This window comes from Diabrotica virgifera, chromosome 4 (assembly GCF_917563875.1).
Source record: "Diabrotica virgifera virgifera chromosome 4, PGI_DIABVI_V3a".
NCBI classification, from domain to species: domain Eukaryota; kingdom Metazoa; phylum Arthropoda; class Insecta; order Coleoptera; family Chrysomelidae; genus Diabrotica; species Diabrotica virgifera.
Window position 1 is genome coordinate 168,390,263 of NC_065446.1, and position 275,911 is coordinate 168,666,173.

The 275,911-nt window shown below is 32.4% G+C and overlaps 1 protein-coding gene across 1 annotated transcript; it reads right to left on the reverse strand.

The window, feature by feature from the left end:
• Positions 1-17,528: 17,528 nt before the first annotated feature.
• LOC114339207 (ankyrin repeat and IBR domain-containing protein 1-like) lies at positions 17,529-220,258 on the reverse strand. The gene is made up of 18 exons (XM_050649788.1): positions 219,917-220,258; positions 207,986-208,212; positions 187,100-187,279; positions 128,471-128,639; positions 122,706-122,863; positions 100,642-100,875; positions 99,684-99,858; positions 80,315-80,523; positions 73,963-74,263; positions 73,554-73,696; positions 63,242-63,433; positions 57,530-57,695; positions 57,066-57,470; positions 50,962-51,333; positions 33,015-33,413; positions 25,892-26,240; positions 25,711-25,812; positions 17,529-18,181 (listed from the first exon to the last, which is right to left on the reverse strand). Exons 1-18 carry the CDS (start codon positions 220,083-220,085, stop codon positions 17,962-17,964), a joined length of 4,170 nt encoding a protein of 1,389 aa, XP_050505745.1. The 5' UTR covers positions 220,086-220,258; the 3' UTR covers positions 17,529-17,961.
• Between the last annotated feature and the right edge of the window lie 55,653 nt (positions 220,259-275,911).

Here is a 275,911-nt window from a genome sequence, read left to right on the forward strand (position 1 = left end):
AGATGATGTTGACATAATCGCAAGATCAAGAAGAGAAATGATAGAGGCATTCAATCAAATAGAACGAGCTGCAGAAAATAGTGGCCTTAAAATCAACCAGAACAAAACAAAATATATGCAGGTAAGTAAAAACACAGAAATAAGACAGCCACAAAATATAACAATAGTAGAATACAACATTGAGGGGGTAAAAACTTTACATACTTGGGATCCCTAGTCACATCTGATAATAACGTAGCAGAGGAAGTGAAGAGGCGAATATTTATTGCCAATAAAAGTTACCATGGCTTAATTCGGCAACTAAGATCAGATAACGTCGCAAGGAAACAAAATGCCAAATATACAAAACTTTAATAAGACCGGTACTCACATACGGCTCAGAAACCTGGACACTTACTAAAAGAGAGGAAACGTTGCTAGTCACCTTTGAAAGAAAAATCTTGCGACACATATATAAGGGCACAAAAGAAAATGGAATTTGGCGAAGAAGAACTTTGAACTATACGAAATATACCAGGATCCGGATATCATAACATTCATTAAAATAGGACGGCTGCGTTGGATGGGACATGTAGAAAGAATGGAAGAAGGCGAAATACCAAACAAAATATTCAAACAGATGCCAGTAGGAAAAAGAACAAGAAGAAGACCGAAGCTGAGATATTTAGAACAAATAGAAAATGATATAAAAACCATAAAAATAAAAAACTGGAGAAAAAAGCACGAAACAGATCAGAGTGGAGAAGAATCTTGGAACAGGCCAAGACCCAGAAAGGGCTGTCGAGCCAATGATGATGATGATGAAGATAACTTTTGTAGAAAAAATATTTATTCACAAGTAATAAACATTTAAAGCCAAATAAAGACCTAATTAATAAATAAATAAAAACTTTTGTAGATCTACCCGGCCATTTTGTTTGAAAACAGGGGTTGACGCCTGGAAAAAGAGTACGGTGTTGTTGCATTTCATTATTGTGTGAAAACCCTTCTGAGAAAAGATTATGGTAATTAGCAGCTCATGTATAAAATACCGACAAAAACAATCTTTACAAAATGAATAAAACGCATAAGTCAAAAGAATATTATTATTTTACTTTCACAAATTAATACTTTGTCATATTAATTTACTGTTTTAGTTGGGACTAAGCCACAAGATTAGCTTAGTCCTCACTAGAATAGCAAATTGATATGACAAATTAAATTATTATTAAGTATTATGTTAAAAAAACAATACAAATAAAAAAATATAGATTAGTTTTCGGAATATTTTATTTGCACTATCTACTTTCACTGTAATTCAATATAATTTTAGGAGCTTAGTTGTCAACACTAACATCGATATCAAACGACTGATAGCAGATGCATTATGTATTTCGAAATATGTGTAGGTGCTTACCTAACAATATTATTGCATTCCAACAATGATTATCAGTTCTTAAAATTCATTTAGAATAGATATAATACCGATTGTAAGCATCTCTTTTATGTTCACATCAAAGAGATGTGTTCATTGTTTGTTACACGTTTAGACTTTATTAATCATAAAAGTTATGGTATAAAAAACCGTTGTCCTACCCAAAACGGACGCATATGACCGCTACTAGAAATTCGCAATTAATGGAATCGGTTTATCTCGCGGTGAAATAAATAGCATATACTAGCTTAAGTTTTTCGAAATAGAAACGTTCTGGAGGTATGTATTTAAAAAACTACTTACAAGACGCTTTCTTCGAAGAGCTCGTTTTTAAAGAAGGAGTAGTAATTTAAATTTACCGCGTCGTACTGCTTAATAGTAACTGGTTCAACTGCATTCAAGTTTGCTCCACTAAATTATAACATTTTGACACTAATGAAATTTATAGAATTTTGATACTATTGACATTCATAGGTCAATTAAGATATATTAGCGAATTTTCGTGTTTTCTGCGTTATTCGTTCATTTTTAAATTTTTAGTCTGCATTTATATAAAAAGTGAGTTGTTTTAGACAGGGGTAAGTTCAGAATGGGTCAATACAAGACGATATGCTTTTTCTGAAGATATTTTAAGTTTAAATTTTGACTGAGTCATTTCCGCTCTGCGAAAGATATTGTCATAATTAGTGATGAGCTCAAAGAGCAACAAGAAATGCTTACACAATTAAGAAATGTTTCAGAAAGATTAGGCTTGAAAATGAATCTACCAGAGACCGTCATTCTTACTTTGGAGAAAGTACCAGTTACTGTGAGGGAAAAAATGATAGAAAGAGTGGGTAAATATATTTACTTGGGTCACCTAATAAACTGCGTCAGAATCAACACGTGAACATACACCGAAGAATCTTCATTACATGAGCTGCCATTAGCAAACTGATAAATGCCCTCAAGAACAATAATATTTCCATATACTTTAAGGGGGGTATAATTTGAAATATTTAATTTTTTTTATTATTTTAAATAAATTTGCATGATTTCAAGAATACTCTCTGAAAATTTCAGATTGATCGGAGTAAAATTACCAAAGATACAGCATACCTATTGAATATCCCTAACTACGACTCGTTTTGCCGCGGTTTCGCGCCAGCATGCTTGAGTGTAGTGAGAAACGTTCAACAACTGTTCGGTTTTTCTTTTGTAGATTACTCCGTGATTTAAAGACATATTTCGATGTGCATTACTTTACGACTTGAGAGACAAATAAGAAGATGAAGATTCAGTTGTTTTTCTCAAAACTGCTTTTTCAGATGCGGTGGACACTGTAATTCAAAAACTACTCGACCGATCCACCTGAAATGCTGCATAAACTTTCTTAAGACATTCCGTGAGGGGGTCTACCCCAAAATCCCGACAGCCAAAATCCCTACAGCCACAATCCCGACGGCCAAAATCCCGACACGCCAGAATCCCGACAGGCCAAAATCCCGACAGGCCAAAATCCCGACAGGCCAGAATCCCGACAGGTTTGATAAGTTTCTTTTTAACATATAATTACATTTATTTCTTGTTTTTTGTTTATTGCCATCTGTTTTTAATTTTTTGTTAGTAAACAAAAGTATTTTGTATTAAAAGTACAAAAGTCGGAATTTTTACTTATGCGAGGATTGTTGCATGTCGGGATTTTCGCCTCTCGGGATTGTGGCGTGTCGGGATTCTGGCGTGTCGGTGTTTTGGCCGTCGGGATTTTGGCTGTCGGGATTTTAGCTGTCGGGATTTTGGGCGGCACCGTCAGTGAGGTAACGCTGTCGAGATATATTTGTTTTCATGCTTATTTTTTGCTTAGAAATAATAAATATGTTCTGTTTCACCCTTTTTTACAAAGAATTTCGTTTTTTTGATTTCCGAGTGATACTTCTTCTTCTTCTTCTTCTTCTTCTTCTTCTCGTTGTCCTTATGCCCTATAAGAGCGTCGGACCTTGGTATCACCTATCCATTTTTTACCCAATTCTTCCACGCCTTCCGGTCTACTGCCATTTCCATCATTATTTGTTTCACTGTTTTCCCTCTCTTTATCCCGATTTCCTCGATTTGCTCCATCCACCCCTGTTTAGGTCTACCCCTTCTTCTTTTCTCCTGTCTTTTGGCATCTGTCACCTTCTTTACTAGTCTGTTCTCCAAGTGATACTAAGAACTCAAAAATCGTTAAAAAACCTCGACAACGTTACCTTCATAAAATCGTAAGCTAATAAAATCTTTCTGAATATATTTTTTAACATAATCCAGTGAAGAGTTCTGATCTCCACAGCAAATTTTTTTGAGGTGTTTGCAAAAATTTGCCACTGTTGGCTTATTGTTTAATATTTTGACATTTTTTTGGATATTCTGTGAATTGTACTTATAATATTATTAATATGCTTATTTAACTTAAAAATAAAATAAGTATATCATAATAACTATCGTATACCTAAGTTCACCACTGAAAAGATGTAAAAATAATTGTAAACTTTTGCCTTAGGGGGGGGGTATGTTTTGAAATCAACATATCAAGCACATTTTTGTGATTTTTTTCGAAGCTATTGTAGAATTATTTTATTTTTAAATTAAATAAACATATTAAGTACAATTCAAAGAATATTTAAGAAAAAATTCAATCCAAAATATTGAAAAATAAGCCATTGGCTACAAATTTTGGCAGGCAGCTAAAAAAAATTGATTTTACGGTGGACATCAGAACTCATCACTGGATCATACGAAACAAAAAATTCAAATAGATTTAATTAGCTTATAAGTTTCACGAGGAAAGAACGTCGAGTTTTTTTATTTTTAATGATTTTTGAATTTTTGGTATCACTCAGAAATCAAAAATACGAAATTTTTGATACAAATTTTGTGAAAACCAACAGATTTAATATTGTTGAACAAAAAATAAGCACAAAACGAAAAATATCTCTACGTTGTTACCTCATGAAATGTCTAAAGAAAATATGTGCAAAATTTCAGGTAGATCGGTCAAGTAGTTTTTCAGTTACAATGTCCACTGCATTTGAAAAAACAGTTTTGGTAAAAGTGCGTTTAAAGTTTTGACAACTGCATCTTCATCTTCTGATTTGTCTGCCAAATCGTAAAGTGATGAACATTGGAATATGTTTTTTGAATTGCGGAGTAATCTACAAAAGAGAAGGCGAACAGTTGTTTAAAGTTTCTCACTACGCCCAAGCGTGTTGGCGCGAAGCCGCGGCAACGCGAGTCGAAGGTAGGGATATTCAACACCCTGTATCTCCAATAATTTTACTCCGATTATTTTGAAATTTTCAGAGAGTATTCTTGAAAGTATGCACTTTTATTTGAAATCATAAAAAAATTAAATATTTTAAACCATACCCCCCTTAAGGGGAGGGTATGATTTGAGTTAAAGATTTCAAGAACATTTTTGTGATTTTTTTAAAGAATATTTAAAAAAATCACAAAAATGTGTTTGAAATGTTGAATTCAAACCATGGCCTCCCCTTAAGGCAAAAGTTTACACTTCTTGCATCCTTTCAGTGGTGACATAAGGTGTAGAGCAGTGATTCTCAACTTATATGGCGCGCCCCCTAGGGGGCGCGCTTTTAGTAATAGGGGGGGGGGGGGGCTTGAGTATATAAAAAAAACACCAACATTGGCTAATTTACTAAAAGCAAAGCAAAACAAAACTCTGACAAAATAAAATACCCATGAACACTGACAAGGAGCTATAATTAAAGAGCATTGAGCACTATATTAATACTAATTAATACTAATTATCAACAAATTTAATGTAAATTAGTGACTTACTTGGGCTTGTTCTGCAGAGAAAAGTTGACAGAAACAGGGTGTAACTAGAACATAATATGTACACATCCACAATAAATTTAACATTTACAGAAGGACTGACTGAACTGACTCGACTAGGACTAATGCTGGCCACTCACTTACGGATATCGAAGAGGCCGTGGCATGTATGCCAGGACTGAAGGCCGTTATTTGAGTAGTTAAGTTAATGAACTGCAGTTGAGACGCCACACACATGCAGTTTTGTGATCGAGCGTGCCAACGCTTTTACGAAAACTACGTGTATGTGGTGATTTTGGCTTCAATTAACCGCCTGTCAGTCGCCCGGCCTCTTCGATATCCGTAAGTGAGTGGCCAGCATAAGACTGGTTGGTCAGAGTCAGAACTGAGAAGATGGAGATGCAGGCAGACGATCTAGAATGTTCAAAATAACTCGGAACTTCCCGCGAAAAGAGACAATCTGTTCCGAATCGGTGTTGAATTTTTTGTCAAAATGCTTAAGCATTATTATTGCATATGATGTTATTTTACGAGGGGGGGCGCGGTGAAAATAATTATGGAAAATTGGGTCGCAAATGGTAAAAGGATGAGAAACGCTGGTGTAGAGACAATTACGTTAGCCATAAATTCCTCCAACAAAATGAGAGTAAAACATCGCATAGTCAAAGGACTTATCCCAGGGAAAACTTGAAAATATCACGTCGGCAATGAAGAAGTGCATAAAAGAACAAACGTATAGGATATAATACAGCATACTGCCGCGTTGAAGTGGTCTTGGGTAGGATATGATGCCAGAAAAAGATGATCGATTAAGCTGGATGACCTCCAAAAGGTAGCTGGATGATGTGGACGAAAACGGGGGAAGATAATGACACCAGTAAGCAAAAGATAAATTAAAATGAAAACTCTAAGGGGAGACTTACGTCCAGAAGTGGACAGTCAAGAGTTGTTGAAAGAAGTGGATACAAGTTAAAGACATTAAAGGAATTTTTGTTTTACCGCAAACTCGTTAACTTATAAAGAATCGTAAGCATATGACAAAGCTTTAAAGGGTAAAGAAAAAGAAGCTAGCGAAGATCTTAACTTTCCGCATCTTCCCCTTCTTCCTCCTTAGCCTCTTGGAGCTGTGAAAGTTGAGTATGGAGAAAGAGTTCATCAGAACTTTTAAGCAATCGAAAAATTAACAAATAATTGGAACAAAACATTTATGCTTGCAGATTTCTAATATTTTGTATATACAGACTATTAAAAAAGCAATTCAAATGGACTATTATATAAAAAGATTTGCGTTTAGTCTCTCATAGGCGAGCGGCAGGCACCCTCAAAATGACCAGGTACTGACCACGAAGAGGTGAATGGCCAATTTTGGTCATACTGTATGTTTTTGATGGTACTGAAAACGAAAATGAGGTTTATTTTGAATTTTATGTGGGGAACATTGTCAAAATCGCAATTTTATCCCAAAAATAAAAAAAAATGAAATCACGTTTTTTTTTTCGTTTTACCTCGCTACAACTCGGTTCCATTTTTAATATTTTTTTCTGAAATTTTTAAAGAATATAGCTCCAACATTTATGAAGACAATTGTACCTGTTTCAAGCTTTCAGTCTTATTCTGATGAAGGTTATGAATTTTTTAAAGTAAAAGGTGCTGATTTGTGCATTGAAAAGTTAAATCGCAAAAGTTGAGTGACGAAATTTGAATTTTACCTTTTTAATTAAGATTATGTTAAAAATAGAGTACAAAGAAGTTTTCTGGAAAGATTTAGATCAAAATGTTTTATAGAAAAACAAAATGGTGCAACTTTTATTATCGATATTAGAAATCCCCAAAATAACGTTTATTTTTTTAGATACTGACCATGGGTGGTGAATGGCTAATTTTGGTCTTACAATATGTTTTTGACGATGTTGAAACCCCAAATAAAATTTATTTTATATTTAAGGTGGGGGAATAATGTGGAAATCTCAATTTTAGCCTAAAAATAAAAGAAAATTAAATCATGTTTTTTTACGTTTAATTTGCTACCACTCTGGTCCATTTTAATATTTTTTTTTTCTAAATTTTATTGCACAAAGTATATTTTGCTCACTTTTCTCAAGACAATGGTATCTTTTTAAGCTTTTAGTCTAATTTTAGTAAAAGTTATGAATTTTTTAAAGCACAAGGTGCAGATTCGTGAATTGCAACGTTTAATCGCAAAATTTGAGTGATGAAATTTGAAATTTATCTTATAAAGAGCGTTTATGTTAAAACATAGAGTACAAGGAAGGTTTCTGACAAGTTTTGGATACAAATGTTTTATAGAAAAAATATGGTGCAACTTTTACTATAGACGTTATACATCCTCAAAATAACGCTTATTTTTCGAGATACTGACCATGGGCGGTGAATGACTAATTTTGGTCTTACTTTATATTTTGGATATTGCTGAAAATGAAAATAAGGTTTGATAAATATGAAAATAAAAATGAAATCCCATTTTTTGCCTTTACCTTGCTACAAGTCTGTTCCATTTTAATATTTTTTTCTGAAATTCTTACAGCATCTATTTCTCACCCTTGTGAAGATTATGAAAACTGTTATTGACTTTCAGTCTTTTTCTTATAAAAGTTATGAATTTTTTAAAATAAATGATACAGATTCGTGAATTTCAAAGTATATCGCAAAAATTGAGTGAAAAATTTTAAAATTTATCTATTTGATTACAGTGGGTGATCATATTATTAGAGCCACCTCAGAAAATTTTGCTTTTGATTAATAATGTTATGTAAGTTTTTTCTTTATATGGTCTACGTTGCCTTTGAAACATTAGAAATGAATTCTATGTTTCTGTTGGAGTGACTAGTATTGAATAGCAAAGTTTTTATTTCTGCTATTTTCCCTGATGAGATGTCTTTGGATTTCCAATGATGTTCTGGTACCACTAGTGTAACGAACGAGCAATTTTTACTAAATTCACAAAAAATAGTATAGGACTGTCAGAATATCACTAGAAAGTAATGGAGACTCGCAAAGGTTATTATAACTCTAAACACCAAAAATACAAAAAAATAGGCACACGAGTTGCAAGATAGGCTAGGCAGCACGGACAAACAATGGCATCTAAGTCACATATTGCCATAGATGCGTGTTGCCACTATTGTCAGACTATTTATTGCACTTTCATAAAGTGTAACAAGACAGCCAAATGAAAACAAATGCATTAATATATATATATATATATATATATATATATATATATATATATATATATATATATATATATATATATATCAATCAAGTGAATTATATATCAAAATATATATATATCATATATATATATATATATATATATATATATATATATATATATATATATATATATATATATATATATATGATACAGATCAATAATATACCCTTCCTCTAAAACATTGAATTTTACTAGGTGGCTCTAATAATATGATAACCCACTGTACATTTATGTTAAACTGTAGAGTTCAAAGAAGTGTTGTGGGAAGTTTTAGATCTAGATGAGTTATAGAAAAAAAAATGGTGCAACTCTCAATTTTTAAAAACACCTTGTTTAATTTTTTTTTATTTTATGGTAAAATTGCGATTTTTACAATGTTTCCGCGCTTAAAATTCAAAATAAACTTTATTTTCATTTTCAGCACCGTCTAAAACATAAAGTAACACCAAAATTAGCCATTCACCACCCATGATAAGTATCTCGAAGAATTAGCGGTATTTTGGAAATTTACAACGTCGATGTTAAAAGGTCCACCATTTGCTTTCTATAAAACATTTTGATCTGGATCTTTGCAGAAAACTTATCTGTGCTCTATGTTTTAACAAGAATGTAATTAAAAATTTTAATTTTTAATTTTATTAGTCAACTTTTGCGATTAAACTTTACAATTCACTAATCTGCACCTTTTACTTTACAAAATTTATAACTTTTACTATAACAAGACCAAAAGCTTGAAGCAGATACCATTCTGTTTAGAAAGGTGAGCAACATAAATACTGTACAATGCTTAGAATAAAATATTAAAATGGAACAGAGCTGTAGTGAGCTAAAAGCAAAAAATCGTAATTTCATTTATTTTTTATTTTTAGGGTAAAATTGCGATTTCGACTATATTCCCCCACCTAATATTTAAAATAAATTTCATTTTCGTTTTTAACATCATCAAAAACATAACGTAGTACCGTCAGTATCTCGAAAAATAAGCGTTATTTTGGGGATTTCTAATGTCGATACTAAAAGTAGCACTATTTTTTTCTATAGCACGTTTTGATCAAACCTTTCCAGAAATCTTCTTTGTACTACTATAAATCTAATAACCTGAATATTAGTCCTGTCGCCAGGGGGGGTACAACGGCCTCGTTAATTCAGATGGACTTACTCAAGTTTTTTTTATGTATTTTGACCCGAAGAACACGAATTTTTTGGGTAACAGTTGATCCGGATGTCGATAAGGTTGTTATAGACCAAGAACTTGAGGAATCAAATAACAGCGATTTTTGGCAAAACAAAACAATATTTTGTATTTTTTGGGCCATTTTAAGTAAAAAATATTTCTACAAGTTTTTTCGTAAGATGCACAGTTTTCGAGATAAACGCGGTTGAACTTTAAAAAAATCGAAAAATTGCAATTTTTGAACCCGAATAACTTTTGATTAAAAAATAAAATAGCAAGTCTGCTTACCGCATTTGAAAGTTTAAGTCAAATTATATCGGTTTTGATTATTTGCATTGGTAAAAATTTATTTTTTTATTGTTTAACAAAGCTATAAACACGTAGGGTTTCCCGTGCTTTTACATGCGTTTTAACGCATGTAACATAGAAATAGTCTTGATTGCACTAGTACCTATTCTACCTACTCGTTCGATTTTAAATGAGAAATCATAGAAACATCACTCACGCACTAGTTGTTTGTAGCTTTGTTTAACAATAACACAATAAATTTTTAGCAATGCAAATAATCAAAACCGACATAATTTGACTTGAACTTTCAAAGGCGCTAAGCAGAATTGCTATTTTATTTTTTAATCAAAAGTTATTCGGGTTTAAAAATTGCAGTTTTTCGATTTTTTGAAAGTTCAACCGCGTTTATCTCGAAAACTGTGCATCCTACTAAAAAACTTGTAGAAATATTTTTTGCTTAAAATGACCCAAAAAATACAAAATATTGTTTTGTTTTGCCAAAAATCGCTGTTATTTGATTCCTCAAGTTCTTGGTCTATAACAATCTTATCGACATCCGGATCAACTGTTACCCAAAAAATTCGTGTTCTACGGGTCAAAATACATAAAAAAAACTTGGGTAAGTCCATCTGAATTAACGAGGCCGTTGTACCCCCCCTGGCGACAGGACTATATATCTACTTTAAGATAAATGTAATTAAAAGGCAAAATTTCGAATTTCGTCGCTCAACTTGTGAGATTAAACTTTGCAATGCAAAAATTTGCACCTTTTACTTTAAAAAATTCATAGCCGTTATCAGAATAAGACTGAAAGCTTGAAGCAGGTACCATTGTCTTCAGAAATGTTGTAGCTTAATACAGTAAAAATTTCAGAACAAAATATTAAAATGGAACAGAGTTGTAGCGAGCTAAACGCAAAAAACGTGATTTATTTTTTTTATTTTTAGGGTAAAATGGCGATTTTGACAGTGTTCCGCCACATAAAATTCAAAATAAACCTCATTTTCGTTTTCAGCACCATCAAAAACAGTATGACTAAAATTGACCATTCACATCTCCGTGGTAAGAATCTCGAGAAATAAGCTTTTTTGGGGGTAGGGTAAATGCACCAGTTGTTGGCCATGTGCTAGTTATTGGCCTACTAATATGTTTTGATTAGAATTAGGAAAATGTTGGTATATTGTTAATTCTAACTAATGGTTTTAAGTTTGGAAACTTGTTTCCTAGAGTCTGACACATCTAATTTCAAGGTAACCATTACATTTGAGTCAGTATTCTATGTTGAACGAGACACTGTTCTGTGCCGCTAGTTTGCAACCGAAATTTTGTTATTTACCTAGAGAAACCTGCGTTGGTCGGTAAGTACTATATACGGCAATTCACTTTCTACTTTATATTTTATGTTTTTGTGAGAATATAGTGTATATCCTGCTCCAAACTGCATAACGAATATAATGTTATTTATTCAAATAACGTAAATTTTAAGGTGGTCAACTACTAATGCATGAAATTATCAATGTATCAATGAAACATTAGATTTTGTAAGAATCTAATGATTCACATATGTTAATAACTAGTGTTTTATGTGTGGCCAATAACTAATTATTATAAATTGCTTTAGAAAATATGCGAAAACGATCTAAAACTGAAAACAATTATAAAAAAATTATTCCGAAGACGATGTTAAAAAAGCGTTAGAGCTAATTAAAAATGGTATGAGTGAGCGAGAAGCCTCAAGAATTTTTAATATTACCAGAGCCACCATAAGTTACTGGAAAAGTGAAAAATTTCATAAGAAGATAACGCATGGACCAGATCCATTTCTTTCGAAGGATGAAAAGAAACAACTGAAACGCTGGATTTTTCACTGTCAAAATAGAGGATTTTCTGTTCGTGTTGACGACATTAAGGACTCCGTTAAATCATTTTTAGAGAGTAACCCTAGAGGTAATCCATTTGTTGAAAATAGACCAGGTAGAACATGGCTATCAGCATTTCTAAAGCGCAATCCCAACATTTCGCGAAGGACTTCAGAGGGAGTGACATTAGCAAGTTCAAACATTACCCAAGGAGATATTACCAAATGGTTTGACAACATAAAATCTTATCTAGATAAAAAATAATTTCAGACGTTCTTCAAGACCCAACAAGTATCTTCAATGGTGACAAGACATGTTTTTATTTATGTCCCAAAAATAAAAAGGTTTTGGCTATGAAGGGTTCTAGAAACGTCTGTGAAATTGAATATAACCCAAAGGTTAACTTAACAGTTATGTTCACATTTTTGCAATAGGCAATATTTTACCTCCTATGGTAAATTATCCCCATAAAAGATTGCCAAATGATATATTAAGTGCTGTGCCGAATTCGTGAGGTATTGGTTTAACAGAAAATGGTTGGATGGACAACAAAAACTTTTATGAATATATTGGAAATATATTTAACCCTTATTTGGATCGAAATAATATTACACGTCTGGTGATACTTTTTGTTGATTGGCATAAAACCCATTTAACTGTACAGACAAGTCAACTTTGTACAGATTTGAAAACTATTTTAGTAGGTGGCTTTATATCCTAATGCCACGAGATTATGGCAACCAGCGGATGTGACTGCATTTAAGCCTCTAAAAACATTTTGGAACAAATCTGTACTTCAGTTTAGGAGAAACAGCCCCCAAAATGTGTTAACCAAAGTACAGTTTACCCCTGTTTCAAAATTTGCTATAGATTGGTTAAATCCACATGTTATGAGAAGTGGGTTTAGGGCATACGGTATATTTTCTTGGAATTCTTCTGCTCTTGACTATTCAAAATGTCTTGGGAAAGAATTTGAAACTGAAGATAATCTGGATGAGCGTAATGATTTACCAACACTTATTGATCCAAATACAACAATTTCTTATAAAAAATTTTGTGAAATAGTTGGCAAAAATTAAAAAAAGGTGTAAAGGTTCACTTTTCTATTGAAAGATATCAAGAAAAGACAAAAAAGCATTGAAAGTGTTTTCTCCTCTAAACCAGGAAAGTAGAAGTAACAATAATAAAGTTTTTGAGCCACCACTACCTGAATTTGTCAAAATTCCTACACCAGAATTTCATTCTCACGCAAAATCATCAAGCTCCGTAAATAACCAAGATAATATTTACATTTTTAAGCATTCACCTAGAGCATTCCTAGAGCAGCAGCGAATTTGAGATTATGTCCGAAAATATTTTTCGCCCACACTAAATCTCCAAGCCATGAGAAAAAAATTGTACCCAAACGGAAATTATTTGATAATAATACAAATCAGTCCTCAACGAAAATTAAAATTCTGTCTAATAATTTATTATCAAATATTCCTTCACACTTCGAAAATCGAAACTTGGTGTCGAACGTTCTTCCGCGTTTTAAAAATACATACAAACTTGGTATCAAACATTCCATCACATTTTAAAAAGCAAAATGTTTCTAAATGTGTGTGTTATCTATGTGTACTATGTAACAGAGTGTAAGGAAGGCATTAGATGCCAAATGTGTCTTAGAACATAATATCATGTAACTTGCATAACAAGATTCTATGGCGACACAGATTAAGTATATGTTTGCGAATTTTGTCAGAATAAAAAATAAAAGTTTACTTTGACATATCGTTTTTTTTTGTGTCCACACTCATCACAAAATCCTTGCTTACCCAAACACCTACCTTTCTACCTATTTTAACTTATGAATTATTTGGCAAAATATCACTTAAAAAAATGATGGTCAATTACTAACACATATGGTGTCAATAACTGGAACAGGATGGCCAATAACTGGTTCATTTGCACATTTACAAAAATACACATATAAAATATTTTCAGACATGAAAAATTAACATAACAAAATTTTGCAATATGTAGAAATAATAATAAAATTCCATGATGTTAAAAATAGTTATAATAGGCCACAGTGACAAAACATTTCATAGATATATCGACGTGCTCTCCTTAAGAGGCCAATAACTGGTACTTTTACCCTATACCGCTCGATTGTCAATCTTTAAATGTACCATGATTACCTCTTGTATATCAAACAATTTAGAGTTAATAAAATAATTTCTTTATTATATTTTTTTCTCAACCCAAAATTAGTAAGAATTGGGTAGAGCAGTGTGAAATATAATATTGAATTGAACATATTTTAATTAATCATTTATTTCAAAATTAAATAAAAAAGGAGGTTCATTGATTTTGTTGTAGAACATGTTAATCTTAAAAGAGGGACCTATAAAGTACCCTCTAGTGGCGGCTCGTGGCTTTAGGGAAAGGGTCGGCAAGGTTTTGTCTCCTCAGATAGGTATGCCATCTAATTAAATGCTTAAATTTCATAGAAGATTTTTGGTTTTTGTTTTTTTTTGTAAAGCTGTTTATAAATTAACTCTAGTCTATGTTGTTTCGAAGTAGCAAAATGGGTTATAACGTCATTGTAAAATTTATTATTGTTTTGGAGAGGTTTTAAAAGTTTTTTTTGTGTGTGTGTGTGTGTGTGTGGAAAGAGATGGCATTAGACAAAGCGTCTTTTTGCCACAGAATTTTGTTATAGATATGTTTAAATTTTTATCTTAGAATCATTTATAAACTTGATTAAGATATTAAATATAGATTTGTCAGAATAAGATAAAAGATTGCTGATGCTAACTGGAAGGCTAATGTTAAGGTTAATTAAACCTAAATATAAGTTTTGAGTCTGATCCCTATGATTAAGACAATCCAAGAATACATGGTTCAGATCCCCGATGGACTCATAGTTACACGGACAGAAGGGAGTTTCATAGATTCCAATCCTATGTAGATGCTCTGGAAAAAGGCCATGGTTAAGTTTTAGCCGGGTTATTAATGAGGAATGTACTTTGTTATAATTGTAGTTAAAATGAGGTATACATTTGGGTAATAATGGGTGAATAGAAAAGTAATGATTTCTTGATGTCTGCTGAACATCTTCGTATTTGGACCTCCATCTCTCCCTGCCAACACTTCTAACAAAAAGTTTTTTCTATTGACATTTGAGACAAGTTTGACATTCTCTCTTGTTTCATGGTGTTTCGACAATACGTTTTGACTTTTTTGAGACAAGAGAAATTCCGTTCATTTGAGGCAGAATTTGCCCACATTTGAGCACAATAATTTATTAAATTCGGGAAGAGTTTGTTGTACCTAATGAATTGCAGTATATAAAATTAAACATATTTTGTAACTTATCCCACCTTCCGAAAATATTTAGATCAGCATATAAAACTGTTAATCCATTTTCTTATTTTAGTTGAATAAAGAATGATGGATAATTTTTAATTAACTTGTCTAATAGATATTTTGAAAATTCCTTGTAAATAATAATTGAGTTTTCCTTCAGCTCAAAAAGGTCGGGAACATTGTTTAAATAATCAAAATGTCAAAAAATTAAGAAAGACTTCGATTTTTTTCTTGGTTTTTTGATTTTAACTTTCAAAGTATTCAGTTTTGAGACAAGTTACACTGACGTAAAAGTTGGGTAACTAAATTTCCTACAATGTAGGATTGGTTAGAAATTTTAAAAAGTGTCATCCTTGTTGCAATACAGCAATAATTGCGAAAAAAACATAAAAAATAAGTATTCGTATTTTACGTTTTTCAACCATTTATGCTAATACTTACGACCTTCATATTTTAACCAGAAAAGCTTTATGATATAATAAAACAATACTGTAAATTTCATTAAGATCGATTCAAAACATTTTGCAAAATAAATTTTGCAATCTAGCTTTAAAAAAAATAATTTTTTCAAAATGTTGCAGTACTGACAACAAAGCAGATAGCAAGTTGAATTTTTTTACATATAGAAGAAAGGTACAGTATTCTTCTATACGTAAAAATAAATTCAATTTGCTGTCTCCTTTATTTTCAGTTCTGCAACATTTTGAAAAAATTAATTTTTTTGCGAAAGCTGGATTGCAAAATTTATCTTGCAAAATCTATTGAACCGATCTTAATGAAATTTACAGTATTTTTTATTATATGATATAGTTTTTCTGGGTAAAATTATGAAGGTCTTAAGTGTAGCATAAACGGTTGAAAAACGTAAAATGCGAATACTTGTTTTTTATGATTTTTTCGCATTTATTACTATTTTGCAACAAGGGTGACAATTCTTAAAATTTTTAGCTTATCCTTTGTTGTAGAAAATTTAATTACGCAACTTTTATGTCAGTGTAACTATTCTCGAAAATTAATACTTTTAAAGTTATAATCAAAAAATGAAGAAAAAAAATCGAATTTTTCCTTAATTTTTTGACATTTTGATTATTTAAACAATGTTCCGGACATTTTTGAGTGGGAGGATAACTCAAATATTATTATATGAGTTATTTTAAAGCAATTTCTGCAAACAAATATGAGTCACTCTCAACGTCCAAATTAAATCTCAACGTCCAATTACGTGTTTTGTTGTCGTTTGCAGATCACCGCTGTGCTCGGCAGATTGTTTTTCTGCCGTACTTGTCATTCAAATAAATACGGGGAATGTATAATTGGTTGCCTATCGGCTAATATTCCATAGCGTCTTATTGCAAGCAAATGGTCAACTGGGTACGGCTAGCCGAAGCGGGCCATGAATTCACACAATCGCAGTCGGGTGTATGGCTGGCTAGAATCCTTAATTTGAAAAGTCTCTTACGCACAGCGCACAGGGATTACTTAACGTATCAGATCGTTCGAATTCTTTTAAAAACAATGAATAAAATTTAGTCTGTATTATCTCACAGATATTTTTTTTTATTTCACAGAAACGAATACCATCAACTCTGATTAACTTATATATTTAAAAAAATCTATAATGTGTCCATAATTGTGTGGGTCGGCACTGCCGACCCTGTCGACCCTGACAAGCCGCCACTGTAAAAGATTAACACCAGTGCCGTTAACTTGAATAAAAAATAAATTAACAAACAAAAAAGTTACTCAAACACTTGAGAAAATGTGTTTGTGTTGAAGCATAATTTCCATGGAAAGTGTAACGTTGAAAAAGGCAGAAAAAGGTTAGATGACTGGTTTGTTTAATACAGTTATCAAAATGGAACCCATTCCAGATGAACGAAGAACCAATATCTTCTTAACTGTATACCAAATAAAAAAAAATGTTTAACACACGTAGAAACGAAGCTATCAAACTACTAGATACGTTACTAAAATATGAGAAAGGGGGTAATTATTAGCCGGATACATAAAGAAACCGAAATGTCTGACAAGGAGCTCATATATGCAAGGCAGATCAATAACATAATATGCAATTTTCCCGTTAGTCACCTCATGGAAACTGTATGAAAAAAAGAGATAAACGCTGATATACTCTTTACTGATGTTGAGAAATCTCGAATTGCTCCAGTGGTTCTCAATTTAGAGTTAAAAAAAATATTTCCGTGGTTAATATGTGAAAATTGAGAGAGAAGTACTGGCTATTTTGAATATTGTTAGGATGTACTTATCTCCCCTCCTTTTTAAATTTTCTGATAAGCCCTTTATATAATATGGTACAATTGTTATTTTTAAATCTCTCCTTGGACATCGTAAAAACTAATACTAGATGCTCTTATGGAAAATCACTATATTTTCATACATTTTATATTAAAAAAATACTTTTTTTTGTAAAAACACTTTGTTGTTCTGAATATAATTTACTTATATAATAAAAAAAACATGTGTGAATATTTATTAATTATTTAATTTTTTTGTTTCTTTTCTAAAAAAATGTAATTTTAGTATGTATCTTTACCATCATGTATTTGCTCCACTGTGGGCGTATTTTAAAACTTGTCTGCCGGGAGTTATTTTTCAGTATCATTGTCAAATCGATATATAAATGATATTTTCCTTTAGTTAATCATACTTAATTTTAAATCAGTACAGACATTAATGATTATTAGAATAAGGTTTTGGTGTACAAAATGCTGAATTAGTACATAACAAGATCAACATTTTGGTCACTGTATCACAAAATCACGGTTTTTCATTAAACAAATCACTTAACAAATAACAGTCTTTTCATTTAAAGAACAGAGCTTTGATCTTCCTTTTTCTCGTCTTTCTCTCCTTTTTCTCCTTTCTCTCCCTTTTCCCTCTTCTTTGACTTCTTCCTTCTTTTCGAATCTCTTACTTGCGATCTTTCTAATAGGAAAAGAGCTTCATGAAAGTCATCCGAACTTAAATTGGATTCCTGAACGTGAAGAACAGAACTAAGAGCTCCATCTGTTGATGATTTTGGAAACCTTAAAAATAAAAATAATTTCAGAATAACATTTTTTAAATGATATTTGTTATAGTCTAAGAGCTAGTGAACCCTCCGACTAACGGTCGTCCTGTAAGGCTAGAAATTTGTCTAGTGATAACTCATAGCACACCAAGGCTAAAAACCATGACCTGGCAGGTATCAGCGGTTGCCTGTGTATCTACCAAGTGAATCGAAAAGTGCAAATTTAGGGAGTAAAATAAACTTTCTCCTGTAAAGTTTAAATTTAAGTATGTGTTTGAGTAAGTCATTTAGAAGAAATGTGTACAATGAGAGGCGATTCTGAAGAGCATAAGACCTTGACAGGCGAGGGGAAAGATTAGGGGTTTTTCCTAAAATCATTTTTTTTGCATCGAACAAATTTTTTTTTAGGTTTTTTGAATCATTCCAAACAGAAAAGGTCTTTAGTGATTTTTCTCTTAAGTTAATAGTTTTTGTTATATAAGCGATTGAAAATTTTAAAAATTGCGAAATCGGCCATTTTTAACCCTAAATCGGACATTTATATAAAAATTTCAAAATTGCCAAGGAAAGTAGATATTCTTTAAACATTGGTTGATGAAATCTCAAAGAGTTTTTTGCAATACAATATCGGAAACCCCTTTGTTTATTAATTGCTGATCAAGCGGGCCCGACACTGTAGTATAAGTGAGGACGTTTGAGTTGGCGTAAATTCATTATCTCGAGAATGGGCAAATTTCAAGAGAAATCCTCAGACAGGTCGATTTTTATTTTTAAATTAGGACTTTTTGGCATATATATATATATATATATATAATAGTGACGTCATCCATCTGAGCGTGATGACGTAATCGATGATTTTTTTAAATGAGAGTAGGGATTGTGTGACAGCTCATTTAAAAGGTTATTTAATTATCTATTCAGTAATATAAACATTAACATAATTATTTATACAGGCTGTACAAAACAATTCTTTTTTATTAAATTACCTTTGATTAATTTTGACAAAGAGAAAAAAAATTTTTTTGTACACCCTATATAAATAATTATATTATTGTTTATTATACTGAATAGAGAATTAAATAACCTTTCAAATGAGCTATCATACAACCCCTACTCTCATTTAAAAAAATCATCGATTACGTCATCACGCTCAGATGGATGACGTCACTAGTATTATATATATGCCAAAAAGTCCTAATTTAAAAATAAAAATCGACCTCTCTGAGGATTTCTCTTGAAATTTGCCCACTCCCGAGATAATCAATTTATGCCAACTCAAACGTCCTCACTTATACTACAGTGTCGCGCCCGCTTGATCAGCAATTAAAAAACTAAGGGGTTTCCAATATTGTATTGCAAAAAACTCTTTAAGATTTCATCAGTCAATGTTTATAGAATATTTACCTACCATGGTAACTTTAAAATTTTTAGATAAATGTCCGATTTAGGGTTAAAAATGGCCGATTTCGCAATTTTCAAAATTTTCAATCGCTTATATAACAAAAACTATTAACTTAACCTTTAACTACACGCGATGGCGTATTTTGTACGCCAGATATAAGAATTCTACTGCAAGTATATTTAAAAATTTAATTTTTGACCTTGTTTATCTCTCTAACCTATGACTGCAATGTGCTTTACAATTTGGTTTTAGTTTCGTTATAATCGACGTTCTGGGAAGATCGTAATTTACAGTTTATTATTTGTTGTTTCCGGTGGTGAACAATATACGCTACGATTATGTTAATATAAGTAGTAATATAAGTACATATGTCAATTGTTTTTTAGTCATTGTGGCAGAAAATATATTTTTCTTTATAAACAATACTTTTTCTCCTGTAAAAATCACATTTCAAAAAAATTTTTATTAGTTATTTGATTTATCATGGAGTCCAGTTATTCCATGATTCCAGTTATAAATCCCAATTGGCTTACTGAGAAGGAACTCCAAGTATTCACTGATGCCGAATAAGGCTTATACCAAACAACTAAAAGTATTTAAAAAAAAAAACAAATCCACTGTTTTTAAGTGTATTTTCTTGTGGCGTATAAAGTACGCCACGCGTGTAGTTATGTTATAACTTGATGCGCGGGTTGTCAAAGGTTAAGAGAAAAATTACTAAAGACCTTTTCTGTTTGGAATGATTCAAAAAACATAAAAAAATTTGTTCGATGCAAAAAGAAATAATTTTAGGAAGAACCCCTAATATTTCCCCTGGCTTGGCAAGGTCTTATGCTCTTCAGAATCGCCTGTCATTGTAGACATTCCTCTAAATGACTTACTCAAACACATACTTAAATTTAAACCTTACAGGAGAAAGTTTATTTTACCCCCTAAATTTGCACTTTTCGATTCACCTGGTAGATACACGTGCACCGCTGATACCTGCCAGGTCAGCCTTGGTGACCGTTAGTTGGAGGGTTCACTAGCTCTTAGACTATTAGCAGTTATATTTATACCGAGCCATGGAACATTATCGTAATTAGCCTTTGAAACGTCTGCACACGCTCTGACTGAACCTACTGACACGACAGACATTCCCGACCATTCTTGTCGGGGTCAGCTCTACGCACGTCCTGACAAAAGCATCTGACAAAACGTAAAATTATTATTTTACTTACATTTTACCTTAACATAATCTGTATAAGCCGTATTTTTTCGTGAAATGAATTTCGACTCGATTCAAGTTATCTGTTTAACCCAGGTATGACAATACCAAAAAGCCCGGCAGGGAAAATTTTCCAGTCTGCGGTTCAGAGAACCCGTATGAAGCGAGTCTGTGTACTCTAAGACAGAGTATGGCATTAGTAAAATAAGAAAATCTACGGTTTCGTTTTGATTTAAATCTGTCTCCCTCCATTCTCCGCTAGTACTATTCCTAGGTCTACCTGTTGTCAAGGAGGCTCTGAGGAAGACAAATTTACACCAACACGACCTTAGTTTCTCGATACAAATTAAAACTATTTATATCGCAGAATGGTTAGGACGCCCTCTAACGGAGAATAAGTGAAATGAATTTTGACTCGATTCAAGTTCTCTGTTTAACCCAGGTATGACAATACCAAAAAGCACCGCTAGGAAAATATTCCAAATTGCGGTTCAGAGAACCCATATAAAACGAGTCTGAGTTTCGATTTGATTTAAATCTGTCTCCCTCCATCCTCCGATAGTACTATTTCTAGGTCTACCTGTTGCAAATTGGAATATTTTCCTAGCGGTGCCTTTTGGTATTGTCATGCCTGGGTTAAACAGAGAACTTGAATCGAGTCGAAATTCATTTCACTTATTCCCCGTTAGAGGGCGTTCTAACCATACTGCGATATAAAAAGTTTTAATTTGTATCGAGAAACTACGGTCGTGTTGGTGTAAATTTGTCTTCCTTATAGCCTCCTTGACAACAGGTAGACCTAGGAATAGTACTATCGGAGGATGGAGGGAGACAGATTTAAATCAAAAAGAAACCGTAGATTTTCTTATTTTCCCATACTTTTTTATTTCTAACGTCATAATTGGGAGTACAGAAAGCGCAACATTTTAAAACATGCAGCTCCAAGTAGCAAATTCTCATAGTCAACACGTCATTTGTGTATAAATAGATAATAATTAATTGTGGTTATTTCCCATTAAAAATAGTTAATTAATTAAAATATGTTTTACTAATTTTTATTTATCATTTATTGATACAATACTAACATTAAAATTACGAATGCATTAATTATTTTATTTCTTAAAACAACCTAATTTTTTGTCAATTGTTATTTTTGACTGGGGTTCATTTTTGACCTCCGTTGGTCATCCGTGTAACAGAAAAAGGTTGGTCATCGGAAGGTTAACTCTTTTCCATATTTTGCAGCTTGCAAATCTCTTTCGGATTTTAGCAGGAAACTGTTCAGTATACTCCTTAAGAGACCTTATATTAATATTGTCAAAGCAAAAACCGGTATACCTATCAGATAAAAATTTTTTCACTTCGACTATTTTCTCGTGATGAAGTTTTATAAGTGACAAGCGATTTTGTATAATATTTTACTATTTATGCCGGTTATGTTGAGTTAAAAAATACCACTAATGGCTGTCTTTTGGTTCTCCTAGATATAGAATACGTACTACATTATATTACGAGTTGTAAGCCAAAATAATTTCTGTTTTTTTCAGGATTTAATTTTTTTTAAATGACACTATGGTATTTTTGGAATCAAAGTTTATGCTATTGTTGATTTATCTTTTTATGGACAAATCGGGAACAACAACTAATTACACGGATAGATATAGAGATTGCTAAGAGTGTGATGAAAACCTTTGTTGGATTAACCTTGTTAATTCTTTGCTGGATTAACCTTGTTAATTCTTAAGTTATTCAATAAAGTATGAATATATCAACAGTAGTTTTCAAAAGGAAGAGTATAAAGAAGAAGTTGGGATAACGTTCCAATTTCCTGACATCACAACATCTATCACAGGTTTTTTTTGTGTTTTTTGACACAGCATGAATAAAAATGAGTACCTTGGGTAAAACCAGGGGAAATAATAGGCGGTTGAAGCGTAGCACTGGCTCTGTAGGCTATTGATTATGTTTAAACTAAAAGAGCTAAAAGGAACTACAACGTTAACTGGATTTTATTATCTCATATGGTCAATGGACCACCAAATTTGAAAAAACCCCGGAGTACCATTTGAATGGGTGCGTTTTTGAGAAAGGGGTGAATTAGTCCCTGGGCACAGGGTAAATTGGGGTGAGTTCTATGCGCTTGTGGTATAAATACATCTACAGAAAAATTGTTCCAAGTTCAATTTACTATCGAAATGTCACATTTTAAAGTCAAAAATATTTTGTTTTACAAAAATATATTCAAAAGAACAGCAAGCAAAAAAAAACACGAAAGAAAGCAGTTTTGTGTTTTGCCCCATAACTTTTTTCCACGGGGATAGATGTATAGGAATTGCTTCAGAAAAAAATAACTTTTATCGTTTCTCTTTAAACAGGGGTTTGGTAAAAGTCTCTAGGATTTATAGTTTCTGAAATAGTATTTTTCAAAATTCGCCGCTCACAGCATTTTTGGGCTATTTTCCGCATTATTTCGCAAGCATTTTTCTGTAACTTTTTTCAACGCATTTCTAGGTAAATGCAATGGTATTTTTAGTAGAAAGAGAAGTCCTTTAAAATGGTCTATTGTATAAGGATGTACGACTATTTTTAAGCAAGTTATGCTTTTTCAAGGTTATACTTTTAATGATTTTTGATATTTTTTATGATAATTTTTTAAATTTCTCATTATCATTTTTTTTTCTTATACAGTTAGGTACATACATTATGGAATAAAAGAAAGTTTATTTTATTTACTTTAAAATGGTGTATTGCAGAAAATTCTAGGATTATTTTAAACAAGTTATCCGTAGGATATATGAGGATATACCTAGTTTGAAAAAAATTTTAAATTTTTTTATTTTTTTTTCAAATATAAGCATATAATTGCATATTATAACATAATTTTTAATTCCAAATAACTTTTCCTAATAACACTTTTCGATATTGTGACATATAAAAATACTTTACTCTTGAGCGAAATTCATATTTTTTAATATACCTCGTATACTATTGATAAAATTTTATATCTGATGATTGCATCTTAGGTTTTAGACTATGCGAAGCCTTTTATGAAGAATAATTTTTTTCATAAAGTTAATAATAAAACAGTTCTCCATAAGGTTCCAACTTAGTCAGACCTATTGCATGTGTATGTCAGATTTTGAAAAAGCATATCTTGTTTAAAAATAGTCCTAGAATTTTTTACTATATACCATTTTAAAGTAAAGACAATAAGCTTTCTTTTTTATTGCACAATGTATATATCTAATAAAAATAAAAATGTATACCATTTTTATTCAGTAGCAATGCGAAGGCAAAACAATCTTATTTTTCACTTAGAACAGGGATCCCAGTCCAGCACTCTGAATCGACGATTTACGACTCTTGTTGGAGTCATCATCGGAGAGGCGTAGGCCTGCTGCTCCATACTCGAATTGACCAACCATTAAAGCTTATCCCCACATTGCAACTGACGTGTATGGATTAGTTGACTAGTCATCTGGCAATTGAAAGGTAAAGTTTTCAATCCTAATAGCAACATCAATAATATTGAAAAATATTAAAAACATTATTAAAAGATTTTTAAACTGAAAACTTATTGATCCATTTCCCTGTTGACACCTCCAAAGCTTCTACAATATGCAGCCAGATGGATGCTGCAGTGAAGACAAAAGGGAAGGAATTCTACACTATGCAATTCACAACTCCCATCTGCAACTTGGTAAAGTTCCAACGGAAAATGAACCTAGTTACTTTATAGGCGTAATACTAATATAAAATAAAAATAAAAATGTATACCATTTTTATTCAGTTGTAATGCGAAGGCAAAAAAATCTTATATTTTACTTAGAATACGGAGCGCAGTCCAGAACTCTGAATCGACGATTTTCGACTCTCATTGGAGTCATCATCGGAGAGACGCACACCTGCTGCTCCATACTTGAAGTGACCAACCATAAAAGCTTATCCCCGCACATTTTATCTTTGTATATATCTAAATATACAATAAAAGAAGGTATAATGAGAAATTTAAAAATAATCGTAAAATATAACAAAAATCATTAAAAATATAAAACTTAAAAAAATATATATCTTGCTTAAAAATAGTCATAGAGGCTTGCACGGTAGACAATTTTAAAGGTAGTTGACTTTTCTTACTATTAAATGTATCATTGCATATACCTAAATCTGCGTAGAAAAAAGTTACCAAACAATGTCTGCGAAGTAACAAGGAAAATGGGCCAAAATGGCTGTGAGTGGCAAATTTTGAAAAATACTATTTCAGTAAATGTAAAGCGTAGAGACTTTTACTAAACAAAATTTTAAAGAGAAAGAATTAGAGTTATTTTTTGGTGAAGCAATGCCTATACCTATATCCCCTTGGAAAAAAGTTATGGGGCTAAAAACAAAATTGCTATCTTTCCTGTTTTTTTCTTGCTTTTCTTTTGAATATATTTTTGTAAAAAAAAATATTTTTTACTTTAAGATATGATATTTCGATAGTAAATTTAACCTGGCACACTTTTCCTGTAGACGTGTTTGTACCAAAAGTGCATAGAACTCACCCTAATTCGTCCTATGCTTAGGGACTAATTCACCCCTTTCTCGAAAACGCACCCCTTTAAATAGTAGCACTCCACCGTTTTTCATATCTAGAGGTCCATTGACTATATGAAATAATAAAACCCCGTTAACGTTGTAGTTCCTTTCTAAAATACAGAATCAATAGCCTACTGTTACCTTCCTTGTATTTGTATACCGTAGGCCCTAGATATAGCAGACTACTCTGCTATAATTCCAAAGTCGCGTTAGCGGTATAAAACGGGAGATTATTATTATTGTTAATTTCTCACTTGGGCTATGTTTAATAACATAGTCCGCGAAAACATATTCCACGAATAATAATTTTATTATATAGTCTAATTTTGTGTATAAACCTATTTCTCTTTATAGTTACCTAAACATTTCTCTTTCCCTCTCAGGTTCGTTGGCACTCCTAGTTTTTCCATTTTCGGTAATGGACCTGGATGGACTTGTGCTTGGGGTCTGAAGATTTGATCTATAGAGGAAAAAGTATGTAATCTTCATTATTTGGCTTCAAATACTGTATTAGTGTAATAATAAAATATTTTTCTTACCTAGAAGTTATCGGCGTACATGATTTGACCAGAGACGGAGTATACGGTTCAGGAGGCAAAGAAGAATAATTGTTAAGACTTGTACTTGATATATTCAAAGAACAGGAACTCAAAGGCAATGGTATGCTAAAGCTCGACGACCTAGACGATCTTCCAGCTTGTATAAAGTTGACGCCTGTCGATTTTGGTTCAGGTGTTCGGGATATCGATACACCGGATATGAATAATGTAGGAGACTTGGGAATACCCGTCTCGCTTTCGTATTCATTAGAGCTATCTGTTTCTAAAAAGTATTCGGTGTTGGATAAAGGGCTATCACATATTTTGATGCGGAGATTGGATGATAAACCTACAAAATAATAAGTAATATAAATAACTCGTTTAATAGCAATATAACTTTTTTTCCAAAAACTGGATTTGTACCAAATTATCATATTTTATTGTACATTAAAATAGTTATTTATGAAACAGTTCGTGAAGTATGCTTTTTGCGAACGCACGCGATTTTTAGTGCACGAGCGACAACCGAGCGAGTGCTAAAAATTGCATAAGCTCGCAAAAAGTACTTCACGCACAGATTCATACAATATTTTATCTACGATAAACAAATAAAAAAAGCTGTAACTCTTCGCCACTGGAATTCATTTCTATTCTACAATTTTTAGAACTTTGACATTTAAAAAGTCTAACTACTTTCAAACCACAAAACTGTCAAAACTTTTGTTGCTTGGTTATTGGCCTTCCTTTATGCAATTTGGCCGGCTCGATCAGGTTGGCGGTCACGACCAAGGGCGGTCATATATCTTAATTCAGGGGGGGGGGGCATTTTGTACAATTAGATATTAGCTCTCAATTTCAATACAGACACAAAACGCAGAATGGGATGTTTTATATATTGAAAAGAGAAAATAACAATAACTCGAATGAAATGAAATTATAAACAAAAAACTAATACTCTACATGACGAACTCTATGTTTCGGCTCACTCCACTTTTAGCGAAACGTTCTATTATATTGTCTTCGTTAATAACAATGTCCTTGTGGACATGCATTAGTGCAAGGCCAGTTAACCGTTCTTCACCCATATTGGCCCTCAGCCAACTCTTAAGTCTTCTCAGTCCTGAAAAACTCCTCTCTGCAGATGCAACACTTACTGGAAGAGTACACAATATTTTTAAAATTTTATTAATGATTGGATACATCATTTCATCACATTGTATGAGAGCATTTAGATCATCGCTCGGAATTTCCGATTCTTTGCTGTGTTTCCATCTCATTTTCCATAAATGTAGCTCTGCAATAAAAGTTGACTTCAGCACGTCTCTAACTGTCTCAAACAAACTTCCATATTTTGCAATCAAAATTTCTACGGCGGAATGGATATCATCTTCATTTGAATGAATTAATATAGCAGGAACACATATTTGCAGATTAAATACATCCATGGTTTCTTGCTGGAAACGACACTCAATGTCGGAAATGATACTTTCAAGTAAAGGAATATATATCGTTATTCGAAAGTATTCTGTGGAGGAATGAATATCTGGATTAGGTCGATTTTTCATGAATTTATTCACTCTTGGAATACATAAATCTATATTCAAATTTTCTAGACATGGCATTATTTCTTTAAGCAAAGCATTGAAATTTGTTTCTGCATTGTTGCGTTTGTCTTTCAAAACAAGCAGCGTATTTAGAACAGCATTCTGTGTAGAGCTTATAGCCAAATTTTTTGTTGCAATAATTTGCTCAGAGGTAACGTTATTGCGAGTACTTCATTTAGACAAAACAAAGTGATAATAAAGCTGCAATTTGATGAGATCGCAAGTATATGCGTCCTAGCTTTACTGGAAGATTCTCTTTCGTTCCATTCGGAAATCAAATTCAAAGCTTGCAAATTTTTTTCAATCGATGCTTTAAACTGCAGAACGGAGTCGTGCCGTTCTACCCATCGCGTTTCACACAATCCAGAGAGCTGATCACCCAATGTTTGTTTGAGGACATAATTGCGTTTAGAAGAGGCTTTGAAAAAAGATATTATTTCCTTCATTACCCCTACAGCATTTCTCACACATTGAACGTTTGATGATTTCAACAAACTCAAATTTAAAGCATGATTGAAACATGGACATCGTACAGCTATATTCATTTCTTTTTTAATTTCTTGGACGGCTCCTTGTTGTTTTGATGTCATTACGCTGCATCCGTCTGTACAAATTCCTACACAATTTTCCAATGGTAAACGAAATTTTTGAACTTGTTTTATCACTGATTTTCCTAAAATAGTACCATTCAAAACCGGTTCCAACGTATCGGGACTGAGCTCATAGTTCTCAGAATGACAATCTATGAATGACACAAAATCCTCCCGCACGTTGTTACCTTCTAAGTATCTAATAACAATCGACATTTGGGAAACATGTGCTATGTCAGTAGTTTCGTCAAACATAATGCTGTAATATTTAGCATCACTAATTTTTTTCACGATAACAGACAAAATTTCGTCTTTACAACATTCAATCAACTCATTTTGCGTTCTTTTGCTAATATATGTGGCACGTGACGACGTGTTTCTTAAATGCTCTTCTAAAGTTTTGTCTCCTGCTTCGATTCTGAATCGAAGAAGCTCTCGGAAGTTTCCCTCATTATTTGTCACATTGCTTTCTTCTAACAATGGCCCGTCATCTCTATGGCCACGGAAAGGTATACATTGTTTGGCTAAAAAAATTATAGATCGAATGATTGGTTTGAGCCGATTTCGATTATCCTCTATCTGCCTGGCTCGAGCACTATCTATCAAATTTCTTATATCTAAAGATCGGTTTTCGTAACATTTTATAAAATTATCGCTCGATAAAACCGCTTCAATGTGATATCGATTTGTATTATGTTTATCTAGCACACCATCCATTCCAAATAATTTTGAAAATTTTGTAACTGGTGTGGTAACCAAACTTTGCAAACTTGTTGCTTTATTTTTACCACCTGAATTTGCGAAGATAGCACAGTGCTTACAAAAAAGTCCTTTCTTCAAGTCCGAAAACGCAATCCAGTTATATTTTTGGAGATGATCGTATCTCAAGTACCGCTTAACTAACTTGTTATTTTTGTTATGTTCAGAAAATGGAAATGAGTAGATTTTTTCCGGAACCCACGTATTTTTCAAATAATTATATTTTTGAAAGTCTCCCAAACCACTCAAACCATCAACAACTCGACCAATGTCGTAGTTACTAACTTCATTGGACTTGTCTACAGCGACTTGCTTTAGAGTATTTTCATTATTAACTGATGTTTGTAATGTTGATACTGTTGTAAGTCGTTCTGGCACTACGAGATTCTGTTGAGAAGACGATGAGGAAGATGACCGGGATGACCCATTATCACCCACATCTTTAATTACTTTCTTCGGAACAACAGAAAAATACGAATTCAACGTATTCGTATTGTTTGCCCTCTTCATTTTCTGAAAAAAAAGAACATTTGTGATTTCGGGCAAACGAGAGATGGATATGCCCAGGTTTTTTAATTTGAGCCTAATAATAATTTGCAGTCACTTTTCGTTCAAATCGGAATCTATTAACTTTTGTATTTCGAAATAGCATCCTATATAGCGAACATCTGCGCTGGACGAGAGAAAACTGCAGAGTATTATGTACTCATTGCTGATGTATTCGTTCCGTTAGCAAACAGAAAATTATTCCTAACCTATCTATGGATTTTTACTCACCTGTCACCCTGGAATAAAATGATGATTACAATCCGGCAATATATATAGTGCACTGCACCTATGTCACCTCTATAACTACGATAGGATAGTGTATATCGGGTAGACGATAGATACTTCAGAACGTTCAAATTTCTACACAATACACAACGATATAACTTCCATAAAAAATATGTACATAGGCATTCTTATGTTTCTGTTTCTACACTGGACGTCGCCGGTGTCGGGATTCGCGCGGGAGGCGATGCACTTGCATTGCGTAACCAGAGTTGAAGAGACAGGCATTATGATTAATTATCATTATTACAGATTGCAGTATCTAGGTATTTCAAAATCCGTATCTGAATCCATTCAAAATAATTAATTTACAGAGTAAATAATTTAAAATATATTAACATAACATTATCCTGTGTTACTAGACAAGTTTATTTAAGGTGCATTGCCACCTTTGGGGGGGGGGCATGGCCCCCATGGCCCCCCCCTTATGACCGCCCTTGGTCACGACGTTGACTGGCTCATGACCATGTCGGGCCCACCGAATATGTCTAATTCTTGATCTCTTTTGAAGTAAATTGGCTATGGTGATTACTTTGACTAAATATTTACTTTTTGTACAAGGTACAATAACAAACATAATCTATTAGTAATAAGCATGAATTATAAATAAGTTGTAGCTAGTTGAGCATTATAATTTTATTCTGTTTATGAAAACCTCATAATTACTCTGATTGATTCTTCATCTACGTTATGTAAAATTGAATATATTCTTATCGGGGTGGGAAGTCCTTTATTTTCGAAAGAATTGTAGATATCCCATTTTGGAATGGAGTTAATAGGTCATTCAAAAAATATGTAATTAAGATTTTCTATTTTCCCACATTCGCAATAGGGATTGTCTGTCAGGTTCATCCTATGCAAGTTTTCTTTTGTTAGACAGTGCCCTGTACGTAACCTAATAATTGTAGTGATGTGTCTTCGATCTATGAATGGAAGAATAGCAAACCATTTATTTTTAGGAAACGTAGGTTGTACTTTTCGGTATTGATAGTATTTGATTCTGATTAGGTTGTTCCATTTATTTCTGAAATCATCATACACTTTAGATTTAATGTCAGTATATATGTCTTTGACATCGAGGGGCATGACCATTGGTATGTTCAAATTTCTTCCTATATTAGCTAGGGTGTCAGCTTCTTCGTTACCCGGGATATTTGAATGTCCTGGTATCCATGCTAGTCTGATGTCAAAGCCATTTTCATTTGCATGAACTATAAGTCTTTTTGTTTCAATACGCCAAAATCTGATATATTTTTGACTCACCAACTGCTGTTTTTTCAATTGCACTGCTGGAATCCGAAAAAATGATTATTCTGAATAATTTTTTTCTAAGTGCTAATTTAATTGCCTCATAGATTCCTATCATCTCCGCCTTACATATGGAGAGGTGATTTGGTAACTTTGAGCTGTATTTGATGTTGATATCTGGTATACTGATTCCAAACCCTGTTGTAAGATCTTTCTTCGATGCATCAATGAATATAAAGGTATGGGTCGCTTTATATTTTTCTGTGTTTATAAAAACATTTTCTTTGATCATGGGAACAATACACAGTGTATTATAAGGGACTTCATAACAAGGGAAGTTGTTTGACTTATAAATGTCCTTGAGATATGGCATGAATTCAGCCAAACCTGCTATCAAATAGGGCGTATTGTCATCTCTCCAAAAGGCTGGTAGTTGTAATTCATTGCTCATATTGACATCACCATGACAACGCGAAAGTTAAAAACAGTGCGAAAAAGTAAATCCCATTTAAAATACAATGTTACTTCAAACACACTTTAAATCCTTCACGCACTGCTATCTATAATGACAGTTTTCACAAACTAAAAACTTATACATAAGATGACATAGAGTAGATAAAATATTTTTTGTTGCTTGGTAAAACAATTCTTCTATTTTATCTGACTCATTCATATCGATAAAAACTATTTGTAATTATTTATGACCAATTGGAACAGAACAACGTAGAACTGGATCATTCATCAGAAATAGTACGAGGGAAATATCAATACAATAATAAACACTCATGGACAAAAATTATGAATATTTTGAAATTAACGTGGGAAATGAAATTTTTTGTGGTGCCCCCAGTGTCGCAGAAATAGGATTTCTTTTCCGAGTGCGATATTTTAGAGTATCATGTAAATGGTATTCTTTTTCTTCTTTAGGTGCCATCTCCGCTACGGAGGTTGGCAATCATGACAGCTATTTTAATTTTTGAGGCAGTAGCTCTAAATAGGTGTTTTGAGCTGCATCCAAACCATCCTCTCAGGTTCTTCAGACATGAAATTCGTCTTCTTCGGATGCTTCTTCTGCCATCTATCTTTCCTTGCATTATGAGTCTCAGGATGCCATACTTCTTGCCCCGCATCACATGTCCGAGATACTGTAGTTTTCATTCTTTAATTGTAAGTTCAGTAAATGGTATGTAAGTAAATGGTATAATTGAATTTAGATTTGATATGGGCTAGGTATATGGTGGCCAATATAATGCTTAATAGGTCTGGATCCCGCGTATGAAAAAAAAGTTGATTAATAGCAAGCTGAAAATTTGTTAATAGCTTAAGGGTGTCTAGTCGAATAAACTTTGATATATGGGAACATTGAAACAGGGGCAGTTTTAATTGTGGAACAGGTTAAAAATTTGGAACGGTCACAGCACGAAAACGGCACATTTATTTTGTCCGACAGAATAGACTTAAACTCTCCGAACAGAGATTAAACTCTCATGAAAAAATCAGACTGCTATTTATTACCTGTCATAATTCCTGTCATTTGACATATTCTACATGTTCCACTCATTAAAACGCCCATTTGGTGAAAAATAGCAGTCTGATTTTTGCATGAGAGTTTAATCTCCGTTCGAAGAGTTTAAGTCTGTTCTGTCGGACAAAATAAATGTGCCGTTTTCGTGCTGTGACCGTTCCAAATTTTTAACCTGTTCCACAATTAAAACTTCCCCTGTTCCAGTGTTCACACATATCAAAGTTTATTCGACTAGACACCCTTAAGCTATTAACAAATTTTCAGCTTGCTATTAATCAACTTTTTTTTCATACGCGGGATCCAGACCTATAAATCAAAACTCATTATGGTAACTATTCACTATTCTATCGACATGAAAACCTCCGTGTTAGTGCAATAACACGGATTATATCGGATTTGTTGTCCAATAGACTGAATTTAGACTTGAAAGGAAACCACTTTGGTAAAAATCGAAGATAAGAGATATTTATATTTCTGATTATTTATTTAGTCTAAATTTGTGCGTTAGATATTACTTGTTGATAAAAAATAAAACTTCATAATAAATAAATTATACTTGCCTCTACTAGCTTTTTTCTGTTCCTCCACCAAAAATCCGGTTGACTTAGAGAATATACTTTTCCTACAAGTTTTATGGTGCTTCTTCGGACTTTGTTTTTCACTTTTACATTCACTAATAATAACATACTTTTTATCACCGTCTTCTTTTTGCTTAGCTTTAGTGCTGTCATAATGTTTTTGTTCACTATTGCTGCTAAATTGTTTATTAGAAGTTTTACTCTCGTCCAACCGATCAATGGTTTTATTCACAGCGATTTTGGAAAAACAGCTTGGTTTAGGTAAATGTGCTGAACACAGTTTAGTTTTTAAGGAAGAAAAGGGGTTATGAGTTTGTTTTTTACATTCCGCAATTTTGGCTGATTGTTCAGTCTTTTTAGTTTCGTCGTCGTAATTTTGACTTTTATCTACAAAATAGACTTTATTAAAATATATTAAAAATAAATAAATATTAAAGTGACAATAACAATTAATAAGCTTAATATTTGATAAACGTTATAGAGATTAAACCAAAACTCTGAAAATTACTAATTATATGTTACAATGTTGTCACATATACCATTTTTCTGATATTATTAGTCAATTTGGACTTTTACGTACAACATTGTGTATGTTGTAATATTATCGCAATCCTCACTCTAATACATCCAGTATAATGGAAAAAACACACAATTTTAGCTATCTTCAAGAACATAGCGGTCACTTGAAGACATGATCGATATTTAAGGCAACACACTTCGTCTGAAGCCAACAAAATTCAACTCCAACTTCCACACAGGCAAGCAATCTATCGATGCAATAACTAAGTAATAATACCTTTGTTAAGCAATAGGCCAAGTTTGCTTGCATACTGTTTTTGTGATTAATTAACTTTGTTTGTGTGATAAATATATATTATTAGTTACTTTCTGTTTTATTTGTCAAAATCTGAATTTCCATTGTTCATATCTAGAGCTCCATTTTCCCGGCCCCTTTTGATTTCCCGGGAATCGGGAGTTGGTAATTTGGATTTCCCGGGAATTCCCGGGAATCGGGAAATTTAAAAATAAAAAGAAGAAATTGTTTTCGTTCTAATTTTTCAATGCAGTTAGTATAAAAATTTAATTAGAAATTAATAATGTTTAGAAAAATTCAAAAATTTAAAAGAAATTTAAAAATTTTAAAGAAAATTTTAAAAATTGAAAAATTATAAATTTGTGTAATATGAATTTTCGTTGTTTTTATTATTTAAATATGTTTTAAAAAAACAGAAATTGTTGAGTGTTTGATCTTTCAGGCTGGCTCTTTGTTTGTACAGAAATTTGCTGAAGTTGAAAACGCACTTTCTGTTGATGTAGGTCTGATGCTTTTTAGTGAAGTGAGTAATTTTTTAAACTTCGGGTCAGCTGATTTCCTCTAATCTAATACCGTATTAATTTTCCTATGTACTAATTCTTCATAAACATAATTTTAATTCAAAATAAATATTTATGTTATAATTCTGGATGCTTCAAAATGAATCGGATGGTCGCATAAATAAAAGTTATGCTGACGGATGTGATACATTCTGATTTTACCCCAAAAGTGGAAGGTTTAACCCGGGAGCAGTCGCGCCAAAAATCTAACATTTTATCCTCATCCGTGATAACTTTAAGAAAAATTCTGTAACATAACTTTTCACTCGTAAGGGCCTCGAGGAAGATTGTAGTAATGCGTGGGAATTTTTTTTTAAATTTTTAAGTTTTTTTATTTTTTTATTTTCTTTTGGGAAATTTACGGGTTTGGTTAGGACCAATTAGCTTTAAAATTGTTAGAAATAGATATTTATAACATAACAATTCAATAAAAATATTATACAATAGAAATTTCTTTTAAATTCGCATTTAAATTCGTATTCGGAGATTTTTTTCTCTACGCGCGACTACTTAAGTGACAAAAGTGAGCGCGACTGCTCCCGGGTTAAAATATAATTGAAAAATAAATATTTTAAGTGGAATGATTTAAAATGATTATTAAGCAGAGATAATAATTTTATCAGAATCATTTATTCATTGTGAGTTAGTAATATCTCCGTTCATAATTTAAAATAAACTATTTTAAAATCCCGGGAAATCTGTAAAAATTGTCGGGAACCGGGATTTCCATTTTTTACTGATTTCCCGGGAAATGTGTCCCCTTCACTTTTCTCACCCCTAGGGCAAAAGCACACATCGGCACAATATCACTTTTTTTCTTTGACTTATTAGCTATGTGTATGCCAAATCTCATGTCAATCCAAGCAGTTCTTTAAAATTTAGAGGTTTTGCAATATTTTACCGTCAAAGAATGTACTAGAACTTTCAAATGCAGTAAGCAGAATTGCTATTTTATTGTTTAATCAAAAGTTATTCGGGTTCAAAAATTGCACTTTTTCGATTTTTTGAAAGTTTAACCGCGTTTATCTCGAAAATTATGCATTCTACGAATAAACTTGTAAGCATTTTTTGCTGAGAATCACCAAAAAAATATAAAAAACGACTTGTTTTGCGAAAAATCACTGTTATGTAATTCCTCAAGTTCTTTGTTTATAACAATCTTATCGACATCCTGATCAACTGTTACCCAAAAAATTCGAGTTCTACGGGTCACAATACATAAAAAAAAACTTGGAGGCTTATACATAAAAAAATCTTTTTTTATTACATAAAAAAATCTGAATTATGGAGGCCGTTGTACCTCCCCTGGCGACAGGACTAGTACGAATGTGACACGAAACTGTATGTGGTAAATAAATATGTTGGTGGTTGGTATCATGTGCCTTTTTGCTCAAACTAATTAAAACTCTATTTTTTGTTCAAATACATTATATTTTCAACCCACACTATCGATGACTATACCATAATAACTTGGTTACAATAATAATATCGCGGCCTATCCTAACATCGTTCCGACATTGCCTTTACGTTAATACTTACTAACTACAAATAGTCCAGGGCGGATCTGTTTTGAGATGGACGTTGAGAGGTGATTCAAATTTTTTTGCAGAAATTGCTTGAAAATAAATCAAATAATAATATTTGAGTTATCCTCCCTCTCAAAAAGGTCCGGAACATTGTTTAAATAATCAAAATGTCAAGAACTGAAGGAAAAATTCGATTTTTTTCTTGGTTTTTTTATTATAACCTTAAAAGTATTCATTTCCGAGAAAAGTTGTACTGACATAAAAATTGCGTAATTTAATTTACTACGATATAGCATTGGTTAAAAATTTAAAAAATAGTCACCCTAGTTGCAAAATAGCAATAATTGCGAAAAAACCATACAAAAACAAGTATTGGCATTTTACGTTTTTCAACCATTTATGCTACACTTAGAACCTTCATATTTCACCCAGAAAAACTTTATGATACAGTAAAACAATACTATAACTTTCATTAAGAGCGGTTCAACAGATTTTGCAAAATAAATTTTGCAATACAGCTTTCGCAAAAAAAATTCATTTTTTCAAAATGTTACAGGACTGAAAATAAAGCAGATAGCAAGTTGCATTTTTTTTTGCTTATAGAAGTGTACTGTACCAGTGTACTGATTAATTACCACGGCTTCAGAAAATTTTTGAAGTAAACAATAATTTTTGGTGCTACGCGCAGGACAGCGGTGTTCTATTCACACAGGTTGATTTCCACCACAATTTCTTCCAATCTTTATCTAATATATTATTTTCTTACTCTATATTTTGTTGTATTTTAATTTTTTAATTCCACAAAAATCAAACTAATTTTATTATTGTTTGTGAAATATTGTTTAAACAATTGCATATGTTTAAAAATAATAAACTTTTATTAATTAAGTTAAAATATATGAACAAAGAAAGTTTTTGCTAATAAAAGTGTTATTTCAAAGGATAGAGTATGTGTTTTTATTTTGCAATAAACAAATTTATTTATTTATATCGAAATGTCATAAAAATTAAAATGTATCAATCATTATCAAAGGTCATTGGAATGCCCAATCAGAGCAACCTATCCGCTGTCCTGCGCGTAGCACCAATAATTAATATTTATTTAAAAAAATTTCTGACGCCGTGGTGTTAAGCGATTTTAATTTTGCAAAATTGCAAATAAAAGGTACAATACACTTCTATATGCAAAAAAATTTTCAACTTGCTATCTGCTTTATTTTCAGTCCTGGAACATTTTGAAAAAATGAATTTTTTTTACGAAAGCTGGATTTCAAAATTTATTTTGCAAAATCTATTGAACCGATCTTAATGAAATTTACAGTATTGTTTTACTGTATCATAAAATTTTTGAGGGTGAAATATGAAGGTCCAAAGTGTAGCATAAATGGTTGAAAAACGTAAAATGCGAATACTTGTTTTTGTATGTTTTTTTCACAATTATTGCTATTTTGCAACAAGGGTGACTATTTCTTAAATTTTTAACCACTTCTATATTGTAGGAAATTTAATTTCGCAACTTTTATGTTGGCACAACTTTTCTCGAAAATGAATACTTTTAAAGTTATAATGAAAAAACCAAGAAAAAAATCGAATTTTTCCTTAATTTTTTGACATTTTGATTATTTAAACGATGTTCCGGACCTTTTTGAGAGGAAGGATAACTCAAATATTATTATTTGATTTATTTTAAAGCAATTTCTGCAAAAAAATCTGAGTCACCTCTCAACGTCCAAATGTACTAATATTTTTACAGATGCGCCCTGGTCTAAAATTTATTAGTAGGGTATTATTTATATACATACACCTTTAAATAATAACAATAATAACAAGAATGACATTTCAATGTTACTCTAGGTCACTGAATCGAATCAGATGATAATACGTTGGTTATTGATTTTGAGTGAGGTTTAAACAGATTTAATACAGAGTGTCCTATTATTACTACAAAGTTACTAAATTTCACCCGTATAAAATGCTAATCCTTCAACAGATTTTTGTTAATGATTTGAACAGAAGGATTGGATTTTGTGAAACAATGACGGATTTTATAATTGAAAACCAAAATATTTTACACAATATTGCTTTAATGATGAGTGTATCTACGTGTTTTCTTAATGGTTATGCAAAATTGTCGCTACTGTCGACTTTTTAGGGAAGGTCATACATCGTATCCCGAGAAACTGAACGTTTGGGCTGGTATTCTTGGGAATACTGTTATTGGATTTTGATCCCTTGGGGAAAATTTAACTGGTGAGCTCTACTTGAATTTGAACATTTAATAAAATATTTTATTGCTTTATAATTGTATTGCCAAATATTTTATACTTATATATTTTCGGTTATACTTGATTTTACACAAAGTAAGAAAAATAAATATAATGTTAGTAGTGTTTTTGCCGAGACCCAAAAATAATAAATTAAAGACAGAAACACAACAGATCACTGGGGACAGAAGCTGCATGGATCAAAATTCACTAGAATAAAAGGAACTATATAAAGCAATAAGAACAAGAATAAGACAAGACGTCAGGGTCAAAGATACCGAAATAATCGAAAATATTATAGAAAAAAAACAAGAGTATGAAAGTCTTAAAAACTCTAAATAGCAAAGGCCTACAACAAATACAGGGTGTCCCGAAAAGATTGGTCGTAAATTATACCACACATTCTGGGGCCAAAAATAGTTCTACTGAACCTAACTTACCTTAGTACAAATGTGCTCATAAAAAAAGTTACAGCCCTTTGAAGTTACAAAATAAAAATCGATTTTTTTCAATATATCGAAAACTATTAGAGATTTTTTATTGAAAATGGACGTGTTTCATTCTTATGGCAGGAACATCTTAAAAAAAATGATAGTGAAATCTGTCCTCCCTATAAAAATTTTAGGGGGGTTTGGTTCCCCTAAACCCCCCCAAACTTTTGTGTACGTTTCAACTAATTCATTATTGTGGTACCATTAGTTAACCACACCATTTTTAAAACTTTTTTGCCTCTTGGTATTTTTTCGATAAGCCAGTTTTTATCGAGATGCTGCTTCTTTTATAATATGCTTACATAAAAAATTTTTGGGGGTTTTGTTCCTTTTAACCCCCCAAATGTTTGTGCACGTTACAATTAAGCTATTTTTATGGTACCATTAGTTAAACACAGTATTTTTAAAACTTTTTTGCCTCTTAGTCTTTTTTTGATAAGTCACTTTTTATCGAGATGTGGCTTCTTTTTCAAAATATACCTAAAAATGTAAATTATAAATAAATTTTCAGATTATTAACAGGACTGTATAAATAGTGTATAATCGTACTTTACCATATACAAATATGTGGTGGATTCGAAAAATATTCAAAATATCTCAATAAACACTGGCTTATCGAAAAATGACTAAGAGGCAAAAAAGTTTTAAAATCATTGTGTTTAACTAATGGTGCCACAATAATAATTTAATTGGAACGTACACAAAAGTTTGGGGGGGTTTAAGGGAACAAAACCCCCATAAAATTTTAATGGGGTGCACAAATTTCACTTTATTTTTTTTTTAAGATGACGCTGCCATAAGAATGCGTCATGTTCATTTTCAACAAAAAATGTCTAAGAGTTTTCGATATATGAAAAAAAATCGATTTTCATTTAGTAACTTCAAAGGGTTGTAACTTTTTTTGTGTGGACTATTGTATATAGGTAAGTGAGGTTAAATCAACCTATTTTTGACCCTAGAATCTGTGGTATAATTTATGACCCATCTTTTCGGGACACCCTGTATATCAAATAAAAAATAAAAATAGATTCACTATAAACGACAAAAATCAGATAATAAACATTGTTCAAAATTGTTATATAGAATTATATTCGTCCAGCGTAGCAAAGCCCGAAACCCATAATATGGAACGAAGAATATTAAATGTAGGATCTGAAAGACTACTAGAAATTACTAACAAGGAAATTGTAAATGCGTTAGAACAAAAAAAATGTAAAATCTTCTGGTGACTACGGAATAAAAAAAGAGATGAATACAGCTGGAGGTCAAATTACTTTGGACGCAGTTAAAATTCTAATGAACAATTGATTCTTTGGGGGTGCTATTCCAGCCTCTTGGCAAAATGCGCAGGTACTTTTATTACACAAGAAAGGAGACAAGCCTGTTACCACATCCATACAAACTGCTTACCAAGATAATTACCAACAGACTATCAAATAAATTCGAGAGTTACCAACCTGCTGCACAAGCGGGTTCCGAAAAGGTTATATTAATAATAGAACACCTACAGACAATAAGGACACTTATCGAGAAATGCAACGAATACAATGAACCTCTGTATTTGGCATTTGTGGATTACAATAAGGCATTCGATTAGATGCAATGAATAACGCAAGGATTGACTCCAGATATAGAATACTTCTAAAATACATATACGACAATGCAATAATGCAAATAAATGTAGCAGAAGGCCTAACGACAAGTAAAATAAGAACGAAAAGAGGTGTTAGATAGGGAGACACCTATCTCCAAAATTATTTACTCTTGCATTAGAAGATGTTAAATTGGGAGCAACGTGGAATTAAAATCGATGGCAGATTTTTAAGTCACTTAAGATTTGCCAATGGCATAGTACTCATAAGCAACAATACAGAAGAACTGATCTGTATGCTAAAAGAGCTTAAACGTAAATCTGAGAAAATCGATTTGAAAATGAATTGAAATAAAACAAAAATGATAGGCTATTGATTATGTTCAAAATAGGAGAGTTAAAAGGAACTATAACGTTAACGGGATTTTATTGTCTCGTATGGTCAAAGGAATTCTAAATTTGAGAGTTAAAGACGCGAAGTGCTACCATTTAAATGGGTGCGTTTTTGAGAAAAGAGTGAATTAGTCCCTAGGCACAGGGTGAATAAGGCTGAGTTCTATGCACTTTTGGTACAAATATGTCTACAGAAAAATTGTTCAAGATTAAATTTACTATCTAAATATCAAATTTTAAAGTAAAAAGTATTTTTTTTTACAAAAATATATTCAAAAGGAAAGCAAGAAAAAAAAACACGAAAGAAAGCAATTTTGTTTTTGCCCCATAACTTTTTTCCACAGGGATAGGTGTATAGGCATTGCTTTAGCGAAAAATAACTTCTATTCTTCCCCTTTAAATTGAAGTGCGGTAAAATACTCTAGGATTTATAGTTTTCGAATTAGAATTTTTCAAAATTCGCCACTCACAGCATTCTTGGACCATTTTCCCCATTATTTCGAAAACATTGTTCTGTAACTTTTTTTACGCATCTCTAGGTATATTCAATGGTACATTTAGAAGAAAGTGAAGTGAATTAGGTTAAAAATGGTCTATAGAGAAGACTATACGGCTCTTTTTAAGCGAGTTATGCTTTTTCAAGGTTTTATACTTTTAATGATTTTTGATATTTTTAATGATTACTTTTTAAATTTCTGATTATGACTTTTTTCTTGTACATTTAGTTATATATATTGTGGAATAAAAAAGCTTATTTTCTTCACTTTGAAATGGTGTATTGCAAAAAAAAAATTCTAGGACTATTTTTAAACAAGATATCCGGAAAATATCCAAGAGTATCCGTTATTTGAGAAAAAAAATTTATTTTTTTTTTATTTTTTTCAATTAGAAGAATATAGTTGAATTTTATAACCTAATTTTTAATTCCAAATAACTTTCCTAATAACATTTTTCTATATTGTGAAATATAAAGATATTTTACTCTTGAGCGAAATCCTAATTTTTTAACATACCTCGTACACTACTGATAAAACTGAGAGACCGGCCCTGGCAAGGTATGGTGAAGTTGTACTGATATTGTGCTCCTAGTTTTTACTAAAAACAAGTGGTATTATTAAATAGTTTTTTAAAATTAAAGTGTTTATCTACTAGATACTACTACGTAAGTCATCTATAGGTAATTATTACTTTATTATTGTGAAAAGAAAACGTCAAATAATAAATATACACCACCGTTCAATCATTTTGTGAGGTTAGCTAGCATGAGGTTGGTTTGTCGCTTACCAGAGCCGGACTGAAGCTTTCGCCACCGCAGCTAAAATGACTTCACACAATGTAAACACACCTTCCGATCTAACCAGTCCAGTAAATCAACGTTCGAATATCACAAACAGTTATGCATCAGCCCCTTCAAACTCTTTTCCGAGTAAGACCCAAGCAATTGTATTTAGTTGTATCGATAATGCTAAATTGCAGGATTATTTAATTCCGTTGGTCACAATAATCAACCCAAAAAATATTATTTTTTCATCTAGATCATCTCATAATAGAATCTGCATGTATTTGGCAAACAAAACCGTAGTAGATAATTTCATGCAACAACATGGCTCTATAGAAGTACTCGGCGAAGTTGTAACAGCACGGAGACTTGTCTCTCCAGCAGAAAGAATAGTCTTGTCTGGTGTCTGCCCGTCAATTCCTCATCAAGTATTAGTTGAAGAATTACAGAATATAGGTTTAAAGCTTATTTCCCCAATAACATTTCTGAAAATTAGCTCAACTCTTCCCGAATATAGTCACATATTGAGCTTTCGGAGGCAAGTTTATGTAAGCCCTATAACATCACCAATTCCAGATTCTATTCTAATAAATTTCGACCAAACACCTTACCGCATATTTTTGTCACAAGGTACACTCACCTGCTTTATTTGCAAAAATACAGGACACATATCATCCCAATGCAATAACAGTTCAGTAACGGAATCAACTCATATTGATTCAAACAATGAAGTACCAAATCAAACAGATCCAACAAGTATATTACACAAGTTACCAAACACTCAGCAGTCATCAAGTTATGCATTATCAAATCCGAGCATATCACCTACACCTACAAATCTCCATGACCAAGAAATTACTAATACTCCTACTCATAGCAACACTTTCAGTCATCCACATTCAGCGGCAATACCGTTTTCACAAACTCCTAAAGCAATATCCTCCAATCTATCAGCACCTCTTCCATTAGATACAACTGCAGAAAACTCCAATAAAACTGATACATCACCACAATTTTCCGAAACAACCAATTCAACCAATCTTACAATCAAAACTTCAAGCTCGACTTCTGTCATTACCAAATGAGTCTGCTCCAGTACTTCCAAAGGTAATAAAGCCACAACATCTAAGTGAAAACTCTAATAGCACTTGCGAAAACGCAAGTTCTTCCATAAAACGCAGTATTGGTGAGATCGATACTCCTCCTTCAGACTCAGCAATTTCATCACAAAATCTGTTTGCAAAACCCAAATCTTCTAAACCAAAAAAACCGCGCTCATCTAAAGTCCCATCTACACGGGAAACTCTTGAAAATTTTATTGATAATCATACCCCACCATTCGTTTTAAATTACCACCAATTGTCCTTACTGATTGATAATGTCCAAGGCTCCCCCGACACTATTAGCGTCGTTAAAGAATTTACAACTGATATGCCTGGTTTACTCTATCTTTTACAAAGCAGCTATCAATATGCAAATGATAGATCTACAAAAACTAAGTTTACAAAACTTAAAAAGAAACTTCTTAACCATTTAGGGAAAGAAATTTCTGACTTAGACAGTGACTCTTCTGTAGATAATTGCTCAGTATCATCTAACTCCGAATCTGTTAACAACATTCAACTCGATACTTCAATGGAACATTGATGGATTTTTCCATCGTCTTCCTATTCTACAGCTTCTTTTATCCGAATATTCTCCAGATATTATTTGTCTACAGGAGACAAACTTAAAGACCAATCAGTTGTACAATTCAAAACATTTCAATTGTTTCCGCAAAGACCGTACAGATGCAGGTCGTGCAAGCGGTGGTGTAGCGATACTAGTAAACAATCTTCTTTTCCGTTTACCCCCAGCATGTAGCACATTTTCAGCTGAACTCTACGCCATATACCGTGCTGTGAAACTTCTTAACGAGCTTACACTCACCAAAGCCCTGATCATAACAGATTCCCTTAGCTCTCTAAACTCATTAAAACACAATTTTCCGAAACATCCTTTTGAAAAGTTGCTAAAATACCAGCTTTCCCAAGCTCATGAACATGGAAGAAGCGGTCAATTTGTATGGGTTCCCTCACACGTCGGAATAACAGGAAATAAAGAAGCTGACAGGTCTGCACGAGAGGCAATTTTAAGTGATTTTTCGGAGCCGATAGACAAGTGTGTCTCCAGTGACTTAAAAGCTTATTTTAAAAATAAAGTGTGTTTGTGGCGAAATGAGTGGTCTCAATCTAATTCTAAGTTAAATAAAATAAAAAATAATGTGTCTCAGTGCGGTTTCCATCGTCGCGCAATAGACGAGAACAAATTGCGGTTGCGCGTTTACGTCTAGGACATACCAGGTTAACGCACTCTTACCTTTTCACAAAGAGTAATCCACCTATATGCGATCAGTGTAACGTCCTATTAACAGTCGAACACTTTTTAATAGTTTGTAGTAAATATGACCAAGAAAGACAGCGCTACAAGATCCCAAACGCTCTACCACAGGCTCTAGGTCAAAACTATTCCTGCGACAATATAGTTAATTATCTAAAATCCATAAACATTCTGTACAACCTGTAGTTGTTTACTTTTGTTATTTATATTTTGTTCCGTCGCTAATAACCTTTTGGTGGATGCGACTTCTTTTTCTAATAATAAAAAAAAAAAACTGATAAAACTGTATATCTGATGATTGCATCTTAGGTTTTGGACTATGCAAAGCATTTTATAAAGAATAAGTTTTTTTTTATAAAGTTAATATGTAATAAAAAAGTTTTGAATATGGTTCCAACTTAGTAAGACCTATTGCATGTATATATGTCACATTTTAAAAAAGCATATCTTGCTTAAGAGGATCGGAACGTATTTTCGGCTGCAATGCTATTCAAATGGGGATTCATTTTTTTCAAATCCTGAGAAAACTAATAAGTATTTTGGAAAAATTTAAACGCAGAATGAAAGATTACGTTATTAGCGAGGGCCGAAAGTCCCTGAGAACTTCTACAATGTTTATTTTAATAAGTTACAGGGGTGAAAAAACTAAGAGAAAATTTAGTGTGATTTTTAAATTCAAATATCTCATTCAAAATAAACTTTTTATTTATTCTAAGGGACTTTCGGCCCTCGGTAATAATTTAGTCTTTCATTCTGCGTTTAAATTTTTCAAAAATATTTATTGGTTTTTTCAGGATTTGAAAAAAATGATTAATTATTTATATGGGAAATAAGCCACAATTAAAATGAAAAAAATAATTTTATTAACGTTTCGACGCCCAAATCGGGTGCCGTTGTCAAAATACAAAATATTACTAAAATAAACTAAAGTGTTAATAAATTATTAGAAGAATTTTTTTTTGCTTAGCAACAACACTTTAGTTTATTTTAGTAATATTTTGTATTTTGAAAACGGCACCCGATTTGGGCGTCGAAACGTTAATAAAATTATTTTTTTCATTTTAATTGTGGCTTATTTCCCATATAAATAATTAATCATAAAAATGCCACAAGGAAATAGCTTCAGAACAACATTGAAAAAAATGAACACAATGCCGTGGTAATATTTTCCAAATCTGTCTTTGTCTTACAACGCACTCAACCGAATATAATATTGTCAGCATATATTGTCAGTCAGACACTGACAATCAGTGACAATTTTAAATATTTGACATTGCATCGGGAATATTTTGAGAAATTGATTAAATATTATTGATATATAGTGTATTTGATAAATAATTGATTTAAGACGTGAACTTAATAAAAAGTTATTTATTGTGTATTATTTGTGAAAGATCCAAGCAGAGAATACATCAGATATATCCTGTGATCCAAGTATTTTGTTGTTAGAGATGTTCAAAATTGTAAGCGTTCCAAAATAACAACATATTATTAAAAAATCACTTTAACACTTTTCCTCTTTTCTCGATTGATTATTAGTTTTTGTTGTACAAATAAATTATTACAATCACTGAAAACATAGTTAGTGAAAAAATTATCACATTTATTAACTGAATTAATAATTTGCACTTATAAAAATAACAGTTATCCAAGAACATTCAAAAGCCATCTCTTTAAATTAATTATGACATTTTCAAGTAGAATGACATTCTAGTAATGTTTACATATCCACACCAGTGTGAATTTTACTACACGTAATTTGCCGTGTAAAGACAGAAAAAGTAGGGATACACGTAAAATATTTGCGAATTATGTACCCATAGCCTTAAAAATAGTCCTATAAATTTTACAATAAACTATTTTAAAGTAAAGAAAACATGCTTTCTTCTTTATTCTACAATGTATATACCTAAATACACAATAAACAAAGGTATAATGAGAAATTTAAAAATAATCATAAAATATATCAAAAATCATTAAAAATATAAAACTTTGAACAACCATAGCTTGCTTAAAAATAGTCATACAGCCTTCTACAATAGACTACTTTAAAGGTAATTGACTTTTCTTTCTAATAAATGTGACATTTCGTACACCTAAAGCTACGTAGAAAAAAAGTTACAGAACAATGTTTGACAAGTAACAAGGAAAATGGGCCAAAATCGCTGTGAGTGGCGAATTTGGAAAAATCATATTTTGGAAACTGTAAATCATAGAGACTTCTACCAAACGCCCTTTTAAAGAGGAAGGATGGAAGCTTTCTTTTTGTGAAGCAATGTCTATAGTTATATCCCCGTGAAAAAAAAGTTATGGAAAAAAAAAAACAAAATTGCTATCTTTTGTGTTGTTTTCTTGCTATTATTTTGAATATATTTTTGTAAAAAAATATTTTTTGCTTTAAAATATGATCCTCCCATAGTAAATTTAACCTGGAATAATTTTCCTGTAGACGTGTTTGCACCAAAAGTGCATAGAACTCACCCCAATTCGCCCTGTCCCTAGGGACTAATTCACCCCTTTCTCAAAAACGCACCCCTTTAAATGGTAGCACTCCACGGGTTTTTCATATTTAGAGGTCCATTGAATATTTAAAATAATAAAACCCCGTTAACGTTGTAGTTCCTTTCTAAAATACATAATCAATAGCCTAGGATGACAAATCAAAATATCACCATCGACTTAGGTGGAAGTGAAATCGAAAGTGTCGAAGAGTATACAGTCAGGACGTTTGAGTTGGAATCAATTCATTATCTCGAGAATGGGTCAATTCGGAGAGAAATCCTGAGACAGGTCGATTTTTATTTTTAAATTATGACTTTTTTGGCATATATATCATCCTAGTGACGTCATCCATCTGGGCGTGATGACGTAATCAACGATTTTTTAAATGAGATTAGGGGTTGTGTGATAGCTCATTTGAAAGATTGTTCAATTATCTATTTAGTAATATAAACAATAACTTAATCATTTATACAGGGTGGCCAAAAAATATTTTTTTTATTAAATTAATTGACATAAAAAGAAGAATGTAAGCAATTTACTTATTTCACAATACATTTTACTGCTGTCAGAAAACATAAAGAAATGTTTATTTGACGAAATAAATATTATTTTTGCTTAAATTCAATGCTAAAGCTGCCACCACCTATCTCTTAGCAGTTTGAACATTGAAGGTAAGCGAAATGCAAGGTGTATTATTTTTGTGAAATAAATATTTTTATCTGTTTTCTCACAGCAGTAAAATGTATTTTGAATTAAATGAATCGCCTACATTCTTCTGTTTGTGTCAATTATTAATTTAATTAAAAAAAAATATTTTTTGACCACCTTGTATAAATAATTAGATTATTATTTATAGTACTGAATAGAGAACTGAATAACCTTTCAAGTGGCTAAACCATCACACATCCGCCACTCTCATTTAAAAAAATCATCGATTACGTCACCACGTCCAGATAGATGACGTGACTAGCATGATATATCTATATGCCAAAAACTCATAATTTAAAAATAAAATTTGACCTATCTCAGGATTTCTGTCCAAGTTCACCCATTCTCGATATAATGAATTTATTCCAACTTAAACGTCCTCATTTTATACAGGGTGGTTCATCTTATTCGCCTCGGTCTCTGCACGGAAAACCACTCGATATTTAAAAAAAAATTCTTCACAGGAATATACAGGGCCTTTAATACTACAATCTAAAAATAATGTGAATTATACAGGGTGTTCCAAAAAAGAGTGGTATATCAAAGTTATATTTTTTCTTAATGCCCTATATCTGATGATATTACTGAATTGACCTTAAAAAATAAGCTATACTTTCATAAGGTTTCCCTATACCTAAATACAGGGTGTTTTGATTAATTTCGATTTTTATGAAAATGTAAGGTTTTAGAAAAAAATAAATATCTACGAATCTAAGAATCAGTAACAAATTCTTTCTTTGATCTTAATAAAACACTATTAAGCATACTTAAACAGATGCTTACTGCAACAAAATTTCTTACAGGGTGGTCAAAATATGAGATTGTTATATTAACAAATTCAAGCTGTAATAACTTACTTATTTTAAATGGAACACCCTGTATCTTACTAGTCTATCGCGTAGAAAATTTACTTAGCTTTTAATTCTTATTAGAGTTTCCTATACCTATCTCCCTTCATTTTTCAAATACTTAAAGATTTCCTAATTTGTAAGCTTTAAAAATCAGAATTAGCTACCTATGTCGTGGTTATGTAAAACACATCACCAACACCGGCAATATACTTAGCTATTTTAGTCAAGATAATTTCGTTAATAACATTCACATTTTTATCATTTAATCACACAGAGTGTTCTTATTATAAATGACATACTCGATATTCTATTCTTTATAGTGGAAGATATTTAAAATCTATTCAATTCCATGTAAACATTTTCAATACACATATTATTCTGTAAATATAAATTCCCATGATATTCTGTAAATACTCATTTTTACATATTTTTGTACAATAGGCTCGTTTTCGTCATAGTAGCCATTGCATTTAATTGTTTGTAATTGCGATTCAAAGATTCAAACAAAAAGTGGTGTTTTTAAATTTACTTAATAACCGTCGGTTTAAGATATGGGAAATATTTATACGAAATGAATGATAGGTATTAATTTAAATATCTTCCAGAATACAGAATCTAATATAGGGATGCAGTTTAATATAAATATAAACATATTATTCAATGTTACATGTAGGCAAAAATCAACTAAAATAATACAACACTCTGTATGATTACATGATAACAATGAAAATTTTATTAATGACAGTATCTTGTCTAAGTATATTGCCGGTGTTGGTGATGGGTTGTACATAACCACGATATTATAGGTACTTAATTCTAATTTTTAAAGCTTACAAATTAGGAAATCCTTAAATATTTAAAAAATGAAGGAAGATAGGTATAGGAAACCCTAATAAGAATTGAAAGCTAAATAAATTTTCTACGCGATAGACTAGTAAGATACAGGGTGTACCATTTAAAATAAGTAAGGTATTACAGCTTGAATTTGTTAATAAGACAATCTAATATTTTGACCACCCTGTAAAAAGATAGGTAGAGGAAACCCTAATACAAATTGAAAGCTAAGTAAATTTTCTACGCGATAGACTAGTAAAATACAGGGTGTTCCATTTAAAATAAGTAAGTTGTTACAGCTTCAATTTGTTAATAAAACAATCTCATATTTTGGCCACCCTGTAAGAAACTTTGTTGCAATAAACATCTGCTTAAGTATGCTAAATAGTCTATTATTAAGATCCAAGAAAGAATTTGTTACTGATTCTTAGATTCGTAGATATTTATTCTTTTCTAAAACCTTACATTTTTATAAAAATCGAAATAAATCAAAACACCCTGTATTTAGGTAAAGGGAACCTTTATGAAAGTATAGTTTATTTTTTAAGGTAAATTCAATAATGTCATCAGATATAGGGCATTCCATAAGAAAAAATATAACTTTGATATACCACTCTTTTTTGGAGCACCCTGTACAATTCACATTATCTTTGGATTGTAGTATTAATGGTTGTGTATATTTCTGTGAAGAAATTTTTTTAAAATATTAAGTGGTTTTCCGTACAGACACCGAGGCGAATAAGATGAATCACCCTGTATATCTCACACGTCACTGTTGTTTGCCTAGTTTGATCGTCACACGATCAAACTAGGCAAACAGAATCAAACGGCAGAGATAACTAGAAGAATCCAAATGACTTGGTCATCAGTAGGAAGACTCAGTGATGTGTTGAAAAACAAGAAGGTACAAATAAATCTAAAGAGAAGGGTATTCAACAGTTGTATTCTACCAGTTATGACTTATAGAATGGAGTCCGTGACACTTACAGTTATTAGCCAATAGACTAACAACACACAGGGCAATCGAACGAGCTATGTTGGGAGTATCTCTGAGAGAACATATTTATACGAAACGAGGACGTGCGAATCAGGACGATGGTGGAAGATGTAATTGGAAGAATTGCGCAAATGGAACTGGGTAGGATACGTGGCACGGCAAAACAAAGACAGGTGGACGAGAAACATTGTACATTGGAGACTACGCGAACACAGTCGTAGTAGTAGAACAAAAACGATGGCTACACGACCTAAAAGCCAAATTAGGGGAAACTGGCACCAAATAGCACAAAACAGAGAAGAGTGGAGAGCTCATGGGGAGGCCTTTGTCTATGAGTGGATGCAAACAGGCTGAACAAGAAGAGGTATTTTTAAAAAGGCAGTTGAACTGACGTTAAAATGTGGTATCACTCAACCCTCCCTTTTCATTAAATATTTTGGAGGATGCGTCCGCTCCCGCTAGAGAGTTGATGTGATTTAGTAGTTGAAAAATGGTCTACAAAATCTCACCCTAACAATTAAATTTCTCGTGTTCTTGAATATTTTTAAATTTTTTATAGGGACCGAATTATTGAGGATGGTACGTTTTTAAATTAACACTCTGTGTTTAAATCTATTACATAATATTAGATATATTAAGAAAGATTGACACGTATAATGAACATGGTAGGATAGGTATTATTTTGGGTTTTGATTTTTTACTTGACGACGATGATTTATATTATATTATTTTTTTATAGTACTTACTTGGGCTTTCTTTTTGTGTGATTTTCGTTGCACATAAACTCTCCGGATCAGCGTTTATGGAATCAGAGGTAGTAGTGTCTTCTACAGAGCTCTGTCCTTGGCTGTCTTCTTCAGGATAGGAAGTGTGCAGAAGAAGAAATTGTTTTGTACGTATAGATGCAGCCGGTAGTGCCATCAACCTCCGTACTAAATCTTCTGGCTTATCTTCGTGCTGACTGCTGTGGTCTGAATCTAAATGGTAACGTGGTTCGTCCATGTTTGTACGGATTCTAGCCCTACTACTTCTACGTACACACAGATCTCCAGTCGAATGAGATCGTTTTAAACTTACATCACAATCGTATTCATCATCAACGTCTTCAAAAGCATAGCCTAAAATTATTTCAGAGACATATGTATAAACAGTTAAAAGCATTTGTTAGAAAGGAAAATAATTTAGATATACCATCTAGCGAAAGAAACATCTTAAACGCATTTGTTAACAAAGGCAAATTATTTAAAGCTACAATCTAGAGAAACAACCATGTTAACCCTTATACAGGCAAGGTGGGCCCAACGGGCCAGAGACGCCAATTCTTTTATCATAATTATTATCTTATTTATTGAATTTTATGCATTACTGAATTTGTTTAGAAGTATGCTTCCTTCAACATAGTCATGAGCTATTCAAAATATTCATTATCATTTTTGAAATTATTGCGTCGAAAGGATTTTTTCACGTAAAGGGGCAACACGGGGCCGTCGGACCCTATCTGTATTTATATCTAAAGTCTAAATATTTGCTACAGAAGTTAATCTGGCAGTCAGGTAATGTTTGTGTGGATTATCTAAACAACTTTTATTATTCCGGAAATCCAATAATAAAGTCTAAACGTGTACAAACAATGGAAACATCCCTTTGATGTGAACATCAAAGAGATGCTTACAATAGGTGTTTTATCTATTCTAAATGAATTTTAAAAACTGATAATTATTGTTGGAATGCAATAATATTGTTAGGTAGGTACCTACACATATTTTGAAATGAATAATGCATCTGCTATCAGTCGTTTGATATCGATGTTAGTGTCGACGACTGAGCTCCTAAAATTATATTGAATTACAGTGAAAGTAGATAGTGCGAATAAAATGTCATTATCAGCTGCAGAACTGCAAGATATTGCTAGTAATTTATGGGATTCCGATGATGAAGAATCTCCTGAAGTAGGTGGCATTGAAAGTGACTCTGAAATTGAAGATCATCGTTCGGAAGCAAGTGAAGAGGATGATCAGCAAGTAGTATTGAGTGATAATGAAGAAGAATGTGCAGCTACAAGTTCCCAGATTTCAGAGTGTGTAATTTTTGAAACTAAGGATGGAATTAACTGGAAGGGTCAACCACAACCATAATAAAAAGCAAAGTGCACAAAGTAATGTTAGCCCTTGGTCAAAGTGTAGATGCTCCTGTTGATTCCTTTTGTTTGTTTGTAGACGAAAAAATTGTGAACGAAATAGTGAAGTGAACAAATAAAGAAGCCGAAAAAGTCCTGGAGATAGAGAACTGGAAATATTGCGACTCTACAGAGCTATATGCCTTTATTGGACTATTACTAACTGCAGGGCACCTAAGTGCCAACATCCATAATGTAGATATATTTTGGAGTAAGTTTTATGGATCTACTTTATTTAAAGCTACCATGGGGTTAAAACGATTAAAAAATTTGCTAAAATTTGTTCGATTTGACGATAAAAACACGAGGTCTGAACGAAGAAGGAACGACAAATTAGCAGCAATACGCGATGTGTGGAATCAAGTCAACCAAAACTTTTAGAAATATTATTTACCAGGAAAAAACATAACGGTAGATGAGCAACTTGTTCCATTGTTTTTTACTCCAAATGTTTATTACTTGTGAATAAATATTTTTCTACAAGTCTTGAACCATGGAGGGGGTATAGTTGTCGTCGTGATATCATGTATGGTCCGTAGCTCTTTTGCAAATTCCCGCAATCTGGTCAATCCATCTCGTTGGAGACCTTTTTCGTGGGTTTCTGCCTTCCTTTTAATCATGTTTTTACATATTTATGGTTTATGTCTGACCTCATAACATGTCCAAAATATTTTAATTGTTCTATTTGGATCTTGTTGGAGAAGCTCTTACGTATGTATCTAATCTTATTTTTTTTTAGAATATATTATGTACTTATGTATATACGGTCGGTCCATGTAATTCGCCACCTTCTGCTCCAGCAGAAGGTTTTAGTGGCGCCAATTTTTGTCCATTCTGATTTTCTTATTGTCCAAGATTTAGATCCATATGGCAGTAGTGGAAATATTTATGAGTTCACCAAAATCATTTTTAGGGTTATTAAAATATTGCAGTTTTTCTATAGCGATCTTGGCTAGATCATATCTACGTTTGCTCTCCTCGTGGAACTTGTCTGTGCTTATGATCAATGATCCCAGATGAAACAACCTGTCAATTTTGGTTATATGTGGATAATGAATTGCCTATCCACTGTCGTTATTTTTATCTTTCATCATCATCATTGAGCCAATCGTGTCCACTACTAGATATAGGCCTCCCTCTGTTCTTTCCAGTGTTCTGTATACTGGGCCGCTTGTAGCGAGTTTCCCGCTACTCTTTTTATGTCGTCGATTCACATAGTCGGCGGATTTTTATTTTTACTATATTTATTTTCAGACAACACCTTTGATTTTCAACATTTTATATCACGAAGTTGAGTTCACGTGAGTTTAATTTTATTTTAAGACACATAACAATTAAAAGTCTATATTTTGAATACAAAAAGGTATTATCGTTTCTATAAAAATACCCTATAATGCCTCACCTGCTACCCCACTACCTCGTTGTGTTTCGTTCTCTTGTCTGTTAGTCAATATAATGTATGTAACTACTATTACTCCATTACAATGTTACATTTTTTAAGCCGTACCTTGCGTTTGTTAAAGGAGTCAATTTTATTTCTTTAATGTATAGGGGGGATCAGTAAAAGCTTAAGTTCAAGTTTTTGGGGTCGCCACCCTTGTCTGGCGGCCGCCATCTTGGAAATGGGGTGCAAAGGGGTTTCGCGCTATAACTCGTAAAGTACCAACCCTATTAAATTAAATTACAAATTTTTTAAAATAACTTTATTAAAATAAATTAAATTTTCTACAATTCGGTTTCCATTACTTTTTATCGTCAAATGACCAACAAAAAAGGTATAAACAAAAATATGGAAAACATTTTTAACAAGTTTCCTTTTGGAGGTTATAACTTTTTTTCAGTTCATTTTAAAATAAAATAACATTATAGCAATTTTGTAGAGGGTTTTTCAGCGAACAATTTCCACTATAAAGTTGTTTAAATCTATTTATTTATATAAGTTTTATAGCGCTCCAAACTCTACCAGATTGTCGAATGGTCATAGGGATACAATAAAAACAAACGTTAGACTTACTTTCCGATCTATATATATATTTTATTCATCCAATTTATTATTATTTTAACATTTTTATGCTATTACTAATCTGTTTTTGACCTTTCTCCCCCCTATAAAACTTATAACCCTAAGCATATATAGAAAAGGCCCAAGAAGTTGTTTGAGGACAAATTCGCCGGTTCAGAAGAAGAATGACTCACCCGCTAAATGCAAAATTCTTAAGAAGAGCAAAAAAACGATTTTTGATATCAAAATCATAAAGTATGATCAAAATTAGTCGTTCACCAAACCGTGGTCAGGACCTCGAGATATAAGCGTTTTTTGGGGTGTGCCGCTTGTCTATGAAGTAACATAACTTTTTTCTTATTGTAGGTTTTGACTTAAAATTTTCCAAAAAACTTTTTCATCAATTATATTTTATTGTTATGTCGGTTAAGATTATAAACTAAAAAGTTTGTCACTCAACTTTTTTAAGTAAACATGAAATTAACTAATTATGATGACAAAATGTTTAAAAATTAACAACTCCTTTTTTAATGTGTCTAAACATTTTGGACAAATTTCATTTTTATCTACATACTTCAAAGATGACACAGTACAATCTTCAAAAGGAAATATTTACAGCGACGAAAGATACAGCGAGGTAAATTTGAAAAATCATCAAAACTGATTTTTGAAATTTTTTTATAAAATTTGATTTTTGAACATGTTCCACCAACTCTAGATAAAAATAAACTTCATATACGGCTTCAGCGACCTCAATAACATAAAAATAGACCAAAATTGGTCATTCACCTTAAATTTGATTTTCGTGGTCGGCATAACGGTTGGGTTGATGCCGCTCGCCTAATATACAGGGTGTCCCGGAAAATAGTGCGTTCCTTAAAGGTATAGGTAGAAGGCACCATGTAGAACAAAAAACTCTTATAACATTTTTTTCTAAATGCAACCGTTTGACCAAAAAATTAAAATGTATTTTGGTAGGCAAATTTAAATCTGACAACTATGTGCGGTACGCAAATTTAAGCATATACAGTCCCATGTAAATAATAGATAGAAGATAGATAGTAAACAGATAGTTTTAAAGAATCCTGTTTAGTGTCAATGCCGAAAATGTTTTCGAATAGTGAGTGTATTACCTATTATGTTATTACCTATGAATGGTGTTTGTGAAAGGTTACTTGAAACATCTATTCGGTATAATAATTATTTTCAAGTAAGTACAACTTAGTTATTTCAGTTCACAAATAAACAAATTACCGAGACAGGTGTATTTAAGTTCCACTGTAAACTATGAACACTATGTAATTCAGTTAAAGCCCTCAGCAATACTCAGCATTCAACACATTTAAACCTTACTAAATACATAATACTAGTTCAGTTAAAAGATGTGTTTTTATGTTAAAAGATGTGTAATTCGTTTAAAATTATGCAATAGGTATTTCAATACATTTCAAAAGAAAATAATTTTAGTAAACAAATAGTAAATACATAAGTATTACCTACTATTAGGTTGGATTATTTTAAATACTGTACAATCACAAACGAGTTCTTATTATGTTATTATTCCGTAGTGCGTACGATGTTGCCAGTTTATTAAAATTTCCAAACATTAAAATAAAGGTATATGGAAAACAATGTTAACTTTTTTTGGAAACGGTTAACTTTAGAAAAAAATGGTATAGGACTTTTTTGTTCCAAATTGCATATTCTCTCCATACCTTAAAGGAACGCACTATTTTCTGGGACACCCTGTATAGATAGAAAAGTATTTTTTTTATTGTATTCCTATAAGAATTCGAGAATTTGGTCAAGTTTGGAGCGCTGTAAAACCTAGGTAGATAATAAATAAAATTAAACAAGTTTATAGTGAAAATTGTTCATTGAAAAGTCCTCTACAAAATCGCTATGATGTTATTTTATTGTGAAATGAACAGAAAAAAAGTAATAACCTCCAAAAGAAAACTTCTTACAAAATTTGCTCTTATTTTTGTTGATAACTTTTTTGTTGGTCACTTGACGATAAAAATTAATAGATATAAAATTTGAGAAAATTTAATTTGCTACATTTTATGTGTTATTAAATTTTCTGTAGGATTGCCAGTTTAGGAGATACAGCGCTAAAGCCCTTTGCACTGCTTTTTCCGATATGGCGGCTGGGGGACAAGGGTGTCGACTCCAAAAACTTGAACTTAAGCTTCTACTGAACCCCCCTACACATTAAAAAAATAAAATTGACTCCTCTAAGAAATGCAACCCTAAATGTAACTTTTCAATGGACTATATATAATAATTTTTTTCTCTGATTCTGGCCTTGGTTTAGAACTAGAACCTTTAGCGACGTAATTGTATAGCTTATTACTAACTCAGGTGTAATGTGTAGTGTGTGTGTTCAGTAAGTGTCGTGTTACTTTGCAAAGTCGACGTCATTGTCTGTGCAAAGAGACGCTAATTGTATCCGAACGTCTGCGGTCCCTCCGGTGATTACCTATCCCACAAGGACAGAAACTATTTCCATATATAATAATTCTAAATAGTATTTCACTCAATTATAGATAATACATACATTATGATAATAATATAATTTATTATGTTGTACAATGAAAACAAATTCCTTAATAGGAACTCCTGAATATAACAAATAACACCTAAATATATGAACAAACATAGGTACATACCATTTTCATGAATATCAGAAATCTGAAACCTTCCATCTTCGTTACCTGCAGGAGGTAATATAATATCTACTTGTTCTTGCTCTTTTAATTTCTGAATTGCTTTAAGGTCTATGTTATGGTTTGCTAAAGATTTTAAAAAATAATCTACTGTTAACTCCGCATTAGTTTTAACCATTGTAGTTCTTTTTAATTCGCTTTGTTTGCAAATTGGTATACTAGATTCTTGAAGGCTCAGCTGGATAGCAAGTTTAAGTTGATCATCTCCACTTTCATTGCTATTATTGGAGCTTGGATCAGGAGTAATCACTTGAGTTTGCTGAGCCTGCTGTTTCATTCTATCTTCTATCATCTGTAATCGTGACATCTCTAGAGCTATTATGAGTTCCATGTTGTAATCTGAACCTTCTAAAAATAAAAACAAGTTTTATTCAAAAATATGTTTTTTTTTTATATTTTGCACCTACTTCGAAAGCTCCGCGGACAAACTAAATTACGCTGATGATCTTTCACTGGTGATCTACAGGTACAGGGGAAATGTTTGTGAGTAACACCCATATCAGTCTCTTCGTCTGTATCGTATTCAGGCCATTCACAGTCTTTTAACCATTCGGAGGTTTGAGATAGATCAGACTAAAATAAATAAAGTATAAACAGTGAGAATTAAATTTTGATATACAGTGATGAGTGCGCTAAAAACCGGCAAAATAACGCAAAAGATGGAAACATAATAAGTTGTGAAATAAAAAGAGATTAAACCCGTAAAAGTGAGAAATTACCGATAAAAACCTATAAATTAGGGAGAATTTTATAGAAGTGTCACTGTTAAACTGTCACAGTGGTGGTTACCATACTCCTCCGATAGGTCTAACGGCGGGGAATTATGGATAGTGGTAATGAAATGTAAATTTATAGGTTTCTATCGATAATTAGAGACACGTATTGAAATAGCACGTGCGTCATTCATTAAACTTAAAAAGTTTAAAATAAAAATGTATACCCTTTTTATTCAGTTGCAATGCGAAGGCAAAACAATCTTACTTTTTAATTAGAATACGGAGTGCAGTCCAGTCCCTTGAATCGCGATTTTCGGCTCTTATTGGAGCCTTCATCGGAAGGAACGTAGGTACTGTTCTCCATATTTTAACTGATTCGTATCGAGAGGTTTTCCCACCCATTGCAACTGAAGTGATGATAGTAGGTGGCTAGTGCCATCTGGCATTGAAAGACGAAGTAGTTTTCAATCCTAATAGTAAATTATTAATATTGAAAATATTAAAAATATTACTAAAAGATTTTTAAATTGAAAACTTATTGGCACACTTTCCTGGTGACACCTCCAAGACTTCTACAATTTGCAAGTCAAATGGATGCTGCAGTGAAGACGAGAGGGAAGGAATTCTACACTATGCAATTCACATCCCCCGTCTGCAGCTGGTAAAGTTCCAACGGAAAAATGCACCTAGTTACTCTACGGAGTAATACGACCATAAAATAAAAATCTATACAATTTTTATTCAGTTGCAATGCGAAGGCAAAACAATCTTACTTTTCAATTAGAATACGGAGTGCAGTCCAGTCCCTTGAATCGCGATTTTCGGCTCTTATTGGAGCCTTCATCGGAAGGAACGTAGGCACTGTTCTCCATATTTTAACTGATTCGTATCGAGGAAAAACTGGGTGGGAAAACCTCTCGATAGGAATCAGTTAAAATATGGAGAACAGTGCCTACGTTCCTTCCGATTAAGGCTCCAATAAGAGCCGAAAATCGCGATTCAAGGGACTGGACTGCACTCCGTATTCTAATTGAAAAGTAAGATTGTTTTGCCTTCGCATTGCAACTGAATAAAAATGGTATACATTTTTATTTTATAGTCGTATTACTCCGTAGAGTAACTAGGTGCATTTTTCCGTTGGAACTTTACCAGCTGCAGCTTTACCGTAAGGATGCTTCGGTGTTACGTGTGCTCTACTTTTCTTTATGGATTGAAACAACTCCATCTGAATAAGTTGGCCGCCTTTGAATTTTGGAGTTACAGAAGAATCCTACGAATATCATGTGTTCAAAGAATGTCAAACGTGGAAGTAACTAGAAGGAGAGGAAATAAAGGGAAATAATATTGACTATCAAAAGACGAAAACTTGAATACTTAGGACATGTGATGAGAGGGCAAAGATACTCATTGTTACAACTTATTATGCAAGGTAAAATCCAAGTAAACGGAAATGTGGAAAGACGAAGGATATCCTGGCTTAAGAACTTAAGGGAATGGTTCGAATGCAGTACTGTAGAGCTATTTAGAGCGGCAGTCAACAGGGTCCGCATAGCCATGATGATTTCCAACTTTCGATAGAAGATCGGACTTAAAGAAGACGAATCGATAATTTAGTTGGCAACCAGTTAGAGAGAGGTCCCAGTATACTGGAATCCGAAAAGCAATACAGCAAGCCTAAACCAATAAAGCACCTTGACCAGATCAAATCCTTGTTAAGCTACTTAAACTTTTGGAGGAGGAAAACATTATCTACTTGACCACTTTCTTTTACAAAATATACAACGAAGGAAAAATACCGGATGATTGGTTGAAGTCATTGTTTATAACATTACCAAAGAAAATCAGGCCCACCAAATGCAGCGATTTTAGACCAATCAGTTTGATTAGTCGCGCACTTAAGATACTTTAACGAATTATAAAAAAACCGATTATTCCTTCTGTGTGAAAATAGAATGGGTAATAAGCAATTTGGATTTAGAGATGCTCTAGGAACTAGAGAGGCACTATTTTGTATGCGTGCTCTTTTGCAAAAAAGTTGTGAGTTCGGAAAGATCGTTTATGTTTGTTTCATCGACTTTGAGAAGGCATTTGACCGAGTAAAACACGATACACTTCAACTGCCTGCTGACAGCAGGACTTAACGACTACGATATAAAACTGCTAAAATACTTATATTACAATCAATATGCTAGTCAATGAGAGCAAGAACACGATATTACCTCCGAATTATATCCTACTGCATGTATTTTAATGAAATTTTGGGTATAGTCTCTACTTATCTCCTAATTTAAAGTCGACCTTATGCCGATATGCCCTTTTATCTTGGGGGTGGTTCCCACTCCTTTTCGGGGATGGAAAATTTTTTGGTCAAAATAACCACGGAAGTGGTTAGAGAACCTAATTCGAAGCTAAAACTATTGTATAATTTTTTTTTTAAACTCAATACTTTTTCAGTTATTCGTGGTTGAAAATTAGCAATTTATATTGAAACATAATATTATATCTTTTCGAACGGTTTCTTGCGAAAACTATGCATCTAACTAAAACCACTATATTTATATAAAATTTTTGTAGCTTATAAATGAACAAACAGATTCGTTCCTTCATAAATCTTCTAGTTATGATACAAGAAGAGATATGGTAGATGAAAAGAGATTTTTTTTGGTGCATGCTCAAATCGGTGTATTCAAGTTGAAATAACAGAGAAGCGGACGATTTTATGTATATAATGCTACCAATAACTTTCGTAGTGCTTGAAAAGAACTTTAAAATGAGCAGTCTTAAATGTCGATTATATTCGCTATATACTTATTGAACATACAAATAACACTATAATAAAAAGGATTGTAGAAGGAAATCAATGCATTTAAATTGTGATGGATGAGGGGTTAAAAATAATATACTTCTCATTTTTTCTTAAAATACATTAGCCTTGTGTCAGCATATCTCGCTTATTTTAAATGTAATCGACATTTAGTATTGCTCATTTTAAAGTACTTTTTAAGCACTACAAAAAGTATTAGTTGGTAGCACTATACACCCAAAACCGACCGTTTCTCTGTTATTTTATTTTAAGTTGAATACACCGATTTGAGCATGCACCAAAAAAACAAACTCTTTTCACCTACCATACCTCTTTTTGTATTATAAGTAGAAGATTTATGAAAGAACGAATCTCTTTGTTTATTATGCTAGATCTATATTTTACAAGGTATTCGCAAAAAACCGTCAGAAAAGGTGTGATTTTTTAATTAAAACGGCCAATTTTCAACCACGAGTAACTGAAAATGTATTGAGTTTAAAAAAAAATTATAGACAAGTTTTTGCTTAGAAATAGGTTCTGTAGCCACTTCTGTCGTTATTTTGACCAAAAATATTCCACCCCGTTGAAGGGGTGGGAACCTTCAACGTAAAGTAAGATAAAAAGCTCCATAGTATATAGGGTAGACTTTGTTTCTTGAACTATTTCCTACTTACTGTGAAAATATCAAGTAAATCGATGTAGTAAGATGGAATTCGGAGCCAAATACCCTCATTGATTGCCCTACAAGTAGCCTCTATCCAAGTTGGAGATAGTGGTACTGAAAAACTACCCATCAAACCTGGAGTACGACAGTGTTGTGTTTTGCCACCCAGTCGTTTTATTCTGTATGCTGAAGAAATCTTTATGGAGGCTTTGGACGACAGACAAGAGGGAGTAAGACTGGGCGAAGAAGTAATCAACTATAATATCAGATACGCTGACAAGCGTATCTGATACAAGATTTCCAGACATTAGTAAATCTAATCAGTGAAGCAAGTTATCGGAGAGACCTAAAAATCCATATTTCAAAGATAAAGTGTATGGCAGTTGGAAAGATTAATGTAGATCAAGGTGTGCTTGTGATATCAAGGTGTAATAATAACCAGGATCGAAATATCTTGCCAGGCTTTTATGACCTGGAAACCAGTTTTATGTAATCGAAGCCTGTTGATGAATATTCGGCAGAAGGTTCTGAAATGCTATGTGTGGTCTATATTATTGTATGGTTGTGAGACGTGGACGTTAAAAACCACAATGATAAATAAATTAGAAGCATTCTAATTGTGGTGCTATCGACGAATCCTAAGATATCGTGGGTTTCCCACACTTCCAATGAAGATGTTCTCCAATAGACGCACTATAAAAGAAAAAAAAAATGGTTTTTATGAGGTAATACCATTGTAATACTAAATAGGTTTTATGTATGTAACAGACACAAGGTATACTGTTGGTTGTCCATTTAATTTTATATATTTTATCACAAATAGAACATTATTATTAATGAACCAATATGTATTTATTGACTCTTGAAAGAAAACAGAAATAACAACAATGTTGGCAATTTGTTGCTGACATATTGTGGCTCAACAAAATAATAATATTTAATAATACTTGTTGTTATTTTTGTTTCTTTTATATATATTTTTTTAATTTAGCATAATTTTAAGTGATGCATAACTTTTGAAACTATATGTATAATTAGAATAATACCATTCGTAATAGAAACACCAATCTTTAAGAGAAGGTAGACAATATGTGTTGCTTGTTTATTACAATGTATTAATAACCATAATTTTTATAAAAACAACTAGGTAACTATAGAAAAAGAATAGATGAAACAAAGAGATTTAGGTATTTCTGTTCAGAAGAATAGTTCCCGATGACCCGTTTGCCGCTAGGTGCTCAGTGCACTAAGTCAACATAGTGTTGTTTGCGATCAACACTCAGTTAGTAACTGTGAGGTAAAAACACCCAAGTTTACATGGCGCTTTTTACCTCTCAAATTATTTGAACATAGTGTTCTATTTTTTGGTAATTTCGTTTTCGTGGTCATTAGTACCAAGTGTAGTATACCTATAGAAAGCTCTTGGAGAGCTAAGTGAGTTAAAAGAATAAAAACAAAACAACGCCATGTCGACATAGTGTAGTTTACCTCCGAGGTCCAGAAATGATCAAACCAAAATTCAAAAACTGCCATTTTAAACCTTGGCTCATCTGCTAAAAGAAGAATATTATAAATAAGATATTTAATTACCCTATTTTTATCTGTAGCGATTTGACGAAAAAACTGCCATTTTTGACCCTTAATTGTTAATAACTAAAATTCTCGTCCGAACTGTAACGGGCATTTTTGTATTTATAATGTATTAGGTATATAGTAACCAAAAACCTATTTGCAACCTGGCTGCTCAAGTGTCCCGACAAAAATCTTATTTCTCTGGACTAATATTGTTTAAAGCACAGTCCAAATTAATGGAAATGTAGAGACTAGAGACAATTTTATTACTTACTGACTTCTAACCATTATTTGAGATATAAACAGGTTACAATAAAATTATAATGCTAATAGAAAAATACTAATAAAAAATGTGTTGACTTACATCTAGACATTTCTGTTTTCTAAGGGCGGGTGGTGTTTCAGGAGGTATAAGTCCCTGTTCAATAGCTCTTACGAACTCGTGTCTTTTTCTCCTCGCCAGAGCAGACGTTTGAATTATCACAGCCTTTGGTGTACGCAAATAAGGTCTAGCTATCATTTCACTTAACTTTTCCGTTACTTCTTCTAACTCATTCTGAAAAATCAAATAGGTACTTTAACCCGGGAGTAGTCGCGCTCACTTCTGTAACGTGAATAGTAGCGTGTTAGATTCTATCTCAAAATACGAATTTAAATACGGATTTTCAATAAATTTTTATTTTATAGTATTTTTAATTACTTGTTATGTTAGAAATATTATTTCTAACAATTATTAAAGCTAATTGGCTCTCCCCATCCCATAATTTCCCCAAAAAGAAGAAGAAGAAGAAGAAAAATAAATAAAAAACATCCTACGTATTACTACACCCTTCCTCGAGACACTGACGAACTTTTTTCAAAATTGCAAAATTTTTCATCATGTAATGGGAAAAATAATAAAATATGAGATTCTATCTAATGGCGCGACTACTCGCGGGTTAAAATAGTACACTACAATTCGGCTGCCCCAAGTAGAAACACTGTATATCCATTTTTTTCAAAATCACTTTTATTGCATTTTTGGATTTAGGGTGTTGTTATCTACCAATTACCTACCAAGGAAGAAACAAATAAAAAATTAGTAGAACCACACTTTAACATTGCTATGAAACACATTATATCACATTCCATCTTCACTTCACCAATTTAAAACACATTATATCCATATCCCCAAGTATAAACACTGTAAATACGGGATATACAGTGTTTTTATTTGGTTTTTGGGATTTACAGTGATTTACCGTGGAAATCGCATGATTTACATTTTACATTCGCCAAGACCATTGATATTTCCAAGGCAATTTTTAGTTGTTGGTTAGTTATTGATGGTTAATGTGATAAGTGCGGTAGAAATTTGTTGTGTAGGTATAAAATATTTAAGTTAATTGTATTAATTATTTAAAATGTAATCAACTATTTATAATGGGAAATAAGCCACAATTAAAAAAAAAAAAAAGATTTTATTAACGTTTCGAAGCCCAAATCGGGTTTCGTTGTCAAAATACAAAATACTACTAAAATAAACAAAAATGTTGTTGCTATGTAAAAAAAATTCTTCTAATAATTTATTTAATCTGACTCATTTATATTGGCAATTCAGACGTATATTATATATTTTAAAGTAGCAGACTTTAAAATGATATCGTCAATATTTATGAGTTGTGTTCCTGGGATGACTTTACTAAAATATAGTTCATTCGATTACATGAAATCAATCCCAACTCAAGAATATCCGTTACAAAAAATATCATAGCATGTGATCTGTCTTTAAAAAGACAACCAAATGTAACGATGAGAGTAAAATTTTCGCGTTAGAGTTTCCATAGTAAATCACTAGGGAGAACCAGGAAACAACCTTGTGATACTATCCCGACATCGTAAGTATTTGGTCTTACATTTAATTTACTTTCAAAAAACTAATACCACATTCTGACTTTAATATATTTAAATTATAAGTAATATTCATAATACATAGATATACAATAATGTATTATTAATATTATTTATAATTTAAACATATTAAAATTAGAATTTGGTATTAGTTTTTTGAAAGTAAATTAAATGTAAGACCAAATACTTACGGTGTCGGAATAGTATCACGAGGTTTTTTCCTGGTTTCCCTCGTGATTTACTATGGAATCTCTAACGCGAAAATTTTACTGTCATCGTTACATTTGGTTGTCTTTTTAAAGACAGATCACATGCTATACTATTTTTTGTGACGGATATTCTTGAGTTGGGATTGATTTCATGTAATCGAATGAACTATCTTTTAGTAAAGTCGTCCCAGGAACGCAACTCATAAATATTGACGATATCATTTTAAAGTCTTCTACTTTAAAATGTATAATATACGTCTGAATTGCCAATATAAATGAGTCAGATTAAATAAATTATTAGAAGAATTTTTTTTACTTAGCAACAACATTTTTGTTTATTTTAGTAGTATTTTGTATTTTGACAACGAAACCCGATTTGGGCTTCGAAACGTTAATAAAATCTTTTTTTGGTAAAATTGTGGCTTATTTCCCATTATAAATAGTTGATTATAAAAATGCCACAAGGAAATAGCTTCAGAACATTATTTAAAATATATTTTTAAAATTAAACTGGGTGTTACTTATTAATTATCAAATATGAATAAAAATCGAATAATATTTTGACCTGTTGAATTCGAATTTATAACTTTCTTTTGCGCCTGAAGTGACGAGAATTTATTATAAACAATTTCATTGTTTAAGGGGGGAAATAGGTTTAGGAGCCCGATTTTTCATGTTTTTTAAGAATTTGTTTTAGGTAGAAAATTTTGTTTTTTGTTTTTGCAACTTTGGGATCATTTTCTACATATTCTAAAGTATATGTCCAAATTTTTTTAAGTTATTATATTTAAAAATAGAGCAGTTTTAGGCCGCCACCCATGGACGTTCGCTGCACGAACATGTCGCTTGCGTGACATGTAGAGGTCGTAATTTACGCCTAAAATCAAAAATCCAAAAATTTTTACGTTTATTACAAGTTTCTCTTCGATATGAACCTCAAATCGGCTAAAAAATCAAAAATTTGAAAAATTACGCAAGTTTGAAGAAAAACCATCAATTTTAAACGTTTTCTTTTTTCAGTTATTTGCCCTTAAAATACACTTAAAACCAATCTTTTATTCCGATTAGAGGTTCATATCGAAGACAATTTAATAACGAACAATAATCACCTTGCTTTTTAAAATTGGTTTATTATTTTTTGAGCTAGACGTCACGCAAGCCGAAAAAAAGTCGTTTCGAGAAAAACGCGTTTGAAAAAAATCTCATAGATTGCGCTCCACGCGAGTGCACTCCGTATAATTCTCATAACTTGGGAAGGACTTCGAATTTTTCTTTGAAATTTTCAGAACACATTCTTGAATAGTAATACTATCGATTCATGCTAGTTCCAAATATTCGAAATTTTGAAACCTCTAAACCTATTTCCCCCCTTATGTTATTATAATTTCTAGGAACTAAGAAATATAAATTAATAGTCTTTACCAAAAGAATTTTGGTCTTAAAAAAATCTACACTATAATGTATGGTAAACCTTGAGCAATAATTAGAAACACAGATGCTGCAAAAATATTGCAAAATTACAGAATTTAGTCGATTTTTCACTTGTAAGTCGGTTGAATTTTGAGTAAGATAACTTATAATAGCCCAAATTAATAAAAAAAAAACTACAAGCTCTAAAACTAAACCTTAATATAAACATTATATATAAAAAGTTATAACAATAAACGAAATTTTTTTATTAATAACTGCATAATATAATTTGTTTATATAGAGAATTTAATATAAATTGTATAAATATGTACCTATACAGAAATAATAGAAAAACTAACTTATTTATTTGATGCCTGAAAACGGATGATCGTTTTGGCGTACTTGGTCAGTCTTAGAGACACTAGTGACCCAGACACTGACCATTAAATTGTTGCAATTTGGTATACATTTGTTAAAGGAACTTGAATAAAGTATCATTTGTGGTACTTAATATATTTAAAAAGTGGGAAATTTTATACTATATTTTCAGGTGTCCCAAATAAAAACACTGTGTGTATTCAAAACCTAGTCAGGAAATAAAATTCAGACATAAAAATATTTATTGAAAAACAGGAGTAGTTTTTACTAAATTAATGTGTATTCACTTTTATTTCAAACAAAATAGAAATTTGAAAAGTTGAGTCCTTTACGTTTTCTACTCTGGTGAACATTTTTCGAATTGGCGTCTACAGTGTTTTTACGGGACAGCCGAATTGACTTATATTTCTGTGCAGATGAAGTTAATAAAAAAATTTAACAACACAACAGCCGAAGAGAAAAGGGGCTAAGACGACCAAGAGATTAAAGAGATGAACATGAAAGAATTAGAAGAGATGTTAAAAAAATAAAAACGGAAATCGAAAAGATTGGCTGGTCGAATTATATCTTAAGGCATGACAAACAAGGTAGGTTCCAGTGGAATGGGAAAACAAGCTGATTAGAAGAGAGAACAAAGGCAATGTGGTCATTTTCGAGTCATAATTTTGTTCTATCTATAATTAATTAATAACTAAAAAAAAAGGTTTTATAAATTATTTATTATTTAATTTATAAATTAATTTATTTATAAGTTCAAAAAAAATTCGATCCGGGCCGATATTCTTTCAGATTTTTTGGGTTATTTTACAATAGAATAGAAATATGCTTTATTGTCACTGAAAATTATTCAAATTTTATGGACAAAGCTTAATATAAAGTCAGAAAAAATAAATAAATAATATCTAACAATAACAAAAATTTTCTGAAATTTGATAAATCGTCAATATAAAAAAAAATACAAAAATACAAAATATAAGTTAATAAAGTAAAGAAAAAAAAAACAAAATCGATATATTGCAACAATTTATAGAAGTTGCAAAGTGAACATACAACAAAGTAAACTATTTATAGACATAGGAACTAATAAGTTTAAGCTGCTGCATGTGACACCCAAATATAGATAAGTTTGATTACTTGTACATTATTACTGTAATTTCTTAGTTAGTCATTAATGCCCGGTTGCACCAACAGATCTTAAGCTTAAGTCGAGAATATCATAAGAATTAATGTAATATAATTATAATATATTACAATAAGAATACCATAATATAATAATAGATATAATTGATAATAAGGTAAGAATCTAAAATTATGGTGCAACGTAAGTGATACTCAAGGAGACCCCATCTATAAGAAGAGCTTAGCTAAGCTGGAGCTTAAGATCTGTTGGTGCAACCAGGCATAAGAAACTCTTCTACTGAATAATATGGTCTTTTAGATAGATGAGTTTTTGTCATTTTACGGAACTTGGGGAAATATGTTGCAGATTTGAGTTGTAAAGGAAGATGGTTGTATAGTTTTTTTGCGGAATATAATATAGATTTCTTTACTAACTCAGAGGACGGAATCGGTAAATAGACATCAAAATTTGAATTTCTGGTGGAGTAGTCATGATGAGGCCTTGCTGGAAAGACATGCATGTGTTTACGAATTAAGCAAACAGTTTCTAAAATATATAAAGATATAAGGGTTAAAATTCCGTGATCTTTGAAGTAACTTCTGCAATGTGTTGTTCTTCTGAGGCCAAACAAGTACCTTATTGCTCTTTTTTGTAATTTAAAAATAACATCTAATTGGGCAGCTGTACTAGAACCCCAAAAAGGAAGACCATATCGAAGATGAGACTCGAACGAAGAAAAATATGTTAGTTTAGAAGATGCTAAATTGAGTTCTTTCGAAACAGAGCTTATACGATATAGCAGGCTGAGGCGAATTTCTTACTTAACAAATCGATATGAAGGGACCATTTGAGGTTGCTGTCTAAAAAAATACCAAAAAATTTTACAGAATCAACGGTAGAAATCTGGCTGTTATTAGCAAGCAGGGGTTGAAGAGCAGTTTTATAGGATAATGCTACTGTCTTATCTACGTTAAAAGAGAGTAAATTAGAGTTAGACCAGGTTTTTATCGTAAGCAAATCAGAAGTTATAGTTGCATGAAGAGATGCAATAATTGAGTTGCTCCAAGTGATACTGGTATCATCAGCAAAAAGAAAAATTTTACCATCGATTTTTAAGTTAGTGATGTCATTTATAAAGATAGGGAACAGTAGAGGACCCATTACTGAACCTTGTGGTACTCCACATACAATGTTTTTGAGACTAGATTCAGTATCATTTGCTCTAACTAGTTGTTTCCTATTATTCAAGTAAGATTGAAAACAATTCAAAGAAATACCTCGAATCCCATAGAAATTTAGTTTTTTAATCAAAATGTGATTTACACAATCAAAAGCTTTGGCATAGTCACAGAAAACAGTGGCAGTATAAAGATTATTGTTTAGTGCTTGGTAAACCTCATGAAGCACAGAAAACATGGCATCAGTGGTACATTTATTAGTTAAAAAGCCGAACTGATTTTGGGATAAGATGTTGTTATCAATGAGAAAGGACATAAGACGGGTTTTTATGAGGCTCTCAATAATTTTTGAAACTACCGGTAGCAGGGCAATAGGTCTATATTTGCAAGCATTAGATTTTTCACCACCCTTATGAAGGGGAATAATAATGGCTATCTTTAGGCACTCTGGGAATTTGCCTCTTTCAAAGGAATCATTAATTAGTGAGACGAGGATTTCCAACATATTTTCTGTGAGATTTGAGAAGATTTTTATGGATAGTCGATCAGTACTACAGGATGATTTGCTTTTGATATTATTGATAGTTTGAATCAGTTCAGATGTATCTATTGGTCTTATAAATAATGAATTCGAGAGCACTCCTGAATTAGGGAGATAGGAAATGGGATCTTTTTATGGCAAAATAGTAGAAGTTATATTTTTACTCACATTAACGAAGTATTCGTTTAGATTTTCCGGATCTGGAGGGGCAAATGTTTGAACTGCGTGAGTTCTATTTCGAAGATCGTTTATTATGGACCAAGTTTCTTTTGCAACACTTTTAGAGCTTTCCAGACGATTTCGATAGTAGGCTTTTTTAGCTGATTTGATGAGTTTTAGATAGGTGAGATATACTTGGTGATATATTGAGTGACAGAGACGTTGGTAGCAAATTTCTTGATATACAATTGTGAGCGCATATTTTTGGCTGATATGCGGATACCTTTGGTAGCCCAGGGTTTGTGATGTTTTGGCTTAATTGAAATTAAAGGAAATGCCTTATTGAAGATAGAGACAAGATTTTCTATAAAATCGTTGAAATTATAGTCCACGTTCGCAGACGGAAAATGCCACTCAGAAGTTAAATTTATGAAATTTATGAATTTATAAATTTTGAAATTTATGACAATTCCGAGCGCAAAAAATCCTACCTAAACGTCGGGTTTTCGAGGAGGGTTTGCTGAAGGTATTAAACTTCGTAAATACTGCTTCATGATCTGATAATCCTGCATTAATAATTGTAGAACCAATATCAAGGGGTGATAAATCTGAGACAATATATTCAATTATGGTAGATGAAGTTTTTGTAATCCTTGTAGGAGAATTAACGTGCATTGAGAGACCATATGATTCAAATATGTTGACCAAGGACATTTGGGTAGCACAAGCAGCATCATAATTAATGTTGAAGTCCCCGCATAGGATTTTTCTGCTTTTATGAGGCAAGTTATCTAACAAATTTAGCAGGTTCTGAAAAAATAGTTCCACAGGAGGGTCAGGTGATCTATAGATGCAAATAATGTAAAGATTAAGATTTTTATTATAAACTAGGGAAAACTCAAAGAAGGCTTCATTTAACAGAAAGTCATATTTTGTTATCAGAGAAGAATCATTATTTCTAGAAAGAATTAGGGTGCCTCCATGAGCTGAACTTGAACGATTATACCTAGCAATTTTGGTATATTTTTATACAAAAAAAGGCTCGTTGACTTCAAGCGTGTAACCGCAACTATCGGAGGAAATCCTAATTCCTCTAGAAACAAAAGTAATTCGTCAGTTTTATTTCTGATAGAACGAATATTAATCAGAACCATACCAAAGTTGTCATCACTAAAATTATTCGAGGTTTTTATTTCCTTAGCACACGTCGTATTATTTAAAAATTTCGTCTTAAGGAGCTAGTCAAATAATAATTTCGGTGACATGCCCTTGATTTTTGTAGATGTATGATTCTTTCTGAACTTAAAAAGGACCTATAAGCAGCAATATCAGCTTCCACCTCAGCTGGACCAATTCCATAGGCATTATTAAATTCTAGAAGAATTTTTCTTAGTTCCTCAGTCTTGGTAGGTAGTCCTTCGGAAGCCAAAAATAGTTTTACACTGGTGTTGGTATATCCGTCACAAAATACTGAGGCAGGCTGGTCGTGTAGGAAAGCAAGATGTAGCTTAATTGCTTTTAATATATCCGGTTCCCTTAATCTTGCTAGAAGATATCGACTGTTTGAGTTATTGGTTAATCTAACTCTTGGTGGTGTTAAAGGATCCAAATTTATGGATGGTTCCAAAGTATCTTTCTTAATGAAATTAATTTGGGAACGGAACGGATCTTTAGATTTGCAAATTTCGATGGCCTGCTTGTCAGTAAGTATATTTGTGTTTTCAACTTCATTTTTGTTTTTACTTGGAATGGTAATTGGATTTTCCAAGCTAACTGGGCTTCTGATGTGCTTCGGTTTCATATTTGCCTCAGATGAAGTTGTTGGTTCGGAGCATGAGGATTCTGTAGACCATTTAATGTTTACACCAGGTGGCCAAATTTTGTTATTAAATAATAAGTCAATAGATGTTTTAGACTTAGTACCTATTTTGAATGAGGGCCCAGTTGTTGTGTTGGCATCTTTAAGAAGGGCATAACATCTTATATATTCTTTGATACCTAGCTTCTCTTTAATGTAGTGAACTACTTGAATAGGAGTGTAAATTGGGGTTAAGTTGCTAATAACGACAAAGTGACATTTATCTTCTGCACTTTTTGATTTTGTGACTGGACTAGCTTCGAAATGTTGGGTGTCTTCGGTTTGAGTACTTGAAATGGCATACACAATGTTTCTCTTCGATACATCTTTCTTCGTTGATATAGCAGGTAGTTTATTTGAAAGATTACTCATTTGATTAGATATTTCACTTACGTTTCAGGAAAGCCTATCTATTCTAAACAAAAAAGATATTTTGTAATTTTTCTCTGAAGTTGGTCGTTTTTGAATTATAAACAATTTAAAACTTAAAAAAGAACGACACATGACGATTTTCAAGGCTCAAGAACACATGTAAAAAATATAATTTTTGTAATCAAATAGCTAAATTCAATATTAAACCTTCTTCTATCATGTTTTATCATCTATCATCTATCTTCTGTCATTAACCATGTTTTATTGTAAAGCATATTTTTTTTAATTGTAATGAGAAAGGGTTTTTTTGAGGAGACGTGCATTAGCAACTAAAAAACAATGTTTTAAAATAAAATGGTCCAAAATACTTATCAAGAACTGATAGAATAAGGTTTGACCTTAAATTTAGGTACTTCTTCTCTTCTTCTTCTTCTTCTTCTTAACTCAGGCAAAACTCGTTAGTCTCTGGCACTTGGTCATAAGACCTTTGTACCAAACCCTGTTCTTCTCCTTAAACTTTAATAAGTCCTGTGGCCTCAACGAAGGCCAACAGTTTTCTTATTGGTAGTTTTAGGATCTCTTCTGGTTCAAACCTCATTTGACCAGTGAAGTTCTGCCTTACATCACCTAGCACACTGCAATGGCATAGTATGTGCATGGCAGTTTCTTCTTCCATTTCGCACTTTCTGCACCATGGTTCATTCACCTTACATAGTTTGTATAGGTGATTTCTTAAACGGCAATGTCCAGTCACCATTTCAGTGACCGTTTTGATCTCTCGTTTATTGAGGTTCATCAAACTGTTCGAGAGTTTTTTATCAATATTCTTGATTATTTTTTTAGTCTGAATTTGCCCTTGAGTGGTTCTCCATTTATTTTGATGATTCTTTATCAGCCATTTCTGAACAGGTACTTCGTAATTGTAAATAATATTTTTTAGTTATGTTTTTGATCCTATCTTTCGTTCTTTTTCAGTTTTAAATTAATTTAAACTCGAAAACGATCAACTTTAGAGAAAAATTACAAAAGACTATTTTTGTTTAGAATGATCCAAAAAATCTGAAATTATATCTGCCCGGGTCGATTTTTTTTAAGTTATAAAAAGTGTCATTTTTTAATTATTAATTATTTATAGATAGAACAACATTAAATCTGGCACCTATTGATTTTTGTAATAATTGTTAACATGCTAAATTACATATCCGATAATGTTTATCTAATAAATAGTTAGGTGAAGTTTGACCTTATATCGCATCTTAGTCTGATCTCATCTTAGTATGTAGATATCAATAACAATTTAAATCTCTAATTGAAACTTTAGAGCTGTCACTACATTTTTCTAAAAAACGATAACATCATTTTTTATGCACACCGATGCTTGCTTTAAAAATATGCTGATTTTATGATATGATATGAATATTGCTTATGATTTTAGGAGTTAGTACTCGAAATGTCAAAAAAACCAAGAGCACATAAAAATACTGAGAATATTTGCAAATATGTACAATTATAATAAACATTTATCAATCGATTTTTCTTTTCTCAAAAATAATAAACCTACTTGCATAAACTCAAAAATAGTTTTGTTGTATCCGTCGTCTTCCAGGTAATAGCCATAAACATAAGAACCACATAAGACTCTTCTTGCTTTGAGTAGTTCTCGTACCCCATCCTCTATAAATTTGGTACTCTTGTCAACATTTTCTAAAACATAAAATGCGTTATAATAAAATGAAAGAGACATGTTGAATATGGTGTCTATGTGAGTCCATTATCATCTCAGTAAAGAGAAATAAATAAAAAAAAAACTTAACAAGACATTTTTAAAATTTTCCACCTCATAAAATCAAGATAATATTTATATGATTGATAATTCCATGATAAGAACAATACAATTAACACTACATAAAGGCAGAAAAACAGTATTTAGAATTTATTGTATAGCAAAAAAATTAGTAAGGATTATTTACCATCTGCTTTTGTTGTTCCAAAACTATTAGCCAAAATTTCCATCTTTTGTTTTACGCAAGTCATAAGAGATTCTTCTAATTTCTGACTATTTTCGTGATTTCTAAATCTAGTATAAAAGTGTAGAAAACGGGACATTTCCTGCATCTGATTATTACGATCTAAAGCTTCAATTATTAGCGTGCCCTGCTTTTCATCAGCCTTTAAAACAGCTTCAAAACGGTTACACCTAAAATATCCTCCTGTTGCAGAACTATGACGTTTCCATGACTCTTGGCATACCCAACAAAAGTCGAATTTGCACTAGAAATAAATAAATAAAATACATAACTTTAATTATTACAAACGAATATTTAAAATACCCAAATAGGGGAGTGCAATTAGAACGATTATTTCATTCAAAGGAGATTCTGACCAAAAGAAAGCTACAGAAATAAAAATTAAACTGATAATTTTTGATAATTTCCCGTCGTCAAGTATATTACGTCAGATGCCCTTCGTTGCTATGAAAAAATACATTCAGTGACATTAATGACAATTAATGTTTTAAAAATTATAAAAGTGATGACTTTCAACCGTCAAATATTTATAAGAACTCTGTGTTTAATTGTACTAATTTGTACTTACATAAATAAATTATAATAAAATTTTGGTTTTGAAGAGTTTTATTCATGAAATAATCGCAACAAATTGCACTCGATCTCTAAAATTAATATAGAATTTTAGAGCTCTTGTGCAATTACTATTGAAAATATGAATTGTTTCGGAAAAATTCAAACAAGCTTATATTTTTCTAAAACTTTTTTTTGTTAGTTTGTATACATGTTAAAGTAAAAAGTTCTGCTCGCAAATTAGGCCGCTAATTGTTTATTAATTGTTTAAACAATAATTGTTTTGTATAAATAATTTTAAAAATATCGTTGAATTCATCATTTTACTTTGATCAAATATGTTTCTATTTTGGTTTTGATCATGCTGAATCCAAATATGGCATTACAATTTGAAAATTCTTATAAAGAAGCTCTTATACAGTGTGTCTGCCTATCTAGGAACCACATGAAATCTTTTTTATTATCAATTCTACGAAAAGAAATTATTCTCCATAAAATGCTCTGGACAGTCAAAAATCTATAACTCAATCATCAGATATCAAATTTTATCAATTTTATACGAGTTATGTCACAAAGATGAATTACGTTATAGAGTAAATACTTTTATATTTCAGAATATCAAAAAATTCTATTATCAAAAGTTGTTTGAAAATAAAAAATATGTTTTATTATCCAATTACATGATTCTAATCGAAAAAATAATTTTCAATTTTTTCTCAAATTACGGATAATCATCATCAGTTTATTAAAATTATGATAAGTATTTTATTATCAATTTTACGAAAAAAAGGTGTTTTTTATAAAATGCTGTACCTGGTCTAAAATCTAAAATACAACTCTCAGATATCAAACTTTTTCAATTTTATACGAGGTATGTAAATAATATAAATTTTTCTTAAGAGTTGTGTCTTTATTATTCACAATATTTTAATTAGTAGGGTGTAATTAAAAAATGAAACATATTTTTAATTCCAAACCACTCTTTTTAATAACAACTTTCGATTAATCGAAAATATATCTTTATATTATAAAGGTACTTTACTCATGAGTGAAATTCATATTTTTTTGACATACCTCGTATACAATTAATAAAATTTGATATTTGATGGTTGCATCATATAATATACACAATGCAGAGTATTTTATGAAGAATAACTTTTTTTCGTAAAACTTATAATAAAAAAGTTATCAATAGATTCCTAGCTACGCAGACATACTGTATAAAAGCTAAAAAAAATTTTTTGCTGAACATTCTATATTGTTGATGCTTATTATTAAATGTATTTTAGGTAAGTTTTACAGAAAAATGTTTTGATCACTTTGTATAAACATTTTTTTAGCTGGTAATTTTAGGTTTTTTATTACAATTTTGTTATCTTTCTTAATTTTCTCAAAAAGAAATAATTTGTTGCATTTCTAAAGTAAAATAATTTAGTGCATGTTAAAGATTACATCCTATGCTTTAAAAAAACGCCTGTAATATTTCTGTTCAAACTTGAGTAGTACCGTCTTAAAGTGGTGGTAATTCTATAAAACTACGAAGTTTTCAAAAATTACATTTTTTGAGACGTCATATCAGCGGAATTAAATTTTTGAGAATTTTTTTGAATGAAACGTCGTCGAGTAAGATGTTTGAATGGTAAGTTGTGCAAAATTGAGAGTTTTATAAGAAAAATTGTATTAGTTGCACATTTTTAAATCATTTTTAAAGAAAATTTATGTCTCACTTTCCGCCCATACCATACGTATGCGCATACATTTTATTTCTTTTTATTACAACCATAAGATAGCTTAATTATTTTACTTTCATATCGAGTTTGTAAAACTTCACTTGATCTCTTAGTTAAAGAATTACATTAAAATAACTCAACCGTGCATCTCGCCGTACGCTAGTTTACAGTGCGCTAATGTTTGTGAGGAGGGTGACTTTAGCGTTATAAATAAAAAATCATAGAAGCTATAGCTTTAATTTCATAAAAATCTTAATAAGAGGTTTTTTTTTTGTAAAATTTCATGAGTTTTTCAATGGTCAAAGTCAGTTTTTTTCTAAAATTTACATTTTCGGAATTATTTAAAAAAACATCTAATTTCGAAGTGCATTTGTTTAATAAACAATGATGCACCCAGTTCTCGAGTAGAACTTTTTGATATGATATTTATTAAAAATTTCTTAATTAAATTACAAAAAGTTCTATCTTGTTTGATTTTTTCCGAAGTGAAAATCTTTATGCACCCCCTAAAATACCTATTACATTATACTCATCACTGTATAAGTAAAATAAAAAATACACGTTTAATTTACTCTGTATATAAATTTATTTTGTGCGTCAATGTGTAAGATTCACAAAACTTGCTTTCATGTAACTTGCAAGGTTTTCCGCAGAAATTAAGTAGGTACAGTAATAATGTTCCTGATGGCAATGCCCTTGTGTTAACAAGTGAAAACATCTTGGGTCTAAAGTCTAAAGAAATACGTAAAGAAAGAGTTGATCACTAGAGAAACGTTGAGTAAAATAGACCATCGTAAACATATTAATCTAGAACTTCTAAATTATAGAAGAGAAGGAGTGTAAGAGAGAGAGAGAAATAGAGACTTAAACTAAATTTCAATAAGACATGCAATGCACGTAAACAACGATTTAATTGTTAAAGGTGTTAAAAATTTATCTAGTCGTTCCATAGTAACAGTATATTAATGACAAAGTAAGTTATCAATCGAAGTAGCAGAGAAAACGACAATAAATATCGTTCCCATACCACCAGATTAACAACAGGTGGAATACTTTCTTTGGTTACACTTCCTGAGAATTTCAAAATTTATAAATCAAAGAGGATGCCGAAAAAATTCGGATGAGAGAATTTTAAATAATTCACAACTCATCTGCTCAGCGTGGTAAAAGTTCCAACAAGAAAGATTCCTTAATACTCCTACAAAAGAGTAAATGAATTAAAAATGTATAAGCATTCTCAATTTCTTTGCAACACGAAAATTCAGCGGCTGCATAATGCTCTGGTTAAATCGGAGAGTGCAGGAAGAGTCTATCCCCCTCATCAATAGTCCCATATCCTCTTCTCTCCGATTTCCCCAGACATCACACTTTGGGCCTTTTCGAATTGCAAACAGAGAAATGTCACGGATGAATTAGAGCCGTCTACCGAAAAACAAAGTAAGTTATCAATCGAAGTAGCACAGAAAACGACAATAAATATCGTTTCCATACCACCAGATTGACAACAGGTGGAATACTTTCTTTGGTTACACTTCCTGAGATTTTAAAAATTTATAAATCGATATTTATTGTCGTTTTCTGTGCTAGTTCGATTGATAACTTACTTTATTTTTCGGTAGATGGCTCTAGTTCATCCGTGACATTTCTTTCTTTTGCAATTCGGAAAGGCCCAAAGTGTGATGCCTGGGGAAATCGGAGAGAAGAGGATATGGGAATACTGATGAGGGGGAAATGACCTCCGAAACCGGTATAGACTCTTCCTGCACTCTTCGATTTAACCAGAGCATTATGCAGATGCTGAATTTTCGTGTTGCAAAGAAATTGAAAATGTTTATACATTTTTAATTCATTTACTCTTTTGTAGGAGTATTAAGGAATATTTGTTGTTGGAACTTTTACCACGCTGAGGAGATGAGTTGTGAATCATTTAAAATTTTCTCATCGTAATTTCCTTGGCATCCTGTATGATTTATAAATTTTGAAAATCTCAGGAGGTGTAACCAAAGAAAGTATTCCACCTGTTCTCAATCTGGTGGTACGGGAACGATGTTTATTGCCGTTTTCTGTGCTACTTCGATTGATAACTTATTTTGTTTTTCGGTAGATGGCTCTAGTTCTTACGTGACATTTCTTTCTTTGCAATTCGGAAAGGCCCAAAGTGTGATGCCTGGGGAAATCAAAGAAAAGAGGATATGGGACTACTGATGAGGGGAAAAGACTTCCGAAACCGGTGTACACCCTTCCTGCAATCTCCTATTTAACCAAAGTATTATGCAGATGCTGAATTTTCGTGTTGAATAGAAATTCAAAAGTTTCTCAGTTTGGAGCCAAAGTTAAGAAAAGAACAAGCCGGATTTAGACCAAATCGATTATGAATAGACCAAATTAGCACACTTATGGTAATCGTAGAACATTCGCTTTCCTCTCAGGAATTCAACTCTCATCTGATCATATGCATCCCAGATAGCACAAGTACGTTTTATGGACATCCAATGGACGTACATCTGTGTACATTGGAACGTCCAATGGACCTCCCGCTAAGGTACAATGGACATCCGATGGACGTCCAATGAACGTCCAGAGTTCACAAAATTGGACGTCCATAGAACGTCCGCTACAAACGTACAGTGTACGTTGTTGAAGCTTTCAGTGTACATTTTATGTACATTTAATGTACATTTTATGTACATTCAATGTACGTCTTATGGACATTTTTGTAGGGCACTTTTCAGAAAGCAATCTAGTGTCCATAATTTTTTGAATACATACATAGCAAAAAGCCTTTAGGTATAGGAAATAGTTCCTATAATATTAAACTTATACTTTAAAATATTACACAAAATACCTTTTTTATTTCTCTTTATTATAACTTTATTATGTATACTTTATTATAGGAACTTCATTAATGCACGACTGCACTTGCACGATAAACAGCAAACACAAAGATATCACAGGTTGTATTATATTGTATGTAATAACTTAAAGACAAAATTCAGATAATGCATGCACATTAAAAGAGGTTTATTTCTGTTCTGTTCCTTCCAAACATTATTTCTTGGAACTTGATGAGAGTCAGTACGGTTGTATATTGCGGGTTTGCCATTCTGTGAATTATCATAAATAAATCCTCCTTCAGTATTCCACAACAATTAACAGCGATAATCCCCTAAAAGTACCTGCCTAGTACTACCTTTTACGACCGATAGCGTGAAGAGCGACAACGTTGTCAAGAAGATTCTCATTTAGTTTGGCGGGAAATTTAAGATTTACAAAATGCACATTTAAGATTTAAATTGGTAGTGTTTATTTATTGTAAGTTCTATAATTACCGATGCGCGATGTAGCTCCGTTATTCTGAAAAAGTTTACCATCGTTTTATCTTCATTTAATATTATATAGGTTTAATTAAAATAATTTTAGTGGTTCAGTGTCTTAATTAGATGATGAAAAAATATGTGACTACATTTATTAGAAGCTTCTTGTATTCTACTAATAATATTGCTTTGATTAAAACAAGAAGCTATATATAATTACTCATAATAATAGTCGCATTTTGTGTAAAATCTCCATGGACCACAAATGGATGTCCAATGTACGTTGAAATCAAATGTCCAATGGACGTCGCGTAATGGACGTACATAGTACGTCCAGTTTTGGTCCATGGACTTTTGGACTTTAAATGTACGTTATATGGACGTCCATCGGACGTTGTGTGCTATATGGGATTGTGGACTTCAAGAGAGCTTCCGACACACTCACCCATAATGCTGTATGAAAAGCACTGCAAGAAATAGAAATACGACCAAAAATAATGAATCTCGTCAAAGAAATCGACAGTGACACAGAAAGCAAAATCTTACACAACAGCTGCAGCATAACATCTGACCCAACAGCTGTGCTAATCGGAGTAAAACTTGGCTGTGTTTAAAACATTATATTACACCATAAAACCAGTACAAAATATGAGCAGAAACTTTTCAAATTTAATTGATTATTAATAATTTATTTCTTACCTTTGAACACTTCATATGATTACAGCCTTCGTTTTTCTGAATGGGACTTTTACAGCTAGGACAAGGTTTAGAATTAGTCACCAGCCATAGGCAGTTTGCCGCATCTTCTGAACCACTACAAGATGCTTTTAATTCCTCGGGTTTTATTTCACTAATTTTTAGCTGCCACTCTCGCCACTGTTTACAACCTGATGGTGCGTGTGCTTCACCTGTAAACATCTTTATAAATTAACTATCATGAATACATTGATTTTCTTTATAAAATTAAGTATAATTTATTAATTAAAGGGCTTGGGGGAAAAAGGTAACAAGCCATATAAATCTAAAAAATTAGATTTCCTCTAAAATTTAAAAGATCCCAAGTAGCAATTTGTCGACGCGACAACGTTGTCTACCGCGTGGCAACGTTTTGTTACAACGTTGTTATTGCCTAGAAGTCGACCCAATTCTGCACTCATTTGGTGGACGATTTTTGAGTTGTCTTAACGTTCCCTAGGCAACCTTAAGCGTTGCATAAGACAACTGAAGCGACTATAAAAAGTGCCTGCGTGTAATGGTTGCTCAAAGAGTCGGACTGGTTAGGTTTTTTTACCTATATAAAAAGTAAACTATTTTGACATCATATCAGGTATTTAAATTTATATAAATACATAAATAAGGACTTAAACAAAATTACCTGATGTGAAATTTATAAACGCATCTCAGATTACCGTCAAATATGGATATTCCACCTTTAAAAAACACACGCGCTCATTTTTATCACCTTTTTAACAAAAAATATGTAAATTTTAAAAATCTAATTTTAATATAAAAGCGAGAATTTATGATAAAGATGTTTTGTATCAATTTAATGTATTGATGGTGCTTTTAAAGGTATTAGAAAATGCCTGCATTTTTTATATTATGTGTTTTTATTTTCTTTACATCCCAAAAAAACCAAAATGGTGCATTAAACAACATTACCAATATTACTTAAAATATACCTTATTACCAACCATAGACGGATGAGACAACCGAGAAGTCCAATCGCCGACCAAACACGGCCTGGACCGACTATCCCAACCACTTTAGAACGCACCCTCTTATTGGGTGACAGAGGTCATGTGACCAGTGCAATGAAGTGCATCGTTCTCCTTAACAGCGTTGCCACATTTAGTAGATATCTACTGTTTTGGTATATTTTTGATATTATTTAAAAAATTCTAGTAGGCAATGTTTTTTATTAGATGTTTGGTATATTTCAATATTTTGTTATCACTAAAATAAAATTTGCTTTTTAATAGTATTCACCCCATTTCTAAATTAATTTTCAGACATTTTGTTACAATTTCCCAATGTCATTACCGAAAATAAGATTTAGGACGTAGATGATGATAATAGATGGACAGAGAAATGAAACTGGTAAATACCAGATCTAAATAAGGAAATCTTCATATAATTGGTTTGGAGAATTTTCAAAATGATTGTAACGCTCGGTTTCATATTCAGTTTTTTTAATTTTAAGTAAGTTGGTACCTACCTTTATCACAATTCATATATGGGTAAATGTCAACTTTAAAGTGAACTTTACTTAATGTTTACTTTAAGTTGATTATGAAACCGGGCGATTTTGACAGGTAACCGTTAACACAGATTTTACTGTATTTACAGTAAAAGCAAAACTACTATCGGCTACAAGATAATTCGGATGGAATTCAGACAAAATATGTACAAAAAGTACATATTTTGTCGGAGTTTCAGCCAAATTATCTTGCAACGGATATAGTACTGAAAGAGTAAGAACTGGCCTGGCAACCCTGTCTAGCAAAGCTGATACAAAGATTTAAGCTTATCAAATCTACTGATAAAACAATGGACAATGGAGAAACCAGCTAATAAAAAACAAATAAACAGGTTGTTAAATAAATCGAAAATTTCCAGCAAAATAAAATATAAAATAATAAGAAAAAAGTAAGGTTATAAAGTAAATTCTTTTTTTGCTCCTGAAGTTGCCGTAATCACACATCTATAGAACTATACGTAAAGGCCCTGGGGTCGTGAGAAACAACTACCTAGTCGGCCAGAAAACCCATGGGCGTAAATTAGTTTAGCATTATAACGTTTTTAAGTAGTTGCGATTGTTGAAAAAACTTAACTGTGATATGTAGTTGTCACAATAGTAATAACTTAGTTGCCCATATAACTAAAGATATTACTTAACGTTGTAACATCGTAATGTCAGTCGGGTTAGGGGTCGTTGGCCGAAACAACTGAAAGTCCACTGTGGCAACGTTATATACAGTGAATTTGTTTGTACTGACAACCAATGCGTTGAAAAATTGCTACTTGGGATACCTGCAAGTGTGCAACGAAACTGCTGATCAATTATTTCAGCTATTGATAAAGAGATGGCGCCTCTATACGCGAATTTCTTTCTTAACAATTCCCAAAATTCAGAACTTTTTGGTTAGAAAAGGAACATGCCACAAGCGATTTTCAAGATGGATGACTATAAATTACGCCGAGCTAAAAGAAAAGTTGATTTTGAGAGTAGTAGTGGAAGTGAATTCTCTGATTTTGATTCAGATGACGATCTGAATCATAAAGATTACAGTGTTACTGAAAGTGACTGTTCAACAAAAGGAGTTACACATATATTGGTAAGTTCATTTCTATGCGGCTTACTCCCTTTTTTAGCAAAATATTTTGTTATTTTTTAGCTTAATATAAAATTTCATATTTTACCTATGTATCGAAATATATATTGTTGCCTTTACGTACAATACGTCTACATAACGCAGTAATGTTGTGTAACTACGATGTGTACTGCGTTATATCTCCGGCTGCAATATTTATGTTCATATGTCTAGCAGAATTTCTACGAAAAATGTGTGTGGCTTATTACCTTATTGCAAAAAATTATACATCTTTTTTGTCAGGACGAAAATGAGTCCAACGATCCCTAGGATCAGAAACAAGATATTTTTAGAGGTTATCTAAGTTTTCCAGAAAATTCAACGCCCTCACGCTGGAGAAAAGTTCATTCTAAGAAAAGGGACCGGGAGAAAACAAGAAGAAATCTGGCCCATGGGTACAAAACACACCAAGAGACTGAAATGGAACCTAAAGCTATTGGAGAACCATGTAAATGCAAACACAAATGTAGAACAAGCCTGATGGGGAAAGAAGAAGAAATTTTTCATGCATTTTGGAATCTGGGGACTCGACAGCAACAAAATAACTGCTTATTTTGTAGAATAAAATGCATTCCCAAAAAAAGAAGTTACCCAAAAAAAATCAAACGCCAAACATCTTGTAGAAGTGTATCATTTAAATATTATATAAAGATTAATGCCACCGACAAAGAAGTATGCAAATCTGAATTTTTGGCAGTTCATGATCTCCAGCAGTCAAAAAAGCGGATATATAATATCTGTTGCCAAATAAAGGAAGGAAAGTCTAATCCAAAAACTGATAAGCAAGGAAAACATACGAACAGAAAAAACAAAATATCTGAAGAGAGAATTCTGTCCATCCATCGACATATTCAAGCAATACCCAAATATTCCAGCCATTACAGCAGGCAAGATAACCCCAACCGCACTTACATCAATCACGATTTGTCCATATCATCTTTATATACAGATTATTATATACCTTGGTGCAATGCCAAACATTTTGTCCCAGTGAAAGAAAATTATTACAGAAGAGTTTTTTGCTCGCAATATAATATAGGATTTAAACTGCCAAAAACGGATACATGCCAAACATGGGATTCATAAAATGTCTCGCTCGAATCAAATAAAGAAAATGCTGAAGAATGTCAACAAATTAAGTTAAAGTTAGAGTTGCATCAAAGAAGGGCTGAGGTGATGCAACAGGACTTGATAAAAGAGTCTGCACATGCCAAATTAACTGATGAAAAGGAAGTAATTTCATTTGATTTACAACAGGCATTGCCAGTGCCGAATTTGACTGTGGGAAAAGCATTTTATTTGAGAAAGGCATGGATGTATAATTTGGGCATCCACAACTGCAACAGAGAGCAGGGGTACATGTTCACTTGGACCGAAAATGTGGCAAAGAGGGGTAGTGATGAAATTGCCAGTGCACTACTGAAATATATCGAAATGTTCCTAACAAATACTGACAATAAAGAGCTTATCATTTACACCGATAACTGTGGGGTTCAAAATAAAAACTGAGCTCTGATGTCAGTATATATGCAACTAGTCAGAGAAAAACAGTTTTAGGCTATCGAACATCATTTTCTTGTAAGTGGGCATACGCGCTTACCCTAAGATCGTGATTTCGCCCTAATTGAGAAGAAAAAGAAATTTACGGCACAAATCTATCATCCCAATCAATGGTGCGACGTTATAAGAAAAGCCAAAAGAACCAATCCATTTGAAGTTATCAAGATGCAACAAAAAGATTTTATTTCCTTTGACGAGCTGCAAAGGCAAACTAACAAACTAGCTAAAAACAGACGACAGACGAAAAATAACCTTTACGTTTTAGTCAAGTTAGATGTTTTAGATTTGAGGCGGATAAACCCAACACAATGCTTGTGAAACACTTTTTAAATGAAGAGTTTAAATCGGTCAATATTGGTAAGCGAGGAGTAAAAGATGGAAATCGAATAAAAAATCTAAGAGATCTTCCTCCAAAATATACCACATCTGTACCTCTTAACGAAAATAAGCTAAAAAATTTAAGGGAACGCCTTATATTCCTTTAGTTTATCACGACTTTTACGTTGAGCTGGGCGTTCGACAACAGTCAACAGACCTCGCAGAAGATCCGGAAACGGAGAATTTTGACTTGGACGAGTAAAATAGAAACACCGTCTTAGATAAGAAAATCTTACAACAATGTTTTTGTAAAAAAGGAGTAAGCCACGTTGCTCAAGAAAAATATTTTTTCTCTTTTAGTTAAGTGTTCCGTTTGTTTTTTTTTAGTTTGTAAATTGCTTATATTCAGAATAAAGCTTCATTTAAAAAAATATTGTTGTGTTATAATAAAAACTCCGATTTAAGGATTTGATTGAAAGTTTCAAACTAGGTTTTCTCCATTTTCTACTTTTGTGGCTTGTTACCTTTTTCCCCAAGCCCTTCAATTAACAAATCAGTGTTTTCATCACAACAAACTGTAGATTTTATATTAAATTTATAAGTAACTATTTGTGTCCAACTTCAACTTAAAACTGCTTTAGGAATAGGCCTATGATGCCATAGCACTGAATAACTTGGTTAATAGGAAGAAAAAAAAAACTAATAGGTTCTTCTGAACTACTTACTATATTTTTACCTCCCTATATTTTTTTATTGGCCATGTTATGGTGGGGTAGCCCAAGCGGGGATTTTTCGCGTTACTCGAGTGCGCCAGAAAATTACATGAAGAGAAACCTTGTACCCTGTAAATGTACCCCTACCATATATGAACTCTTTATACAGACTGTTCCAACGAAAATTTGATCCCTCTCCCCCCAGAAACTCAGAAACCAAGCGCTTCTTCAAAATATAAAAAATCACGTCAATTTATATTGGAAGAGGGACGAATTTTCATACAAAATTGATGCCTTCAAATGTAATTTCCTACTGCCCCGCATCAACCACCACTTTTTTTTAAATAGCAAGTGGGGTCGTAGTATCAGGCCATGGAGTTGGGATGACATGCACCCTACCCTCCATGCTATGGCATGCTGGACGAGCCATACAAACTGTAGTCAACACCCCGAGGTATGAGCGGGAACACGAAGTGTATTAATTAATCCTGATATGCTTATGAAGCGCACCTGGCGCATCATAAGGGCCTTCACATTTCATTTTTTTAACTTGTCTTTCCTATCAGCATCTTTTGGCTAACTCTTGTTCTTCCGACCCCGAATGGCTATTAGGATGCCAAGGGCAGACGGGCCTATATTTCTTTCTACTACATTATGACTTACTAGTCCAGGGCGCATCTGTTTTGAGATGGACGTTAAGAGGTGACTCAAATTTTTTTGCAGAAATTGCTTGAAACTAAATCAAATAATAATATTTGAGTTATCCTCCCTCTCAAAAAGGTCCGGAACACTGTTTAAATAATCAAAATGTCAAAAATTGAAGGAAAAATTCGATTTCTTTCTTGGTTTTTTGATTATAACTTTAAAAGTATTCATTCCCGAGAAAAGTTGTACTGACATAAAAGTTGCGTAATTAAATTTTCTACAATATAGAATTGGTTACAAATTTAAGAAATAGTCACCCTAGTTGCAAAATAGCAATAATTGCGAAAAAACCATACAAAAACAAGTATTCGCATTTTACGTCTTTCAACCATTTATGCTACACTTAGGACCTTCATATTTCACCCAAAAAAACTTTATGATACAGTAAAAGAATACTGTAAATTTCATTAAGATCGGTTCAATAGATTTTGCAAAATAAATTCTGCAATCCAGCTTTCGCAAAAAAAATTCATTTTTTCAAAATGTTACACGACTGAAAATAAAGAAAATAGCAAGTTGAATTTTTTTTTGCTTATAGAAGTGTACTGCACCTTTCATTTGCAATTTTCAAAATTAAAATCGATTAATTACCACGGCGTCAGAAAATTTTTGAAATAAACAATAATTTTTGGTGCTACGCGCAGGAGAGCGGTGTTCGATTCACACAAGTTGATTTCCACCAAAATTTCTTCCAATCTTTATCTAATATATTATTTTGTTAGTCTATATTTTGTTGTATTTTAATATTTTAGTTTCACAAAAATCAAACTAATTTTATTATTGTTTGTGAAATATTGTTTAAAAAATTGCATATATTTAAAAATAATAAACTTTTATTATTTGTTAAAATAAATGAACAAAGAAAATTTTTGGCTAATAAAAGTGTTATTTTAAAGGATAGAGCATGTGTTTTTATTTTGCAATAAACAAATTTATTTATTTATATCGAAATGTAATAAAAATTAAAATTTATCAATCATTATCAAAGGTCAATGGAATGCTCAATCAGAGCAAACTATCCACTGTCCTGCGCGTAGCACCAATAATTAATGTTTATTTAAAAAATTCCTGACGCCGTGGTATTAATCGATTTGAATTTTGCAAAATTGCAAATGAAAGGTACAGTACACTTCTATAAGCAAAAAAATTTTCAACTTGCTATCTGCTTCATTTTCATTCCGGTAACATTTTGAAAAACGAATTTTTTTACGCTGGATTGCAAAATTTATTTTGCAAAATCTGTTAAACCGATCTTAATGAAATTTACAGTATTGTTTTACTGTGTTATAAAGTTTTTCAGGGTGAAATATGAAGGTCCTAAGTTTAGCATAAATGGTTGAAAAACGTAGAATGCGAATACTTGTTTTTGTATGTTTTTTCAAAATTATTGCTATTTTGCAACAAGGGTGACTATTTTTTAAATTTTTAACTAATTCTATATTGTAGGAAATTTAATTACGCAACTTTTATGTCAGTACAACTTTTCTCAGAAATGAACACTTTTAAGGTTATAATAAAAAAACCAAGAAAAAAATCGAATTTTTCCTTAATTTTTTGACATTTTGATTATTTAAACAATGTTCCGGACCTTTTTGAGAGGGAGGATAACTCAAATATTATTATTTGATTTATTTTCAAGCAATTTCTGAAAAAAAATTTGAGTCACCCCTCAACGTCCAAATGTACTAATATTTTTACAGATGCGCCCTGGTCTATACCGAATGATTGCCGGTACATATAAGCAATATAGTGGTGCGAAACAATTCAAGTTGATAACTCCGTGTCGCTATAATGCGGAAAAGTTGCGATTGGTAATTACAAGAAAAACGAAAAAAGAATGATTCAAATCGGACTTTATCTTCCGATCCCGCAACGAGCCTAACGATTATGAAAAAAATGCAATTTTACCTTTTTTTCAAAAATTTTTATGTATCCTCTATGTACGTTTTATTTATCGCTGTAGTAAAATTTATTTACAGTTTGTACGGTTGAGTAATAAAAAAATAGTTTTACGCAGTTAACCAATATCCTCCAATTCCGCAAGGTCAATCAAAATCTATAAAAAAATGAAATTTTTGATGATTTTGATGAATTAAAAAATATTTAGTTATCTCATGTTTCTGTTACATTGTGCAGCTCTTCGCTTGTTGGGATATTGTATGAAAATATTTAAACAACCCTGAAATCACAACCAGGAGATGGTTGCATTTCTAGGTCCACTCACATCCTTCTCTCCAACCAACCAATGAGTGTGTGTTTTTACATTATTTACAAATGTACATTTCTTTTGATTTGTTTGTTTCCAGATTTTAAACGCCAACTTTGTATTGTGATTTGGTGGTAAAATCTGGCAGAATGTACCTTGATCTAAGTGTTGCCCTGATGAATCCATCTCTTGATTGGGACCCACGACCCACATACATTAGACGATGCAACCAACGTGACCAACTTTCCACACCGCTCGACAGCTTGCGGGTGGCATGGATAGTTTTGTACATTCCAGTCTGGCATGATATAATGCAGGAACTTATATCTTCATTTGAAACTCTGCGAAGAACTGGTGGATAAAATAGTTTTGCAACATTCCAGTCTATTATTTCAGTGTATTCCTATGCTTCAAAATTTAAAGAAGGAGGAATGAAATTGCTAATACTTTAATCCTTGGCATTAGTCTTTCCGGCTTTTAACGCTCTCCTTAGACCCAGCTCTCTAATGTGCTTGCTTTCTCCTTACTACTTGAAATTTTGAAGCACAGCACTAAACTAAAATAATGGACTGGAATGTTGCAAATCTATCTTTTCCACCACTTCTTCGAAGAGTTTCAAATGAAGATATAAGTTATTGCATTACATCGGGCGACATGCCAGACTGGAAAGTACAAAACTATCCCTGCCACACGCAAGCTGACGAGCGATGTCTAAAGTTGATCACGGACGCATCTTCTAATGTCTAATGTATATGGGCACCAATCAAGAGATGGATTCATCAGGGCAACACTTAAATCAAGGTCCATGCTGCCAGATTTTACCACAAAATCACAATACAAAGTTGGCGTTTAAAAGCTGGACACAAACAGATCAAAAAGAAATGTACATATATGTATTGTATGTAAATAATACAAAAAACATACACTCATTGGTTGGTTGGAGAGAAGGGTGTCGGTGGAGCTAGGAGTGCAACCACCTCCTCGTTGTGAGTTCTGAGTTGTTTAAACAATATTGTGATACAATATTTAAACAAGCGAAGAACTTCACAATGTAACAGAAAAATGAAATAAATAAATGTTTTTTTAATTTATCAAAATCTTCAAAAATTTTATTTTTTATAGGTTTTGATTGATCTTACGGGATCGGAAGATATTCGTTAAATGCATAATTTTTTTTTTATTACTCAACCATGCAAACTGTAAATAAATTTTACTATAGCGATAACTAAAACGTACATGGAGGATATATAAAAATTTTTGAAAATAAGGTAAAATTTAATTTTTTTCATAATCTTTAGGCCCGTTGCGGGATCGGAAGATAAAGTCCGGTTTGAATAAATCTTTTTTTGCTTTTCTTGTAATTACCAATCACAACTTTTCCGCACAATAGCGACACGGAATTATCAACTTGAATTTTTTCGCACCACCCTAATAAGCAATCCCCTACTAACTAACCAACGGCTTCGGACGGATGAGTTACTAAGTGGTAGGGTACTTTTTGTCCTGGGGTTGATAAATTGGCCCCAAAGGCGCATGCCCCCTATATATTATGGTCAACGGCATAAGGATGTAGAAGGCAACGGGAAACCGCTACATTAAAGATCGTCAGATTTCCCTAGAATAACGACCATGCAAAGCACAACCATGCAATTGGTCCCCAGTCGGTGGCAGACTTTAGGTGGTCAGGGGGTGCTAATAATCCAAGCGAAGAAAGTTAGGAACCACCCAAAAGTGGAAATAGTTAAAAATAGTCTAAAGATACACATTGAAACAATGTCAACAGTATGTTTGAAGCCGGCAAAATCCACAACACCATCCAAGAAATGAATAGACTTGACATTAGTATTCTTAAATTAAAGAAAGGTGTGAGATCAGAAACGCTCGCCAGAGTGGCACTATAAGAAGCACGGATGATAGAGTCCTGATCGCAGTAGAAGAAATAAGCGTTGAATGGCGAACATACATACAAAATCTACCCTCAGGCAATAGAACAATAAATATTGAGAGACAAACAAACATCGAAAATAACGACTTGCCCATCTTAACATCAGTAATAACATACGCCTTAAAAAATATGAAAACCGGAAAAGCCTCTGGACCTGACTACGTTCATAGTGAAATTATACAGCTTTTGGAAGAAGACAATTTAGAACTATTATTGTCAAGACTCTTCAACAGTATATACAAGACTGGTACAATTCCACAAGATTGGTTAACGTCCACGTTTGCACCTATACCTAAATCAAACTACGCAAAAAAAGTAACGACTTTCGATTAATAAGTATCATGCCCCATATTCTGAAGCTATTTCTAAAAATTATCCATAACAGAATTTACAAAAAATGCGAAGAAGATATGGGTCCGGAACAATTTGGTTTTCGAAACGGTATGGGCACTCGAGAAGTTTTGTTCAGTTTCATTGTTCTCATGCAAATGTGTCGGGATAAACAAAATATGTCTACTTGTGCTTTATAGACTATGAAAAGGCTTTTGACAAAGTCAAACATGATCTTAGCAACAAACTGATCTTAGCTCAAACTCGCAAAGTAGTGCGAGAAGGAGAACTACATGGCCTTAAGGTTAATGTAAAAAAAAACTAAAACAATGGTAATTTCAAAAAAGCACACACCAGTTATAGACATCCTAGTCAACAACAATTTCGTTGAACAAGTGAAAAAGTTTAAGTATCTATGATATTGGATACATGAAACCTTAGACCAAGAACAAGAGATTAAATGTAGAATAGAACAGGCAAGAAACACATTCTTAAAGATGCGACAGTTATTCACTGCCCGCAATCTAGATCTGTCCCTACGATACCGCATGATAAAGCGTTATGTATATAGTGTTCTATTACACGGCGTGGAAGCTTGGACGTTAACAGTCAGCTCGTTACGACGTTTAGAGAGCTTTGAGATGTGGGTATTTCGTTGTATGCTGAAAATTGCATGGACCGACCGCGTTAGAAATGAAGAAGTTTTAAGGCGTATGAATAAAGAACGTGAACTCAGAGAAGTTGTCAAGAAACGTAAAACATTTTTGGACACATATTTAGACACGACAGATATAACTTTCTTCAACTTATTATAGAAGGGAAAATAGAAGGAAGACGACAATTGACCTGGCTGCGCAACATCAAAGAATGGATAGGATTAGACTTTCAAAGTTTAATAAGAAAAGCCCAAAATAGAGACGACTTTGCAAAAGTCATCGCTAACCTTCGCTAAGAAGACGGCACCCAAAGAAGAAGAAGTGGGGTGGAGTGGCACATCATTTGAAAGGTAATTTTTTCTCGACATGACACTTTTTTTTTTAAATTACGTTATAAAGGGCCTAGCCGGGTAAGATGGTGAAAAGTTCCCCCAACTCGATTTAAATTCCATATAGGCCACTTTTTAGCACATATAGAGGAACTCACTTTCTGAAATTTTTAGCCCCCTAGGTGGTCACATGACCCCCCTAGAGCCTAATTAGGCTTTTTATGTTTTTATTTTTTATCTCAGCCACATCAAGAGATAGCCAAAAACTTTATTTAAAAAAGTTGTAGGTTTCAAAAAGATCTATACGAAATTTTTTTTTTATTTTTTGGCGGGAAATTCGAATTTTTAGAACAATTTTAAACTTTTAAATAACTCTGAAAAAAAAACTAAGACACTCGTTTTTACGAAAATCAATTACAACGTGTATTTTTGCACAATCTTTCACCCTGAATTTTTTCAGATTTTTAAAATTGGTGAAACGTACCCTTAAAAATAAAAAACCTCATTTTTTCGTTTTTTTTTTCGTTTTTGACACAATTTTATACATATTTTTCAAAAAAGGTAACACCGTCACTAGAGTAGGTAAAAAACTGAAAAATAATTGGGGTTTGTTTTATAAAATTTTTTTGTAACGCCATCCATTTTCAAGATACAGGGCGTTGAAGAAAACAAAATTTTACACATTTTTTACGATTTTGCTGAAACTACTGGCAACATTGTAATAAAACTTGGCGGGTTTTAAGAGGTAGTTATTGTGCATGTTTTGACATACAATTAAGGATTTGATATTCATCATTGGCGGGCATAGGGGTAATGGTGTGAACTTTTTAAAGAATAAAGATAGTACGCCACTGACATATTTCAAATTAACAATAGTTTTTGAATTCCTCGTTCAATTTGTGACAAAAAATCTATCTTCTTATTTTTTCATACGTCGCGGCATTTTTATTCAAAAAATAAAACATCTTAATCCTTACAAAGCATTCGAAATTCTAGTAGTTTCTACATCTACATTCATACATAAACTCACATCCATTATAAAAATTAATTCGAACACTTTGGAAGCGTCAAGATATTTTATTTTTTGCAACAAAACGGCGCGTCGCGTGAAAAAATGGGAAGATCGATTTTTTGTCACAAATGGAACGAGGAATTCAAAAATGATTGTTAATTTGAAATATGACAGTGGCGTACCATCATTTTTTCTTTAAAAATTCAGACCATTACCCGTATGCGTGCCAATGATGACTATAAAATTCTTAATTGTATGTCAAAAAATGCACAATAACTACCTCTTAAAACCTGCCAAATTTTATTGCAATGTTGCCATTAGTTTCGGTAAAACCGTAAAAAATGTGTAAAATTTTGTTTTCTTCAACGCCCTGTATCTTGAAAATGGACGGCGTTACAAAAAAATTTTATTAATATTCTAGTGACGGTGTTACCTTTTTTGAAAAATATGTATAAAAATGTATCAAAAAACAAAAAAAAAAAAACCGAAAAAATGCCGTTTTTAATTTTTAAAGGTACGTTTCACCAATTTTAAAAATTTGAAAAAATTCAGGGTGAAAGATTGTGCAAAAATACACATTATAATTGATTTTCGTAAAAAGGAGTGTCTTTGTTTTTTTTTTCATAGTTATTTAAAAGTTTAAAATTGTTCTAAAAATTCGAATTTCCCGCCAGAAAATTAAAAAAAAAATATTCATATAGATCTTTTTGAAACTTACAACTTTTTTAAATAAAGTTTTTGGCTAGCCCTTGACGCGGCTGAGATAAAAAATATAAATCTAAAAAGCCTAATTAGGCTCTAGGGGGGTCACGTGACCACCCAGGGGGCTAAAAATTTCAGAAAGTGAGTTCCTCTATATGTGCTAAAAAGTGACCTATATGGAATTTAAATTGAGTTGGGGGCACTTTTCACCATCTTACCCGGCTAGGCCCTTTGAAGATAATTTTGGGCTTAACAAATTTATTATAAATTAGTTAAATCCAAAATTATCTTTAAAGTTATTCCGCAATTAAAAAAAAATAAAGGGTCGTGTAGAGAAAAAAATTACCTTTCAAATTATGTGCCACTCGACTACATTTGCTGTTTTAGAAAAACTGGGTGTTGATGTGGGCAGTAGGTGGTTACATTTGAGGGCATGAATTTTGCATGAAAATTCGTCTCTGTTTCAATACAAATTGACGTGTTTTTTGAAATTGTGAAAAATCTCTTTGTTTTTGAGTTTCTGGGGGAAGGGGTCAAATTTCCGTTGGAACACACTGTATAAGAACGTGCGTTGGGAGCAATTCGTAAAAAAATCTATCCTTAGAACAACTCGAGCGCAGATTAAGACAAGGTAAGGTAAGTACATGAAGAACAGTGTATATGTTAGAGTTCAAGTTGATTCTCAGTTAGAGTTGACTCCAACTCTCCAACTGAAATGAGCAGTAGAAGTTGATTTTAAAAATTTAAATCAACTTTTACTAGTTGGAGTTGACTCTTCCTGGATCGATTCAGTAAATGTTGATTATACGAGAATCTCAAGTGCGTTTTTGATGAGTGTGCGTTTCTTTGTTTTGACCGTTTCAACTATTTATTCGTATAGTCTGTAACGTCGCCCCCGTTAGGTAAATTATTCTGATTCGATTTTTTGCACAAACTAACTCAAAGAAATACATCCGTATAACAATCCCTATAAGAAATACACAAGGTGTCACGCGGTACCGCGGTCGAAAAATTGTTTAACCAATTTTTGTTAACCAAATTCACAAACATAATTTTTATCTACTCTATCTCATATTATGTAAAGCAGCGGTTCTCAATCTGTGGTGCACGTACCACTGGTGGTATATATCATTATTTGCGGTGGTACACAAAACACACAAAAACTTAAAATAGTAGTACATAGTAAGTCTTGATTATACAATCTAAAAATATAGAAATATAATAAAAGAGACTTTAGATGGTACATGATTCAAAAAGATTGAGAACCGCTGATGTAAAGGTTTTATTGTGTGAAAATTGTAAATATAGATAGCAGTACATGAAGGGTTTAAAGTGTGTCTGAAGTAACAATGTATTTTAAATCGGTTTTACTTTTTCGCACTGTTTTTTAGCACACTTTCATATAATCAAACATCCTTAACCTTCGCCTTCGGGAGGAAATCAGACACGCCCTTGCAACGGCAACTGAAATGCTCACAAAACAGCGACCACGGAAGCAAAGATGGATGACAGAGCAAATATTGGATTTAATGGACGTCAACTAAAAAACAACAAATATGTAGGAAAAGATGAAATACCAGCTGAGCTATTGAAGTTAATCAACGAGGAAAACTTAGACCTTCTTCTTGGACTATTTAATAATGTTTACAATACAGGGACTATCCCTAAAGTATGGCTTGAATCAGTCTTCATACCACTGCCTAAAAAAAGAATGCCAAATTATGCCAGGACTTCCGCCTTATAAGTCTATTAAATAACATTCTGAAGCTTTTCTTGCAGAAGAGAGTATATTATAAAAAATGTGATGAGGTCACCGGTCAAGAACAATTTGGCTTCAGGAAAGGTATGGGGACACGAGAAGCAATATTCTGTCTTCAAACTCTGGCACAAAGATGCAAAGATCAGCAAGCAGACCTGTTTGTCTGTTTTATAGATTTTGAGAAAGCGTTCGATAGGGTGAAGCACAACACCTTGATAGAAAAATTGAACGACATCGGAGTCGACAAAAAAAATTCTAAAATTATAGAGGCTATTTATTGGAATCAGACAGCAATTATAAAGACCAATGGTAATACGTCAAGGCCAATTGAAATACAACGAGGTGTTAGACAGGGTTGTGTGCTATCACCCATACTTTTAACCTCTACTCTGAGGTAATATTTGCGCACTCTTTATCGCACTCTTCAGAAGGAATCAGGATAAACGGGCAGAGAGTAAATAACATCCGGTATGCAGATGACACAGTATTAACGACTGATTCGGACCATAGTCTGCAGATACTGTTGGATAGGGTTACTGAGAGTTGTGAAAAATGGGGATGAAGATCAATACTGCGAAAACCAAAGTTATAAGAATATCAAGGAACAAAAATTTACCTCTTCCAATAAATATGTGATACACCAACAGCTTGAATACGTAAGCCAGTACAAATATCTTGGTTGCTGGTTCAACAAGCAACTTGATTATAAACAAGAAGTCAAGAGCGAGAATAGAGGTAGCCCGACAGGGGTTTATCAAAATGAAAAGCTTATTTTGTAACAGCAGCATTAATATCAGCCTTAGATGTCATTTTCTGCATTGCTATGTGTTGTCAATACTTTTGTATGGAACGGAGGCCTGGACACAACACAACACTGATGAACAAGTTGGACGCCTTTAAACTCTGGCTTTATTGAAGAGACTTGAAAATACCTTGGACAACCCACAACACCAACGAATATATTCTGAGGAGAATAGGTACAGATAGGGAACTGCTAAAAATCATTAAGTCCAAAAAGTTAGCTACCTGGGACACATAATGAGAAACAAAAAGTACCGCCTCACGCAACTGATCATCCAGGGTAAGATTTAAGGAAAACGGGGTCCCGGTAGGCGCCAGATTTCATGGCTTACAAATATCAGAGACTGGACCGGCCTTGATTCAACATCTTTGTTTAGAGCCGCATTGGACAGAGACAGATTTGCCAGTGTAGTCGCTAACCTCCACTAAAGGAGAAAGCACCACAAGAAGAAGAACTTTCGCCTTGTCATGGTGATGACATGTGAGCAATAAATTACAAAAAAGTTTTGACAGTTTGGTGGTTTGGCAGAAGTTTGAATTTTTAAATGCCAAAATGGTGCAATGGTGCATCTCACTCGCACTCACATTGATAGCTGCGTCAATACGCTCCTAAAATAACCGCTTAGTAATAAAATAATAACAAAAATTTATTCAGTACCTTGTAGCGGGGTCGTTAAAATTCGTATGACAGTAATGACAGATGACTTTTGCATATTGTATACCTACCTAATTACTAAATCTGTAAAGTTTTGATTTATTTTGTATGAATATAATTGCGAAACACTACAGAATTTTACTTTTTGACATAAATTTTAATAATAATAAGATAAATTTTGTACAATATTTTTAATAATTAAAGTAAATAAATTTTAATTTCATTCAAATAAATAATCGATTGCTGCCATTGACCACTTATATTCAATCTCGGTTAATTTGATTAATAATCGCGGCAGGTAAAGTAACATCCTTCTTTCAATACAACAAAGTGTTACTTTACTGCCGAAAATGAGGGCAAATGAGTACAATAATGGATGATTTTAGTGACGTTTGGCGATAAACAATGATTTTAAACAAATTCGCTAAAATAATTTTTTCACTTCGTACAATTTTTTTTTAGATCCTTTGGGCCTTTTTTCTCTAAAATTAACTGTTGTCGAGTTATTAGCGACTTAAATGTTGAAAAACGCCAAAATAAACATTTTTAAGGTTTAATAACTCGGTTAAAGATAATTATTGTGAAAGTCGAGCGAGCGGCCGTGGAGTAACGGCATAATTGCTGGCCTCATACGCCAGTGTACGTGGGTTCGAGCCCTGCCAAAGACAAACCATTTTCAATTCCAATAATGACACGAGCCGTCTCACCGTGCCTCGGAGAGCCCGTTAAGCCTTCGGTCCCCCTTGGCTAGTGTACATCGACACTAGTTACTTGAAACAGGGTTAAAGATGTAATTGGCGCCGGAACTGCCCGAAAGGCAAAAATGCCATTCGATATTATATATTATGAAAGTCAGAAACTAAAAAAAAAATCAAAGATTAAAGCTGCCTCTATAAGATCCTGAAGAAATTTTTGTTATTATTTCATTAATAAGATATTATTTTTAATTATCAACAATGAGCGCTAAGCGTGTATTGAGGCGGCCGTCAATGTGAGTGCGAGTGAAATTCACCATTGGATGGCCGGAATGGTGCATCTCTTTAGCACTCACCATTGACGGCCGCCTAATACGCACTTAGCGCTCATTGTTAATAATTAAAGATAAAGCTTAGTAATAAAATAGTGACAAAAATTTCTGCTGGATCTTGTAGAGGGGGCTATAAACTTTAGTTTGGTCACTTTCTGACTTTCATAATAATGGATCTAAACCGAGTTATTAAGCCTTGAAAATGGCTATTTTCGCATTTTTCAAATTTTAAATCGCGTATAACTCGACAACAATCAATTTTAGAGAAAAATCACAAAATACCTTTTCCGCAAATCGCCAGGAAATTTTGACATTCCTGTCAAAATTTCTTGAAGAAAAAGTCAGGACTTCCTTACTGTAAGGAAATGTCATTTCCTTACTGTAAGGAAATGATATTTCCGTACAGTTGTTAGTGTTCTACATAAATGATAGAAAATTATTAATAATCCATAAAACGTCTGTATGCATTTTCGTACTTTTCTCTGGATTTCTTTGGCAATAATTCTAATGAAGCAGTATTCACTGCCTCAACCAGCTCTGGAGGAGTCCCAGGAATGGAAATTTCATCATCATTTATCATTTTACCTTCGAGAACACCAGCAATTAAATTTATAAGCGTCAAGTTTGACAATTCAACCTCAATACGTTTCCATAGTAACCCAAGTAATTTTATTAGGAATTTCAAAGCACCATTTATTTGGGAATAAAATTATCGCGTTTTTTTTTAAATCAATCAATATCTGTCGAATTTTAAACGATTTGCGGAAAAATAGTATGTTTACCTCGTAGGAAAAGCCACATTCCTGGACTCTGTGTTGCTAAGTCTCGGCTTGCGCCTCGACTTAGCAATCTTCACAGTCGTCCAGGAATGTTAAGCTTTTCCTACCCGGTAAACAATGTACTATTTTTTGCTCAGAATAACCTAAATGATCTAAAAAAATATTGTTCGAAGTGACAAAATTATTTTTGTGAATTTGTCTAAAAAAATTGTTTAAACAATTTATTGATCAAGGTACTGCCTGGCACCCAGTAGATTTGTTATAAGGACCTCTTTTTGAGTAAGTTTGTGCAAAAAATTCGAATAGGAGTAATTTACCTCACGGGGCGACGATACAGCCTAGACTGATTTGAATATTTTCAGTAACATTTAATTTCTAGAATCGGCTGTTTGTATGAATCAGAATCAACTTTTACTAAATGGCATTGGGAAGAGTATACTTTTCCTAGTTGGAGTCTACTTTTACTAGTAAATGTTGAATATAAATCATCATTTTATATTCATAATCAACTTTTACTGAAACCAGCCGTTAGAGTTGACTCCAACTAGTTGGAGTCAACTCCAACTGGATAATCAATTTGAACTGTAACATATATACAAAAAAAATATTTGTATATTTCAAAAATCTGACGATTTGAGTAGGAGTAATGAAATGGGTGAGTCACAAAGTTTCACGCTCTATCGAACGATACAAACACGGTCCTCCACGGAGGGAGTGGGGGGGTAACTTTAAAATCTTAAATATTTCTCCGCAATATTTCGCGAAATGAAAATCAGATCGAAAAACTGAAAAATACGTGTTTTTTATTATAGATTTGTATTCTGTACCTAAAAATAAGTAAGTTTTATTCCATCCATTTTTTCGAATTATGGATAGATGGCGCTATAATAAAAAAAACGATTTTTGAAATTTTTTTGGTTTTAGCACCTATGTAGTCTTCAAAATCTAACAGGTACGTTACAAACGAAGTTTATACTTTTCGGTAAGTGTTTATCCCTTCTAATTTATGTATTTTCAACAGGATTTTTGCAGAAATTCGGTAAAATATCTAAAAAATTGTAGCTCTTTTAGGGAGCAATTAGAACAATTTTCATTTCCATACAACGTTTGAGGGCATTCTCTTTACTCACAAAAGTATTATCAACGGTATAACCAATAATTATCAATCATAAATTAACAAGGACGAAATTCAGTTACCTAAACACTCCCAGCAAAAGAAATGCGCATTGCCACAATCAACAGCATGTGACGTCGTGGGTAACGGTTTTTTATTCGAGTTGGTGGTTGTCCTCTCTGCTTCTGGAAGTCTAACAGCACGACCACATCCAGGTATTGGACACCATTTTATGCTTTTGTTACTTTCCACAAATGCCTAAAAGTAGTAAAAGTTGCTGTGTAACGTTTATGTTACCGGCCAAACCCGATTTCAGGACAAACTAGTTTGGCCTAGGCCAAACTAGTTTGTCCTGAACGCGTTAGGATAAACTAGTTTAGCCTAGGCCAAACCTAGGCCTAGGTGTATTTGCAGCGGATATTGTTATTGTGACAAGGACTGAAAAAGCTCTGGAAAAAAATATAGAAATCTGGGAGACATAATTAATAAATTACAACCTAATGATAAAATATGGAAAAAAAAACAAAAGTAATGGCAATATCCAACAAAGAAGTTAATGTAAATATTTAAATCCAAGGTAACAAAATAAAACAGTTAGAGAAATTTAAATACCATGGAATAAACTTAAGTAAGAATAAATTGGAAATAGAATAAAAGCAGGCACAAGAACATATCATTCCCTATAAAGAGAATTAAAAGTAAAAACATTAAAGGAAAAAATTCATGAAAAGAAATTAAAATGGACTGGATATATACTTAGAATGAATGACAACAGATAAGTTAAAATGACATGGGAAGCGATGGGGAAAACAGGAGAGGCCGCGCAAGGAAAACCTGGAATACAAGCGCGATGGAAATATTGAAGAATAGAGGAAAATCGTGGAAGGAAGCCAAAAAATTAGCTAGGGACAAAAAAAGTGGCGTAAGTTCGCAGAGAATAACGAGTAAAGAAGACACCTCGACACCTTCCAGTATAAGTGGAACATCGATTATGTTATGTATTTAGGCGGAATTAATTAATATTAAAAATCAGTTGCTTACCTTAATATCAAATTGAAGGTAACGTCTTGCTACTTCTGGGGTTACTAGTTTTTCTATTAGCTCTACTGGCACTAAAATATCACATTCAAAAGCTGGACATAAAATGTGGTGAGCATCGCCTTCTTGGATTTTGGTGGTTAGGTATGTTTCCCAACATATTTTGCAGAAGGTGTGTTTGCAAGACATGTGTACTGGTTGATCCCAATTTGTAACAGTAAAAAGGCAGATTTCACACTAGAATTATAAAAATACATACTTACAGTACTTGATTTAAAAACGCATGAGAGTACAATTTTAATAACAGAAGATTAGAAGGGTCTTTATAGAGTTTAAGCAGAATTTTTTTATTTAACCTCCCAATTTATTTACAATCTGTAAAACAAGTTACAATGAGTAAATGTTGTGACCACTAGTGTAGGTGACTTGGAGAAAATGATTCATTGATCATTTTCTTTACAAATATTTTACATAGATATAAAATTGTTTGTCACTGGGAATTAGGGCAGATATAACTAAAATCGCGATGGTAAATCACTAGGTGTATTTCGTCTAAGTCTTCGTCCGACTGGTTCTCTCATCAGGTTTCTGGCTAGTACAATTGGATGTTGTGTCAGTCTGTCTTCGTATTTCTGTGCAAAGTTAGTAATTTCTTCTTTTACTGTTGTAATTTCTAGATCGCGTCTAATAATATTATTTGCAACATACCATGGGGCATTTGTGATTATTCGAAGAACCTTTGACTGGAACCTCTCCAAGATTTCGATATTGGAGTTTGATGCAGTACCCCACAGTTAGATCACGTAACTCCATATTGGCTTCAAAATTGCTTTGTAGACAAGTTCTTTATTTTTCATCGACAGTGATGATTTGTGACCAATCAGCCAGTAAAGATTGTGTAATTTGAGACCAAGTTGTTTACGCTTCATAAAAATGTGTGTTCTCCAGTTTAATCTTTGGTCTAGGTGCATTTCAAGGTATTTAACTGTTGCTTGCTGTTTTAGTTGGTGGGAGCAGAAATAAACATAAATATCTATAGCGTCGTACTTTTAAACCCGTATATCCTTCTAGTGGCTTCCGCGTTGGACATTATTTGAATCAGTGATGTTCGCAGTATTTTTCGGTAATACCAAAACATAAAGGAGGCTAACTTATTTATATGCACTTGTTTTATTGTTCACGTTTTTAAGCCATAAAAAAAATTGAGAATACGTAACACAGAAGCAAAGCATAGTTCTAACCTTATATTCCGACAACAAAGAAACTTTTTAATGGGTTATGCATAAAATTTATTGAGAGAGAAAAATTGGGAACAAGTAACACTGAAGCAAGGCATAGTTCTAACCTTATATTCCGAAAACAAAGAAACTTTTTAATTAGGCAATCCAAACCACGTGACCTCTGGTTGGCACACAAACTAACAAAGAGTTTATATTTGTATCTATTTTTCAATGATTTTTCATTGTTTATCGTCGTATTTTGTCTATTTTGGATTCATTTGAATTTCGTTTCCTGTTTTTGTGAACTTTATAAACTTTACCACAATGCAAACTGATTATTTAAGGAAATTATTATTGGAAACTCCAGATGTTGCGAGAAAGGTAGGCGAAACAATTTTTATTTACTGTTCATTTTGCCCCGGTATTTATCAATAATGATGAATTTTGCAAGCAATAACATTATTTCTTTTATTGTTTTAGATATTTATTGAAGCTGAAAATAATTGGGGATTTGGATCCATACGCATCAGTCAGAATTGGATTTTACAGTAAAGTGCAATCCATCAAGTTACTATTAGATATTTATACATATCTGATGGAGTCTCACAGTTGCTACTCTAAGCAGCAGATGAAAGCATACAAACGCCTTCAGGCACATAAATATTTTACAGCTGGATTTGTTTTGAATGGAGTAAAAATTGTTAATGCTTCCTGATTTCCATATTATTGTTGGAAAGGTATGCCTTTATTTTATTTATTCACCATTAAGAAATATATGGATAAGAGTATTAGTGTCTTTTGGATAAATTGGTTCTAAATATTAGATTTATTTACGTTTATATATCTGTATGAAACCAGACATATCGTCGTCCTAACCTGTAAACTGCGAACTCCATAATTCTCTGAAAATGTTTTATTACTGCCATCTATTTGAAATATTCTCAATCACTGTAAAGAACGCAAATACTGTAATAAAAATAAATTTTTGTAGTTGAAGAATTTCCAAAAAAAATAAAATATTTTTTTAGGTGAAGCATTTCCAAAAATCTAATGCTAAACAACTAAATGCTTGGGTGGGGTGATAGCCAGTTTTGATGACATAGCAAATGCATATTGTATGCGTATGGCTGGTAATAGTGAAGTCTGCAGCCATATTGCAGCAATCTTATTTTTAGCTGAGTGTGCCCAGGGCAAGACAGACGAAGAAGAACCCAATGCATGTACATATGTTACAGCTACATGGGTTGGTATGCATTCTCTGATGAAAAACTAATGAGTTTTGAAACTGTTCGGTCAGAGTGCTTGTTGTGCTCACTAAACGAACTGAAATATAAGATGGCTTTGGCATTGTGTTGCAGCGATATGAAAATGGTTATTCATTTTTAATTATAATGTACTTCTTCATCATGAGTAATTATGTATTGGTCTTTTAAATGTGTATTTATTTTTGTAATTAGTATCAACTTGTAATGATAATATACATTTATCGTTTAAGGTATGACTATGTTTTCACTCTAAAATAAATGTTTTAAAAATCGAATCCTGCCTCTTTCTGTTAGTAACTACCCATGGATATCACAAATTGTGCTTACGGATAGGCTTGTTCGTAGAACGATCAGCAACTCTTGCCAACCATCAGACACGTGCGCATTCGTAGTCTATGAATGCTAACTATTAACTGCACAACTCTAACTGTTAACTGCTCATGCATCTGATGGTTGGCAGCAGTTGCTAAACGTTTGTGTCGTACTACGAACAAACCTATTAGGTCTGGATCCCGTGTACCAAAAAAATTTATTAATAGCAAGCTGAAAATTTGTTAATAGTTTAACGGTGTCCAGTTGGACAAACTTTGATGTATTGTGACACTGGAACAGGGGTAGTTTTAATTGTGAAACAGTTTGGAAACTCAGATTTGGAACATCAGATTACAAAAACATCCCATATATTTTGTCGGACAGAACATCCAATTGATCTGTTATCCTTTCATTAAATTCTCATGCAAAAATCAGACTGCTATTACTAACCAACATGATTCCTGTAGTTTGACATGGTCGTCGTGTTCTAATCATTAAAATGCCCAGTTGGTGATTTTTTCACCAGTCTGGTTTTTGCATGAGAGTTTAATGAATTGGTAGCAAATCAATTAGAAGTTTTATCTGACAAATTACATAAACATTTTCGTAGTTTGGCGTTCCAAATTTTTAACCTGTTCCACAGTTAAAACTTCCAGTGTTCCCGTACATCAAAGTTTGTCGGACTAGACACCGTTAAGCTATTAATAAATTTTCAGCTTGCTATTAATCAACTTTTTTTGGTACGCGGGATCCAGGTCTATATGGAATAAATAAATAACAAGAAATGTTATAATAGAATGAAAAACAAAATAATATTGTTTTAACAAAATAGGGGATGAATGTTAAAATTTAATATTAATAAAGTTTGTCACATTGGCCTAAAAATTAATGTCACTAGTTACGTTAGTGTCACATATAAATAATTGTAATAATATTAATAAAAACCATAATTCCTAGCATGAGTGCGTCCTGTTCTTTGATAATTTAGTTAGGCGAGGAAACATAAATGAGTTTCTAATAGGGCTTTTCATCGATTGTCATTTGTTTCGAGCTTCTGTTAGATGTTGTATAATCCTTGTATAATATTACTATACACGGATTGTACGACATATGACAGAAGCTCAAAACAAATGACTGTGAATGAAAAGCCCTATAGCGGGAACACGAAAAAAATTAACATTATCCGATTAGCTCGACTTCCACAGTTCACTACTATAATACAAGTTACAGGCATGTTTTCAGCACTTAAAATCACCAAAAACGAAAAGTTTATAAAATAATCAATCTAATGAATGTCTTTAACTACTATATTAAGCTCAAAATCACGACAAAAAACAAATTAAAATTAACATTATTCTGATCAGTTGGACTTCCACAGTTCACTACTATACAAGTCACAGGCATGTTGTCAGCACTCAAAATCACCAAAAACGTAAAGTTTGTAAAATAATTAATCTAATGAATGTCTTTAAATACTATATTAAGCTCAAAATCATGACAAAAAACAAATTAAGGGCCGGTTGTTCGAACGCTAATCAACAATGATCATTATTAAATATTTAATTACTGTCACCAAAACTGTCAATGTCAACTTTGTTTGGGTTGCTGAAAACATAATTAATTACAATTATGAGATTTATTATTAATTATGTTAATAATTATTGTTATATTAATTGATTATAGTCTCAGAATTGTAATTAATTATGTTTTAACAATTGACATTGACAGTAATTAATTATTTGATAATGATCATTGTTGATTAGCGTTCGAACAACCGGCCCTTAAATTAACATTATTCTGATTAGTTGGATTTGCACAGTTCACTATATATACAAGTGACAGGCATGTTGTCAGCACTCAAAATCATGAAAAACGTAAAGTTTATAAAATAATTAATCTAATGAATGTCTTTAAATACTATATTACCTCAAAATCAGGACAAAAAACAAATTAAAATTAACATTATCCCGATCAGTTGGACTTACACAGTTCACTACTATACAAATTACAGGCATGTTGTCAGCACTCAAAATCACCAAAAACGTAAAGTTTATAAAATAATTAATCTAACGAATGTCTTTAAATACTATATTAAGCTCAAAATCACGACAAAAAAAAATCAAATTAAAATTAACATTATTCTGATTAGTTGGACTTGCACAGTTCACTATTTATACAAGTGACAGGCATGTTGTCAGCACTCAAAATCATCAAAAACGTAAAGTTTATAAAATAATTAATTTAATGAATGTCTTTAAATACTATATTAGCTCAAAATCAGGACAAAAAACAAATTAAAATTAACATTATCCCGATCAGTTGGACTTCCACAGTTCACTACTATACAAGTCACAGGCATGTTGTCAGCACTCAAAATCACCAAAAACGTAAAGTTTATAAAATAATTAATCTAATGAATGTCTTTAAATATTATACTAGCTCAAAATCACGACAAAAAACAAATAAGAAAAATCAATAATTACATTGTGTTTAGGTTAACCCATTTAGCGCCAAAGGTGCGAAAACGCACCATTTTTTTGTAGAATTTTTTTTGACAATTCGTTAATTTTTTTTTAAATCTTTGTATTTTTTAAGTAACCACAAGATATAAGTGTAACTAAATTTAATTTTGTTTAATTTCCAAACTCGTGCTTTCATCACAAAAATATTTTCTAAATGTCCGACATTTTCAATCCTTCGACACAACTTTATTTTTACTGTAGTAATTTTATTGGCATAACACTTTTATGGTTAAATAAATTAAAACATTATTTTTTTAACCTATTTGTACACCAATTGTTATAAAAATACAAAAAAAATAATTTCTGAGTCATCAAATCTCGTGTTTGAAAATAATGGTTCGATAACGAACCATTGGCGGAAGTCGACATATAATCCTGTCTGATCAGGAATAAGTCAAGGTGATGCACAGGCAGTAATTTGTTGGGATATTTCTTTATTATGTGTAAAAACACGTATCCACTAGGCTTGCGCTCCGAGCTCCTTCAACTGCTCCACATAGTGGACACGTTTGGCGCTCCCGGACTGTGCAATTGTGCGCACTCTGCCTCGGCGCTCCAATCTGTGGACAATTTATATGTAAGGGAGCACATACCGTATCGATTGGAGCAGTTGCAGGGAGCGCGGAGCGCAAGAAGTTCGTGAACATAGTGGATGGTTGGCGCTCTCGGACCATGCAACAGTGTGCGCTCCTCCTCAACGGTCCAATAGGTGGCGGTTTATATGTAGAGGAGCGCATGCATGTAGATGGGAGCAGTTGCAGGGAGCGCGGAGCGCAAGAAGTTTGTGAACATAGTGGATGGTTGGCGCTCCCGGACCGTGCAACAGTGCGCGCTCCGCCTCGGCGTTCCAATTGGTGTCGGTTTATATGTAGAGGAGCGCATACCGTATCTATTGGAGCAGTTGCAGGGAGCGCGGAGTGCAAGAGGTTCGTGAATATATTGGATGGTTGGCGCTCCCGGACCGTGCAACAGTGCGGCAGTGCCTCGGTGGTCCAATATTACGAACGTAGTGGATATGTACCTTTAGAAAGACGGGTAGTCTGGTATTCAGTTTTGTTATAATCTAGGGTGGGGGAGGGGGCTACATAAGGGAGGCTGTGTAGTGTTGTAGACAATAAGTCGATTTGTCGAATTTATGCAACTGGCACAGTGCAAGATACAGGATTGGAAAGTGTAAACTGGAAATATCTAAAATAATTTCTAAAAAAGATAGAGGGCCGTTCGACTTCGTTTTTGAGAAAGAAGCTGAAGAAGGTGTAGGCAATGTTCTAACCATACTATTTTTGTTTATCAAAACTTCCAGGTCCATTTACACTCTAAATGTTTTGAGACTTTTCACAAAAAATAAAATTGTGTATTTCAATTTTTATATCTCATTTCCGCCAAAGGTTCGAAAACGAACCATTTTGTTGTTGTGACACCTGCCATTATCAAAGTGTAAAATAATTTTTTTACGAATGTTTAAGTTTATTTTACTCTAGTTAATCAAATATATTACATATTATTGCAGTATTTCTTTGCTTGGCGGTTAATGGGTTAAGAACAGTTTTGTGTGCCAACCAAAGGTCACGTGGTTTACCTTTGACAGGTCGATGGATTGCCTAATGGGTTATGCATAAAATTTATGCATAACCCATTAAAAAGTTTCTTTGTTATCGGAGTATAAGGCTAGAACTATGCCTTGCTTCAGTGTAACGTGCTCTAAATTTTTAGCGCCTTTTGAATAGCACATTTAATGTGCTATTTTAATGCGCGTCTTAATTTGTTTGGTTTGGTTTGGTCCACATTTTATGTTATCCATATTTCTAAGTATTTGTAGGTATCCACATACAGTGTATGTTACGTTTTTTTTAAACCTCCACAATTTATTCATATATGTTAAACTGAAAGATATTTAAATACTTTAAACCCCCCCTGGTTACGCCTATGGTAGTTCCTTTAAAACAGTTGGTTCATTCGCAAAAAGGTTCTGTTCTGTTGATTTGTTTAGTAATGGTTTGAGATTCTAGAAATAGGCTGTCTTTCTCTCGTTCACAGGTTGTGCTTAAGTTCTTGTCACGTAACTAAATCAACCGTGGTTCCATGCTCAGATGTTCGTTTTGAGCGATGGACTTGAATGACATTAAGGAAAGGCGGTTGATATATATCCGGTCTCTTTGATTGGGGCTTGACGACATCGGCCATTGTAAAGTGGAGAACTTTGCAAATCCGATTCATCAGCAATAATTCAGCTGAGTTTATGAAAACTCACCGTTATTTGAAAGGTTTGTGCCAGTGACGGATTTAAAGCTTGTAATATTTTGTTAGCTGATGAAAAGTTTTAATTAGTTACTGCGACATAACCTTAGCTTGGGACTAATGTCTTTCATCGCTCGAGGCTAAGGTCCTTCCCTTAGCCTCTAAGTAACAACCCCTATCCGTTGGCCACATACTATCACAGGCCAATTTCCTGACGGCACCACTTCCCAGGTAGCACAAGTACGTTTTATGGGCATCCAATGGACGTACATCTGTGTACATTGGAACGTCCAATGAACGTCCCGCTAAGGTACAATGGACATCCGATGGACGTCCAACGATCGTCCAGATTTCACAAAATTGGACGTCCATATAACGTTCGCTACAAACGTACAGTGTACGTTGTTGAAGCTTTCAGTGTACACCTTATGTACATTCAATGTACATCTGATGTACATTCAATGCACGTCTTATGGACATTTGTAGGGCACTTTTCAGAAGGCAATCTAGTGTCCATAATTTTGTGAATACATAGCAAAAAGCCTTTATAGGAAATAGTTCCTATAATACTAAACTTATACTTTAAAATATTACACAAAATACCTTTTTTATTTCTCTTTATTATAACTTTATTATATGAACTTCATTAATGTACGACTGCACGTGCACGATAAACAGCAAACACAAATATATCACAGCATGAATTATATTGTATGTAATAATTTAATAAAGACAAAATTCAGATAATGTAATGGCGCCCTATGAAGAATGCACATTAAAAGAGGTTTATTCCGTTTATTCTCTGTTCCGTTCCAAACATTATTTCTTAGAGTCATTACGGTTGGGTTGTATATTGCAAGCGGGTTTGCCATTCTGTAAATTCTCATAAATAAATCCTCCTTCAGTATTTCACAATAATTAACAGCGACAATCCCCTAACCCCAAAAAGGTACCTGCCTAATACTACCTTTTACGACCGATAGCGTGAAGAGCGACAACGTTGTCAAGAAGATTCTCATTTAGTTTGTATTGGGAACGATATTGCAAGGCGGGAAATTTAACAGTTACAAAATGCATATTTAAGATTTAAATTGGTAGTTTTTAATTATTGTAAGGTCTATAATGACCGATGTGCGATGTAGCTCCGTTATTCTGAAAAAGTTTACGATCATTTTATCATCGTCTAATATTATATAGGTTTAATTAAAATAATTTTAGTAGTTTAGTGTTTTAAGTCGATGATGAAAAAATATGTGAATACGTTTATTAGAAGCTTATTGTATTCTACTAATAATATTGCTTTGATTAAAACAAGAAGCTATACATATAAATATAATTACTCATAATAATAGTCGCGTTTTGTGTAAAATCTCCATGGACCACAAATGGATGTCCAATGTACGTTGAAATGGACGTCGCGTAATGAACGTACGTAGTACGTCCAGTTTGGGTCCATTGACGTTTGGACATTAAATGTACGTTATATGGACGTCCGTTGGACGTTGTGTACTATATGGGTTGGGACTCGTGGCTGTCCTAACTCCTAATACCACCAACTAGAAGCTAGCACCTAGTTAATTCAACCAGAATAATAACAGCTGGAAAACCCACCTACGACACCGTGAGCAAGAAGGGGAAGTCAGTACTATAACCTCTATTTTTATATATACCATCTATCATATACTGTGTCTATACCTACTGCTTTGTTCAGACCTAAGTCCTTCCTGTTACCCTTGCTGTACACCAAAACATAGCGCTATACGAAGGTATTAATTTTAATACAGTAAAATTACAGGGTATTATATCTTAATTGTACTTAATTAATTCCACAGGTAGACTTAAGAAGTAGGTATTTCACACTTCAGGGTATAAATTATTAACCTTATATTTGATAATATTAATATAGTAGGGTTAATTAGGGTAACGGGTACAGTGATTGGCCACTTAAGGGATTTCAAATTGGATTAAAATTGTAAATTGGTATATTTTAAAGTGAAATATTTTGTAACGGTTTTTTAATAACAATGAAACATCAAATTTTATAAAAACTCAGGTTATTTTAACCCTGCTGTCCTGTTCGGGTCTATTTGACCCAAAAAATAATTTATTTCTTATTTTACAAATTATTACGCGGCGTAACGATTTGGTGTTTCGTGACTTTATTACCTAATATGAGGTCTTTTAATTGCATATAAGATAAACAATCAACTTCCTGATTTTTTTGATAAAAATGAAATTGTTACCTAGGGTAGGTTTGGGTCAATGTGACCCGCGTATTTAAACCGTTAAAAATTACCTGTGTATGTGTGTTTAGTTGGCAGTATTCTATATTGGCAGTACCTGTGTGTTTTTCAGCCGGATACGTCTGTAAATAAAAACAGGTTTCTGCAAGCTAAAACTTGTAAAATAAATTGTAGTATAGCTGGACGAAGTACGAAGTTGCAAACCAAATTATAAATATGACCAACATGAACGGAGAGCATGACTTTAGAACCAACAGAAAAGACATGAATAAAGTTGTTGGTTTCCAAGCATACATTGGTCTTTTATTTTTAGCTCGAGTTTATAAGTCCCATGGTGAATCAACTAAAAATTTGTGGAATGAAGGAACGGGTCGTAGTAAATTTCAATGAATGACGTTACTGGATATACTTACAAAAAGTTTGCAAGTAATACGTTTTGATAACAAAACTACTAGAGAGGATAGGAGACATTTTGATAAACTTGCTGCAATACGTGAAATTTATGAAGCATAGGTAGAAAATGTACAAAAATTTTTTAACCCTGAAGAAAATGTTACCGTCGATAAGCAACTAGTTGCTTTTAGAGGCCGCTCTCCCTTTAAATGGTATATTCCAAGCAAGCCAGCGAAATATGGCACAAAAGTTTGGGTTCTTTTGTAATTATGAATAGAAAAACTGCTTATGCTCTAAAATTGCATATCTATACAGGAATGCGTGTGATGTGTGACTTGAGTAGTGATTTGGAAGGCCACAATTTACGTGTAATAACTTTTTTACATCGTAAAATTTAGGACAATTTCTTCTAAAACAAAGTAGATGCAATGCCTTGAATTATAAGTAAAATAAACCGGAGCTTTCAGCAAAAATCGAGAATAAAGAAGTTCATAGCTCGTCTGTATTGCCTCATGCAAGATACCAATTTTGTTGACAATATTCCTAAAAATAATAGAAATGTTGTTCTTATGAGTACTTTGCATCCTAAATCGATGCATCATGCATCACTTTGATCGAAATAAAAAGCCCCAAATTATTTTAGATTACAATTCAAATAAGGGAGCAGTGGATACTCTAGAGTAGCTTGTTGGCACGTATACATGTGAGAAGAGATAAATCGCTGGCCAATAATTGTTTTTTCTACTCTGCTGGACATTTCTGCCTACAACGGGTTCGTATTATGGGCATCAATAAATATCCAATGGAATACCAATAAATTGGGAAAACGGCGAATTTTTCTTGAGGAATTGGGCAAAAGCTAATGAAACCAGTCATCATTTCCAGAAAAAATATACCAATAACTAAAGGCTCTCACGAACTGGTAAAAAGGAGCAGGTAGAAGTAGACAAGATGGAAATGCTAGTGAACCTTCTATATGCCCAAACTAACGCCGCCTGCTAAACGAGCAAGCTGTAAACTAGCCCTAAAAACGATAACAAGACTAATTATTATGTTGTATATTTCACAAACATATTTGCAAAATCCATTGTTTTTATTACTCTCCCAGTTGTAAACCAAATTAAATTTTTGTAGATATTTGTTACTAGGCTTTTTTGAAAGAAAAATTGCCTTTTATTTTTGTTAATAAAGTTTACTTTACATTAACAACATAATTTTTGTTTCATTAACCATAATTTCTTGTTAATAAAGTTTTATTTATCACCATTAGCTTATTTTATTTCGATTAAGGAGCGTAAACCATAGTTGGGTCATATTGACCCGAACATTACATTTGTGTAGTTGACTCGAACGGGACAGCAGGGTTAATAAAAAATAATAATGTATATAAAAAATTAACACAAATTTAAAAACATACATAATTACACAGTTATTGGCCATGCAAACATAGTTATTGGCATATAGAATTACAGTTATTGGCCACTCATAAAATTCGTACTTTTCTTTTTTTGCTTGTGCAGTTAGGGGACACAAAATTATTTAGATTTTCAATTTCTTGTTGTTTCTTAACACAACTACCAATATGGTAGACTCTGACACAAAATAAACATTTTATTCCAACTTTTGATTTAGAAATCTTATAGGAACAAGAATAGCACAATCCTGTACACAAAAGACTATTATTTACAGGTATGTTGGTGTTGTTTGATTGTTTCACCAATATATCTGAGAGAATTTGTATTTTTTCATGTTCTGGATATCCCGGTTTCGAAAAACAACTTTCTTTTAGCCTACTCACCAGCACGTTTTTCATTGCTGGTTTCCAAATTCGTACATTTGCTTTGGGAAGTATTCCTTAAATTTGATGAATTCTTATTGTTGGAGACATCAAAAGATACGTTATCAATTGAGGGCAGAATAGCGTTTTCCTCTACAGAATCAGGAAATTGGTTCCGTGACAGTTCGTGGTTTTCTTTGAGGGTAATCACTTCTGGTGTATGTACTCTAACACCACTTCCCAAAGTAGTGCTTTTAATTGTATGATCAAGAAGTGTGTCTGCTTTAAAAGTATTTGTATCTACAATATCACCTGTATTCAGTGTAACATTTTCTTTATTCTTCACAACATTTTGACATTTTTTGCTATTGGAATTGGCTCTTGTGGCAATTTTTTTTATTACTTTCTTCTTGGTTTCTTTATTTTGTTTACCTTTATTGTTTGTTTTTGCGTCAATTCGCTTTTGTTTCCGTTCTAATTTTATTTTTTCTTGTTCTTCTTTCTCTTCAATTTTACGCCTCTTTGCATTTTGACGATCTGAAGAAGTGAGCAGGAAAGGCAACCTTTCTGTTTGCTTTTTACCCTTTCTTTCTGGGGTTTTTGGACAAAAAAAGAATTTATCAATTGAGGTGTCAATTTCTTTATATAATGAGGTGTCTTGATTTACTAACGGCAGATTATCGGATGTCGATTGAATATCTAAAGTCATTGTATCTTTTGTGACAATAGTATCTTTTATATTATATGTAATATCACCGTCTTCGGGAAGTTGAGCTAGAAAATCAGATTGTCTTCTGTAATAACAGGAATATCTTGTATGTTGCATATAATTTCATTGGCACTTGCAGGTTTAAGTGTAAGATCTGAAGATATATGAGTTTCTGTGATGATATCTTGTACATATATCATCTGTGATACCACCTGTATGTGTAGTCTGAATTGTGTGTATATATACGGTATTTTTAAATAAATTGAATATATTAAACAGCAATTTTAAATCTCCATTTAGTTCTTCTGAATTATCCAAACTTCGAAATTCTTGTATTTTCTCGGCTCCACCTGTGTGTACAAAATCTTCATATGTTATTGATTTTGCCATTGAACTAGTGTGATTAATACCTTTATTCGGGTCTTTGTTCTTTCCTAAACATTAAGAGTAGTTTATTGCCTCACGGTTCCATGGATAAAATCCAGATGCTTGAAAGTCATTAAGTATGGAATCTGATTTTAATTGACTAATGGCTGTGCTTAATACTAATGCAAAATTCTCTTTGGTGACTACTGAGTTTGGGTTTTCTCGTCTAAACTTTAATACTGCCCGGTTCCAATTTGCCTTTAATGGTTTAAATGCAGCAACATCTGCAGGCTGTATAATTCTGATCGCATTGGGATATAATGCCACTAAAATAATTTGTAACTTTGAACACAATTCACTGGTTTGAATGGTTAAGTGAGTTTTATGTCCATCAAGAACAAAATGACTGAAAATTTAGTGTTTTTTGCATTTAGGTACTTATATAAGACGTTTCCTATGTATTCATAGAAGTTTTCATTCTTCATCCATCCCGTATCGCTACAGCCTATGCCCCATTCTAGAGGGACTGAATTTATAACATTGCTAGGAAGTCGTTTGTATCGGTAAATAATCATCGGTGCTGTTATTTCTCCAGATGCTGCAAACGTAAACATAACCGTCAAATTAACTTTGGAGTAATGTTCTATTTGATATATATTTTTGCTTCCCTTTACAGCCAACACTCGTTTATTTTTGGGACACAAGAGGAAGCAGGTTTCATCCCCATTTAAAATACGTGAAGGGTCTGGAAGAATATCAATGTAACCTTTACGATGCAAATATTCTTGAACACCGGTGAACCATTTTCTTATATATTTTTCAGACACAACTGAACTTGCTGCTGTTACCGCTTCTGGAGTTCGCTCGCTTAAATCTGGATGTTGCTTTAAAAAGAATCTATACCAACCTCTTCCGGGCCGATTGTCAGTAAAAGGATTAGCACGTGGATTTGCGTCAAGAAAACCTTTTAACCGAGCCTTGTGTATCTTCCACTCTTACTGGAAAACCTTTGTCATGGCATGTTACGATCCAATTCTTTAAACGATTCTCTTCTTTCAAAGAAAGAATAGGATTGGGACCAAGGGTAGTTTCTTCATTAAATTTTTCGCTTGCTCTAAACTGCAGTGTTTCTCTTGGCACATTAAATTGTTCAGCGGCTTTCCGTTGGCTCATGCCATTTTCTATGGCCTGAAAAGCAGACTGAAGATATTGTTCTGTATATTTTTTGTGATACGTTTTATCTTTCCGGATATTTATCATTTTTAATTCTAAAAATAAAAATCATTTAATAGTATCTAATAATGTTAGCTACAATACGGACGTTTGAAATTTGATTCAGATTGCCCGCATTGGCACTAATTTTATAAAAACTAAAATAATTGTAATTTTAGAAAAACGAATCCGGACAAAAAATATATTCTTATTACACATTACAGTTATTGGCCACCCTGTGGTTTAGTGATTGGCAGTCGGCCAACCACTGGTTATTACCATAAAAAATAAGAAAAAATGCTTGAAATATGTTGTGTTGGACCAAACTAAGCTAAAAGAGCCTAAATTATAATAAATATTTGAATTTAAAGTAGGTACAGTAATTGGCCGGTAGGCCAATCATTATAACGTGGACATATTTAAGATACAGTGCTTGGCCACTAAAATTTACCGCCAAAAAATTATAACCTTACTATTAAAACCACCGATAATGTAAGATGTACCCCACTAAATCGCCACAAAACATTAATATAAGCAGATAAACAATATTATTCGCCAAGATAACTCACCTCATGAATTGCCTTCCTTAACAAATTCTTTAAAAAGCTCTTAAAACTGGATGCACCTGTTAAGCTTCGAACAACACACGCCGTCACAACTAGAAAATATTAACTGAGAGAGATAATGGCTAGACCAAATATATAGCAATGCAGTGGCGGCTCGTATAACTTTAGGAAGGTAGTGCCAGAATCCGGGCAGCTGCCTAAATTTTTTGTGGATGTTTTACGATATGGTCAAAAAGGATATAAAATATAAATAGAGTATCACGATAAGCTGAATTTAATTGGGTTTTTATATTTAACTTACCAAGCATTGAAAAGCTAAAAACGTTATTCATGTGCACTTTAGATTTTTCATGGGATTTCAATTTCTCCCATATATGTACAAGATCATCGGTGCCTTTGTTTGACCAAGTCTCGTCACCTCCAAACAAAACGCATACAAAACAGAAGAGTTTATTAGTTTGTTCGCAACCACACAACCAGCTATTTTTATCATAAATAATTTTATTAAACTTACGACAGCGAAGTTTTTGTCCATTTCCACTTTGTTTTTCAATTTTTAAATCGGGTAAAGGCCGACCGAGTTCTTTAATTTGTAGTTTTTTTTTTCTAACGAAAAACCACCAAAAGAGTTTTTTAATATACTAATTTGATTCACTGTCAATAAATAAATTAAACGTAGAAAATAATCAAAATATTATTTTTATACCTACGACACCCACGATCACAACGCACTAACTAATAATTACAAATTAAAAAATATAGTAGAGTATAAACACAAATATACAATACAGTAGTAGACAATAAACACAATAGCGTCAAGCGAACGCGTAAAGAAACTAGAAATATGTAGATCTAAAACATTGTATCTTAAGATCCACTAACTTCCTTTTCGAGATTTCGAGCCTGGCACGGAGACTCCAATTAAACGTATGTTAAAAGTGCAATACCGCTCTCTCTCTGTCACTTACACAGGATGCTCATACAATATTTCTCTTTTCTCACGAGCCACTATGCCGTTCGGCACTGGGATTTTTATGATTTTCATCCTTTATCCGGTCAGCTGTGGGTGGCCAGAGTCGGTAGATTTGCATTGCGCTACACAGTTGCCAGATTTGATATAATTTATAAAAATAAAGAGAAATATTCACAAAAAAAATAAACAGGCATTAAAATGTTTTTAAGATAAAAAATATGTTTCTGCATAGTTAGCAAGGTAGTGCCATGGCTCTATGGCACTACCTCACGGGCCGCCACTGTAGCAATGTTGCCGAATTGCAATGCAAATACATTTATTTCCTTATACTTTCTGAAAATCTTAATATTTCGGATTTTTGTCAAAGTGGCCAATCACTAGTGACCGGCCAACAACTGTACCCGTTACCCTAACTCCACAGGTAGACTTAAGAAGTAGGTATTTCACACTTCAGGGTATAAATTATTCACTTTATATTTGATAATATTAATATAGTAGGGTTACGGTACATATGTGTACCTGATTCTTGCTTAATGTATGTACATTTTACTGATCCGAATGTATCCTATATTCATATTTACCATATTCCTAGGTACTTACTAGAGTGTATAAATGTGATAAGTTAGGTCATTCAGCCTCAACAGTACTGTATATTTATTTTATAGTTAATAGTTTCAATAGTCATAAATTTTCTTATTTTGTTGCAATTCCCCTATTTTGTTTCATTTTATGTTTTTGACTTATGTCCAATAAATATTTGTAGTTATAGGTTGTTTTAATGCTCAGAAATAACCGGGTCACCTTCTACTAACCCATGATAAATCCCTGAGATGTGCCAGAGAGATTACCTGAATTTTATATAATATATTATTAATATTCATTTTATTTATTCAGTAACACCTCGCGATCTTTATTTTACGTAACATGTGTTCAATAATTAATTGTTTTTTATCTGCTGATTTACTCACGGTCATGATCATGCATTTAGTTTTCTTCAAATTCATCTTCAGCCCGTATTCATGATCATTCAGCGTTCGTTGAGGCGTTGCGTTAAGTTCAGTAAATCATCGGTTTTGTCCGTCATTATTACTGTATCGTCTGCATTCAAAATTTCTCCGTTGATAGATATACCACTATTGAATCTGAGAGGGTTTCTATAACACTTTACTGTAGATATTGAAGAGTTGTGGAGACAGCACGCAACGCTACAAGCTTTTTGTATTTAAACATATTTGTCACCAATTTATTGTTCAAGACTTTTAATCATTCTGCTGTGTATTATTGTCAAAAATATTTTGAATGTATGAATCAATAATTTATGAATGTATGAATGTATGAATCAATATTTTGAATGTATGAATCAATAATGTATGAATCAATAATAATCTTTTGTTCTGTAATCTGAGCAGGCTATTGTATTTGAGTTTTTAGAAATTGATGCAAAGGTGGATTGCAGCCATAGCCTGAGGATTCTGGTAGTCTGATAAAGGGTTCAACCATTACATAAATAACATCTTCATTAATCAGTTTTAATAACTCGATGAGAACATTATCTGGTCCATTAGTTTTCCCATCTTTTGTGTTTTTGATTGCATATATGACATTTCCTCGTAATACTTTACAGGTTTCCTCCGTCATTTTTAATGACAGTTCCTCTCTTTCATTCTTAAGTAGTTGTTGGATGTAATTGGTCTAGTGGTACAGTCTCTCTTCACAATAATAATGTCCCATTTATCATTTTTAAGGATATTATTTCTTCTAAAGTCTAGAAACTGACTTCCCTGATATCGTTATGTAAATTAAAGCTATCATACGTTTTATCCAGATATTTTATTTCTTTGCAAATTTATTAACTATCGATATATATTCACATATTTTATAGTGTCATTTCCTCTATTGTCATTTTATCATATAACCAGTTACAGAGATGTTGAAGAGGAAGTACGACAACAAAGCTTAAAAGTAAGTAAAGCGGCGGGATCTCTTAATGACACAATCTGGAAGAACAGACACCTAAGACAAGACACAAAAGCAAGAATCTATAAGACAGCAATTAGACCCATATTGACATACACGGCGGAGACAAGACCTGACACATCTAAAACGAGACGACTACTAGAAACAACAGAGATGAAAATACTTCGACGAATTTCTTGGAAAAGTCTGTTGGATAGGGAGAGAAGCGAAAACATAAGATCAGGCGAAAACATAAGATCATGCGAAAACATAAGACCATACAATGTAGAAGACATAAATGGATGGGTAACAAAACAGAAACAGGAGTTGAACGAACACATTAGTAGAATGACAGAGGATAGGATAGTACGAATTGCACGAGATAAGTCACCAAATGGACAAAGAAGTATTGGCAGACCAAGAAAAAGATATTTCGATAATTTAAACAATTTAGGAGGCTAATATTGAAGAAGAAACAGGATTTAAAGCCTACATACAAGTAGGAAGAAGAAGAAGAAATCATTTTCCCTTACGGGAAAGGAATACATATATAATACTTAAGGACGCTTTCATCATTACTAATAAAAGTATGCTTTAGCCCTCTATATCAAGACTTCATCCACGTTATTATACTAACAGTGATATTAAAATTAAGGAGTCGTATAATTCCAATATCCGCTAACTCCACACGCAATAAATTTTCAGAAAAAGCAAAAAATTGTATTTATTATTTCAGAGCAACTGTCTAAATTCTAAATGAATTGAAATTATTCCATTAGGGACTGTAATTCTAATTTGTTGATAATCCTGATTTAAGTAATTTGGTTAATAAAACAAAAGATAAAAATTTATTTATGTATAAAAAAGTGGATTTAGCAGGTTTTGAAAGTAACCAGTGGAGTTAGCGTGGGAATAGCAGATTTTGGATATAAGTACAGGTGGATTTAACGACTTTTCCTTGTTCTTCTTTTATTAAGATATGCTTTTTCAACTTGTTTAGTTATTTCTTCTATTATTTTAATTATTAAATGCAAATTACGGATAGAAACAGTTTTGAACTGTAACACCATATTAGTCTAGTAAAATAAAATTACACTACATGTAAATCAAAATGTAAATTCGTACAGGTTGAAACAAATTTTATATCAAAGTTTAGGTGGGTACAAAAGATATTTTCAAGAAAGTATCCAAATCATATGAGGGGATCATTGTTTAAATAATTAAAAAGGGATCATTTTTGCAAAAAACTTACTTTTTTAACTGCTGAGGTCATTCCATTACTAATGAAGGTCTATAGGATTGTTTTCTGCAAAGTTGCAGGGTAAATATTTCACATAAGACTTACTAGATTAAATTTGACCCCCTATTTATTTATATAATTATACATAAAACTTTAAAAACAAACTTGCAAAAAATTATTTTTAGCGTTTTAAATAAGCACTATAAAATATCTTATTTTACAGGCGAAGTTGCGCTATGTTATCTGTATTAATAAAAAAAAAATCGGTCCAAAAATATTTAATATTTTTTGAGATATTGAATTTGCTTTTTAAATGTTACTCTATTTTCCATTGCAAAAACGCGGTTGTTGCCAAAGAAATATTCACCTGTTTTAAATCTTATTATTTTTATTTTTATGCATGTATTCGACAAATGTATTGATAAATGCGATTTCCAATTAAACTTACCCCTAAAATGGCATTTGAAATTATTCAAATTTGTTTATAATTTTTTTTTAATAACGTCGCGGAGATTAAATATTTTGAAATGCCGTTTCGATAATTGGGTTCCTGGGAATTTTTCACTAATTAACAAATTTTTTGTCTTTTTTTCCTCTTCTTTTTTTTTCTTGGAGTTATATTACTAGGGGCCCTTTTAGGGTTAAGTTTCATTAAGAATGTCGAATCTCTAAGGTGTAGATTCTAGACCTAAAAATATTAAGATTGGTCTAAAATCACTTAAATAAAATGTGGCTACTTACTGAGCTACAGGGTGTTTTATTTAAAAATTTAAAAATTATTTTTACCAAGTTCTGTCAAACTATTTGACGTATCCTTATCATACTTGGCAGAAAGTGTGGGTACTATACAGTTTATTAATTGTGATAAATAAAAGTTTTTAGCTACTACCAGAGGCGTACGACAGGGGATAGTTAATGGTTGACCCTTCCCAAATTCTACGCCACTGAGAGAATTACTATTTTAGTGAAATTTTTCGATTCTCCAATACTTTCTATGTAAATAATATACTCTTTACTGGTAACGATTAAGTCATTCGTTTTCGAGATATTGGACGTTAAAAATGAAACGGCATAGTTATTTTGATTAATTCATTCATTCATTTTAAACTTCCAATATCTCTCAAACTGATGACTTTATCTATACCAATAAAGTTATTTACATACAAAGTATTGTAGAATCGAAAAATTTCGCTAAAATAGTAATTCACTCAGTGGCGTAGAATTTGGGAAGGGTCAATCATTCACTATCCCCTGTCGTACGCCTCTGGCACTAGCTAGAAACGTTTATTAATCACAGTTTAGTAGGGTGTAAAATAGCGACACTTTCTGCCAAGTATGATAAGGATACGTCAAATAGTTTTAAAGTACTTGGTAACAATAATTTTTAAATTTTTAAATAAAACACCCTGTTACTCAGTAAATAGCCACATTTTATTTAAGAGATTTTAGTTAAATCTTAATATTTTTAGGTCAAGAATCTACAACTCAGAGATTCGACATTCTTAATAAAATTTAACCCTAATAGCCAGTAGTAATATAACTCCAAGAAAAAAAAAGAAGAAGAAAAAACGACCAAAAAATTTTGTAATTTATTAAAAAATTCCCAGGAACCCAATTATCGAAACGGCATTTCAAAATACTTAATCCCCGCGACTTTATTAAAAAAACAAATTTTAAACAAATTTGATTTATTTTCAAATGCCATTTTAGGGGGGAGTTTAATTAAAATTTGAATTTATCAATACATTTGTCGAAAATATACTTAAAAATAAAAATAATAAGATTTTATACAGGTGAATATTTCTTTGGCAACAACCGCGTCTTTGCAATTCAAAATATAGTAACATTTAATAAACAAATTCAATATCTCAAAAAATATTAAATATTTTTCGACCAATTTTTTTTTAATACTGGTAACATAGCCTAATTTAGTCTGTAAAATAAGATATTTTATAGTGCTTATTTAAAGCGATAAAAATAATTTTTTGCAAATTTGTTTTTAAAGTTCTATTTACAATTATTTAAATAAATATGGGGTCAAATTTAATTTAGTAAGTCTCATCTGAAAGATTTACCCTTCAAATTTGCAGAAAAAAATCCTATAGACCTTCATTAGTAATGGAATGACCTCAGCAGTTAAAAAAGTAAATTTTTTGCAAAAATGATCCCTTTTTAATTATTTAAACAATGATCCCCTCATATGATTTGGATACTTTCTTGAAAATATCTTTTGTACCCACCTAAACTTTGATATAAAATTTGTTTTAACCTGTAGGAATTTACATTTTGACTTTTTTTTATTTTATTAGGCTATATTGAAATCTTTAGAATAGAGTGGTGGCGGGAAAGGAGCTGGCGGGTTTTGGAAAAAATTCTTAACGTTACTGTCAAATTTAGTCGGGAGCTGGAGGTTTTAGGCACAAAATGAACATAATAACATCAAAAAAATTGCACAGACTATCTAATAATAAAGATAGTTCAAAATCTGCAAAAATTAGAGTTGGCGGATATTGGAATTATACTACTCCAAGGATGTATTAGAAGTATTATGTTCCTTCCATTTCATCTACCCCTAGGTGATCTAGTATTCTAAAGTATATACAAATTTGATGACGTATCTGGATATCGTCAGCGTACCGTTTTTTCAAGGTCTTATAGAGATATTCATCAAAACGTTTGACGTTCTCTTTAGAATTATACCGTAGTTTACTATATCTCTATATTTGGCGAGATCTGTTTTATTAGGCGCCATTTTTTGGTCTGTGAGCACAATAGGGTTCTAGTACAGCTTTTAGTTATAATTCGCAAGCATAATTTTGGAGACATTTATATCAAGAGGAATCGTGGATATGCTGGAAGTTTCAGTTCAAGCCATGCCTTTTTTATATTCTTAAATTTACATTGTTTCTTTGGGTTGACATTAATATCGAACCAACAGTTTTTAGTACAGTTTACCAGAAAAGTTAATATTTTTATTGCTATTACTATTATTAGATGATACAAAATGTAGGTAAATTGACAATAAAAAAGTATAAAACAAATATTTTATAAAGGAAAAATGATTTACACACATACCAGAAATTCTACGTCCTCAGTTGCATTGGACTCCGTAGATGTACTTGATTCGATTGACGTACCGGTTTGCGTTGATGATGGAGCTTGTACGCCAGCTTGTTGACAACAATCAACTGGATCCTTCATCCATTTCTCCAACAATAACTCTCTTGACCATTCTACAATACATTGTTAAATTTATATTTTTATATATTATCTTATATATTTTATATTATTTTTTATTTATATTTTATATTTTATTAAATTGAAAACTTTGACTTATATCTACCCTAACAACACAAAACATTCCAGGAATGTACTACCAAAGTTCGATCAGTACCAAATTTCAGAGTTGGTACCAAAGTACCAAATTTGAATGTCCTGGGCATTTAAGGAACATTCGATGAACATCCGATTAAATTATTCCTGGAATGTTACTATAAGATATTCTATGAACATACTACCAATGTCCTTTTTTAAGCCGCCAAATATTAAAATGTTATATTAGTGGATGCTCTCTCATATTAGAGACCTATTAAAAAAAAGTGTTTTTAAAATTTACTATATTGGTGGTATTTCATGTGTTAACAATTTGAAGATCCCTGGGATATTTTCCTCAGTTTTCTTTTACAAATAAAAATAAAAATAATTAATTATCGCAACCTTTAACCTTTAAGTACTAACACCCCGTCTCTCAGATGGCATCGCTTGTCGAAAGTGGGATATTTCCCTTCCTAGAAAATTTTGAAGGTCACCCGTTTATGACTTTTCAAGTTGGGTTGTTCTTTGATAGTGTTGAATTCGGCAATTTGCGGCAGGTTGTTATTCGAATGATATTTAGGCCCAAAGTGTGATTTCTATCTAATAGACGGGGTGTTAGTGTTTGTGCCCAGTTCGTCATTACACATAATGTGCCCCTGTTTGTCAAAAAATATTAAATAAGGGAATAAAAACCCTTAGGAAACTCTTTTAAAATGGTTTGATGAGGTAGAAGATGATAGAAGACGACATAAGCGAAGTGAAATCAATTTGTGATGAAAATGTTGCCACTGACTACCATTGCTACACTGTACTAACTATAGTACCTGTCAGTTTTTTTTGTGTTTTAACATTTTTTAAAAACCTTTTTATTTTAATCTTTCTTACTCTTTGTTTAACTCGATTATAAATTTTTAATAAGATTCTTTAGTTTGTTTAATTTTTATCACACTTTTTTTCAGGAGTAAAAAGGTGTACAAACAATCCTTCCATTCTTGTTATAATTTTTTTAATATTGTTAATAAATACAGAAAAGCTAGATTGATTACTGTGTTTTTTTTAGATAAACAATACTTTCAGTAAGTCATCGAGATATTTTTTTGCGTTAAAATATTTAACAACAAAAATTACCACTAAAATGTTAAACCCGTCTGTCAGGCGGTTAGTTAGTGTTTACGTCATTGATTTAAGATATTAGTATGTACTTAAGAGGAAACAGTAGCGATCAACAGGTAGCGAAAACGCGTTCCAAGATTGCGGATGTAATTTTGAATATTTTTTCGAGATATTTGGCACACGTATTCGCAATATAATAAAGCGGTAAAGAGCCCAATTTGAAAAATGTATTAATATGTGGAAATTACTATGTAATTAAAAACAATATTAAAAAAACGAGCCTGTACCGCCATTAAGAAGAACAAAAAATACACTTTCTTCAAATAAACTTTCTTATCCGATGCCTAGATTTTATGTCATTTTGGAACTACTAAAATTTTTTATTTCATTAGTAGTTCCACAATGACACAAAATCTAGGCATCGGATAAAAAAGTTTATTTGAAGAAAGTGTATTTTTTTGTTCTTCTTAATAGCGGTACAGGCTCGTTTTTTTAATATTGTATTTAATTACAGAGTAATTTCCATATATTAATATATTTTTTAAATTGGGCTCTGTACCGCCATTCTTTATTATATTACGAATACGTGTGCCAAATATCTCGAAAAAAATATTCAAAATTACAGCCGCAATCTTGGAACGCGTTTTGGCTACCTGTTGATCGCTACTGTATCACCTTAAGGGTTCACCTAAAAATTAAAAAGCATACAGGAACTTGTGAAAAAAACAAGAGAGGCATTCTGTAATTCTTAATTGCGTTCATTTTAAAGTTTTCCGCGCGTGTATTTGTGCACGGCGCGTGGTGTGGAGTGTGGTACCACATAATCTTTGTGGTTGGAAATTAGTGGTTTTTGCTATTCTTATTCTTTTTGGTGTGTTAGTTTTGACCTCGATGTTTTTTGTTTAAATAATGATGTAAGTATTATAAAATCCGTTTTCAATTTTCTTTATTCTTTGTTTTCTTGTGCCTGTGCTAGGTAAACGACGAGATAACGAGAAATAATATTGGTGAATGAATAACAATAAATATATCTAGAGTATGAAATGAATTATTTATGCATATCATTACCTTTAAATAATATTTCCTTTGATTGTTAATGGATAGACAAATTACATTCACTGTAATTTTTTTAGAATCATCTGAGAGAAGTGGTCTACAAAAAAACCCAGAAGGAAACGGAATATGCTAGAGCCTTGTGGCTATGAAAAGCAAAAGAAAGGTTTGCAAAGCGAATGTGACACATTTTTTTAGAATATTTAGGAATATCAGTAAATTTTCTTAAAATAATGTATGAAAAGATTTTCTGCAATTAAAATGTTTATATATTTATCAATGATGGTCTTATTTGGTATGCCCACATATTTCTGGTATATCCAGGGAATGCCTAAAAAATATACTTACTTTGAATGTCCAAAGAACATTCGTGGACATTCATGGAATATTCCGATTAGACATTCAGAAAATGTTCTTGTGCTTTTGGGGATATTCCAGGAATATTTTAAATGTCCTGTGTGTACCTTCTAGGAATATACATGGAATGTTTTCATGTTATCAGGGTAGCAGATGTTGCAATGACACCCAGGCCATTTAGGTAGTTGCAATTCTAGGCTGGTCGTCTGGATTATTTCAGTTTGGTTTAGAGATAGCTACATTGGCATTCTCCGATGAAAAACTAACGAGTTTTGAAACACTTAGGTCACTCAGCGATCTGAAATATAAGACGACTTTGGCTTCGTTTTGCAACGAAATGAAAATGGTTATTCATTTTTATTTCAATTAGTATTACTCCTATATGAGTATGTAGGGTCCATTTTTCGTTGGAATTTTTTCGAGCTGAACAGGTGGGATGTGAATTGCAAATCATAGAATTTCTTCATCTTCTTTTGCTCCAGCATCCGCTTGGCTTGCATTTTTAGAACCCACGGGAGTGTAACCAGAAAAATGGCCCCAATAATGTTTTTAATTTAATATTATTTTATATTTTATTAAATTGAAAACTTTAGTCTAGAAAATGCAGCTATGATATCCAGACCATTTATTTTTTTGCAATTCGAGACTAGTTATCTGGATTATTTCAGTTTGGTTTGGACATAGTAGTGCGGCCGATATGTGAAACAATTGCACATTTAATGATACAAGCATATAATTTGGACCACATATAATATATAAAGGTTCAAATTTAGATATGAGGCCATCTCAGATTTTGCTTTTTACAAAAATGGCGGGCATTCAAAATGGCGACTATACATATGTGTTTAATAGTACCATAACTCTTTAAAGAAAAGTCCGATTTCAACCAAATTTGGTATATAGGTTCTTTTTATGATTTATAAGATGGATGTGGTGAACCAGAAGAATCGGTTTACCAAAAGTTGTGTTTTTACTGGTTGTTTTTGTAAAAATATGTTTTTTTTTTCAATTTTTTCCCTGTGTATATATTAATTTTTCAAAAACGTAATACCGCAATTGAAAAGAGCGTAAAAATATTTTGTAGAAATTATTTTTAACTTTTTAGATATGTTAATTACCATTTAATAAATGCATAACGTATCTTCACATGTACCTATATGTGGCACATTCGTGCAAATATTATAAGAATTATTGTGAATTTAATGGTAAAATCATATAATTTGGACCACATATACTACACACATCAAGGTTCAAATTTAGATATAAGGCCATCTCAGATTGTACCTTTTACATAAATGGCGGGCATTAAAAATGGCGACTATACATTTGTGACTAAAAGCACGATAACTTTTGAACGAAAAGTCTGATTTCAACCAAATTTGATATATAGGTTCTTCTTTTGATGTGTAAGATCAAGGTCTTGAACCGAAAGAATTGATTTACCAGAAGTTGTGTTTTTCCCAATTTATTTTGTAAAAACATGTTGTTCTTTTAACAATTCTTTCACCCTGTATATAGTAATTTTTTAAAAAGGTAATACCGGCGTTGAAAAAGCGTAAAAATATTTTTTAGCAAATATTTTGAACCCATTAGTTAGGTTAATTACCAATTAATAAATGCATAACGTATCTTCACATGTACCTATGAACCTACTATGTGCGGCAGATTCGTGCAAATAATATAAGAATTATTGTGCACTTAATGCTAAAAGCATATAATTTAAACCACATACACTACACATACAAAGATTCAAATTTAGATATGAGGCCATCTCAGATTTTGCCTTTTACAAAAATGTCAGGCATTCAAAATGAATCTGCCGCACATAGCTGCATGTGAAGATACGTTATGCATTTATTAAAAGGTAATTAACATAATTAAAAAGTCCAAAATCTTTCCTAAAAAATATTTTTACACTCTTTTCAATGGCGGTATTACCTTTTTGAAAAATTAATATATACAGGGTAAAAGAATTGAAAAATAAACAACATATTTTTACATAAAAAACAGTAAAAACACAACTTCCGGTAAACCGATTCTTCCGGTTCAAAACCTAGATCTTACTCATAAAAAAAAAGAACTTTGTTGCCAAATGTGGCTGAAATCGGACTTTTCCTTCAAAAGTTATCGTGCTATTAGTCACATATCTACAGCCGCCATTTTGAATGCTCGCCATTTTTGTAAAAAGGAAAATATGAGACGGCCTCATGTCTAAATTTAAACTTTTGTATGTGTAGTATATGTGGTTTAAATTATATGCTTCTACCAGTAAATGCACAATAATTCTTATAATATTTGCACGAATCTACCACACATAGGTACATGTGAAGATACGTTATGCATTTATTAAATGGTAATTAACATAACTAAAAAGTTCAAAATATTTCCTAAAACATATTCTTACTCTCTTTTCAATGGTGGTATTACTATTTTGAAAAATTAATATACACTGGGTGAAAAAATTGAAAATAAATTATTTACATAATATAAAAGAGTTTTACATAAAAAACCAGATAAAACATAACTTCTGGTAAACCGATTCTTCCAGTTCACGATATAGATCTTGTAAATCACAAAAGGAACCTTTGTAGCAAATTTGGTTAAGATCGGACTTTTCATTCAAAAGATATCATGCTATCAGTCACATATGTATAGTCGCCCATTTTGAATTACCGCCATTTTTGTAAAAGGCAAAATCTGAGATGGCCTCATATCTTAATTTGTACCTTTATATGTGCAGTATATGTGGACCAAATTATATGCTTGTATCATTAAATGTGCAATTCTTATAATATTTGCACGAATCTACCGCACTATAGCTACATATGCATTTTCTGATGAAAAACTAACACATTTTGAAACCGTTCGGCCATAGTGCTTGTAGCGCTCTCTAAGCTAACTGAAATATAAGACAGCTTTGGCTTCGTATTGCAACGAAATGAATATGGCTATTCATTTTTATTAATATCGTCTTCTTTTTAACGTAACATTAAAATTTTTACCATTATTCCTTAGGAGAGCTTCGGCTGTAAACAGTGGTACTTTTAACATATCCGATGTATCTACTAATAATTGATCTTTTGCTTCCTGAAGGTCTTGACTTCTCAAACCACTGTATACTTCCTGTTCACTTAATATCTCGTCTTCATTTACTACGTTAGAACTCCCTGCCTAAAAGCCAAAGTACCAATATCAAAACTAGAATACAAAATAATAGTTATTTATGATATAAGTGTTAAAAGTACACGTTTAAGGCACACATGCGAAAGTTTGCAGAATGAGCGAAGCGAATCCTGCAATTCACATGAGTGCCTTAAAAATGTACTTTTTAACACGTATATCATACAATATTTTTTCTACAAACGTCTTATATATCAACAATTATAATTTATTCATTCTCAATTACAGGACAATATCTACAAAAACTTTTACTTGAACTTGACTGACATTCGATTATATATATTTTATATATATTTTTCTTGACATTACATCAAAACTGCCTATACTGCCAATACGTAAATCATAACAACAATAGAATAATATCTTACTTTTATTGTTGTATATTCTAACAAATTTTAACAGTTTTTTTTTTTCTACAAACGTGTTAAAAATACAATAATACAGTTTAAATTAAATTTTAAAAAACCTTTTAAACCACCTTTCTCAAATTGCGCAAGTTGTACTATTAATATTAAGGTTAGTAAATGAAATCTAAATATTTTGACGTTTCACAATTTGACAATTGACTTTTAACTGCAGTGCCTTAAAAATTTTAAGGCACTAGTGCTTTAAAGTAGCATTTTTAACGCTCCTATGGAGTGCTGAAAATTGCATTTTTAACACGGTTGTAGAAAAAATAATTTATATTTTAACTAAAATATTTTCGTTAATTTCAACAACAATAAATGGTTTATATTATGCCGGAAGAGATAGGTCAATGGTGGCTATTCTGGTCAAAAATAGAGTTATGTATTTACATAGAAGTAAAACATTTCGGTTTGTAAAGTGCTATATAATTTTTATTAAAAAACTAAAAAAGTAATTTAATTCGATTAAAACATAAAACATCAGAATGTGTTAGATATAGTCAGATTATCTTCAGTGACATTCTGAATAGTAATTGAAACTAGCACACTAGTTAATACATGGCCTTCAACATTACATAGTTATTGTTTAAATTGTACAATTATAGTACTACACAATGTCGATGTTGATAGATTATGAATGTAGTCCTTGAAAGCAGCATGTCTACCCTGCTCGAAAAAGCTGATTAGGTACTTGTCGAGGTGAATGACACTGACAGAATGAGGTAAGGGCTAAAAAGGGCTAAACCACAGGCTAATTAACCTAGTACAAGATATTAACAAACAATGTAAAACAAAAGTAAGAGTAGGACAAACAATTTGACAATACAAGACATAGTTATAAATACAGGAATCCGTCTAGTCGATTCACTGAGCCCTTCCATATTTAATTTAACAATCAAAAAATAATACAAAACCTTGCCAGAATAGCTGGATTTAAGATATGTAGCACATTCTTTATGGCCGATTCTGAAAACAATCTCCAAAGGCTACTGCATGCATTTAATACTAAAGCTAAAGAACTAAATATGTTCATCAACAGCGTGAAGACTAAGTACCTAGTAATTTTCAACAAACCGATCATATGCAAATTAGAAATTAATGGGCCGGCGTATCTCAGGCGGTAGTATGCTTTGCTCGAATGCTGGTAGACCGGGGTTCAAATGCCAGCGCCGGCAAGAGCAACTAGACATTTCTAAAAATGTCTATAGGCTCTAGGTCGACTCAGCCTTGATAAAATGAGTACCTTGGGTAAAACCGGGGGTAATAATAGGCGGTTGAAGCGTAGCAATGGACCTGTTACCTTCCTTGTATACCGTAGGCCCTAGATATAGCAGACTACCCTGCTATAATCCCAAAGCCGCGTCAGCGATATAAAACGGAAGACTATTATTATTACTAGAAATAATTGACTCCAAAACTGTGAAATAGGTGAATCACTTCAAATATTTTGGAGCGGAAATAACAAGCTATGGAAAACTCTCAAAAGAGGTCAGAAATTATATAATGAAAGCAGGTAGAATCTCATGATGCCTGAAAGAAATCATATGGAAGAACAAATATCTAAATATTGAAAGCAAAGTCCAAATATATTAGACAACAATAAGACCTATTATAATATACGCGGCAGAAACAAAACCAGACACCAATAAAACGTTACAAATGATGAGAACAGTTGAAATGGGAACACTAAGAAATACAGCCGAACCTGATTATTCGAATAGCCTTTGGAGTAGGGATAGGGATATTCCTATAACCGGTATTCTAATAAGCGGGTTCGACTGAAGGCAAAACTCTACGTGACAAAATAAGAAGTGAAGACATCAGACAAAACTGTGGAATACAGGAGATAGGAAGGTGGATCAGACAGACAGAAACGAATATATGGGAACAAACATATAAAGAGAATGGAGGACAGCAGACTCGTTAAAAGCGCAAAAACGAATAACCCAGTAGGTAAAAGACCTCGGAGTAGATCGCCAAAACGATGGCAAGACTGATGGACCTCATCGTCCGGGGAAGACTTGATGGCAATGAACAGGCAGTAGCCTACTAGCATGGTCGATCATGGTAGAAGGAAGAATAATAATTTACTTATCATTTTATTTATTTCATAGTCTAAGTGACGTAAGTTACACCATACTTTTTTAAGTTATACATATACCTAAATATCTTAATACTAATAACACCGTTAGCATTTTCTTTATAAATATTGTTACATTTGAACAATTTGTGAAATGAACAATAGTTAATTAAATAAATAATTATTAATATTTAATAATATTATTATAAAAAATTAACAATAATAATAATTATCAACTATTCTCGATTAAAATTATTAAAATTTAAAAAAACAAATAATGTCGTTCACCAATAGTACGCGGTTGAATAAATTGGTTGCCTGCTGTTAGAAAGGCGTATAATATTGTTACAATAATACTGAAGTGTATAACGCATCTCTTGCATGGGGACAAGTATGCAAGACACACAAAAAGAAGATACAAGCGATTCACAACAACAGCTTAAGAGAAGCAGCCAAAATCCCGAAGTACGTCGCAGAAAGATTCCTGTTCAGAGAGCTACAACAGGTGAGAGTCACAGAAATGATAACAGACAAGGCAAGGGTTAAATTCGCAGAACTGGAGCACCACCCCAGCCCCATTCTGCGAGAGATGCTAGGGTATGAGGCTTTCCATCGGTGGAAGCACAAACATCCTAAACAGCAAATAGTGGAATAAAATAAAGAAAATAAAGTGGAATAAATAAGGTAAATAAAGAGAGACAAAAAGAATAAAGTGAAAGAAAACTGAGATAAAGAAAAATAAAGAAGTAAAAAATAAAATAGTAGATAGTTCGTAGCTCGAAACACCAAGTGCCGAAGAAACACGTAACCAAAGCGTAGGTCCAATACCACGATCATAGATAAAGTCAGCCTACAAAAGAATATATAAAAAAGGCGCAAGCCACCAGAAAAAATATAAAAAACAAAAACAAACCAAAATTACTTGAGCACCAAGTCATTGGAACGAGCCTCGTAGGGCCTGGTACACTGACTTGGGGCCCAAGCAAGCAATTTTTAGTTTGCGGATAAAGTAATTAGAGGATAAAGGCATAGAGCGCTTCACGCTGGGCTAGTTTTGAAATTTGATTAGGGCACCACATTGGAATCTTATTACCCAGGATTCCATTGTGAAGAGCATTTGGCTATGATAGTTGTGACCCTATCGCGCATCAGCGTGCTATAGGGGGGAAAGGGATGGCCTGGAGCATTGGAGTGAGGTGGGGTGATCCCTGTTTTTACTCGGGTTAAAACACCTCGCCCCACTGAATTGTTACACCCGAATGTACTTTTTCGATAGGGTGGACATCTCTAACAGGTCGGGTTAAATCAAATTGCTTGCTTGCTTGAAGTGTAAATGTCTCGATAAACACTATTTTTGTATTAGCCAGGGATCCCAGGTCTATTTTCACCGTTAACGACTAACAAGCTAATTTTTCGCGAGTAGCTTTATTTTGAGGAGACGTTCAAATTTTTTCCTTACACTTACAACAATTTCCGTATGTTGTAGGTAACAAAGATAGCAGGGATAATCCAGTCGCATTAGACGAATAACAGGCCTAACCTTGCATGCCAGCTGTCTCAAATTTTATTTTTGTAATCTTTAGGGAGGGTCAATAGTAGTGTAAATTTAAAATCTCGACTGAACTCCGCCGTTGCGTTAGCCGTCATTTTGATTTTAAACGGGAACCGATTTTCCTCAATATCTCCGCTATTTTCAACTTCTCGACAAAAAGTACGAGAACTAAAATTATTGAAAATATGATTTTCTATAATTTTTTTATTACAAGTTTTTTCGTGCGGTCGATATTTTCAGAGTTTTGGGGGGAAATATTGACAGAGCATAATTGAATTATTTCGTTAACTCCATAACTCTGAAAATATCGACCGCCCGAAAAAAAATTTACTGAAAGATATTATATTTTAGGTCGTATAATTTTTGTCGAAAACTTGAAACTGACGGAGTTGAAAACAGTTCCCGTTTAAAATCAAAATGACGGCTAACGCAACGGCGGAATTCAGTAGAGATTTTAAGTGTACACTACTAATGAACCTCCCTAAAGATAAGAAACATAAAATTTGCCGATAAGACCATCCCTGCTATCTTTGTTATCTACCACAAAGTTGGGCGTCTCGTCAAAATGAAGCTACTCACGAAAAATTAGCTTGTTAGTAGTAAATGGTAAAAATGGTTCTGGGATCCCTGACTATACATATACACATACCCAAACTTATATGGAATCACCATGTATTTTTAAGTAATATTTATTTCTTTTGAAAAAACTTGTTATTGTTGCGAAGAATAAAGGTTTTTATTGAAAATAAATAATTCTATAAGACAATAAAATAGTACAACTCGGTACGCTATAGGTTATTTGCTTGAGTTGCAAATTGAACGAAAATAAATAAACTAAATTTTTCGTCCAAAAACGAAAATACGCCTCATTTGTGGGGTTATAGAACTTAAAACGGGGAAAGATTATTGGCCTTGTGGACCAAGTAATGTTCTCAGAGGGACATAGCTGTAGAGCTAGGCGTAACACAGGGCGTTCTGTCCAAAACATATGCTAGGTAATAGTAATAGGACTAAGAAAGCTCAAAAATAAAGAAAGGGAAAGTCACCAAAAAGTAATAACGGCTCGCCACGGTCGTTTAATTGTCCAATCAGGTGGAAGACACTCAAACATTTCTCACCTGTAGCTCCAAAGACAGCTTTCGGAAGCAACAGGTGTAACTCTTTCAGTTGAAACGATAAGAAGAAGAGTTCGCGCCAGGAAGTATACAGCAGGAGACAGTTATGGGTTCCCGAGTTATCCAGATAGCACAGGATTGATCGCCTAAATTGGTGTCTTCACCACCAAAACTGGAACATTGGGAATTGACAAAATGTGCTATTTTCAGAAATAGTCAGGATTTGTATAAAATCAGATGACCCACGAAATCGTTTACTTAGAGGTCGAGGAAGACAAGCAAGAACGAAAACTGTCAGTTCTGTTCACAAATATACAAGGGGAAGTGTAATGTTCTGAAGATGAATTGTGATCCGTAAGAAAACTTCTTTAGTTTTCATCCAATCAACTTTAAGTGCTCACAGGTATGTTGATAACCTGTAGTTAGCCTCTGGAAAGGTTCAAGGGAAGAAAATTTAATTTTCTTGGATGATAATGGACCTCCACATACCATTCGATTGACTAGAGACATCATTGAAGCAGAAGGTATCCCTTGTTTGGAGTGGCCTGCTTGCTCGCCCGAGCTTAGCCCTATTGAGTATTTGTGGGATATGCCTAAAAGAAAATTTAGAGCTCGCTGGGATAATCCACAAAACACCGCACGGCTAGTACAAGCTGCTCTTGAAGGATGGAGCAACCTACCACAACAAAATGTTGATAATTTGATTAGGAGCGTGCCCAAGCAAACTGAAGCTTGCATAAGGACTAGAGGTGATAACACTGAGTACCAAGGAAAACAAAAAAAATAAATAAAAACAATTTAAACATTATTCGTTTTCCATTGAAATTTTTTATGCTATTGACTGTAAAACAACTATATTCAATTTGCTTATTGTTTTATTTAATTGTTCTGTATTAATTTGTTATTAAATTGCCTTAAAATAAATATTGTTTTACTTCGTGTGTTCGTTTTTTAAAATTCGCCTGAAATAATAAGAAATATCAGATGATTCCATATAAGTTTGGGTGTGTGTATTTCTGATGGATAAAATCAAATTTTTTTTCTGTGATTCTGGCCTTGGTTTAGAACTAGAACTTTAAGCCACGTAATTGTATAACTTGTCACTAACTCAGGTGTAATGTGTAGTGTGTGTGTTGAGTAAGTGTCTTGTTACTTTGCAAAGTCGACGTCATTGTCTTTGCAAAGAGACGCTAATTGAAAATCAAATTTAAAAACTGCAAACGTGATAGCACGGAAGCTCATGTGAGTTATGACAGTTTATTTCGACTTTAATATCTGTCACATATATCACTTGATATGCATCACATGTTTAGCTAATCCCGTGGGTAATGCTCCGTGAGTAATGAAGTACTACTCACGGGTAAAGTAATGAGTATTATTATCTATTCAAAAATAGTGAATAATGAAAACAATGAAAACGGTCGTAGAAAAATATTAATATTATTTTTTTAATTGTAAGATATCATCAGTGCCGTAAGCTGTTTGGCATTTTATGAATTGAAGTTTGTCATTTAAACAAGGACAAAAATTTGAAATAAAAAAACCAGTGAGAAGGCTTATGTTCTATAAAGATTGGATTACATGCAAAATGTATTTTTTACCTATTTTGCCTCTTCTTTTTTTTGGTATTTTTTGCTAATTTTGCCTTTCTCTTAAATTTAGGAGAAGTACAGTCATAGTCATCTTCATTTAGTTCTTACAACACATGGATTTTTTATGGTTTAAATTAATTTTTAACTAATACACCTGAATAATGATCTAGATCATGTATTTGTGCAGCTTTGAGTTTGAACTTTTATGGATCTTGTACGAAACTCTGGACTAAATATAAAGTTTTATTGTAATTTATCAAATTTTTTGGTCTATCTGTTCGAATGTCACCTTTAACTTGTCCAGTTTCCTCAAAATGCATACAAGAATGTTATGGGAAAGTATAATTAAAGAAGTTGGCTACTTCATTATAAGAAGGTAAGGCAAGGTCTTCTGAGTTTTATTAATTAATATTAAAATCACAGCATTATTTGGTTGTTCAATACATTTTGTGGTTCGATCAGAAAAACACAGTTTTATGATTTGAGATACTAGTCCTGTCGCCAGGGGGGGGGGGGGGTACAACGGCCTCCTGTATTCAGATGGACTTACCCAAGTTTTTTTTTATGTATTTTGACCCGTAGAACACGAATTTTTTGGGAAACAGTTGATCCGAGTGTCGATAAGATTGTTATAAAAAAAGAAGTTAAGAAATTACATAACAGCGATTTATCGCAAAACAAATAGACTAAGAGCCGCTATAGGTGAAATTTCTTAATCATTTTAGGCACGACTTGACCCTATAACTTAAATAGTAGAACCTAAAAGAAAACGTCTGAGCACTGTGCCGTCACTTTTCAGTGGCACATGCGTCTACAGTGGCCCATCAAACTTTCCACTTATGGACGGGATACATAAATTAAAAAATACCCTCCCTCATTACCAGAATTTAATTTTTTTCATTTTTTTAAGTTCTATGTGATTAAGACATAAAATTCATCGTAATTTTATCCCACCACCCCCTTCTCCCTGCCCCCACCATCAAAAACTTTATTTTTCAACTTTATTTTTTTTTTGCGGGATGCAATCAATTTTAAAATTTCAAAAAATTCACGAGCATAGTTAAGGCTTTTATAAAACACGTCTATTTTTTATAGACCTGTAAGTTGAGTGTACATAACCTCAAAAAATTAAAAAAAATTTTTTTTTTTTGGAAAAAAGTATATAACTTTTTTTGGGGATAGCTGTAGATCTAATTTTTTCTTAGTCTTGTGTATTTTATCAAACAATATACTTCTAATTTTTTTCAGATTTTTATGTAACGCTAATCACCTTCAAAAATCCAAAAAACTGTTTTTTAAGGGGGTTTTGGCGTGTTTGAACGTGTTTTTCTGATTTTTAAATATTCTAAATGACTCAGTTACATCAAGTTGATTTGATATATTATGAAGTCTATAAAATAGGGAAAATCCCTCAAAACCCCCCAAAAAACAGTTTTTCGGATTTTTGAAGGTGGGGAGCCTTACGGAAAAATCTGAAAAAAATTAAAAATATAGTGTTTGATAAAACACACAAGATTAAGAAAAAATTAGAGCTACAGCTATTCCTCAAAAAAAGTTATACGCTTTTTTGAAAAAAAAATCTCTTTTAATTTTTTGAGGTTATGTACACTCTACCTATGCTTCTATAAAAATAGGAATGTTTTATAAAAGCCTCAGCTATGCGTGTGAATTTTTTGAAATTTTAAAATTGATTGCATCCCAACAAAAAAAATAAAAACGAAAAATGAACTTTTTGATGGTGGGAGCAGGGGGAAGGGGGTGGTGGGTTAAAATTACGCTGAATTCTATGTGTTAATCACATAGAACTTAAAAACATAAAAAAATGTAATTCTGTTAGTAAGGGAGGGTAACTTTTAATTCATTTATCCCGTCCATAAGTGGAAAGTTTGATGCGCCACTGTCGACGCATGTGCCACTGAAAAGTGACGGCACAGTGTTCAAACGTTTTCTTTTAGGTTCTACTATTTAAGTTATAGGGTCCCATCGTGCCTAAAATGATTAAGAAATTTCACCTATAGCGGCTCTTAGTCTAAAAACATTTTTTTTGTATTTCTTGGGGCATTCTAATCAAAAAATGTTCCTACAAATTTTTTTGTACGATGCATAGTTTTCGAGATAAACGCGGTTGAACTTTCAAAAAATTGAAAAATTGCAATTTTTGAACCCGAATAACTTTTGATTAAAAAATAAAATAACAATTTTGCTTACCGCATTTGAAAGTTCAAGTCAAATTATATCGGTTTTAATTGGGCCATGTTAAACAAAAAGCAACCAACCCTCAATTTGTAAATTAAGAGAAAATTAACTTTTTATGTTTTTCTAAATATTTAATTTTCCGTCGTATTTTTTTAAACGATAACTTCACTAATCAATAGTTTAATTTTAGAGCAATTTTATCATAGTACTATCAAAATTATCCTAATAAGTTTTTACAAAAAAAATAGCCATATTGAGGGTTGGTTTCTTTTTGCTGTTGGAAATATATCTAATAAAATGCAATCTGCAAAATCCAACCAACCCACAAAATCCATGAATAAAACCGAATAATTTCAGTCAACTCTGTAATACCATACAGTAGAATTTCTACTATTAAACATAATATCAATACAAATAAAAAATATGCGATAATCAGTCAAAATAACAAACCATAATATTTAAAAAGTAAGATAAACATAGCCTTAATCCTAAATCTTACCATTTTCTGAAATTTCCCGAGCCGCTTTAATTATTTTAACAGTTCTTGATTTAAACATATTTTTCGCATTAAAGATTCAAAGATTTCTTCATAATATAATATATATAACACAACAAATATATTTTAATATTTAAGCACGAAGTAATATTGGTCAGTACCTACACGTAAAAACAAAAAGATGCAACATTCCAGGAACCGTAATCGGCATAACAATATCAACCCACTTGGCTGGTACTTTTCGACAGTGCAATGTAATAATATGTTCAGTCCAGTGATACACACAAACAATCCAAGAGGGTTGGTTGTCTTATGCGAAATCTTAAGTGAACTATTATTAAACAGAAATAATTTGGAGTAGTATTTTTCATGGTTTAATATTTAGAATGGCTTGGTTGCTTTTTACACAATGTAGAATACACATTTTTAAATCGATATGTTTACCTTGTTTTCCTCAAAAATGTGGGTTGGTTGCTTTTTGCATAACAAGGCCCAATTATTTTCATTGCTAAAAATTTATTATTTTATTGTTAAACAAAGCTATAAACACCTAGTGCTTGAGTGATGTTTTCAATGATTTCTCATTTAAAATCGAACGAGTAGGTAGAGTAGGGTACAAGTGCAAGCGAGGCGATTTCTACGTAGCATGCATTAAAACGCGTGTATTAGGCACGTGAAACATTATGTGTTTATAGCTTTTTTTAACAATAAAAAAATAAATTTTTAGTAATGCATATATTCAAAACGGATATAATTTGACTTAAACTTTCAAATGCGCTAAGCAGAATTGCTATTTTATTTTTTAATCAAAAGTTATTCGGGTTTAAAAATTGCAATTTTTCGATTTTTTGAAAGTTCAACAGCGTTTATCTCGAAAATTATGCACCCTACGAAAAAACTTGTAGGAACATGTTTTGGTTAGAATGGCCCAAAAAATACAAAAAAATGTTTTGTTTTGCGAGAAATCGCTGTTATGAAATTCCTCAACTTCTTTATTTATAGAACCTTATCGACATCCGGATCAACTGTTACCCAAAAAATTCGTCTTCTACGGGCCAAAATACATAAAAAAAAATTGGGTAAGTCCATCTGAATAAAGGAGGCCGTTGTACCCCCCCTGACGACAGGACTATACACTTTATTATTTAGTATAGTTTTCTTGAACATCAATACACTTCTTCAAACGACATTCGAATTTATAAATTCCATCCCTAAAGGGAGAATCGGGAAGGGCTGCGAGATACGCTTCCATCATAGCTGTTATGTACTCATATCATTTAATGAAAAATGCTTTCCACGCATAAATTTTTTAGATAACTATTGAAACAAATGAACGTCATTAGCATACAAGTCTAATTAATACTGTAGATGCTCCAACAATTCGAACTTTAATTCATGGATTTTATTCTTCTTCTTCTGCCTATTTGCATCCACTTCTGGACAAAGGCCTCCCCATGAGTTATCCACTCTTCTCTGTTTTGTGCTATTTGGTGCCAATTTCTCTCTACTTCGGCTTTGTTGTCGTATAGCCATCGTTTCTGTGGTCTTTCTCTACTACGAGTATCTTCGCGTGGTCTCCAATATACAATTTTTCTTGTCCATCTTTCGATGTTTTGTAGTGCCACGTGTCCTACACAGTTCCATTTTATTTGTTCAATTTTTCCAATTACATCTTCCACCTGCGTCCTGCTTCGCACGTCCTCATTAAAATATATTCCCTCAGAGATACTCCTAACATTCGATCAGAGCTTGTTCGATCGCCCTCTGTGTCGATTTCAATCTATTGTCTGATACCTCTTTAAGTGTCATGTATTTTAGCAATTGGTAAAATGCTCATATTGTTGTCCTGATGAAAAAGGATTTTTTTGCAAAAAAGGTTTTTTCACGATTTTTTTTTTCTTCAGCTGGTCTAAAGGTTACTGTTATATCCACAATTTATTTCTCTATCAGTTTGCAAGTGATCCAAAAACAAATTCCCCTCACATCCCAAAAACTGATGCTAAAACTTTCTTGGACAATTTCTGGACACCAACTCGTTTCGGAGCCCAAAAACTAGGTTCTACCAATTTTTGAGCCTTTTGTTCTCATTGTGATAAATCGATGCACAAAATCTACTTTATTCTTTCGAAAACGCTTCAAGTGTTGCCGAGAAAGTGACATTTGACTGTGTTTGTGTGCATTTTTTAGCGAATGCGGCACCCATTGTGAACACAGCTTTTTGAGCCCAATACTTCTGCCAAAATATTGCTTACGGCCGGTTTCACAAAGTAAAGTTAACTTGTGGTTAAGAGATAACCTCAAAATTACCCCAGCGTTTCAGTTTCATAATTGAAGCTATTAATGCAAAAAGGTGTTAACTTACATTTTTGTAAAATTGATCTTATCAAATGCAAAGAGGTGTTAACATCCATTTCTATTAAGTAGTAAAGCCTTTTGTCAAAAGATGGCATTAATAGCCCTAAAAATTCATATAAAAAAGGAGTTAATATCCCATTATCAAAGAACCTGAAGTGCATAAAGGTGTTAACTCTCGACGTTTCTACAAGAAGGTGTTAACAGAGCAGTTAACACCTTTTTGCAGAATACGCAGAAGAAAACCTGCCTACTTTTGCGCGGTAAATCAAGCATTAGTTGTTTATCAGGTGTTATTGCATGCCGTTGTGTTTGTTTTTGGTGCAATTATTTTGTTGTGAGAAGGTTTAACATAACTATTTAGTAAAAGTATTGCAAAAACAATTTAGATATAGCCAGTTTATTAATAAAACTGACACAAATCATAGGAATTATCAGTTTTGGCTAAATTGAAGGATTCTAACCTAACTTTATGCGAAATATTAATTAGAAGATGAATCAAAACAGCAGAACTATACGTATCTTAGGGCTTGCACAGGAATATCAAGAAGAGGAACTGTTTCAAGATTCTAGTTCGGAATATATTCCTGAAACAGATCATGGTAAGTTTTTAAATTTATAGGTGCTTAATTTTTTTGTAACTTTGAATTCGATGATAAAGACTTATTTTGCTTTGTACGAGCATAAAAACATGTTTTATGCATATCATAGTATAGGTGGCGCATATTAAGTTTTTGTCTTGTTCTTTTCAGAATCTAGTTCGTCTGAGGAAGTGACAGTTTCAAAAGTAAAGAAAGCAAAATATTTTTTGGGTATGTTGATTGTCTAAAATTGGGTATGTTGATTCTCAATAGATATTCTGCTCATTATTTAATTTTTTTAGATATTGGCAGTCCTGGTAATATTAATAGTATGCCTGTTCAGACCCTCGAGGTCCACACACCCGAGGAAAGTGAAAACACAGATAAAGGTCTTCTAATTCAGCAAATAGAGAATGATGATGGTAATTTCTACATATAAAGTTTTTAACTTGATTGTGTTCTATTTAAAGCAACAATTTTTAGATATGAAAGAAATCATCCCTTCTAGTCAAGATAGACAGAACGCATATATGGAACAATAAGTAGTTTCTTCTGAAGAGGAAAATAATGCTCATATACAAGGTAAATTTTTTTACGTAATACATAGGGTAAATATTAAGCCTTTAAACCAAATTTTTAGATCCAATTCGCAAAATAAAAAAATCTAGAAAAGTTAAAGCAAAACCAGAAAATTGGAAAAGAAATGAAAAAAAGAACAAAAAGGCTGCTGGAAAATCATATATAAACTATAAAGGTCAGGTGCAGCCAGCTAAAAAGTCAAGTGTCGGTAAGCTGTTGTGTAAAGAAAAATGTCGACTAAAATGTGATTCACGTTTTACGGATGAAGATAGAAGCTTACTATTTAACCACTACTATTTATTACAAAATGACGAGAAAAATCTGTACTTGTTTAGTTTGATGAAATCTATTGGAGTAAAGAGGCCCACTTTACATGCTGTTCGTACAAATTCTTATGAATATTTTTTTAAAATAAATGGAGAATCTCGGAAGGTTTGCAAAGACGCAGTTTTATCTATGCTTGACATTGGTCGAAAAAAATTTGATTTAATTCGAAATCAAATAACAGCTGGATAATCAACTCCCAAAAAGGACGAAAGAGGCCGTCATCATAATCGGCCAAAAGCAATACCTGCAGATACCAAAATGACTGTTCATGAACATATTAAGTCTTTCCCAGCAGAAATGTCCCACTATTCTCGTAATAAGAACCCTTCTCGGCTGTATTTATCACCCACCTTATCAATAAATAAGATATTCGAGTTATATGAAGCGTACTGTGTCAAGAGGAAACTGGAGAATGTTGTGTCAAAAGCAATGTACAGGAAAATATTTGTTGAAGATTTTAACTTAGGATTTGGTACTCCCCAATCGGATACTTTTAAAGTCTGCGACTCTGGTAAAGCAACAGATGAACATTCGGAGAAATTTAAGAAAGCCTTTGAAGAACAAAAAAAAGATAGGGAGTTGGCTAAAACTGATAATAGTGTTATATACATTACTTTTGACATGCAAAAAACTCTGCCATTACCTAAAATTTCCACTAGCATTGCTTTTTATTTAAGACAGATATGGCTCTATAACTTAGGCGTGCACGTTATTAACAAAAACCAGCCAAATGGCAGGGGGTATTTTCATCTTTGGACAGAAGACAAGGGAGGTCGTGGACCTGAGGAAGTTGGAAGTTGCCTGCTAGCATTCTTAACCACTCTGAAACCACAGCAAAAACATCTTGTAGCCTGGAGTGACTCAGCAGGTGGTCAAAACAAAAACTGGTTTATTATATATTTTTGGCATTACTTGATAAAACAAGGTGTTTTTAATACCATAGAACATAAATTCCCTGAAGTGGGCCATACATTTATGGATTTCGACCGGGATTTTGCGGCTCTCGAAAAAGAACTAAGAAAGCATCAGAATATTTACACAGTGGATGAGTACCTAAACACCATGGTACAGTCCAGGAAAAAAACTCCTTTTCATATTATTAGAATGGAAGACAAGTTTGTGGATGTTAAGCAATTACCTAATAAATTGCAACTAATAAAAATAAAAAACAAGCTGACAATGGTAAAAAAATATCATTTAAAGATGTAAAGTGGATAAAAATTACGGAATTTGGTAAAACAAAATACAGATATTCTCTAAATGATGATGAAAATTGGAAAGAAGTTTCCATTCTAAAAAGTAAAGGAACTGCAACACGCCAGTCAACTTCAAGTACAGGTGAAATATTATTGCCAGTGGATAAAAGTAGGCCAATAACATCTAAAAAATATGAAAATATTCAACAGCAAATGCCATACATTCCAGAAAAATTCCGGACTTTTGACCATGGCCTCATAAAAGAAGACGATAATTAAATGTTTTTTATTAACTATAAGTTACACAAATTTTGTAGTTTTTTTTAACAATAAACTTTTTTGAACTCCTTTTTATGTGTTATTTGATTCTCAAATATAAAAATATGTTTGTACAAAAAGGTGTTAACTTACATTTTTTTCGTAATTTGTATAAAAACTCTGTTAGTCTTATTGATTTATAGGACTATGTCTATCCTCAAAAAATTGTGGGTTCATTTATTTAACACTTGTTTTTGTAAAATGCGAATTGAATTATTAGCAAAAAAGTTCTAGTCAATAAACTTTGATCTTAATTATCTCACATTATGAAATTTGCTATACCCATTTGCGTTACCCATAAGGGTAACCCACTCCAACCTTTGGTTAAAAATTCTGTGAGTTAACCATACTTCGCCGTTGACTTGATACTAAACCGCATATTTTGGGGTAACCTCTGGTTATCTCTTAACCACAAGTTAACTTTACTTTGTGAAACCGGCCGTTATGCTACCCAATGAGATGCAGAAGTATTCTACTAAATCACTTTCACTCACTTGACGAGTTTGCAATACCATACCCTGTATTTTTTCTACGATTTCTAGTGATGCTGCTGTTTTTGGACATCCTTAATTTAGATCGCATTCAAGGCTTGTACTACTACATTTAAAAACAACAACTCATCTTTCTACTGTAATAATTAAAGGCGAAGTGTCCCTATACACTTTCAACATTCGTTCATAAATTATTTCCTTTGTTTGAAACCTTCCAAAAATAAAAATTTAATCACTGCAAGATACTTGATTATTTTCATTGTAAAAAATACTGTGGCACATCGATACTAAAGGCTTTTAAACAAAGAAAGAATTGACAAAGTGAGATAAAACTTCTTCTTCTTTTTTTAGTTTCATGGCCTCCAACTCTTAGGTATTTGGCCAGTTCTCGTATTTAGACTGCAATTGGAAGGGAATCCTCTTTTCAAAAGGTCTGGATTTTTCCACATTCCCTTCTTTAAATTCACTGTAATATGATTGTCAAATAACTATTTTATATTTTAATTTGAAATATTGTTATATATTGATTGACCTTTCTTAAAGTTTGGTCATTAATATTATGTAGGAGATTTTGTATTGAAATGGGGGTTGGACTTCCTATATTAACAAGTGCCTGATACAGGTCAAATTGATATGTTTCGTTAATTGGGCATTCAAGTAACATATCGTCGCCTCAAAGCAACAGTAGGATATGTCAAATATTGTAGTTTCGAGAAAAACGCAATTGAAATTTTTACGAATTTTTTATTACCTAATAACTTTTTTAAAATTTGAATGGATTTACATGGAATTTTGTGTAAGTATATAACTTTACAGGTCTTATATAAATATTTATATTAAAATAAAAATGTATACCATTTTTATTCAGTTGCAATGAGAAGGCAAAACAATCTTACTTTTCAATTAGAATACGGAGTGCAGTCCAGTCCCTTGAATCGCGATTTTCGGCTCTTATTGGAGCCTTCATCGGAAGGAACGTAGGCACTGTTCTCCATATTTTAACTGATTCGTATCGAGAGGTTTTCCCACCCATTGCAACTGAAGTGATGATAGTAGGTGGCTAGCGCCATCTGGCATTGAAATACGAAGTAGTTTTCAATCCTAATAGTAAATTATTAATATTGAAAATATTAAAAAATATTACTAAAAGATTTTTAAATTGAAAACTTAGTGGTACACTTTCCTGGTGACACCTCCAAGACTTCTACAATTTGCAAGTCAAATGGATGCCGCAGTGAAGACGAGAGGGAAGGAATTCTACACTATGCAATTCACATCCCCCGTCTGCAGCTGGTATAGTTCCAACGGAAAAATGCACCTAGTTACTCTACGGAGTTATACGACTATAAAATAAAAATGTATACCATTTTTATGCAGTTGCAATGCGAAGGCAAAACAATCTTACTTTTCAATTAGAATACGGAGTGCAGTCCAGTCCCTTGAATCGCGATTTTCGGCTCTTATTGGAGCCTTCATCGGAAGGAACGTAGGCACTGTTCTCCATATTTTAACTGATTCGTATCGAGAGGTTTTCCCACCCATTGCAACTGAAGTGATGATAGTAGGTGGCTAGCGCCATCTGGCATTGAAATACGAAGTAGTTTTCAATCCTAATAGTAAATTATTAATATTGAAAATATTAAAAATATTACTAAAAGATTTTTAAATTGAAAACTTATTGGTACACTTTCCTGGTGACACCTCCAAGACTTCTACAATTTGCAAGTCAAAAGTCTCGTCTTCACTGCGGCATCCATTTGACTTGCAAATTGTAGAAGTCTTGGAGGTGTCACCAGGAAAGTGTACCAATAAGTTTTCAATTTAAAAATCTTTTAGTAATATTTTTAATATTTTCAATATTAATAATTTACTATTAGGATTGAAAACTACTTCGTATTTCAATGCCAGATGGCGCTAGCCACCTACTATCATCACTTCAGTTGCAATGGGTGGGAAAACCTCTCGATACGAATCAGTTAAAATATGGAGAACAGTGCCTACGTTCCTTCCGATGAAGGCTCCAATAAGAGCCGAAAATCGCGATTCAAGGGACTGGACTGCACTCCGTATTCTAATTGAAAAGTAAGATTGTTTTGCCTTCGCATTGCAACTGAATAAAAATGGTATACATTTTTATTTTATAGTCGTATAACTCCGTAGAGTAACTAGGTGCATTTTTCCGTTGGAACTATACCAGCTGCAGACGGGGGATGTGAATTGCATAGTGTAGAATTCCTTCCCTCTCGTCTTCACTGCGGCATCCATTTGACTTGCAAATTGTAGAAGTCTTGGAGGTGTCACCAGGAAAGTGTACCAATAAGTTTTCAATTTAAAAATCTTTTAGTAATATTTTTAATATTTTCAATATTAATAATTTACTATTAGGATTGAAAACTACTTCGTATTTCAATGCCAGATGGCGCTAGCCACCTACTATCATCACTTCAGTTGCAATGGGTGGGAAAACCTCTCGATACGAATCAGTTAAAATATGGAGAACAGTGCCTACGTTCCTTCCGATCAAGGCTCCAATAAGAGCCGAAAATCGCGATTCAAGGGACTGGACTGCACTCCGTATTCTAATTGAAAAGTAAGATTGTTTTGCCTTCGCATTGCAACTGAATAAAAATGGTATACATTTTTATTGTATAGTCGTATAACTCCGTAGAGTAACTAGGTGCATTTTTCCGTTGGAACTATACCAGCTGCAGACGGGGGATGTGAATTGCATAGTGTAGAATTCCTTCCCTCTCGTCTTCACTGCGGCATCCATTTGACTTGCAAATTGTAGAAGTCTTGGAGGTGTCACCAGGAAAGTGTACCAATAAGTTTTCAATTTAAAAGTCTTTTAGTAAATTTTTAATATTTTCAATATTAATAATTTACTATTAGGATTTTAAAACTACTTCGTATATTTATATTAATTCATAAAAAAGTGAAAAAAAATTGGAAAAAAGTTACTTGTCCTACTGTTGCTCTAACAGTTAATCTGTTTTTTTAACGATATCCGTAAATATGTGTTATAAAGTGAGGACGTTTGAGTTGGAATAAATTCATTATCTCTAGAATGGGAGCATTTGGGGAGAACTGCTGAGACAGGTCGTTTTTACTTTTAAATTATGACCTTTTACCATATATATCATACCAATGACGTCATCCATCTGGTCGTGATGACGTTATCGAAAATTTTTTTAAATGAGAGTAGGGATGGTGCGATAGCTCATTTGAAAGGTTATTTCATTCTCTATTCATTAATATAAACGTTAACATAATTATTTATAGAGGGTGCCCAACAAAATTTTTTGTTTATTAAATTAATTGACACAAAAAGAAGAATGTATGTAATTCATGTGGTTACTTTAAAATAAATTTGAGCGCTGTCAGAAAACAAAAAAAATGTTATTTCATAAATAAACATTGTTTTTCGCTTAAATTCAATGTTAAATCTGCCACCCACCTGTCGCATAGCAGCTTGAACATTGAATTTAAGCGAAAAGTAATGTTTATTTTTGAGATAAACATTATCACCTGTTCTTCTGACAGCAGTAAAATGTATTTTTAATTAAATAAATTACTTACATTCTTCTTTTTATGTCAAATAATTTAATAAAAAAATGTTTTTTGAACACATTGTATAAATAATTAGGTTAATATTTACATTATTGAATAGAGAATTAAAAAACTTTTCAAATGAGCTATAACACAACTCCTACTCTCATTTAAAAAAATCATCGATTACGTCATCACAACCAGATGGATGACGTCAGTAATATGATGTATATGGCAAAAAGTCATAATTTAAAATTAAAAATCAAACTGTCTCAGGATTTCTCTCCAAATTCACCCCTTCTCGAGATAATTAATTTATTCCAACTCAAACGTTCTCAATGTATAAACTTATATTTGTACATACTGAAGTTTTGTTTAAAATTTTACACATTTTATTATAAAAAACAAAACACTTTTGTTCAAACATTTTGTTCAAACATTTTATTAGATAAATTATAAACTCAATATACCTACATGTTTTCCGACAATTTTAAAATTCGACAACGAAAATGACAAACAAAAGAGAATGGAAAATTAATCAGAATTAGTTGTGGTTACATCGGATGCAGACTAAAAAATATTGACTTATACTGGATATTTTAGATTTTTTATAACTTAAATTGGCTGAGGCTGAATTATTCATTTTTATTCTCACAATACAACTTTTAATATGAATGTAATAGTAGAACTGTGGTAAAATTTCTGAAGATAATAAATATTGTGGGTGCAAGCCGTTTAAAGACAAATATTCGCAATTCGGCAATAACTACATTAACAGTAGGATGTGCGTAAGATAACTTAGTGTTGCATTAATATTTTGTGACCAAAATTAGTAAACGACAAAATACAACAGTAGGATATGTATGTTGTCTTAATGTTACATTATAGCATATGAGTTAAAAAAAAAATTAAGCTACACAAGGATATGCAATATTGTGAAAAAATTATTCCACTTTTTATTTATCTTAGTGTTACACTCAACAGAAGGGTTTATTTCCAATCATTTGAAATGTTTATCCCAAAAGTCATTTTTTTACATATCCTACTGTTGCTTTGAGGTGACGATATGAGTTATACTTCCTATTTGTCCATATTAAGAAGTATCACTAAGGTAAGTGAGGGTAACTTCGGCGGCTTAAGGCCTTATTTGTTAAGGTATAATTTTTTAGGGCAAGCACTTCTCAGTTATACACATTATAAAAATTGCAGTATGTGATTTCGGCTCAGAAATAATGTCTTTATCAAAAGGGGAAGGCTAGTTATTTTATTTATTTTTCTGATTTAGTTAAATAAAAAAAGAGTGCAGAAACTACCTACGTCAGTAATTTCGGCATAGGGAGGTGCTATTTTCGTGATGGTTATGCTGGTAATATCGGTGGTGACTGATGACAAACTATTGTTAGAAAAATATTTGCCTTTTTTAATTAAAATTTAAATAAGAACATTTTAAACAAACATTTAATAAACCAACATTTATTAACATTTTAAACAAACATTTATAGGAACTAAAACTGAAATAAACACCTAAAAAATGTATAGATGTGAAAAAATGACAACACATTATACATTACTTACTTCATGTTGTCAAAAAACGTTCATAACCAAACAGAACGGACAAATAAGTACTTACATCTAAATGTTTAAAAATATTCCTTATTAATAATATACCAACTAATAATCACAAAACATTTATTATTGCAAAACAGTGTTGAACTTAATAGGTATTTAACGGTATTTAAAATTATTTTTTGGTATTATAGGAACCCTTATTTATTAAATAATTTGATAAACTCTTTTGGCATATCCGGTACTTCATATATTTTTTTGGTTTCATTTATCAATTTTGGTTCTTTAATCTAACAGACAACATGTCGACATTTTCAAAGTCGAACATTTTATTGGCATTTTTAAATTCAAAATATTTTAAGAATTTATCTTTCTCGTAACTAGTAAGTTTAACATCTTCTTTTTCGACATCTAAACTTTGTTGCAGATAGTGAGTAACACCGTTTTTAAAAAACTTTTGAAATTTTATGTTATCTGGGTTAAAGGGGACGAGCCCACAAGTTCGAAATCCATTTTGTATTGTTTTTGAAAAGTGACAATTTTTTAATAACGCTTCATTTAGAATTGGAGCGAAATTATCTTTGGCAAAGGTTTTATTTGGATTATCTACGCGCCAGTTTTGAATAAGTTTTTTGTAGGTTGATTTAAGAGAATGGAATAAAGCCACATCCAATTGTTGCAATATGTGGGTAGAGTTTGGATATAGGCTGATCAGAACTATTCCATTTTTGAAGCAGAATCGGCTGAGCTGGAGGGTTAGATGAGAAGTGTGACCGTCAACAAATAAAATAATTGGCCTTTGAATTTTGTTATCATGTAACCACTTAAAACACATTCGCAAATATATAATATACATTCGCAATGTATTCAAAAAAAGTTTCCTGGGTCATCCATCCATTTTCGGAGCGTCCCATTGCCCAACCTTTGGGAAAGCTGGAACTGATCACTTTTGAAACTCGTTGCATTGCATAAACTACCATAGGAGGAGGCAACTGGCCTAGAGCAGTAACCATTATTAATGAAGTAAGGCACTCTTTTTCGCTTGTAGTAATAAACGCATAGACGGTTTTATCTCCTTTTTTGGCCAAGACTTTGTCTCCTTTTGGAGACAGGAAAAAGCCGGCTCGTCACAATTATACACCATCCTTGGATCTAGGAGGATATCTAAGAAGCCGTCTTTTTCAAGGTAGCTACTTATTTCTGCAAACCAGTTACGTATTTGTTCTTCCAATACTCTAGAACGTTGTTTAGTCAAATTTTGGGACATCCTTAGACTTATATTGGGGTGCCTTCTCATAAATCTGTCATACCAATCCCTACCAGGCCGGTTGTTGTGAAAAGGATTTGGGCGCTGCAGATCATCCAGTATTCCTTTTACGCTATTTAAAAGCTGCTCTTTTGTAACGGGAAATCCTTGCCTTGCTGAGTCAAGTATCCATTCTTCTAAAAATTGCTCTTCATCTTTAGACTAAATTGTCTGAGTCCCAACTGATCCAGTATGTTTGTTATTTCGTTTATCAGAAAGAGTTTGCCTGGGTATGTTAAATTGTTTAGCAGCAGCTGTTATGGACATTCCTGCTTCAATGGCATCAACAGCTTGTTTAATATCTTCTTGAGTATAAGGCTTTGTCTTTTTGGGCTTCATTATGCTAAAAAAATAGCTAAGTACTTACTTAACTACTGAAGACCCAATTTATTGTTTAGTTAATATTAGTTAACTAAAACTAAACTGAAAGAAGATATAACGAAATTACCGCATAAAAAAGTTGGACAATTTTTAATAAAATACTTACTATATACGTTTTTATCAATTTTGTTAACAACTACTTAAATTTAAAAACTTTATGACTTACTGAAATTGGTCTGTAAGGCAATTCCGGCAATAGCGCCGAAACTACAAAACTTAGTTCTGGGCTATTGGTAATTTCGGCGTTTACTTTTTTTTGTAAGTATAAAACAAAAAATTAAAATACGACCTAAAACATAAAGTTTAAACCTTTGAAACTAACCCGGGGTTAAAATAATATTTGAAACACAATTTTAGAATATAAAAAAATCTATGACATAATGCATGCAACTTCCATTTTTTTAATGTAATTTATAACACGCTAAAAAATAGAAACAGTAATACTTTTAGATACTTTTTTTATTAAACTTGATAGTTTTTCATATTTTTTGTTGGCAATTGAATTTAAAGAATCAATAATAATACAAATTGTTCTAGCGGAAAATTTCGGCAGTACCGCTGAAATTATCAATATTTTGTTTTAGGCTGTTGGTAATTTCGGCATTCACTTTTTTTTTGTAAGTATAAAACAGAAAGTCAAAATATCACCTAAAACAAAAAGCTTAAACCCTTGAGGTTAACTCGAAGGTAAAACAATATTCAAAACACAATTTTAGTATAACAAAGATGTATAGAAAAAATGCAAGCAATTTTAATTTTTTTTAGTGAAATGCATAACACGTTAAAGAATAGAAATAGTATTACTTAAAATACAACTTATAAAAAGTGTGACGAAATTACCTCAAGAAAAAAATGTGATATTTTTTTATTAAATTTAATAGTTGTTCATATTTTTTGTTAGCAATAGAATTAAACAACCTTTATGTTAATACAAATTGGTCTAGCAGGAAATTTCGGCAGTACTGCTGAAATTACCAACACTTTCTTTTAGGCTGTTGGTAATTTCGGCATTCACTTTTTTTTGTAAGTATAAAACAAAAAACTAAAATACGACTTAAAACACCAAGTCTAATCCTTCGAGGCTAACCTGGAGGAAAAACAATATTTAAAACACAATTTTAATATAAACAAAAATGTATAGAAAAAAATGCTTGCAACTTTAATTTTTTTAATGCAATTCAAAATACGTCAAAAATTAGGAATAGTATTACTTAGAATAAACCTTACAAAAAGTATGACGAAATTACCTAAAAAAAAAGAGATATTTTTTGATTAAGCTTAATTATTGTTTTTTTAAATTTTTTGCTGACCATTGAACTAAATAAATAAATCCTAATATAAACTGGTGTAGCGGTAAATTTCGGCAATACCGCTGAAATTACCAACACTTTATTTTAGGTTGTTGGTAATTTCGGGGTGCTCTATTTATTGTAAAAACAAAGCCAAAACGTAAAAATATGACTCAAAGCATAAAATTCAAACCTTACAGACTACTCCGAACACAAAATTATATTTTCAAATACAGGTAAAATGCAAGAAAAAAGAATTTTAAAAATCCGTACAGATCACTTATCTTATAAGATCGCAGATTCGTCTTCCACAATGTCTAACACACGAGTAAACCATGATTTTTTAGGCCGGCACGTAGGTATTTATTCCAACCGAAATTATTTAACATTATTGCCAGATGTATAGGGAATGAGTAGAAATGCCTATGTTTTAATTTCTTTTATTGTGAACGTTAATAAATTTAATAATTTGAGAAAACCGCCGAAATAACCCTTACCGCCGAAATTACACTCGTTTACCTTAAGGCGGAAATACATATCCGCGCCGCGAACTCCGCGCCGTGTGTGCGCCGCGCGTTCGTGGCGCGGTTATTGTTCGTTAAAATTTTTCATTTTGACGATCCAGAGGAAACTTACGAACGTTTAGTAATTGTAGATAATCATGTCTCTGTCCTGTACTTCTACTACATCTTATTTTGGTATTGTTCTGAAACTATTTTCTTTTGTCATCTTATGCAATTTACTATTTTATGTGGAATAAGCCACAGTTTGGGAACATTTCGGGAACTACCTTTTTCGCTTCCTGGCAACACAAATATAATGGTAGGGGAGCCCAAGCGGGGATTTTTGCAGTTACTCGAGCGCGTCAGATTATCATACGGGGAGAAACGTGGTACCCTGCAGATGTACCTCCACCATATATTGGCTCTTAACACAGGGGAGTTCGTTCAGGGGGGCCCGAAAAAAAATCTATCCTTAAAATATTCGAAATTGTCAGATTAAGATAAGGTAAGTTAAGTACATGCAAAAGAGTCTATATTTCAAAAATATGACGATTTGAGCGGGGCGTACGGAAATGGGAGAGTCAAAAAGTTTCACAAAAAAAAAAGCGAATATTTCGCGAAATGAACGTCAGATTGAAAAACTAAAAACTACGTGTTCAATATTTTTCAAAAATCTATCGAAAAATACCAAACCTGACCCCCCACGGACAGGGGTGGGGGGTAAATTTAAAATTTTAAATACAAATCCCGCGATCTTTCGCAAAATAAACATCATATCGAAAAACTGCAAAATACACTTTATCAATGTTTTTGAAAAATCTATCGAACGGTTCCAAACACGACCCCCCACGGAGGTGAGGTGGGGGGTTACTTTAAAATCTTAAATGGTAGCCCCGTTTCTTATTGCAGATTTGGATTGTTTGTATAAAAATAAACAACTTTTATTCGAAACATTTTTTGAATTATGGATAGATGGCGCTATAATCGGAAAAAAGATTGTTGGAAATGGAAAATTAAATTAAAAAATGGCAAGTCCCCACTAAAATGGAAAATTTTACTTAACTTTTTTGGTTTTAGGACCTAATAATCACAACCCAATAGGTCGCCAAAGCGCTCGAGCACATTTAGCATACTTTGCTTCCCTACCATAATATATCTGCTTGTTCCTACAACCAGAAACAAAATTAGAGAACTATAGGTACTTCCAAGTAATGCGATAACTTTTTCGTTTTCCGGTGACACAATTGTAATGTATCTGCTTGTTTCAACTGCGTAGCTTCACTAGAAACGAAATTAGAGAACTATAGGTTCTTCCAAGCCCTGTGTTAACTTTTTCGCTTTCCGGTGACCCAATTATAATATATCTGCTTGTTCCAACTCAGTTGCTTCACCAGAAGCGAAGTTAGGAAACTATAGGCTCTTCCAAGATGTGCGTTACCTTTTTCGCTTTCCGACGACACAATTATAACATATCTACTTGTTCCAACTCCGTTGCTTCACCAGAAGCGAAGTTAGGAAACTATAGGCTCTTCCAAGTTGTGCGTTACCTTTTTCGTTTTCCGGTGACCCAATTATAATATATATGCTTGTTCCAACTACGTTGCTTCACCAGAAGCGAAGTTAGAAAACTATTGGGTCTTCCAAGTTGTGCGTTACCTTTTTGGCTTTCCGGTGACCCAATTATAATATATCTGCTTGTTCCAACTCCGTTGCTTCACCAGAAGCGAAGTTAGAAAACTATTGGGTCTTCCAAGTTGTGCGTTACCTTTTTGGCTTTCCGGTGACCCAATTATAATATATCTGCTTGTTCCAACTCTGTTGCTTCACCAGAAGCGAAGTTAGGAAACTATAGGCTCTTCCAAGATGTACGTTACCTTTTTCGCTTTCCGACGACATAATTGTAACATATCTACTTGTTCCAACTCCGTTGCTTCACCAGAAGCGAAGTTAGGAAACTATAGGCTCTTCCAAGTTGTGCGTTACCTTTTTCGTTTTCCGGTGACCCAATTATAATATATATGCTTGTTCCAACTACGTTGCTTCACCAGAAGCGAAGTTAGAAAACTATTGGGTCTTCCAAGTTGTGCGTTACCTTTTTGGCTTTCCGGTGACCCAATTATAATATATCTGCTTGTTCCAACTCCGTTGCTTCACCAGAAGCGAAGTTAGAAAACTACTGGGTCTTCCAAGTTGTGCGTTAGCTTTTTGGCTTTCCGGTGGCCCAATTATAATATATCTGCTTGTTCCAACTCAGTTGCTTCACCAGAAGCGAAGTTAGGAAACTATAAGCTCTTCCAAGATGTGCGTTACCTTTTTCGCTTTCCGACGACACAATTATAACATATCTACTTGTTCCAACTCCGTTGCTTCACCAGAAGCGAAGTTAGGAAACTATAGGCTCTTCCAAGTTGTGCGTGACCTTTTTCGTTTTCCGGTGACCCAATTATAATATATATGCTTGTTCCAACTCCGTTGCTTCACCAGAAGCGAAGTTAGAAAACTATTGGGTCTTCCAAGTTGTGCGTTACTTTTTTGGCTTTCCGGTGACCCAATTATAATATATCTGCTTGTTCCAACTCTGTTGCTTTACCAGAAGCGAAGTTAGAAAACTATTGGGTCTTCCAAGTTGTGCCTTAACTTTTTCGCTTTCCGGTGACACAATTATAATATATCCGCTTGTTTCAACTGCGTTGCTTCTTCAGACACGAAGTTAGAAAACTATAGGTTCTCCAAGTCGTGAGTTACCTATTTCGCTTTCCGGTGACACATAATATATATCTGCTTATGAATGTTTTTTTGATATTGATAACTATTTCCGAAGTGAAAGTCGAAAGGTCAAGTAAACTTGATTTCAAACTCGAATTGTGGCTTATGCCCAAATAAAATAATAAATCTTATTTTTAATACATGTTATTTTTAGTACAACAATGTACTAACATTTTTTAAAAAGGTCCGCATTTACATTTTTTTATTTCAGCTTCTATTTCCGTTCAGATCGGATGTAAATCAGTTGTTTCTTTAAATTAAATGGTTCTTTATTGAGGATCCCACAATAATGATTTTCCACGGTAAACATCAATTTCCTTCCGACAGTTCCGACCATTCCATTACTAACAAATATTCAACTCATGCGCGCCAAAACCAACAAACCACTCGCAAACCCGTCCAAATACGTATTGCGAACCATCAAAGCGTTTGTTGAAAAACCGACAGAATTTAGATCGTGGTGCGCCGTGTGCGTGCCGTTTGTGCGTCACTTGAAAACACGTACTAATCTGACGAATACGCTGCGCGCGAGCGGCTCGCACACCGAGCAGAGCGCATATGTATCTCCGCCTTTACAATTGATTTTAAACAAATGGTCTTGTGTGAGGCAATGACCCGTTCGCATTCTAATAATTGATGTCAAGTGCCTTCGATCCACAAATGTGAATTTGTGGACCCAAGGGTTTGTAGAAAAACCACTTTGGCATTGTTGATACCATTTACTTTTAGTTTTAAAATGGTTTTGTCCATTCAACTTTAAATTCATTTACAATTTTTTGTTTAATAAAAGGTAAAAAGTCAAATTTATCTATTTTAACGTCTGCAGGAACATTTAAAGTCTTGCCAATGTATGTATTTTTATTTAATTTGCCAATGTATCAGCCTCTGTATTCCCTTTTACTCCAATATGGCCTGGAATCCAAGCTAAGATTATATTAAATCCTACTTCTATTGACTCAATAATGACTATGACTGTTTTAGTTAGGTTTACAATATGCTTGTTTGTCCCCCACGTGGTGTTATGTAATTTTTGGATAGCACTTTTAGCATCTGAAAAAATTATTGCTTTTTTAATATTAAATAAATGTAAAGACTGAAATAGTTTTGTACACACTTATGACAACAAGTGAACAGGGAAAAGTGTAATTTTGAAGTGTGTAAAACAAATAATTCCTAGCTGAGAGCTTTCGGCTTATAAAGCCATCTTCGGAGCTATGGTCAAAAGGTTCAAAATACCACTATGAAGAGAGATGGATCCCATGTACGATATACAAAAAATACTTCTATTACTTGTGCAGTTTTTTTAATGATGGAAAAAATTTAGGAAAAAACCTTGTCTGTCTGTTGAAAAAAGTTGGTCAATTCTTGCTGTTCTTAGTCGGAAAAGTTGAAAAACCTATATTTTACAAGCACAAAGGACTTTCACGAAAAACTACATTACATATAACAAAAATTTGATCATGGTAAGGTCAAGAGACCTTACCATCTGATGTGTGCTGTGTTAGTATGAAGAATGCTTGTAATATATATGTTTTTTCAACTTTTCCGACTAAGAACAGCAAGAATTGACCACCTTTTTTCAACAGACAGACAAGGTTTTTTCTATATTTTTTCCATCAATAAAAAAACTGCACAAGTAATAGAAGTATTTTTTGTATATCGTACATGGGATCCATCTCTCTTCATAGTAGTATTTTGAACCTTTTGACCATAGCTCCGAGGATGTCTTTATAAGCCGAAAGTGCTCAGCTAGGAATTATTTGTTTTACACACTTCAAAAGTACAGTTTTCCCTGTTCACCTGTTTTTTAATATAACTTTCATTACAGACAGATACTGCCTTGTTAATTTCAATAATTTCTACAATACATATTTAAGTGTGCTCATGTAATCTGGATGCATAATTTAGTGTTGTTTGGATTATAATTGATTGAAAGTATGTGTACCCCAAAACCTACTATCCTCGACTCGGGATCTAAAAAACCATCTGTAAATACCCATGTTTAATTTCCATATGTAGCCGAAAATTCATTAAGAAATTCCTGATGACTATATGTAGGTTCCCATTTTTTGTGGCTTGAGAAATTTGTCTGAATTGTTTCCGTAAGATAATTCAGTTCGATCTGAAAGCAGGATTTATTGTTCTTTTTACATAGATTAGTAAGATCTTTGTCAAAATTATTTTTGATTTTAATTAGATATGGTGGCTCTTGTGATTTCCAAAATCCTATTTTATAATTTACTTTGGTTCCCAACTCTGACAGGATGTCGTTCAGTGGATTTCTCAGATCAGCTAGGGTTTTCAGATAGAATTTAGCGCAATTTCTTCTTGCATCTAATGAAATTTCTCCACTTTCTGCTAAGAAAGCATTATTGGGGGTAGATCTCATACAGCCGGTGATGATTCGTAAAGCTTTAAACTGAATTTTATCTAATATTAAGAGTGTGGCCTTACTGCAGGGTTTTAATATTGCAGATGAATAATAGAATAATACAAATGGGGTCTTATGATTCCTTTATAAATAAATGAGAGTGTATGGGGTTTGCTCCCCACCAGGTTACACATACATATTGCCTCATTATATTCAAACCTTTTTGAGCTTGTGTTTCGATACGTTTAACATTTTCAATCCAGTTAAGTCGATTATTGAATATTGTCCCTAAATATTTAATTGAGTCTCTAATAAGAAAAATACCAAGTCTTTGTAAAAGGTATATATTAAAATACCCTAAATAAGGGTCACAATACAAAACGTTTTCGGATTAAGGAATCCATCATCAGTGTTTAAAAGCCCTAAAATTAAGTATAACCTAATTAAATGAGATAAAAGTTAAAATTGACAGAGGTTTTCAAGAACAAGAGGCCATACTTACAAAATTTGCATGCCTGAGCCACCAAAATGTATAGGGTAAAAACCCTTTAAATGTAAATCAAAATGTTATTTTACATATTTATATAAAATTCATCGGGTGTTATAGATAAACCTGGATGTTACCCAGGGCAACACAGGACTCTCCCCACGTGGTTGGAACTTTATTTTGGAGAAAACCTCACATATTGGATTTCAATGGCCAACTGACAACTGAATTCAAGAGCAACCCAAAATGACATTAAGAACTGTCAATGTAATCTAGTTGTAATATTACTTCAGCCACCACGTTAAAGATTATTTTGAACGTTTTAACCCTGCTGTCCCGTTCGAGTCAACTACACAAATGTACTGTTCGGGTCAATATGACCCAACTATGGTTTACGCTCCTTAATCGAAATAAAATAAGCTAATGGTGATAAATAAAACTTTATTAACAAGAAATTATGGTTAATTAAACAAAAATTATGTTGTTAATGTAAATTAAACCTTATTAAAAAAAAACAAAAGGCATTTTTTCTTTCAAAAAATCCTAGTAACAAATATCTACAAAAATTTAATTCAGTTTACAACTGGGACAGTAATAAAAAGAATGGATTTTACAAATATGTTTGTGATATAATACAACATAATAATTAGTCTTGTTATCGTTTTTACGGCAAGTTTACAGCGTGTTCGTTTAGCAGGCGGAGTTAGATTTAATAGACGGTTCACTAGCATTTCCATCTTGTCTACTTGTTCCTGCTCGTGTCCTTTTTACCAGTTCGTAAGAGCCTTTAATTATCGGTATATTTTTTCTGGAAATGATGACTGGATTCATTAGTTTTTTCCCAATTCATCAAGAAAAATTCGCCGTTTTCCCAATTGATTGGTATTCCATTGGATATTTATTGATGCCCATAACACGAACGCGTTGTAGGCAGAAATGTCCAGTAGATTATAAAAAACAATCATTGGCCAGCGATTTATCTCTTCTCACATGTATACGTGCCAACAAGCTAATTATAGAGTATCCACTGCTCCCTTATTTGAATTGTAATCTAAAATAATTTGGGGCTTTTTCATTTGATGAAAGTGATGCATGATGCATCGATTCATGATGCAAAGTACTCATAAGAACAACATTTTTATTATTTTTGGGAATATTGTCAAATCTTGCATGAAGCAAAAAAGTCGAGCTATGAACTTCTTTATTCGCGATTTTTGCTGAAAGCTCCGGTTTATTTTACTTATAATCCCCGGTATTGTATCTACATATTTTGTTTTAGGAGAAATTGTCCTAAATTTTACAATGTAAAAAAGTTATACACGTAATATTGTGGCATTCCAGATCACTACTCAAGTCACACATCACACGCATTTCTGTATAGATCTGCAATTTTAGAGCATAAGAAGTTTTAATGTTCATAATTACATAAACCCCAAAGTTATGTGCCATATTTCGCTGGCTTGCTGAAATGTACCATTTGAAGGGAGAGCGGCCTGTAAAGGCATTTAGTTGCTTATCGACGGTAACATTTTCATCAGGGTTAAAATTTCTTTTTACATTTTCTACCCATGTTTCATAAATTTCACGTATTGCCGCAAGTTTATTAAAACGTCTTCTATCCTGTCTAGTAGTTTTGTTATCAAAACGTATTACTTGCAAACTTTTTGTAAATATATCAAGCGACATTGTTGATCGAAATATAGTACGACCCGTTTCTTTATTCCATAAACTTTTAGTTGATTCACCATGCGACTTATAAACTCGAGCTAAAAATAAAAGACCAATGTATGCTTGGAAACCAACTTTATTCATGTCTTTCCAGTTGGTTCCAAATACATGCTGTCCGTCCATGTTGGTCATATTTATAATTTGGTTTGCAACATCGTCCAGCTATACTACTACAGTTTATTTTACAAGTTTTAGCTTGCAGAAACCTGTGTTTATTTACAGACGTATCCGGCTGACAAACACACAGGTACTGCTAATATAGAATACTGCCACCTAAACACACATACACAGGTAATTTTTAACGGTTTAAATACGCGGGTCACATTGACCCGAACGTACCCTAGGTAACAATTTCATTTTTATCAAAAAAATCAGGAAGTTGAATGTTTATCTCACATGCAATTGAAAGACTTCATATTAGGTAATAAAGTCACGAAACACCAAATCGTTCCGCCGCGTAATAATTTGTAAAATAAGAAATAAATTATTTTTTGGGTCAAATAGACCCGAACAGGACAGCAGGGTTAAGATAAAAAACAGTATCAAATTTACAAATATTAAAAATAAAAGATGTTCACAAAATATGAAAAAATTTTCCCCTTGAAATAATGCATTAATTAAGTATTCAAATAGGGAAATAAAATGTTTACGTTACAGGAAGTTATGCAGTCAACAATACCAATAGGTGTTGTATTAGTGGTATGAAATTATCAATACAATTAGAAAAATAATGGTAAAGCCTTATACTAGGAACACAAAATAGTATGTAATGTGTACATATGTGTACGATCTTAAGAGTAATGATTAAATGATAATTGTTTAATGACTGATAACTCGCTTGGTAGTCGATCCAACATAAATTGGATAATGATAGAGAAAGTGATATGATAATTAAAAATACTGTTTTGTTTTTATCTGATTGAAAATGAGACTAGAGTAGCTAGATGAAACTGAGTCCTTCAGATACCTGATATCAAATTGGTTAAAAATGAAGTAATTGTAAAATATGGGAAGGGGGAGTAGGAAGGTATGAGAAGTCTGACAGAGTATGTTGTGATATTGGACCATGGAAGATGTGTAGTGTGTTTTTATGAAACGAGAGTTATCTAATCTATAAGCTATGAGATGAGGCTAAGAATACAGGTGGCTGGAATGAGACTCAATTCTGATAGATGTGTTTGTATATGTGATGTAGGAGCTAAATTTTGGAAAATTAAAGCTGGTGTGAAATAATGAGAATGTAGGAGGATGAAGTACAAATGAATATTAGAGAGTTAAAGTAAGATGTTGCTTATCGACAATTGGGAGTGAAATAGATGTAAGTGGCAGTCATGAATGGTGTAGCAAAGAAGAAAAAATTGTATCTGATGTGGTTTATGAAAAAGTTGACGGTGTAGGGGTTGAAAATCTCGGTTAAATCACACATGGCGATTGACACAATTAGGACTTCTCTGCTTCTCTTTAACTATTTCTGTCTTCATACAGGTCCAATTTTAGGAAGTATTTTTGTGAAATATTATGTAATAACGAGACATCTTCTGGGATATTAAGAGTGTGTTTGTTTTGTACAAGATGTTGTGAGAAAGTAGAAGTGTTTTCTCTTTTGGTGTGCTCTAAGGAGCGTGAAGATATCTACAAGTCCTACCTATATATGTAGCGTCACAATCAGAACATTGTAATCTATACACACCACTACGATCCATGTAGTTGATTGGGTCTTTGGAATTGGTAAGACACTCTCCCAGATTTTTGGGTACCTTTAAAGAAATATGAGTATTATCAACTGCTCTTTTAAGAATATATCTAATGTCTCCAGAAACACTATCATGAAGATATGGTAAGGAAGCATATGAGGGTTTGATGGTCAAGTCTCTAGGGAAAGCAGTCTCTCTCAAGACTCTAAGGTGTCTCTTTTGAATAAGTTTGTAGACAAGATTAGGATCGTAACCGTTGTTAAACGCTATTTGACGAAGAATATTAAGTTCTTTATCATAGTTTGATGGTGATAAAGGAATAGTTTCAAGTCTATGGATATAACTATGGAAAACTGCATATTTATGTGACATAGGGTGATTAGAAGAGCAGTTGATAATACTCATATTTCTTTCAAAGTACCCAACAATCTGGGACAGTGTCTTATCAATTCCAAAGACCCAATCAACTACATGGATCGTAGTGGTGTGTATAGATTACAATGTTCTGATTGTGACGCTACATATATAGGTAGGACTTGTAGATCCCTATCTTCACGCTCCTTAGGGCACACCAAAAGAGAAAACACTTCTACTTTCTCACAACATCTTGTACAAAACAAACATACCCTTAATATCCCAGAAGATGTCTCGTTGTTACATAATATTTCACAATAAACTTCCTAAAATTGGACCTGTTTGAAGACTTAGAAATAGTTAAAGAGAAGCAGAGAAGTCCTAATTGTGTCAATCGCCATGTGTCATTTAACCGAGATTTTCAACCCCTACACCATCAACTTTTTTCATAAACCACATCAGATACAACTTTCTCTTCTTTGCTACACCATTCATGACTACCACTTACATCTATTTCACTCCCAATTGTCGATAAGTAACATCTTACTTTAACTCTCTAATATTCATTTGTGCTTCATCCTCCTACATTCTCATTATTTCACACCAGCTTTAATTTTCCAAAATTTAGCTCCTACATCACATATACAACCACATCTATCAGAATTAAGTCTCATTCCAGCCACCTGTCTTCTTAGCCTCATCTCATAGCTTATAGATTAGATAACTCTCATTTCATAACAACACACTACACATCTTCCATGGTCCATATCACAACATACTCTGTCAGACTTCTCATACCTTCCTACTCCCCCCCATATTTTACAATCATTTCATTTTTACCAATTTGATGTCAGGTCTCTGGAGGACTCAGTTTCATCAGCTACTCTAGTCTCATTTTCAATCAGATAAAAGCAAAACAGTATTTTTATAAAATTATCATATCACCTTTTCTGTCATTATCCAATTTATGTTGGATCCACTACCAAGCAAGTTATCAGTCATTAAACAATTATCATTTAATCATTACTCTTAAAATCGTACACATAATGTACACATTACATACTATTTTGTGTTCCTAGTATAAGGCCTTTACCATTATTTGTCTAATTGTATTGATAATTTCATATCACTAATACAACACCTATGGGCCATTCCACGAACATACGCCTGTTTTGGATTACTTCGACAACGAATATTTTACTGTACAACATAATAAGTACGAAAGTAAATGGCGCTAATAATTATTCCAATAAACAAGAATGTAATTTGCAATCTACTTTCGTTCTTCTTATTTTGCACAGTAAAATATTCGTTGTCCAAGTAATCCAGAACAGGCGTATGTTCGTGGAATAGGGTATATTGGTATTGTTGACTGCATAACTTCCTGTAACGTAAACATTTATTTCCCTATTTGAATACTTAATTAATGCATTATTTCAAGGGGAAAATTTTTTCATATTTTGTGAACATCTTTTATTTTTAATATTTGTAAATTTGATACTGTTTTTTATCTTAAAACATTCAAAATAACCTTTAAGATTGTGGCTGAAGTAATATTACAACTAGGTTACATTGACAGTTCTTAATGTCATTTTGGGTTGCTCTTGAATTCAGTTGTCAGTTGGCCATTGAAATCCAATATGTGAGGTTTTCTCCAAAAAAAAAGTTCCAACCACGTGGGGAGAGTCCTGTGTTGCCCTGGGTAACATCCAGGTTTATCGATAACATCCGATGAATTTTATATAAATATGTAAAATATCTTTTTGATTTATATTTAAAGGGTTTTTACCCTATACATTTTGGTGGCTCAGGCATGCAAAGTTTGTAAGTATGGCCTCTTGTTCTTGAAAACCTCTGTCAATTTTAAATTTTATCTCATTTAATTAGGTTATACTTAATTTTAGGGCTTTTAAACACTGATGATGGATTCCTTAATCCGAAAACGTTTTGTATTGTGACCCTTATTTAGGGTATTTTAATATATACCTTTTACAAAAAACTTGGTATTTTTGTGATTTATGGTATACAGCCAGCTACAGGAAGTTTATTTTCCTCGTGGATTTTCTCTAATAAGAGTTATCTCTCCCTCTATTATTAACGGAATATTGTTGGTGATGTTTTTCTTTTTGTTAAAGATTACTGCAGAGGATTTACCATGGGACAATAGTAGTTAATTTTCTACCATTGACTTATGTGAATAAGACATAATATATATCTTACTTACATAACTCAATATATTATATTAGTTATGCTGAGAAGATTATTTATATCTTCACCAATTGTTATGAGGGCTAGATCATCTGTATATTGAATTAGCTTGAAAGTAGATGACATAATGTCATGCAGCGCTTTGGTATATATGTTGATAGTTGTGGGCTCAGGGGCGATGGAAGGAGTAGGGGTAAATTTAAAATTCTAAATAGAAACCCCGCGATTATGGATACATGGCGCTATAATCGAAAAAAAAAAACGATTGTTGCAAATGGAAAATTTAATTAAAAAATGGAAATTCCCCACCCAAATGGAAAACTTTACTTAATTTTTTTGGATTGTGGACCTAATCTTCAAAACACAATAGGTCCCCATAACGCTCGAGTAACTGCAAATTTAGTATATTTTAATACCCTACTATTAGTAAGGAAATTCCAATCAAAAACAATTATTTTCCAAAGGTGATTCTATTTAATCAGAACGTTTATTTAGTTTGTTAAGTTAGTGTTAGTAAGCTAAGTGAGTATTTTGAGAAGGGTTTTTTCAAACTAAAGTATAAATAAATCAAGGGTCGCGCTTTGTTCATCGTAATCACGTCTTATGTCAACAACCGAATCGAAATCAGCAACGTAGAAATCCCCAATGAGCAGTTTTCAATTATAACGTGGCAGTTGATTACAGTTTACAGAAAATCGTTGTTATTGGACAAATGAACGTTGTGTGTCCACATTGCAAGGAATTAAAGTTTAAAGGTGAAAGCCTTGGATAGTGTTACGCCATTGACCAAGTCAGATTATTGCTACATATTGGTTTCCAAAAATGGGCCAGATTCTATTCTTTGCTAACTCATATAGTACTCTGGGCTAATTAGCAAAATTCATGGAAAAGTTATTTACCAGCAATTTTATTACTGGAATCGAATTATAAGATCCTATATATTAATAATAGGTATGCAAAGTCCGCAGATAGTGTGCTACTTTTTTTATAAACAAAATGGCGTCGACAAATCGTATTTTTTTCAATAATTGCTCTATAACTTCGAAGATTTTAACTTTACAACAAAAACACCCAAATAAAAATTCACCGTAATTAAATTCTGCATAGAGACATGTTTTTCGCGATTTGCTCCGACGAAACTTTTTCTCGGAAAATGCGGGTTTTCCTAACAAAAACTCTAATTTTCAAATAAAGTTTTAGGTAAGTAATTATTAATCAATAATTAAATAACTAAGTGACATCAAATCTTTCTTGGTATAGATTGTAATTCCAGAAGCTGGTGAAAATTAAACGAATATTTTAGCAACAATTCAATTGTTAATTAACAATTTACGATCGCAATAATTACCAAAATAATCATGATACATTGATCAAACTTTTAAAGATTATAAAGTTGAGATGCTTATTTAATATTTTATCGACAAAATATAAATTTTTCTTTTTTTTGCATAATCTTTAAATTTTGAAAAAAAAAATAGTTATAATACGCTGGTCTAATTAGTAAAATACAAAGAAAGGTTATTTACCAGCAATTTTATTGCTGGAATCAAATTATAAGATCCTATTTATTATTAATATAAGTATGCGAAGTCTGCAGATAGTGTGCTACTTTTTTTATAAACAAAATGGCGCCGACAAATTGCACTTTTTTTAATTATTGCTCTATAACTCCGAAAATTTTAACTTTACACCAAAAATACTCAAATAAAAATTCACCCCAAATTAATTCTACATAGAGGCATGTTTTATTTTTGTATGTCGCGTTTTAGTTCTTTTCTAATTGTTTTATTAAGTTCTATGTATTCTTGAGTATGGTGTTTGTTTTACGCTAGTAGTTGTCTTCTTTCCGTCATTAGTTTTTTGGTTCCGTTGCTTATTTTGTCTTCTTTAGTCCTTGTTTTTTTTTTGCGACCTGTAGTCCGGCTTCGAGAAGGATCTTATTTCTGTTTTTGTTAATTTCGTCAATTTGATCTTAATTATGTGAAGGATCATATTCGAACTTATCCGCTAAGGTCTCTCGGAATTGCTCTTCATTTGTTTTTAGTTTAGAGGCATCTATCCGCGTTGTTTTTTTAAATATTCTCTTTCTCTCTCCTTTCGTGTTAATATTTATTTTTGTTCTAACTATACGATGGTCACTACACGTTGTTACGTTGTTTATTGTTGTTACGTCTTGAAATATGCTTTTGTTGTTTGAGATAATATTGTCTATTTCATTTTTTGTGGTTCCGTTGGGTGCAACCCATCTCCACTTTCTGTTAGGTTTCTTTTTGTAGAAGGTATTCATAACATACATGTTTTCTTGTTCCAGAAATTTCATAAGTTTCTCTCCCCTTGTGTTTCTTGTGCCGAATGAAAAATTTCCAATCTTGCTTTCAGAGTTTTCAATCTTACTTCCAATTTTGGCGTTAAAATCTCCCATTATTATTATTTTGGATTTTCTGTTAGTGTCTATAGCTTTTTTAAGATCTTCCTACAAAGTATTTATTTCTTAATCAGTTGCTTTTTCAGTTGGAGCATAAACTTGCACAATCTTTAATTTGGTTTTTGGATTTAGTTTTAAAATCCTGTATGTAACCCTGTCTGAGATGCTGTCAATTATTTGAATTTGTGATTTTCTCTTCTTGTTGATTAAGAAACCTACTCCACCGTATGTATAGTCTTCATTGCCTTTATAATAGAGTCTGTTGCCTGAATATAAGTCCACATACCCTTCACATCTTCTTTTAACTTCTGATAGTCCCATTATATCCCAATTCATGTTCCCCATTCCTCTTCTAGTTCGTAGAGTTTTTCGTCTTTTGCCATGGAACGGAAGTTGTACGTTGCTATATGGAGTTGTTTGTTGTTCTTCTTTTTCAATGTCGACTTGCCTTCCCCAGAATCCTCGAGGCAGACCGTTGTTTCGGTGTGGGACTGTGGAATAAACTTCCTACCCACCTGGGGTATCTTCCGTATCTCTGTTGAAACCAACATTTTGGATTTTTTGAGGTTTTAACCATAACCCACCACGCTGGCCAGACGGGTTGGTGGGCTGGTGGATATTAGGAAAGGAATTCTGGGGTTAGGGCCTGGTTTCCTCTAAGTAGGAAGTGGAGGAAAAACCAGGAGCTCGCGTGGGCAGGGACGCTAAATCTCTGAAGTAAGTCTACTCTCTATCGGGATCATATAGGGGTACCTACCCGCTACCGCAGTAAGACATCCACGCCAAAATACCAAACGAATAAAAAATACAGAAATTAGGCAAGGGGACACATTATCCTCAAAATTATTTACACAAGCAATAGAAGATGTATTCAAAAACTTGATTGGCACAACAAAGGAATCAACATCAATGGACAACTGCTGAATTTCCTTAGATTAGCGAATGGCACAGTGGTGATATAAGACAATATGAAAGATCTTAACAAAATGATGACACAATTTTACAACGAAGCGAATGAGATAGATCTAAAAATGGACTAGACTCGGACAAACATAAGTTTGGGAATATGATTCAAAACTCGATGATGCGCAGTGGTTCTTGTTTACTAGCGTTACCATGGAAACGGCCAGTTTGCTGATCACCAGTGTCGTAGTTAGAAGTGCATTACGTATCGCAGAGAGTGTTTAACTTATTGGTTTGATTGTGTTGGATATTTTATTAATAGTTTTTAGCTTAGTGTTTGGTATATTAGTAGTAGTAATTAGTGTATTATTAAGACATTTAGTGTATCTCTAGTGTGTTAAGTTAAGTCATTAGTTATTTAACAATATGCCTCATAAAGAGATAGGAATCAAAGGGCTGGGATTGAATAGCCAAGCAAAGGCAATCATTTATAATGTTACTACATTTATGGAACAAGAGGCAGCACATTTCAAAACAACCGAAAACCTATTAATACCTTTAAGTAAATTGACGTAAGTATTGTTAATGACATTTTATTTTCTTGATATTATAAGTTACTATTATTCTTATTTTCTTATTATAATTGTATTTATGAAGTTTCATCAGATTCTTCTTCTTCTTCTTTAACCCATTTCTATCCACCTTTGGACATAGGCCTTCCCCAAATCTTTCCATATCTGTCTGTCCTTGGCTGCGCTTTTCCAGTGAGTTCCTGCAGCTGCGTCCACGGTCTCCTGTTTTGTATTTCAGCATTCCATCTTTTATCTTCCTGTCTCGCATTGTGGCCTGCAAATCTCCACTTTAACCCTGAATATGCTCAGTTACATTTTTTACGTTTGTTTTCTCTCTTATCCATTTGTTTGGTTTTCTGTCTTGAAGTGTTATTCCCAACATGGAATAAAACATGAATTAATACAACAGATATTTTCTGTGAGTCCTTTCTATTTTGTTTATGTTGGCCTTTATTAATGTCCATGTTTATGAGCCATACATCCTAACAGGAAGGATGCTCTGATCAAATACACAAGTTTTTAGGCACTGTTTCTTCTTTCACGCCAATCTTTTGCAATTTTTTTCGCAATATTTTCGTTTAGTAACATTTAACATTGGTAATTGTAGGGATAGGATTCTAGCAGCGACGGGTATAAGCAGAAACACCTTAACCAAAATAAGAAAAGAAGGTAGAGACGTAAATAAAAATGGAGCGACTAGTTTATCTTTTAAAAGTCCAAAAAGAAAACGTTGTCGTTCCAAAAAAATTGAATTGAGCAGTGGACAAGTGAAAACCATCAAAAATATTATATACGACTTCTACACCATCGAGAAAAGATCCCCTACAATTAATGGTAAATAGTTTAAAAGTTAAAAAATTATTAGTTAATGGGAAATTGATACCTATATTTTTTATGGTAAATAAAATAGAGTAAGTAAAATTATAAAACAATTGTTTGTACCCGTTTAGAACGAAATAAAAGTTTTTTCGTAAACACACTGATATAGATACATTTTTAACAAAAATGGTAGATACAATTCTTTTACAATTTTATTTACTTAAAGTATAAAAGAAGATTTACTTTCCAAATATTTTAACGATTTCTATTTATTTAAGGTATCTATCAAAAACTAAAAAACAAACAAATGGAATTTCCAGGGTCAAAGGAAACATTAAGGAAAACGATAATTGGATTAGGCTTTAGGTAACATAGTAAAAGTAATTATTCAGCTTAAAAAATAAAATTGTATAATGGATAATGTATTTTAAATTGATATTTTGTATACATCGTTTTAGTTCAACTTTCTACAATTTACAGTTATGAAGAATGTTGTATTTTAAATTGATATTTTGTATACATCGTTTTAGTTCAACTTTCTACAATTTACAGTTATGAAGAATGTTTTTTCAAAAGTACCAAGTATTTATAATCGATAATTTGTTTAGATTTCGATTTCCGAAAAACTGGTTATCGAAAGTTCCGAAAAACTTTATTAATACTGGTTCATCAGAAGAAAGCTTTTCTGAGGATGAGGACAGTGATTCAAATTCCGGAATAGATATCTTAGAACAATCCGAAGAATCGTAATTAAAACTTTGTTTAGAATCATTGTTTAGAAAATAAATACATTAGAATTAGTAAAAAGAAACACTTGTTTAATTTTTTTATAGTTGAAATCCTTCCTTCCTGATAATGTTATTAAATAATTGTAAGTATTGAGGAATTTGTCATATATTAAAGTACTCCTAATATTTTGCTCATTATTTTATCAAATGCAACTGATTATAAGCTTCATAATTATTAAAAACTATGAAAATAAAAAGAAACAAATTCATTCTTCGCTTTAATTAAATATAATTTAGGTACTATTATAATTTACTTATAAAAATTTATTTCAAATCTGCCTGTTTTCGTCCGCCACTGGTAGAAATGGTTTGCTTGTCTGCGCGAAACGCTACGTCGCAATCCCAAACTTATGTTTGTCCGACTCTACACAGAAACTAAATTATATGACAAACGTAGAAGAGAACAACGAAACCATGCAAATAGTAACAAGTACAATACAGAAAGTGAAGGATAGAGCAAATAATGAAACTGAGTAAATAAAATCAAACAGAAGAGATGAAAAGGGGAATAAGGCTCGCATGGGTAACATTCGGAAAAATGGGCGATATCCTGAAAACCAGAAATATGCCCAATACCTCCACACAAAAGTATATGGTCAATGTGTTTTACCAGTACTTACATAATATGAAGCACAGATATGGACCTTCACAAAGGAAAATATGAAGAAGATGGCCAAGACTCAAAGGGCAATAAAAGGCAGATGCTGGGTATCAAGCTAAGTGATAACAAGAAAAATAGATGGATCAGAAATAAAACCAAAATGAAACACGTAAATAAACTTGCAGCTACTCTCATAAGGAAATTTACAGGACACAACAGAAGACAAAAAGAGGGAAGATGGAATGAAGTGATATCCCACTGGAGACCTATCCCTTGGGACTATAAGAAAGTAAGGGGCAGAACACAGATGAAATGGTCGGATGACCTAAAAAGTTACGCAGGGATCAGATGGAAAACATTAGCACTGAACCGACAAGAGTGGAAAAATAAGGGGGAGGACTACGTTCAACTTTGGACAAGTGAAAGACAATATATAGAGAAATATAGACTCTTACGATAGATTCTATCGCTATCCTAACTTTAGGATTAGCGATCCAAATCTCATAGGTCTGGATCCCGCGTATGAAAAAAGTTGATTAATAGCAAGCTGAAAATTTGTTAATAGCTTAAGGGTATCTAGTCGGACAAACTTGGATATATGGGAACACTGGAACAGGGGAAGTTTTAATTGTGGAACAGGTTAAAAATTTGGAACGGTGAGACTACAAAAACGGCACATGTATTTTGTCCGACAGAACAGACTTTAACTCTCCGAACAGAAATTAAACTCTCATGAAAAAATCAGACTGATATTTATCACAAAATGGGCGTTTTAATGAGCGAAACATAATGTAGAATATGTCAAATGACAGGAATTATGACAGGTGATAAATAGCAGTCTGATTTTTGCATGAGAGTTTAATCTCTGTTCGGAGAGTTTAAGTCTATTCTGTCGGACAAAATAAATGTACCGTTTTCGTGGTCTGACCGTTCCAAATTTTTAACCTGTTCCACAATTCAATCTGCCCCTGTTCCAGTGTTCCCATATATCAAAGTTTATCCGACTAGACACCGTTAAGCTATTAAAAAATTTTCAGCTTGCTATTAATCAACTTTTTTTTCATACGCGGGATCCAGACCTATCATCTGAGTATTTATCTTTTTGAATTTATTGTCAGTCCCAAATTTTCAATTTCCTTCAAATATCTCAATATCAATTATTTCTGTTGCACTACAAATCTAACTGTAAGTTTCTGTATAAGTTTATACCGAAACTCACTTAGGTATAAAACCGAATAGGTTATGTGAGTTCTGCATACATATAATATGAGGCGATTATTTGCAAAACAGGATATAAATATGCTTTAGGGAAATTTTTTGGGAGGTCGAAGAAAAAACCATTAAGAGTTTTTTTATACTTTATTAGGTACATATTTTATATAAAGTTAAATATATGAAGCGCCTAATTAGAGACCCTATATTCTATACCATACAGAGAACTTTTACGTAATTTAGAGTTTATATTATACACTCTAAATAAATTACGTAGGAGTTTTCTGTATGGTATAGGGTCTCTAATTAAGCGCTTTATATTACTCTGAGCAAATTAGCAAAAAACAAGGAAAAGTTATTCGCCAGCAATTTTATTATGGAATCGAATCTTATTATTGTATACGGGGTGTCCCGGAAAATAGTGGGTTTCTTTAAGGTATGGATAGAATACACAATTTAGAACAAAAAATCCCATACCATTTTTTTCTAAAGTTAACCATTTAAAAAAAAAGCGATTACATTGTTTTCTATATGCATGTATTTTAATGTTTAGAAATTTTAATAACCTGGCAACATCTTACGCACCACGGAATAATAACAGATAGGTAATAAGAACTTGTTTGTGTATTTTAAAATAATCCAATCTAATAGTAACGCTTATGTATTTACTATTTGTTTTTTTTTGTTATTTGTTCACCATATTTTTTTTATGTAATGAAATATCTGTTGCATAATTTTAAACGAATTATACATCTTTTAACATAAAAACACATCTTTTAACTGAACTAGTATAGTGTATTTAAGTATGTAGTAAGCTTTAAATGTGTTGAATTCTAAGGGTTTTAACTGAAGAACGATAGCTTACAGTGGAAATTAAATACACCAGATAATGTATCAGTAATTTGTTTACTTGTGAACTAAAATAATTGTTGTACTTACTTAAAAATAATTATTATACCTAATAAATGTTCAAATTATCCCACTTTCACGAACAAGTACATTCATAAAACAAGAAATATTATACCGGCAAAACATTTTGAAAGAAATTATAGTATTCCTCTCCATTTAGTGATTAGCCATAAATAATCAACATAATAGGTAATGAACTCACGATTCGAAAACATTTTCCGCATTGACACAACACAGGATTTTTCCAAACTCTACTAAACTCTTTTTCGTACCTGACAGAGTTGCCAGATTTTAATTTACATACCAAAATGTATTTTATTTTTTTGGTCAAACGGTTGCATTAAAAAAAATGTTACAAGAGTTTTTTGTTTTACATGGTGCTTCCTACCTATACCCTTAAGGAACACACTATTTTCCGGGACACCCTGTATGTTACTAATATAGGTATGCAAAGTCCGCAAATAGTGTGCTATTTTTTCATAAACAAATTAGCGCTCGGAGACCTTTTTTTTTCAATTATTGCTCTGTAACTCCGAAGATTTGAACTGTCCACCAAAAATACCCAAGTAAAAACTCACTGTAATTTAATTCTGCATAGAGATACTTTTTCCCGATTGGCTTCGACAAAAATTTTCCTCTTAAAATCCGGATCTTCCCAACAAAATCTTTTATTTTCAACTAAAATTTTAGGCAAGTTATCAATAATTAAATAACTGAGGCACATCAAAGCTTGTTTGGTACAGATTATATTTCTAGAATCCAGTGGTAATTGAGCAAGTAATTTAGCAACAATTGAATTGTTAATTAACAATTTACGGTTGCAATAATAATTATAATAATCACGGTTCACCAGAATAACTATGATTTTCGTATTAAAAGGTACTATACCTATCTAACGTAGTTTACAGAATTTAAATTGGACTATTTGGCCTCGGGAATGTTTTAAAGTTATAATAGCTATTTTCCTAACTAGTGCGGAAAGTGATACTTCCATGCAAGAGACTGCCGTTGACCCGAACGATGCGATAGCGGAGGTCGGGCAAGCAGTCGAGTGCGGGGAAGACATTTTCCGCATGAGTTAGGAACAATATTTTTTCTAGGGCCGTACGTTTGGAAAAAAGCAACAAAAATAGAGTTATATCAATTTTTATTTAGAAGTGAAAATACACAAATTATTTCTTTGACAAGGTAATCAAAACCAAAATTTCAATATGGGTTTACCACGACGACAATATTGGTTTCCATGACGACGATTTAAAACTATTGTAATTGTCTACTGATCAGACTTTTAAATATTATATCAAAATAATTTTATTTCATCGAACTATCAGTAGTAATTGCACAAGAGCTCTTAAATTATCGAATTTTTCCCGAGCGAAACTTTGACAGTTTTAATTTCACGACCCGAAGGGGAGTGAAATTATGTCACATGTCACGAGGGCAAAAATTCGATAATAATTTTAGAGATCGAGTGCAATTTGTTGCGATTATCTCATGAATAAAACTGTTCAAAACAAAAATTTTATTGTAATTTATTTATGCAAGCACAAATTAGTACAATTAAACACACAGTTGTTATAAATATTTGACGGTTGAAAGTCATCACTTTTATAATTTTTAAAACATTAATTGTCATTAATGTCACTGAATGTATTTTTTCGTAGCAGCGAAGGGCATCTGACGTAATATACTTGACGACGGGATGTTATCAAAAATTATCAGTTTAATTTTTATTCCTGTAGCTTTCTATTGGTCAGAATCGCCTATGAATGAAATAATCGCTTTAATTTCATTAAAACATGAACACAATAAGATAAATTTAAAATAAACTAGTAAATAATATCTAAATATTAGTTTATTGCATGTATTATAATATATATTTTAATGCCATATTACAAGGTATTTTACTTTCGTGCACGCCGTGCGGGAAAATATACTTTAACGCACGCAGTGCGGGAAAGTTACTCTTTTAGCAAAATAGTTATTTTTTCTACAACCACTATTCAAAGTGCACTTTTCTGCACGGTTTTATGTTAGCAAACTTGATATTTTCTCACAGTATAAGATATTGGACATTAGTGTGCAGAAAAGTGACGTTTCTGTGCCGCAAAGTGACGTTTCTGTGCCGCAAAGTTCTTTTCTGCACAGTTGACTACCTCATTCTGAGTAACGTTATATTCTGTTTACATCCGTGGACTACCGCATTCTGAGTAACGTTATATTCTGTTTACATCCGTGGTTAAACTTTAGACAAATATATAACCTATAAGAAAATTATTATATTTAACTATAGCATAGAAACTAAATTATGGATGTTACAGCTGTTTTATTTTACAATTTTATTCTTATTAAACATTTTATAATTATCAAATAACCAATAAGGATTAAGCAACCTGTGCAAGAGACGTCGAATGAAGTAGGTTTTGTGTAAATCCGTGACTGCATAAATATAATGTCAATAATGTGTAATAACTGTTTAAATTTAAACAAATTAAGGCAGTGCATTAATTTTTTAACTGATTTCTGTGCAATTTATTTAGGTATAAGGAATTTAAATTGATTAGTAGGTATTAATTAAATACAGTTTAAAATTTATCACATAGGTACCTATTATAATTAATCGTCGTTTGGAAATTGTGATTTTTATTTTTAGGAAAAACTGTGCTTGTAGAAAAAGTATAGTGTGAAACACGTGCAGAAAGTTAATTTCTCACTCGTTTGAATTGCGGCACTCGCTTGCGCTCGTACCGCAACTTTTCAAACTCGTGAGAAATTAGTACCTTTCTGCACTTGTTGCACAATATACTATTCCTAAATAGTGCGGAAAGTGATACTTTCATGCACGAGACTGCCATTGACCCGAACGACGTGATAGCGGAGTTCGGGCAAGCAGTCAAGTGCGGGGAAGACACTTTCCGCATGAGTGAGGAACAATATTTTTTCTAGGGCCGTACGTTTGGAATAGCCACAAAAAATAGAGTTATATCAATTTTTATTTAGAAGTGAAGATATACAAATTAATCAAACTTTCAATATAATGGGTTACCACGACGACGATATTGGTTTCAATGACGACGATTCAAAACCATTGTAATTGTCTACTGATCTGACTTTTAAATATTATAACACAATAAGTTAAATTTGAAATAAATTAGTAAATGCTATCTAAATATTAGTTTATTACATGTATTATAATATTCCCGCACGCCGTGCGGGAAAATTTACTTTCACGCACGCCGTGCGGGAAAGTGCAACTTTCGGAAACGAAATGCGTGATTTAGCACGGCCGTAGAAAAACAATTTTTTGGCTTGTAAACAAATAAAACATCTCGGCAAGTATTAAAACTATTACCTTTTAATTTCGACCCTCTTTCAGTATATAAATTTTTATACCTTCAAGAGACCCTTTTAACATTTACTACAATAATAAAAACGATCGAAAATGCCAAAATTCCAATGATAACTAGGTTAAAGAAAATATAGTCTCAAAGTTCAAAATCGGTATACGTTAAAAAATGTATTCTAATATTTCCCGGCTTCCCATGGAGCCATTTTCTTCATTTTTTTTAATCCGACGTAACTCAAGTAGAGCCGCCTAACTAATGCATTTTATAACAAAATAAAACTACATATTTTTTCCTGTTTTACATATTTTTTTAGAAAAACTTACCAAGCGTGTACCTTTTAACGTTCAAAATACAATTATTCTCATTTGAAAGCTTTATAATTACTTAACCTTCCGATGACCAACTTTTTTTGTTACACGGATGACCAAGGGGGGTGGGGGGAACGACCCAGGTCAAAAATGTCAAAAATGACAATTAACAAAAAAATTAAGTTTTTTTTTATTTTTTATTTTTTTATGGCATGGACTTTATGTCATTCAGCCAGTCACAACATGAATATTAGTGTCATGCGTAGTGTGTATGTTGAGTAAGTGTCTTGTTACTTTGCAAAGTCGACGTCATTAGCGTAAAACTACTTGGAATTACACATAATAGACGGTATTTTACTAAACATTAACTTCAAAATATATTTTTGATTCGTAAAATATAGGGACTTTTTTTTATTTCAATATATGAGGATATCTAGAATGATATTAAAGTCATATAAAAAAATAATGAGTTAAAAATTGAAAATACTTTTGAATTTATTAAAGAAAAACGTACGCTGGGGTCACAATTTACCCCGCTTGGTCATCCGAAGGTTAACAATCTTTGTTTAAACAAATTAAATATTTTTAGATAAATAAATGAATTTTTTATAACAACACTAAAGCATCTTTGGAATATTAATACGATAGTTAAGTGGCTCTACTCGAGTAACTTGAAAATAAAAAAAAATGAAGAAAAAATTGCTCGAGAAAATACATTTTATTAACGTATACCGATTTTGAAGTTTGAGATTCTATTTTCTTCAACCTAGTTTTTGATTGGGATTTTGGTATTTTTGGTATTTTTCACGAGTAATAAGTACCGATCGTTTTTATTATTAAACCGGCACCTGCCACGTGGGTTGCTACCAGCACCCCATAACATATTTTTATCAAATATTTGGTATTTCAAGTTTGGTAACCGAGCTGTGCGTCATAGTAGCTTTCTATAATATTATATAGCATAATATATGTGTTAGTGTTTGAAGTGGGTATTTAGTATCATTCTGAACTTATAGCTCTAAAGTCGAATTGGGGTGTCATCATCTGGCACTTTAAGTTTTAATTTTTTTTTGTATTTTTGATAAAGAGGTTCAATTTGCATTTTTTATTGAAATAACTGATTTAAATTATTAATATAAACTGTATATTCACTAAATCTTAATTTTTTTAGATATTTTACTTGATTTCATTTATTATGGCTTGGTACTTGCTAATTTTCTTATAACACCTTTTTCATTTTATTTTTTAACTTTTATAACACATTAGTGGCTAATGAGGTAATAAAACATGTTTACTCACAGTCGGTTAGTAATTTATGGATTTCTAACCTTTGAAGTAATCAGGAAGCGACTTATTACTTACTTTACTTTCCCAGCTAGCCGGGAAAGTACTTTCCCGGCTAGCATCTGTCACTTTTCTACCTGCAAATGTCAATGTCATTTTTGATTAAAAGATGGTTTAGAAAGAATAGAATCCACTCAACATTTATTTAATTAAGAAACAACAACAACAATAACAAAAAGAAAACTATTTGGAATTATAAATATTAATAGTTACATTGGAATTATGATTATTATTAACGGTTAAAGTAAGACCGTGTTGCTCAAAATTATGAGTTTCAGAAATAGATGATGACGCCGACGTTTCTGGATTTTCTACATGCGAAGACAAATTAGCAATTTTTATTTGTCCATGTAATGAATTCTCCACATATCCCTCTGCTACGGTGTTGGATTTCCAACCCCCCAACTTTTTCAACTGTAGGATGTCTCCACCTGTATTTGCTAATAATGTTGCTGAAGTATGTCTAAAACAATGTCCTGTAAACCTGTTAACATTTTTATATCCATATTTTTATAACATTGTTATATTTCTGGTGGCGTACATTCAAATTCACTATCAGACATTTTTGTAAAATAAACACAATTTGATTATAATATGTACAATTAATGGCGTCGTGTATCGCCTAAATGTCAGATTCAACAAACTTGTTTTGTTACCTAGCAACGATCTCACAGGTTACTTAAAATATTTCATCTTATCACATAATGAAAATGGATACAGATATTTGAAACGAAATTATTATTGGTAGATTGTGTGTATTAGAAATCCATAAACTACTAACCGATTGTGAGTAAACTAGTATACAAACCTCGCGGGAACTCATAACTCATTCTAGCCTCGCGTACCTTGCCGCTCGGCTGAAATAGATTACTTTCCCGCTAGGTATGTAATATAATATTATTTATATTCTTGTGTTACTCAACACATTATTTTGTTTTTTAAACAAGTAGATCACACAAAACTTTTAAGGGGTGCTGTGAGCACCCCACGTGGCAGTTGGCGCCTTGCAAAGCCACGTGGCAGGTGCCGGGTTAAAATATATGATAGGGGTCTCTTATACATATGAAAATTTGTATGTAGAAAGAGGACCGAAATAAAACGGCGATGGTTCGAAAATTGCCATCCTGTTGTTTATAAGTCGGTTTAGATGGAAAAGAGATCAAATTACAAAAACTTGTACTGGAACCAAAACGCCAGAGTTAGGATCGAGGGGAGTTAGACAAGGATGTTTATCTTTATCCCGGGTTTCTATTTAAACAGGCACTGGACTATTCCAAAGATAGAGTCAGGGTGAATGGCGTAAATATCAAAAGCATCAGATACGCCGATGATACGGTGTTGATTGAGGATTCTGACTTGGGTCTACAACGACTCATAGACAAGACCAACTTGACCTGTGAGCAATTTGGTATGAAAATAAACATTAAAAAAAGTAAAGTGATGTTAATCGGAAAAAACCAAAACGTATCAACCTTGCAAAATAAATGGGCACATTTTAGAAAGGGTCAATAGTTTTAAGTACCTGGGATGTTGGATCGGTAGCAGCCTAAATCCTGATCTATATATAAGATGCAGATTATAACAGACCAGAAAATCTTTCGACAAAATAAAAAAACTGCTTTGTGATTCTCAAATAAAACTCGAAATTCGATTACGTTTATCAAAATGCTAAGTCTGGTCGACTCTTCTCTATGCAGTTGAGACACGGACCATTAAAAAAAAAACGTAAATAAATTGGAGGCCTTTGTATCTACCGGAGAATCCACAACATTTCATGGACATCGCATACCTCAAACGAAGAAGTGCTGCATATAATAATCAAGGAAAGACAAGTTTTCAACACAATGAAATTAAGAAAAACATCATAACTAGGCCACATACTGAGAAATAATAAGTGCCGATGTGCTCAACTTATAGTGAAAGCAAAGATCGAGGGAAAGAGAGGACTAGGAAGGAAAAGCCTATCGTGTCACAGAAATATTAGAAAATGGTCAGGGCTAAATTTTGAAGAGCTAATTAGAACAGCTAATAAAAACTAACAGCTGAAGACAGAGAAGGGTTTGCAATTGTAGTAGCCAACCTCCATTAACCTTCCGTTACTCCCGCCAATTTTTTTGATCGAATACTCGAGCACGGGTCCAAAAATATGGGTCAGCAATATTAAAAAAAAAATTTGCAAAATTGCGTGCAGTTATATTATTTAATGAATATATGATCATATAATTTTGTAGATATGCGTTTGAGTCAACAATATATTATTTTAATCAAAAGTAACTTTGTTCATCATCTTTTTCATACGTGTCCTCGTCAGTCAATACTTCCTCAAATTATTTTAATAATCTTTGCTTCTCCTTCTCGTAATCCATATCTATATATAAATAAACAATATTACTCTGGGCTAATTAGCAAAATACAAGGAAAATTTATTTACCAGCAATTTTATTGCTGGAATCGAATCTTACTATTGTATGTATTAATAATATAGATATGCAAAGTCCGCAGATAGTGTGCTACTTTTCTTATAAACAAAATGGCGCCCGAAAATCGTGTTTTTTTTCAATTTTTGCTCTATAACTCCAAAGATTTTAACTTTAGACCAAAAACACTCAAATAAAAAATCACGACAATTAAATTCTGCATAGAAACGTGTTTTTTCCGATTTACTTCGACGAAAACTTTCCCCGGAAAAAGGCGGGTTTTTTCCAAACAAAATCTTTAATTTTCAACTAAACTTCTGGATAAGTAGTTGTTAATCAATAATTAAATAACTTGGTAACGTAAAAGCCCTTCCCGTATATATTATAATTCCAGAAGTCTATGGAAATTAAACGAACAGTTTAGCAACAATTAAAATGTTAATTAAAAATTTACGGTCGCTATAATAACGACAATAATTATGGTGCATAAGAATAACTATGATTTTTTCATAAAAAGACATTATACGTATCTAATGTATTTTACAGAATTGAAATTGGACTATTTAAGCCGCCTCAGGGATATTTTAAAATTATAAACAATTTTTTGTTTATAAACAAATATAAATTCTCGGGAAATATTAAACCAAATTAAATTGTGAAAACGGTATTCGAAAGATAGCAGCAGGATGCCTCTTTTAAAAGAAAAAACGTTTAATTATGACGAGTGGTTCCTGAGATACAACCGGTCAAATTTGACCGGAATTTACGGCAAAGATATAAACAATAGGATCATAATTTTCAAACCATCACCTTTTAATTTTTTCCTCTTTCTCCACACCAATTGTCATATCCTTAAAATACTCATAACATATATTATTATAATAAAAACTATCGATAATACCTGTGAAAATTGCCAAAAATAGCAATATTCCAATTAAAAATTAGGTTGGAGAAAATGTAATCCTCAAAGTTCAAATCGGTATACGTTAACAAAATGCATTTTCTCGGCTTCTCATGGAGCAATTTCCTTCATTCTTTTTTTGTTCCCTAATAACTCGAGTAAAGCCATCGAACTAATGCATTATTAAATGTCAAACTTGCTTTTGTTTTGTTATAATAGATTAATTTATTTATAAGAACAGAAAATTACATATTTTTTTCCTGTTGTAGGCTTTTTTTAGATAAATTTACTACAAGTGTATTTTTTAAAGTTAAAAACATAAATCTCATTTGAAAGCTCTATAATTATTTAAACAATTTTTATTTAAACAAATTAAAATATTGTGTTATAATAAATAAATTAATTTATTATAACAAAACAAAAGCAAGTTTGACATTTAATAATGCGTTAGTTCGATGGCTCTACTCGAGTTACTTGGGAACAAAAAAAGAATGAAGGAAATTGCTCCATGGGAAGCCGAGAAAATGCATTTTTTTAACGTATACCGATTTTGAACTTTGAGGGTTACATTTTCTCCAACCTAATTTTTGATTGGAATTTTGCTATTTTTGGCAATTTTCACACGTATTATCGATAGTTTTTATTATAATAATATATATGTTGTGAGGATTCTAAAGATACGAAAATTGGTGTGGAAAAAGAGGATAAAAACAAAAAGGTGATGGTTTAAAATTATGATCCTATTGTTTATATCTTTGCCGTAAATTTCGGTCAATTTTGACCGGTTGTATCTCAGGAACCACTCGTTATAATTAAACATTTTTTCTTTTAAAAGAAGCGTCCTGCCGCTACCTTTCGAGTACAATTTTGACAATTTAATTTAGTCTAATATTTCCCGAGATATTCTATTTGTTTATAAGCAAAAAAAATTGTTTATAATTTTAAAATATTCCTGAGGCCGCTTAAATAGTCCAATTTCAATTCTGTAAAGTATATTAGATAGGTATAGTGTCTTTTTATGAAAAAATCATAGTTATTCTTATGCATCATAATTATTGTCGTTATTATAGCGATCGTAAATTTTTAATTAACATTTCAATTGTTGCTAAACTGTTCATTCAATTTCCATCGGCTTCTGGAATTATAATACGTACGGAAAGTGCTTTTACGTTACCTAGTTATTTAATTATTGATTAACAACTACTTATCTAAAAGTTTAGTTGAAAATTAAAGATTTTGTTGGAAAAACCCGCTTTTTCCGGGGAAAGTTTTCGTCGAAGTAAATCGAAAAAAACACTTCTCTATGCAGAATTTAATTGCGGTGAATTTTTGTTTGAGTGTTTTTGGTCTAAAGTTAAAACCTTTGGAGTTATAGAACAAAAATTTAAAAAAAATACAATTTTTGGGCGCCATTTTGTTTATAAAAAAGTAGCACACTATCTGCGGACTTTGCATATTAGTATTATTAATATATACATTCATAAGATTTGATTCCAGCAATAAAATTGCTGGTAAATAACTTTTCCCAAAAATGGCCTATTCTCCGGTAATCAGCCCAGACTATATATAAACATTGAAACTAAGAGAAGTATCTTAAATTACCTAACTAATTAAAACTATCGATGTCTGATTTAAACACAAAAATTTGTGCACAAATACTCGCACACAGGTGTTGCCTAGTAATAAAAGTACAATACTCTTTTTTACACTGCAAGTAGACTTCACCCATACATAGTTGACTGACGACTGAAGAGGTATACGCAGCAGCAATTCAAAATCTCCACTACAATCAGAGTTACAGGAAGTTATTTATCGAACCAGTCTCACACACTGTGTGCGAGTAACGGAGGGTTAAGAAGACGGCACTTTAAGAAGAAGAATTGTTTATAACTTGATCGCAAGTACCGGTTAAATTTGACCGGTTGAGTCTCAGCAACCACTGATCGCAATGAACCTTTTTTTCTTTTAAAAGAAGCGTCTTGCCGCGTCCTTTCCAATGCCGTTTTCTTAATTTAATTTAAGTAATTAATAGTTGCCGAGATATTATATTTGTTTTTACACCATACCTGAGGCCGCTCAAATAGTCCAAACTCAGTTCTGTAAAGTACGTTAGATAGGTATAGTGTCTTTTTATACGAAAATCATAGTTAATCTGGTGTATCGTAATAATTATTATGCTTATTATTGTGATCGTAAGTTGTTAATTAAAAATAATTTAATTCTTCCACTGGCTTCTGGAAATATAATCTATACCAAAAAAGCTTGTCACCAAGTTATTTAATTATTGATAAATAATAACTTACCTAAAATTTCAATTGAAAATAAAAGATTTTGTTGGGAAAACCCGGATTTTCCGAAGAAAATTGTCGTCAAAGAAAATCAGGAAAAGAATATCTCAGTGCATTACGCTATATTTTTATTTGTGTGTTTTTGGTGTAAAGTTAAATTCTTCGGAGTTACAGATCAATAAATGAAAAAAAAACACTATTTCGGAGCGCTAACTTGTTTATAAAAAAACACAATATCTGCGGATTTTGTAAACCTATATTATTAATATATACAATCATAAGATTCGATTTCCACAATAAAATTGCTGGTATATAACTTTTTTTTTTAAATGGCCTATTTTCCAATAACCTTGCCAGATTATATTTGACTTAAAATAAGGTAAAGTATGTGAACTGTTATGGAAATTTTTTATTTGTTTAAAAGCCTTTCGATATTTTTATGTTTCAAATAACGTCGTTAAAATATCCGACACGGCTTCCGCGAAATGTCCAATTTTCCATGACTGGCGCATAAATTAGGCTCAATTTTACCAATATAGATCAATAGGTCCATTATGGTTTACTATTTATTTCAATAGACCTGCTACATAAGAAAATCTCACAAAAACGAGTACAGCGTGGCCAAATCGTACGAACTCATTGGCCATTTCACATCACCTCTACGAGAAATAACTATATTCTCAAATAGATAGATGTTGTTGGTATCTATATCATCAATAGTAGACTTGGACCAAAATAAGTTCGTAACAATCGGAGCTCATCGCTTACGGCGATGGCCTGGCCAAAGTAATTCTCAAAGAAATATGAAACGATGGCCACCCAGCTCAAAGTCCACACCAAACTGTGGCTTTTTGGGGTGTATTGGACGTTCTTGTATCTTATTTGCAGAGGTATCGTCCAAAATTCGAAAATTCTGTTTGTTGACGTAACTATTTATTCAAAATTAAGCCTAGTCGTAGCAGTTTTTAACTATTCCAGAGCCCATTTACATACTTCTATGACCGTTTACCTTCAGCTCCATGTAGCAAGGTAATTCACTCTTAATTAATGAATAGAAAAGTACCACAGAAATGTAAACAACTAGAAACAATGTTAATTTCTAATTTGTAAATATTTTAACAACCTTAGGTGAATAACCTAAGGTAATTTCACTTTAGGTGAAATGCCATCAGATATTATTAAGACTATCCAAAACATATACAGCAGAAATGACATACAGCCGCCACAATTAATAACAAACTAACACAGCCGATACCAGTGGAAAGAGGCATACGTTAAGAAGACTCATTGAACCCGCTGCTGTTTAACCTCATCATGGATGAAATTATTCATAAAGTCAAAAACCTATGTAATTATGTAAGTTTATGGTACAAAATGGGTGAAGAAATTATCTGTATAGTACGCTATGCAGATGATGCCATACTTATTGCAGAGAGTGAAGATGACCTACAGAGACTTTTATATCAATTTAATATACCAGCAACAACGTTCAACATGATAATATAACCAAATAAAACAAAAAGTGTGGTAATCTCTAAAGATCCTATAAGATGCAAGCTGAAAGTGGACAACAAAATAATCCAGCAAGAAAGAAATATCAGCTACCTGGGAGTAATAATGCACAGTTATGGAGATACAGAAGCGGAAGTTGTTCAACAAATATATAAAGCCAACAGAATAGCAGGATGTGTTAAACAAAATATCTGGCGAAACACTCATCTACGGACAGAAAAAAAGGCCAATAGTTATAGGACAGTAGTTAGGCCAATTACGACTTACACTGAGGAAACAAGACCTGACACCACAAGGACAAAAATACTGATAATACTGATGGAAACGTGTGAAATGAAAATTGTCCGAGATATCACAGAACAATCATTATGGGACAGACAATGTAGCACATACCTCAGACAAAGCTGTAATATAGAGAACATAAATGACTGGACACTGAAAAGAAAAAAGAATGGTATAGCCTTATAAGCAGAATGGAAGAAGGAATACTAGTAAAGATAGCACGAGACAGATCACCAAAGGGCGGAAGGAGTGTACGATGGCCAAAGAAGAGATAAGCTGGCAACCTGGATATCTGACGAGGAGACATCTGAAGATCGAACAGGTGCAAGCCTATTAAGGAAGCAGGAAGAAGAAGAAGAAGGTGAATTACCGTGCAAACTTAACTCGGAACGTCCAAGATTGTAGTGTCAATGTACATTTGAGTAAGTTATGAGTCATACAAGCAATTAAAATGAACCGGAATTTATATTATCTAAAGACGGTTGACCATTCTACTGACTGCGCCACTTAACTATGAAAATTTCGAAAAGTATTTAGAAAAAATATTTGAGCTTAAAACAACTATTCTTATTAGGAGCAGTTTCTAGACTGAATATAAAAAATTAAATTAATCAGTACAACATTTAATTATTAAACGGGTTACATGGTTAGGCAAATAAAAAGCAAGCTCTACTGAGTTGACTGCTGGATTATTACCACAGGCGGCGGCATATTGTTACCTTCTAACTTAGGGCTTGTTTTCATGTAGGCGGTTTGCCAGCGGTTGACGCCGCGGTTAGCCGACGTTTGCATCGTACACATGAGAGCGATTGACTGGCGGTCTCATTCCTCCCCTAGTAAACTTACAACTGCCGCGGTTTGACGACGGATCGGTTGCATATGTACGCTTCCATTTGTTTCTTGGCAACTCGAACCGCGGCGGTTTAGTTTTTCAGGTAAACCGCGGCGTCAAACGTTGGCAAACCGCCCTATCTGAACAAGGCCTTACATATAAAGTCAATCAACTTCAATGTAAATTTGTTCCCTATAGGGAAGCGAGATTGACGAAATTTCGTATGCAGAAGATTTGGCGAACGGTATGCCAGTTGCATCCTCATACAAAGCGTTACTTTTGATGGTGGCGGTATAGTGCTATGGAGCGGTATTGCTCGGAAAGGACATACCGAACTTGTGGACGTAATTGAGTGAATAACAGCTGACATTTACATTGAAAACATTTTAGAAGATCATGTTTGGTCATTTGCCAGCCATATTGGTTATGACAGATTCGTGTTAATGCACGATAACGCACGTCTTCATGTCGCTAGAGTAATGAATATTTACCTTGATGAGATTCAATTTAAAAATTTTATCTTGGCCACCATATAGCCCACATCAGATTTAAATCTGATCGATAATTTATATGACACTTTAAAACATCGCATTTTGAAAAGAAATCCTATTTCTATGACATTGGTATGACTAAGAATTACAGCACAAACAATTTCACTGCAGGTGATAATTTCAAAATATTCGACATTTTTGTCAGTGTATACCGTGTAACGTAAGTATACAGTGTGTCAAGTTGAAAAGGTACAACCCTTTATAATTTGACCCTTATAGAAAATCTAAAAATATCAAAAATGCGTCTTTATTTGTGAGGGGGACCTTTTGCAAACCAGTTTTGAGCTAAATTATGTCAACTCTCTAGCGGGAGCGGACACAGCCCCCAAAATCTGTAATGGAAAGGGGATGTAGTGATACCTCATTTTAAAGGTCATTCAACTACGTTTTCAAAAATAATACAATATATTACATATCTTTTCAGCACGTTTGGAAAAAATCTTAGAATTAATACTCCAAAACAATTTGGAGTTCTGAACTCGACACTAAAATATGCTTATGGTTTTACTTAATTTTTTTCAAAAATACTGAAAATACCTACTCCAATAGTACAAAAAAGTCAATTTGGAGTTTAATACTCCAAAAAAAGACTGTTATAGTTCTTAACTCGATACTTAGTATCTTTACGGTTTTACTTTATTTTTCCAAAATTACTAAAAATAAATATAATGCATTTTATGTTATGTGATTTAAAATGAGGTATTACTCACCACCCCTTTCCATTAAAGATTTTGGGGGTTATGTGCACCTCCGCTAAAGGGTTGATATAATTTAGTTGAAAATTCATCTACCAAATGTCTCCCCCACAAATAAATTTCACGTATTTTTGCATAATTTTAGATTTTTTATTATAGGGACCAAATTATAGCCGGTGGTATTTTTTCGAATTAATACACTGTATAATAAAAATACAATACATATTTCTTTATTTTGTTTCTTAATATAGGTATACTCACAAAAACCATTCTGCTTTCCAATAATCTAGCAATATCGTGGAAGGAACCTCGCATTGCTAAATCACATGGAGTTAGTTTGTCGTTGTTTTCTACAAAAAGGGGAGAACCATGCGCTAACAGAAGTTCCACACATCTTTTTAATCCAGTTTGTGCGGCATAGTGTAAAGCAGTATTTCCTTCCTAGAATTAAAGATGTCTCTTTTAATTACTTTTTTTAAAAATATACACAATTTTATTCAAAAATAAAATGTCGAATACACGAATGATTTAACAAAGTAAGTATTCTTAGATTTTGTCTAGTCTAGAAAGCCACTGCGCATCCGCTAGAAAAAATATTCCGATGAGGATTTTTTGCACAATCTTACTCAAAAAAGACCCCTCTTAACAAATTTGCATGCTGCCAGGACCAAAAATGGGCCAAAAAATTTTTAAAGCTTTTTTTTTTTGTTTTTTTTTTTCTAAAATTATTTTTTTTTTGCATGGATCAAAGTTTTTTTAGGTTTTTTGGATCATTCCAAACAGAAAAGGTCTTTAGTGACATTTCTCTAAAATTGATAGTTTTTGACAATATAAGCGATTAAAAATTGAAAAATTGCGAATTCGGCCATTTTTAACCCTAAAAAACTATGTGAAAAACTGAAAATTTGAATGTTGCCAAGGTAGGTAGATATGATATTCTTTAAACATCGATTGATGAAATTCCGAAGAGTTTTTGGCAATACAATATTCAAAACTTCTTTGTTTTTTAATTGCTAATCAAGCGTGCGCGACACTATTTTCCACCGATATGCGACAGTATGGTGCAAATGAAAGGAATAAATTCGTTATTTCGTAAAGCGGCGACTTTAAGGAAAAATCCCGAAACAGATCGATTTTTATTTTTAAGTTATGATATTGTGGCATATATGGTATACTAGTGACGTCATCCATCTGGGCGTGATTACGTAATCGATGATTTTTTTAAATGAGAATAGGGGTCGTGTGCTAGCTCATTTGAAAGGTTCTTCAATTCTCTATTCATTAATATAAACATTTATATAATTATTTATACAGGGTGTCCTTCTACTTCTTTTTTGTCAAATAATTTAATTTAATACAATTTTTTTGGAAAATAGTGTCGCGCACGCGTGATTAGAAATTAAAAAACAAAGGAGTTTTGAATACTGTATTGCAAAAAACTCTTCGGGATTTCATCAATCGATGTTAAAAGAATATCTACCTACTTTGGTAACATTCAAATTTTAAGTTTTTCACATAGTTTTTGAAGGTTAAAAACGGCCGATTTCACAATTTTTCAATTTTTAATCGCTTATATGTCAAAAACTATCAACTTTAGAGAAAAGTCACTGAAGATCTTTTCTGTTTTAAATGATCCAATAAACCTAAAAAAACTTTGTTCCATGAAAAAAAAAATTAGGAAAAAACAAAAAAAAGTATTAAAAATTTTTGACCCACTTTTGGTCCTGGCAACATGCAAATTTGTTAAAAGGGGTCGTTTTTTAGTGTGACTGCGAAAAATCCGAATCAGACCTTCTGGACTAATTGTACGTTCTTTAACGGTAAAATATGTATTGCAAAACCTCTAAATTTTAAAGATCCGCTTGGATTTACATGAAATTTGGCATACGCTACGCATAGCTAACAAGTCAAAGAAAAGAAGTGATATTGTGGCGATGTGTGCTTTTTCCCTGGGGGTGATTTTCACCCCTTCCCGGGGGAATGTATTCATTTTTCAATAAAATAACCACGTTTTTAGACGGTTTTTCGCAAATAACTCAAAAAGTAAGTATTTTATAAAAAAACATTTAGCAAAAATATAGCCTGTAAAAAATTGGGACATCTTGGCTATTAGTGCACCCTAAAATATGTCTGTGTAGATTTTGGCATTGGATCCGACCATCACTTGTAACACCGTTGCCGTATCATCTATATTTTCATACTATCACGTTACAATTTTTTGTGAAATTATACACGAGCGAGACACCCTCAAAAAAGAGCTTAGTTTTCGAGACACTGACCACGGAGGGGTGAATGGCTAATTTTATTCATACTTTATATTTTCGAGGGTGCTGAAAACGAAAATGAGGTTTATTTTGAATTTTATGTAGGGAAACATTGCCAAAATCGCAATTTTAACCTAAAAAAAAACTCATTTTTTTGCGTTTATCTCGCTACAACTCCGTTCCATCTTAATATTTTTTTCTGAAATTTTTACAGTACATAGCTCTAACATTTGTGAAGATAAAGGTGCCTGCTTCAAGTTTTTATTCTTATCATGATAAAAATTATGAATTTTTCAAAGAAAAAGATGCGGATTTGTGCATCGCAAAGTTTAATCGCAAAAGTTGTGTGACGAAGTTTAAAATTTAGCCTCTTAATCACGTTTATTTGAAAGTAGAGAGTACTAAGAAGTTTTCTGGTAAGTTTTAGATCAAAATGTTTTATAGAAAAAAATTAGTGCAACTTTTAATGTCGACTAATGTCGAATCTAGGTCAAATTTCTCACCTTTAGTACTATCATTGGATTATAAGCTTTCATTTGGCACCTAATTTGTCATTCTACCTAGTATAATGACGGAGAAGTAAGCGTTCTTATTCTATTATTCTTGTAGGTACATTTAACATTGATTAAAATTATGAAAGAAATGGCATGGCAACACTGTGACGCACAAACATAAGATTCAGCTGTGCGTTACATAGGGTGCACTAATAGCCAAGATGTCCAAAAATTGAAAAAAAAATGGTGTATGTATTAGATATTTAGACTTAGTAGAAGTAGAGTTATAGCTGATTAAAAATAGGTTCATATTCATCAAATTCCAAATCGAATATTTTAACGTGAAATAACCAAAAAATTAAACACTTTTTGGGGACAGCTCAATACAACTTTTTTAAAGTGTTTAAAAAAGGATATTTTTGATTTATAAAAAAAATTCTAGCCTCAAAATAAACAAGTTACGCTCAAATAAAGTTGGCCCCTGTTTTTTTTTTGGTAAAAATCGGAAAAATCACCCCCTAATTAGCATCTCAAATGAACTTGTTCGTTACTATTTTACAGGTTTTTTTACTGATGTATGTATGGTCTATATGATGTGTAAGTTTCATCGGTTCAAAGTTCTTATTTTTGAAAGGCTGTAGTTGAGAGGGCTTGAACGAGTCACTTATTACGAGTTTATGCAAATTTAGAAACACCAAATCTTAACCAATATTTGTCTTAGAGGAAAATAAAAAAATATAAGTTATTCAGAAAATCAAAGCCGATTTTTTTTTATTTTTTGAGATTTTGGTACCTCTAATGATTTTTAAATTACTTTGAAAAAAAAAATTTTTTTTAACATTAAAAGTTTTACATTAAAACCTTTTTTTTCAAAAATAAACACGTTGAATCGATTAAACTTACATATCATATAAACACAACATAAATAAAGCAACTTTGTGGAGTGCTAACGATTATTTCATTTAAGTTGCTAATTAGAGGGTGATTTTTCCGATCTTTTTTGCCAAAACAAAAGAGACCAACTGTATTTTGAGCGTAAATTGGTTACATTTGATGCTGAAATCTTTTTTTATAAAAACAGAAGTAGAGCTTTATAAACTCTTTAAAAAAGCTTTTCTCAACTAACAAATTTAACATTTAACTGAATAAATTTAGGAAAGGAGACCTGTTTCTCAAGTTAGTCATTCAGTATTACATGTATATTTTTTGATTTATCAATTTCTATAAATTCTAATAAGGACAGCTTAAGGCCATTATTTTTTTTGCAACCAAGAAAATAAAATTGAAATAAATAGAAGAAAAATGGAAAAGGTAGATAACTTTAAATACAGTCGGAAAAATGAAAGAACAGCCATAAACGATCAGATCAATCACTTATTTTGTATTTGCTGTCTTTTTCTATAAATAACAAACGTTTATTATAGAAAAAGACAGGAAATACAAAATAAGTGATTGATGTGATCGTTCATGGGTATTCTTTCATTTTTCCGACTGTATCTGGGATTTATCATGGAAAAAAGCGGTAGTAGATCAGATGTAGAAAAAAGAATAGTAAAGGCACAGCATAATATAGAAAATCTGAAACACACGTAATATTCGGGATACACGGGAAAATCAAAATATTTTACGGCTGTATATTAGAGTATATTATTGTATGGCGCAGAATCTTAGAGACAGGACGAGACAAACCTTTATAAATAAATCGTTGAACAAAATCCTTTAAAATATACTGACCGGAAAAAATAACAAAAGTAGATATATGGAGAAGAACAAAACAAGAGAAAAAAAACAGCCACGATTAAAAGAAGAAAATGAAAATGGATTGGACATACTCTTACACCAGTCAATGAGAGCAAGAACAGGTTATTACCTCCGAATTCTATCCTACTGCATGGATTTCAATGACATTTTAGGAATAGTCTGAAAATATCTCCTTATTCAAAGTCTTCCCTATGCTGATGTGTGCTTTTGTCTTGGGGGCGGTTCCCATCCCTTCTCGGGGGTGGAAAATTTTTTGGTTAAACAACTACGGAAGTTGCTAGAGAACCCAATTCTAAGCAAAAACTGTTCTATAATTTTTTTATTCGAAAACTCAATACTTTTTGAATTATTCGTGGTTGAAAAGTGGCCATTTTCATTGAAATATAACACCTTTTCAAACGGTTTTTTTCGAATAACTTAAAAAAATGCCTTTAACTAAAAAAATTATATAAAGCATTTTTGTAGCTCATAAAAAACAAAGAGATTCGTTTCTTCTTCAATCTTCTAGTTATAATACAAAAAGAGATATGGTAGGTAAAAAGAATTTGTTTTTTTGGTGCATGCTCAAATCAGTGTATTCAACTTGAAATAACAGAGAAACGGTCGATTTTAGGTGTATAATACTGCCAATACCTTTTATTGTGCTTGAAAAATTCTTTCAAATAAGCAATTTTAAGTGTCGATTACATTCAAACTAAGCGAGATATGCTGCAAAAAATTGATGACTAACGAACTTTAAGAAAAAAATTGAGAAGTATATTTAACCCCTCATCCACAAGAATTTAAATGCATTGTTTTCCTTCTACAATACATTTTACTGCAGTGTTATTTTTATGTTCCAAAAGTTGTGCGGGTTTAAAATGAATGGTTTAAAAAAAATAAGAGCAAATTATAGAACGCATATTTAAATTTTGTTAAAAATCTTACTTTTTCTCCATGTAACTTGAAAATGTTAAGAGATACTCTTATAAAAAATGAAATCAAATTGTTTATCTAGAAGAAACCTACATTTTTGTATGGCATCTTTTTTTTGGCATCTCTTATCATTTTCGAGTTACATGGAGAAATAGGAAGATTTTTTAAAAAATTTAAAAATGCGCTCAATAATTTGATCTCATTTTTTTCAAAAATCATTCATTTTAAACCCACCCAACTTTTTGAACATAAAAAGAACACCATAGTAAAATGTATTGTAGAAGGAAAACGATGAATTTATATTCTTGTGGATGAAGGGTTAAATACACTTCTCATTTTTATCTTAATTTACGTTAGTCATCAAATTTTTTACAGTTTCCCTCGCATAGTTTGAATGTAATCGACATTAATTATTGCTTATTTTAAAGGTTTTGTTAAGCACAACAAAAGTTATTAGAAGCATTATATACCTAAAATCGACCGTTTCTCTGTTATTTCAAATTAAATACACTGATTTGAGCATGCACCAAGAAAACAAGTTTTTCGCTTACCATATCTCTTTTTTTGTTATAACTATAAGATTCATAAAGGAAAGAATCTCTTTGTTATTTTATAAGATACAAAAATGTTTTATATATATTCTTTAGTTAGATGCATAGTTTTTAAGGTATTCGCAAAAAACCGTTTGAAAAGGTGTTATGTTTCAATGAAAATGGAAAATATTCAACCAGGAATAACTCAAAAAGAATTGAGTTTTCAAGTTTTCAAAAAAAAATTATAGAACAGTTTTTGCTTAGTATTAGGTTCTCTAGCAACTTCCGTAGTTATTTAAGCAAAAAATTTTCCACCCACGAGAAGGGGTGGGAACCGCCCCCAAGACAAGAGCACACATCGGCATAGGGTAGACTTTATTTCTTGGGCTATTCCCCACTTACTGTGGAAATATCACGTAAATCGCTATAGTAGGATGGAATTCGGAGCCATATACCCTCATTGACTGCCCTATCTAAGGAAGGACCAAAGTAACATAACCAGACAGGCACTCGAATACCAACCAGATGGAAAAAGAAGAATATGAAGACCCGATAACAGCAGGATAGGAACTGTAACAAGGGATTATGAAAAAATTGGCCTGAGATGGAGAGAAGTCAAACAGAGAGCGAGAAATAGAGAGGAATGGAAAATAATGGTAGAGGAAATTTCGAAAGAAGAAAACAGAAGAGGATGCACTGATTCAGCCAATCAGCCATCTTTCAGTTTTGGTTAAGAAAAGCAAGAGTGCCCAATACCACATAAGCAGAAAAGACAATAGAGAGAAGGCCTTTATTTTGAATTAGCCTGAATTTTGAAGGCCTTTAATATGAAGAAATTGAAATGGGTCAACTTGATAACAAGAATGATTTTGATCTTAAAGGTCAAGTGCTTACGCAGAATTTATTTTTATATTGGGAAGTAAGGACGGTAGTATTTAAGGTTCTTTCCAATGTTAAGCAGCTAAGGGAGAGTAAAACATCTTTACTGAACAACACCTAGCTTATTCTGATCTTTATTTCTGTAATTTTCAACAATCAAATTGTGTTTTAGCAATTAAGTACTGGCTGCTGAGGTATCATCCTTAGCTCAAGAATTAGTTCACTTAATATTTCCAAAAATAATTTTATACTTTCTTACTCGATATTACAAAATCTTGACCAAATTTAATATTAAATGATATTTAATATTAATTAATTTTCTAATACATCTAACTTTAGTCATTTCTCTCATTAGTCTACACTTTGCGTTCTGTTGAACACAAAGCCCATTTGTGTTCTGTTGTACGTTTGTTAAAGGTTCTAACAGTTTGACCGATGTAAGTTTTTGGGCAGTCGCCACGGAAAGGCAAAGTGTGCATTATTGACTATGAGCTCTGTGTTCAAGAGCCACGACATCACTCTAAAAACAAAAATAAGGCTCCTTAAATGTTACGTGTACTCAGTGCTTCTATACGGAGTAGAAAAGTGGACATTGAAGGCGGAAACTCTATCGAAACTTTAAGCTTTTGAGCTATGGTTGTACAGAAGGATCCTGAAGATACCATGGACAGACAAAGTCACCAATGAAGAAGTACTACGGAGGATGAACACAACCTCAGATTTAGTCAACATCCTGAAGGGCCGTGAGCTGCAGTACTTAGGGCATATAATGAGAAATCAAGGCAGATACGAGCTACTCCAGTGCATTTTACAAGGTAAAATTGAACAAAAAATGGCCCCAGGACGATGGCCCCCCTGGCTTGCTAACCTGAGAGCATGGTATAGAAAGACCTCAACACAACTACTCCGTATAGCAACTAACAAAGTCATCATAGCCAGAATGATCGCCAACGTTCGGAACGAACAGGCACCCTAAGAAGAAGAAGAAGAAGCCACATGTAAGTTTGTATACACCAATGTGTAAGTGCTTTTTCTTTTGGCTAATAGTCCAGTGACTCATATTTTTTTGCAGAAATTGCTTGAAAGTAACTCATATAATAATAACTGAGTTATCCTCCCACTCAAAATGGTCCGGAACATTGTTTAAATAACCAAAATGTCAAAAAATGAAGAAAAAATTCGATTTTTTTCTTGGTTTTTTTATTATAACTTTAAAAGTATTTATTTCCGAGAAAAGATGCACTAGCATAAAACTTGCGTAATTAAATTTCCTACAAGATAGGATTGCTAAAGATTTTAAAAATTGCCACCCTTGTTGCAAAATAGCAGTAATTGCCAAAATTCCATAAAAGAACAAGTACTCGCATTTTACGTTTTTCAACAGTTTATGCTACACTTAGAACTTTACATTTTACCCAGAAAAACATTATGATATAGTCAAACAATACTGTAAATTTCTTTAATATTGGTTTAATATACTGCGAGGAATAACTTACGGATATAGAAAATTACATAGTTTGTCTTGAAAAGAGTAGCGGATTCCGCTAATTTTTTTAAGTATCTAACCTACTATTTTAGATTTGTCTTAATTATTTACACAGTTGTGCAAATGTTTAGTCAAACTTCTTTTTTGTAGTTATACCGGGTGGAAGAAAATAAATGTCTCTCTTATGTTAAGTTTGAGACATCCTGTAGGGAGGACGAGGTACAAATATGAGTACACATGGGAATCGTATTGTAGTCATATGTTTTATGAACATTTTGTTTTTTGAATGTCCCTGATATCTTTATAAAAAAAAAGAAAATGGACGTAGTTTTGTAGTTTAATATGTGTTTTAACCGAAACAAAAGTTTGAGACACCCTGTAGGGAGGAAAAGCTACAAAGGATGGTAGCATCGATATTATATTGTAGTGCCATATTTTGCGAATATTTTATTTTTTTGATTTATATGATATCTTTAATAACCAAGAATCTAGACGGTTTTTCTCTTTGATATGTGTTTTAGCTGACGACATGCGATACGTAAGGAGGCTATGTCTTAGCAAAGCACTAAAATAAAATTATTTTCTATGTATAGTGCGAAAGCAAAAGAGTGTCCAAAGAAAAAAATCTGTGGGATGTACCTCTCGCTATTTAAAGAGCCTCGACGTAGACAACAAATCCGTACTTACCCTCAAGGAAATTCCACCCCAAAACATCACAAGACCTCCATTAAACAATCTCGTCTCTCTTATGTTGTGCTGTGCATATCGCTTACCTGGTCGACAAATAACTCATACAGGTGTCGGTAAGAACTCTTTACGTTATGTGCCTTTCTGTTTTTACAGTTTTGTTAAATGTTATTATTTATTGTTAATTTAGTTTTGTTCCAGTTGAAACACATGTTAACACGTTGACGTACAGAACGTCTATAGACGTCGTATTTCCTTTGATGTAATGTGACACAACCTCTAAAGACGTTGCAATTTTCCCTATTCTACTTTGCAAAATACATATAGGGTTACAACACTTGCTTATACATTTGACGCACTGTTCGTCAACGTGTTAAAGAGTAATATCCCCTTTTTCCTTTGTTTCTATAGATATCAGTTTCATTCAAAAAACAAAATCTTCACAAAACATAAAACTACAATACGATTTCGATATATACTAACATTTGTACCTCTCCTCCATACATGCTGCCTCAAACTTAACACAGAAAAATATTTCTTTTCTTCCACCCGCTATAACTACAAAAAAGAAGTTTAAGTAAACCTTTGCACAGCTCTGTAGAGACTAAAGAAAATTCTAAAATAATAAAAAAAAATAGCGGAATTCGTTAATTCTTTCACGAAAATATCAACTATGAAATTGAGCATAATTTTCTATATCCCTAACTTATACCTCGCAGTGTAGATTTGGAAAAAATAATTTTGCAATACAGCTTTCGCAAAAAAATGCAATTTTTTAAATATTTGCAGGACTGAAAATAAAGCAGATAGCAAGTTGAATTTTTTTACATATAGAAGAACATTTTACCTTTTATTTTTTTTTATTTATTAAGCGCAACAGGCCTTGTAGGCTTAGGGCTAAAATGTTTACATTTCTGATTACATAAATAATATAATAAATAACTTAGTATAACTTACATAACTTATAAAACTTGTAAATTTTATTTAAATACACTTCAGTCTTTTTATACACTCCTTCACCACCTCTCTCCATCTCCTTCTGTCCACTACTAGTTCTTTCCATCTCTCAATGTTATTTTTCTTTAAGTCTTCATATACACTGTCCTTCCATCTTTTCCTTGGCCTGCCTTTCCTCCACTTTGGTATTGGTCTTCGCGAGAGTACCATTTTTGGCATTCGTTTACTTCCCATTCTCTCTATGTGCCCCAAGTATCGTATTCTCTGTGCTTTGATCGTCGTCGTAATCGTTGGCTCTTGACATAGTTCTTCCAATTCTTTATTGGTCCTTCTTCTCCACTGACCTTCTATTTTCACACCTCCATATATTGCTCTTTGCATTTTTCTCTCCCATCTTTCTAATAGGTCTGTTTCTGACTTTTTGAGCACCCATGTTTCACTTGCGTATGTTACTGTAGGTCTGATAACAGTCTTATAAATTCTTATTTTTGTTTTTCTTGATACGTATTTGGATTTCAATAATGTGTGTAATGCTCCATATTTTTCATTTCCTTTAGCTATTCTTGCCTTTATCTCCCCTTTTTCATGACCATTTTCATCTATTTTGGCCCCAGGTAAATTATTTCTTTGGGTCTTTTGAACGAGTATGTTTTTTCTCCATCTATTTGTACTATGATATTATTCTCTTTTTCTTTTTGGATCTCTCCCATTATCATATACTTTGTCTTTTCTTCATTTATTTTAAGTCCGATTTTTTTGGCTTCCGTTATTATGTTTTTCATTAACTTTTGTAGTTCTTTTTTGCTTGTTGCTAATAGCGTCAGATCATCTGCAAATGCTATGCATTGGTGGCCGTTTTTAAATATTGTTTCTTGCATGTTTATTCTGCTTTTCCTGATTATTCCTTCCAATGTTAGATTGAATGCCATTGTTGATAGTGGGTCTCCTTGTCGTAATCCTTCCTTGGTTTCAAACTTTTTGGATGTATACCCTTTCCAAGCTATTTCGTTTGTTGTGTTTTCCATCGTCATCTTTATCATCCTAAAAATTTTACTTGGTATCCCCAGTTCTTTCATCAGTTCGTACATCTGCTGTCTATTTACTGTGTCGTAAGCCTGCTTAAAATCTATGAACAAAACATATAGTACTGTTTTATGCTCGTAACAGGTAGTCTGTATTTCTTTTAAGGCAAATATTTCGTCAGTCGTTGATCTGTTGTTTCTAAAACCTGCCTGGTATTCCACCAGTATTTTTTCCCAATAATGACTTGGCCTTTTCCTTATACTTTGTGCCAAGATTTTGGAAACTATTTCTAATAGTGCGATACCTCTGTAGTTTTCACATAGCATTCTATCACCTTTTTTATGTATAGGGCATATTCTTGCTATGGTCCACTCTTCTGGCATTTTTTCTACTTCCCATATGCTTTTTATCAGGTCATATATATCTTTCTGTAGTCTTTTCCCTCCTGATTTTATCATTTCGGCCGACATTTCTGTTATTCCTGGGCTTTTGTTATTTTTCAAGCTCTTTATTTCGTTCTGTATTTCTTGTTCTGTGGGTATTTCTATTGCTATCTGATCATCTTCAATTTCATGGCTTGTTTCCTTTTGTACTTCGCTCTTATTTAGCAGTTCTGTGAAATAGTTTTGCCAGTTTTCCGTTATTTTTTCGTGCTCATTTAGCAACATCACTTTATCATCTCTCATATATGGGTTGTTTTTTTGATATCCTCTTTCCATTTTTTTTGCTTCCTGGTAGAATGATCCTCTTTCTTTTTTTTTAATTATTCTTCTATTTCTTTCAGTTTGTTCTCATTGTATTTTCTCTTTTTGCTTCTACATTTTCTTTTCATGATTTTTCTCAATTCTCTGTATTCTTCTCTAGTGCTTTCTTCGTCATTTGTGAGATTTTTGAGTCTTACTTTTCTTATTGCTTCTGCTACTTCTTGACATTCTTCATCATACCAATCTTTTGTTTTGTGTTTTCTTTTGGTTTTCGCTAAGATTGCTTTACTTGTGTTCAAGATTGCTTCTTTGATATTTTGCCATTGTTTGTCTGGGCTTGACGTTTCTTGTTTTCTGATTAGTCTGTTGGTTATTCCCTGTTCATACTTCTTCTGTGTGTTGTTATCTTTTAGTAGTCCTATGTTGAATTGTTTTCCAATTTTTTCCGTTGTTTTATTGTTTCGCTTTATGTTATGCACTATTTTGTATTCTGCTCTCACCAAGTACTGGTCAGAGTTACAGTCCGCCCCTCTCATGCTCTTTACATTTATTACATTGTTTGCAGGCTTCTTCTCTATTAAAATATGGTCTATCTGATTTACTGTCTTCTTATCAGGGGAAATTCACGTTCCTTTATATATATCTTTTCGGCGTAATTGTGTGCTTCTTATCACCATTTGCCTTTCTGTTGCAAAGCCTATTATTCTTAGGCCATTATCGTTCGACACCTCATGCTTACTATATTTCCCTATTATGTGTTCGTATATATTCTCTCTTCCGACTTTGGCGTTGTAGTCTCCCATTATTATTTTGATGTCAAACCCTGGTAATTTATCATATTCTCTTTCCAATTGCTCGTAGAATTCGTCTTTTTCTTCTTCTGTGTCATCTTCAATCGATGCGTGTACATTTATTATACTTATGTTTCGTTTGTCCCCTTTTAATCTTATTGTGCATAATCTATCTGATATTGGTTGGAATGCCATTACTCTTTCCTTCCATTTTCGCTGTATTATAAAACATGTTCCTAACCTTCTGGTTTCTCCCCCGCTTTTAAAAAATACCACGTCTTCTATTTCTACTATTTCGGTCTCCAATTTTTTTGTCTCTTGTAAAGCTATTATTTCTACATTATATCTTTTAATTTCTCTAATTAATTCTTTGAGTTTCCCTGTTTCGTATGTGCCTCTTACATTCCATGTACCCAAGTTGACTTTAGTTTTCTTTTTGTTATCTTTTAGTTTCCGTCTTATTTATCTCTGTTGCAAACTGTATCTTGTCATTTTTCGGCTTTTCTTTTTTATTGCTGTCTTGATTTGTTTTATTTCCATAGTTCGTAATCCTCTTCTTTGCATTTTTCGTCGTACTTTGTTTCCTTTCATTGCTATTGCTTAGTTTTTTGCTTTGGTCTCTACCACCGACGTTTGGTTCATTCCATCCCAGCGCCATATTTCATGATCAGCATATATTATCTTATACCCTACTTTCACTTTCCTCCCTTCCTTTCTTAGTTCTTCCGCTTTTTGTCTGACACGTTTCTGTACAATTCTGTCATTCTTTGATAGGTCATCGTTGATATAAACTGGAACTTCTTCTCGATTTCTCAATTTGATTTTGTTTCGCATGATTTTTCTTTTATCTTCTTCCTTTTCAAGCTCAACCAAACAAACTTTTTCTCCTAACTTCAGAGCCTTCTGTATTTGTACATCTACCTCTAATTCTGTCTGCATAAAATTTTTCATTGCATGTTTTATGATATCTGGGCCATTTGTATCTATGTTTAAACCCTGTATAATTATATTTTTCCGCCTTTTTTGATTTTCTAAACTTTCAAGCCGTTCTTCTATTTGATAAACTGCCTGTTTTAGTTTCATGTTTTCTGCTCTTAATGTTGTATTCTCCTGGCGTAGCTCTCTTATTTCATCTCTATATTCTTTCTGCTCTCTACGCATCTCGCTAAGTTCTCTTGATTGTTCCTCGATTTTTAAACTTACTCCTGCCATCATTTCCATAATTTTTTGTACATTCTCCTCCATTTTCTCCTTTCTGTAGGAGAGAGATCTGCTTATTTTTCGACTTTTGTTAAAAGGACGTTCCAATTCTTCCTCTTTTCTCTTCTTGTCGTTTTCGTCTGTCGTGGTACCGTCACTTTCTATTCGAAATAGCTCTTCGTATTTTTTATCTTCTCTGCTCATTACAACTGGTTCGTTTTACTGCGTTAAAGGTCTCGTTCGGACTATCTCCACGGAAACTTAACCTTTCTCAGTGTAACGTCTCACTTTTTTTCTTTGATAAAATTATATTGAGCAGTATATACTATTTCGCTCCTCCCTAGTTACAGGACTTCCATGTCGACTTGGCAACACCGCGTTCCAATCGAACAAGAATCCACTTCGAATATCGTAATATCGATGACGTTTTATTTGTTTATGTGTTAGGCTTACCTTTGATTTTTGCCAATTAGGAGCACAATTTCAATATTTAATTTATTATTTTTCGTTCTGCGCGAAGATTACTCACTTAACTTCACACGTTATGCGTTTGCTGTAATTGATTTACTCTGCATTTCGCGAAAAACGGGTTTAATGCAGGAGCAAAATACAATTAATATTTACACACTTAGCGCAACGTTGCCACCTTAGCGCAACGTTGCCACCCTTTTATTTGAAATTAGCAAATCGGCTAATTAGCACGGCGTCAGGAAATTTTTAAACATTAATTTTTAGTGTTACGCGCAGGACAGCGGATATATTGACTCTGATTGGGCATTACAATGACCTTTCAAAAATTACTGATTATTGCGGCTGTGGACAAACAAATGTGTTGTTAAAACGTTGACGAACAGAACGTCTATATAAGTCTAATTGCCATTAAGAGGAAACAGTAGCGATCAACAGGTAGCGAAAACACGTTCCAAGATTGCGGCTGTAATTTCGAATATTTTTGCGAGAGATTTTGCGAGATATAATGGCGGTATAGAGCCCAATTTGAAAAATATATTAATATGTGAAAATTACTCTGTAATTAAATATATATATATATATATATATATATATATATATATATATATATATATATATATATATATATATATATATTCGGGTTCAAAACGTCCTCCGACGTTGTCCGATGCCTTGTTGCCAATATCTTCTATCATTGCAGTTTTCATCTTCTAATCCTCGTACACTCATTGATCGTCTTACTCCCTCTATCCATGTCGTTCTTGGCCTTCCTCTTTTTCTGTTTTCTGTAGGTATCCATTTCATAATATTCTTTGGCAGTCTTTCCTCCCCCATTCTCTGAACATGTCCGTACCACGTTAATTGTTTCTTCTCAATGCATTCTACAACCGTTTCCTGTTAATTCATTCTTCGCTTTACTTCCTCATTTCTAACCCGGTCCAATCTCGATGTTCTACTTGCTCTTCTTAGGGCGTCCATCTTAGTTGTTTCTATTTTTCGTTTTTGGTGTTCCTTTATTCTCCATGTTTCGGATCCGTATACCAATGTGCTCTTAATCAGTAATTGTAATTGTAATTAAATACAATATTAAAAAAACGAGCCTGTACCGCCATTAAGAAGAACAAAAAAATACAATTTCTTCAAATCAATTTTTTATCCGATGCCTAGATTTTGTGTCATTTTGGAACCACTAATAAAATAAAAAATTTTAGTAGTTCGAAAATGACACAAAATCTAGGCATCGGATAAAAAAAATTATTTGAAGAAAGTGTATTTTTTTGTTCTTCTTAATGGCGGTACAGGCTCGTTTTTTTAATATTTTATTTAATTACAGAGTAATTTCCACATATTAATATATTTTTCAAATTGGGCTCTGTACCGCCATTCTTTATTATATTACGAATACGTGTGCCAAATATCTCGAAAAATATTCAAAATTACAGCCGCAATCTTGGAACGCGTTTTCGCTACCTGTTGATCGCTACTGTTTCCTCTTAAAGAAAAGCGTGGGGCGAAAACCGTTTATTCGATGAAGACGCGCCACGCTTTTCTTTAACGAATGTGTTAGATTTTTCAATTTTTTTTATTTTTTGCTTGTCAGTTGATTTTTTATAATATTTTTAATTTTAGGCACTCGTAGCTAAAGAAAAGCGTTTCTCAAAAAATGTTTTTTCATATTTTTTTATTTTGATTAATGTATTAGGCTCCTTCGTTTTTAGCTTCAAATATCTCGAAAACTATCATTACTATGGCTTTATCGTTACGAATAAACAGTATGTTTTTTACATAGAAAGTATTGGAGAATCAAAAAATTGCAAATAAAATAGCAATTCCGCCAGTGACGTAGAATTTGGGAAGGGTCAACCATTCACGGTCGCCCGCCGTACGCCTCTGGTAGTAGCCAGAAACGTGTGTTTAACATAATTTAGTAGATTGTACAATACTAGCACCACTCACCAAATTTCGTGTTGTTGTCCCATGCCTGTCAGGAAATATTTAAAAATAAATAAAATAAAAGTTTAACTTTGGCACCCAGTGTTTAATTTATTATCAACTTTTGTACTAAGGTAAGTTAGCTTAAATCGACCTATTTTAACCTCAGAAATCTAAAATTAAGCTATGGCTCATTCTTTACCAAACACCCTGTATTTTATAACAGACAAACAAAATATCTATTACTATATTATGTTGTTAATATTTTTAGGTGTATATGATTTTGGAAATGGTGGCTCAGACTTTGAGGATTTTCTTCATGTAGAAGAATTTCTGAAATTCGCGAAAGAGGAGGATCTCTTTGCTCTTATTCGACCAGGTCCGTACATATTCTCAGAATGGGAATTTGGAGGATTACCTAGCTGGATACTAAGAAACACTTCATCAGTGAGAAACTCCAAAGATCAAAATTACTTAAGTTACGTTAAGAGATATTTTAACATTTTGTTACCATTATTAGCTCTTTTACAATTTCAAATGGGAGGCCCAATTATCGGATTTCAAATTGAAAATGAATATGGAAATACTGGAAATGGTGATGTTGAATACCTAAAATACATTCAACAAATTTTTGAAGACAATAATCTCATTGAATTGTACTTTACTTCTGATTCACGTAGTGTAAATGGACGCGGTGCTATTCCGGGTATTTTACAAACTGCCAATTTTAATTCTAATCCAAAGTGGCAACTAGACAAGCTTAACCAATTACAACATAACAAACCCACTATGACTATGGAGTTTTATACAGGCTGGTTCGATCATTGGTTGGAAGATCATACACTAAGCTCTCAACAATTTAAAAGTCTTCTAGAAGAAATTTTAGATTATCCTTCTTATTAATTATTATATAATATTTTATTATTATATATTAATATATTTTTCAAATTGGGCTCTGTACCGACATTCTTTATTATATTACGAATACGTGTGCCAAATATCTCGAAAAAAATATTCGAAATTACAGCCGCAATCTTGGAACGCGTTTTTGCTACCTGTTGATCGCTACTGTATCACCTTAACGTAATGTGGCAAAAAAAAAATCAATGACATCCAACAAAACCTAGAAGATGCTCTTTCTTTAGACCAAGTAGATAGTGACCCTGAGAGGACATCTATCTCAAAGATAAGCTAATCGAGGCTGCAAAAGACTGTGAGACAGCGGTTTCCACTGGCCGTAAGCCATGGATATCCGATAATACGTGGACTGTGATTCAACGCAGAAAAGAAGATAAAACTAGATACGGAACACACGATGAATACAGAGCGTTATCGAGAGAAATCAGAAAACAGTGCCGCAAAGATAAAGCTGATTACATCTCTCAAATATGCAGAGAGATAGAGGAACATAGCTGTCGAAATGAACCGAGGGACTTATTCCAGAAGATCAAACTCCTTACCAGAGAATTTAAACCTCAAACGTGGTCTGTAATAGATAAGGAAGGTAATTTAAAGACCGATACTGATGAAATATTGGAAACATGGCGAAACTACTGTGGCGAGCTATATAAAAATAACGAGGTATCATCAGAAAATCAGTGGCCTTCTGACTACCCTAGAGAACCTACTGTCTTACTCGCTGAAGTCAAAGATGCAATTAAATCACTAAAGAGAAATAAATCCCCAGGCATTGATTCAATACCATATGAAATACTACAGTTACTAGGTGACAAAGGATTACACATCATCCATTCTATCTGTGTCGCTGTTTGGAATTCAGGAAAATGGCCATCTGATTGGTGTACCTCAATTTATATCCAACTACACAAAAAAGGAACTACTACCAGATGTGAAAACTAACGCACACTGTCACTAATAACACATGCTAGTAAAATCTTGTTGCATATCATCAAAAACAGATTAAAAACCTATCTACATTACCAAATACCTCAGAAACAAGCAGGATTTGTAAAGGGTAAAGGTACAAGGGAACAAATCCTGAACCTGAGACAACTCATTGAAAAGTCTAGAGAATTTCAAATACCTATGATTATATGCTTCGTTGACTACCAAAAGGCATTTCATTGTTTAAGCTGGATAAATCTGTGGTCAATAATAGAAATAGGCACACCAATGCACCTGGTGACACTTATTAAAAATCTGTACCAGTCTAATGTAGCGACAGTACGACTAGATCAGAAGTTCTCAAACCAATTCAAGAGCGAGAGAGGTGTTAGACAAGAATGCGTGTTGTCACCTGACTTATTTATCATTTGTGGTGAACATGCCATGAGGATGGTTTTAGAATGATGGGCCGGTGGAGTAACAGTAGCTGGTAAGAAAATCTCCAATTTAAGATTTGCTGATGACACTACACTTATAGCAGCAAATGAGCAAGAAATGTTTGATCCTTTGCGAAGAGTTGAGTACGAAAGCAATAAAGTTGGTCGACAGATTTGACACTATTCAACTGACTAACATATTACAGGAATACCAGATAGTAAACACCTTTGTCTATTTCGGATCTAGTATAACTAACGATGGTAACTGTGAAGCAGAAGTTCGGAGACGTATTGGTATGGAAAAAAATGCGATGAGTCGCCTAACTAAAGTTTGGAAAGACAGATCTATTTTTCAAAATATCAAGATAAGACTGGTGAATGACCTTGTATTCTCCATATTTCTATACGGAGCAGAGACTTGGACTCTTCGCGCATGCGAGCGCCAAAAAATTGATGCCTTTGAGATGTGGTGCTGGAGAAGAATGCTGCGCATACCTTGGACAGCTCATAGGACAAACGTTTCCATTCTAAATCAACTCAATATTAAAAAAAGGCTGTTCACAATATGTCTGCCACGAATTCAGCAATTCTTTGGTCACGTGGTTGGCAGAGGTGACGACAGTTTGGAGAGATCAATTGTTTCTGCAAACGTTCCGGGGAGAAGATCAAGAGGACGATCACCAACTAGATGGTCTGACCAAATAAAGCATTCAGCTGGAAACTCATTCTGCGAAGCTCTTAGAGCAGCTGAAGATAGAAACCAATGGAGAAACATTGTTAGGAATATTGGAAAATATCACGATCCTCAGTAATGGGGAAACGACAGGAGAGAGATAATGTGGCACAACGTATGTAGACGTTGCATTTTCCATATTCTACTTTGCAAAATACATATAGTGTCACAACACTTGCTTACACATTTGACGCACTATCCGTCAACGTATTAATAATTGGTAAGTTGGTGTTTTAGTTTTTATTGTTGTGAGAACAGAGACAAAATGAAATTTATACTTGTAGTGACTTTTTAAATAGTTTTTAAAAGCCGCTAAACAGGTACTTAAGTGTAAATATTTTAGTAGTGTAATGAAAAATTATACACATATTCTATTGTAAAATGTAAAATGTTCGATTTACACAATTTGATTTCCAACAAAATTTCTACCAATCTTTATCATATAATATATTATTTTCTTACTCTATGTTTCGTTGTATTTTAATATTGTCATTCCACAAAAATCAAACTTACTTACTTACTTAGTCCTAACCTTTCTATCTTTAGGTGTAAGGCTGGTGGAGTTGAGTTTGGAATTGTAGTCTCCATGCTTTCCGATATCTTGAGTTAGGTTTGCTACAATTTCCAATGTCAATCCCTTCTTCTCGGCTTCTTTCCTGATTTCATCTACCACCATAACTGTTGGTCTTCCTCTTTTGATTTTCCCCTGGACTCTCATTTCGAACACTCTTGTTCGACATTCTACACACGTGCCCGAACCATCTAAGTTGTCCCTCTACTATTTTTTCTTTGATTGGTTCTAGTTTTATGTTTTTTCTGATTGTTTCGTTTCGTATTTTGTCTGTCCTTTTTCTGTTTACTATTTTCTTCAGGAACCTCATTTCCATAGCATTTACTCTGGAATTTTGTCTCCCCGTCAATGTCCATGTCTCGCTGCTATACATGACTCTTGGTCTAACTACTGATCTCTTTTTTTCCTAAAAAATGTTGTTTCCATAGAGTTAAATAAGCTTCCTGTTCGTCCCATCCTCTCGTTTATTTCCATGTCTTGTTTAGCATTTGATTCGATTATTACTCCTAGGTATTTAAAATGTTCCACTTGTTCTAGTTGTTTCCCGTCGAATTCGATTGCGTGTGTCTTCCTCGTATTTGAAATTGTCATTGTTTTTGTTTTCTCTGTATTAATTTTCACATTTATGTTTGATAGTTCCTCTTCTAGGATTTCAAGATTTTTCTGTAAGTCTTCTCTGTTTTCTGCCATCAATACCATGTCGTCTGCAAATAGGAGCTCCGATATTTGAGTCCGTTTCATTTGCCAGTATCCTAATCTTTGTTTTCTCATTCATCTCTTGGTTTTCTTTATCGCTTCATCCAGTACCACTGAAAATAGCAGTGGACTCAGCACGCATCCCTGTTTGACGCCTTGACTTGTAGTAAACTCTCTGGATTCCTCGTTATTGGTTCTTATTGTATTTGTATTATTTTTGTACATGCCCTTTATTACTTCTATTATGTGTCTGTCGGCTCCCCTTTCTTTTAGTGTGTTCCATACGTCCTTTCTTCGTATTCTGTCAAACGCCTTTTCCAGGTCAATGAAGCACATTATGTTCTATTCTTCTTAATTACGCATTAAAATCGGTATATCATTTATATCATTTATAAAACAGAACCTGCCAATATTCAGGAATTAAAAAATATAATTACCCCAGAGATAAGAAGAATTGAACAATACCGCATGGTGCAAACTGGATTGCAAAGTTTTAAAGGTTGCATGGCTTGTTGTATTGGAGTAAACGGAAAACATTTTAAGCATTTGTTGTTAGCGAATTTACTTTATGATTTCTAAAGTGTCCTATTTTTGTTTACCACTTAAATGCGTACCTTCTTTTAACACTACACAAATATCTAAAGATATGTCTTCAGTTGTTGCATGTTGTATACGTCATCATTTGAATAAACCTTTCCTTCTACTACACCAATTTCATTAAACTATTTTACTAAAGACTTTCATACTTATAACTGATATCGTACTTACTTTATCTTGAGCACTTAAGTCCATTTTCTCGCGTACCCCATTATTTAATACAACTCCCTTCCAATAAAGAAGTAAGTGTACACATGCTGCTCTTCTTTCTTGTGCACTGAAGCTTTTAGTTTGCTCTAGTTGACACGCAGAATGTAAGACCGTTTCATTTAGACCATTTTTCTTATTGGGGTTACCACCCAAATCGTTTAAAAAGGTGCGAAGTAGATGTTTCATACCTGAAAAAAAAAACAAAACAATATTATACAACAGAAAATAATATACAGTTGATCACAAACCCTTTTTTCAGTGTGTCATTAATGTTGACGTCATATAAGGTTTTAAAGGATGTCGCGAATCTCCGCATGGCATTTTAGTTCAACCTGACAGTTGTCAGAATATTTATATTTTTGTTTATATTTATAAATATCAATATTTTATATAAATGTTTGCCAGAATATTAATATTGAAAATATGTTTAGAAATAAATAAATAAATATACCATACAATTTTACTATACAATGTCCGAATATAACAATGACATAAAATAGTCATATTTACGTCGTTGACAAATTTCTAACCTAGAACTACAATTGTCTTTTTATCCGTTAACGTTGTGTAAGTACTGTCAGGATAGATTACTTTTGTTTCAAATTATCTTTTTGGTTATCCATTTAGAGTATTTTAATGGTCAACCAATTATACATCTATAAGTAGTATAAGTAGCTAATATGGAAATGCCCTTCAACAAATACATAATTTTCAAAGTTCTATGTATAATAATCACGGATGTACGTTTTTTCTGTCACTTCCGAGCTTATGCGTTAGATCGAATTCGACAAATTATGACGCACTCAAAAAAGGGTTTGGAATAATCTGTAAATATTATTAACTTTGCATGTGTTGTTGTTTTATTACAGTCAATTTGTTTTGAGTTCTCTTTTAAAAAAGATAGGCTTAGTATCTACATACCTACATTTAAAGACTTTGTATTGCATTTTCTATTTTACAATAGAAACTTGAGAAGTTTTTTACTGTGTTTTTTTTATTTTTTTTTATACAGGTATATTTTTTATGCTAAGACATAAACCCGATTTAACAGTAACTTTTTATTTTATTTTATTTATAGTTTATTTTTTTTATTTGTGCTATCTTTTATTTTTTTTTTCTCTTTTTCTTTTCATGATAGCTACATATATCTTCTGCAAGCATTCCGTTATAACAAAATTGGTAGGCATTCTTTTGTTTAGAAAGTATTTTTTGGAAAGGCCTGAATGTAGTTTATATTCAGGAAGTTTTGCAGTAATAATTGTTTTTAAAATGTCATTGTCTTAGTAATTTCTTTTATTTATAAATACTTTTAATCCAGTTCAAAGCTATTTCATGATCTTTTTATTTCATTAATTGTACCAAGTCCATTGAAATGACATGGATTATGGTTAGGTTGTCTTGTGATCATTATTTACATTACTCTATTTGCTATAAAAAGGATTATATAAAAGATTACCCAAAAATGACATAGTACTAATAGTTGGTGACTTCAATGCAAAAGTAGGAAAAGAAAAGCAGAATAGGGAAGTAGCAGGGAAAGAAATTATTCTTGACGAGACCAACGATAACAGAAGAAAATTATGCCACCTAGTAGCAATATTAAACAATTACATTATCAGCACAAACTTGACGGCAGATCATATAGAGGAGCAAGCGTGTACACTTGTACACAGACAGAAGAAATAAGTAACGACAGCGCTAAACTATTTGGATACCTAAGAGCTCAACAAAGGAAAATCAGACCAGTGGTTAAAATTGACCATGGATTATGGAAAACAAACTTTACAGAACTAGATAAATGCAAAGAAAGCCCTGAAGAAGAAGAATACGCAATGTAAGACATACGTAAGAGATAATAAAATAGCAATACTAACATGTATGATGAATACTTTTATAAACCATTAAAAAAATGAAACTGACCAAAACACCTGGCCCAGATGAAACTCCCAACGAGCTGATTAAAAACGAAGGGGAAAACTTCTTAATATGCATCTCTAACCTAATAGTTAGAGTATGGGAAGCAAAAGAAATGTCAGAGGATTGAAAAAAGGTAGAACTATACGAGCATTTAGAAAAGGAGAAGTAACGGACTGTAACAACTATAGAGGAATATCTCCACTAGGTACAACAAACAAAATTCTACAACCCCTTATAAGACAAAAACTCACTCAGTTCACACAGAAAAAAATTGAGGACTACCAGCAAGGATAGATAGAAGCCAGATCCAGTACAGATGCGATCTACATAATTCCACAAACAATCGAGAAATGCCACGAATACAACATAAAACTCCACACCCTCTTCGTAGACTTCAGACAAGCATTTGACTGTATAGGAAAAAATAACATATTTATTGAAATGAAAAATCAAGATATACCAGCAAAGATAATCAGATTAATAAAAATGGCTTTGGGTGGATATCGAGCTAAAGTAACAACAGAAGTTAATTAGTGTGCGACACTAGTGTGCATAGGAGTGCGACAACGCGATTTCCTATCCACTAATTCAACATAGCAGTAGAACGAACAGTCAAGGCCAGTGGAAATAAACGAAATATAGGCCACTCCTCAACACAACTAGTAGCACATGCAGGTGAAACAGATCTTATGGGAAGGGACAAGAAGGAAAGCTTAAAAAAGAAAAAAATACAAAATCCCTTATAAAAGGTATATAATAAGGGTTACATCACAAAACAAAACGTTTTCGGATTAATAGGTAATCCATCATCAGTGTTAAGGCAATAGCATGCATGCGTGAGCCACCAAAAAGTTATGGCTGAAAACCCTTCAAACCCTGAAAAGAAGTAATTCAATATTTAAAATTTTAACTTAATATTTAAATGCTTATTAACTTTTTTTATATTCACCTCTTCATCTTTTTTAAGACTAACAAACTATTAATCAATTTGTAAATAAAAATATTATGAAATAGGAATGGAATAAATGAAAACTTTTGAAAATTTATGTATAGTGCAGTCAGTGAGGGTATTTTGCTCCGAATTCCATCCTACTGCATCAATTTACTTGACATTTTCACTGTAAGTAGGGAATAGCTAAAGAAAGTTACCATATACAGGGTCAGTCATGTGGAATTGTACATACTCCTACCTCGTATAGAGGCCCCTATTATGGGGAATGACAAATGACCATTAAAAAGTATCTGCTCCCATCGTTTAATAATATACAGGGCGAGTTTCGCATTTTGACAGAAATTTATATTCGTCATAATTTTTGAACGGTCAGATCGATGTGTCTCTTATTTTGGTCAGTCGTTACACTATTACAACCTAATCAACTGATTTATTCAAACTAGAAAAAATCAGGTCCGGCTTTTAAAATATTAGTTCGTTTGGGTCTTAGAAAAAATTTCACCCTGTATACGCTTTTTGAAAAATCTAATATTAATTTTACAAATTAGACAAATAGGCAAGTGTGTATGTGTGTGTGTATGTGAAAAAATGGCTTGGATGCGAGTCCGTTAGCCACAGATTTTTATTTTATTTTTACCTCAATTTATTAGTTTAGTATTTGGCAGGTTATATTTAAATATGTATTCAGGTGGCGGAGGAAGTTCTTGATGTAAAGAAAAATATAAATTTTTTGACATGCTTGTAATATTTTTCCATTCTTTTTTCCATATTTTATTTATTCTAACTTTGACGTCATTTATTGCATCTGTCGATAAGATGTGAGTTAGTATCTCACCTTTTTTTATTGCATCTTTGGCCAACTCATCCACTTTCTCATTACCCAGTATACCGACATGCCCTTTTGCCCATATAAATACTACTTCCACTTTAGACAAATTATTTTTTATATTACATAAAATTTTTGATTTGTATGAACTAAAATCAGTATTTTCAATTGCATATATTGCAGATCTGGAGTCTGTTATTATCACAGCTTTTTCAATATTATTCTCTTTGATCCATTCTAGAGCTTTTTCGATGGCTATAATCTCAGCTGTAAAAATACTACTTATACTAGATAATTTGTAATTATTATATTGATGGGTATTTTGCACATACATAGCACATCCTACTCCTGTTTGATTTTTAGAACCGTCTGTATAAATTACTGTGTAATCCACAAAGTCGCTCAGTATAGATTTTACTAAAATATTATTTAAATGATTTGATTCTGTATATTTAGGAATTATGATTCTGGGTTTTTTTATCAAAGTTTTATACGGAAATTTATAAATTGGTAATAATTTACTCTTGTGTAAATCTGTATAATTCCTGGTTTCACTGAATGCGTCTGTTAGTGGTGGTGAATTTTTTATTCTCCAATATTTACTAGTTAAGTTTTCCATGTTTAATAAAGCCAGATTTGTTAAAAGGTCTGACTCAGTGTTTCTTAGCTTTATGCAGTATTTTTGAGCTAAAAATTGTCTACGTAAATTTAATGGGATTTCATTACACTCTGCTAGCATAACGTTTATTGGAGTGGATACCATTGCACTTAAACATATTCTCAAGCATCTGTATTGTATCCGATCTAAAATTTTTAAGTTCGTATTGCTTGCTGATCCATATATCCAACACCCATAGTCCACGACTGACCGAATACAAGCATTGTAGAACAATAAAGCTGTTTTGGGATCTGCACCCCATTTTCTGTTGGTAATACACCTTAGTATATTTATTTTTTTTTTCACACTTACCTTTGATGTATTGAATATGTTTAGTCCACAGAAGTTTATTATCTAGTACTATCCCTAGATACTTATACTGATTCACCACTGGTATAGTACGCCCACTCGAGGTTACGTTTCCCGGTGCGCGCAACTTATGCCTGGTGAAAAACATAATATTGGATTTTTCTGTGGACATTGTCATATTATTTTCATTTGTCCATTGTATAATAATTTCAACTATATGCCTCAATGATCGTAGACAGTCGTCGTAGGTTTTTTGGGTGGAGTATATACAGATATCATCTGCATATTGTAAACATTTAATATTTTCGTCAAACAAACTATGAATACTAGCAGAATATAAGTTGAATAATGTTGGACTTAATACTGAATCCTGTGGCAGACCTTGATTTACAACTCTTGGTCCGTGTAGTATATGTCTATGATCTTTTAACCATACTGTTCTATTAGTATATAGATTTAATATATTATTACAGATTTCATTATTGAAACCAAGTGAACACATTTTATATTTCAGTATGTTAAGATCTACTGAATCATAAGCTCCTTTTATATCCAGAAACAAACAAACTAGGTACTCATTTTTAGACAGCGCAATTTGTATATCTGTAACTAGCTTTGTTACTACATCCAATGATCCAAGACCTCGGCGAAATCCATACTGTGTACTAGGTAAAATACAATTTGATTCTAAAAACCATTCTAATCGAGCTTTTATTAATCTTTCAAAGGTTTTACTTATACATGACATTAAAGAAACTGGTCGATATGACTTGGATAAATTTTTGTCTTTATTAGCTTTTAATAATGGTTGTATGATATATTTTTTAAAATGATCTATGTATTGCTCTCCTACCCACCAACTATTGAAAACTTTAATTAATTGCTCCTTAGCTATTATGGGTAAATTATAAATTAATTCATAGGTAATAAAATCATATCCAGTAGTAGTATTCTTCGCTGTTTTCATTGCAACCTCCAAATCTTCAAGATCAAACGGAATTTGAAGCTCATTGCAATCTATTACATGCATATTATTATCAATAGTCTTTAATATATTTGGTACATAAGTTGGTGCATATGTATCTAATAATTCCTCAATAATTGATTGCGTTAGTGGAGGTTTTTTGTGAGTGTTATTCTTATTTGATATTTTTTTAATAAAATTCCAAATTTTTGATATTGGTGTGTTTTTATTTAGTTGATTGATAAATTCTACCCAACATTTTTTTTTGTTTTTGTTTGAATAGTAGTTTACACTGTGCTTGTATTTTGCGTAGATCTATATAATTTTGAAAATTTGATACTCTATTATACTTCTTTAAAGCGTCTTTTCTATCTCTCACTTTCTCGTCGCAATCTCTATCCCACCACACTGGTCTTGTGTTTTTCTTACTAGTGGCTGTGCGGCATTTCATTGCCTCACAAGCTGCTTTATTAATATTAGAGACTAACTGTTCAAAATTGTCTTCAGTGGAAGTAATACTTTCATTTTCCATGTTGTGTGTTAAAATATTTTGATAGTTTTCCCAGCTGGCCGAAGATTCAATCCATTTTCTACTTGGTTGTGTTATGCTGTTATTATATCTCCTTGTTAAGATTGTACTTATGGGAAAGTGGTCTGAGCCTAGCGTATCATCTAAAGGATTCCATCCTATGTAACCGATCAAGCTTGGTGAAGTAAGTGTTAGATCCACTGGAGAAGGATTTTCATTTGGTCTAGTAATTTTTGTAGGTCTACCATCATTTAAAACAATAAAATTGAGATTTTCTAGAGCGTCTGCTAAATTTTTACCTTGAATATTGTCGTGCACCGAGCCCCATATGCTATGATGTGCATTGAAGTCCCCACAAATTATACTTTCTCCTTGTATTTGTGTAAATATGTTCGTCCAATCATTTTTTGTAGCTTGTACATTTGGTGGTTTATATATACATATGATTGATATTTTGAGGTCTTCTATATATATTGCACAAATTTCTATTTTTGTATTAAAGTTGTTTCTAAATTTTATTTCAGAATAACAAAAATGATCTTTTATAAGTATTCCTACGCCACCATATCCATCTGCTCTACTTTTATTTATAAAATTATAATTATTTAATCTAAAACTTTGGTTAGGTGATAACCAAGTTTCATTTAGTGCAATTAAATCAACGTTTTGTGTTTGGTTTATACGATTTAAGAGATTTGCTTTATTTTTTATTATAGACTTTGCATTCCACTGTAATATATTAAACTCCTTATTCATTTTCTTGATTTCCAGCGCCTTGTTGAATAGATTCTAATAAATTTTTTAGTTCATTTTGTGTCTCTTTTATAACCTGCATTTCTGTGACATCTAAATTAAGTTTTTTATATATATTTTCGAATATTATAGGTAGTTTTTGCATTACTATCATTTCTAATTTTTCCTTGTATATCTGAAAGTCTTCTCTGTGCGGATTAGGTAAGATTGAATTATTTATTTTAATTTTGTTTTGAAAATTTGGTGTTTCTTCTATAATAATCGGTGAAATAGCTTTACGCTTTTTTGGTTGTGATTGTGGTCGTGGTACCCAATTTTTATTTGAACTGGTTGGCGTAGATGATATGTCAGAGTTGTCAATTTGACTCATTTGTGAAAAATTTTCCAAATTGTTCAATACATCAAATCTATTATTAGAAGTTACTTTAGAGTAACTGCAATTTTTTTCTAACAATTCCGCTTCCTTAAAAGATAAATTTTTTTGTGACATAATCTTTTTTATATTTACCTGCTGCAAATATTTGGGACAATGTTTGGAAATAGACTGATGTCCATTTGTTTCACAATGTATGCAATATTCTTCTTTTGTGCATTCTTGAGTGTCTGCATTTTCGTGTATTTGGCCACATCGTTTACATTTATTTGTGGTACTTCTACAGTACTTTGCTGTGTGTCCATACCTTATACATTTGAAACACTGGACCACTGGATAAACATGTGGTTCTACTACAAACCTGACCAAATTTATTTTTACATATTGTGGTAAATTATTACCTAAAAATGTCACGATAAGCATTTGTCTAGGTACATATTGTACCTCCTTATCTGGGCCTAGTATTTTCTTCGTCATTCTTTTTACCTGTACTACTTTTCTTTCGCTCTCAATATTATCTAATATATATTTGTCAGTTAAAAATGTGTCAATTTCTTTGATTATACCCTTCTTGTGATTAAAAAACATAGGTATGTAAGCAATTAAATTATTTTTTTTAATAACCTCATGTTCAATGATTTTATTTGCTGTATGGAATGTTTTAAATATAACTTTTACTTTGTTTCTACCTATTAATTTAATGTCAACAACCTCGTTTTTAAAATTAGAATTATTAAAAAGAAAATGACCTACTTTTACTGGTGATAAACGATAGCTATTATCTACTGGTTCAACAATGACATAAAAGGGACCTATATCTATTGCTGCATACCTGTTCTGGATATCATAAACTTTACCATTATTTTTTGTTATATCCATTTCTGAGTTCATAAGCTTCTATCAGGTGGATCCTCTTTAGGCGGGGCTGATCCCCGCCTATTTTATCGTCCATATTACCTTAATACTATAGTATAATAAAATTTCCAATACCTTACCTAATCAGAAGAACTAAATTGTCAGTAGACTATTCTAAACTGCAAATAACAAATTAAAAAACCAAACGGGAACACAAACCAACACACTATCTACGAAAAAACCGCGAAAATTCAATATTTTCTGTAAGAGATCCAAAAATTATTATAACTTTGGCGACAAATAGGCAAGTAAAATGGCATATTTATTTTTTTCCCACACGATTACTTAATTTTTTATTAAAAAATCAAATTTGTCAAAATCGCAATTTTACCATAAAAATAAAAAAAAAACAACGTTTTTCTTAAAATTAAAAGTTTCACCATTTTTTTTCTATAACACGTCTATATCTAAAACTCCCCATAACACTTCTCTTTGGACTCTATAGTTTAACATAGACGTGATCAAATAGATAAATTTTAAATTTTTTCACTTAATTTTTGCGATTTATCTTTGCAATTCACGAATCTGCACATTTTATTTTTAAAAATTCATAACTTTTACGACAAGAAGACTGAAAGTCTACAACAATTGTCATAGTCTTCACAATGGTAAAAGGTATGAGCTGTAAAAATTTCAGAAAAAAAAAATTTAATGGTACGTTGTAGCGAGTTAAACCGTGATTTCATCTTTTTTTTTTCATTCTTAGGTTAAAATTCCGATTTTGAAAAATTTTATTTTTTAATAAAAAATTAAATAATCGTGTGGGAAAAAATAAATATGCCATTTTAATTGCCTATTTGTCTAATTTGTAAAATTCATATTAGAGTTTTCAAAAAGCGTATATAGAGTGAAATTTTTTCTAAGACCAAAACGAAATAATTTGTTAAATCCGGGCCTGATTTTTTTCTAGTTTGAATAAATCAGTTGATTGTATTTTGTAAATTAAATATTTGTTCAAAAAAAAATAAATTTTTGTAATAAAAGTAAATTTTTTTAAATCCAGGGTTCACTTTACCAAACTTTTAATTATTATTCATATTCAAATTTGATTTTTTTACAAAAAAATTAATCATTTGGGGAAAAAAATAAATATGCCATTTTAATTGCCTATTTGTCTAATTTGTAAAATTCATATTAGAGTTTTCAAAAAGCGTATACGTGGTGAAATTTTTTCAAAGACCCAAACGAACTAATTTTTTAAAGCCGGAGCTGATTTTTTTCTAGTTTGAATAAATCAGTTGATTGGGTGGTAACATAAATCAAATATTTGTTAAAAAAAATTAATTTTTGTAATAAAAGTTAACTTTTTTAAATCTATGGTTTACTTTACCAAACTTTTAATTCATACTCAAATTTGATTTTTTTATAAAAAATTAAGTAATCGTGTGGGGAAAAAAATAAATATGCCATTTTAATTGCCTAATTGTCTAGTTAGGAAAATTCATATTAGAGTTTTCAAAAAGCGTATACAGGCTGAAATTTTTTCCAAGACCCAAACAAACTAATTTTTTAAAGCCGGACATGATTTTTTTCTAGTTTGAATCAATCAGTTGATTAGGTGGTAATAGTATAACGATTGACAAAAGTAAGAGACACATAGATCTGACCGTTCAAAAATTATGACGAATATAAAATTTCTGTCAAAATGCGAAACTCGCCCTGTATATTATTAAACAAGGGGGGCAGACACTTTTTAATGGTCATTTGTTATTCCCCATAGGAGCCTCTATATGAGGTAGGAGTGTGTACAGTTCCTCATGACTCACCCTGTATTCTATAGCGCTTTTTATCTTGGGGGTGGTTCCAATCCCTTCTCGGGGTGGAAAATTTCTTGCTAAAAATAACCACGTATGTAACTGGCTAGAGAACCTAATTCTAAGCAAAGACTGTTCTTTAATATATTTTTTAAATCTCAATACGTTTTGAGTAATTCGTGGTTGAAAGTTTGCCATTTTCATTTAAAAATGACACGTTTTCGGACGGTTTTTTGCGAATTCCTTAAAAAGTGTGCATCTAACGAAAAAAACTGTATAAAAATTTTTTATAGCATATGAAAAATTAAAGGGATTCTTTTCTTCATAAATCTTCTAGTTATAATACAAAAAGAGATATGGTAGGTGAAAAATTTTTTTTGGTGCATCCTCAAATCGGTGTATTCAACTTAAAATAACACAGAAATGGTTGATTTTAGGGGTATAATGCTACAGACATCTTTTGTAGTGCTTGAAAAGACCTCTAAAATGAGCACTATTATATTTATGTCGATTACATTCAAAATAAGCGAGATATGGTGCAAAAAAAATTGATGACTAATATTAAGGAAAAATGATTAACCAATCATCCACCTGAATCTAAATTCATCATTTTCCTTTTACAATACCTTTTATTATAGTGTTATTTTTATGGCTAAAAAGTTGGACGGGTTTAAAATAACCGGTTTTGAATAAAATAAGGTCAAATTTTAGAACGCATTTTTAAATTTTCTTAAAAATCTTCTTTTTCTTCATGTAACTCGAAAATGATACGAGATAGGAAAAGAGATACAGCACAAAAATGTAGGGTTTTTTTGAAAAAAAATTTTGCTTGGTCTTTCGTTATTGTATCTCTTTATAATTTTTGAGTTACAAGGAGAGAAAGGAAGATTTTTAAGAAACTTTAAAAATGTGCTCTATAATTTGATCTTTTTTTTTTGAAAAGCCATGCATTTTAAACCCATCCAACAATTCGATCACAGAAATACCACTATAGTTAAAGGTATTGTAGAAGTAAAATGATGCATTTAAATCTGATGGATGAGGGGTTAAATATACTTCGCATTTTATCTTAAAATAAATTAGCCATCAATTTTTATTTTGCACTATATCTCGCTTAGTTTGAATGGAATAGAGATTTAATAGTGCCCGTATTAAAGGTCTTTTCAAGCATTATAAAATATATTAATAGCATTATACCCTTAAAATCGACCATTTCTCTGTTATTTGAGCATGCACAAAAAAAGTTTTCATTTCACCTACCATATCTCTTTTTGTATTATAACTAGAAGATTTATGGAGAAAGCAATCTGTTTGATTATTCATAAGTTATAATATAGTGCTATATAGTTTTTTTTCGTTAGTTGCATGATTTTTAAGATATTCGCAAAAAACCGTCCGAAAAGGTCACATTTTTCAATGAAAATGGCAAATTTTCAACCACGAATAACTCAAAAAGTATTGAGTTAAAAAAAGTTATAAAACACTTTTTCCTTAGAATTAGGTTTTCTAGTCACTTGGTTATTTTGACCAAAAAAATTTCATCTGCGAGAAGGGGTAGGAACCACCCCTAAGATAAAAGCGCACATCGGCATAGGATAGAATTTGAATAACTAGATGAGTAAATGCTATTCCCAAAATTTCATTAAGATCAATGAAATAGGATAGAATTCGGAGGTAATATATCCTGTTTTTGAAAATCCACAAGGAAAAAGTTTTCCTGTAGTTGGCTGTATACCATGTAATACAAGAAATAGTAAAATCCTTTATAAAAGGTATATTCAAAATCCCTAAAAAGGGCTACATTACAATCACAGAACTAGTTTTCGACTGGTTTTTTAGCATTTTATTCTATTTTTGCTCTCATTGACTGTAGTTATACAAAAACATAAAAAAAAATTATAATAAATTAGTGTTATAAATTCGACACTAAATGATTACATACCATGTTTAGCAGCATAATGTAGTGCAGTGTTATGGTTATGGCTTTCGCCGTAGCTAGAGTTTGGATCTAAGTTTTTTCTTAATTCAGGCGAACTCTGGTAGATTTGCATAGCTGCAAACTCGTCTCCATGCTGCATGTATTTCTTAAATTTTGACGATGTACTTCCCATTCTTACAAATACTAGTTTGATGCTACTTTATTTTACGAATCGAGCACGCAAAAATTCGATATGTGTTCTATGCACAACAAATTCTTATGTCATGAAACCCAACTTCCACGCCGGCAGCACCATTCTTTCTCCTAAAAAAAACATAGCTTTTATAGTTGCTACAACAAACAAAATAGTGATATACAGGGTGTTAGTGAATAAGTATGAAAAATTTTAAGGGCTAATTCTGCATGAAAAATTAATGCCAGTTTGCTCTACAAACATATGTCCGCAAATGCTTAGTTTCGGAGATACGGGGTGTTGAACTTTTTATTTCAAACTGCCAATTTATTTATTGCTCAAGACCAGTTGAGCTATGAAAATGAAATTTGGTGAGTTTTAGGAGGCAGTTATTACAAATTTTATGACATACAACTAAGAATTTTGTATTCATCATTGGCGCGCCTACGGGCAATGGTCTGAATTATTTTAAAGAAAAAAATAGTACGCCACTGAGATATTTCGAACTCGAAATTATTTTTAAAATCCACGTCTAATTTATAATAAAAAACCTTTCTTGCCTTTTTTCATATGATGCACCGTTTTTATGCAGAAAAATAAAACATCTTGGCGCATATTTTTCATTTCTTAATACATCATCAAGAACTATCCAATATAATAATACTAAACTAGAACAATAACAGAAAATATTACTAATACCATTTCAACTAGGTACAAAGCTGCAAGAAATGTTTAAAATGATCTCCTTTACAGGTAACAGAAGAATTTTATATTCATCATTGGCGCGCGTACGGGTAATGGTCTGAATTTTTTGAAGAAAAAAATAGTACGCCACTGAGATATGTCAACCTCAAAATCATTTTTCAATTCCTCGATCAATTGACGACAAAAAATCTTTCTTGCCATTTTTTCATATGCGGCGCCGTTTTTGTGCAAAAAAATTAAACATCTTAACGTTTACAAAGTATTTGAACTAAGTTTCTATGCATATGGAAACTACCTCAAATACTTGGTAAGCGTCAAGATGATTTATTTTTTTGTATAAAAACGGCGCCTCGTATAAAAAAAGGAAAGAAAGATTTTTTGTCGAAAATTGAACAAGGACTTCAAAAATGATTTTTAGTTTGACATATCTCAGTGACGTACTATTTTTTTTTGAAAAAATTCAGACCATTACCCGTACGCGCGCCAATGATGAATAAAAAATTCTTCTGTTATCTGTAAAGGAGATCATTTTAAACATTTCTTGCAACTTTGCACCTAGTTGAAATCTTATTAGTAATATTTTCTGTTATTGTTCTAGTTTAGTATTATTATATTGGATAGTTCTTGATGATGTATTAAGAAATGAAAAATACGTGCCAATATGTTTTATTTTTCTGCATAGAAACGGTGCATCATATGAAAAAAAGACAAGAAAGCTTTTTTATCATAAATTAGACGTGAAATTTAAAAATAATTTTTAATTAGAAATATCACAGTGGCGTACTATTTTTTTCTTTAAAAAAATTCAGACCATTGCCCGTAGGCGCAAAAATGATGAATACAAAATTCTAAATTGTATGTCAAAAAATTCGTAATAACTACCTTCTAAAACTCACCAAATTTCATTTTCATATCTCAACTGGTCTTAGAGCAATAAGTAAATTGGCAGTTTGAAATAAAAATTTCAACACCCCGTATCTCCGAAACTAAGCATTTGCGGACATATGTTTATAGAGCAAACTGGTATTAATTTTTCATGTAGAATTAGCCCTTCAAATTTTTCATACTTATTTACTAACACCCTGTATGTTCTAAACCATATGGATCTTTTGATGCATGCATTATTCCGATATTAACATATGGGGCACAAACATGGACAATCACAAAACAGAATATGAACATACTCAGAGTAGGGATGGCGGTTTTTGACAAAACACCGGTTTTCGGTTATACCGGTTTTTTTTGCTTACGGTTTAACCTGGCGGTTATAACCGGACAAAAAACCGGTTTTTGCAAAAACCGGTTTTCGGTTTTTTTAATCCAATAAATTACAATGTTACATTTACAATGAACTTTAGTTTGCGATACTCCACTCGACTTGACATCAATATGATCAAAAATAGTACTATCGAAAGAACATCAATATCAATATAAATAAAACACAATTTTTAATAAAACCATTTTATTCTATTAATTATTATAGTTTTAACCAAATTAATTTACCATTTAAAAATATAATCCTCTAAAATACCCACCAATTTTCCTCTCCCCCGAAACCCAAAAAATTCCCCAACCATTTCAACTTTTAAAAAATATCTATGTACTATAAAGAGTGATAATGCTATAACTGTGGCTATGCTTGACCTTAATAAAATAAGTAAGAAGATATAAAAAATCAGAAATAGTAAAGTTGGGAAAGTATCATAAATACAAATACCAATGTTAAAACGTATTTAAATAACAAGTAGTATTTAAATACTAAAAATGTACCCAAGTTCTTGGGTAAATTTTTTTCTTAGTCATTCACCCTTTTTGTTGTACAGTTCATATTTTTAACTTTGTATCGGAGCTAATGGGCCGTATTTCAAAATTTAAATACTTTAGACTTTGAAGCATTTTTATTTAATCAGAGCTTTAATTATTAATTTATAATTATAGAGTATTTAAATACTTATCAGTTAAATAGGTACTTACTCTAAAGTCCAAAGTTTTAAATACCTACTTACAACAAAGTATATAAATTTTGAAATACAGCCCATCAGCTCTGATACCAAGTTAAAAATATACGTTTCATTTTTAAATACATCTACAAAAAAGTACTACATAATATTTTATTCATTCATGACTCACAATGTGAATTTTTAAAGTGTTATTATAATACATCAAAACTTTGTTATTTATATGGCCATTTCGCTGATTTAAGTTCATTAAGGCAACCTAAATTGCACGGCACAAAGTAGTAGTATTCGTAAACGGTAATTCGATATTCATAGTCAGAAAATTATTTTTGGTAATCAGAAAAAGTCATTCACCCACTTTCAATGTCAAGAGTAAGTGTGAAAAATAGATAATGTTTGCGTCTACTTCAACCAGATCACTTCTTATGTAAATATTATGATTACAAATACCTTTTCAACGAAATATTATAATAAAATTTAATTGTTTCTTGCTGATGCGAGTTTGCATTTTCAGTTTGCTTCTGTTTTTATAAAATAAAATTTGAATTATGTTTTTTTTTTTGAATAATTACTTGAGAATAATAATTATGAGTGGGATCCAAAATAATACCTAACCTAATCCTAACCACCGCAAAAACCTAATAACCGGTTTTTATTTAAAAATAAAATCCGGTTATAACCGGAACAAAAAAACAACCGGTAAGACCGATTATTGTGAAGTAAAAAAACCAGTTTTAGGTTAAAACGGGTAGGTTTTCCCCATCCCTAACTCAGAGTCACTCAACACGCGATGGAAAGAGGAATGCTTGGCATATCACTTAACCTTCCGATGTCCAACCTTTTTTTGTTACACGGATGACCAACGGGGGTAAAAAAATTACCCCAAGTCAAAAATGACCATTGACAAAAAAATGAAGTTGTTTTAAGAAATGTAATAATGTATTCGTAATTTTAATGTTACTATTGTACCAATAAATTATAAATAAACATTTAGTAAAACATATTTTTAATTACAACTGAACAAAAACAGGAATCATCATTCTGAACTTAGAACTACATAAATTTTAAAATGTATACTAATTACGTCGCCATAGGTTGAACAAGCAATTTTTTTCAATATTGAAATGTTTCTTACATACAATTCCACATTATAGACGCTATTTACTTAATATAAAATTAGAATATGGAAGACCAAGGGAGTTCGTCGTTGACCCCATATTAGGAAAATATTTTTTTTTTCGTAAAATATAGGGAATTTTTTTTTTATTAAAAAATATGAGGGTATCTAGAAAGATATTAAAGTCAAATAAAAAAATAATGAGTTTAAAATTGCAAGTAATTCTGAATTTGTTAAATAAAAACATGCACTGGGGTCCAAATTTACCCCCGTGGTGATCTGAAGGTTAAGGACAGGAAAACACACACATGGATAAGACGGAAAACCAAAGTTACCGATGTGCTACAAAAATCATTAAAATTGAAATGGGAATACGCTGGACATGTAGCTAGGAGCGATCTAAGCAAATGGCAGAGAACAATTCTAACATGGAGACCATACCAACACAAAAGACCCAGAGGCAGACCTCCGATGAGATGGACAGATGATCTGAAACGAACTGCCGGGAAAAATTGGTTACAAGTAGCGTACAACAAAAAACAATGGAAAGGAAGATTCGAAGAGGCTTATGTTCAGATGTGGACGTGAATGGCTAGACGAAGAAGAAGATGATGATGCTTCTTAACCGCTGAACTCATTTAGTCCATTTTCTGAGGCAGCTCCCGTATGGAAAATTTTAAATTGGGTTTCTTTGTAAAAAGTTTTTTAAACAAATTCAAAGGATCGCCTTGTTTGTGCGCTAAAAAATATTTTTTAGGTTTTTTGGGTAATTTTAAATAAAAAAGATCTCCCGTCAGTTTTCTCAAATGTTGATAGTTTTCGAGTTATTAGCGATTTAAAATCTAAATAAGCATTTTCGAGGCTTGATAACTAATATTTAAATTATTATTTTGGAGGTTGCCAAGTGCCTAATTTGAAGACTAAATGTTCAGTTTCAAGATTCTGCTTAGTAATAATTGGGGCTTATTTTAATTTAGAACCCTTTTTTTTATTGTATTTTCAAGCCTCGAAAATGCGTATTTTTGCATTTTTCTGATTTGAAATCACTTACTGTTATACTGAATCACTTACTGAATAAATCAAAAACTATTAACTTTTGAGAAAAATGAAAACAGACCTTTTGTGTTTAAATTAATGACCCAAGAAATCCAAAAATACTTTTGGTACAAAAAAGGTGATCTGTTTTATTTAACCCGGCATCGGACAGGTGAGGTGTGGTACACCCCAATAATGCTGAAGCGCCTAAAACATAAGGAAATGTTGCATGTAGTGTCCACAGCGGCTAGATAGCTGTCTATGGTATATTCATGGTTTATGTTTAGTTTCAGCAAGTATATTTGGATTGAAAATGGTCACGCCCCACATTTCTGATTTTGTACTTTCTGCAGAATTGTCTTTATTTTGTTTTACTCCTATAAATAAGTAAGTATGGGTAAGCGAATAATACTTATTACAGATTTTAACATATTTTTTTATTGGTCTAAGCTAAAATGAATTAAGATCGAGACTAAACACGATGAAGCAGACAGTGACAAATATATTGAAAAGAGTAATTCGGAAGTACGTGAAGAAATAGACAATGTTAGTGTAAATAGTGACTATCCTGACCGGCTTTAAGATGTTGACATTCCAGACATCACAGACAACTAAACGCAAAGATATTTTTTGAGAATATTTAACTCTTTCAATTGCTGGGGGTTGTCACACCCCACCTTTCTAATAGTGGCAAAAAAGTTCAACTGTCGTATTCCGGGTTAAAATTTTTTGAGAAAATATTATTTCATTTTAGTATTTGGAAGTGAATTGGACAAAATGGCTTGTTTTTTGCTTGGAAATTTTTTGTTAGATTGATTCACAGCAGTAGAATATAATTTTGATGTGTTCGATGGAGGAGTAACATGTGGAGAATTATTAAGTCCAGAAGTTCATTCACCTGGTTTTTCCTGCATATTGGGTCTCTGTTAGCTGTTGGACCCTGGTACTTAAACAAGTTCATTAGTAATTAAGTAAATTATTTAACTTTGTACTGGTATTTTTGGCTGTTGTTTGCTATTTGTGGTTAGGTAATAATAAATTTGGTCTAACTTACAGTCTGATCCCAAAATTGGATTGAACACTATGTAATACATTCTTTGATAATTTTCTAATAAGTATAAACAACTAAATTTTGATGAAAACTACGAGCTGATCGGAACAGTATTTACTTGTTAAGAAATCACTTTCGAATCATCTATATATTTTGCTTTATCTATAAGTACCTAATGTCTTGAGTTGGGCTTCATCTTTTTTTCATTTCCAATGTTTCAAAACCATAAACTATTACGGGTGTAATAATTTGAACATTAATTATTAATGTTCTGTAGATGGTCACTTCGGATATTTTGCCTTTAATTTTAACCTTTAACTACACGCGCTGGCGTACTTTGTACGCCAGATATAAGAATTCTACTGGAGACACATTTAAAAATTTAATTTTTGACCTTGCTTATTTTTCTAACCTATCACTGGAATGGGCTTTACAATTTGGTTTTAGTTTCGTTATAATCGGTGTTCTGGAAAAATCGTAATTTACATTTTATTATTTGTTGTTACCGGTGGTGGACAATATACCCCAGGATTATATTACTATAAGTCGTAATATAAGTACATATTTTAATTGTTTTTTAGTCATTATGGTAAAAAATATATTTTTCTTTGTAAACAATACTTTTTCTCCTGTAAAAAATCACATTTAAAAAAATTATTATTAGTAATTTTATTTATCGTGGAATCCAGTTATTCCATGATTCCAGTTATAAATCCCAATTGGCTTACTGAAAAGGAACTCCAAGTATTCACTGATGCCGAATAAGGTATATAACAAACAACTAAGTGTATTTTTTCAAAAAAAATTAAACAAATCCGCTGTTTTTAAGTGTATTTTCTTGTGGCGTACAAAGTACGCCACGCGTGTAGTTATGTTATAACTTGATGCGCGGGTAGTTAAAGGTTAAGCTATACATACCCGAATATTTTGTTTTGGAGGAGATCAAAATTAAATTCTGTTTTTAACAACAGGCAGCCGCAGCCGCACCTGTTTAAAATTTTGTCTTTTAATTTCATTAAATTCTTTTTCACCAGAGACAGACAATTCTCGCCTCCTTTTATTTTATGCATGTTGCCCTAACAAACTATATGACGTACATTTCTTTATATTTCCCACTGCTGCATAATATCGATCAAAGATACGTAAAACTTTTATCTTTCAGAATAATTTCACCTCAATCGCAGAACTAACCAAATTTTTAAGAAACATTCTAAAAACTATGTTCTCGTTCCTCTGAGGTCTCCATTGTTAGAATCTTTAATTTCTTTCAGTATTTCCTAACAATACCACATCGCTGCCATTATTAGGAACCAAGTAATTTCGCCATGGATTTCTCCTCTTATCTGATACAATACTAATGAGAATAAATAAGAAGTATGCATTGAGTATAAAGAAACATCGGATGAATGTAATATTTTTAAATACGTATTTCCCATTAGGAAAAAAAAATAATGAAAACGAAAATTAAGGATAAGTCTCCATACAAACTATTAAAATACCAAAAGTGGTTTAACAATTAGAAATCTCTCACATCCATTACGTTTAAGTATTCTAAAAGCATTTTAATATAATTTTATTATAAATGACAAAATCAACAATTTAGGTATTATTAATTTAATATATTTTCATTTTATTCTAGTAGAATAGAATAGAATAGCCATATGCTTTATTGTCGTTGAGAATTGTACAATTTTATTCGCTCCGTGCATGACTGACGCGATACCTAGCGTAGTCGCTTGAAATTTTCGGCGAACACAATTTGACGTTAAACACGCATATGGCATAATTGACGGTAATGTAATATTTTTATTTACCATTTCTGGTAAAATTTATTACACCTACAAACAGGTTCGAGTGTCAAATAAACGTCAAATTAAATAGCGCGGATATTTGGAAGTTTTCTAAAGAAAATATCAATTTAAAGGGTTTTTCTTCATTTTTTCGTTATTGTTATCGTTTAGTTATAGTGTACATCGAAAGTAATTAGGGAGTGTGAATTATTATTACTAGATTTTAACATTAGCTGGGTCTATTGAACTATTAATTTCGTGGGTTGTGTATAACACAAAATGGAAATAGATGACGATAGGAATATACCACCAGATCTGGGAAGGAACGAAAGTCAGTATGAAAATATAAATATAAATAATAAAAATCAAAACGACAATAATATAGTATAGTCCATGTGGTGAGACCGCTCCCGTCTGGAAAAATTTCTGATTCGGTTTCTTTGTGGATTCCTATTCAAAAACGTCCCCTTTAAACAAATCTGAAGGGTGCCGGGCGGAATTTTTGGGCAAAAATTGTTTAAACAATTTTTTTAAACAAATACAAAAGATCACATTTTTTTTGCTCCGGAACATATATTTTAAAGTTTTGTCGGTCATTCTTAACAAGAAAAGTATCTTGTAAATTTTCTCAAAAATTGGTAGTTTTCGAGTTATAGGCGATTTAAAATCTAAAAAATGCGAAAATACGCATTTTCGAGGCTTAAAAACTCATATTCAAATTAGTATTTTTGAGGTTGCCAGATACTTAAATTGAAGTCTAAATATTCAGCTTCCAGATTCTGAAGAGCTCTTGCATCTAACTTTAATTTATACTGTTGTTTTTTAATTGTTAAATATGCGTGTTTATCCGATGTTTTTGCCGGTGCGGCGCGCTCCGTTTCAAAAATCTCCTATTTTCCTCCGAAAAATATTTTTTCTAGATTCTTTGGGACATTCTAAATAAAATAAGTTTTTTGACATTTTTCTCAAAAGTTGATTGTTTTAAAGTTATAAGCGATTTAAAATCCGAAAATGCGTTTTTTGTCATTTTTTAGATTTTAAATCGCTTATAACTTAAAAACTATTAACTTTTGAGAAAAATGTCAAGAACCTTATTTTATTTAGAATTTGCAAAAGAATCTAAAAAAAATATTTTTCGGAGGAAAATAGGAGATTTTTGAAATAGAAAGCGCCGCACCGGCAAAAAAATCGGATAAAGACGCATATTTAACAATTAAAAAACAACGGTATAAATTAAAGTTAGACGCGATCATTCTTCAGAATCTTGAAGCTAAATGTTCAGTCTTCAATCTGTGTATCTGAAAACCTCAAAAATACTCATTTAAATATGAGTTTTTAAGCCTCGAAAATGCGTATTTTCGCATTTTTCAGATTTTAAATCGCCTATAACTCGAAAACTATCAATTTTTGAGAAAATTTACAAGATACCTTTCTTGTTCAGAATGACCGACAAAACTTTAAAATATATGTTCCGGAGCAAAAAAATGTGATCTTTTGTATTTGTTTAAAAAAATTATTTAAACAATTTCTGCCCAAAAATTCCGCCCGGCACCCTTCAGATTTATTTAAAGGGGACATTTTTTGAATAGGAAAGAACACCACAAAGAAACCGAATCAGAATTTTTTTTAGACGGGAGCGGTCTCACCACATGGACTAGTAAGCGAAATATCTATTTAAAAAAATTATTCAATCATTATTCGCCATAGTTGTCATATTTCACCGCTACGGGCGCTGGCATAGTTTCGTGTATCCCCACCATGGTCAAGCACGGAGCGAATAGACACAGGTTACAAACATTCAGAAAAACAAAACAACAACAAATACAATTTACTAAAATTACACGATTTGTCAATATAAATAAAAAAATTAATAAAGTAAAAAAACCAAAACAATGTAGAAAAATTTGAATAAATTAGAAATGGCCAACCTTGGGCAATAATCAGTTTAATAAGTTAATAAGTTTAATAAGTTAAAGATAATTTTTTGAAACCGTCGTCGAATTTTCTTAAAAAATTAATTTCATTTGATGGTATACAGTGATGAGCGCCCTAATAACCGGCGAAATAATGTAAAAGATGGAAAGCATATTACATTGTGAAGTAAAAAGAGATAAAACTAGGTGGTCCGGTAAGTACAAGGTGATTCAGTGAAACGATACGATTTGACAACGCTGCCGACGATAAAATAGAGGAGCCGCGAGCTTGCGACGTAAACGTTGTGAATCTAGAGAGTGGGGGAAGTTCAGTTATCATGAAGGCGTAATCTTTTGAACTACGCGCATTTGCGGTGAAAGCTTATTACAAAAATGGTGAAATTTTTGTGCGTGTACAACGAGAATTTTATATATATATATATAAAATTTATAATACATTTTCGTTTACACTACCATTTGCCGCCCGGCGCTGCAGTTTCGTCTAACATGGCTGTTAAGACTTAGTTTAGGAACTTTAAAAGTAGTGGTTCAATATCACAAAAGAGAATCACACACCACAGAATATTGAAGCGGTGCCAAATTCATTACATACGAGTCGTCGCAAGGATCTTCGAGCACTAGCGTGTAATGAATTTTGCACCGCTTCAATATTCTGTGGTGTGCGAGTAGTTCTGACACTGCCAGCTCTTTTTTGTGACGTTGAACCACTACTTTCAAAGTTCTTAACCCAAGTCTTTAATTGCGGAACAGTTTAAAAATTTGGAACGTGAGATTACGAAAACGTCCCATGTATTTTATCGAACAGAACATCCATTTGATTTGTTACCCTTTCATTAAACTCTCATGCAAAAATCAGACTGCTAATACTAACCAACATGATTCCTGCCATTTGAAATATTCCTCGTGTTCCACTCATTAAAATACCCAGTTGGTGATAAAGACAAGTCTGATTTTTGCATGAGAGTTTAATGAAATGGTAACAAATCAATTATTGGAAGTTCTCTTCGACAAAATACATGGAACGTTTTCGTAGTCTGACGTTCCAAATTTTAACCTGTTCCACAATTAAAACTTCCCCTAATCCAGTGTTCCCATACATCAAAGTTTGTCCGACTAGACACCGTTAATAGTCTAAGAGTTAGAGCAGAAAAATCTTCGTCATACGTAATATGGAGTTTGGCATGTGAAATGTGTCTATTGTGTATTGATAATTATGACCCCTTTCAGGCTGGCACATCAGTGGATACAGGAAGTAGCAATAAGGGATGAAAGGGGAAAGTTAGTGTAGTCTTTAAAGGTTTTCACCTCCTATTTTGCTAAAGCTACATCGATTTGAATGCAAATTGGTGGCTATTAGAGCATACTCCAAGAAATAAAAATGATTTGGTGCCAACTTGCACTTTTACCATGGGGGTGAATAGCACCCCTTCTCGGGGGTGAAAACTATTTTATTAAAAATAACTCCACAAATCGATAGAGAGACAAATTATAAGTAAAATTTGTTATATAATGTTATTAAAATAAATCAATACTTTTTGAGTTATTAAAGATCAAAGATTTGTCTGTTTAAGAGCACATGCGTGAAGTTACGGATGACAAAAAGAACATATTAATTAATTGCATGTTACTAAAATATTATTTTTATATTATTTCGATATTATAAATTTAGTAAAAGCATTGTAAAAGTGTATTCTAATATGTCAAATGTACCCATTATTGGACACCCCCAGTTTCTGGACATATTAAGTTTATATTGATAGAATAAATTCAATTAAGTATCGAAATAATATAAAGATAATACTTTACTAACATACAGTTAATTAATATGTTCTTTCTATCATCCGTAACTTCACCCATATGCTCCTAAATAGACAAATTTTTGATCTTTAATAACTTAAAAATATTGATTTATTTTAATAACATGATATAACAAATTTTACTTCAAATTTGTCCCTCTATCGATTTGTGGGGCTATTTTTAATAAAATTGTTTTCACCCGCGGGAAGGGGTGTTATTCACCACCAGGGTAAAAGTGCAAGTTGGCACCAAATCAGTTTTATTTCTTGAGGTATGCTCTAACTAGTCACCAATTTGCATGCAAATCGATGGAGATATACAATGGACACATTTCAGAGAAAAAACTCCATATTACTTATGACGATGATTTTTCGGCTCTAGCTCTCCGTCTATAAGCTATTAACAAATTTTCAGCTTGCTGTTAAATACCTCGCAAAGAAATATCGCCAGTATACTGGGAAACATTCTTTAGAACATCGTACTGTTTAGAACATCGAGCTCAATTATGTTATGTGTGTCAGAACCAAAGTTGAAGTGCCTGGCTAAGATTAAGAAATAGTTATCTTGTAACAACATTATTATGTTTTATTTTAATTTAAAGGGTTTTTAAGAGATAAGATTTATTTCGCTAGAATTTTATTTAATTTTCCTGGCCACATCTCCATATTTTTAAAAAAAGTGTAATAAAACACTAGTTTATGTTTTTTTCACGTTTGTCAGATCTAATGAGAAATTTTTTTTTTTACATAAACATATTTTTAAAAGAAGATATTGTTAGGAAAACAACGAAAAGCCCCAGATACAAAGTTTACTACTTTTTAAACAATTATAATAATTGAAATAAAAATACAATAAACAATATTTTAAATCTAAGAATTTTCGTTAATAAACCGCTATCTGGCTGCATCCCATATCTCTGGATTTTACAATATATAATCACGTAGAGACGACGAAAATATGAGAAAGCAAATAGAGGACACTTAGGCCACGCATTTACCTTCTCTTCGTCTAGGAAAAGGACCGAAAGACAGTTCCTAAATACTCAAAAACTGAGTAAAATGAAAAAGATTAAAAAGGGTTCAAGGCAGGTTTTGTTTATATTCGATTCAGAGTTGGACTACCATCTCCATATAGCAACTATTTCAGCATCCTTACGCATCATCAGTGAAGTTTATGCAGTCACAACTCTGAAGGGAATATAAACATTCTGCCCCTTTTAAGGCAAACCATCGCGATGCAATGAACCCACCTTTTGAGACGCAATCCAGCGACATCTCTCGTATTACGAGGAAAACAACGAAAAGCTCCAAATACAAAGTTTACTACTTTTTAAACAATTAAAATAATTGAAATAAAAATATAATAAACAATATTTTAAATCTAAGACTTTTCGTTAATAAACCGCTTTCTGGCTGCATCCCATATCTCCGGATTTTACAATATATAATCACGTAGAGACGACGAAAATAGGAGAAAGCAAATAGAGGACACTTAGGCCACGCATTTACCTTCTCTTCGTCTAGGAAAAAGACCAAAAGACAGTTTCTAAATACTCAAAAACTGAGTAAAATAAAAAAGATTAAAAAGGGTTCAAGGCAGGTTTTGTTTATATTCGACTGCATAAACTTCACTGATGATGCATAAGGATGCTGAAATAGTTGCTATATGGAGATGGTAGTCCAACTCTGAATCGAATATAAACAAAACCTGGCTTGAACCCTTTTTAATCTTTTTCATTTTACTCAGTTTTTGAGTATTTAGAAACTGTCTTTCGGTCCTTTTCCTAGACGAAGAGAAGGTAAATGCGTGGCCTAAGTGTCCTCTATTTGCTTTCTCCTATTTTCGTCGTCTCTACGTGATTATACATTGTAAAATCCGGAGATATGGGATGCAGCCAGAAAGCGGTTTATTAAAAGTCTTAGATTTAAAATATTGTTTATTATATTTTTCTTTCAATTATTATAATTGTTTAAAAAGTAGTAAACTTTGTATCTGGGGCTTTTCGTTGTTTTCCTCGTAATACGAGAGATGTCGCTGGATTGCGTCTCAAAAGGTGGGTTCATTGCATCGCGATGGTTTGCCTTAAAAGGGGCAGAATGTTTATATTCCCTTCAGAGTTGTGACTGCATAAACTTCACTGATGATGCATAAGGATGCTGAAATAGTTGCTATATGGAGATGGTAGTCCAACTCTGAATCGAATATAAACAAAACCTGCCTTGAAACATTTTTAATCTAAGATATTGTTCTTTATGGTTTTGTACTACATACAGCAGAAGAAATAAATAAATATCATTTATTACTAAAAAAAACTATTAGGGTTTTCGAGACCCCACTGTGCAGTATACGTTATTTGAACGAACTGTGCTGTTCTAGGGTTAAGGTACCAAGGGTATTATAAGGATATATATACCGAGGGTATATGGTCCGAGGTATGTACGTTGACCTAAAGCGTTATTATCTATAATACCCGTGGTGCTTTCAACTTTTAATGTCCGACTAAATTCTTCTTTTTATGAAAAAATTTGAATGAATTTTGAATTAATTAGTTTTCAAATAAGTACATTTTGTCAACTTGACAGTATTTGACTAGTTATTTAAATTTAACGCCCAAGGGCGTTATTTTCCAAAATAACTCCCTAGAGCATTATATCATATTTAACTGACTTCGAAATCGTGTCACTATTTGTCAAATAATATACCAGTCGGACATTAAACCTTTTACAATGAGTATTTTGAAATTTTGTTGACAAATTTTGTTTTTCAAATAAGTACATTTAGAAGCAATAGTCGTAACGTAATTGTGGTAGGTAACCATAGTTTTACTTACGTTTTTATTTGTCAACTTAACAATATTTAACTAGTTACTTAAAGTTAACGCCCAATGGCGTTATTTTTCAAAATAACGCCCTAGGGCATTATTTCATATTTAACTGACTTCGAAATCATGTCGTTACTTGTCAAATAATATACCAGTCTGACATTAAACCTTTTATAATGAGTAGTTTTAAATTTTGTTGACAAAAAAGAAAATAAATAAATCTTGCTAGCCATGATCATTGGTAACAGACATCAATAATTATTCACAACATCAACACATCAGAGTTAATGAAAAACAATCAGGAAACAAGAAACTATGACTGTAACTCATACTAAATAAAATTTATCAACTTTTTAATCAAATAGAAGCCCATAAAACATTTATTTATTAAAGCTTTATTATCGGTATTTAACAATCCAATTATTTGAAGACCAATGAAGCATGTTAATACGGTCACAGTCCATACACGACCTGACACAGACAGGATAAAAAAATGCCAGAGGCAAAAATATGAAACCCTTTAAAAAAATCGATGGTAAGACACTATGGGACAGAGCTAGAAGTACATATTATAAACCGAAGATGTAAGGAGGAGAGCATTAGTAACTGGGTATGAAACAGAAGAGTATAATGGGATGACCTTATTAGCTCAATGACAACAGAGTAGTAAAGACGGAGAGAGACGGTTTCCCAATAAGAAGACGATCAGTGGGGCAACCACGAAAACGATGGAACGACAACTTGATGGTGGTACATTGAAAAAAAAAGCAAACAGAATAATGCCTACACAAAAAGAAGGAGAAAAGAAGTTATAAAAACAATGAAAATATGTATATTCAATAAAAAGGATATATAGTTTTGTACCCTAAGCAAAAGTACAATTTACTATTTTTATTCGGAATTAACCACCATTTTAATTTAACAGATTGTCTATTCCGATCTTTCAGTTTTATAATACAAATGTGTTAATAATTCATAATATAATTTAAATAATATTATATTTAAATGTATTTTAAACTATATTTAAATTTTGGATAATTTTAAATAAAAAATATATTTTATGGCACAAGAAAATATCTTCAACACAACTCTAAGTAAAAGTGTTAAAAAATTAGTATTAAGTCCTAAAAAAATTTCACAAGGTAGAATTTATCAACAAACATGTGAAAATTATAGGGAAATATCACTCCTAGAGACAGGGTATAAGATATTAACACAATGTATACGTGGAAGACTAAACGAATTCATGGAGGATACTCTGGGGGAGTACCAGGCAGGCTTTCGATCTAACTGTTCGGTAACAGACCAGATTTTCACGCTAAAAGATTTACAAGCAAATTGCTATGAGTACAGAACTACCCTGTATGCGCTGTTCATAGATTTCAAGCAGGCATATGATCGTATAAATAGAAAAGAAATGTACCGTGTTCTGAAAGAATTCAAAATTCCCAAACAATTGATTAGCTTGATTGAAATGAAGTTGACAAAAACGAAAAGTGAAGTAGTGTGGAAAGACGTCTCGGAGGACTTCGAAATCAAACAAGGACTCAGGTAAGGTAACCCGATGTCGACCACGTTATTCAGTCTTGTTCTTGAAGTAATAATGAGGAATTTCAGCACAAAAATTGAAGAAACCATATTTAAAAATAAACATCAATGTATAGTTTTCGCGGATGATCTAACAATATTAGCAAAATCAAAGAAAGAATTGAAAAGAATTGTGAAAAAGATAGAAAAATAAGCAAAACTAAGTACATGATAATGGGGTATACACAGCAAGAGAATGAAGAGTTTATAAAAATACAAGGGGAGAAAGATTACATATACAGTTTTGACAGAGTGGAAGAGTTTACTTGCCTTGGTGTGATAGTAAAGGAAAATGGACATGAAGATAAAGAAATAGAATCCAGAATTACAGAAGGCAACCAGAAATACGGAATTTAGAGGTCCCTAATGAAGTCTAAGTTTTTTTCAAGAAAAACAAAAGAAAGAATTTACAAGGCAGTGATTAGAGCTACGGTTGTATATGGAGCTGAATTATGGGTTTTGAGAAAGGCAGATGAAGAAATATTAAAAAGATGGGAGAGGAAAATTCTCCGATCAATTTACGGAGGCATAAATACACAAATGGGATAGAGAAGAAGGACAAATAAAGAGTAGGAAAAGCTGTCTATGGAACCAAAAATCACCGCAATAATAAAGGCGCATAGAATAATATGGGTGGGACATGTGCAAAGATTGGAAAATCACAGAATGACCAGGATGATATTGAACAGGAAACTAGTTGAGAAAAAAGGAAAGGAAGACCCCGTAAAAGATGGTTTGACAGCGTCCAAGCAGATTTACGTAAATTAAAAATAGATAACTGGAGAAACAAGGTATTAGACAGAAGAGAATGGAGAGAAGTGGTAAGAGGAGCGCAAGAGAAATTGTAACACAAGAATATGCCATGAACTTTAAAATGAGAGCTATATACGTATATATTTATATAATATATTTTAATAGACAAATTATTATTATATGTATATTGTATATAGTAAAAAAATGTAATTGTGTATTTCACGCCCAAGGCCTACATGGCCTGTTGAGCAAAATAAATAAATTGAGTTTATAATAGTTAAGCATATAAACAAGTGCCAAAATTGAGCTCATATTATGCATTAAACCTTTTACAACATAAAAAATTTTATAATGAATATTTTGAAACTTTGTTGACAAATAATAAGATGAATAAACCTTGGTAGCCATGATCATTGGTAACTGACATCAGAGACTTTTATTTCACAACTTTCACTTTTTTGTTAGTTTATATACATGTTAAAGTAAAAAGTTCTACTCGCAGATTTGGCCGCTAATTGTTTAATGCCTGGTTGCACCAACAGATCTAAGCTCCAGCTTTGCTAAGCTCTACTTATAGATTGGGCCTCCTTGAGTACCACTTACGTTGCACCATAATTTTAGATTCTTACCTTATTATCAAATATATACATATTATGGTATTCTTATTGTAATATATTATAATTATATTAGATTAATTCTTATGATATTCTCGACTTAAGCATAAGATTTGTTGGTACAACCGGGCATAAATATTTTTAAACAATAACAATTGTTTTGTATAAATAAATAATTTTAAAAATATCGTTAAATTCATTATTTTACTTTGATCAAATATATTTCTATTTTATTTTTGGCTATGCTGAATGCGAATATGATATTACAATTTGAAAATTCTTACACAGAAGCTCTTATACAGTAGTGTGTTTGCGTAGCTAGGTACCACATAAAAACCTTTTTTTATTATCAATTTTACGAAAAAAAGTTATTTTTCATAAAATGCTCTACCTGGTCTAGAATCTAAGATACAACCATCAGGTATCAAACTTTTTTGTTTTATACGAGGTATGTAAATAATATGAATTTATCAAGAGTCAAGTTTCTTTATTATTCACAATATTTTAATTACTTACTTACTTTCCGTGTCCGGAACACCAACAACTTTAAATTCTGTATTTCCAATGGTTGGCCACATAGATGGCCCTGTCATTTGCTATAATTAAGTCTTGTTCTGTGCAGGTCTCTCTCATCTCTGTGCATGATAGTAGATGCCGGCTGGTCTGAACCGCGCCACAGTCGCAGGTATCGTCCTCCTGGTATCCCCATTTTTTCAGGTTACTAGCACAACGTGAAACGCCGGTTCTTAGTCTGTTTAGCGCTTTCCAAGTCGGATACGGTAAATTGTGTCCAGCAGCCATTTCCTCCGAGGGAGGAAAATGTGTCGCAGTAGTTGACGCTTGCCATAGGTGTATTCGGCGCGTCTCTGGCGCTTCGGGGATGGATCTTGATGTTTTCAGGAAGCTTTTCCGAGATCTTAGTCTGCTTGGCTGAGTTTGGTGGTCATATAAGGGGTGTCTTCGGTCCGTCTCCTGCTTTTTCCGTTCTACCTCTGACGTGACCTTTCTCCTGATTGGTGGTGGAGCAATTCCAGCAATGGGGTATACCTCTTCGATAGGTGTCGGTTTCAGGCAACCCGATATTATACGGACCGTTTCATTTAGAGCCACGTCGACGTTCTTTGCGTGAGCAGAGTTTGCCCATACTGGTGCTCCAAACTCCGCGGCCGAAAAACATAATGCCAAGGCAGAAGTGCGGAGAGTGTGTGGTTGTGCTCCCCATTTTGTATTAGTTAGCTTGCGGATGATATTATTTCTGGCACTTACTTTCTTCTTAACATCTTGACAGTGGTATCGGTAAGACAGAGTTCTATCCAGACGGACGCCAAGGTATTTTGGCGTCTTGTTGTGTTCCAGCATCTGACCACGCCATTCCACTTCCAGCAACCTTCGGGCATGCTTGTTTCTCAGGTGGAAAGCACATACCTGGGTTTTTGTGGGATTGGGTTTCAGATGGTTTTTATCATAGTATAGAGCTAAGTCTCCCAGGGCATCTGTCAGCTTCACTTCGACTTCATTGAAGGTTCTTCCCTGAGCTGCCACCGCTGTATCATCAGCGTAAATAAATTGCCTTGTTTGTTGGTGTATGGGTTGGTCGTTGGTGTATATGTTGTATAGAAACGGCGCGATGACACTTCCCTGTGGTAGCCCATTTTTTTGGTCCCTCCACCGACTGTTCTTGGACTGGAGCGTTACGTAGAAGCGTCTATTCTGGAGGAGACATTTCACTAACCTTGTTAGTCGGAAGTCCTTTGTAGTTTCGTAGAGTTTTGCGAGTAGCCGTTGATGGTTAACTGTATCATAGGCGGCAGTTAGGTCTATGAACGCTACTCCTGTTATTTCCTTCCGTTCAAAACCATCTTCAATATGTTGGGTGAGATTAAGAATTTGACTGCAGCAGCACTTTCCGGGTCTGAATCCTGCTTGTTCTGGAATAATTTTAGTCTCCACATATTCTGCGATCCGGTTCAGTATCATTCTTTCAAAGGCCTTGAAAAGGTGGCACAAGAGAGATACAGGTATTTTAATTAGAAGAATGTAATTGAACACTGATATGTTTTAATTCCAAACAACTTTCGTTAATAACAATTTTCGATATTGTGAATTATAAAGGTAAATTACTCTTGAGTATAAATAATATTTTTTGACATACCTCGTATAAAATTAATAAAATTGTATATTTAATGGTTGCATCTTAGATTATATACGGTACAGAATATTTTATAAGGAATACCTTTTTTTCCCAAGACTGATAATAAAAAAGTTATCTATAGGTTCCAAGTTATGCAGACATACTGTATAAGAACTAAAAAAAAAAAATTTTGTTGAACATTTATTTATTGTTGAAGCTTATTATTAAAAATTTATTTTAGGTAAGTTTTACAAAAAAAAAAGTTTTGATCACTTTTGACTACTTTACTGAAGCTACAGATTTAATTTTAGAAACATCTTTATAAAAGGATTTTTTGTAAAATTTTCTGAATTTTGCAATGGTCAAGTCAGTTTTTTTTCTAAAATTTATATTTTCGGAGTTATTTAAAAAAACATCTAATTTCGCAGTTCATTAGTTTAATAAAAAATGAAGCACCCACTTCTCGAGTAGAACTTTTTGATATGTTGTTTATTACACATTTCTTAATAAAATTACAAAAAGTTCTATCTTCTTTGATTTTTTCCGAAGTGAAAATCTATATGCACTCCCCTAATTATGTAGTGATAAATTTGTTAAATTAAGAGAAATTTTTAAGCTTTTAGAAGTTATTTATAGAAATAAGCTAGGATTTGTCAAAATTCTAAAGTTTGATTTTAGATATAGCTAAGCCCACAAAACATAAATAAACACAAATACATAATAAGTGTAGTCAGACTGTCAATATATTTTGTTTGCAATGATATAAATACTAATTCAAAATGTGGATATTATTTTTGACAAACAATAACTCTTAAAATGTAATGGAAGCTAAATTCATTGTCGTTTTAGAACGAATTGTTTTGTTAATAAAGAAACAATCAGGAAACAATAAATTATACATTTTACTTAAACTAAATAAAATACAGCCACTTTTTAATCAAATACAAGTCCACAAAACACTATTAAAGCTTTATTGTCGGTATTCAACAGTCCAATTATTTCAAGACCAATGAAGCATGGCAATCCATTCGAGCAACGATATAAGGTGCAAGGCTCGATATCAAAATAACGTCTACTAACCAATTAATTACTTACCCATGCACGTGCAGACCTGTTATCTTTCATTTTCTTTGTATATGGCACAAGATTTCTGACAAGAAATTGACATTTTCGTAATGGTTCGAATGCAATATCGCAACAAAACGGATCGATTCCTGGGGCGCCTGCGTCCTGCCACCCCCGTGACTAGCCGGCGTAAATGCCACCACCGTACTTAAAAATTCATTGACGGATTCATTGTAAATTATTTATCTATTTCCGGCTACAACTCTTAAAACATGGAGATATAATATTATGTTATTAAGTTATTATTATTGTTTTTACTACCGCTGTTCCAATAAATAAGATATTACTTTAAATTGAAAGTATAAAATAAATCCAGGTGAAATATTTAATCTGAATTTTTTTTATAAAACTCATTATATTGTCAGAAAGTTGTTTATCTGTGGCATTTGCTTGTCTGTGTAATCATTCTTTATATAAAACTTTGCAATTTAAACATTGTTAATGTGTAGGGACAAAGAAAAACAATATTTGTAAATTCATTATTTTTATTTTTATAGTTAACATGTTAAAAATAACACTTTTTCGTGTTAAACTAAATAGATTAGAACAATAAAACACTTAGTTTTCAAAACAGAGATACGTAAAAAAAAAATAAAAAAAATACATGTAAACAGTGTTTAGTAAAAACCGTTCATCAAGAATCATCAACTGGATATGATTAAAATTTAGTAAAAAAAAGTAAATAGAACAAACAACGGTGAATAACCTTGCTTTTTTAGACGAAGCAACGAAGCACTAAAAAGCCCAAAACCTAGGAATTTTGTGCAGTAAGATGAATTGTGTCATGGAACTTTTTGCATTCGATTAGAGAGAGTGTCAGGCAAATTTGTGAACTAAATTCATCTAGGGCAAAAATTTTTGTGCATAAGAAAATGCATTTTAAAAGTGCATCTCGAAGAGGTGAAAATGAAAAATTTAGAACTTGGGAAATATTGACGGAAATGAGTTGAATTTTTATAGTCGGGGGTTTTGGGGATCGCTGAGCACGAATTTCATATCGGCGATGGTCTCCAAGGTACCTGGTACCCACGGTGGACTCGTCGCCTAGAGTTTTATGTTATAATCATTAAAAATCAGTCAATATCCATTAATCGGGGGGTTTTTGGGGTCGCCCGCCACGAATTTAATGTTGGCGATGGCATCCAAGATACCTGGTGCCCAGGGTGGAACTCGTCGCCTAGAGTTTTTAGTTATAATTATCCAAAATCCGCCAAGAACTATTACCCTGGGGGTTTTGGAAGTCGCTGAGTACGAATTTCATGTCGGCGATGGTCTCAAAGGTACCTGGTGCCCAGTGTGGAACTCGTCGCCTGGAGTTTTATGTTATAATAATAAAAAATCAGTCAATATCCATTACACGGCGGTTTTTGGGGTCGCTGACCACGAATTTGATGTCGCCGATGGTCTCCAAGATACCTGGTACCTAAAGTGGATCTCGTCGCCAGGAGTTTATAGTTATAATTATTCAAAATTAGTCAAAAACTATTACCCTGGTGGTTTTGAGGGTTCCTGAGTACGAATTTCATGTCAGCGATGGTGCCCAAAGTACCTAGTGCCAAAGGTTGGAACTCGTTGCCTAGCGTTTTTTGTTATAACCATTCAAAATCAGTCAATAACCATTACTCGGGGGAGTTTTGGAGTCGCTAAACACAATTTAATGTTGGCGGTGATCTCCAAGGTACCTGGTTCCCAGGGTGCAACTCGTCGCCTGGAGTTTTATGTCATAATTTTTAAAAATCAGTGAAAAACCATTAATCTGGGGTTTTGGGGGTCGCTTAGTACGAATTTCATGTCGGCGATGGTCTCAAAGTTACCTGGTGCCCAAGGTGAAACTGGTCGCCTGGAGTTTTATGTTGTAACCATTGAAAACCAGTCAATAACCATTACTGGGGGGGTTTTTGGGGTCTCTGAGTACGAATTTCGTGGCGGCGATGGTCTCCAAAGTACCTGGTGCCTAGGGTGGAACTCGTCGCCTGCAGTTTTATGTTATATTCATTCAAAATCAGTCAATATCCATTACTTCGGTGTTTTGGGGGTCGCTAAATATATTTTTTATTAATAATTTTTCTTAAAACACTTTTATATTATATCCTAAAAAATTACCTATTTAAAAATTATTTTAAAATTTTGTCGCTTCTAAAGCAGTTGTTGTTAAATTTTGACACTAATGACATTTATGAAATTTTGACATAATTGGCATTTCAAGGGTAATTAAGTTATATCAGCGATTTTTTGTGTTTTCTGCGGTATTATTTTAATTTACAGATTTCTAGTCTGCTTTTCTATAAAAAAAAAACAGTGGTTTTGTAACTCTTTAGCGACGTACTAGTATAATATAATGTTAATGGATTACCGTCGAAAGCCGATATGATCAACCAAAAAAAACATGTATATGGTGATTTATCTATTGACTTTCTTGGGTGTGAACCTGTCTTTTTATTTTACTGCTCCTGGTTTAAAAACAAAGCATAGTATATATGTGAATACCTCCAAGCTACACTTTTATGTAGTTCTGTTCTTTTAAAAATTTTTAATTAATTATAAAAAAACATCTAAAAAGTGATACCGTATTTAAAGCAAAGTAAGTTTTTAATGTTGGCGTTTTGGAAAAGTCATATATTTTATACTTATTAGTTTTGTTAATTGCAGAATAAATAATAATATTATAATATCAAGCCGTTTAAGATTGGTATTAAAGGAATTTTCATTATCTACAATCTATAGCTGCGCTCTTTTATAATTTTGGTTTTCGAAATTGCGGAAGAGAGAAATTTGTGTAACTTCAAGTAAGTAATAAATTACTTTTAATGGGAAATAAGCCACAATTTTACTAAAAAAATGATTTTATTAACGTTTCGAAGCCCAAATCGGGTTTCGTTGTCAAAATACAAAATACTACTTATATAATATAATAAATACTACAAAATACAAAATCAGTAGTATTTTGTATTTTGAAAACGAAACCTGATTTGGGCTTCGAAACGTTAATAAAATCATTTTTCTTTTGGTAAAATTGTGGCTTATTTCCCATTAAAAGTAATTTATTATTAAAATGCCACACGAAAATAGCTTCAGAACAACTTCAAGTAAGTAAATATATTTTTTATTTTATTTTACTTTTTTATTAATTTTTTTCATTATATTATACAAATAAATTGATTATGAATGATTATGATTATTGTATACCTACCTTGAAGACCATCGGCAATATGAAATTGGTGCCCAACGACCCCTAAAACCTTCATTGTAATGGTTATTGACTGATTTTGTATGATTATACCATAAAACAGCAGGCGACGAGTTCCACCCAGGACACCAGGAACCTTGGAGACCATCACCGTCATGAAATTCATATTCAGCGTCCCCCAAAACTCCCCGAGTAATGGTTTTAAATGATTTGTAATGATTATAACATAAAACTCCAGACGACGAGTTCCACTTTGGGCACCAGGTACCTTGGAGACCATCGAACACATGAAATTATTCTTCAGCGACCCCCAACATCCGCAGAGTAATGGTTATTGACTGATTTTGAATGATTATAACATAAAACTCCAGGCGACGAGTTCCACCCTGGGCACCAGGTACACATGAGACCATCGCCGTCATGAAATTCGTGCTCAGCGACCCCCAAAACCCCCCGCGTAATGGTTTTAAATGATTTGGAATAATTATAACATAATACTCCAGACGACGAGCTCCACCCTGGGCACCAGGTATCTTGGAGACCATCGACCATATGAAACTCTTGTTCAGCAACCCCCAAAACCCTCAGAGTAATGGTTATTGACTGATTTTGAATTATTATAACATAAAACTCCAGGCAACGAGTTCCACCCTGGGCACCAGGTATCTTGGAGACCATCGCCAACACTAAATTCGTGGCCGACGACCCCAAAAACCCCCCGAGTAATGGATATTGACTGATTTTTAATGATTATAACTTAAAACTCTAGGCGACGAGTTCCACCGTGGGCACCAGGTACCTTGGAGACCATCGCCGATATGAAATTCGTGCTCAGCGATCCCCAAAACCCCCAATTGTAAAAATTCAACTCATTTCCATCAACATTGCCCAAGTTCTAAATTTTTCATTTTCACCTCTTCAAGATGCACTTTTAAAATGCATTTTCTTATGTACAAAAATGTTTGCCCTAGATGAATTTAGTTCACAAAGTTGCCTGACACTCTCTCTAATCGAATGCAAAAAGTTGCATGACGATTCATCTTACTGCACAAAATTCCTAGGTTTAATGCTTCGTTGCTTCGTCTATTTAGTTGTATTATATTACCGACAAATACCTATGCTGATATAAATTAAATTCATCTATATAGTCAGCACTACCTTGACTTTACAGTATAAGGAACATAGGCAATGCAGTTCTCATGAGAGTTTTAGGGCCGTGATGGCGAATTTATCAAAAAAAATCTTACCAAACATTAGAGAGATTAAATTAAAACTCTTTTAGAAAGGCAATCTACAATTTTAGGATTCATTATGCATAATAATTATATAGTTCAGAGAAATAAGGCAAAAAAATATCCTGTTGGTGACACAACCCCCTCCAGGCCGAAACCAAATTTTTTGAGTAGTGTGGACATTTATAATAATAACCTATATCTTTCCTGCAGCCGATTTTGATGATATACATAGTTATAAACAAATGAAAATCAAAAAACGCTAAATTTTCGCTTTTTTCGTCTATTGCCAAAAGGCTAAGCATTTTAAACAAATTTAGAAGTAAGAAACTCATGAACCATATAAAAAACTTCAATATGGCGTCCGCTGAATATGTCTATCCTTATTGGTTGCTTAGAAAATTGCAAAATAATTCATAAATTTTGAGTTTTTATAAATATTCATAACTTATGTAAAAATTAACCTAGAACCTTCTTATTACAAGAAATGTTGGTACTTCTGGTGCTGAAATTATACACCAAATTTCATAACAATTGGTCAAATAGTTTAAAAGTTATTTAATTTGTTTATCCGAAATTAATTTTTTTTGCAACATTATAAGTCAGAAAATGATGAAGCTACAGTAATACTTTGGATAGTTTATGAAAGAAGAAGATTTATACTAACAATTTAATTTAAAAAAAATAACAAAAGATAATTCCAAGTATCGCAAAATTATTTTGCAAGAACATGTCGATTTTTTGCTTATAAACAATTAGAATAACTTTTTAACCATTACCCGTAGAAAAATTATTTTTTCATATTTAGAATTAATGAATTTTTATACAAATTTAAAAAAGAAAAAATTGTCCTAAGACAATTAGGGACAAAGTTGCCCCCTCCCTTTTTTAATTCACAGCCGCTTTATTTATAACAATTACGAAATCAAATCAGTCACATTTGAAAAAACATACTTCAGAATTTTAATGTACCAAATATAAAAAATATATACTTTCAAACAAATCGTCCACAAAGCTTCAAAATGTGACCCTTAAAATCGGCCGGCCTTGAAACTTGGGAGATCGATGAGAAGGGGGAAGGAACTGTTAGCTGTATATCTTGTTCTCGCCTATGGATTTCGACGTTTCTTTTTTAATTTGTATGTACTTTTTGAGTACAGTACGAGTATGCATTATTTAAATAAATTAATTGTTATATACAATATCAAATTTGTTTAAACATTTTTTTTCAATTTTTTTTAATAATATTTGAAGTAATTTTAATCATAAAACATAAATATTTATGAATAATATAATAATACATAGTTTTTTATTAAACTTAGTAATAATTTAATGTATGAAAAACAAATTATCCTATTCAATTGTTTCTAAAAATAGTATTGGTATATGGAAATTAGAAAATCTCAAATAAACTAGGTTTTATTTTTTTTAGAAACATGCTGTTAGATGAATGAAAAACTGATGTTACAGAACCACCAAACAAGAGATAAACGTAATTGATCGGGGTTGGAAATTAAGCTAAGAACCGTTAGTACCGATCCGATCAACAGATCTTCTTTATACCAGATATTTTGTTAAAATAAACTATCTGCTCTTGCCAAACTGGTTGTACTGAGTTCTTGTTAGTACAGAGATATAAATAGTTTATGGACTTCGATAAACAAATTACGGATATGTTTTTTGTTAATAAAGTGGTTATTTAATTAACTATGTAAATTGTGTAAACAATTTTTGGAAATTTTTTTACGATATTTTTACGATGACTTTGTTGGCAATCATAGGAGTGGATCATATGCACTTGACTTTACAATAACTTATAATAAATAGGTAACTGAGAATTGTTACGTTTTTCATAAAAATACAAGTACTCCTAGATAAATCTCCTTTAATTTTATTTTAATAGTTTTGTTATCATTCCAAAATGTATGAAATATCTTAATTTTTGTTGTTTTGCAATCTTAAAATTATAACTTTCAATGTTGTAAGATACAATTAATACCATATTGTAGAAAATTTCTGAAAATAATTTTGTTCTTTCATCCTCTCTTTAATTTTGTTACATTTCATTTTTCGTTTATCTAGTAGCATGTTTATCAAGAAATAAAACCTAGTTTATTTGAGATTTTTTATTTTCAATTCAATATTATAAGCCAATTTTAGATTTAGGAATAATTGAATAGGTTTAGTATATAATAATTACAGGGTGTAACAAAAATACAGGTCATAAATTTAATCGCATAAGTATTCATAAAAATAGTTCGATTGAACCTAACTTACCTTAGTATAAATATGCACATAAAAAAAGTTACAGCCCATTGAAGTTACAAAATGAAAATCGATTTTGTCCAATATATCGAAAATTCCTACTAGAGATTTTTTATTGAAAATAGACATGTGGTATTTTTATGACAGGGGCATCTTACAAAAAAATTATAGTAAAATTTTGACACCCAATAAAAAATTTATGGGGGTTTTGCTCCTTTAACCCCCCAAATTTTTGTGTACGTTCCAACTAAATTATTATTGTGGTACCATTAGTTAAACACAATGTTTTTAAAACTTTTTTGCCTCTCAGTACTTTTTCGAAAAGTCAGTTTTTATTGAGATATTTTGAATATTAGTCAAATCCACCACACATATTTTTATATGGTTAAGTACGTTTATGGAGACTTTGTAATCGTATGAAAATTTATTTATAATTTACATTTTTAGGCATATTTGAACCATATTAAAATAGAGGCCACATCTTGATAAAAGGTGCCTTATCGAAAAAATACTAAGAGACAAAAAAGTTTTAGAAACATTGTGTTTAATTAATGGTACCGCAGTAATAGTTTAATTGGAACGTACACAAACATTTGGGGGGTGTAAAGGAACAAAACCCCCATAAAATTTTTATGTAAACATATTAAAAAAGAAGCCGCAACTCGATAAAAACTGCCTTATCGAAAAAATACTAAGAGGCAAAAAAGTTTTAAAAACAGAGAGTTTAACTAATGGAACCACAATAATAATTGGAACGTACAAAAAAGTTTGGGGGTTTAAGGGAACAAAACCCGCATAAAATTTTTATAGGATGCACAAATTTCACTATAATTTTTTTTAAGATGTTCCTGTCATAAGAATGATACATGTCCATTTTCAATAAAAAATCTGTAATAGTTTTCGATATACTGGAAAAAATCGATTTTCATTTTGTAACTTCAAAGGGCTATAACTTTTTTTATGTGCACATTTGTATAAAAAAAGTTACATCAAGTATTATTTAAAAATTAAAAAAATTGTTTAAACAAATTTAATGGTGTATATAACAATTAGTTTATTTAAAGAACGCATATTCGTAATGTGCGTAAAAAGTACATACAAATTAAAAAAAGAAACAACGAAATGAATAATCGAGAACCAGATATACTGTTAACAGCTCCTTCCCCCCTCTCATCGCTATCCCAAGTTTCAAGGCCAGCCGATTTTAAGGGCCACTTTGTGGACGATTTCCTTGAAAGGAAATCTTTTGTATACTTGGTGCTTTAAAACTTTGAAGTATGTTCTTTCAAATACGGCTAATTTGATTTCTTAATTGTTATAAACAAAGCTGCTGTGAATTAAAAAAAGAAGGGGGCTAATTTCGTCCCTAATTGTCCTAGGACAATTGTTTTTCTTTCTAAATGTGTATAAAAATTCAGTCTTTCTAAATGTGAAAAAATATTTTTTTTTGCGGGTAACGGTTAAAAAGTTATTCAAATTGTTTATATGCAAAAAATCGACATGTTTTTGCAAAATAATTTTACACTATTTAAAATTATTTTTTGTAACTTTTTTGAAATTAAGTTTATATCATAAATCTTCTTCTTTCATAAACTGTCCGAAGTATTACTGTAACCTCATCTTTTTCTGACTTATAGTGTTGCAAAAAAATTAATTTGTGATAAACAAATTAAATAACTTTTAAACTATTTGACCAATTGCTTTGAAATTTAGAATATAATTTAAGCACTAGAAATCTCTGCATTTCGTGTAATAAGAAAGTTCTAACTTAATTTTTGCAAAGTTATGAACATTTATAAAATCTCAAAATTTATGACTTATTTTGCAATTTTCTGAGCAACAAATAAGGATAGACATATGCAGCGAAAGCCATATTGAAGTTTTTTATATGATTTATCAGTTTCTTATTCTCAAATTTGTTTAAATTGCTTCACTTTTTAGTAATAGACGAAAAAACGAAAATTTAGAGTTTTTTGATCTTTATTTGTTTATAACTATGTATATCATCAAAATCGGCTGCAGGAAACATATAGGTTATTAATATAGATGTCCATACTACTCAAAAAATTTGGTTTCGGCCTGGATGGGGGATGTGTCACGAGAAAAATCTTATTTCTCTGGACTAATAGTACATATATATCAAATAAACTTAAACGCACATGAATCCTAAAATTGGAGCTTGTCTTATTAAAACAGTTTTATTTATTCTCTCTAATGTTCGATTACAAATTCTTTTTGATAAAATCGGTATTACTGCGATAAAACTCTCATAAGAACTGCATTGCCTATATCCCCTATACTGTAAAGTCAAAGTGGGACGGACTATATGACTTTAATCTATTTTGCATTTTCTTTAAATTTCAATTTTAAATAAAATCAACAAAGATACTTCAGTTAAGGTATCTACTTTTTCTTTATTCTTCTTAACGGGCAAAGTCCCTACTTAATTTACTTGTGCTATTCTATCTATTTTCTCCTACTCCTCATTCCCCTTGTCAGGGCGTGGTTACACTGTAAATATTGTTAACTTGCTGTTTATCCATTAGCTGCGATATTGTGCAAGATCTTTGGCCTTCCACCTTTCCTTCTGGTACCAGGAGTTCCATAGACCCTGTTCTTCAGCTATGTGGCTGAAGTAATTTAGATATGCTGGGTTTAGTTTTTTGAATAGCATGTCTGTCATAATATGAAGATCTTCCAGAATTGATAGGCTGCTTCTGTGTTCTGCCCAGGACATACGTAGAATTCTTCCGTGAACCCTCACGTGAAATGCTTCGATCTTACTTCTATCGATTTTTCTGAAAGTCCATGTTTCAGCTATCTGTGTACCAATTGTATTTCCAGGTAGCACATGTTCTTCTTCACGGGCCGTATCAGAATTATCCGACGCTGGCAATCACCACTGCGAAGGCTCCTCGATCTTCTACAATATGGAATAATTGTCCTGCTTTTGATATCTGAGTCCATTTACGAATAACCAGGAAACTTGTTTTATTCCTACACTTAAGGTGATACAGTAGCGACCAACAGGTAGCCAAAATGCGTTCCAAGATTGCGGCTGTATTTTTGAATATTTTTTCGAGATATTTGGCACACGTATTCGTAATATAATAACGAATGCCGGTACAGAGCCCAATTTGAAAAATATATTAATATGTGGAAATTACTCTGTAATTAATTACAATATTAAAAAAACGAGCCTGTACCGCCATTAAGAAGAAAAAAAAATAAACTTTCTTCAAATAAACTTTTTTATCCGATGCCCAGGTTTTGTATTATTTTGGAACTATTAATGAAATAAAAAATTTTAATAGTTCCAAAATGACACAAATCTAGGCATCGGATGAAAAAGTTTATTTGAAGAAAGTGTATTTTTTTGTTCTCCTTAATGACGGTACAGGCTCGTTTTTTTAATATTGTATTTAATTACAGAGTAATTTGCACATATTAATATATTTTTCAAATTGGGCTCTGTACCGCCATTCTTTATTATATTACGAATACGTGTGCCAAATATCTCGAAAAAATATTCAGAATTACAGCCGCAATCTTGGAACGGGTTTTCGCTACCTGTTGATCGCTACTGTTTCCTCTTAATTTACTTTTAAGGATCAGTTGTAATCTTTTTTATCGGTTTCCCCTCACTATATGTGCCAGATAAGACATTTTACGGTGTTTAGCAGTCTTTAGCAGTTCTCTAACTTTTTTGACTCTCCTTAGTAATTCTCCATTAATCTTTCTTGCCGTCCAAGGTATTTTCAGCATCTGTCAATGAATCCACATTTCGAATGCTTCAATTCTATTTATAATTGATATTTTAGCGTCCACACTTCTGCACCATACAAAGGTACAGACCATACATAGCACTTAACCAATCTTTGTCTTAGTTCTAAACTGAGATGCAATGACTTCATTTTCATAAAAGTAGTTTTAGTTATTTATACTGCCATTTCTACTCTAAGTTTTATTTCGATGTCTCGATCTAGCTTGTCCGTTATCACAGTTCCCTAATATGTCATTTTGTGAACATTCTCAACTTGTACTCTGTTTAATTAAAGCTTTGCATCTGGATGTAAGTCATGACTAAAAACTAAAAATTTCGGTTTGAGTTTATTTTAATGTCCTTTTCCTCTCCTACCTCGTAAATACGATCAAGCAGAATTTAGAGACCTCTAATATTATCTGACAGAATCTACTTCTCAAGTGCCTTTTTAAACAACTGGTCCGAGTAAACACGGAATAATGACTACTCGTTGTATGAAGATTTCGTCGGTGTAGATATCTCCGATTTTTACCATAGTAGTTTGATAACATTACAATTTTTTTATGACACGAATATCATTATTGTCATCTATTCCTATATTTTTCAATATCTGCACTAATTTTACACGCTCTTCTTTATCGAATGCCTTTTCGAAGCCCACGAAACATGCCAATACAGTGGTACCTCGACATACGAGGGTAATTCGTTCCGTAACCTTGCTCGTATGTCAAATTGCTCGTATGTCAAAGCAATTTTCCCCATTGAAATTAACTGAAATGTCATTAATCCGTTCCAGTCCCAAAAAATCACTTTAGTTGTTTTTGTTAGGTGTTTTTAAATAAGAAAAATGTTTTTACAAGAAGAAACATTTATTTATAAATAACAAGAAATAGATACATATTCTGCAAAAACATAAGAAAAAGTGAGGTGCTTGCGGAAGCGCTTAATTTTCGTCAGTGGTCTTCACTTTTTTCGTCACACTTTGCTCATTTGACCTGCAGCTCGTTTAAAAAAAACTGTCGAGAGGTTTGTTTCTTCCTCCCTTTCATAAATGGCTCGTGCCTTCTCACATATGATGCTTTGTGTTAAGGTTCCTCCTTAATGCTGCTTCTCTGTCGCCCACACCATCATTAGTTTCTCCATAATTTTATTGAGAGACGTCCGGAGCTTGGAAATTATTGTAACGCCCTTAGCTGGCATTATACCCTTTATCACCTCCTTCAAATTAGAAGTAGGTAGTCAAAAAGTGGCATGAATTTTAATAAAAATCGGTTGCTCGTATCTCAAATTTTACTCTCATCTCAAAGCAAAACCTCGCTCGCTCGGCGGCTCGTATCTCAAAACACTCGTATATTAGGGCGCTCATATATCGAGGTACCACTGTACATACTTTCTTCGGTCACGGCATTTTTGTAGGTAATAGGATTTTAATGTGCAAAAACTGCATACCTGGTTCCCATAGCATTTCTAAGACCAAATTAGTTATCTTCGAGATCTCCTTCCCAATTGCGTCTAATTCTGTTGTGAAGCATTCCTAGGAAAACTTTAAGAGTATGACTCATTAGGCTAGTTAATCGATTTTCTGAGCGTTTTCCCACATTGTGTTTTTTAAGTATTGCTACAAAGATGGATTTGAACCAATCTGTGGGATCACTCCGTTGTTAAACAGGGTGTCCCGAAAAGAGTGGTCATAAATTATACCACACATTCTGGGGTCAAAAATAGTTCGATTGAACCTAACTTACCTTAGTACAAATATGCTCATAAAAAAAAAGTTACAGCCCTTTGAAGTTACAAAATGAAAATGGATTTTTTTCAATACATCGAAAACTATTAGAGATTTTTTATTGAAAATGGACATGTGTCATTGTTATAGCAGGAAAATCTTAAAACAAAATTAAAGTGAAATTTGTCCACCCCATAAAAAATGTATGGAGATTTTGTTCCCTTAAACCCCCCCAAACTTTTGTGTACGTTCCAATTAATTCATTATTGTGGTACCATTAGTTAAACACAACGTTTTTAAAACATTTTTGTCTCCTAGTATTTTTTCGATAACCCAGCTTTTATCGAGATGCGGTTGCTTTTCAAATATATTTACGTAAAAATTGTATTGGGGTTTTGTTCCTTTAAACCCCCCAAATGTTTGTGTACGTTCCAATTAAACTATTATTGTGGTACCATTAGTTAAACACAGTGTTTTTAAAACTTTTTCCTCTTAGTCTTTTTGTGATAAGTCACCTTTTATCGAGATGTAGCTTCTTTTTTAAAATATACCTAAAAATGTAAATTATAAATAAATTTTCAGCTTATTACCAGGTCTCTGTAATCGTACTTAACCATACAGGGTGTCCCGGAAAATAGTGCGTTCCTTTAAGGTATGGAGAGAATACACAATTTGGAACAAAAAAGTCCTATACCATTTTTTTCTAAAGTTAACCGTTTCCAAAAAAAAGTTAACATTGTTTTCCATATACTTGTATTTTAATGTTTGGAAATTTTAATAAACTGGCAACATCGTACGCACTACGGAATAATAACATAATAAGAACTCGTTTGTGATTGTGATTAACAGTGTTTAAAATAATCCAACCTAATAGTAGGTAATACTTATGTATTTACTATTTGTTTACTAAAATTATTTTCTTTTGAAATGTATTGAAATACCTATTGCATAATTTTAAACGAATTACACACCTTTTAACATAAAAACACATCTTTTAACTGAACTAGTATTATGTATTTAGTAAGGTTTAAATGGGTTGAATGCTGAGTATTGCTGAGGGCTTTAACTGAATTACATAGTTTTAATAGTTTACAGTGGAACTTAAATACACCAGATAATGTCTCAGTAATTTGTTTACTTGTGAACTGAAATAACTAAGTTGAACTTACTTGAAAATAATTATTATACCGAATAGATGTTTCAAGTAACCTTTCACAAACACCATTCATAGGTAATAACATAATAGGTAATACACTCACTATTCGAAAACATTTTCGGCATTGACACTAAACAGGATTCTTTAAAACTATCTGTTTACTATCTATCTTCTATCTATTTATTTACATGGGACTGTCTATGCTTAAATTTGCGTACCGCACATAGTTGTCAGATTTAAATTTGCCTACCAAAATATATTTTAATTTTTTGGTCAAACGGTTGCATTTAGAAAAAAATGTTATAAGAGTTTTTTGTTCTACATGGTGCCTTCTACCTATACCTTTAAGGAACGCACTATTTTCCGGGACATCCTGTATACAAATATGTGGTGGATTCGACAAATATTCAAAATATCTCGATAAACACTGGCTTATCGAAAATGTACTGGGAGGCAAAAAAGTTTTAAAAACATTTTGTTTAACTAATGGTGCCACAATAATAATTTAATTGGAACGTACAAAAAAGTTTGGGGGGTTTAAGGGAACAAAACCCCCATAAAATTTTTATGGGGTGCACAAATTTCACTTTAATTGTTGTTTAAGATGTTGCTGTCATAGAAATGCCACATGTCCATTTTCAATAAAAAATCTCTGAGAGTTTTCGATATATGAAAAAAAATCGATTTTCGTTTTGTTACTTCAAAGGGCTGTAACTTTTTTGTGTGCACTATTTTATATAGGCAAGTGAGGTTCAATCAACCTATTTTTGACCCCAGAGTCTGTGGCATAATTTATGACCAAACTTTTCGGGACACCCTGTATAATATATTGCATTAAAAAGTGTTACGTTTATGTTATCATCATCTATCAATTTCAACAACTCAGTTGGTGTATCATCTGGGCCACAAGCTTTTCTAATTTTAGCATTTTTATAGCGTGTTCTACCTCGCATTTCATAAGTTCTGGACCGTCAGTAAAATTGTGGTAGAATTCGGTAATATTATTTCTGTCATCTTCAAACAACTCTGATACTTAATATACACAGCTGCCATTCTTGTCTTATTTCGTTCTCATTTACAATAATTTTGTTGTTATTGTTAACGATTACAGAGTGAACTCGTTTTCTAAATGTGTTCCTGATTTCTTTTAGTTTTTTGTGCATACTAAATAAGTCGTCCCTAGATATCATATCCTCCATTTCGTCGTGCCTTTCTCTGTTTCATTTATCTTTGGCTAATTTGTTCTCCTTTTTATTTATTCTCGGTAGGTGTCTATAGCCTGTTTCATTTGATTTTATAAGTCAACGTTATTCCTTCAGTTTCAAGATGTACCCAGGCAACCGAGAGACGTCAATAACGTCGAGGAAACGTCAGTTTTTGGTTGAATATACACACGTGGTTGAACATTACGTCATACGGACGTCTTTTGTAGGTGATTTTAAATACGTAAAATTAATGGCGTTAAAATACGTTTAAAAGACGTCTTCATTTCAGACAGCCGAAGTCTGACGGCTGACGTAACGAAATTGGGAGAAGCTTAAAAGTTACAAAACAAAGGTTATAGGTTATGTTTGTACCGTCGTTTCATTTCATTGTTTGACTATTTTGCCTATTTTGGATTCATTTGGATTTTGTTGGCTGTTTTTTGTGTATTTTTTAAAACTTTTGTTTGTCATTTGTGAATTTTATAAATTTACCACAATGCAAAGTGATTATTTAAGGAAATTATTATTGGAAATTCCAAATGTTGGAGAAAAAGTTAGGCGAAACAATTTTTATTTACTGTTCATTTTTCCCTGATATTTATCAATAATGATGAATTTTGCAATCAATAACATTATTTCTTTTATTGTTTTAGATATTCATTGAAGCTGAAAATAATTGGAGATTTAGATCCATATACAACTCAGTCATCAGAATTGGATTTTACAGTAAAGTGCATATCCCACCAATTACTATTATAATGCTATTATAGATACATATTTATACTTTATACATATTTAGAGTCTCACAGTTACTACTCTAAGCAGCAGATGAAAGCATACAAAAGCCTTCAGACACATAAAAGCCTTCACAACTGGATTTGTTTTGAAAGTTGGAGTAAAAATTGTTCATGATTTCTATATTATTGTTCGAAAGGTATGACTTTATTTTATTTCTTCACCATTAAGAAATATATGGATAACAGTATTAGTGTCTTTTGGATAAATTGGTTTTAAAAATTAGATTTATTTACGTTTATATATCTGTATGAAACCAGACATATTGTCTTCTTAATTTGTAAACTGTGTAACTCCATATTTCTCTGAAAATGAGTTATTACTGCCATTCATTTGAAAAAATCCCTACTCATTTAAAAAAGGATGCACGTGCATATTTTTACCAGAAGAGTAAATAGTGACCTCTTCGTATACACTGTATCTCCCTTGCGGCAAATTTAGTATGAAAAATATGTAAGTCCCCAGTTTGTCATACCACACGACTGACCTCACTGTTTAGAAAGTGATATTTTCAAGAAAAAGTTGGTGGTAAATAATATTAAATCCTCATTAAACAATATAGGTACAAATGTTAGTGATATGTGTACCTATCTATAAAATATTCCATTTAACATCCTATTTTTTAAAATGGGATATACATAGTATTCACATTAGTCATAGTTAGAGAAATAGTTTTATGTGTCTCCTGTAAAATTGGGATAAATTGAGTTACGCAGTTTACAGATTAGGTCGACGACATGTAATTGCTATGATAGAAAAGAGAATAATAAACAGTCATGATTGTTTTTTCTAAAATTATACTATATGAATGTCTGATTTTAAAATATTCTCAATAATTGCAAAGAACGCAAATACTCTAATAAAAATAAATTTTTGTAGTTGAAGCATTCCCACAAAGATAAAATATTTTTTTTTAGGTGAAGCATTCCCAAAAAGCTAATGCTAAACCACTAGGTGCTTGGGTGATAGCCTGTTCCAATGGCATAGCAAATGCACATTGTATGTGTCTGGCCCTTAATAGTGAAGTTTGCAGCCATATTGCAGCAATCTTATTTGCAGCTGAGTATGCCCACAGCAAGACAGAAGAAAAATAACCCAATTCATGTACAGATGTTAGAGCTATGTACATTCTCTGATGAAAAACTAATGAGTTTTGAAACTGTTCAGTCAGAGTGCTTGTTGCGCTCTCTAAACGAACTGAAATATAAGACGGCTTTGGCTTCATGTTGCAGCGATATGAAAATGGTTATTCATTTTTAATTATAATGTACTTCTTCATCATGAATATTTATGTATTGGTCTTGTAAGTGTGTATTATCAGATATCACGTGTAAATTCTTTTTTATTATTTTAATTTTGTCACTAATCTTTTAATCTCTTCAGTCCCTTAATCAAAAAGTATATTTTTCAGGTGTCTGTAGATCTTTTTGTATGCAAAAATGTGTAATAATTATTTGAAATCATTTTGAGGATTATAAGAGTATGGAAATATATGTGAGAACACAGACTATTATAGTTTTGTCCCATTTTTTATCATTCAATCCTCTTCCTTAAAATTTATAAATATAAAGCAGATAGTTTTCATTGAAATTCAATATATTGAATTCCGAATTCGAATTGAAAGGGACGATTCCGACAACGACTGCAGACGGCAACTGCAAAAATCAGTTGCAGTTGTCAGTGTTACGGACGTTACTACTTTGCACTATTTATTTGTATGAGACTGATTCCGACATCTGACTGCAACTGCTGTCCGGCAGAAAGTCAGTTGCTGATAATTATGCAAATGAATAGTGCAAAATAATGACGTCTATTATGGTGACAACTGTAACTGCCATCTGTAGTCGTTGTCGGAATTGTACCTTTAAAGTGTATGGTATAATTATATATATATATATATATATATATATATATATATATATATATATATATATATATATATATATATATATATATTATATAACTTAAATGGTTTAAACTTAAGTTTGTTATTAAATTGTGACTTAACCCGGCACCTACCACGTGGCTTTGCAAGGCGCCAACTGCCACGTGGGGTGCTCACAGCACCCCTTAAAAGTTTTCTGTGATCTACTTGTTTAAAAAACAAAATAATATTTGAGTACCACAAGAATATAAATAAACATGTTTTATTAACTTATTAGCCACTAATATGTTATAAAAGTTAAAAAATAAAACGAAAAAGGTGTTATAAGCAAATTAGCAAGTACCAAGCCATAATAAACGAAGTCAAGTAAAATATCTAAAAAAATTAAGGTTTAGTGAGTATAGAGTCTATATTAATAATTTAAATCAGTTATTTCAATAAAAAATGTAAATTTGACCTGTTTATCAAAAATACAAAAAACATTTAAAAGTTAAAGTGCCAGATGATGACACTCCAATTCGACTTTAGAGCTATAAGTTCAGAATGACACTAAATAACCACTTCAAACACTAACAAATATACCGGGTGGTGAATTGGAAAACGGGCCATAGGAAACTCAATGTAAAATTCTAAACTGTTGAATTCCTGCTTCCCTAATTATTTTACATCAAAAGTCATAAGAAACTATTTGTAGAGAATTGAAATCTTTATTGAAAACAACTCTTAATATTGTTCTACGAACAATAATTATTCAAAACTTTGTAAAACTATAATACAATTTTCAGATTAATACGCCAAAGTTAGGCCACACACAGTGTAATAATGTGTATAAGGTTGCACTTGGTGACAATGAAGTTATTATATCGCTTATTATATTAACAATTTCAACTGTCAATTTTTTTATTTATTTTATCATTTATTGTTTAAAACACAATAAAGTTGATAAGATACCCTCAGTTAAGCAGAAAGTATTAATAAGTAAGATTATTAGTAAGTAAGAGTATTATCTTCAGTCAGTAGTGTGCTCACTGTCAGCTAAATAGTAACGTGTGACCTACATGCCCACACATACCGACTGCGGTAGGAATACATTATATTTTTCAAAATTTTGGAATGTGTTTAAATCGTAGAACAATTGTAACTTCTGTTTTTAATACAGATTTCAATCCTCCACAAATAACTTCTCATGACTTTTGATGTAACATAATTAGGGAAGCAGGAATTCAACAGTTTAGAATTTTACATTGAGTTTCCTATGGCCCGTTTTCCGATTCACCACCCTGTATATGCTATATAATATTATAGAAAGCTACTATGATGCACAGCTCGGTTACCAAACTTTAAATACCAAATATTTGATAAAAATGTGTTATGGGGTGCTAGTAGCACCCCACGTGGCAGGTGCCGGGTTAAATGTTTAATTTGTTAATAAATTATTTATTAGTTTATACATATGTTGTTTCAGTTTTGACACAGTAGGTAAATATAATATAAAAGTGAAAATTCTATGTAAGTTATATATGTTGCATTGAGGATATTGTAATTCTATGCATTTTAACGAGCCTTCCATTTGGTTTTACTTAAATGGAAAAATTGCAAAACCAACAATGCCCATACAAATAATTGAATGAGTCTGCAGAATAACCTTGTAAGAACCACATGGTTTGTTTTTGAGAAGTCAAAGAAAAAGTTTTAATATTGTGATAATGGTGAGTTTATACATTTTAAGGGTGAGTGATACAGTTTTTAAATACAAAATACAAACTGTATTACTCACCTTTAAACTGTATAAACTTAACATTATCACAATATTAAAACTTTTTCTTTGACTTCTCAAAAACAAACCATGTGGCGCTTACAACGTTATTCGGCGGGCCCATTTAGTAATTGTGTATTTCTAAAATCATAAAATAAAAAATAAATCTAAAAAACGACGCAAAATTGACGTAAAAACTACGTTTTTCATGTCACGTATTTAAAACGTGATAAAAATGACGTGAATTATGGTGGGACATATTCACGTGATTTTCGACGTCGAAAAAACGTGATACACTGACGTCGTTTGGTGATAATTATGACGTTTTTTCAACGTTTTGTAAACGTTATTTGGTTGCCTGGGTAGGCTATCATCCATTTATTTTTCTTGATTAAGTTATTTCTATAATCCACAATCCACAAGGAAGAATTTCCTGTAGCTGGCTGTATACCATTAATTACAAGTAAAATTAATTAAAAAAATTTTGGCTTGGTAAAAGGTATATTAGTTTAAAAAGCCCCTATAGGGCTACAAACATAGAAACAAAACGTTTTCGCTCTGTAACAAGAGCATAATTAGTGTTACCTAAAATAAGTATAACCATATTAATTAAAGCAAAATGTTAAAGTTAAAATGATGACCAAGGTAAAAGTAAAGTTTGGTTATACTTACAAGAACATGGTGAGCCAACCAAAAAATACAAAGGTCAAAGCCTTTCAAAAACAGACAGTGGAAAAACAGACTAAAAGTCTTATATAGATGCCAACATGGCAAAATCGAAAGGATGGATAAAATTCCTATGGCTAAAGCCCTAGGGCAACATATGACTCTCACACGTGATATGTGGGTGAATAGGTGTGAATAGGTAACAATTAGGTCATTATGTTACAAGAGGTGACAGGCAACTAAGAGATGAGACTTTAAAAACGAATCTATCTGATGTCAGGGCAACAATTGTCAATTATGGGCAACTTAAAATTTTATGAAATGTTGGTTACGCAGCCACTAAATTTAAAGTTGTTTATGGTACAAGCAATGATAACAGCTAACATCAGTGTGTTGGAATTATAAAAATACAAGAGTTAGTAAAAATAAATAATCTAAGATGTAAAAAAGGGGGCGAATTTGAAAACACGCAATCATCAATGAAGTGTACTTGAATTAATGAAGCAAAGATAGGCAAACCAAAATACAGAAGGTATGTTTTGTAGTTTGTATTGGAAATGGATAATTAATATTTGTGACCCAACACAAATGATGGCTGATAAAGCTGGCTGAAATAAAGATGAGACAACTAAATATGGATTGTGATATTAAATGCTGAGAAATGTTTTAAAAGCAAAACTTGTTTATTAGTTTATATGATATAGATGGATTCGTCAACACAAATTTAAAAGACTGGTTGTTTTAAAAAGCTTAGTACAAATTTCTTTATTCTGTCCTTTTATGTTAAATAACATCTAGGGCAAGGAAAATTAATGCAATTGGATAAAAGTATCTAAGCTATGTCTAAAGTGAGGTCGGATGAAAATAAGTGTTCAGTAAAATTGTTTAGTATATGGGTACAAAATTAAAATTGTGTTTATTTAATAAAATTAGAAGGTAAAACAGAATAAAAGAAAGGTAAATAGATAAATGAGGTTGTGGAATAAAATTAAATTTGAAATCAGAATTGAGACTAATTATAATTATTATTCAGAGACTGGGAATTCCAGATAAGAGACCCGGCAACCAAACAAACTAGATGATGAGAGTAAAAGGTGGGCTGAATAGAATAACTTGATGTGTGAAACTTGATTTAATTATTGTAAAGTATTGTTAGATGCATATGAAATGGTTATGATTGGATACTAAACGAAGACCAGGTTGAAAAATATGATGTGAAGAGAATGGGAGAGATATTGACTAGATATAGTTGTGTAAAAGTTGTGACAAATGGATGTTATAGATATCGTTAAAATAAATTATTTGGGAGAAAATTGGTAGAAAGGATTAGATGATTATCGAAAATTGGGTGAAAGTGTGAATGTGGATAAGAAAGAAATAAAAGAAAGAAATAGGAACAGTATTAATGTAGACGAGAATATTTAGGGGAAGCAAAGATTATATGAGAAACAGATTTATAATCTAATTTATGAAAAGAGTTGACGATGTAAGGGTTGAAAGTCACGATTGAAAGACACATGGCGATTAACACAATTCGGACTTCTCTGTTTCTCTTTTACTATTTCAAGGTCCTCGTAAAGGTCCAATTGTAAAAATTCTTGTCGGGAATGTTACGTATTAGAGATACGTTATCCGGGATATTAAGAGTATGGTTTTTTTGTTTAAGATGTTGAGAAAAGGTTGATGTATTTTCTCTCTTAGTATATTCAAGGGAACGGGAAGCAAGTGACCTAAAAGTTCTCCCTATATATGTAGCATCACAATCAGAACATTGTAATTTATAGACACCGCTACGATTGACCCAATTATCACGTGTGGGAGTCATATGTTGCCCTAGGGCCTTAGCCATAGGAATGTTATCCATCCTTTGGATTTTGCCATGTTGGCATCTATATAAGACGTTTAGTCTGTTTTTGAAAGGCTTTGACCTTTTTGACGGTTTTTAAATTCATTCAGTATTTCTTCTGGATCTTCTAGTTACTCTCCGATGTTTTTTATTCTACTGTTAAATTCTTTTTTAGCGTTATGTTTTATGCTTATATCATCAAAGTTAAGTACATTGGTTCTTGGTTTTTGTCGCTGTATTCGTTTTAACCTTAGTTTAATATCATCTGCTACAAGTGGTTGATGATCAGTTCCAATATCTGCCCCTGAAAATGTAGAGATTTTTTTGACAGCATTTCAGAAGCGCTAATTTACAAATATATGGGTTACTGCCATCATAAAATGGGGCTTTCCAACTATATAGTCGTCGTTTGGGTAGTTTATACCAGGTGTTTGCAATGATCATATCGTTTTGTTTACAAAATTCATACCATGTCTGTCCTCGATCGTTAGGTCGTCCAAAACTATAAGGACCTACAGTCTGACCTAGTCGCACATATTTATGTTGCACATATTACATCTAAGCTGATCTCACCTAACTTTGGGAGTTTCTTCTTGTATGCTATCTCTTCCTGTGTCTTTTTTTCTTAGTTAGTTGAGAGCGTTCTCTACTTCTGCTCGTCTAATGATTGTTCTGCCTCATTGATTGCATGTTTCTTAGGTTATGAGGCTGATGCATTTTTTGAAGTAGTGTCTGTGTAAATTTCTTAGCAGTTATTTTTCTAGGTTTTTTAATGCTCGAATTCTGGGGTGCCTGCGTCTTGTCACCCCCGTGATTAGCCGGCGTAAATGCCAACACCGTACTTAGAAATTCATTAATGGATTCATTCTAAATAGCCCAGTAAATGAACGGGAAATTCGGCGATACCGTGTAATTTTCAGGGGCAACTCGGAATTGCATGGAAATTTGGATTTAGGTGCTACTTACCCTCCACTTCAAAGTTGAAATTGTGCCGTTGGTTGCTTTTACTTGGGGGGTGACAGTCACCCCTTCTCGGGGGTGAAAAAACATACGTTCAAGATAGGACCGGAAATGGATAAATTGACTGATTTTAAGCAACTTTTGTTCTATAGAGTTTTTTACGTAAGTCAATACTTTTCGAGTTATTTGCAATTGAAAATGTTGATTTTTCGACAAAAAAACTACGTTTTCAGACGGCTTTTCGCAAATAACTCAAAAAGTAAATATTTTATCGAAAAAAATATCCTTAGCAAAAGTGTAGCTTATAAAAAACCCAAAAAAATGGTGTATCAGTAAAGTCTATTAAGCAAATAAAAACAAAGTTGTAGCTCATTCCAAATCGAATTCCAAACAATTCCAAATCGAATATTTCAAGGTGAAATCACCGAAAAATAAAGCACTTTTCGGGAAAAACCCATTTCAACTTTTTTAAGGTGTTTATAAAAAGCTTTGTTTTAATTCTTAACAATAGTTTTAGCATTAAAAATAGGCGAGTTACGCTCAAAATAAAGTTGGCCCTCTTTTTTTTGTAAAAAATCATGAAAATCTCGCCGTGTTTATCTCCCCAAATGAAATTAATCGCTACCGCTTTACAAACAATTTACTTACCTATCTATTTTTTATATGATCTCTCAGTTTCACCGGTTTAAAGTGTTTATTTTTGAAAAGGATATAATTGAGAAAGCTTGAATAGGTCACTAATCACGAGTGTATGCAAATTTTGAACAGCCATATCATAACCAATTTTTGTCTTACGGAGAAACAAAATGAAACTAGCGTATTTATAATAGCAAAACCTACATTTTTTTAATCTTTAAGATTTTTCCTATCACTAATACTTTTTTAAGTTATTTTGAAAAAATGAAATTTTTCAGAAATTTTTAGAATCATTTTTTTAATATGAAACCAAATGTTTTCAAAAATAAGCTCTTCAAACCAATGAAACTTACAGATCATATAAACAATACACATACAGTTAAAATAGATGGTAAAGCCAAACGGCTAATTTCATTTAGGGAGCTAAATAGAGGGAGGTTTCACGATTTTTTTTTTACCAAAAAAAAGGGGCCAACTTTTTTTTCCAGTGTAACTCGTTTATTTTTGATGCTGTAAACTTTTGTAACAAACAAATAATAAGCTTTTCTTCAATACTTTAAAAATGTTAGTAAGGTTTTCACGAAAAACGCTTCTTTCTTCGGTGATTTCGCGTTGAATTATTCGGTTTGGAATCAGACGAATAAGAATGTATTTTTCATGAGCTACAACTTTGCTTCTACTTATTTCGTAGACTTTACTGGTACACCATTTTTTTCTTTTCTTTATACGCTACACTTTTGCTAAAAATATTTTTTTCGATAAAATATTTACTTTTTGTGTTATTTGCGAAAAGCGGTCTGAAAACCTAGTTTTTTTTGTCGAAAAATCAACATTTTAAATCGCGAATAACTCGAAAAGTATTGACTTACGTAAAAAACTTTATAGAACAAAAGGTGCTTAAAATAAGTCAATTTATCCATTTCCGGCCTTATTTTAAACACGTGTTTTTCACCCCCCGAGAAGGGGTAAATGTCACCCCCCAAATAAAAGCAACCAACGGCACAAATTCAACTTTGAAGTGGAGGGTAAGTAGAACCTAAATCAAAATTTTCATGCAATTCGGAGTTGCCGCTGGAAATTACACTCCAAAACGGTCATTTATTGGGCTAAAATTATTTATCTATTTCCGGCTACAACTCTTAAAACATGGAGATATGATGTTACTATTTTATTAGGTATTGTTTTACTACGGTCTGTTCCCATAAATAAAATATTTCTTTAAATTGAGTATAAAATAAATCCAGGTGAAACATTTAATCTAAGTTTTGTTTATAATACTCATTGTATTGTCAAAAAGTTGTTTGTCTGTTGTATTTGCGTGTTTGTATTAATCATTTTCTATATAAAATATTGCAACTAAAACTTTGCTAATGTCCGACTGGTATATTATTTCACAAATAATGGCATGATTCCGATGTCAGTTAAATATGATATAATGCCCTAGGGCGTTATTTTAAGAAATACCGCTCTTGGTCATTAAATTGTAATATCTAGTTAAATACTGTCAAGTTGACAAAAAAAAAACCAAGTAAAACTATGCCTAACACAGTTACGTTACGACTATTGTTGGTAAATGTACTTATCTAAAAACTAATTAATTCAAAAATCATTCAAATTTTTAGCATATAAAGAAGAATTTAGTCGGACATTAAACGTTGAAGGCACCATGGGTATTATAGATAATAACCTTGGTACCTTAAGAACTATTTTCTATTCTCATACTTTAATCTGTCAATTATGATTTCACTACCTGTATCATAATTAGCTTCATCATGATACAAATTTTCATTACGATACAGATTTTTAACCAATAGAACCTCAATATGGCATTCGCGATGAAGGTGGTACATGCGCAGTGACCAATGGCAATTCAAATACATACGCTTTGACGGTTCTCAATGTGTAAAAGAACTAATTTAAAAATTAAATATTTTTAAGAAAATATCTGAAGACGATAGGGATATTAAAAATGTATCCTCAAATTAATTTTAAAAATAATTGTAATATTGAAAATATAAATGTATCAACAAAATAATTAATTTAACCATATAACTACTTAATTTGAAGTAAAATGAAGTGAATGAAGTAAAAATCGTGTATTGGTACCGTGCAAGTTCGGAAAAGCGACACCTGGTCTCATAGCTCGGCAACATTTTTCGCACTTTCAATTATATTGGCCAATCATATTGGTCCTGGTTACTGGACAATTGTCAAGGCCATAGCCCAAAAAGGGGAATGGAACAAAATGCAAAATTTTGATATGTCAAAATTTTCAATATGTTTTAAATGTATTCATTTTTTTCGAATCCTGAAAAAACTAATAAAAATTTTTGAAAATTTTAAACTTGAAATGGTCTATTGTAGAAATATGTGTGACTATTTTTAAGCAAGATATGATTTTTCAAAATTTTATACTTTTAATTATTTTTGATATATTTTATTTTAGGATTATTCTTAAATTTCTTATTATAACTTTTTTTCTTGTACCGGGTGTCCCAATAAGAATGGCTCTCGGCCATATCTCAGGAACCGTTTATAGTAGAGCTTTGAAATAAAAAATTTTATAACAAAAGTTGCCTCAGGAAAAGCCTGGAAATTATTTTCATAATTGTGGGACCACCGCTAGAGGGCGTAATTGAATATCAAAAATTAAAAAATCTAAATTTTACAAAATTTTCCTAATGAAGGGGCACTGGAAATCCGATCGTCGTATTCTTCATAAAATTCTACGCATATTTGATTTGACAAGTTTAGGTCTACCTTTGGAAATAAGAGGTGGGGGTGAGTGGGAACCTTGTTATGAAAAACTGGCTTTGAGTCCGGTTCTGCTTAATCAAATTTTGCAAACTTGGTCTTGTTGAAGACAGATCTTTTTCGTTAATGTAAAAGTTATGATTTCGAACCAACTTACTGAGTAATATGCCAGCTAGAAGGCGTTATTTAATTTTTTTCAGAAATCTAGTGTTCCTTGGAAAATTTTAAATAGAAACATGCATTTTTAATACCATATTACAAAATTAGACAAAATTCGCAACAGAACAGCGAAAACCGCATGTTAATACCTTTTTTCTATCTCGAGATATCATACAAAACGTGTAAATTTAAAAACATAGCTGTTACTGTCACCGGCAAACGAAATAATTCATTAAAAGTAGTGTGCTATGGAAACAACAAAGAAACATTTTCCAGCTGTCAACGTATATTAGGTCTTTTCAACGCTTCTCATTTGTTTCGAGCCTCGTTCATATCTCGTATATTAATATTATACACGGATTATACGGCATATGACAGAGGCTCGAAACAAATGAGAAGCGTTGAAAAGCCCTATTACAAAGAAATAAAAACAACTATTTAGTGATGACATAAACGTTCAAATTTTTGCCCTTCATTTTCGTTGCAAACATTTACTCTTTCAAGAGTAGATTGAACAGCAGTCTCAATTTCTGCTCTCGATATGCTTTGAATGGCGTTTAGTATTCTCTGGATAATCTATTCTAGAGTAGTGTATGATGGGCAACAATTTGAATATTTAGGTCGTCACTAAGTAGTTCTTTTTGTTCTGTGTTATATTTAATTTTAATAGTATTGTTTCTCTTTATATTGTTGTTTTAATTAATTATATTTTTATACGTTGACATCTGGAAAATGTTATTTTGTTTTTTTTCCACAGCACACTACTTTTCATTAACTTAGTTTACCGGTGATAGTAACAGTTATATATAAAATTTACACGTTTCTCGAGATATCTTGAGATAGAAAAAAGGTATTGACATGCGGTTTTCGCTATTCTATTGCTAATTGAATCTAATTTTATAAAGTATGATTGAAAATGCATACTTGTATTTAATATTTTCCAAAGAAAACTAGATTTCTGAAAAAAATTAAATAACGCCTCCCAGCTGGCTTATTACTTATTAGCATGGTTCAAAATTATCACGCTTACATTGAAGAAATAGATTTGTCTTTAACAAGACCCAGTTTTCAAAATTTGATTTAGCAGAACCGGACTTAAAGCCATTTTTTCATAACAAGGTTCCCACTCACCCCCACCTCTTATTTGCAAAGGTAGAGTTAAACTTGTTAAATCAAATATGCGCAGAATTTGATGAAGAATAAAATAATCGGATTTCCAGTGCCCCTTCATTAGGAAAATTTTGTAAAATTTAGATTTTTTTATTTTTGATATTCAATTACGCCCTCTAGCGGTGGACCCACAATTATGAAAATAATTTCCAGGCTTTTCCTGAGGCAACTTTTGTTATCAAATTTTTTATTTCAAAGCTCTACTATAAACGGTTCCTGAGATATGGCCGAGAGCCATTCTTATTGGGACACCCGGTACATTGCCACACTTTTTAAAAGGGTGACATATACACATGCAATAAGTGCCACTAAGTTGGAACCATATGGAAAACTTTTTTATTATTAACTTTGTGAAAAAATATTGTTTATAAAATACTCTGCATAGTCTAAAACAGGGGTCACCAATTAGTTTCCCTGAGGGTCCGTTTCGAAAACCTATGACACTTCCGGGGTACGAGTTTAATGCTGCCTGTGTCTGGTTGTTCTGATTCGGTTTCTTTGCGGATTCTTGTTAAGAAATTGCAACGCCTCGCCGCTCGTGCGCGGACGCTACGCTGCTACACCGGCTGTCGGATGACAACAAAGGCGCAGCTCGCTATGCTCTAGTGGAGATGGGGGGATTATACCTATTACAGCTCTTTCTGCCAGCTACTTCCAAACGTTCTCTAACATCTGCGAATATCCCTTTATAGTATTCATTGCGACTACTGTCACCCAACTGTGTACCATCTTCCACACCAAGTAGTTCCTTATTTGTATAGTCCTCAGCACTTAACATCATATTACGACCAAAGTTGATAAAATATGAAGTAAGCTTAGTTCCTTCATGTTTTGCCGTATGAATAGCACAACCAATCTCACTAATATGTGCATCCCATGTCCGGTGATTATCCGACACATACATGGCAATCATGGTCTTAATAACACGGTTTTGTCGTTCAGTGGTATTCGCCCTATGGTTGTAATTAGCAGTAAAGTTAATCTTACATTTATACCTTTCAAACAATTTAGAAAGCTCCTTACCGCGTAACTGTGAGCCATTATCACAAATAATCGTTTTAGGGACACCAAACATAAGGAATACTTCCTGCTCTAATTTCTCAACCAACTTACTAGCTTTGGAAGTCCTTAACGGAAATAAAAGACAAAATTTACTAAGATAATCTGTCACTACCAATAAATAACTATTTCCACTAGTCGACCTTGGGAAGGGGCCCTGAAAATCTACCGAGATAAGTTCCCATGGCCGGTGAGCTTCCGAATGTGACACCATTTTATCACAAGGAGGCTTCTGAGATTCTTTATGTTGGATACACACTCTACAACGACCAACATACTTAAAAATATCTGATCTCATCTTAGGCCAATAATATTGTTCACTAACTCTAGCACAAGTCGTATATATACCAAAATGTCCCGAGGTGGCAGGTTCATGACAATTGGACATAACTTCCATCCGACATCTCTTTGGTACTACTAATCTCCATGAATCCGACGCAGGTTCTAATTCAGAGTAGGCAGAAAGTATGTGTTTCCATAATAAACCAGATGTTACTCTCCATCTACTTAGTTGACGAGGATCTCGTTCTACCCTACCCATCATCGTCATGTACCAACTATCATCTTCCGCTGCTACCTTTCATTTATTCAAATTCTCTACGGGTTTTATAACATTGTCCTGTAAACCTACACCATCGATGACCGGAACAGATCTGCTTAATGCGTCCGGAACTACCAAATGTTTACCCTTGCGATGCAATATCTTGAAATCGTATTGCTGTAGCCGTACTTACCAGCCAGCCAAACGACCTGTGAAACTTTGTAAGTTCTGTAGCCACAATAAAATGTAGTGGTCCGTAATCACTGTAAAAGAAACGCCTTACAAATAAGCTCTTAATTTTTCAATTGTCCTCAATACCGCAAGATACTCTCTTTTCAGTAGTGGAATAATTTCGCTCCTGTCTAGTAAGTGAACGACTCAAATAAACAATCACTCGTTCGCCATCAGGATGAGGTTGAGTGAGGCAAGCGCCTATTCCAAAACCAGAGGCATCTGTCTGTACAACAAAAGGCTTCTCATAATCCGGACAACTCAAAATAGGTGCCCGAACTAAACATTCCTTAATGTTTTTAAACGATCGGTCACAAGTATCTGTCCATTGGAATTTAGAATTCTTCCTAAGAAGAGCATTTATCGGAGCCAAAACGGAAGAAAAATCCGGAATAAAACGTCTATACCAAGAGAACGTGCCGATAACCCTACGTACTCCTGATACATTACAAGGAACAGGAAGATCAAGCATGGCTTTAACTTTGTCAGGATCAACATGTAGACCATTTCTATCGACAACATACCCCAGATACTTCAACTCAGGTCTACAAAACTGACACTTCTCAACACCAATAATGATGCCTGCTTCCCTAAGACGTTTAAACACTTCATCCAATATTCTTAGATGATCCTCAAATGTTTGAGTTACTATCACAATGTCGTCTAGATACACGAACATATAGGGTTCCAAATCATGACCTAATATATTGTCTATCAATCTTTGCCACGTAGCCGGGGCATTGTGTAGTCCAAACGGCATGCGAAGAAACTGAAACAATCCTCTATTTGGGACAGTGAAAGCAGTGTACTGTTTCGAGTCATCAGCCACTTTCACTTGCCAGTTAGCCGACTATACATCCATACTAGAAATATACTTAGCATCAAGCAATTTGTCAAGGATATCAGATATGAGTGGCAATGGGTAACTATCTCTGACAGTCACAGCATTCAGCTTCCTATAATCGACACAAAATCGAAATCCACCATCTTTCTTTTTAATCAATAATATTGGGGAAGACCAAGGACTTTTTGACGGCTCCACAACTCCAAGTCGCAACATTTCATCTAACTCGTTTTCTATATGTTTTTGGACTACTGGGTTTACTCTATAGTAACCCTGCTTGATAGGAGCACCATTTGTTACAATTACATGCTCAGTAGTTTTTGCACAACCAAGTTCCTTACCTAATAAACCTATATTTCTATCAAGAACAGCTTGAAGACGGGACTTCTCCAAAGAACTCAAAACACTTTGACTACTCACTTGACTCACAGCACTAAAACAATTATCGGTTCATTAGTGAATGACCAAACACACTGCTTAAGATCGTGAACTATACCCATACCACACCAAAAATCTACACCAAGTATTAATAAATGAGGCACATCAGGAATAACAAGGGCTTCTATTAAACTAAACCTATCTTTCAACTTGATTGGTAGCTCTACTGCCCCAACAGATTCACAACGGGTCTCATTAGCTTCTACACATATTATTCTACAACTACTATCTACAGAAAGACCTAAATCTCTAATAATAGACAATCCTTTACTACCTAAAATAGTCCTTGATGCACCTGAATCCAATAATTCTAAAAGAGACTTACCTAAAACTTCTACACTAACATAAGGACGTTCATCACCTACAGCATGCTCTAACACAAAATCTAACAAAATCTTAAAATTATCACCCGGATGGTCCTTTTTCGACATGCTGAGCCTGATTACCTAAGCACGTCGCGGCTCGTTTCCCTTTTTACTACAATTAGGGCAAGTTCTAACAGTTACACCAGTTTTCTTACATCTATAGCAAAATTTTTCAACTTTAATCTTACATCCTCTGGCAAAATGTCCTGGTAAATTACAACTATAGCAAACTAATTGATTCGGCTGGGCTACAGATGAAGCACCATCACAACTAGCAGAGACCGAACATGAATCCACCTTGGAATCGACCTCTACGTATGCCAAATCAGGTTCCAAACTGCTACATTTTGTCGAAGGAGGAACAAAATTTTCTGCTGTTGCTTTCCTTACCTCTAATTTCCTACGTAAAGAACGTAAGTGAGAGATAGAAGTGACATCTACCAATGCCAGTTGGGTTTGATAAAATGGCAAAATATTCCTAAGCAAAGTTTAGCTTCTTCAGAGATTGGACAAGTTAGCCGGCCAAAATAACCTAACATAATAGCAATATAAACACCAATTGACTCATCTGGGCCTTGAGTTCTCTTGCAGATTCCTTCTAAAAGCTTTTCACTAGAATAGGGAGGAATATATTCTTCTTTTAATAAAAAAACGAACTCGTCCCAAGTACTTACTTCATTGCAATATGCTAAATAAAATTGATAAGCTTTATCTGTAAACAAATCAATACCAGACTATAAAAGAACTTGTTTAGATACATGACGCGATATTCTAAGTTCTTCCACACGTTCTAAAAATGCATTTAATGATAAACCTTTCTTATTACCCGACAACTTACAATCCCACTTATTGGGCAAGATAGGATGAAAATTACCAGATATGGATGTTGGTTCTTGTATTTGTCCACGAGTGGGTGTCACAGAAATACTTGTCGATGCATTCATATTTCCATCAAAACACGACTGCTGTATCATACTAAGCTGAGGAGGAAGATTAGTGGGATCCACAAAATCTTCTGTTTTCTTTTCAAGATCTTCCAAAAGCGAAAACGCTCTGCTACGCAAAATCGGTCGCTCTTCATTATCCTCTGGAATATGATCGATTCTATGTAGTATATGAATCAGTTTCGTTTTAAACTTCTTATAAGGCCCACTAGAACTTGAATCCTTAAAATCTTTGATAACAGGTTCTAATGCAGCTAACCTATCTTGAACTGCTTGAATATCCTCCTCTGCTGAAAAAGGGTATGTCGGGAATGACGAACTATCACCAACACTATAAAAACGCAATGCAGATGACAAACTTTTCCTCATTTCATCTACGGTTCCAGTCGCTATGCCTCTAATTCTTAATTCGTACGTAAGTTCACCTTGACTCAATCTATTTATCTCCATTTTAAAGGCAGACAATTTTTTTGATTTTATAACTACTACTTAGGGAAGTATCTATGGAGATATAACAAATATAACAAATGAATGACCTAATTACAACGAACAAATATTCAGACAATAAAACTTCTTACACCATAAATCCGAAATTATACTTTTTTTTTTAGTTTTTCCTCTTCTAATCCTGGTTTTCTTCTTCTATCAGGCCCTCACGTTGGGCGCCAAAATGCAACGCCTCGCCGCTCGTGAGCGGACGTTACGTTGCTACACCGGCTGTCGGATGACAACAAAGGCGTTGCCCGCTATGCTCTAGTGGAGATGGGGGGGGGGGGGGTTCGTTGAGACTTCTCTTTTAACCTGAAATAGATATTCACTGGGCGCCAGACAAGTTTGCCCCACGGCCCACGCCTAAAGTAGACTGCAACTCCAAACCTACCAAATTGTTGCAGTACCAATCATGTGGTGTATGGAACAAATGAAATTAAGCGATACCTCACGTAAAAATTACCTATTAATAATAAGTAAATAAGTAATAAATAAATTTAGTCCGTAAACATGCAAAAATTAACAAAAAATAATAAATTGAATCATAATAATACCATAATATTGAACAAACACAACGATAACCTACAAAGTAACTAGATGCCCCAAAGCAAATAGGGCTTCTAGCCCTCAAAATTAACCGAAAATTATAAGCGTCGGATGAGCTCAGGCGCAACCGCTGTAAAACAAAAAAAAACAGTATAACAAACCGAAAACACACTAGGTACTATTCACAAATAAACTAAAATTAATAAAGGCTAATGAACATAAAGGCATAAAAAAATAAATTAATCAAAATCCTTATCTTAATTCTGTAGTGAGGTATCCAACGATGTATCCAATTCCAGTGAGAAGAATAACCAGTAACATATCATCGACGTAAACAAACGATTTCAAACACAACAAAACTAAATACTGAAAGAAGAAATCGGAAGTACTTAATTGGAAGTAAACGGAAATAAATCGGAATAAATGGAAACCCTAAAAGAGAAAAATAGTATTAGAATATCTACTTGTATTTACACTATCATATTCTATAAAACTAAATCTAAAATTGCTAAGTTAACCTGAACTCTCAAAATGACGTCTATTACTACAACAATTAATATTAAGAGAAATAAAAACTAAAAACTGACTGGAATGACGTCAGAGAAATAATCCTATTTTAGTAGCAATGTCAAAAAAAAAAATGAAAACTGTAAATTAATGTAGATTTCTTCAATATGACGTCAGAGCAACGATTCAAATTCTATATCAATCAATAAATAAGAAAACAATAGAAGACCTTATACTAACCTTTGGCCAGAAGGGTTTTCCAGGGGGTACATATAAAAAAAACTCTTCTAATTCCCACAGAGTATTTCCAACAATAACTAGGTACTATCTACCCCTATCTATTTTGTGGTTTAAGGCCTAATAACTGCAATAGAAAAATAACAACTCTCAGAGAAACGAATAAATAAAAAGCTAGGAAATCAAAAAAGCACTTATTGCAGTGCTTAAGAAATCGAATAAGACATACCTGATGTTCTTTTCCTTCAGAATGGCATCAAGGAATCGTCACGGTATCTATCTAAAATGGTGCATTGTAAATATATCCCGTATTATACAGAGTGAACTTGACAACTAGACAAAATGTACCTACAGCAACACTACAATATGCCAAGTTCAATTAACAAAAGTTCAGGCCGATATCCCCAATGAGGGTGATCTATCCAAGATCAATTGCCTGAAAACTTATATTCCAATAAGCACCCCAATTTTAGAATTGACGACTGTCAAGATGACGTACCGTAACGTATCCATGACAACCCTTGCCAAATTCAAAGTCTGCTATCTATTCGATTATTTATTTAAGAAAATAGGAGAAATGTGGGAAACGATATGAAAGAGTGGAATAATCTTATTAATAAAAATAATATATAGATGATTGAATTTTTAAAACGTAACAAAATATCCCCTATAAACAAATCAGAAGGGTGCCGGGCGAAATTTATACTTTTTACAAATTCAAAACATCACCTTTTTTGACCGCGATAATATGTTTTTAGCATTTTTGGGTCATCTTAAATAAAAAAAGATCTGTCATTTGGTTAAAACTTAAGAGTTTTCAAGCATCGTAAATGCATATTTTCGCATTTTTCAGATTATAAATCGCTTATAACTCGAAAACTATCAACTTTTCAGATATATGACAAGATACCTTTATTTTTTATAATTACCCAAGAAACCTAAAAAATTTTTCGAGACAAAAAAGTAATTTTGAATTTGCTTAAAAAATTGTTTCACCCGGCACCCTTCTGATTTGTTTAAACGGGACATTTTTGAACAGGAATCCGCAAAGAAATTGAGTCAGAAACATTTTTCATACATAAGTGGCCTCACACATGCACTAATATGGAAAGGAAAACTGATAATATCTGATTGTTTTTTGGTTACTGATACTTTTCTGTAAGTTTTCCTGGTACAGTAAATAAAATATAAATTCATTGTGTATTGTTTTGATGTTATTATCAGTATATTTTGAAAATAGCAGTATTGTAAATGGTTACTGAGAAAAATGTAATTAATTTTAAAAATTAGGAATTTATATTTTGAATGCTAATGAAGTTTTTAGACATCTTCAATTTTGTAGAAAGGACTCTGAGGAATTTAAAATAAATAATCATAGTACAAAATGCTAATTAACATGTTATATTTTCTACATTAGTTTCAATGCAATGTGTTTGTTGCAAACTTATTAAATCTGAAAATTGTTTTAATTAAATGAACATCTGAAAAGTACTCTTATTTAACATATTATAGTAGAGAGGAAATGAATATAAAAAAATGCACATGACAATTTTATATTACAGCTTACTTAATTTCAAAATTAATGATTAGTAAGTATAAAAATAAGGGGAAAACTCTTTACAAAATTAAATTATCAGAGAGAAAAATGATTTTTTTTATGTACAAACTGTCTGAAGTTTGAAGTGTATACAATACAACTGAGTCTTATTAGGGAGTTGAAATATTCATCTGTTCTGAAAGTGAGATCTCTACCTACTTTTAATAAAGTTCATTCTTGATAAAGCGGCTTCGCACGCATGAGTTGAGCCAAACATATTAATGTACCTAAACAAATAGTCCACAATTTCATGACCAAATATTTTCAAAATTGCCAAACACTAGGTATATTCTGAATTTATTGACGGTCCGTACAAAACTAGCTCACGGTCCGGATGCGGACCGGGTCCGCTAATTGGAGACCTCTGGTCTAAAACATAAGATAAATCATCAGATATAAAATTTTATCAATAATATACGAGGCATGTTAAAAAATATGAATTTCGCTCA

Excerpts from the sequence above, each read along its gene's own strand:
- LOC114339207 (XM_050649788.1), bottom strand. The coding sequence starts at position 220,085 with ATGGGAAGTACATCGTCAAAATTTAAGAAATACATGCAGCATGGAGAC. Across the intron at positions 63,434-73,553 it reads CTATTTTTGAGTTTATGCAA|AATGAGTTAGAAGAAGTAAC; the intron begins GTAGGTTTATTA and ends TTGATTTTTCAG. Across the intron at positions 57,696-63,241 it reads GAAAACAGAAATGTCTAGAT|TCTGATCTATCTCAAACCTC; the intron begins GTAAGTCAACAC and ends TATTTATTTTAG.